The sequence below is a fragment of the Prionailurus viverrinus genome, chromosome X (genome assembly GCF_022837055.1).
Source record: "Prionailurus viverrinus isolate Anna chromosome X, UM_Priviv_1.0, whole genome shotgun sequence".
NCBI lineage: Eukaryota > Metazoa > Chordata > Mammalia > Carnivora > Felidae > Prionailurus > Prionailurus viverrinus.
This window is the reverse complement of record NC_062579.1, coordinates 39,722,580-40,010,937: the sequence shown is the minus strand read 5'-3', so window position 1 is coordinate 40,010,937 and position 288,358 is coordinate 39,722,580. Positions and strand designations below refer to the sequence as shown.

General features: G+C 41.3%; 2 protein-coding genes, 1 long non-coding RNA gene and 2 pseudogenes across 9 annotated transcripts; 1 reads left to right on the top strand and 4 right to left on the bottom strand.

The window, feature by feature from the left end:
- Positions 1-27,319: 27,319 nt before the first annotated feature.
- LOC125156959 (CDGSH iron-sulfur domain-containing protein 2-like) lies at positions 27,320-27,822 on the top strand (annotated as a pseudogene).
- A 6,605-nt stretch (positions 27,823-34,427) lies between these two features.
- On the bottom strand, positions 34,428-41,666 carry USP27X (ubiquitin specific peptidase 27 X-linked). Its single transcript, XM_047843250.1, has 5 exons — positions 41,564-41,666; positions 41,131-41,245; positions 38,453-40,902; positions 35,576-35,871; positions 34,428-34,894 (listed from the first exon to the last, which is right to left on the bottom strand). The coding sequence occupies exons 1-3, from the start codon at positions 41,664-41,666 to the stop codon at positions 38,553-38,555; spliced, it is 2,568 nt and encodes an 855-aa protein (XP_047699206.1). The 3' UTR covers positions 34,428-34,894; positions 35,576-35,871; positions 38,453-38,552.
- A 44,657-nt stretch (positions 41,667-86,323) lies between these two features.
- On the bottom strand, positions 86,324-258,543 carry LOC125157747 (uncharacterized). 7 transcript variants are annotated; one of them, XR_007149050.1, is made up of 6 exons: positions 258,362-258,543; positions 247,469-247,515; positions 90,249-90,334; positions 89,665-89,767; positions 88,049-88,175; positions 86,324-86,441 (listed from the first exon to the last, which is right to left on the bottom strand). It is a non-coding gene; the product is annotated as an uncharacterized LOC125157747 (long non-coding RNA). The 7 variants fall into 7 exon arrangements; XR_007149055.1 differs by lacking the exon at positions 258,362-258,543 and adding an exon at positions 258,015-258,051; XR_007149053.1 differs by lacking the exons at positions 247,469-247,515; positions 258,362-258,543 and adding exons at positions 213,403-213,454; positions 223,353-223,432.
- Positions 241,113-241,748, bottom strand: LOC125157746 (60S ribosomal protein L32-like; annotated as a pseudogene).
- Positions 258,544-275,184: 16,641 nt separating the features above from the next.
- On the bottom strand, positions 275,185-283,894 carry GAGE10 (G antigen 10). The gene is made up of 5 exons (XM_047844605.1): positions 283,833-283,894; positions 281,589-281,680; positions 280,812-280,911; positions 277,987-278,112; positions 275,185-275,232 (listed from the first exon to the last, which is right to left on the bottom strand). Exons 2-5 carry the CDS (start codon positions 281,670-281,672, stop codon positions 275,210-275,212), a joined length of 333 nt encoding a protein of 110 aa, XP_047700561.1. The 5' UTR covers positions 281,673-281,680; positions 283,833-283,894; the 3' UTR covers positions 275,185-275,209.
- Positions 283,895-288,358: the final 4,464 nt, after the last annotated feature.

The window sequence follows — 288,358 nt, the reverse complement described above, 5'->3', positions numbered from 1 at the left end:
TATGAAGGAAATTGAAGAAGATTTAAAGAAATGGAAAGACATTCCCTGCTCATGGATTGGAAAAATAAATATTGTCAAAATGTCAATACTACCCAAAGCTATCTACACATTCAATGCAATCCCAATCAAAATTGCACCAGCATTCTTCTGGAAACTAGAACAAGCAATCCTAAAATTCATATGGAACCACAAAAGGCCCCGAATAGCCAAAGGAATTTTGAAGAAGAAGACCAAAGCAGGAGGCATCACAATCCCAGACTTTAGCCTCTACTACAAAGCTGTCATCATCAAGACAGCATGGTATTGGCACCAAAACAGACACATAGACCAATGGAATAGAATAGAAACCCCAGAACTAGACCCACAAATGTATGGCCAACTCATCTTTGACAAAGCAGGAAAGAACATCCAATGGAAAAAAGACAGCCTCTTTAACAAATGGTGCTGGGAGAACTGGACAGCAACATGCAGAAGGTTGAAACTAGACCACTTTCTCACACCATTCACAAAAATAAACTCAAAATGGATAAAGGACCTAAATGTGAGACAGGAAACCATCAAAACCTTAGAGGAGAAAGCAGGAAAAGACCTCTCTGACCTCAGCCGTAGCAATCTCTTACTCGACACATCCCCAAAGGCAAGGGAATTAAAAGCAAAAGTGAATTACTGGGACCTTATGAAGATAAAAAGCTTCTGCACAGCAAAGGAAACAACCAACAAAACTAAAAGGCAACCAACGGAATGGGAAAAGATATTTGCAAATGACATATCGGACAAAGGGCTAGTATCCAAAATCTATAAAGAGCTCACCAAACTCCACACCCGAAAAACAAATAACCCAGTGAAGAAATGGGCAGAAAACATGAATAGACACTTCTCTAAAGAAGACATCCGGATGGCCAACAGACACATGAAAAGATGTTCAGCGTCGCTCCTTATCAGGGAAATACAAATCAAAACCACACTCAGGTATCACCTCACGCCAGTCAGAGTGGCCAAAATGAACAAATCAGGAGACTATAGATGCTGGAGAGGATGTGGAGAAACGGGAACCCTCTTGCACTGTTGGTGGGAATGCAAATTGGTGCAGCCGCTCTGGAAAGCAGTGTGGAGGTTCCTCAGAAAATTAAAAATAGACCTACCCTATGACCCAGCAATAGCACTGCTAGGAATTTATCCAAGGGATACAGGAGCACTGATGCATAGGGCCACGTGTACCCCAATGTTCATAGCAGCACTCTCAACAATAGCCAAATTATGGAAAGAGCCTAAATGTCCATCAACTGATGAATGGATAAAGAAATTGTGGTTTATATACACAATGGAATATTACATGGCAATGAGAAAAAATGAAATATGGCCTTTTGTAGCAACGTGGATGGAACTGGAGAGTGTGATGCTAAGTGAAATAAGCCATACAGAGAAAGACAGATACCATATGGTCTCACTCTTATGTGGATCCTGAGAAACTTAATAGGAACCCATGGGGGAGGGGAAGGAAAAAAAAAAAAAAGAGGTTAGAAAGGGAGAGAGCCAAAGCATAAGAGACTGTTAAAAACTGAGAACAAACTGAGGGTTGATGGGGGGTGGGAGGGAGGAGAGGGTGGGTGATGGGTATTGAGGAGGGCACCTTTTGGGATGAGCACTGGGTGTTGTATGGAAACCAATTTGTCAATAAATTTCAGAAAAAAAAAAAAAAAAAAAAAAAAAAAAAAAGAAACCTTTTGAAACATAAAAAAAAAAAAAAAAAAAAAAAATTATTTTGTTCAACATGAATGCTCTATAGGTAAACACCTCTTATCTTCGTATAATAAAATTATTATATAATCAATTATCTGTTATTGTACCTTGGATTATTATGTAAAATAACATATACATCTGTCCAAAAAGCATATAATGCCTTTCCTAAAATTGTCTAGCTAATATGTTCTCTTAATATTGACATTAAAGGCCAACCTATGTCCCACTTAACTATTTGAAATTTCTTAATTGGTTTTTGACATAAAATTCACACTTCACATGAAATTAACAGAATTAACAGTTTTTTTAATTTTTCTTAACATTTATTTATTTTTTTGTATAACTTTATTTTTTTTTCAATATATGAAGTTTATTGTCAAATTGGTTTCCATACAACACCCAGTGCTCATCCCAAAAGGTGCCCTCCTCAATACCCATCACCTACCCTCCCCTCCCTCCCACCCCCCCCATCAACCCTCAGTTTGTTCTCAGTTTTTAAGAGTTTCTTATGCTTTGGCTCTCTCCCACTCTAACCTCTTTTTTTTCCTTCCCCTCCCCCATGGGTTTCTGTTAAGTTTCTCAGGATCCACATAAGAGTGAAAACATATGGTATCTGTCTTTCTCTGTATGGCTTATTTCACTTAGCATCACACTCTCCAGTTCCATCCACGTGGCTACAAAGGGCCATATTTCATTCTTTCTCATTGCCACGTAGTACTCCATTGTGTATATAAACCACAATTTCTTTATCCATTCATCAGTTGATGGACATTTCCACAATTTGGCTCTTTCCACAATTTGGCTATTGTTGAGAGTGTTGCTATAAACATTGGGGTACAAGTGCCCCTATGCATCAGTACTCCTGTATCCCTTGGGTAAATTCCTAACAGTACTACTGCTGGGTCATAGGGTAGGTCTATTTTTAATTTTCTGAGGAACCTCCACACTGTTTTCCAGAGTGGCTGCACCAGTTTGCATTCCCACCAACAGTGCAAGAGGGTTCCTGTTTCTCCACATCCTTTCCAGCGTCTATAGTCTCCTGATTTGTTCATTTTGGCCACTCTGGCGTGAGGTGATATCTGAGTGTGTTTTTGATTTGTATTTCCCTAATGAGGAGCGACGTTGAGCATCTTTTCATGTGCCTGTTGGCCATCTGGATGTCTTCTTTAGAGAAGTGTCTATTCGTGTTTTCTGCCCATTTCTTCACTGGGTTATTTGTTTTTCGGGTGTGGAGTTTGGTGAGCTCTTTATAGATTTTGGATACTAGCCCTTTGTCTGATATGTCATTTGCAAATATCTTTTCCCATTCTGTTGGTTGCCTTTTAGTTTTGTTGATTGTTTCCTTTGCTATGAAGAAGCTAAAACTCACACTTTTAAAGTGTACAATTTGGTGGATTTTAGTATATTCACAGGATTATGCAATAATCACCATTTTCTAATTCCAGAACATTTTTATCAACCCAAAAGGAAACCCTGTCCCTTAGCAGTCACTGACATTCCCCCTTTCCCTCAGCCCCAAGTGACCACTAATCTAATTTCCGGCTCTATGGATTTGCCTATCATGAGCATCTCCTATATATGGAATCATACAATGCATGGTACTTTGTGTCTGGCTTCTTTCACTTCATTATGTTTTCAAGATTCACCTACGTTGTAGCACACGTGTTGTAGCACATACTTCATTCCTCTTGTAGCTGAATATTCCATTGTATAGATATGCCAGATTTTGTTTTCCATTCACCAGTTTAGGGTCATTTGGGTTCTTTCTGGATTTGGGCTATTATGAATAATTCTGCCATAAACGTATATCTATGAGTTTTTGTGTGTGCATGTTTTCATATTTCTTGGGTATATTCCTAGGAGTGGAATTTCTGGGTCATATGATAACTCTGTGTTCAACTTTTTGAGGAACTGCCAAACTGTTTTCCAAAGCAGCTGCATCATTTTATATTCCAACCAGTAATGTTCAAGAGTTCCAATTTCTCCATATCTTTGCTAACTCTTGATATTGTTTGTTTTTTATCAAATCTGTTGAAATTATCATGGAGTTTTTTCACTTCATTCTATCAATAGGGTGTATTACATTGATTGATTTTTTTTTAATTTTTAATGTTTATTCATTTTTTGAGAGGGAGAGACAGCAAGTGGGGAAGGGGCAGAGAGAGAGGGAGACACAGATCTGAGGCAGGCTCCAGGCTCTGAGCTGTCAGCATAGAGCCCAATGCGGGGCTCGAACTCACATACTCTGAGACCATGACGTGTGCCAAAGTTGGACACTTAACCGACTGAGCCACCCAGGTGCCTTCATTGTTTGATTTTCATACGTTGACTCAATCTTGCACCATGGGACGAATCCGACTTTGTCATGGTTTATAATCCTTTTAATATGCTGCTGTACTCAGTTTATTACCATTTCGTTGAGGAGTTTCACATCTATTTTCATAAAATATATTGGTCTAAATGGAATAGAATAGAAACCCCAGAACTAGACCCACAAACGTATGGCCAACTCATCTTTGACAAAGCAGGAAAGAACATCCAATGGAAAAAAGACAGTCTCTTTAACAAATGGTGCTGGGAGAACTGGACAGCAACATGCAGAAGGTTGAAACTAGACCACTTTCTCACACCATTCACAAAAATAAACTCAAAATGGATAAAGGACCTGAATGTGAGACAGGAAGCCATGAAAACCTTAGAGGAGAAAGCAGGAAAAGACCTCTCTGACCTCAGCCATAGCAATCTCTTACTCGACACATCCCCAAAGGCAAGGGAATTAAAAGCAAAAGTGAATTACTGGGACCTTATGAAGATAAAAAGCTTCTGCACAGCAAAGGAAACAACCAACAAAACTAAAAGGCAACCAACGGAATGAGAAAAGATATTCGCAAATGACATATCGGACAAAGGGCTAGTATCCAAAATCTATAAAGAGCTCACCAAACTCCACACCCAAAAAACAAATAACCCAGTGAAGAAATGGGCAGAAAACATGAATAGACACTTCTCTAAAGAAGACATCCGGATGGCCAACAGGCACATGAAAAGATGTTCAGCGTCGCTCCTTATCAGGGAAATACAAATCAAAACCACACTCAGGTATCACCTCACGCCAGTCAGAGTGGCCAAAATGAACAAATCAGGAGACTATAGATGCTGGGGAGGATGTGGAGAAATGGGAACCCTCTTGCACTGTTGGTGGGAATGCAAATTGGTGCAGCCGCTCTGGAAAGCAGTGTGGAGGTTCCTCAGAAAATTAAAAATAGACCTACCCTATGACCCAGCAATAGCACTGCTAGGAATTTATCCAAGGGATACAGGAGCACTGATGCATAGGGCCACGTGTACCCCAATGTTCATAGCAGCACTCTCAACAATAGCCAAATTATGGAAAGAGCCTAAATGTCCATCAACTGATGAATGGATAAAGAAATTGTGGTTTATATACACAATGGAATATTACATGGCAATGAGAAAAAATGAAATATGGCCTTTTGTAGCAACGTGGATGGAACTGGAGAGTGTGATGCTAAGTGAAATAAGCCATACAGAGAAAGACAGATACCATATGGTCTCACTCTTATGTGGATCCTGAGAAACTTAATAGGAACCCATGGGGGAGGGGAAGGAAAAAAAAAAAAAAGAGGTTAGAAAGGGAGAGAGCCAAAGCATAAGAGACTGTTAAAAACTGAGAACAAACTGAGGGTTGATGGGGGGTGGGAGGGAGGAGAGGGTGGGTGATGGGTATTGAGGAGGGCACCTTTTGGGATGAGCACTGGGTGTTGTATGGAAACCAATTTGTCAATAAATTTCAGAAAAAAAAAAAAAAAAAAAAAAAAAAAAGAAACCTTTTGAAACATAAAAAAAAAAAAAAAAAAAAAAAAAAAATTATTTTGTTCAACATGAATGCTCTATAGGTAAACACCTCTTATCTTCGTATAATAAAATTATTATATAATCAATTATCTGTTATTGTACCTTGGATTATTATGTAAAATAACATATACATCTGTCCAAAAAGCATATAATGCCTTTCCTAAAATTGTCTAGCTAATATGTTCTCTTAATATTGACATTAAAGGCCAACCTATGTCCCACTTAACTATTTGAAATTTCTTAATTGGTTTTTGACATAAAATTCACACTTCACATGAAATTAACAGAATTAACAGTTTTTTTAATTTTTCTTAACATTTATTTATTTTTTTGTATAACTTTATTTTTTTTTCAATATATGAAGTTTATTGTCAAATTGGTTTCCATACAACACCCAGTGCTCATCCCAAAAGGTGCCCTCCTCAATACCCATCACCTACCCTCCCCTCCCTCCCACCCCCCCCATCAACCCTCAGTTTGTTCTCAGTTTTTAAGAGTTTCTTATGCTTTGGCTCTCTCCCACTCTAACCTCTTTTTTTTCCTTCCCCTCCCCCATGGGTTTCTGTTAAGTTTCTCAGGATCCACATAAGAGTGAAAACATATGGTATCTGTCTTTCTCTGTATGGCTTATTTCACTTAGCATCACACTCTCCAGTTCCATCCACGTGGCTACAAAGGGCCATATTTCATTCTTTCTCATTGCCACGTAGTACTCCATTGTGTATATAAACCACAATTTCTTTATCCATTCATCAGTTGATGGACATTTCCACAATTTGGCTCTTTCCACAATTTGGCTATTGTTGAGAGTGTTGCTATAAACATTGGGGTACAAGTGCCCCTATGCATCAGTACTCCTGTATCCCTTGGGTAAATTCCTAACAGTACTACTGCTGGGTCATAGGGTAGGTCTATTTTTAATTTTCTGAGGAACCTCCACACTGTTTTCCAGAGTGGCTGCACCAGTTTGCATTCCCACCAACAGTGCAAGAGGGTTCCTGTTTCTCCACATCCTTTCCAGCGTCTATAGTCTCCTGATTTGTTCATTTTGGCCACTCTGGCGTGAGGTGATATCTGAGTGTGTTTTTGATTTGTATTTCCCTAATGAGGAGCGACGTTGAGCATCTTTTCATGTGCCTGTTGGCCATCTGGATGTCTTCTTTAGAGAAGTGTCTATTCGTGTTTTCTGCCCATTTCTTCACTGGGTTATTTGTTTTTCGGGTGTGGAGTTTGGTGAGCTCTTTATAGATTTTGGATACTAGCCCTTTGTCTGATATGTCATTTGCAAATATCTTTTCCCATTCTGTTGGTTGCCTTTTAGTTTTGTTGATTGTTTCCTTTGCTATGAAGAAGCTAAAACTCACACTTTTAAAGTGTACAATTTGGTGGATTTTAGTATATTCACAGGATTATGCAATAATCACCATTTTCTAATTCCAGAACATTTTTATCAACCCAAAAGGAAACCCTGTCCCTTAGCAGTCACTGACATTCCCCCTTTCCCTCAGCCCCAAGTGACCACTAATCTAATTTCCGGCTCTATGGATTTGCCTATCATGAGCATCTCCTATATATGGAATCATACAATGCATGGTACTTTGTGTCTGGCTTCTTTCACTTCATTATGTTTTCAAGATTCACCTACGTTGTAGCACACGTGTTGTAGCACATACTTCATTCCTCTTGTAGCTGAATATTCCATTGTATAGATATGCCAGATTTTGTTTTCCATTCACCAGTTTAGGGTCATTTGGGTTCTTTCTGGATTTGGGCTATTATGAATAATTCTGCCATAAACGTATATCTATGAGTTTTTGTGTGTGCATGTTTTCATATTTCTTGGGTATATTCCTAGGAGTGGAATTTCTGGGTCATATGATAACTCTGTGTTCAACTTTTTGAGGAACTGCCAAACTGTTTTCCAAAGCAGCTGCATCATTTTATATTCCAACCAGTAATGTTCAAGAGTTCCAATTTCTCCATATCTTTGCTAACTCTTGATATTGTTTGTTTTTTATCAAATCTGTTGAAATTATCATGGAGTTTTTTCACTTCATTCTATCAATAGGGTGTATTACATTGATTGATTTTTTTTTAATTTTTAATGTTTATTCATTTTTTGAGAGGGAGAGACAGCAAGTGGGGAAGGGGCAGAGAGAGAGGGAGACACAGATCTGAGGCAGGCTCCAGGCTCTGAGCTGTCAGCATAGAGCCCAATGCGGGGCTCGAACTCACATACTCTGAGACCATGACGTGTGCCAAAGTTGGACACTTAACCGACTGAGCCACCCAGGTGCCTTCATTGTTTGATTTTCATACGTTGACTCAATCTTGCACCATGGGACGAATCCGACTTTGTCATGGTTTATAATCCTTTTAATATGCTGCTGTACTCAGTTTATTACCATTTCGTTGAGGAGTTTCACATCTATTTTCATAAAATATATTGGTCTAAATGGAATAGAATAGAAACCCCAGAACTAGACCCACAAACGTATGGCCAACTCATCTTTGACAAAGCAGGAAAGAACATCCAATGGAAAAAAGACAGTCTCTTTAACAAATGGTGCTGGGAGAACTGGACAGCAACATGCAGAAGGTTGAAACTAGACCACTTTCTCACACCATTCACAAAAATAAACTCAAAATGGATAAAGGACCTGAATGTGAGACAGGAAGCCATGAAAACCTTAGAGGAGAAAGCAGGAAAAGACCTCTCTGACCTCAGCCATAGCAATCTCTTACTCGACACATCCCCAAAGGCAAGGGAATTAAAAGCAAAAGTGAATTACTGGGACCTTATGAAGATAAAAAGCTTCTGCACAGCAAAGGAAACAACCAACAAAACTAAAAGGCAACCAACGGAATGAGAAAAGATATTCGCAAATGACATATCGGACAAAGGGCTAGTATCCAAAATCTATAAAGAGCTCACCAAACTCCACACCCAAAAAACAAATAACCCAGTGAAGAAATGGGCAGAAAACATGAATAGACACTTCTCTAAAGAAGACATCCGGATGGCCAACAGGCACATGAAAAGATGTTCAGCGTCGCTCCTTATCAGGGAAATACAAATCAAAACCACACTCAGGTATCACCTCACGCCAGTCAGAGTGGCCAAAATGAACAAATCAGGAGACTATAGATGCTGGGGAGGATGTGGAGAAATGGGAACCCTCTTGCACTGTTGGTGGGAATGCAAATTGGTGCAGCCGCTCTGGAAAGCAGTGTGGAGGTTCCTCAGAAAATTAAAAATAGACCTACCCTATGACCCAGCAATAGCACTGCTAGGAATTTATCCAAGGGATACAGGAGCACTGATGCATAGGGCCACGTGTACCCCAATGTTCATAGCAGCACTCTCAACAATAGCCAAATTATGGAAAGAGCCTAAATGTCCATCAACTGATGAATGGATAAAGAAATTGTGGTTTATATACACAATGGAATATTACATGGCAATGAGAAAAAATGAAATATGGCCTTTTGTAGCAACGTGGATGGAACTGGAGAGTGTGATGCTAAGTGAAATAAGCCATACAGAGAAAGACAGATACCATATGGTCTCACTCTTATGTGGATCCTGAGAAACTTAATAGGAACCCATGGGGGAGGGGAAGGAAAAAAAAAAAAAAGAGGTTAGAAAGGGAGAGAGCCAAAGCATAAGAGACTGTTAAAAACTGAGAACAAACTGAGGGTTGATGGGGGGTGGGAGGGAGGAGAGGGTGGGTGATGGGTATTGAGGAGGGCACCTTTTGGGATGAGCACTGGGTGTTGTATGGAAACCAATTTGTCAATAAATTTCAGAAAAAAAAAAAAAAAAAAAAAAAAAAAAAGAAACCTTTTGAAACATAAAAAAAAAAAAAAAAAAAAAAAAAAAATTATTTTGTTCAACATGAATGCTCTATAGGTAAACACCTCTTATCTTCGTATAATAAAATTATTATATAATCAATTATCTGTTATTGTACCTTGGATTATTATGTAAAATAACATATACATCTGTCCAAAAAGCATATAATGCCTTTCCTAAAATTGTCTAGCTAATATGTTCTCTTAATATTGACATTAAAGGCCAACCTATGTCCCACTTAACTATTTGAAATTTCTTAATTGGTTTTTGACATAAAATTCACACTTCACATGAAATTAACAGAATTAACAGTTTTTTTAATTTTTCTTAACATTTATTTATTTTTTTGTATAACTTTATTTTTTTTTCAATATATGAAGTTTATTGTCAAATTGGTTTCCATACAACACCCAGTGCTCATCCCAAAAGGTGCCCTCCTCAATACCCATCACCTACCCTCCCCTCCCTCCCACCCCCCCCATCAACCCTCAGTTTGTTCTCAGTTTTTAAGAGTTTCTTATGCTTTGGCTCTCTCCCACTCTAACCTCTTTTTTTTCCTTCCCCTCCCCCATGGGTTTCTGTTAAGTTTCTCAGGATCCACATAAGAGTGAAAACATATGGTATCTGTCTTTCTCTGTATGGCTTATTTCACTTAGCATCACACTCTCCAGTTCCATCCACGTGGCTACAAAGGGCCATATTTCATTCTTTCTCATTGCCACGTAGTACTCCATTGTGTATATAAACCACAATTTCTTTATCCATTCATCAGTTGATGGACATTTCCACAATTTGGCTCTTTCCACAATTTGGCTATTGTTGAGAGTGTTGCTATAAACATTGGGGTACAAGTGCCCCTATGCATCAGTACTCCTGTATCCCTTGGGTAAATTCCTAACAGTACTACTGCTGGGTCATAGGGTAGGTCTATTTTTAATTTTCTGAGGAACCTCCACACTGTTTTCCAGAGTGGCTGCACCAGTTTGCATTCCCACCAACAGTGCAAGAGGGTTCCTGTTTCTCCACATCCTTTCCAGCGTCTATAGTCTCCTGATTTGTTCATTTTGGCCACTCTGGCGTGAGGTGATATCTGAGTGTGTTTTTGATTTGTATTTCCCTAATGAGGAGCGACGTTGAGCATCTTTTCATGTGCCTGTTGGCCATCTGGATGTCTTCTTTAGAGAAGTGTCTATTCGTGTTTTCTGCCCATTTCTTCACTGGGTTATTTGTTTTTCGGGTGTGGAGTTTGGTGAGCTCTTTATAGATTTTGGATACTAGCCCTTTGTCTGATATGTCATTTGCAAATATCTTTTCCCATTCTGTTGGTTGCCTTTTAGTTTTGTTGATTGTTTCCTTTGCTATGAAGAAGCTAAAACTCACACTTTTAAAGTGTACAATTTGGTGGATTTTAGTATATTCACAGGATTATGCAATAATCACCATTTTCTAATTCCAGAACATTTTTATCAACCCAAAAGGAAACCCTGTCCCTTAGCAGTCACTGACATTCCCCCTTTCCCTCAGCCCCAAGTGACCACTAATCTAATTTCCGGCTCTATGGATTTGCCTATCATGAGCATCTCCTATATATGGAATCATACAATGCATGGTACTTTGTGTCTGGCTTCTTTCACTTCATTATGTTTTCAAGATTCACCTACGTTGTAGCACACGTGTTGTAGCACATACTTCATTCCTCTTGTAGCTGAATATTCCATTGTATAGATATGCCAGATTTTGTTTTCCATTCACCAGTTTAGGGTCATTTGGGTTCTTTCTGGATTTGGGCTATTATGAATAATTCTGCCATAAACGTATATCTATGAGTTTTTGTGTGTGCATGTTTTCATATTTCTTGGGTATATTCCTAGGAGTGGAATTTCTGGGTCATATGATAACTCTGTGTTCAACTTTTTGAGGAACTGCCAAACTGTTTTCCAAAGCAGCTGCATCATTTTATATTCCAACCAGTAATGTTCAAGAGTTCCAATTTCTCCATATCTTTGCTAACTCTTGATATTGTTTGTTTTTTATCAAATCTGTTGAAATTATCATGGAGTTTTTTCACTTCATTCTATCAATAGGGTGTATTACATTGATTGATTTTTTTTTAATTTTTAATGTTTATTCATTTTTTGAGAGGGAGAGACAGCAAGTGGGGAAGGGGCAGAGAGAGAGGGAGACACAGATCTGAGGCAGGCTCCAGGCTCTGAGCTGTCAGCATAGAGCCCAATGCGGGGCTCGAACTCACATACTCTGAGACCATGACGTGTGCCAAAGTTGGACACTTAACCGACTGAGCCACCCAGGTGCCTTCATTGTTTGATTTTCATACGTTGACTCAATCTTGCACCATGGGACGAATCCGACTTTGTCATGGTTTATAATCCTTTTAATATGCTGCTGTACTCAGTTTATTACCATTTCGTTGAGGAGTTTCACATCTATTTTCATAAAATATATTGGTCTAAATGGAATAGAATAGAAACCCCAGAACTAGACCCACAAACGTATGGCCAACTCATCTTTGACAAAGCAGGAAAGAACATCCAATGGAAAAAAGACAGTCTCTTTAACAAATGGTGCTGGGAGAACTGGACAGCAACATGCAGAAGGTTGAAACTAGACCACTTTCTCACACCATTCACAAAAATAAACTCAAAATGGATAAAGGACCTGAATGTGAGACAGGAAGCCATGAAAACCTTAGAGGAGAAAGCAGGAAAAGACCTCTCTGACCTCAGCCATAGCAATCTCTTACTCGACACATCCCCAAAGGCAAGGGAATTAAAAGCAAAAGTGAATTACTGGGACCTTATGAAGATAAAAAGCTTCTGCACAGCAAAGGAAACAACCAACAAAACTAAAAGGCAACCAACGGAATGAGAAAAGATATTCGCAAATGACATATCGGACAAAGGGCTAGTATCCAAAATCTATAAAGAGCTCACCAAACTCCACACCCAAAAAACAAATAACCCAGTGAAGAAATGGGCAGAAAACATGAATAGACACTTCTCTAAAGAAGACATCCGGATGGCCAACAGGCACATGAAAAGATGTTCAGCGTCGCTCCTTATCAGGGAAATACAAATCAAAACCACACTCAGGTATCACCTCACGCCAGTCAGAGTGGCCAAAATGAACAAATCAGGAGACTATAGATGCTGGGGAGGATGTGGAGAAATGGGAACCCTCTTGCACTGTTGGTGGGAATGCAAATTGGTGCAGCCGCTCTGGAAAGCAGTGTGGAGGTTCCTCAGAAAATTAAAAATAGACCTACCCTATGACCCAGCAATAGCACTGCTAGGAATTTATCCAAGGGATACAGGAGCACTGATGCATAGGGCCACGTGTACCCCAATGTTCATAGCAGCACTCTCAACAATAGCCAAATTATGGAAAGAGCCTAAATGTCCATCAACTGATGAATGGATAAAGAAATTGTGGTTTATATACACAATGGAATATTACATGGCAATGAGAAAAAATGAAATATGGCCTTTTGTAGCAACGTGGATGGAACTGGAGAGTGTGATGCTAAGTGAAATAAGCCATACAGAGAAAGACAGATACCATATGGTCTCACTCTTATGTGGATCCTGAGAAACTTAATAGGAACCCATGGGGGAGGGGAAGGAAAAAAAAAAAAAAGAGGTTAGAAAGGGAGAGAGCCAAAGCATAAGAGACTGTTAAAAACTGAGAACAAACTGAGGGTTGATGGGGGGTGGGAGGGAGGAGAGGGTGGGTGATGGGTATTGAGGAGGGCACCTTTTGGGATGAGCACTGGGTGTTGTATGGAAACCAATTTGTCAATAAATTTCAGAAAAAAAAAAAAAAAAAAAAAAAAAAAGAAACCTTTTGAAACATAAAAAAAAAAAAAAAAAAAAAAAAAAAATTATTTTGTTCAACATGAATGCTCTATAGGTAAACACCTCTTATCTTCGTATAATAAAATTATTATATAATCAATTATCTGTTATTGTACCTTGGATTATTATGTAAAATAACATATACATCTGTCCAAAAAGCATATAATGCCTTTCCTAAAATTGTCTAGCTAATATGTTCTCTTAATATTGACATTAAAGGCCAACCTATGTCCCACTTAACTATTTGAAATTTCTTAATTGGTTTTTGACATAAAATTCACACTTCACATGAAATTAACAGAATTAACAGTTTTTTTAATTTTTCTTAACATTTATTTATTTTTTTGTATAACTTTATTTTTTTTTCAATATATGAAGTTTATTGTCAAATTGGTTTCCATACAACACCCAGTGCTCATCCCAAAAGGTGCCCTCCTCAATACCCATCACCTACCCTCCCCTCCCTCCCACCCCCCCCATCAACCCTCAGTTTGTTCTCAGTTTTTAAGAGTTTCTTATGCTTTGGCTCTCTCCCACTCTAACCTCTTTTTTTTCCTTCCCCTCCCCCATGGGTTTCTGTTAAGTTTCTCAGGATCCACATAAGAGTGAAAACATATGGTATCTGTCTTTCTCTGTATGGCTTATTTCACTTAGCATCACACTCTCCAGTTCCATCCACGTGGCTACAAAGGGCCATATTTCATTCTTTCTCATTGCCACGTAGTACTCCATTGTGTATATAAACCACAATTTCTTTATCCATTCATCAGTTGATGGACATTTCCACAATTTGGCTCTTTCCACAATTTGGCTATTGTTGAGAGTGTTGCTATAAACATTGGGGTACAAGTGCCCCTATGCATCAGTACTCCTGTATCCCTTGGGTAAATTCCTAACAGTACTACTGCTGGGTCATAGGGTAGGTCTATTTTTAATTTTCTGAGGAACCTCCACACTGTTTTCCAGAGTGGCTGCACCAGTTTGCATTCCCACCAACAGTGCAAGAGGGTTCCTGTTTCTCCACATCCTTTCCAGCGTCTATAGTCTCCTGATTTGTTCATTTTGGCCACTCTGGCGTGAGGTGATATCTGAGTGTGTTTTTGATTTGTATTTCCCTAATGAGGAGCGACGTTGAGCATCTTTTCATGTGCCTGTTGGCCATCTGGATGTCTTCTTTAGAGAAGTGTCTATTCGTGTTTTCTGCCCATTTCTTCACTGGGTTATTTGTTTTTCGGGTGTGGAGTTTGGTGAGCTCTTTATAGATTTTGGATACTAGCCCTTTGTCTGATATGTCATTTGCAAATATCTTTTCCCATTCTGTTGGTTGCCTTTTAGTTTTGTTGATTGTTTCCTTTGCTATGAAGAAGCTAAAACTCACACTTTTAAAGTGTACAATTTGGTGGATTTTAGTATATTCACAGGATTATGCAATAATCACCATTTTCTAATTCCAGAACATTTTTATCAACCCAAAAGGAAACCCTGTCCCTTAGCAGTCACTGACATTCCCCCTTTCCCTCAGCCCCAAGTGACCACTAATCTAATTTCCGGCTCTATGGATTTGCCTATCATGAGCATCTCCTATATATGGAATCATACAATGCATGGTACTTTGTGTCTGGCTTCTTTCACTTCATTATGTTTTCAAGATTCACCTACGTTGTAGCACACGTGTTGTAGCACATACTTCATTCCTCTTGTAGCTGAATATTCCATTGTATAGATATGCCAGATTTTGTTTTCCATTCACCAGTTTAGGGTCATTTGGGTTCTTTCTGGATTTGGGCTATTATGAATAATTCTGCCATAAACGTATATCTATGAGTTTTTGTGTGTGCATGTTTTCATATTTCTTGGGTATATTCCTAGGAGTGGAATTTCTGGGTCATATGATAACTCTGTGTTCAACTTTTTGAGGAACTGCCAAACTGTTTTCCAAAGCAGCTGCATCATTTTATATTCCAACCAGTAATGTTCAAGAGTTCCAATTTCTCCATATCTTTGCTAACTCTTGATATTGTTTGTTTTTTATCAAATCTGTTGAAATTATCATGGAGTTTTTTCACTTCATTCTATCAATAGGGTGTATTACATTGATTGATTTTTTTTTAATTTTTAATGTTTATTCATTTTTTGAGAGGGAGAGACAGCAAGTGGGGAAGGGGCAGAGAGAGAGGGAGACACAGATCTGAGGCAGGCTCCAGGCTCTGAGCTGTCAGCATAGAGCCCAATGCGGGGCTCGAACTCACATACTCTGAGACCATGACGTGTGCCAAAGTTGGACACTTAACCGACTGAGCCACCCAGGTGCCTTCATTGTTTGATTTTCATACGTTGACTCAATCTTGCACCATGGGACGAATCCGACTTTGTCATGGTTTATAATCCTTTTAATATGCTGCTGTACTCAGTTTATTACCATTTCGTTGAGGAGTTTCACATCTATTTTCATAAAATATATTGGTCTAAATGGAATAGAATAGAAACCCCAGAACTAGACCCACAAACGTATGGCCAACTCATCTTTGACAAAGCAGGAAAGAACATCCAATGGAAAAAAGACAGTCTCTTTAACAAATGGTGCTGGGAGAACTGGACAGCAACATGCAGAAGGTTGAAACTAGACCACTTTCTCACACCATTCACAAAAATAAACTCAAAATGGATAAAGGACCTGAATGTGAGACAGGAAGCCATGAAAACCTTAGAGGAGAAAGCAGGAAAAGACCTCTCTGACCTCAGCCATAGCAATCTCTTACTCGACACATCCCCAAAGGCAAGGGAATTAAAAGCAAAAGTGAATTACTGGGACCTTATGAAGATAAAAAGCTTCTGCACAGCAAAGGAAACAACCAACAAAACTAAAAGGCAACCAACGGAATGAGAAAAGATATTCGCAAATGACATATCGGACAAAGGGCTAGTATCCAAAATCTATAAAGAGCTCACCAAACTCCACACCCAAAAAACAAATAACCCAGTGAAGAAATGGGCAGAAAACATGAATAGACACTTCTCTAAAGAAGACATCCGGATGGCCAACAGGCACATGAAAAGATGTTCAGCGTCGCTCCTTATCAGGGAAATACAAATCAAAACCACACTCAGGTATCACCTCACGCCAGTCAGAGTGGCCAAAATGAACAAATCAGGAGACTATAGATGCTGGGGAGGATGTGGAGAAATGGGAACCCTCTTGCACTGTTGGTGGGAATGCAAATTGGTGCAGCCGCTCTGGAAAGCAGTGTGGAGGTTCCTCAGAAAATTAAAAATAGACCTACCCTATGACCCAGCAATAGCACTGCTAGGAATTTATCCAAGGGATACAGGAGCACTGATGCATAGGGCCACTTGTACCCCAATGTTCATAGCAGCACTCTCAACAATAGCCAAATTATGGAAAGAGCCTAAATGTCCATCAACTGATGAATGGATAAAGAAATTGTGGTTTATATACACAATGGAATATTACGTGGCAATGAGAAAAAATGAAATATGGCCTTTTGTAGCAACGTGGATGGAACTGGAGAGTGTGATGCGAAGTGAAATAAGCCATACAGAGAAAGACAGATACCATATGGTTTCACTCTTATGTGGATCCTGAGAAACTTAACAGGAACCCATGGGGGAGGGGAAGGAAAAAAAAAAAAGAGGTTAGAATGGGAGAGAGCCAAAGCATAAGAGACTGTTAAAAACTGAGAACAAACTGAGGGTTGACGGGGGGTGGGAGGGAGGAGAGGGTGGGTGATGGGTATTGAGGAGGGCACCTTTTGGGATGAGCACTGGGTGTTGTATGGAAACCAATTTGTCAATAAATTTCATAAAAAATATATATATATATATTGGTCTATAGTTTTCTTGTAATGTTTTTCTCTGGCATTGGTATGAAGGTAATATAAGCTTCATACAATCAGCTGGGAAGTGTTCGTCCTCTTGTACTTTGTGGGAGACTTGTAAAAGATTGTTCATAATTCTCTTTTGAAAATCTGGTAGAATTTGCCAGTGAAATCATTGGCTTCCCGGCTTTTCTTTGTGCACTAACTGCTTCTTAAATGATTTATTAACCAAGCCTCCTATTTTTAGTCTCACCATCACCCCTACCGTCAGAAGTTATTGATGCCATCAATTCCTAAAAGTTTTTGAGGATCTCATTGTGTAAAATGGGATTGCCTCTCTACTTGGTCCACTATCATTTTAGGATTCAGCTTTCTTGGGACTACTAAGTCAGTTATCTGCTTTCTCTGTATTCCTTTAAGATTTTCTCTGTCCTTAGTTTTCTGAAGTTAGGTGTGGGCTTTTTGTGTTTTATTTTGTTTTTGTTTGGTGTTTATCTTCCTTGCTGTTCTCTGAGCTTTCCAGATTTGTGGTTTTGTGTCAGTCATTAACTTGGGACCATTTTTGGCGATTACTGCTGCAAATAGCTTCAACTATTTCTTCTGTTTTTGTATGAGTAGGGTTATTCAAAGAATCAGGGTCAACAGGCTATCCCTCTCTCTATATGTAGACATAATGATAGATATATAGAGATATAATGATATATTCCCTGTGTGTGTGTGTGTGTGTGTGTGTGCACCAGCCCACAGTTTCCAGCAATATGTCCAAATTACTAGTCAAATACGTGGTCTTAACTCTATTGCTTATACTGGCTTCCATTCCAGATAAGCACAACTCAGGTACCGAATTTCTTTGTATCTGCCTGTGTCTCCAGATTTCAAGGTGGCACATTGCCCTGTGACTTCAGTTCTCCAATGGGTCTAAGAAAATCATCTATTTTCAGTTGGCCCAGCATTCTTATTGTAAGCATGGGAGCAATAACTTCTAAATTTTTTACATGTTGGAGTTGAAAACTGAGCTTTCTAGGTCCCCCAATTTTATTGCTCTTGCATACTCTCTCCTTGTCTTTGTGGATTTTTTGCTTTCTAAAATCCCTTTGCTATCCATTTAGTAATGTCTCAGGAGGGAGGAAAAACTAACGTGAGATTCAACCCTCCATCTTTGACCAGAAGTCTCAATCAATTTTCTAATATTAAGCCATACTTGCATTCTTGAGAAAAATAAAATTTGGTCATGATATATCTTTTTCATATGCATTGCTACTTTGGTTTGCTAGCATTTTAAGGATTTTTGTATCTAAGTTTGTATGTGAGATTGGTTATTCTCCATAAAGACTATATATCAATTGCATACAATGATATGGGAGTGTTTCCTCTTTTTACATTTCCTGAAACAGTTTGTATTAAGTACGTTTCTAAGTAGGTAGATCTTACCTTAGAAAACTTTTTTTAGGGGCGCCTGGGTGGCTCAGTCAGTTAAGCGACCAACTCTTTATTTCTGCTCAGGTCATGATCTCATGGGTTCATGAGATCGAGCCCCACATCAGGCTCTACACTGACAGCGCAGGAGCCTGCTTGGGATTCTCTCTCTCCTTCTCCCTCTGCCCCTCCCCTGCTTGTTCTCTCTCTCTCTCAAAATAAATAAACTTAAAAAAAAGAAAACTTTTCTTTAATATATGAAATTTATTGTCAAATTGGTTTCCATACAACACCCAGTGCTCATCCCAAAAGGTGCCCTCCTCAATACCCATCACCCACCCTGCCCTCCCTCCCACCCCCCATCAACCCTCAGTTTGTTCTCAGTTTTTAACAGTATCTTATGCTTTGGCTCTCTCCCACTCTAACCTCTTTTTTTCTTTCCTTCCCCTCCCCCATGGGTTTCTGTTAAGTTTCTCAGGATCCACATAAGAGTGAAAACATATGGTATCTGTCTTTCTCTGTATGGCTTATTTCACTTAGCATCACACTCTCCAGTTCCATCCACATTGCTACAAAAGGCCATATTTCGTTCTTTCTCATTGCCACGTAGTATTCCATTGTGTATATAAACCACAATTTCTTTATCCATCAGTTGATGGACATTTAGGCTCTTTCCATAATTTGGTTATTGTTGACAGTGCTGCTATGAACATTGGGGTACAAGTGGCCCTATGCATCAGTGCTCCTGTATCCCTTGGATAAATTCCTAGCAGTGCTATTGCTGGGTCATAGGGTAGGTCTATTTTTAATTTTCTGAGGAACCTCCACACTGCTTTCCAGAGCGGCTGCACCAGTTTGCATTCCCACCAACAGTGCAAGAGGGTTCCCGTTTCTCCACATCCTCCCCAGCATCTATAGACTTCCGATTTGTTCATTTTGGCCACTCTGACTGGTGTGAGGTGATATCTGAGTGTGGTTTTGATTTGTATTTCCCTGATAAGGAGCGACGCTGAACATCTTTTCATGTGCCTGTTGGCCATCTGGATGTCTTCTTTAGAGAAGTGTCTATTCATGTTTTCTGCCCATTTCTTCACTGGGTTATTTGTTTTTCGGGTGTGGAGTTTGGTGAGCTCTTTATAGATTTTGGATACTAGCCCTTTGTCCGATATGTCATTTGCAAATATCTTTTCCCACTCCGTTGGTTGCCTTTTAGTTTTGTTGGTTGTTTCCTTTGCTGTGCAGAAGCTTTTTATCTTCATAAGGTCCCAGTAATTCACTTTTGCTTTTAATTCCCTTGCCTTTGGGGATGTGTCGAGTAAGAGATTGCTATGGCTGAGGTCAGAGAGGTCTTTTCCTGCTTTCTCCTCTAAGGTTTTCATGGCTTCCTGTCTCACATTCAGGTCCTTTATCCATTTTGAGTTTATTTTTGTGAATGGTGTGAGAAAGTGGTCTAGTTTCAACCTTCTGCATGTTGCTGTCCAGTTCTCCCAGCACAATTTGTTAAAGAGACTGTCTTTTTTCCATTGGATGTTCTTTCCTGCTTTGTCAAAGATGAGTTGGCCATACGTTTGTGGGTCTAGTTCTGGGGTTTCTATTCTATTCCATTGGTCTATGTGTCTGTTTTTGTGCCAATACCATGCTGTCTTGATGATTACAGCTTTGTAGTGGAGGCTAAAGTCTGGGATTGTGATGCCTCCTGCTTTGGTCTTCTTCTTCAAAATTACTTTGGCTATTCAGGGCCTTTTGTCGTTCCATATGAATTTTAGGATTGCTTGTTCTAGTTTCGAGAAGAATGCTGGTGCAATTTTGATTGGGATTACATTGAATGTGTAGATAGCTTTGGGTAGTATTGACATTTTGACAATATTTATTCTTCCAATCCATGAGCAGGGAATGTCTTTCCATTTCTTTAAATCTTCAATTACCTTCATAAGTTTTCTATAGTTTTCAGCATACAGATCTTTTACATCTTTGGTTAGATTGATTCCTAGGTATTTTATGCTTCTTGGTGCAATTGTGAATGGGATCAGTTTCTTTATTTGTCTTTCTGTTGCTTCATTGTTAGTGTATAAGAATGCAACTGATTTCTGTACATTGATTTTGTATCCTGCAACTTTGCTGAATTCATGTATCAGTTCTAGCAGACTTTTGGTGGAGTCTATCGGATTTTCCATGTATAATATCATGTCATCTGCAAAAAGCGAAAGCTTGACTTCATCTTTGCCAATTTTGATGCCTTTGATTTCCTTTTGTTGTCTGATTGCTGATGCTAGAACTTCCAGCACTATATTAAACAGCAGCAGTGAGAGTGGGCATCCCTGTCGTGTTCCTGATCTCAGGGAAAAAGCTCTCAGTTTTTCCCCGTTGAGGATGATGTTAACTGTGGGCTTTTCATAAATGGCTTTTATGATCTTTAAGTATGTTCCTTCTATCCCGACTTTCTCAAGGGTTTTTATTAAGAAAGGGTGCTGGATTTTGTCAAAGGCCTTTTCTGCATCGATTGACAGGATCATATGGTTCTTCTCTTTTTTTTGTTAATGTGATGTATCACGTTGATTGATTTGCGAATGTTGAACCAGCCCTGCATCCCAGGAATGAATCCATTTGATCATGGTGAATAATTCTTTTTATATGCCGTTGAATTCGATTTGCTAGTATCTTATTGAGAATTTTTGCATCCATATTCATCAGGGATATTGGCCTGTAGTTCTCTTTTTTTACTGGGTCTCTGTCTGGTTTAGGAATCAAAGTAATACTGGCTTCACAGAATGAGTCTGGAAGTTTTCCTTCCCCTTCTATTTCTTGGAATAGCTTGAGAAGGATAGGTATCATCTCTGCTTTAAACGTCTGGTAGAACTCCCCTGGGAAGCCATCTGGTCCTGGACTCTTATTTGTTGGGAGATTTTTGATAACCGATTCAATTTCTTCGCTGGTTATGGGTCTGTTCAAGCTTTCTATTTCCTCCTGATTGAGTTTTGGAAGAGTGTGGGTGTTTAGGAATTTGTCCATTTCTTCCAGGTTGTCCAATTTGTTGGCATATAATTTTTCATAGTATTCCCTGATAATTGTTTGTATCTCTGAGGGATTGGTTGTAATAATTCCATTTTCATTCATGATTTTATCAATTTGGGTCATCTCCCTTTTCTTTTTGAGAAGCCTGGCTAAAGGTTTGTCAATTTTGTTTATTTTTTCAAAAAACCAACTCTTGGTTTCGTTGATCTGCTCTACAGTTTTTTTAGATTCTATATTGTTTATTTCTGCTCTGATCTTTATGATTTCTCTTCTTCTGCTGGGTTTAGGCTGCCTTTGCTGTTCTGCTTCTAGTTCCTTTAGGTGTGCTGTTAGATTTTGTATTTGGGATTTTTCTTGTTTGTTGAGATAGGCCTGGATTGCAATGTATTTTCCTCTCAGGACTGCCTTCGCTGCGTCCCAAAGCATTTGGATTGTTGTATTTTCATTTTCGTTTGTTTCCATATATTTTTTAATTTCTTCTCTAATTGCCTGGTTGACCCACTCATTCGTTAGTAGGGTGTTCTTTAACCTCCATGCTTTTGGAGGTTTTCCAGACTTTTTTCTGTGGTTGATTTCAAGCTTCATAGCATTGTGGTCTGAAAGTATGCATGGTATAATTTCAATTCTTGTAAACTTATGAAGGGCTGTTTTGTGACCCAGTATATGATCTATCTTGGAGAATGTTCCACGTGCATTCGAGAAGAAAGTATATTCTGTTGCTTTGGGATGCAGAGTTCTAAATATATCTGTCAAGTCCATCTGATGCAATGTGTCATTCAGGGCCCTTGTTTCTTTATTGACCGTGTGTCTAGATGATCTATCCATTTCTGTAAGTGGGGTGTTAAAGTCCCCTGCAATTACCACATTCTTATCAATAAGGTTGCTTATGTTTATGAGTAATTGTTTTATATATTTGGGGGCTCTGGTATTCGGCGCATAGACATTGATAATTGTTAGCTCTTCCTGATGGATAGACCCTGTAATTATTGTATAATGCCCTTCTTCATCTCTTGTTACAGCCTTTAATTTAAAGTCTAGAGTGTCTGATATAAGTATGGCTACTCCAGCTTTCTTTTGGCTTCCAGTCGCATGATAAATAGTTCTCCATCCCCTCACTCTCAATCTGAAGGTGTCCTCAGGTCTAAAATGAGTCTCTTGTAGACAGCAAATAGATGGGTCTTGTTTTTTTATCCATTATGATACCCTATGTCTTTTGGTTGGTGCATTTAATGCATTTACATTCAGTGTTATTATAGAAAGATACGGGTTTAGAGTCATTGTGATGTCTGTATGTTTTATGCTTGTAGTGATGTCTCCAGTACTTTGTCTCACAGGGTCCCCCTTAGGATCTCTTGTATGGCTGGTTTAGTGGTGACAAATTCCTTCAGTTTTTGTTTGTTTGGGAAGACCTTTATCTCTCCTTCTATTCTAAATGACAGACTTGCTGGATAAAGGATTCTCGCCTGCATATTTTTTCTGTTTAGCACACTGAAGATCTCGTGCCAATTCTTTCTGGCCTGCCAACTTTCAAAAGAGAGATCAGTCACGAGTCTTATAGGTCTCCCTTTATATGTGAGGGCACGTTTATCCCTTGCTGCTTTCAGAATTTTCTCTTTATCCTTGTATTTTGCCAGTTTCACTATGATATGTCGTGCAGAAGATCGATTCAAGTTACATCTGAAGGGAGTTCTCTGTGCCTCTTGGATTTCAATGCCTGTTTCCTTCCCCAGTTCAGGGAAGTTCTCAGCTATAATTTCTTCAAGTACCCCTTCAGCACCTTTCCCTCTCTCTTCCTCCTCTGGGATACCAATTATGCGTATATTATTTCTTTTTAGTGTATCACTTAGTTCTCTAATTTCCCCTCATACTCCTGGATTTTTTTATCTCTCTTTCTCTCAGCTTCCTCTTTTTCCATAACTTTATCTTCTAGTTCACCTATTCTCTCCTCTGCCTCTTCAAGCCGAGCTGTGGTGATTTCCATTTTGTTTTGCATTTCGTTTAAAGTGCTTTTCAGCTCCTCGTGACTGTTCCTTAGTCCCTTGATCTCTGTAGCAAGAGATTCTCTACTGTCTTCTATACTGTTTTCAAGCCCAGCGATTAATTTTATGACTATTATTCTAAATTCACTTTCTGTTATATTATTTAAATCCTTTTTGATCAGTTCATTAGCTGTTGTTATTTCCTGGAGATTCTTCTGAGGGGAATTCTTCCGTTTGGTCATTTTGGATAGTCCCTGGAGTGGTGAGGACCTGCAGGGCACTTCCCCTGTGCTGTGGTGTATAACTGGAGTTGGTGGGCGGGGCCGCAGTCAGACCTGATGTCTGCCCCCAGCCCACCGCTGGGGCCACAGTCAGACTGGTGTGTGCCTTCTCTTCCCCTCTCCTAGGGGCGGGATTCACTGTGGGGTGGCGTGGCCCATCTGGGCTACTTGCACACTGCCAGGCTTGTGATGCTGGGGATCTGGAGTATTAGCTGGGGTGGGTAGGCAAGGTGCACGGGGGCAGGAGGGGCAGGCTTAGCTCGCTTCTCCTTAGGTGATCCACTTCAGGAGGGGCCCTGTGGCAGCGGGAGGGAGTCAGGCCCACTGCTGGAGGGGTGGCTCCGCAGAAGCACAGCATTGGGTATTTGCGTGGAACAAGCAAGTTCCCTGGCAGGAACTGGTTCCCTTTGGGATTTTGGCTGGGGGATGGGCAAGGGAGATGGCACTGGCGAGCGCCTTTGTTCCCCCCCAAGCTGAGCTCTGTCGTCCGGGGGCTCAGCAACTCTCCCTCCCTTTGTCCTCCAGCCTTCCCGCTTTCTGAGCAGAGCTGTTAACTTATGACCTCCCAGACGCTAAGTCGCGCTTGCTGTCGGAACACAGTCCATCAGGCCCCTCCGCTTTTGCAAGCCAGACTCGGGGGCTCTGCTTGGCCGGCGAGCCGCCACTCCACCCCGGCTCCCTCCCGCCAGTCCGTGGAGCGCGCACCGCCTCGCCGCCCTTCCTACCCTCTTCCGTGGGCCTCTGGTCTGCGCTTGGCTCTGGAGACTCCGTTCTGCTAATCCTCTGGCGGTTTTCTGGGTTATTGAGGCAGGTGTAGGTGGAATCTAAGTGATCAGCAGGACGCGCGGTGAGCCCAGCGTCCTCCTACGCCGCCATCTTCCCTCTCTCCTCAAGAAAACTTTTTTGATTCAATTTTTTTAAATGTGTATATATTTTTAGGCTATTTCTTCTTAAATAAGTTTTGCAAAGTTATGTTTTTCTAGAAAATTGTTCATCTCATCCATACTATTATATGTATTTGGTAGAAAGTTGTTTATAGTATTTTAAAATTATTTAAAAATCTGTAGTATTTTAAAATTATTTAAAAATCTCTGTTTGGGCTGCCTGGGTGGCTCAGTCAGTTAGGTGTCTGACTCTTGATTTCAGATTGGGTCATGATCTCACATTCGTGATTTTAGCCCCACATCAGGCTCTGCACTGATAGTGCAGAGCCTGCTTGGGATTCTCTCTCTCTCCCTCTCTCTCTGCCCCTCCCCTGCTCGTGCATGCGTGTTCTCCCTCTCAAAAAAATAAACTTAACAAACAAACTTTAAAAACAAAATAGGAATGCCTGGGTGGCTTGGTCAGGTGGGCCTCCGACTTTGACTTGGGTTGTGATCTCATGGTTGGTGAGTTCAAGCTCCACATCAGGCTCTCTGCTGTCACTATGGAGCTGGCTTCAGATCCTCTGTCCCCTTCTCTCTGCACCTTCCCCACTTGCTCTCTCTCAAAAATAAAACATTTAAAATAAAAAATAAAATAAAATAAAAATAAAAATTTCTGTCAGGGAGCTCTTGGATGGTTCAGTAAGTTAAGTGTCTGACTCTTGATCTCAGCCCAAGTCTTGATCTCATGGTTTGTGAGTTCAAACCCTGCATTAGGCTGTGCATTAGGTGTGAAGCCTACTTAAAAATTAAATTAAATATAATTTAAAATTTTTTATTAGTTTATTATTTTTTGAGAGAGAGAGAGAGCGAGAGCAGGGGATGGGCAGAGAGATAGGGTGAGAGAGAATCCCAGGCAGACCCCAAACTGTCAGCACAGAGCCTGATATGGACTTGAACTCATGAACCATGAGATCATGACTTGATCCGAAATCAGGAGTCCAACTCTTAACTGACTGAGCCACCCAGGCACCCCTAAATTTAATTTAATTTAATTTAATTTTAAAAAATCTCTGTAGTGCCTGCAGTTTTGTCCCTCTATTCATTCCCAATATTATTCACTTATGCCTTGTCTTTTGTTTTCTTGTTCAATCTTGCCAGAAGTTTCTCTTTCCAAAGGACAAAGTTTTGATTTTATTGATCTTCTCCTTTGCATCCTTGTTTTCTATTTCATCACTTCATGGTCTTATTAGATTATGCTTTTTCTTTTGCTTTCATTAGGTTTAATTTGTTGCCACTTTTCTAACTTCTTGAATCAGAAGCTTAAATTTGTTACATTTTAGACTTGTGTTCTAATAAAAAGATTTCAAGGCTATACAGTTCCCTTTAAGTTCTGCTTCAACTATATCCCACAAGTTTTGATATCTATATGATCATTCAGTTCTAAATACTTTTTAATTCACATTATGATTTACCTTTAACCCAGGAGTTATATAAAAGTGTTTTTTAAACATTCCAAAAAAAACCTCTTTTAACATTTTTGTGGTTATTGTTTTTTATTTAGAACTTAATCATAATCAGGGAAGGTAGTCTGAATGAAACTAATGCTGTGGTATTTATTGAGACTTGTTTTATAGACTGTGGTCATTATTTCTAACTATGCTATAAAAAAAGTGTATTAATACTTAGGTGAAGGAAATATATATGTGTGTCTGTGTACAATACCATTGACTATATTCCCTATGCTGTACCTTTTATTCCATGAATTATTCATCCCACAACTGGGAGCCTGTATGTCCCTCTCCCTGTCACCCTTTTTGCCTATCCCCCACCCTCCTCTCCTCTGGCAAACATCAGTTTGTTCTCTGGGTTTATATGTCTGCTTCTGTTGTTTATTCATTTGTTGTGTTTTTTAGACTCCACATATAAGTGAAATCATATGGTATTTGTCTTTCTCTGATTTACTTCACTTGGCATAATACCCTCTAGGTCCATCCATGTTGTTGCAAATGGCAAGACCTCATCCTTTTTTATGGCTGTGTAATATTCCATCATATATGTACATACATATATACCACATCTTCTTTTTTCATTAATCTATCAATGGTCTTGGGCTGCTTCCATATCTTGGCTCTTATAAATAGCGCTGCAATGCATATAGTAAAAAGCTTCTGCACAGAGAAAGAAACTATCAACAAAACATAGAAGCAACCTACTGAATGGGAAAAGATGTTTGCAAATCATAGATCTGATAAGGGGTTAATACCTAAAATATATAAATAACTTATACAACTCAACACCAAAATAAACAAATAATCTGGGGTGGGGGTGCCTGGGTGGCTCAGTTGGTTAAGCGTCTGACTCTTGATTTCAACTCAGGTCATGATCTCACAATATGTGGAATCGAGGCCCGTGTGGGGCTCCACACTGAAAGCTTGGAGCCTGCTTGAGATTGTCTCTCTCTTCTCCCTCTCTCTGCCCCTCCTCCTGCCCTCTCTCTCTTTCTCAAAATAAATAAACATTAAAAAAACATATAATCTGATTTAAAAATGGGCAGAGGCCTGCCCAGTGGTGGGACCTAGGCTACAATGCATCCCGCCCACCACCTCTGCTCTTGGGCAGCAGGTGCAGCAACTCACCTGGGGTGGGGGGGGCGCCTCTGGAAGCAGTGGACGCTGCTGGCAAGGATAGCACTGGAGAGTGTGGCCCACATCAGGAAGGTGCAGCTCTCCATGTATCTAGAGCGGCCCTGTCCCCGAGAGCATTATTAGGTTCACTCAGCTCACAGTTTCAGAATGGCTTTGGTTATTGCCTTTCCTTGGTATACTTGTACTACTTGGCTACCTTGCAATTCGCCCATTTCTCCAGAAGGAAAAACAACAGGACAGCTTGATTAATCTTAAAATACAAAAGGAAAATCTCAAAGTGGTGAATGAAATAAAATTGAAGATTTGTGTCTCACTAAAGCAGCTTATTGTAGGTGTTCGCATTCTAAGACGTTACCTGCCTGTGATAGTTCACATAATAAACACAATGTATTGACAGGAGGTAATGTGGGTGTCCACTAATACTGAAGAAGAAAGAAGCATAATAGGAATGAATTAGGATTGAATTCAGTTGTGTGCTGTAAAATCTTATAACAATATTCCTTCATTCTTTGTGTATAGAAGATCTTTCAAATGGTGGTCTTAATTATTGCTACTGGCTGAGTAATTATTTCTGCCAATTTATTTTCTTGCTACACTACTGTTTATATTTGATACTTTGTATATTCAAACAATCGTTTATGTAGAAATTAAATTGTACAACCCTTTCATTCTTACTTCAAAGACTTAATGTATCTTCCTGTGGCTAAGTCCTTTGAGTGACTGACTTTGGCTCAGGTAGTGATCTTGCAATTCCTGCATCAGGTTCGCAGCCTGTCAGTGTGGAGACCCAGCCAATTAGATACTCTGTCTCCCTCTCTCTCTCTCTCTGCCCCTCCCCTGCTCACACTCTCTGTCTCTCTCAAAAATAAAAAAAATATTTTTAAAAAAGACAATGTATCTTCCTAAATAAAACCAACATGCTTGGTTTTAATTAACTGAAAAAAATCTAAGTGTTGGCAATGGGTCCAAAGCTTTTCCTTTGAATATCAATATTTTCAATAGAATCTATACCTAAAATTTTACTCCCTACATGATTAGGTATATTATTTTCAGTCCTCTTCTGTTTTGATCATTTGAAGCGATTTTTCCTCTTTGGCCTTCCACACTCCATTCTTTTTAGACCAATAAAAAAAAATGTTGCTCTCAAGAATTACTTGAGTTTGAAAAGTGATAAACACTTTGCTTTATAAAGATTGTGTCAAATAAGTGTGACTATCTCAGTTTCAGAAAAGACATGAACTACATGTAGAAAGTTCCAAACAGGAACAGTTATTTACATTATAAAAAATTTGTTTACTTTACAAAGGCTTGTGTCTGTTTACATGTGTGTTTTGTATATGTATCTTGAACTCTTTGACTAAGTGGGATGGGATGGCAAGAATACTTATACTTCACGGAAATCTACCCCTGAAACCAAGAGCACACTGTATACACTGTATGTTAGCTAACTTGACAATAAATTATCTTTAAAAATAATAAAAATAAAATTAAAATTAAAAAATAAAGAATAAAAAAATACAAAATAAAGAATACTTATACTAAACTCATGAGCTTCTGCAACTTGGAGGTCAATTAGAAATAAACATAAAGTATATCTGAATTCATATTAAAATGATAAGTAGTTCAGTGTTCAAAATTGTATACACTTTTCTCCTTATAACGTGTAAGCCAATAAAACATACAATACAAAATGTTTGCAAAATAAAATTACTGGAGAATCTTTTAAAAAAAATAAACATAAAAAATAAATTAAAAATTAAAAATGGGCAGAGGACGTGAATAAACCTTTTTCCAAAGAAGACATACAGATGGCCAACAGACACATGAAAAGATGCTCAACATCACTCATCATCAGGGAAATACAAATCAAAACCACAATGAGATACCACCTTACACCTGTCAGAATGGCTAACATTAACAACTCAGGCAACAATAGATGTTGGCAAGGCTATGGAGAAAGAGTATCTCTTTTGCATTGTTGGTGGGAATTCAAGCTGGCGCAGCCACTCTGGAAAACAGTATGGAGGTTCCTCAAGAAATTAAAAATAGAACTACCCCATGACCCAGCAATTGCACTACTAGGCATTTATCCAAGGGATACAGGTGTGCTGTTTCAAAGGGACACATGCACCCCAATGTTTATATCAGCACTATCAACAATAACCAAAGTATGGGAAGAGTCCAAATGTCCATTGATGGATGAATGGATAAATAAGATATGGTATATATATATACAATGGAGTATTACTCAGCAATCAAAAAGAATGAAATCTTGTCATTTACAACTACGTGGATGGAACAGAAAAGTATTATGCTAAGCAAAATTAGTCAGTTAGAGAAAGACAAATATCATATGACTTCACTCATATGAGGACTTTAAGACCCGGAACAGATGAACACAAAGGAAGGGAAGCAAAACTAATATAAAAACAGGGAGGGGGACAAAACATAAGAGACTCTTAAATATGGAGAACAAACAGAGGGTTACTGGAGGGGTTGTGGGAGGGGGGTGGGCTAAATGGGTAAGGGGCACTAAGGAATCTACTCTTGAAATCATTGTTATATGATATATGCTAATTTGGATGTAAATTTAAAAACTAAAATTTAAATAAATAAATAATTAAATTAAAAAGAAATAAACATAAAGTATATCTGAATTCATATTAAAATGATAAATAGTTCAGTGTTTAAAATTGCATACATTTTTCTCCTTATAACCATGTAAGCCAATGAAATATAAAATACAAAATGTTTGCAAAATAAACTTAATGGAGAATCTTTTTTAAAAAATAAACAAAAAACAAATTAAAAATTAAAAATGGGCAGAGGACATGAATAAGCCTTTCTCCAAAGAAGACATACAGATGGCCAACAGACACATGAAAAGATGCTCAACATCACTCATCATCAGGGAAATGCAAATCAAAACCATAAGATATTACCTCACACCTGCCAGAATGGCCAGACTCAAAAACACAAGAAACAACAGGTATTGGTGAGAATGTGGAGTAAAAGGAACCCTCATAGTGGGATGTAAACTGTAAATTGGTGGGATTGTAAATTGGTACAGCCACTGTGGAAAATAGTATGGAGGTGCCTCAAAAAATTAAAAATAAAGATACCATAGGATGCAGTAATTCCACTGCTGGGCATTTGCCCAAAGAAAACGAAAACACTAATTCAAAAAGGTATATGCACTCCCTCCTTTTGCCCCCCCCCTTTTATTTTAAGCAAAAGAGTTCTGCTTGGTGTCAAGGCAGCCGTTCAGTACAGTTCTCTGGGATTGCTGGGAATAGGCATGTTCATTCTGGTTGGCCCTTATGCAGCAGATGTAGCCCATTGGGGTCTCAGCTCAATGTGGAGAGGTTCTTTTATTAAACTCCTACCTCGGGCTGCCCCTAAGCCTTAACTTCTGTCTCTCTAGCCCTATGTGGCCATTGAATCAATACTCAGGTGGGCAATGTAGGCAAATATGCTCAGAGCAAATTGCTTTGGTGCACCAATATTCTGCTTACCTGTCTGGTTACAAGCTTTCATCCAAATTTGGCCTGGACATTTTCCTCTGTCCTCTTGGCTCTTCAGTCCTTTTAAAGTGGTTTTGAGGGACACCTGGGTGGCTCAGTCAGTTATGCGTCTGACTTTGGCTGAGGTCATGATCTCACAGTTCATGAGTTCGAGTCCCACATCCAGCTCTGGGCTGTCAGCCCAGAGCCTGCTTCGGATCTTTTGTCCCCTCTCTCTCTGCCCCTCCCCTACTTGTGTGTGTGCACATGTACTCTCTCTCTCTCTCTCTCTAGAAAATAAATAAACATTGAAAAAAATTATTTAAAAAAGTTTACAGGGCGCCTGGGTGGCTCAGTCAATTAAGCGTCTGACTCTTGATTTCAGCTCAGGTCATGATCTCAGGGTTGGTGAGATCGAGCCCCAAGAGTCAGGCTCTGTACTGTTAGTGGAGCTTGGGGCTCTCTCTGTCCCTCTCTCTCTCTGCCCCTTTTCCCCACTCATGTGCACTCTCTCTCTCAAAAGTAAATATTTTTTTTTAAAAAAGTGGTTTTGAAGGATTTTATCCAGCATACTTCATTACTTCAATAGAGAAGTTGAATCAAATAACCAAGCCTGCCATTGCCAGAAACTAGAAGCCCATATTCTTAAATGTTTAAACATTTATCTTGACTTAACAAGGTCCAAATATCCCTACCCTTCTTCCAAACAACACAAGAGCTTCAGAATGCTTTAAATATTAATAGTCTCCTACTGTCTTAGATGTTTTTGTGCTCCATTGTTTGGTGCCAGCTTGTTTTTATACCTCCATAGTATTCAATGTTATTGTTTTATATACTTAACACCTACTAAGATTTCCCCACATTTGTCAGTTTTTGTCCACTCTTCCTTGCCTCCTGTTCACCCCTTCTTCCTGATTTCAATTACCTTCTTCCTGAAGTATATCTTTCAATAGTTATTCTAGTGACAGTCTATTATTGCTACACTTTCTTAGGTTTGTTTTTTTCTGAAAATGTCCTTATTTCACTCTCAAGAAAATACTAGTAGTTCTCATCAGTATTTCTTGGGGATACTAATTCTATTCCTTGTGCCACCTGGTGACTCTCCTTCATGGTGTATCATTTCTTTTGCAAGTATATTTCTATTGTTCGTTTCTGAACCCATATTCAGCAGATATTGTCTTTTTCTGTGACGTTCCATGTGCCCTGGATTATAAAAATGTACATTTGCTCTCGCTGGGGTTCTAGAGATTTGAATGGTTCTGCTCCCATTTTCACTTTAATTTTTCCACATGTGGTTTCCATAGCACACAAGAGGGTAAATTTTGACCCCACCTCCATATATAACATAAGCCTGGGGTGTTCATTTCTTGGTAGCTCCAGAGAGAGCATAAGACTTTTCACTACTCACTTTCCAAACAAGTTTTAACAGACAGAGAAGCTACTAGAGGCTTTATCCAGAGGTTTCAGTCACAGCTTCTCTGCCTCTTGTGGACTTGAGGCTGTGTTGTGAGTTCCTGCATGGGCATGATATTACCAGGTCTAAGCCCCTAGCCACTAGTGTCTGATACCTGGGACCAGCACCATAATGGGCTATTACAGTGTCCGTTTACAATTACTCACCTGGCTTTAATTTTTCTGTTACTCTGGTGATTTTATATGTAAAAAAAAATTTTTTTTTATGTTTTAGTTACTTTTCAGAGAGAGACAGAGACAGAATGTGAGCAGGGGAGGGTCAGAGAGAAAGGGAGACACAGAATCCAAAGCAGGCTCCAGGCTCTAAGCTGTCTGCACAGAGCCCGACGCAGGGCTCAAACCCACGAACCGCGAGATCATGACCTGAGCCAAATCCAGACGCTTAACTGACTGAGCCACCCAGGCGCCCCTGATTTTATATTTTTTAAGGTCACCTATAAATTAAAATTTGTGTTATAGATTATCTAGTGTTAATATGTGTGTATAGTTGGGGAGTGCTATTCATGTCATCTTAGCATGCTATATTGCCAGAAAAAAAAAAACATACTTTATGTATATGCACCTTATTTATAATTAAGCATTTTCCCTTATCACTTTCATCCTCATAAATATGTACTTCTTTAAGTTCCAAGGAAATTAAGTTCCCTGCAGGACCATCTAGATTAAGGGCATATAGGAGGCCAGGTCTCTGTAGCATGTTGGATTATTTTCCAGATAGGCCACCCATGTAGTTCAAATACATCATTCCCCCAGGGGCTACAATTCCTTAGCACAGTGATTTCCAACTTTTAAAAATTTTAGTAGCAGAACTTTTGCTTCAAGTATTACTTGGAATTTAAAAAAATATTATTTGGAATTCCACAATATAAAATAAGTAAGAAGAGAGCTGCTCTGGTTAAAGTGAGATTAAGAGTTCTTCATATTTAGGATACCCAGGTGGCTCAGGCAGTTAAGCATCTGACTCTGGATTTCAGCTCAGGCCATGATCTCATGGTTCACGAGTTCAAGCCCTGCATCAGGCTGTGTGCTGACAGCACAGAGCCTGCTTGGGATTTTCTCTCTCATTCTCTCTCTCTCTCTCTCTCTCTCTGCTCCTCCCCCTGTCAAAATAAATAAACATTTAAAAAAAGAGTTCCTGATTTTCACCAGTTTAGCCACCCCTTGGGGTACCTGGGTGGCTCAGTCAAGTTATGCGTCCAACTTGGGCTCAGGTCATGAACTCGCAGTTCGTAATTTTGAGAGTTTGAGCCCCCCATCGGGCTCTGTGCTGACAGCTTGGAGCCTGGAGCCTGCTTCAGATTCTGTGTCTCCCTCTCTCTCTGCCCCTCCTCCACTCTCACTCTGTCTCTCTCTCAAAAATAAATAAACATTAAAAAAGGTAAGAAAAATTTACCCACCCCCTTGCTCCCCAAGATGCTCTCCAAGATGCTCCCTGGAGCACCTTCATAGCCTCCTTGGGCTCCGAGTACCACAGTGCGAAAACAAACTGAATAGAACACTGGTTCTCAAAGTGTGATCCCAGAACCTAAAGCGTCACTCAGGAATTTGTTAGAAATGCAAATTCTCAAGCCCCCATCCCAAATCTACCGAAATCAGAAATTCTAGGGGCAGGACCCAGGCATCTATGGATTAATAAGCCCTCAAGGTGACTCTGCTACACATTAAAGTTTGAGGATTTACTAGAAAAGAGTATCCCATTCAGGAGCTACTGGAACAGGGCTGGGGTCCAAGATTATTAGGACAGGACCCAAGATTAACATTTCTGGGGTACTTAAATATCCCAAGATTCTCTGGAAGGTTATTTTCCATCCACCATTTTCTTATAGCTGAGATTAGACACTCTCGAGGTCTAACTTTGCAATGGCCTATGTCCCTTTGAATTGACTCAATGTCAGAAATCACTAGAAAGAGTATGGATTCTTACTTTTGGTTCATTAGACAGAAATAATGACATTCCTCATAATTTTTTGTGACAAAAAGACTTCATAGCTGAAGCTCATAAATGTTGAGCCAAAGAAGCCAGACACAAAAGTAAACATACTGAACCATTCCTTTTATAGAAGGCATAAAAAAGGCAACACTGATCTACAGTGAAAGAAGTCAGGATAGGGTTTGCTTTTTGGGGTTATTGACTGGAAGGAAGCAGAAGTGGGGCCTGACTTATGGATAATGTTCTGTTTCTTGATCTGGATGTTGTTTGCAGGGCTCTGTTCATTTTCTAGAAATTCATCAAGTTGTACCCTTATGATATGTGCATTTTCCTATATATCTGACATACTTAGATACATGAGTTTAAAAAAAATGGTATTGGGTCAACTACAGGGAAAGGACAGTGTGTAATGACATACGCTGTGGGCGCTGAACTTCATACTCTCAGAGGACCTAGGCCTTCACTTCTGGGTGTGAGTGTACATTTGGTGCAAACACGGGTTCCTGGCATCAGGTCTACTGCATTATGACAACATGAGTTGTGTGGGGGCCATTCTGTTTCTTGATTGAAAAAGACCTCTTGGTTGATGGCATCCCTGATCAGGATTCCCTGTGGATGGGGAAGAAGTGAGGCAGTTAAGTATGTGAACTGTGGGCCAGAATAAGTTTCAGCATTCGGCTACTCCAGGAAATGGGAAGTAGTAGCCTTCTGAATTTTCAACCGGGTTAGGCCAAAAAAACCTACATACATATAAGGCATGTATGATGGGTGAAAGAGAGCTCAGAATGGTCCCTCATTCTGAGCTCTGTGGGTGGATAAGACCCCAGTTGTGAGCACTCATCTTTTGCCCATACCCTTCTGGGCCCCGATCATAAATGTACATGGGAACTGAGTTTTCCTGGCTGGCTGATGACAGCTTGTGGGAGTCTCAGTTAAAAATTAGCTTAAATTTCATCAGCTCTTGCCCACATCTGCTCACACGGGAATTCCAGGCATCATGTAAAATACCCCAGTTGTGTCTGAAAGTTCCCAGTAAGTCACAAACCACTGTTTTTGACATCTCCTGTGTTTTTCCTTATTCGGGGCCCCATCTTCACGTACTCTGCCCATGAAGCTGTTTAAGAAGTACTTAACCCCTTCCCTGCTCCCCTCCTTGTGCCCCCCATGCGAATGTTGATAAAGGTGCCAAGGACATTCTGTTCTGATCCCCCTAAAGGCCCCACCATGGAGGTGCCTGCCCAATGTGCCAGACATGCCTGAATCTCCATCTGGGCTCAAGGTAACACATACCTGCTGAATACATGATTCCCTGGGTCCCACGGTGGTGTGATCTGAAAGCAGGCCCTGGCTGCTGTTGTTACACTCCATGGCTCAATTTGGGGGTTGGTGACAGGTAGGGGCATTGGGCTGGGCTTGAATGGCTCCCCTGTTGCTGAGGGACAATGGTGTTTCCCAGAGGTGGTGCGTGCTTCAATCAGGAGGTGCCAGGCACAGCTGCTCCCTCTGGTGGTCTGTGCCTTCCACCAGCGGAGACAGGGAGGTCAGCTTCAGCAGTCTCGCGCCATTCATATCTCTTAGAACTATTCCTGAGTGCAGGGTATTTAAAAGACAGTTTCTGTATCAGACAAACCCAAAATGAGGAGCATTGTATTAAAAATGCTAATGCCATACAAGACAAAGTAAGTCTGTGGAAATGTTCCAGGTTAAACCTGACAACTAAAAGCAATACCTCACCCTAGACCAGATCCTATGATGGACAAGGAAATGCTGTAAAGGACATCATTGTGCCAGCAGATAAATTTGAAGTGCTAATGGTAGATTAGATACTAGTATTGCATCAATGTAGAGAACATGCCTATCTTTAGGCAATGCATGAAGTACATTAGTCATGAAGGGCTATGATGCATGTAATCTACCATCATATGGTCCAGACACACACACACACACACACACACACACACTTATGAGGGTGTGCATTCACGTAAACAATAAAGTAAATGGGGTAAAAACTGTTAGCAATAGGTGAATCTGGCATACAGATGTTCTTTATACTATTTTTATTTTTGCAACTTTCCTCTACGTTTAAAATATTTCCAAATAAAAAAGCTTAAAAATGTCAAAGATAGTTTCTGCAAGCAGTCAGAATCTGGTGGCACATGCCTTACTGAACGCTACCTATGGCAGAGAGGAGGAATGAGGACATGGCTGTCTTCCCAGGCAGCCCTACCAGACACATCCCAAAAAAATAATCAGATACCCTGCACTGATTTGCCAAGTGGCACCTGAGGCCACTCATCCCTGGATCTCCCCCTTCCTCCAAGATACCAAAGGTAACACTTTTATATATTTTGAGGATCTTGGGCCCCGGGTGGTGGCAAAATTTTGCTTATGAAAGGAAGGTGCATTGGTTCATTGATTCATCGGTACGTGTTTTGACTGTCTACTTACTATGCACCAGGAACTGTGCTAGGGGCTGCGTGTGCAGCCTAGGGTCCAAGAGGAGACACAACCCCTGTCCTAAACAATATCTATGAGCTAGCTGGGGATGCATCCCCAACCACATTCATAAACGTATATTTTCCAAATTAGTGGAACATGAAGTAGATTTGGGAAGCCCTGTAGGTGGGGGTGGGGGGAGCCAGCCTTTTACCAGAGCCAGTGGATCCAAGCCCCATGGGTCTGATAGTCTCCCCCCTCCCCACAAAGATTTTCTAGGTTATAGATACTTTTGTACCTGATGTCGGGGAGAAAAGAAGGAACCATCAATGCTTACCCCCTCCTGGGCACATCCCATCTGTTCTGGCTTAGCCCTCTGCAGGCTGTTCTGCCCTCTGGGAGAATCAGGGAAGAGGCCAATGTGCCACTCCATCGATCTCCTTGGGCTGGTGGACCAGTGAGCTTTGGAAAATAGTCTTTCAACTGATCCAGGCCTGCAGGTGAATGTGACAGCCCACACATGACTGTGGAAGGCAAAGACTAGCAAACACCCTCATTCAGAGGCCTGGCAGCCTACTGGTCCTGAGAGTCCCCTCATCAGGGTGCTTAGTCATGGAAACAACAGGATGGTCTTCCAAATGGACAGAAGGCCTTTGGGAGACAGTTGTAGTTCTCCCCCCACGCCCCGGTGTGGCACTGGTTGTGATGCCCTTACATAGGGACAAAGGTGGAATCCATTGCCTTGGGGCTCCAAGTAGACAGTGTTGGGGAGGGAGTCGTTAAGTGTGTGTGCATGTGTGTGTATGTGCGTGAGTGACTGCATGTGAAACGAGGTGTGTCCATTCTGTCCATGGGTCTCAGGTTGGACCAACCCTCACCTCTGATGCATTCTGGTCCTGGTCCGAAGAAGTTTCAGATCCAACAAACGTTTACTGAGCCCCTACAAAGTTCCAAGCCTTTTACTTGATACTTAGACACATTTTATATCATTTAATCTTTAACAATAACCCTTTAAGGTAGGAATTATCTGCATTGTACAGATGAGAAAACAATCGCAAAGAGGTTCATTGATTTGCTCAAGTATATCATACAGCTTTTTTTTAAACACTCACACACTATACTCTTAGCTGAGGCCTGTCTGTGTTGGTTGCTTATCTTACAGTATTTTTTTTTTTGTCTTCTCTACACTTGGAGCAATTGCTCCCCTTATACAAGCCCCCTTCCTTCTTCACCTTTCACTAGCCTCATGGGCTTTTCTTTTTTTTAATACTGCATTTAATAGCACAAAAAATCACGAATACAAAGAAACTGGCAAAGGTGTTTGTCAATGAGATATCCTTGCCTCCTCCACTTTTCTGCTTTCAGACCCATATAGGTAATGGGCTACATTTGTATAGACTTTTCTCCCCCTCTCCAAACATATAACTGTTATGTGATTGGTCAGTTGAAGCTGAAACACCCATGGAGAAAGATGTTTTACGGTTACAAGGGCACACACCCCCCCCCACACACCACCCCCCTCCCACCCCACACTTTCCCACACAATCTTTTGGAGGAATATAGGATATGTACCAGTGTCAGGATTTCCCTGCTCCTGCCTTCCCCACCTAGAGCATTCCTGCCATTGAATTCTCCTTTAAGTGACTGTTTAGACTAGAGCCTCTTCTCCCACCCCGTCTACTTCTCTTCCAACCAGGACCTTTTAGACACTGGGTACTGTTCAATTCTTACTCTGTCAGGCCCATGGGCCATGCAAGTAGGTCCTTTAAATCTCGAAGCCAGTTGTAGTATAGGTGTTGTCATCTTCCATTACAGGTAGGTCTGTGTCACTTCAGTAGGCTTGTGTATTCATTTCTTTCACTTTTTCTGACTCATGTTCCAGGACCTGTTTGTGATAGAACAGTAAATACCCTTCACTGTCCAGAACGTCCTTAATACTGGCCTTGGTGATGACGGCATCATCACACTTGAACCACTGGTCCTTGTGGTGCCGGATGAAGCTGGTGTAGTGGCCACTCTCCAAGGTTCCTTGGTGATTAACCACAGCAAACAAGGAATACTTATTCTCATCGTTTCCACTATTGGTTGGCAGCTGCAACTGTCCATTCATCCTGCTCTCTTTACTCGAGGCCATAAATGGTGTCATATCCAGCTCCAGAGGAAAGGATATGTATGTAGTGATCTTGCGCCTCTGTTTGGCCGAGTGTTCAAACCGTTTGAAATGAAAACAGGCAACAACAGGTAATTTATTCATCGTGAGCTGTTTGGTAGATTCCTGGTAGCTTTGGCAACTACCGCATTTGATTTTGGCACTGCTACCTAAGTGCTCTGGCCTTGTAAACCTTCGCAAGCAGTCCGTGAGGGTGGTGATTCCTGGTATGTGGCTTTCCCCATTCACACTGCTCTCCCTCCCTGGGCTCATGGGCCAGAAGGAGGTGCAAGAGCCAGGCAAGTCCAAACTGATGTCCCAGCATGGGTCTATGGTGGTGGAGACGCCATGGCAGGCTTGACAGGTGACATCAGACTGCAGGCCACCTGTGAAGATTTGGTCTATGATGCAGTTACAGTGGTTGGGATTGTTGGCAGCCTTCCCGGCATCATCACCTTTGCAGTGCCTGTGCAGGACATCTAACGCGGCAATGAGGAACTCGTGGGCATCCTGTTGCCTGTATCCTGCTAAGTGACGAGCGTGTATCCATACCAGGTGCAGTAATTTATAAGGAACGTGAGGAGATGGGTTTCCAGAATACAACTCCCGAAAAAGCGAAGACATCTCACAGACCAGACACAACTCAGGACTTGGCATTTCACATCTGTGCCTGTCGGACAGGAAGAAATCTCTCAGGATCGGAGTATGGGTAAGGGCCTGGACGATGCAGTTCATAAAGCACGTGTTGCCAAGATTGATTAGTCCTCTTAAACCGATGGTAAAGCTGGAGGTGATTCTTCTTCTCCTTGGGTTGTGTCCCAGCAGTTCTAACTCAGGTTTGGTTGTCTCCCAGGTTGGATATTTCTCACCGAGTCCTGGCATTGAACACTGCTGGTGAGAAACCTCGGTTGAGGTGGAGGCCTGTAATTTCAAAGCTTCTCCTTGCTCTTCTTTGGCAATTTGCTCAATGTCTCTGTCATATACATAATCCTTACACATAAAGCAGTATATACCTCCATAATAAAGGTCTACGGCTAAGTTGTGTTGTTTTGTCTCGGCGTGCTCATGAATGTGTTTCTCTGTGAAGCAGCCAAAGAAGACACAAGAAAGGCAAGAGTGAAGTCTGTTCAAATGGGTGCCACACACATGGCAGATGCACGACTTTGCCTTGCTTTTCCTGGTCTCTGGGGTTCCACACCACACGAAGCACTGGTAGATCACCCGCAGTTCCTGCCTCCAGTTCTCTCCCACCTTAAAGCTGTTCACGTGGGAACAGCCTGGTGGACCCACAGCGAAATCCACATCCAGGCATCCGCCCCCAGGGCCGCGCCGGGGCCGGGGCCGGGGCGGGGGCCGTGGCCTAGGCTGCGGCGGGGTACGGAGCCGGGTCTGTGGCCGCGGCCGGGGTCGGCGGCGGGGGGCACGACTGCGCCGCGGAGAGGGATCGGGGGGCCTCGGGGGTTCGGAGGGAAGGGTGGGGGGAGGAACCTCGTCGCTGCTGCCGCCACCGCCGCTCCGCGCTGGGTTCTCATCCTCCAGCTCCTGCTTCGGCTCCCCCTTCGGCTCCTGCTCCGCCTCCGGTACGGGCTCGGGTTCGGGCTCCAGCTTGAGCTCAGCCTGGCGGCCCAGACCCTCCGCTGTCTCCACGTTCCCGGCGGTGTCCACCTTCCCCGCCGCCTCCACCTTCCCCGCCGCCTCCACCTTCCCCTCCACCTTCGCCTCCGCCTCCACCTTCCTCTCCGCCTTCTCCGCCGTCTCCGCCGTCTCCGCCTCCTCTACCTCCTCCGCCTCCACTGGCGGCGGCTCCTCCCCCTGCTCGCAGGGCTCGGGCGGCCACTGGGCGTGGCGGCACGGGGGCCACGCAGACCTGGGGTGTCCCCCGCCCGGCCTGAGGGAGCGCGGTGGCTGTGACAGCTGGACCCAAAAGGGACTTTCACTGAAGGAGGCGGCGGCGGAAGCAGGCGACGCCCCCCGGGAATCCTCCCGCCGTAGCCCCCTAGCGGAGGCCGCTTCGGCAGCCAGGCCCCGTTTCCTTTAATTCAGTATTTCCCAAACTTGCTTGTTCACGAGAATCACGTGGGGAGCGTGTTAAAATTACAGATTCCTCGGCTCCACCCGCAGATGTACTGAATCAGAATCGCGAAGGGAGGTGCTCCGGAACCTGTATCTTTAACTAGGGCCCGGGAGGATTCTTATGATCAGGCAAGTTTGGGAAACACAGCTCTAATTCATTGAGGCTGGCGGGAAGGGGGGCGGGGACCGCGCAGTCTCTTTAAGGCGCTTCCAGTTCTCAGCTCCAATCGCAGCTCTGACCCCCTTCATCGTCTCCTCCCCTTTCCCCGTCCTTCCCTTCGTCCATGCAGCTTCCCCCAGCCCTGCGGGGCCGGGGACGGAGGAATAAAGTCCAGAAAGGTCTTTGGGGCTGTGAAATGTCCCCTCAGAGACCAGGTCCTCAGGAGCAGTCGGAAACCACGATAGGCCATCATCCCTACAGCTGAGCCTGCCCCCAGCCCTGTCCCAGGCTCCCTCCCACCCCAGGTCCTGTCCTCACAGATAAGGACCAGGTCCATTCTGGGGGCGGGCTTGGACCCCACATCCGGAGAGGCAGAGCTCCCAAGGTTGCTGGGCCCGGAGAGGCACATCCCTTTTGCCCATCTTATTGGTGCTCTGCAGAATCTATGCCTGCTCCTCACCTTCTCTGGCTCCAAAGGCCGCGGGTGGGATGAGGGTTTGGCAGTATGCCCTCTGCCCCAGCAGACGCTGAGCCGCCCGGGGGCACCAGAAGGGACAGGCCATGCCTACTGCTGGCACCTCCCCTACCGCTGAGAAAGGGGAAGACACCGCCCCAAGACCCCCAAGTCTGGCAGAGAGCCCCTGATAGGCAGCAGGTGGGAGTAGGGGGTGGGGAGCAGCTTCGGTAGTTGTAGCAGCCAGCAGGGGGAGGAGGCGGGCCTGGGTCTGAGAGCACTGAGCTGCTGGCAGTGGAAAGTGGCCACAGGTGCTGGTCCCAGGGAGTCAGGAGGGGGCTCAGAAGAGGTAGATAGCCAGTGTTCTAGGAAGAGTCAGTTCCCTGAGTCCCGTAATGGCTGGCCTTGACCCCGTATACACAATCTGGCTACGGGGCTGTGCTGCTTGAGTATACCCTAGCAGACTTCTCCTTGATTGGCACTGGACATCACCTCTCAGCCGGCCCCTTCCTGCTGGGAGGAGGTGGTGCCTAAGCCTCCTGGAGTTAGCAGCGAGAGTTGGTTGTCAAGAATTATGCACCCTTAAGGAGAATGAGATGCTTGGCTCCCATACAGCTAAGGTCCCCCAGAGCTGCAAAGGTGCCCTGCCTTTCAAAGTCAACTCTTGCTTCAATTCCTTGAAACACCCCAGCATCTTTCCAATAAATGCCTGCCCTTTGTGACCTGCAACCAGAGGAACTGCAACTAGCATACCCACTGAAGAAATCCTGCTCCTGCTCCTAATGCTGCTGCTAAAAATGCCTGAGGTCATGAACTGGAGGGAGGAGGGGGAGGTACTCCATCCCACCTCCCCAGAGTGACAGATATCAAAGAGACCTAAAGATCTCTATGTACCTAAGACTGTCTACCCCTGAAGACTAACCAAAGCAACCTGACTACTTTATTATCCAACCTCCAGCAGAAGCCCACGTGTCCAGGAGGTTCTGGAACGGGGTGGAGGGGGGGCTTTCCAATCATTCACTCAGCAAATGTGTTTTCAAAAGCTCCAACCCAGAGCCAGGTGTTGTACTAGGGGCTATGGGCAGCACTAAACCAAACAAACTTGCCCCAGGGCCACAATCAGGGCTGGGCTCCCCAATCAGGGCAGACTAAGGAAGTGTCTAGGTCACCAGCAGAGAATAGGCACCAAAAACAAAAGAATCAAGAAAAAAAATATCGGAAACAGTTTGACATTTGCTATTTTTTTAAGTAGCCCCCATGAGAAAAGTCAGAATTTTATTGTACTTCCTTACATTTCTTTCCTGATTGCATGTTGCTTTTGACGTGAATCACGTTCAGGGGTGGGGGTGGGGGTGACAGCCTAATCCTTTTCATGCTTCGCGCTTGCTTGCCTGTGTCTCAGTTCAGTCCTGTGCAAGTGTCACCGTGTCTATCTCACAGCGACCTGACTGAAGGCTAGCAGAAGGGACTGACAAGGTGAGACCCCTCCTCATGCAGCCGGGGCGCCTGGGGTTGAACACAGTTCTGACCACAAGGTGGCAAAAGAGTATATGACACTTCCTGGGATATTTATTTTGTATAAACATACATAAAACTATCGGTTTATATCAAAATACACTCAAATATTTTTTCATCTTTTTTTACTTGCAGTATAGCTGGCATACAATGTTATGTTAGTTTCAGGGGTACAGCATAATGATACAATTCTATGCATTACGTAGTGTTCTCAGTGATAAATACAGTTACCATCTGTCACCATACAAAGTTATTACAATGTTATTGACTACGTTCTCTATCGTGTACTTTTCATCCCCTGTGACTTACTTATTTTATAACTGGCGATTTGTGCCTCTTAATCCCCTTCACCTATTTCACCCATCCCCCCACCCCCCTCCTCTCTGGCAACCATCAGTTTGTTCTCTGTACTTATGAGTCTGTCTCTGGTTTTTCTGTTTGTTTGCTAAACCATATTGCTTTAGAATGCAGAAACAAATAGTCAAAATGTAAGGAAAAGCAGGGAAATGATTATGAGAAGAGTCAGGAGAGGGATTCTTTCTTGAGGACCGATGAGAACTATGATCAGAAGGGACACCTTGGGGCCTTCAAGTGTGGGGCTATGTCCTATTTTTTTCTTAAAAATATTTTTGGGGGTGCCTGGGTGGCTCAGTTGGTTAAGTGTCCAACTCTTGATTTCGGCTCAGATCATGATCTCAGGATTCGTGAGTTCTAGCCCCAAGGGTGGCTCAGTGCTGTCAGCACGGAATTCTTTCTCTTCCTCTCTCTCTGCTCCTCCCCCCTCTTCCCGCTTGTGCTCGCTTCCACTCTCTCTCTCAAAATAAATAATAAACATTTAAAAAATATTTTTTAACCTTTTGCTCCTTCACACATTTTTAAGTTGCCATCTAAAATTTTGCATCAAAAAATCAGCTGCAAATAATGTGATTTCTGACAAATGTTAACATTCACAAACAAAACTGTTATGTCACCATTTTACCTGAAACTAGTCAAACCCAAATACCTTAATGATTTGAGAGCCACCATCATCTGTTTTAAAAATTCATAAATGAGTTCTTGATGGTAGGAAGTTGTAAATTTTTCCTTTTCTCCCTAAGTTCTCGATTCCATTTTAGTCTTCTAACAGAATTTTACCCCAATAATACATTTTTTGCACTGGAAATTATTTTATTGACAATCCTATTATATTTCCCTGCAGGGAAAAATATTTTGCTATTTAATTTGTATGTATATATTTTGCTATTTAAACGCTTTTTAAATGTTCCTGTGAGCCTAAAGCTCTAAAGGTTGTTTAAAAATTTACTCCTGCTTGGGGCATCTGCCTGGCCTAGTCAGTGGAGCATGCGATTCTTCATCTCAGGATTGTGACTTTGAGCCCCATGTTGGGTGTAGAGATTACTAAAAAATAAAATCTTTTAAAAATTTTACTCCTGCTTGAATTAGGACAATTAATATTAGAATACGATAGATCAAAAATTATAAATATATTACAAATTTTGATAGGTAATTATTAAACATAAAAATTAAAATGTATTAGAGATAGAAAAGCCCTTTTTTGAAAAAAAGTTAGTGGGTGTCTCCATGGGTAAATATTGCTTATTGCTAGAATGAAACAGGATTCAGCATCAATTCTCTTTCTACTTTTTGTTTGGCTAAATGTTAGCACACAGAAACCTTGGTTATATAAGTAAGTAAATGGAAATGGACGTTTGTTTTAGCAATGTCACTCAAGTCTCTGAGTTCCTTTAGAGATCTATGGGGGAGGGGATTATACAATGATTTATCTTCAAAATTATTTTCCCTGATTTATCAGCTGACAGCTCCATTGGGTTTTCCTTCATTTCATTGGAAGCCATCTGAACTGCAAAAGGATTTGATCCCCATTCATTTGTTAGAGCAATTTTTTTTTTCTTCACCATTGACAACAATGTTTGGAAGTGTCTCTCTGGTGCCCTGAGGATTTTCTACTGTGGGGCAGTGCACCCAGGTAAGATTCTGGATGCATAAAAGGAATGCTTTGTTTTGTAAAGTGCACAAAGCACCATTTTGAAAGGGGAGATGGAAAGAATCAGCTTGATTCTGCCACCACATGTGTTCTCTGGCAGATCAATTTTAGGAAATATGAAATAGGAAATTTGAGGATAAAGAAGTTTATCCCCTTAAAACTAAGTGCTTATTTACCCCGGGGAAAGTCTACCTGTGTCCCCAGGTTAATGCACACTCTACTTTTAAGGTTCCTGGTTTCTATTTATTATTATAAAAGTAATGTGTACAATATCTGTGGTTTTTTAAAAAAAGGTTTACAAGAAGGCATAACATGAAAATTTAAAGTCCCTCTCTTCCCTGCCAATCACACCCAATCTAGTCCCCTGAAATGACCACCTGTTAACAGTTTCTCATTTCAGAAATTTTCTAGGGAAATACAAGCATGCTGTATACATTTATCCTTTTTATGAAATATAAATGGGACTGTAAATACATATTGATCTACAGATTAGCACTGTACATTGGGCATCAGACGGTTTTCTCCAAGTTGATCTACATATCCAAAGCAATGCCAATAAAAATTCCAATGAGTTTTTAGGGGAAGACTTTCACAAAATTAATATAGAAGAATAAAAGGCATTTCCCCCCTCCTAGTTTCCCCTTCTTCCTCCTGGAAATGAGGGTATAATGACTATAGCTGAGTAGCCATCTTGCAACCAAGAAAATGATTACCTCTGGACCTATTCTTACGTGAGAAAAAAAATGCCATTTTTTACCAACTCTAAGAGGTATATCTCTTCATTCATATTTCAACATCTCTGAAATCTTTGAGTGACAGTTTATGATTCTGCTTGGCAGCATTTTGTTTTCTTTCTCGATGGCACGTATAATAATGGCATGTCTTGGGGTGCCTGGGTGGCTCAGTCGGTTAAGTGTCCAACTTCGGTTCAGGTCATGATCTCACAACTCATGATTTCAAGCCCCATGTCAGGCTCTGTGCTGACAGCTCAGAGCCTGCAGCCTGCTTCAAATTCTGTGTCTCCCTCTCCCTCTGTCCCTCCCCTGCTCATGCTCTGTCTCTCTCTCTATCTCAAAAATAAATAAAGATTTAAAAAATTAAATTTAAAAGACAATGGCATGTCTTACAGTTGATTATGTTTTAGAATCAATATCACACTTGAAACATCATCCTATTTGAGCTTTTGTTATTTGGATCCCAGTCATGTACAGGTGATTACAATTCTAAATGATGGCAAGCTTTCTATTTTACTCCTAGTATGTCCCAAGTCCTTATCCTAGCCTTTAAAGCCCTAGAGAATCTAACCACAGTCTCTTAGACCTCACTTCCTATCAATTCAGCCTTGCCCCAAACAAACTGGATTTACTGCTGTTCCTTGAATAAGCTAAGCTGGCTCCTGCTTCTAAGCCTCTGCCTTTGTTGTTTCCTCTGCTTAGAAAGCTCTTCCCCTAGAAATCCTTATGGCTTTCTCGATTACTTAAGATTACTCCTTAAATGCCACCTTATCTCAGAGTCCTTCCTTGATCTCTATATAAAATAACACCTCATCTCTGCTTTGTCTTCAAAATACTATCACCACATGATATATTAAATATTACACACACATATAAAAATAACTATAATGTAAACTCCCTAAGAGAAAGATGTTCACTATTCCCAAAGAATCTTTGGCACTTGATAAATATTTAAATATTTGTGAAATAAACGAACGCATGCTTTTAGTTATGAGTGAAGTTGACCATATTTTCAAATATTTATTGGCCATTTTGTATCACTGTTCATGTGAGGTACATCCTTTGCTGGTATTTTTGGCTGCTTACTAGCAATAATAAATAACAGTTGTATGACACCTAAAGTATGCCAAGAGTTGCTTTCTTAAAGAGATTTAACCCTTACAACAATTTTAGGAAGTAGGTGTTATCATCACTGTTTTACAGGTGAGGAAATAGAGGCACAGAGAGATTGAGTGATTGATGCTCAACGTCACACAGATAGTAAATGATGGACCTGGGATTCAAACCCAGCAGTCGGAACCTAGAGTTTGGATTCTTAACCACTAAGCTATTAGCCCTTCATCTGTCATACTCTAGTATATTTTTCCCATTTACCATTTGACTGTTGTGTTTTATTTCATTTTTTAACCTTATGGTGCTTAAGATAATTATGTAGTTGGGATGCCTGGGTGGCTCAGTCGGTTGAGCATCCTACCCGACTTTGCCTCAGGGCAAGATCTTATGCTAGGTGAGTTCCAGCCCTGCATCAGGCTCTGTGCTGACAGCTCAGAGCCTGGAGCCGGCTTCAGATTCTGTGTCTCCCTCTCTCTCCGCCCCTCTCTCCCCCACAGTCTCTCTCTCTCTCTCTCTCTCTCAAAAATAAGTAAACATTTTAAAAATTAAAAAAAAAATGGGGCGCCTGGGTGGCACAGTCGGTTAAGCGTCCGACTTCCGCCAGGTCACCATCTCACGGTCTGGGAGTTCGAGCCCCGCGTCGGGCTCTGGGCTGATGGCTCAGAGCCTGGAGCCTGTTTCTGATTCTGTGTCTCCCTCTCTCTCTCTGCCCCTCCCCCGTTCATGCTCTGTCTCTCTCTGTCCCAAAAATAAATAAACGTTGAAAAAAAATTAAAATAAATAAATAAATAAATAAATAAATAATAAAAATTAAAAAAAAATTATTAGGTAGTTAAGATTCTCAGACTTTATGGATTCTTGATTTTAGTGTCTCTTTTTTTAAGTTTTTTTTTGTCCAGTTATAAATGTATAGAGCAAGTGCAAAGGTCCTGAGGGTAAAAAAAGCTTCATAATTTTAAGAAATGAAAATAAGGCCAGAATGGCTTGAGTTTGGTGATCAAGAAGGAGGAGAGTGATATAAGATGAGGAGAGAGGTGCAGGCAGGAATCAAATCACCTGAAGCCTTGCAGACCATTGTATGAAATCATTTGGGGTTGGGGGGCAGTTATCAAGGGAATGACATGATATGATTTATAATTTACACACAATTATAATGAAATAATTAACATTCATCAATGGTTTATTATATGCAGGCACTATTTTAGAAGTATTTTACCATTTTATGTAAACCTCATAGCGCCCTGATGAGGTCGGCACTAATATTATTCTCACCATACAAATGAGGAAACTGCAGCACAAAAACATTAAGGACGCTGAATTTCCTTATGCTTGCTCTCTGCTTCTATGCCTGTTCCCATTCAGAATATATCTACTATCAACGAGATGTCTGACATCTACTTTATCCAGGCCCTGACATCTCATTAGTGGTCTGCAAGTCTTCGCTGGGCTAAAGAAAGGGAAATTGGCAAGTCCACTCAGCAAAGATTGGCAAATCTTTGGCAATCCTGGCAAAGGATTGGCAAAGATCCACCAGGATCTTTGGGTCTAGAAGCTGGTCAGGTGGGCTCTTCCCATTCCATTTGGACCAAACCAAATTTCCCTAAGCTCAGCCATAGCCCTCCTGCCAGCCCATTCATGATGATCAAGGATCCAGCTCAGCAGCCCCTACCTGCCATTGCAGTAGGACAAGGCCTCACCCCCTGCACTCCCATAGCCATATCAACAACCAGGAGACTGAGGAATGGGCTCATTGGGATCCACCAATGGCTTCCAGGAGATGCCAGCCCTACAGAGGGAAGCAGCAGGCCTGGTGGTATGCAGCAGGCACAAAATGGAAGAGCTTAAGGCCTTCTTCAAGCACACATCTAGCCCCTGGTAGCCTGTACCTATGTGATTCCAGTGACTGGGGCCCTTCTCTGGCCAAAAGAAAGGCTCACAAAGAGAGCAAAGTCATGTTTGTGAGGGATGACAGCAAAGATGAGGTTACATTGCATCATATTCTAACCAGCCATTTCCCCGGTTTGCACCACATGCTGACTGAGGAATTCTGTGTCTCAGCTTCCCTCAATCTTTACCAACTCTGACTATGATCCTTCAGACTCCTGCCCTGTTTGACTCACACTTTTGATTCCTTACCTATCTGCCTCATCACGTGGTCTCTGAACATCCTCCTGCATTCTGACACAGCATCTGACCAACCATCTTACCCCTCTCTTTTAGGAAAACTCTGGAATCCCAAAATCTGTTCCAGTGCTGGAGGTCAGCTTTGTGGAATATAGCATGGCCCTGGGCCTGAGCTTAGACAGAGGCACAATAGAGAACACATTCTCCAATTTTACTCACTAAAGTGTGGAATCTGAATTCTTGTGCTTGTCCTAAATGTCTCTTAAAAGTTTGAAGAGTGGGAAGGGTACATCTTGTTATAGTATATCAAAGCTGGTAGCTAAAAATCCTAATCACACTTTTTATTCCTTTTTTAAAATTATTTTTTATGTTTTTATTTTATTTATGAGACAGAAAGACACAGTGAGAGCAGGGGAGGGGCAGAGAGAGATGGAAATAAAATCTGAAGCAGGCTCCAGGCTCTGAGCTGTCACTGCAGAGCCCGACGTGGGGCTCGAACTCACAGACTGCAAGATGGTGACCCGAGCCAAAGTCAGATGCCCAACCAACTGAGCTACCCAGGTGCCCCTCCTTTTTTTTTTGAAGTTTATTTATTTTTTAGAGAGAGAGAAAGAGAGTGAGAGCACTTGTGAACAGGGGAGGGGCAGAGACAAAGGGAGAGAGAGAATCCCAAGCAGGCTCCGTGCTGTCAGCACAGAGCCCAACGCAGGGCTTGATCCCACAAACTGTGAGATCACGACCTGAGCCGAGATCAAGAGCTGGCTGGATGCTCAACTGATGGAGCCACCTTGGTGTCCCTTTCTAACTCTTTTTCAAAACTTTATTCCTTTTAAAATATTTGTATTTATTTTGTTTATTTTTATTGAAATTTGATACATTTATATATTGCAATATGATTGTCATTGTAGTGATAGCACTTCTATCACATCATATAATTATAATTTCTTTTTTGTGGTTGGAATAATTAAGATTTAGTCTCTTAGCAAGTTTGAGGATTCTAATGCACTATTGTTTATATTCACTATACTGTGCATTAGCTCTCTAAGGCTTATTTACTACTAATTGCAAGTAAATTTCGTTCCTTTTAAAACCACTAAAAGTGGGGCACTTGAGTGGCTCATTTGGTTAAGCATCTGATGTTCAACTTCAGCTCAGGTCATGATCTCACAGTTCATGAGGTCGAGCCCCACATTGGGCTCTGTGCTGACAGCTAGGAGCCTGGAGCCTGCTTCGGATCTGTGTCTCCCTCTACCTCTGCTCCTCCCTTGCTCTCTCTCTCTCTCTCTCTCTCAAAAATAAATAAAAACTACAAAAAAAAATTTTAAATGTCTTCAGATGTTATCAAATGTCCCATGGAGGACAATTATCTCTGGTTGAAAATCACTAATCTAGGGCAATGATCATGAATGGATGAACAAGATTAGGCAAATGTTGATGGAGAATTTTATAATGGAGGGATCAGATTAATACCACCTGAACCCACTGGTCAAATTTAGCATCACTAAGAGTGGGATAGCTAGATATTATATACCTCCTGATGTAATGCAGTAGTAAGCATACAGCACCACCTATAATTTACTGATGTCAAAAATAAAAATTGAAACTAAATCTAATCAAGTGTCTAGCTCTAACTGCCAGTTTATGGTACATATAGGAGATAGAGGAACAAGTATAGCATCACCACTAAGAAACAATCAGGCAAATCCAGAACGTGGAATATTTTATAGGAAAAATGACCCGTTTTCTTCAATGATAAGTGGGATTTAAAATGGGATGAGAAAAAGAAAGATGAGAAATGTACAGATCCTTTTTTAGCTTTATTGAGGTATCACTGACAAATAAAAATCATATATTTAAGGTGTACAACATGATGTTTTGATATACATGCACACTGTGAAATAATTACCACAATCAAGTTAATTAACATATTCATCACCTCACATAGTTACCTTTTTAATGGTGAGAACAGTTAAGATCTACTTAGCAAATTTCAAGTGTACAGTACAGTATTATTAACTATAGTCACCACGCTGTACCTTAGATCCCCAGAACTTATTCATCCTGCATCCTGAAACTTTGTACTCTTTGACCAACATGTCCCCATTTCCCCCACCCTCCAGCCCCTGAAAAACACCATTCTACTCTCTGCATCTATGACTTGGACTTTTTTAGATTCCACACATAAGTGATGTCATGCAGTATTTGTTTTTCTGTGGCTGGCTTAGGAAATTTATAGATTTTTAAAAGAGACAAGAGAGATAACAACCAAATATAATGTTACATTTGGCTTGGATCCTATTTTGAGAAAACCAATTTTAAAAACACTTCTTGAACCGATCAGGGAAATTTGAATATGAATTAGTCTTTAATTACATTAAGGATTTATCGTGAAATAGTGAAATGTGATCATGTCATTGTGATTATGTTTTAAAAGGTATTTTTCTGTTAGGGATGCACACTCACACTGAGTGAGACAACACTATTTCTAGGACTTGAGTTAAAAGACTCCAACAAACCTCATGGTGGGGAGAATAAATGAGACAAGGTTGGCAAAATGTTGAAAATTGTTGAGGCTGAGTAAAGGAGATTCACTCGACTAATCTGTCTACTATTGTGTATGTTACCTTTTTCATAATAAAATGAAATTTAAAAACAAAGCAACTATGATGTCTGCTTCTGGAAAGATGTAGTTGGTATACTTCTTCCTATCCCTTCTGCTAAGTATAGTTAAAAGCCCTTAACATTGTCTATAAAACAAACATAAGATTCTGAGGGGCACCTGGGTGGCTCAGTCGGTTAAGCATCCGACTTTGGCTCAGGTCATGATCTCACAGTTCATGGGCTCGAGCCCCGCCCGTGTCAGGCTCTGTGCTGACAGCTCAGGGCCTGGAGCCTGCTTTGGATTCTGTGTCTCCCTCTCTCTTTGCCCCTCCCCCGCTCACGCATGTGCGTCCTCTCTCTCTCTTTCAAAAATAAACATTAAAAAATTATTAAAAAAAAAAAAAAGAAGACTCTGAAAAGTAGACAGAAGAAGGCAGACTGGCTATAGACCCCAGAATCCAAGGACTGACACAGCAGTGAACTCCCTGAGGCTTTGTTTTGTTTTTGTTTGTTTTGCCTCCTATATTCTAGACTGAGCTTCTGCAGAAGCTGAAAACCTGGAAATGTCAATGGGCATAGGTTTAAAAAAAAAGAAAAAAAAAAACTCCTGAAAAGCCTGCTGTCTCTAAGCAAAGGACCAAGAATAGGGCAACCTTGCAAGACAGAAAAATTTTAAATAATTTTTCTACTCTACTTCAACCAAACACCAAAGAAAAAAGTGCAGTCCCACCCATGCTAACAAAGGCCAAGTGGGGAAATTAGACTTCTATCCTTCCAGAGAAAGGCAAGATGGGAGCCAGAAATTCCATTCCTACCGGGTGGTAACAAGCCCTCTCTGACACAGTGTCACTGGATACTACATGCGAAGCCTGGATTTCATGCCCACCTGGCGATAACAAGGGGTCCCTCCTCTTTTCCCCACTGGGATGGTGTCAGAGAAGTCCCAGGGGAGAAGCAGTGTTTTCACCACCATCCAGCAGTCACAAGCATCCTTCCACAGAAGTGAAGTTATAAGAAGAACTCTAACAAGGCATCCCTGCTCCTTTCAGCCAGACTGGTATAAACAGAAGCATCACAGAGAGCCTGAACCCCCACCTTTCCAAGCAGTGAGAAGACCCTTCCCACAGGTGTCAGTGAAAGCTGACTGAGGAGTCTCAACTTTCATTCCACCTGGCAGCAATGAAATAGTATTCCCCTTCCCATACCAGAGCAGTGTTAGAAGGAGTATGATTAAAACAGAAGATTTAAACAAGATCCAGTGTCTCATAACATGATACCTAAAATGTCCAGGTTTAAATTTAAAAAATCACTCATTATATCAAAATCCAGGAAAACATCCACTTGAATGAGAAAAGACAACCAAAAGATACCAACAACAAGATGACATAGATATTCATAAGGATGCTTCCCCCCAAGCAATTACAAACAGAAACAAATAAAAGAAAATAGAAACTCATCAAAGAAATAGAAGACATAAAGAAACTAAATGAAATTTTTTAAACTAAAAAATATAATAACTGAAATTTAAAAATTTAATAGATGGGCTCAACAGCAGAATGGAAGAGACAAAGGAAAGAATCAGTGAACTTGAAAACAGAACAAAAGAAATTATCCAGTGTGATCAATAGAAAGAAAATAGACTGAGGGGGAAAAAATCAACAGATCTTAAGAAGCATGTGGAAGTATAACAAAAGATTGAACATCTGTGTCATTAAAGTTACGAAAGGACAGGAGAAAAAAGGTGGGGCTGAAAAAGTATTTTTTAAATATCTATTTATTTTTGAGAGAAAGAGAGAAAGAAAGAGCATGCGTGCACAGGGGAGGGGCAGAGAGAAAGAGAATCCCACGCAGGCTCTGCACTGTCAGCACAGAGCCCAATGTGGAGCTCGAACTCACAAACCACAAGATCATGACCTGAGCCGAAATCAAGAGTCAGACACTTAGCTGACTGAGCCACCTAGGCACCCCTGAAAAAGTATTTAAAGAAATAATGGCTTAAATTTTCCTCCAGTACATAAGCCTACAGATTCAAGAAGCTGAACAACCCCAAAACTGTATAAACATAAAGAAATCTGTACCAAGACCCATCATACTCAAACTTCTGAATACAAAGGACAAAATAAAAAGGTAGCAAGAAAGAAATGACACCTTGCCTATAGGGAAAAAGCAATTTGAATCAAAGAGGATTTCTCATCAGAAACCACAGATGCCAGAAAGAACTGGCACAACATTTTTCAAGTGCTGAAGAAAAGAACTGTTGATCCAGAATTCTATGTTCAGCAAAAATTTCCTTCAGGATGAAGGGGAAATTAAGTCATTCTCAGATAAAGGAAAACTAAGGGAATTTGCCACTAGCAAACCAACCCTGAAAGAATGGGGAAAAAAAAGTTCTCCAAACAGAAAAGAAATTCTAAAAGAAGGAATCTTGGGGGCACCTGGGTGGCGCAGTCGGTTAAGCATCCGACTTCAGCCAGGTCACGATCTCGCGGTCTGTGAGTTCGAGCCCCGCGTCGGGCTCTGGGCTGATGGCCCAGAGCCTGGAGCCTGTTTCCAATTCTGTGTCTCCCTCTCTCTCTGCCCCTCCCCTGTTCATGCTCTGTCTCTCTCTGTCCCAAAAATAAATAAACGTTGAAAAAAAAATTTTTTTTAATAAATAAATAAATAAATAAATAATAAAAAAAAAAGAAGGAATCTTGGAACATCAGGCAGGAGAAAAAGCATAACAGAAAGAGTAAAACTATGGGTAAATACAATAGATTTTCCTTGTACTCTTGAGTTTTCTAAATTATGTTTGATGGTTGAAGCAAAAACCTGTAACACTATGTGATGTAATTCTCAATGTATGCAGAGAACATATGTAAGACAATTATATTATAAATGGAGTAAAAGGAAGTAAGGTTTCTACATTTCACCCAAACTGGTAAAATGTTGACACCAGTAGACTGTGATAAGTATGTATGTGTAAACAATGTAATATCTAGAGAAAACATTGGCAGTTCTCTGTCTCTATGTGTGTGTGTCTCTCTCCATACACACACACATACACATACATATATAACATATATATAATAAAATACATATATACAAACAACAGAAGCAACATATATATAATGTCCTATGTACATATAATGTAACACAAACATTGAAAAAGTGATACAGGGACACCTGAGTGGCTCAGTCAGTTAAGCGTCCGACTTTGGCTCAGGTCATGATCTCACAGTTCGTAAGTTCGAGCCCCAAGTCGGATTCTGTGTGTGTGTGTCTCTCTCTGTCTCTCTGTCTCTCTCTGTCTCTCTCTTTCTCTATCTCTCTCTCAAAAATAAACATTAAAAATATTTTTAAATTAAAAAAATTAAAAGTGATACAAAGAGCAAAGATTTTAAAAAGCAACACAAAGGGATACACTTCAAAAACACTACAGGTAAATAAAAATTCACTTCTTTTTTTCTTAAAGTTTATTTATTTAATTTGAGAGAGAAAGAGTGAACGAGCATGGGAAGGGCAGAGAGAGAGGGAAAGAGAGGATCCCAAGATGTGGGGCTTGAATTCACGAACTGTGAGATCATGACCTGAGCTGAATCCAAGAGTTGGACGCTCAACCAACTGAGCCACCCAGGCGCCTGGAAAAATTCTATTCTTAAAAAAAGTTCAAGTAACCCACAGGAGGGAAGAAAAAAGAATACAAAACAAAAAAAAAAGAGATCAAACAAAACAAAAAATAAATTATATGTCAGGCGTAAGCCCTAACATCAATAATTATGTTAAAGTGTAATGCAATGATCAAAATGGTCAATATACCATTAATTGAAAGTAATACGGGATTAAAAAAATATGTCCCAACTGTATAGTGTCTGTAAGAAACTCACTTCAAATATACCAACACAGGAGTTTGAAAGTAAAAGGATTGTAAAAATATATTCAGATAAAGTACACTTTGGAGCAAAGAATATTACAAGAGACTAAATATCCATGAGGCCATACTGATATAAATAAATGTTTGAATAAATTAATAAATGGGGAAAAGAAATAAGAGTCCCTTGCAGAAGAATTCCAAATAATTTATGTAGATACTCTGCTCTCATGGAGTATAAACTCTCCCTCCTCAACTATGGGTTGCACATAGTAACTTCTTTCCAAAGGGTATAGTTTGGAAAGAGTAAACAAGTAAAGCAGTGGAGAAACCTGACCAACACTACTTTGGCCAGGTGATCAAAGTCCACATCACCTACATGGTTGTAATCTTGATATGATGTCATGAGAATGGCACTTTACCTCTGGGATCTTCCTTGCTAAAACCCATAATCTCAGATTAGTCATAAGAAAAACAGGCAAATTCCAATAGAGAAGTCCTCTACAATATACCTGACCTCCACAAAACTGTTACAAGGTCACCAAAAACAAGGAATGCCTGAGAAGCTGTCACAAAGGAGATTAAGGAGACACAATGACTAAATGTAATTGTTTTTCTGTAACTGACGCCGGGGCAGAAAAAGGACATTAGGTAAAAACTAAGGGAATCTGAATAAAGTATGGGCTTTAGATAATAGTAATGTATCAATATTGGTACATTGATTGTGACAAATGTACCATGTTAATAATAGGGAAAACTGTACAAGAGATATATGGGGACTCTGTACTATCTGATCAAATTTTTTGTCAATCTAAACTGTTCTAGAAAATTAAGTCGATTAATAAAAAAATTATCAGATATATTACATAATTATATAAAGGTTAATATACCAGGAAGACATAGCAATCATAAATGTATATAAACCAAACAGTAGCGCTGTAAAATTCATGAAGAGAAAACTAATAAAAAATAAATTCATAATGAAAGTTAAAGATTTTAACACATCGGGGCGCCTGGGTGGCTCAGTGGGTTAAGCATCCGACTTAGGCTCAGGTCATGATCTCGTGGTTCGTGAGTTTGAGCCCCACGTAGGGCTGTGTACTGAAAGCTCAGAGCCTGGAACCTGCTTTGGATTCTGTGTCTCCCTCTCTCTCTGTCCCACCCCTGCTTGAGCTCTTTCTCTGTCTCTCAAAACTGAATAAATGTTAAAAAAAAAAAAAAGATTTCAACACATTACTCTGAACAACTGATAGAAAAACTACACAGAAAATCATCAAGGATATAGGAAGAATTCAAAGGCATTATCAAACAACAGGATCCAACTGGCATTTATACAGTACTCCACCCAACAAAAGAATTCATATTCCTTGCAAGAATTCACAGAACAGTTACCATGATAGACCATATCCTGAACCATTAAAAAAAAAACTCAAAAATTTAAAAGAATTAATGTCATACAGACTGTGTTCTCTGATCACAATAAAATCAAACTAGAAATCAGTAATGGAAAGATGATAGGAAAATTTCCAAACACTTGGAAACTTAAGAACACATTTCTGAATAATTCATGGATCAAGGAAGAACAAAAAATTTTTGCAAATGCATAAAATGAAAGAAAATAAAAAGCACAACATATCAAAATTTGCAGGACACAGCTAAAGCAGTACTGAGAAAGGAATTTATATATTACTAAATGTTTACAGTAGAAAAGAGAAAAAGTCTCAAATCCATAACCTAAGCTCCTGCTTCAAAAAACCAAAGGCTATCTGCGGTGCCTTGGCTGGCTCAATCAGTTAAGCGTCCAAATCTGGCTTTCAGCTCAGGTCATGGTCTCATGGTTTGTGGGTTCAAGCCCTACATCAGGCTCCATGCACTGACAGTGCAGAGCCTGCTTGGGATTCTTTCTCTCCCTCTCTCTACCCATTCCCCGTTCACGCTGTCTCTGTCTCTCTCAAAATAAAAAAATAAACTTAAAAACAAAAACAAAAAGTATCAAGTGAAAGAAGGAAATACTAAAGAGCAGAAATCAATAAAATTGAAAATGGGGTAACAATAGAGAAAATTAATGAAACAAAAAGCTGATTGATTATTTGAAAAGATCAATAGAATTGACAAACCTCTGGGGCCTGGGTGGTTCAGTTGGTTAAGCATCCGACTTCAGCTCAGGTCATGATCTCACGGTTCATGGGTTTGAGCCCTGCGTTGGGCTCTGTGCTGACAGCTCAGAACCTGGAGCTTGCTTCAGATTCTGTGTCTCCCTCTCTCTCTCTGCCCCTCCCCTGCTGGCTTGCTCTCTCTCTCTCTCTCTCTCAAAAATAAATAAAAACATTTAAAAATTTTTATTTTTAAACCTCTAATAAGACTGACAAAGAAAAATAAGACACAAATTACCAGTATCAACAATGAAGCAAACAATATCAACTGTAGACCCTGAAGAAATTTTAAAAATAATAGTAACAAGGGAAAACTAACAACTCTATACATATAAATATGACAATTTAAATAAAATGAACCAATTCCTCAAGAAGTAAAAACTACTACAACTCGCCCAATATAAAATAGATAATTTGGACACAAGTATAACTATTAAGGAAACTGCATACGTAGCTATGAAAACTCCCCAATTAGAAATATCCAGGCCCAGATGGTTTCACTGAAGAATTCTACCAAGCATTTAAGGGAGAATTAACACCAACTTTATATAATCTCTTACAGAAAATAGAAGAGGAAGAATACTTTCCAAACCATTCTATGAAGCCACTGTTACATGATAATAAAATCAGCCACTGACAGCCCAAAAAGAAAATTACAGACCAATATCCCTCATGAATACAGACACAGAAATCCTTAAGAAAATATTAGCAAATGAAATTCAGCAATATATACAAAAATTATACACCATGACCAAGTAGGCTTTACTTCAGGAATGCAGGACTGCCTGAAAATTTGAAAATCAGTCAATGTAACCCACCATATCAACAGACTAAAGAAGAAAAATCATATGGTTATATCAACTGATTCAGAAAAGTATTTGACAAAATTCAACACCCATTCACAATAAAGATTCTTTAAAAATTTGGAATACAGAGGAACTTCCTAAATTTTGTAAAGGACACCTACAAAAAATCTACAGGTAACATATTTAATGACAGACGGAATGTTTTCCCCCTAAGGTTTGGTACAAGACAAGGATGTTCATTCTCACCACTGCTATTCAACATAGTACTGGAAGTTCTAACCAGTGCAGTAATGCAAGAAACAAAAATTAAAAGAAAAGAGATCAGAAAAAAATACATAAAACTGCCTCTATTTTCAGATGACATGATTATCTACGTAGAAAATCCCAAGGAATCTACAAAAACAAAAACTCCTACAAAGTATAAGTGAGCTCAGCAAGTTTGAAGGATACAAGATCAATGAAAAAATGTCAATCACATTTCTATATATTACCAAAAAATATGTGGAAATCAAAATTAAAAGCACAACAATATTTGCAATTGTTCCAAAAAGTGAAATCTCAAGTCATATATCTGACAAAACATACATAGGATGCATATGTTGAAAATTTCCAAGTTCTGACAAAAGAAAGCATAGAAGATCTAAATAAATAAACATACTGTGCTCATGTGTTGGAAGACTCACCATATAAAGATGCCCATTCTTCCCAAATCTATATACAGCTTTAAAGCAGTTCCTATAGGGACACCTGGGTGGTTCAGTCAGTTAAGTGTCTGACTTTGGCTCAGGTCATGATCTCACCAATTTGTGAGTTCAAGCCCCGCATCAGGCTCTGTGCAAACAGCTCAGAGCCTGGAGCCTGCTTTGGATTCTCTGTCTCCCTCTCTCTCTTCCCCTCCCCCACTCGTGCTTTGTCTCTGACTCAAAACTAAATAAGCATTAAAAAAATTTTTAAATAAAGAAGCTCCTATAAAAACTGCAGCAAGGTTTTTTTTTTTTTTTTGTACAGATGTAGGCAAGGTTATTCTAAAACATAAGGGTGCCTGGGTGGCTCAGTCGGTTAAGCATCTGACTTCATGATTTCACAGTTCATGGGTTTGAACCCCGCATCAGGCTCTATGCTGACAGCTTGGAGCCTGGAGCCTGCTTCAGATTCTGTGTCTCCCTCTCTCTCTTTCTCTTCCTCTTCCCTGCTTGCACTCTCTCTCTCTCAAAAATAAATAAATAAACTTTAAAAAAAAGTACATAAAAAGGCAAAAAAATAAAAATAAAAAACCTAGAATAGCTACAATATTGAAACAGAAGAATAATGTTTAAGGAATCACACTGCCTGATTTTAAGATTTCCTTTATACTGTAGTAATTAAGACTATGTGGTGTTTGTGGAGATATAGACATATTAATGGAAAAAAATAGAGATCAATGACAGAGAATTGTTCAATGATCAGTGATGAGCAGTGTGAAAGAATTGAGAACCTAGAAATAGACCCACTCACGTGTAGCCAACTGATCTTTGACGAAATGCAAGAGCAATTCTATGGAAGAAGGCTAGTCTTTTCAACAAATGGTGCTGGAGCAGTTGAAAATCCATAGGCAGAAAAAAATGAACCTCTACCTAGACCTCAAATTTTATACAAAAAGTAACTCAAAATGGATCACAAATTTAAATTGAAAATTATAAAACTCTTTGCGGCACCTGGGTGGCTCAGTTGATTGAACGACTGACTCTTGGTTTCAGCTCAGATCTTGACTTGACCTGAGCCGAAACCAACAGTCAGAAGCTCAACCAACTGAGTCACCCAGGCACCCCAGGGAGATGTAAATTTAGATCATTATGAGATACCACCACACACCTTTTAGGACAGCTAAAATAAAAAATACAACACCAGTGCTGGTACAGATACAGAGAAACTAGATCTGTCATACATTACTGGTAGCAATTTACAGTCACTCTGGAAAATAATCTAGTAGCTTCTTAAACAACTAAACTACCATATGACCCAGTAAATCTCACTCCTAGGCATTCATCCTGGAAACTTATCAAATGAAATGAAAGAAAGTGAAAACTATGTCCACACAAAAATGTGCACTTGAGGGGTATATAGGTGGCTCAATCAGTTAGGAAGCCGCCTCCTGATTTCAGCTCAGGTCAAGATTTCACAGTTCGTGGGATCGAGCCCCACGTCGGGCTCTACACTGACAACATGGATTCTCACTCTCCCTCTCTTTCTACCCCCCTACCCCTCCTCACACTCTCTCTCTCAGAATAAATAAATAAACAATTTTTAAAATATGCACTTGAATGTTCATAGCAGCTTTATTTGGAAGAGCTAAATTTGGGAACAACCAAAATGTCCTTTAATAGGTGAAATGTTTAAACAAACTTCGGTATATCTATATGGTGGAATACTATTTAACAGTTAAAAGAAAGACTGTACACACAATAATTTAGATGGATCTGAAGGTCATTATGCTGAGTGGGGAAAAAAAGCCAGTCTCAAAAGGTCACACACTGAATGATTCCACTTATATAACATTCTTTAAAAAAGTGTTTTTAATGGGGGCGCCTGGGTGCCTCAGTCAGTTAAGTGTCCGACTTTGGCTCAGGTCATGACCTTGCGGTTTGTGGGTTTGAGCCCCACGTCCGGCTCTGTGCTGACAGCTCGGAGTCTGCAGCCTGCTTCGGATTCTGTGTCTCCTTCTATCTTTGCCCCCCCCCCCACTTGTGCTCTGTCTCTCTCTATCAAACGTAAATAAATGTAAATGAAATTTTTTTTTAATTTTTTTTACTTTTTTTTTTTTTTTTGAGAAAGAGAGAGAGAGAGCCAGAGTGCCAGCAGGGGAAGGGCAGAGAGAGGGAGACACAGAATCTGAAGCAGGCTCCAGGCTCTTAGCTGTCAGCACAGCGCCCCACGTGGGGCTCCAACTCACTAACCATGAGATCATGACCTGAGCCGAAGTCGGACGCTTAACCGACTGAGCCACTCAGGCGCCCCTATAACATACTTGAAGTGACAAAATTAGGAAATAGTGAGCAGATAAGTGGTTGCCAGGGGTTAGGAATGGTGGGTAGGGAGGGAATAGGCATGACTTATAGGGGGTAGCAGGGAGATCTTCACGGAGATAGAACAGTCCTGTATCTTAATTGTGGCAGTGGTACACCAATCTACCTGTAATGAAATAATGTGGAGCTATGCACACACAGTGTTCCAATGCCAATTTTCTTTTACATAAAATATTAAGTACTGGGGGAAACTGGGTATAAAGCTACACAAAACCAAAACCAAACCAAACCAAAAAAAAAAAAAAGGTACACAAAACAATATAATCTCTTGAAAAAGAAATTTCAAATAAAAACAGGAGGAAACTGTATTGTCAGGACTAATTTTCTATTATATCATTTGCAACTAGAATATAAGGATTGTTCTTTTTTTCCCCTTATTGCAGAACTTCCCAAGTGTCTCCACAAAGTGGTAACCCAAATGCTAAAGATTTCACCAGCAGTGACCAGGAGGAATGTCTGTTGGAAGAGAATGCCCTTGCACGTACAATGATTCTGGCATTTGAAAGATAGGTCAGTGAAGTTGGCCAGTTATTACTAATTTGTATTGATGCCCTACAAAGGGATAATGGAATTGAGGGCTGTTGGCAAGCAATTAATGGTGAAGTATAAGAGCCGGAGGATCTCGTTGATAGCTTATAAAGATGCCCTTTTCTCCTTCACTAGAAGCACACATACATCAGAAGAGCAGACTCAAGCCTTGATAGTAAGAGCCTCAAGATGATTAAATGCTCATCCCAGGCAAATCAGTCATGCTAAAGTCAGAGCCCTAGCTGAAAAAAACCTGGGTCCTGAAAAATAGGTTGGAGACATCTGGATGGATACTCCTGAGATGTTGGCTCCGTAAATTTCCCTGAACTCTGAAATTCCCCAAAATTGGAGAGGTAGCCCACCCTTCCCTAGTAAGAGCCTGTACTTCTGTTATGCTGGAAGATGCCAAGGAGGCTTTGCCCCACAAAGAAAGTGGTTTCCCTTTCAGGAGCTGCCCCAATCTTTTCTCCTCACTGCCAGGCTAATAGTTTGGATTAAGTTCTGGTATAACCCAAGTGAAGACATGCTGGGCCTAATAAGGAAGGAAAGAGATTATGTACTGAAGCAACTGCAAGAATTAGCTAACATATAGTGGCAGGAGCCAGGTGAACAGCACTGGGATTGGATTTTTTGGGTACTTGACCAAGGCAGCTAGAGCATAACATTAAATAAGCAAGAATTTATCCATTTGAGGGTGCTTTCCCAAGAGGTGGATTTAACACCCTGGCAAGTACCCTAGCAGTGGGGCAAACTTACTGCTAGGGTGGCTCTTAGAAACCTGAGTAGGCAAAGGCCCATGCTGAGTGAAATGCAAATGCTTGAGTTGCCTGGAGGATGGTAGAAGGAATACAGAGGCTGGAGGAACCGGACATGTTGAAATGAATATATCACAGGTATAAATATCACCAGAAGATCATGTTCCATGGGGTGGGGCAGAAACTCACTATTCACCAAAGCCATCAGAAATGTACTAGTAAGATGGCACCAGCATCACTAAGAAGTTCAGCAATGGCTCTCACCTGCTGGCTAGGGCTGAGGGTAGGCAAGATGGCCCCAAGGTTGGGCTCATTGATGTCCATGGGAATCACGGAGATTTGAATGTAAGAGGTACCATTATTTTATGTAATGCTACAATAAAAAGTAAAAATTCTGCCAATTAAACCATACCATAATGTTTTCTTTGTGTGTGTGTGTGTGTGTATTACTTATTGAAATAATTATTTTAGGCTTATATAGACATAGTATCTTTTCATATGTCATTCTTATGATACATGAAAAACACAAGCAACATAAATTGCTTCAAGCTTTTCTAAAATTTCTTCACATCTATAACCTGACTATTCTGAATCACTTTTCTGCTCAGAGCTGAAAGCGTCCATGGTCTTCCACACAGTATTGCCCTCTGTGTCATCAAGATTGTCGATGACACAGAATTCCTTAAAAGAGTGACTGACTTACTGCCCAGGGGATTTTCTTCCAAATTGCTTCTGAGCAACAAGTTTTGACGTGGGTTTTCTTGCTTGGCTTGTGCAAATCAATCCTGTGGAACATATCACACTCACAAAACATAACAGAGTTTTAGCTGCTTGGATGTATCTCCCTTTCTTTGGACTCATAAAGTATAAGTGTGAGATTTTTAATTGGTTTTAGATCAAATGCTTCTAATCAATAATTAGGATCCTTCAGCAAATTTGAATGACTGTGGGCTTAGTTTCTAATGATCTTATGAGTCAAGTAGATTTGTTTTAGATTCTTGCTGACTTGTTTCCTTATGGCTCTTTTGATATTCTTGTCTATAGTCCAATTTCATTTTAAGGTAAGTAATTTTATTCTGTTTGGTTTTTAACATTTTCCTAAACCTTTTAAGTTTGCAAATTGGCTGAAAACGAGCATCTCCCCACAGCAGTTTATGCTTTTGTAACTACAGATTGTGTTCATTTTTCAACTATTTTATGTTACTGCTCTGGCATCAAAGCACTTTTTCGCTTTGTGAATTCTTAAAAATTAATTTAAAATATTTCAATAATTTTTGCATTGTGTATTTTTTTCATATTCAATAAATTTTCCATTTGCACAATTTTTATCAGTCTCTGATATTATTTTGCTACCATACGCTCTTCTATCAGAATTGAGGATGTGAATATTCCCAGGCTTTTCATTGGAACATTTAGTTTTTAAATCTGGTATGGCACTTTCTAAACTTTTTAAAAATTATATATTTGCATGTCTTTCTGAGTTTTGAGAGCTATTTATATTTCTTTTAATTTTGGTATTTAATTTTTATTTTATTTTTTATTGAGATATTACTGACATGTACGACTGGGTAAGTTTAAGGTGTACAACATCTTGATTTGATACATTTACATACTGCAATATGATTACCACCACAGCACATTAGCTAACACCTCTACTATGTCCCATAATTATCATTTCTTTTTCATGGTGGGAATACTTAAGATCTAGTCTCTTAGTAAGTTTGATAATTATAATACACTATTGTTTTCTATAATCACTATACTGTGCATTATAATTCCAAGACTGTTCATCTACTATTTGCTAGTTTATACCCTTAAACAACATCTCTCCTATTCCCCCACCCTCCACCCCCTGATAACCACCAGTCTACTCTGTTTTTACAAGGCTTTTTAAAATTCCACATATAAGTGAGATCATACAGTATTTATCTTTCTATGTCTGACTGACTTCACTTTAGCATAATGTCCTCATGGTCCATCCATGTTGTCACAAATGGCAGGATTTCCTTCTTTCTCATGGCTGAATAATATTCCATCACACACACACACACACACACACACACACGTGCGCACACACACCACATCTTCTTTATCCACTCTTCCCCTGATGAATACTTAAGTTATTTCCATCTCTTGGCTATTGTGAATAATGCTGCAATAAACACGGGACTGAAAATATCTCTTTGGTATCCTGTTTTTCATTTCCTCTGGATAAATACCCAGAAGTAGAATTGCTGGACTATATGGCAGCTCTGTTTTTAATTTTTCAGGAATCCCCATACCGTTTTCCATAGTAGCTACACCAATTTACATTCCCACCAACTGGGCTCAAGCGTTCCCTTTTCTCCACATCCTTGCCAACACTTCCTGTTTCTTGTGTTTTTGATACTAGCCATTGTCACTTGTGTGAAGTGATATGTCACTGTGGGTTTGGTTTGCATTTCCTTGGTGATTAGGTGTTAAGCATCTTTTCATGTACCCATTGGACATTTGGATATCTTTTTTGGAAAAATTCCTATTTAGTTCCTCTGCTCATTTTTTAATCGATTGCTTTTTCTCTTGTTATTGAACTTTCAGTTATCTTTACATATTTTGGATATTAACTCCTTATCTGATATATGGTTTACAAATATTTTCTCCCATTCTACATGTTGCATTTTTTATATTTTAAATCTAATTTATTAAATCAATTATTCCTGCTCTGTTTGGCAAAGATTTCAGCTGCAAATTCTTCTAAAATACATGCCTCCTGCCAGTAGTTAACATTTTTGGTAACTTTTATGTATCCTTTATCGATGTTACAAAGTCAAAAGTTGAACTATTCATACCTCACGGAATTTGGCACACTTTTATCATCAGTCAGTACAGGTTATTATTCTCTTTTTTAATTTTTTTTTTCTCCTTTACCTCAAATCCCTACTTTCATTCCCCTTTCTTCCCCACAGACTAGCACTCTAAGTGTATTTAAAATTTATCTTGACTAAACCTATTGTGGTGATTATTTCAAATTATGTATAGATCAAACCACCATGCTGTATACTTTAACGATATCCAGTGATGTATGTTAATTATTTCACAATAAAACTGGAGGAAAATAATCTTGGATACATTTGTATCTTTAAATATATATATATATTTATATATATTTATATATATATTTAAAGATACAAATGTATCAATATACAAATGGGTGTGTGTGTGTGTGTGCATATATATATATATATATATATATATATAGTGGTGTTTGATGTCACAGCTTTTTAATGCATTTCTTCTCAAAAATCATTTTTCAAGCTTTAGTTTCTTTTCCAGACAACAATATTCACTTCAGATATCTAGCTTTGTTATATTTTTGATTATCTATATCACTTACGTCAATGCAGGTCTCACTCAGCATAATGTTCCTCAGCCCAGTGACATTATATTGCTACTATTATCTTTGCTTTCAGAATTGATGCTTTTATCTAAATGGGCCTGTTTCATATCATGAAAGGCCCATCTCAGAGTGTCAGGGGCAGGGATGAGGGCTCTTTTTCTGGGCAGAGAATGACTAATGAACTCTGCAGACTGGCTTGCCAGATAGCTCTCCTGACCCCTCTCTAGTGTGCCTTCCTATTAATGACAGAGTCTGGAAAGCAAAAGCTCTATTTTCCTACTCCTTTGAAACAAGTAAATGAATGTAATTTAGGTTCTGTTAATCTGGTGTACTCAAATAAGAATTAACTTTGAAAATTTAGTCAAGTGGGGAGGAAGGTGGCCTGTCATATGGCCACCTCCGTTATGCTGCTCCGTTATGCTGCTATGAATCTGGAAAAACAGATATGATGGCAGCTTCCTAATCTCAGGAGCACAGCAAAGGTAGCAGAGCCACCAGCTGTGGTGGCGAATTCCTGATCCCAGGATTGTGGCTATGGTGGTGTGACCCTGAATCTAGCTTTTGGGAAAGAAACTTCCTGATTCTCCAAGCTCCTGACTGGGGTGGCAGTGATGCTGGTGGGACACTTCATTTTGTTCTAGTAGTCATTCCTGGCAGCTGAGCCTAGAGATTGCTCCTTCAACCCTTCTGAAGATTTTGTAGGCACATTACTCCCTGTGTTATCCATATCCTGTTAAAGGAACCAGAGTGATTTCTGCTATGCACAACCGAAACTTGACTAATACACACACTGATCAAAATAAAGTTCTTCCTATTAGAATGCTCTGTACTAGGGATATTAAGACTAGTGTCCCTTCAGACAATTACTTCCAACAACTTGTTCTTATTATAGGAGTCCTCATTAAGGCACATCAGGTACACAGCCTACCTCCTCACCCACAGATCATAGATTTGTGACCAGATGAAAGGCATCTAGCATGTGTTGGCAGAGGAGCTCATTTCTCTGAGTAATTAGAACCCCTTGTCCTCAATGGAATTTGCTTTTAGGTTCTACATGTTCCCTCTCAGAATAAATTGACTTAATAAGGAAATGTCTCACTCTTTTTTGCCCAGGCCTCTGACACCAGAGGCTTAGGTCCAAATGGGAAAAAGTGAAGGGAGAAGAGTAGGCTACAGAGTCATCTTTAGCAGGCCATCAAAATAAAAAAAATCAAGAATTATAAGCTTCAAAGGATTCCAGATGTGGGAAGCAGGCTCTGCCCATCTCACTGGGACCACCTGGAGCTGCACCACGCTCCAAAGAGTCAACCTGCTGAGTGCCTTTGGGATGACTGAGGCAGCCTTCTCACTAGCCCTGTGCCCTGTTTTCCTTACATCCCCAACTCCCTCAGAGTGTGTCCCATTAATCAGAGAATGAATAAGGCACACTCATATGTAGAATGCTTGTATATGCAATGTTTCCAGACACTATCTAAAGGCCCAGTGGATTGCTGGTGGGGTTGGGGTGCTTGGGCAGCCCAAGGGGAAATATACAGAAGGCGATAGGCCAGCAGACAACTACACAAATGGTAGTTCCACCAAACTAGCCCTTCCCCACCTCTGCATTCTTATCATTCCCAGCTGTTTTATTACTTATCATTCTTCTTTTGAAGGTTCACTTGTGTGGGCTGCTATCCCTGTTTAACCTACACTTTGAGTTTTCTACCTTTTGGCTGCATGTCCTAGGCTCTTATTAACCACCTTCCTGTTAGCATTGTCTTTTCCAACTGATAAATTCTTAAATACCCCCTTGGGGGCCCAGTCCTCAGTCCTTCTGCCTGCACTCTTTCTTGTAAGGCAACCCTGATAGGACATGACCCAGCTCAGACTGAGGGTTTACTAAAGAATACCGCTACCATCACCCCAGGCATTTTTTTGGTCTAGTTTTCTGAAATGTATTTCAAAGTTGGAGAGTTTGGAAAGGCAGTTAGTGTATTCCAAGGTCATGTTCCACAAGAATGATGACTAGAGAAGTCCCCGATACCTCTCTCTGTTGGCTAAAGTAATAATGCTCACTATTGTATGAGATAAACTCTGGCTTAACATAATAGAACTTTGTTGTTTTAGGTTTCTTTTTTTAATTTTAATATAGTTGACACACAATGCTACATTAGTTTCAGACATACAACATAGTGATTCAGCAACTCTATATGTGATGCTGTGCTCACCACAAGTGTAGCTACCATCTGTCACCATGCAACACAATTATAGTACCACTGACTATATTCCCTAGGCTGTGCCTTTTATTCCCATGGCTTATTCCTTTCATAACTGGAAGCCTGTATCTCCCACTCCCCTCACCTATCTTGCTCATACCTCCACCCCCTCCCCTCTGGCATCCATCAGTTTGCTCTCTGTATTTATAGCTCTGATTCTACTTTTTGTTTGTTTATTCATCTTGGTTTTTTTTTTTTTAGATTCCACATATAAGTTAAATCATATGGTGTTTGTCTTTTTCTGGTTTATTTCACTTATCATACACTCTTTAGGTCCATCCATGTTGTTCCAAATGAAAAGATCTCATCCTTTTTATGGCTGCATAATATTCCTATGTGTGTGTATGTGTGTGTGTGTGTGTGTGTGTGTGTGTACCACATCTTCTTTATCCATTCATCTAAATTAAGACAAGTTTAATTCTTGCTACATAAATTCCACAGTGATGATGTTGTTGCCTGGTGGTGACCTATCTTGTGACCTCACTCTTCTCTACGGCCCCAGTGTTCCTTTCCATTTAGCTGGAAAATGGGGAAAGAGGTCATGGAGAAGGCACAGCTCCTTATTTGACCATGTAGTAACCCTCATATTGCACTAGCAAGTACGAGTTACCTGGATGGAGTTGGGGGTGGGATGGGGGCGCTGAGAACTGTAATCCTCAACTGGCCATGATTCCATGGCATGGAAAGAGAATATGAATCTTAGATGGCCATCAAGCCGTCTTGGCCACAGCCTCTGTATTCCTGAGTTAGCTTCTAAATAAATCACATCTGGAGATAAAATCTTTAATTTTATAAAAAGGCAGTGAGGCAAACAAAATTTCCTGAAAATAAACGAGAACTAAACCTTAATATCTGAAAATTGGCCCAAAAAATATAAAAGTGGACTTGAAAAGTTTTAAGATTTTTTCATGGTGCATAAAAATAGCACCCTCACTGTTCACCAACATTTAAATAATTGGTCACAAAGGCTGAAGGGTAAAAATGATTAAAAGTCCCCCCCACCAAGTTCCTTTTTGGTATACAAATGTTTCAAATATTTTAAAACATTGGTATGAAGTAATTGTTGACTCTTTTTTTTTTCATGGAATTCATACTCATTCCTTCTGAGAAGCTGCTCTTCCAGATCTGGCAAGACTATCCCCAGCAGAGGTCTACCCCTCCTGGGCACCATCTCTGGAGAACATGAAGTCCAGCCCAGGTGGTCAGTTCCAAGAACAGTTCCAGAAGTTTGCAAGCTCACATTCAAGGGGACTCCATCCTGGTCCTCCCCATGTCACTCTAGCCTATGGTCTTCCAGCCAGGCACAGTAAATACCCTCCATCCCAACCCAACCAGTGAGTGGTAAAAACACTAGCTCTTTTCAAGCAACGATGTCCTTTCATTTACCAAGACTGTATATAAGCCCATGTGTGTTTCCCTGATCCATGGGCTCTGTTCTTTTCCATCTCTACATCTTGAAAACAGAGTTTGTTCATAGTCACCGTAGAGAATCTATTCCCATCGAACAGTGAGCATTGCACAATTAAATGAAGATTTCCTAGGGGAAGATGTGTTAGGAAGGTTGCCCCCACAGAATTTAACTTGAAAATCCCCATTAGACATTATTTCTTCTCCCAAATCTTTCTTTTCAGTCTCCAAGAATCAGACCCACCTCTTCCTGGTCACCTTGCACCATCTCCCAAACAGCTTGCCATTTTCCTTGGCTTCCTTCTCTCCCTCATGGATCTTGCCCAGGTCCTCTTGATCACTCCTCTTACTCTTTCAAGGAAGTTTAAGTCTATTCTAGCTTCTCCCTCCAAACTTGCACACTCTACCCCCTACTGAAAACTCCTTTTAGATTTGTGACAAGTCATTATATGGAGGTTAATGACTTTGTACCTAGGCACTCCCCCCCAAAAAATTCTTCTGTTAATGGGGCCTACACTCCTTAGAAAGTTGTGGGGTAGGATACTTTTCTCTGTTGCTATCTGTAAAACATAAACATACTGGTACTTTTCAGCTGATTTGTAGGGGAAACGCTATGTTTTGAGGCACTGTAACTGCAGAAACCATTCAACTGGACACTGTCAGGTATTGAGTAGGAAATACAAATTAAACACATGTAAAATGTAAAACACATACAACATACTTTTGCCAAAAGCTGGTCAATGTGTCTTACTCTTGTGAATGAAAATCATTGACTGACACTTGAAACCAATCAGTCCATAAGGGAATTCAAACCACTCCCCTCCCAGTTATTCATCTATTCCAGCTATCAGAATCAGACAACTACACTGAAGTTCTATTAGATGAAGAAGTTGTATAGTAGCACAAATTCATTTAAAAGTGGTTAATTTTAAAACTGGTTGGTAACTAACATAAAAAGACTACGGTCATGTACATTATAGAGCTAAGAATATGAGGGACTATGATGAAGGCAGCATGTTTGAGTTGGGCTGTGTAAAAAAAAAGATAAAAGAAAATAGCCTTGAAATAAGACACTGCCTCAAATAGCACTTCACCTAGGTGATTTCTAGCTCCTGAGTCTCCCCCGGATCCTGTAAAGTTCATGGAGTCCCAGACCTGTGACAGAAAGGACACAGAAACCAACCCTATAAACATGTGGGTTGGGACTGAACAACAGAGATTTCTGCAGTCATGTCCTTCCAGTCTAGGAAAACTGAAGGCCAGAAGAGCAGTCTTGAGAACTGACCTCCTTAAATTGTTCTAAAAACAGACAGGAGCTTGTTGGGAATGTCCTCCAATGAGAAAAAAAAAAAACAATAATAAAGTTGCCCCTGGGAAAGGAATTAGTTCTGTGCTAAAGCAGGCTCCTTTGGGCTCCTGAGAGCAGATTGTGGGCATCTGTTTCTAACTCCACATTCCTTTCAAAGACATCATGTTGGTAGCTTGAAATCAGCCATAGTAGGAGTATTTACACCATGGAAATAGCCAAATGCTACAAATCAGGGTTTTCCTCCCCTGAGAGCTTTTTTACCAGCACACCACCAGCCGTGGGTACATGTTTACGAAGGAGACAGGCATTCCCCCATGCAAGCCCCTTTGAATGCATAGCGCATACCCACCCACTTACCTGGAGTGGACATCTTATTTTGACATTTTCTATCTCCTCATCCCTACTTGTCTTCCCTTTGGTAATAACACCCCCTGTTCTTTCCCTTGGCCCTGATTATTTATAAATTCCTGTTTTGCTTCATGGATTTGCATTGGGCCCACTAAATCTATGTAAGAAGGAAAATGGGACATAACTGTACAAATTAAATCCAAACCGACTGCTACATCAGAGCATTTTACTGCAGAACAAGGAAAGTTATGGATTTTCTCCCACAATCCTTGCAGCTACTCTAGGAGCTGGCTATTATCATCCCCCCACTTTACACATGAAGACACTGAGACAGGCTTCCAAATAAATACCTAAAGGTCACATTGAGCCAGATCCCAAAGCAGAATTTGAATGAAGGTCCGTTTAACTCTAACTCCCATGTTCATAACCACTTCATTGCTCCATTCTTGACACATTTATCAGGCATCAGCACTGTGGGTGAAGATAGAAAGTGCTTGGGGACCTCCATCCTCCTTTGCCCAGCCTGTCTCATTATACTTCAGACAGCGTGTGGTGTGAGTGCGGAAGAAAAAGAGCCAACTGACGCGTGGGATTGCCAAGCAACAGCTTATGAAATGAACTCAAACCATGGCAACCAAACACTGCGGACCCAGCAATAGCCTCATTTCATTTACAAGAGTAAGAGGAGGGCTTTGTCAACAACGGATGAGATAAATGAGAAGGTACAGACTACACAAGTACAAGGAATTATCATTATCCCCATCATCATTATTTTCAAAGCACACAATACCACATAATCTATGAAAATGAGTCCTTGAAAAAAATAGAGTTAAATGCATCATTATGTCACATACAAACTATGTACATGTACATTTTTGTAAAATGTTTATCTCTGATATCCAAAATCTCAACCGATCACCCTTTATATACTAGAGTAATTCATTTCAGGGTGGTAAGGAGGACAAACACATAAATACCCCTCATTCAAAAATCAATTTATTTACAAAGCACCTCCTAGTTAATGCCTCACAATAACTGGGTTCTTGGTATTGTTTTTCCCACTCCACAGGCAGGGAAAAACATGACGTGGGGACTGCAAATGAGTGTTCATGGGGTGCACAGTTAATAAAGCACATATCCAGAACACCCTCCTGCAAAAATGTCATAAATCTTGGAACCCTCTGAGAATCTGATCACATCTGCAGCCCCTCCCCCTTGAAAAATGCACAAAAATCAACTTGTGCACAACAATTTGCCTGTAATTCAGTGGGACTCACGGTTCCTCCTGATGTACATCCATGGAGCCCAGCTGGAGGAACAATATTCATTTGTTTTTGACCATGACACACAGGGCTCTCAGGGCATCTCCTTTTTCTCCAGAGATTACATGAAGCTTCCCCAAAATACAGAGGGTTGTGAAGGTAGAAACAATGGAATGTTAGTAGTTGCAGGCAGAAGGAATTAGACATCACTGAGTGGTTAATAATTTCAATCCAAATTGTGGCACTCAAAATTCTACCTTGATATCATGCCTCACTCACCGCCTTGGTCAGGCACACATCCACCAGAAATGAGGAAAGTTGACATCTCTCAGTGAATGACTGATCCCAGAACAAGTGACTCTGTCTCTGTCTGGGTGTGTTTTGTTCACCTGTTGTGACATGGACATTGTCACCTTGCTGTCAAGAAACCTCATGGTTATTCTAGTAATGGAAGGAATGGAGTCTTCACTTGATGGTGACTACCAAGCCGGTAGGACAGTGTCTTTTTTTGTCAGAGAACCTAAAGTGGTTTGCTGAGGGCCCATACCAGGTAAACTCTAAGTCTTTCACAATATAGGCCTTTGTCTATACCCCTACCACCTAGTAGCTGGTGATGGACCTTTTGTAACACTACAGACTCATTTCCTCTCTCAATCCTAAGGCCCAGACTAAAAGCTAATCGAGTGACCCTCTGGTCCTCCAGGCCATACCACCGTGATGTTTGGAGATGAGAGAAAACCTAAATCCAGTGGGGAGAGAGGGAGAGAAACAGAAAGACAGAGGGAGGGAGGGAGAGAAAAGGAAGAGGAGGGAGGGGGGAGAAGGAAGAAGAGGAAGAAAGAGAGAGAGAGAGAGAGAAAGTGGAGTATTTTTCCTTAAGTCTTCAATGGAGTCTGAAATGGGGCTTGGAGTCCCCTGGGTCTTGAATGTCATCAGTATCTTTCTGCCTCCATCTAAACCCTCCCTTCAGTCTTTGGGATCTTTATCTAGTCTGGGATGGCTGGTAGTCCTTGGGACAGACTACATATTCTTCTATGCTTGTAGATAAGCCAGGTCCTTATCTCTTGGCATTCAAAAGACCTAAGATCCTACAACTCAAAAAGCCTTTCTTTCAGTCCTATTTTCTCTGTGTAAATTTCCTGAAGTCTCTTCTGAAACTCAAAAGCTGATCTTGGGCTCTTTGATTCTATTTGCATTTCTGCTAAAATAACTCTACCCTGGGGCAGAAGCCTTGGACCTGCTGTGAATGAGGCAGGGCCAGGAGTACAAGGGCAAGCTAGAGCTAGGGGTGAAAAACAAAGGTTAATCATTCACAGTGTCACACTTTCACAAGAAGAAAGAGAAATAAATTTGCTAATAAAGAGAGGTGTTCAAAACAAAGCTAAATCCTAAAAGTGAACCTCTGCCTCTTGATTTCTCCCCCAAGAAGAAGCTCTGTGTGGAAATAGGAGATTTCAATCTTGTTTTTGTTCCCACTGGACATTCCATCTCCTATACACTAGCCATTATGATCTGGGAGGTATTGTCTTACATGTGCGTCATGTGCATTCGCTCATTTAAATCTATTAGTGGTATTATACCTCTAAGCAGATGAGGAAATGAGAATCAGAAAGAATGAGTAACTTGCTCTTCACACATAGCTAAGAATTTAAACTAGAATTTGTTTTCTGCCAAGTTCCATGCTAGTAATCACCACAGCCTAACAGTTTCTTTGACCTTGGTTTCTAACAGGGTTGAAGGGTGGGAAAGTGACAGCCCTACACAGCTCCGAGGTTACAGTGTGTCTGGAGCACGCAGGCCTCTTTGTGAGCTGGGCCTGGTTCCACTTGTCTATGACGTCCAAAACATTACAAGAATGAGAGGGGCCACATACTATTAGAAGGTAGTATCAGCCATCACTAATGATGTCCCTTTGGATATGAACCGGGTATGCAGAAAGTAATTAATATAGCAGACTATATTAGCAGACTAAGACTATTGTCTTTAGAAAGCCTTGCTTTCAAGGCTGGCTCTTGGCTGGCATCTGAGAACTTGGCACTTAGAGACAGAATGCTGGCTGCCTAAAGATGTCCACATCCTAATCCCTGGGACCTATAAATATGTTACTTTATATGGCAAAAAGGATTTTGCAGATGTGATTAAGGTTAAGGGCTTTGAGATGGGGAGATGATCTTGGACTATCTAGGTGAGCTTAATCTAATCACACAAATCCTTAAAAGTGGAGAACTTTTCCCAGTTGTGGCCAGATGAGATGATAGAGGGGCCAGAAAGACGTGACTTGAGAAGAATTCTACTCACTGTTCTAGCTTTGAAGATGGAGACAGGGCTCACAAGACAAGGAATGTGGTGGCCTCTAGAGTTGGGAACGGCCTTCAGTTTATGGCCCACAACAAAACAGGAGCCTCTGAACTGAATTTTGCCAGCAACCTGAGTGAGCAGGAATCAGACCCTCCCCTGGAGCCTCCAGAAGGAATGCAGCCATGCCCACACCTGGGTTTCAGCCTGGTGAGGCTGTGCTGGATTTCTGACCTCCAGAGCTCCAAGATAATAGTTTATATAGTGTAAGCCTCTAATTTTGTGATGATTTGTCACAACAGCAATAGAAAATTAATACAGCACTTGACCTGTTCCCCAATTGATAAAGGTGGCGTGCTGTGCCTAACCTGTTGGTGTAAATGTCATATATGCTGAACACCTGCTTTCCTTCTGAGTTTCTTGAATTTTGGTACATGCCAGGCAGAGGGTGTCTAGTGACCATTCCCCCAGTTAAAAAAAAAAACTCGGGCACTGAGCGAGCTTCCTTGGACAAAAACATTCCCTACATGTCATGCACTTCCACTCCTGGGGGAAGTGTGCTTGGTATACCCCCTCACAGAAGGGAGAGAGCATAAGGAAGCTTGTGCATGGATTCCTTAAGATCACACCTGTGGCTTTTTTTCCCTTGTTGACCTTATTGTATATACTGTTGCTGTAATAAACCTTAGCTGTGAGTACAATCATACACTAAGTCCCTTGAGTCCTTCTACTGAATTCAGTGAATGTTTTGGGGCCCCTCGAAATGATAAGGGATGGCAGGCCACATTTTGAGTGGCCAGTGAGTTCCAAAGCGCTACAGTAGGTGTGATCTGAAGGCAGGCCTTTACATGCCATGTCTCACTTTGGGTTGGTGACTGGAGGCACCGCTGGCATCCCTGTTGCTGGGCAACAGTGTTTTCCAGAGCAGAGGAGCAGGATCCAGATAGGAGGTGCCATGATCCTCCACAGAAGAGGCACACCTGCTCCCTCTGGTGGTCTGTGCCTTTCAATAGCTGTATCCAGAGATGGGGACTTGCCATTCAGCGATGGGTAGAGCAGATTTCATCGGAAGCTGCTGGCTGAGCCTACTGCTAGATGTAAAAGTTCAATTCCAATGGGCCTTCAGACCCAGAAATGTGGAGCAATTTCACTGTCAGAATATTGCATACATTCCTCCTGGAAGTATGTCCTGAGTGCAGATTTTTTTTCAAGAAAGCGTTTAGCTGAACAGTAAAATCTGGTGGTTACCTGTTTGTCCGGTCCCTCTGAATAGAGACATGGGATGTGTCTATTCAGGCAGAATCCTCCTGGAGGGTAGTCAGAAACCGTACATGAAGCTGTAGTTTGGAATGAGGGAAGCTACCTCTCTTTTGATCTCTCTTAACAAGACAACCCCAAAACTGTACATCTTAGGCTTCTCCTGAGATTAGGAGCTCTAAGTATCAGTGAAAATTTACAGCTACCTAAGGAAAGCAGCCAGCTTAACTTGTCCCTTCATTCATATATTGAGGCACCAAGCTAGTGGCTGAAGCATACAGTGGTAGACCAGACAGACGTGGTCCCTGCCTGCCCCTAGGTAGTGTCCAGCCTAAAGGAATCCTCCCATCTGGTATTACTGGATAATAAATATGGAACTTAGAGTTAAACCTAGATTTCCAGTGGTGCCTGGACCATATCTACAACCTATTGCTAGACAGGAAGAGACATGGGGAAGCATACATGCTCACTATCCTCCCCCTAGGGACAGGGCATCACCCCACCCCCACCCCTGCCCTATTCAGCCTCTTCTGAGTAGCCTTTCTAAATTTCTGGAATCCCTGCATTAAAAGTCCTGCCTAAGGTGGAAAGCGGAACTCAGTCTAGGGGAGAGGTGTGAGTCCTAGGCTCCACCAAATGCTCCCCATCAAGACTTTGGTCAGAAGTGGGGCACCTGGGAGGCTCAATCGGTTAAGCGTCCGACTTCAGCTCAGGTCATGATCTCGTGGTCAGTTTGAGCTCCGTGTCAAGCTCTGTGCTGACAACTCAGAGCCTGGAGCCTGTTTAAAAGGATTCTGTGCCTCCCTCTCTCTCTCCCTTCCCCTCATCACACTCTGTCACTCTGTCTCTCAAAAATGAATAAACGTTAAAAAAAAAAGACTTTGGGTAAGAAGGGAGAAACAAGTGAGGAGCCAATTTTCCAGTGGAATCTATTCCTAGTGAAAATTGTACAGCATGGCTAGAGATATCGAGTCCTCACAAGCAGTTGAGGTAGATGTCCTAATGGCACAGTCATGAGGTTCACCTCAGCAGTTCTGTCCTTAGAGTAGGTAGAATGTCATCAAGTTCTGTCTTACCTGTTGGAGATTTCCTGAGCTCTACCTAGTAGCCATTAACAAAAATACCTTTGCTTAAAGAAGCTAGAATTGGTTCTGTTGCTTGTAACTAGGAAGTCTGATGGATAAAGGGAGGTCCAAAGACAAACAAGAGCCAATGTATTGTTTCTCTTTGACACTGTCAGGGCTGGGGGTCTGGATCTGAGAACAAAAATAAGTAAAGAGTAGAGGACTGTAAGTCTCATCTAGATACTTATAAAGTATCATCTGCCTATTTATAAAGTTTCTAATTTATTTAAATTATTTTTCTATTTTGAAAGTCATAGGTTCACCACCCCACTAAGGCCTGAAGTCATACACTCACCTACAAAGAGGGTACTGGCATTGACATTCCTTCATGGCATATACTGACCACAAGATGGCGAAAGAGATTATCACATCAAGCCAGCCCATCTTCCTTCACACCATTACACTAGAGATAACATTTACTGAGCACTTAATGTGTGTCAGGAACTGTTCCGAGGGCTCTAATGTGTTGTCACTTATAATCCTATGAAATAGTTGCCATTTCATATGTGAGGAAACTAAGGCACGGAGATATTGGTCTACCTGTCTCTAGCTCATATTTATGTATCATTTATCCATTATACCATCCAATATATCCATCCAATATACCATTTTCTATCATCTTTACCTATATACCAATTTATCATCTATATCTTTTTATTTAAAGTTTTCTTTATTATAAAAGTAACACATACTCATGGTAAAAATACTCAAATGGTAATGGTTGGTTTAAAAAAATATTTATTATTTATTTTTGAGAGAAAGAGAGAGAAAGAATTTGAGTGGGGAAGGGAAGACAGAGAGGGAGACACAGGATATGAAGCAGGCTCCAGGCTTTGAGCTGTTAGCACAGAGCCGGATGCGGCGCTCGAACTCAGGAGAAACATGAGATCATAACGTGAGCCAAAGTCAGATGCTTAACCGAGTTACCCAGGTGTCCCATTATTGGTAAAAGTTTTTAAAGTGCTCTCTTCTCCATGCCCACGATCCCAGTTCTACTGCCTAGTGATAACTACTGTTAGTTTCTTCTGTACCTGTCCATAAATGTTCATAAAGATGAAAATTGGCTACTCTTTGATATTCATAGAAAATGAATATGCAAGTGTATTTTATACATATATTCTACACACATATACACACAGGACCATATCCCACACACTTCTACAGCACACACCTCTGCTTGGCATTTCCTCTTGGCCATCAGATGCAGACTGGGATTACTCTTGCCTGAGGGCCTCATTTATGAGCCTTGGGTGTGACAGTGGCTGCACTCATATGTGCACTAGAGAGCAAGTCAGCTGTACTGGAGCCCCCTGTGACAGTAAGCATTGGACAAGAAGGCTATTGATAAACTTCAGGGAATGGGGAGATGTGACATGGTGCAAGGGAAGTTTTTGTGTGGTTCTCAGGTAGGGCTGGACCTCACCTCTGGTGTATTCTGCCCTCTAGCCCTGGTCCTAGAGAAAATTCAGATTTGCATACAACCAACATTCACAGTGTGCCTTTAAAACAGGCTTAGGTCTTTCCTTTACACACTGCATTTTTTTATCTTATTTAATCTGTGTGGAACCCCTTGTAAGGTAGGAATGATCTCCATTTTACAAGGAACAAGGCTGAAACTCAAGAAGGACCAACTACATGTTAAAGGTAGACACAGGACTTTTAAGGAGAACCAAGAGTCAAGTCAGTTCTTTTATTCTCTTCCAGAGCACTGTCCACTGCACTTCAGCAAAGGCTGCTGGGGAGAGAGTATCTTATACCCCATACAATATTCCTGGAGTACGGTCTTTGCATCCCCTTGTACAGCCCTGATCTTTCTCCCCTGTCCATCCCTTCATCCATGCAGCTTCCCCTAGTGCTGCAGGGCCAGGGATGGAGGAATAGTCAAGTCCAGAAAGGCTTCTGGGGCTGTGAAATTTCCCCTCAGAGGCCAGATCCTGAGGAGCAATCAGAAACCATGATAGGCCATCATCTCCACAGCTGAGTCTGCCCCCAGCCCGTCCCAGGCTCCCTCCCACCCCAGATCCTGCCCTCACAGATAAGGATGAAGCCCCAGGTCCATTCTGAGGGTGGGCCTGCACCCCACATCCGGAGAGGTAGAGCTCCCAAGGCTGCTGGGCCTGAAAAGACACATCTCTTTGGCTATCTTATTGGTGCTTTGCAGAATCTATGCCTGCTCCTCACCTCCTTCTCAGGCTCCCAAAGCTGTGGGTAAAATGAGGGTTTGGCAGCTGTCCTTCTGACCCAAAAGACACCAAGCCTGAGCCACCCGGGGGCAGCAGGCACAACAAGGCTAGGCCTACTGCTGGCACCTCCCCTACAGTTAAAGGGGCCTTAGCCCCTTGGCCTTACCCCAAGATCCTCAGGTCTGGCAGAGTCCCAGGTTGGCAGAGGTGGGAGTCGGGGGAGGGAAGCAGCTTCAGTAGGGGAGCTGCCAACAGATGAGGGGGTGGGGAGGGCTTGAGGGCCTCAGAGAGCTCCTGCACTGAGAGCTGCTGGCAGTGGAAAGTGGCCACAGGTGCTGGTCCCAGGGAGTCAGGAGGATGCTCAGAAGTAGATAGCCAGTGTTTGAAGATCAAGGGAGAGCATGTTCTAGGAAGAATACGTTTCCTGAGTCCCATGATGGCTGGCCTTGGCCCAGTATACACTGCCTGGCTATGGGGCTGTGCTGCCTGAATATATCCTAGCAGTGCTCGCCTTGGTTAGCACTGGACATCTCCCTTCAGCCCAGCCCCTTCCTTCCGGGAGGAGGTAGTGCCTAGGCCTCCTGGGGTTAGCAGCAGGAGTTGGTTAAGGAGTCTTTAAGAAGGACAGGATGCCTGGTTCCCATCAGGTTGCCTCTGTGCTGGCTCTCCCAGGGTACAGGGAGAGTTAACCCCCCTCATGTGAAGTAGACAGACAAGGGGGTGCCATATTGTCCATGCTCTGGGGTTTTTTCCACACACCAGACACGATGGCAAGAGGGGAAAAAACCACTACAGCTGAGGCCCTCAGAGCTGCTCTGGTGCCTAATCTTCCTAAGCCAACTCTTGCTTCAATTCCTTGAAGCACCCCAGCATCCTTCCAATAAATCCCTGCCCTTGTGTCCTGCAATGAAACACTCAAACTGTTTCCCTGCTGTCATGAGGTACTTAGTTTATGGGGCCCTTCCCATCCAGCTGGCACCTCTCTCCTGCCCCCAGATGACAGGCATGGAAACTGAATATAGTGTCCAAGTTGTACTAGATTTCCTCACATCTACCGCAATCCAGTACCAGGTGATGGACTGGGAGGGAAAAACACCTCAAGGAAGGACTGGAATCAGTACTAGGTTATCCTAAAGGCCAACTAAGCCAGTGCTTACTTAGGTCACCAGCAGGGAAGCCCCACCACCCCCACAATGAGAAAGAGATCATTAGAAACATTTTGATACTTGTATTTGATATTCAAATAAACATTGTATCATGGGAAAATATAAACATTTTACCATCAATTTTTATCACAAAATACATATGGCAAATGGGAAGGAGGACACTCCATAGTCTTTTCAGGGCTCAGACAGACCCTCTAAGGATCTTAATGTGGCCCTGGCAGAATGTCTCCATTATCTGTTCCTCAGGCCTAGTTGCACCTTGGCCAAGGAAGGGAAGCAAATAAGAGCTACTGTTTCTCCTACTAGGGGCTCCTACTGTGTGTACCCCTGAACACAAGATGGTTGCAAAGTAAGTAACCACAAGCTTCTCTTTAAAAATAGTTTTTCAGGGGTGCCTGGGTGGCTCAGTTGGTTAATCATCCAAGTCTTGATTTCCGTTCAGGTCATGATCTCAAGGGAGCCCCACGTGGGGCTCTGCACTGGGCATGGAGCCTGCTTCAGAGTCTCTCTCTCTCACTCTCCCTCTCCTCTGATCACATGTGCAAAATCTCTCTCTCTTTCAAATAAATAAATAAATAAATAAGCTTTTCCAATCTAGTAACAGATCTTTATCATTTTACAAAAAGATATAGTCGTGGTCAAAATTGAAAAATCATAGAAAGGTATAAAGGGAAAAGTAGAAATTCCCTCTCTGCTTTCTTTTTATCATTTTTTTTCAATATATGAAGTTTATTGTCAAACTGGTTTCCATACAACACCCAGTGCTCATCCCAAAAGGTGCCCTCCTCAATACCCATCACCCACCCTCCCCTCCCTCCCACCCCCCATCAACCCTCAGTTTGTTCTCAGTTTTTAACAGTCTCTTATGCTTTGGCTCTCTTCCACTCTAACCTCTTTTTTTTTTCCTTCCCCTCCCCCATGGGTTTCTGTTAAGTTTCTCAGGATCCACATAAGAGTGAAGACATAAGGTGTCTGTCTTTCTCTGTATGGCTTATTTCACTTAGCATCCCACTCTCCCGTTCCATCCACGTTGCTACAAAGGGCCATATTTCGTTCTTTCTCATTGCCACGTAGTACTCCATTGTGTATATAAACCACAATTTCTTTATCCATTCATCAGTTGATGGACATTTAGGCTCTTTCCATAATTTGGCTATTGTTGAGAGTGTTGCTATAAACATTGGGGTACAAATGCCCCTATGCATCAGTACTCCTGCATCCCTTGGGTAAATTCCTAGCAGTGCTATTGCTGGGTCATAGGGTAGGTCTATTTTTAATTTTTTGAGGAAACTCCACACTGTTTTCCAGAGTGGCTGCACCAGTTTGCATTCCCACCAACAGTGCAAGAGGGTTCCCCCTCTCTGCTTTCTAATCTTACCTCTTCTTCTACTCAGATAGAAATTTCTCCTTGAGCCCTCCAATATTAGCCTTTCCACGTTATTGTGGAAATGTCTCCCTGTTCATATCCAAAGCCAACCCCTCCATTTGTGTTCAGATCCCATCCCTATGGCCTTACTAAGGTGTTCCATCCTCTCCTATGCCATTCTCACCAGCACACAAACATGCTTTAATATCAATCAAAAAATAATCCCCCCTTCCTTGACCTCATGCCAGCCTCTTAGCTAAATTTCCATTTCCCTCTTTCATGCATTGAAACTTCTCAAAAAACATTTTCTTTTTTTTTTTTTAATTTTTTTTCAACGTTTATTTATTTTTGGGACAGAGAGAGACAGAGCATGAATGGGGGAGGGGCAGAGAGAGGGAGACACAGAATCAGAAACAGGCTCCAGGCTCTGAGCCATCAGCCCAGAGCCTAACACGGGGCTCGAACTCCCGGACCGCGAGATCGTGACCTGGCTGAAGTCGGACGCTTAACCGACTGCGCCACCCAGGCGCCCCGTCAAAAAACATTTTCTATAATCACCACCTCTACTTGCTCACCTCCCATTTCACCTTGATCCTCTTCAATTAGGCTTTTCTCCTCCTGAGCAAGTGGATCTTATCAAAGTCTCTGGTGACACATATCTTGCCAGATTAAGAATTTCTTATAGCCTCTTTGCATGACCCCTCACCATCATTTTAAATTGTTGACTGCTTATTATTTCTTTCAATACTTCATTTCTTTTACATGTTCTTGATACCACAACTCACCTAGTTTCTTCCTACTTCTCTGGTGGTCCTTTTTCTTCATCCTTTTATAGGCTCTTCCTTATGTGGAAAGCCCCAGGACTCTGCCTGTGGCCCTCTTCTCTGTATATAATCTCTCCCTAGATGAGTTCCTGTGAGCCCATGGCTTCAAATGCTATCTATATCCTTAATGAATTTCAAATTTATACCTCTCTCTTAAGTTCATTATATCCAAATGCCTACTGACAACAGGACAATAGGCAATAAGTTACCTCACATTTTAAAGAGATGAGAATAATGTATTTCCTCATTCTGCTAGTCTAAGCAGTCTACATAATGACAGGATTAGTAGAAGTTTGAAAGTCCCTTAAAGAGTCTATTGAAAATAAAATACCTAAGTTGCAAGATGTCAACCTACTGGGGGCTGGTATGAAATAAATCTTCCCTACTCTGAGTTGGAGGGGAGGTTATGTTACCCACCTCATTTAAAATCAAATGAATTGAGATTTAAGAGAACCATTAAAAGACATTTAGAATATGTTTAAGAAAGGAAGACTAGCATCTCACCAGCTGTATGCTCTGAGCTATAGGAAATCACACACCCATCCTAGTGCTGCAACCAGAATGGAGTCTGACGACCAAGTTTTAGAGCCTGAAGTATATCCCCTGGAGACTGATGCTTGGTTTTTGCCTGGAGAAATTTCAAAGAGAAAGTCTTGTAGAGCAGCCTAGGAGAGCTGGGAGAAAAGAAATCACAGCATAGGGACATGCTCTACTACCACTATATGGCATGGCAAGAATGAATATAGTTTCTTATACGCCATGTGGATGCTGAGGAAGGCAACAGAACTTGAGCCACTGCCCAAGGGTCCTTGCCTTGTCAGGACAAGGGGACCACAGCACTAAAATAAATGGAGGACAGGAACACAAAGTTAGGCAGTGCACATCACCTACATTCAGCAAGTGAATACACATTCTTTTCAAGCACATATGTAATTTTTACAAAAATTGACCATATTCTGGGCTGTAAAACATGACAAATTTCTAAGAATTTAAATATACAGTGTAAAGCCTCTGACTGAATAATTACACTGAAAAGAATATGTATTCCGTTGTTGAGTACAGAGTTCTATATATTTCCATTAGGTAAAATTTGTTAATCACGATGTGCAAATCTTTCATATCACTCCTTACTGATTTTTGTCTGTTTTCTCTTCTACTGATTTCTCCTTGGGGTTCTACCAATTTTTCCATTATGCTCTGAAGAGATGCTATTAGGTTCATATTTAAAATTGTTAAATATTCCTTAAAAAATTAAAAAAATTGTTAAATATTCCTGATGAATTGAATTTTTCTACATGAAATATCCCTTATTTTGTAGTAATGCTTATTTATCTGAAAGCTTATTTTAGCTATTTTGTGCAGAATATCTTTTGCCCATACTTTTACTTTCAAATTTTCTGAATTCTTATGTTTTAGCTGTGTCTCTTATAAATAGCTGTATCAGTTACTTGTGCTGCATAACAAAAAGAAAATGTTCAAATGTTTAAAGGTTAAGGAATACACTTAAAAGTAGTCCATAGTTCAAAGAAATCAGAATGAGAATAAGAAAATATGCTAAGTTGAATAACAAAAATACTATATATCAAAACTTGAGATGAAACAAAAGCCCTATTTAGAAAATGTTATCATTTAAAAGTGTATATTAAAAAGGCTAGGGGAGCCTGGGTGGCTCAGTTGGTTAAGTGTCCAACTTCAGCTCAGGTCATGATCTTGTGGTTCATGTGTTCAAGCCCTGCGTTGGGGCTGTGTTGACAGCTGGGAGCTTGGAGCCTGCTTCAGATTCTGTGTCTCCCTCCCCTGCTAGCACTCTGTCTCTCAACAACAAATAAACGTTTAAAAAAATGTTTTTAAAGGCTAAAAATTAGTGAGCTAAACATTTATTTTAAGGAGGTAGAAAAAGAAGAGCAAATTAAACAGAGAAAGAAGAAAAATAATAAAAGTGAGAGATAAAATTAACAAAATATAAAACAAAAATAGAATAGGATCAGCATAGTCAAAAGTTGGTTTATTTTTTAAAAACTAATAATGGTGGTAAACTTCCAGTGAGACTGGTTAATAATGCAAGAGGGAAGGCACAAATTATCAGTACTAAGAATTAAAATGTCAGTATCACAGATCCTGCAGACATTAAGAGAATAATGAGAGAATATTATGGACAACTCTGTAATGAAAATTTAGGTAACATGGCCAAAGCTCTATAAAAATAAAACTTACCCAAACTGACTAGAGAATAGAAAATATTAAATCATTAATTTTAAACTTTCCTAAAAAATGAACTCCAAGCCCAGATGGCTTCACTAACAAATTCTATCAAACATTTAAGAAATAATTCCAAAGTCAGATGAACTCTATCAGAAAACAGAAAAAGCGGATATATACCTCAACTCATTTTTGAAGCCAGAATAAGAAAATATCAAATCCCAAGATAGAGAGTACATAAAAAAACGTATGGGCCAATCTCACTTGTGAACAAAGATACAAACATCCTAAACAAAACATCAGAAAGAGGAATACAACAATACATAAAAAGGAGAATATATCATGACTCAAACTGTGTTTAGTCTAGGAATACCACATTAACAGATTAATGGAAAAACCTCATAAGATCACCTCAGTAGATGTAGAGTAAGTGTGTGATAATAACATTCAACAAACATTCATGGTAAGTACTCTTAGCAAACTAGGAATAAAAAGAAACTTCCTTAATCTAACAGAAGAGATCTAATTTTTAAAAATCAATAGTACTTTAAAAAAAATAGGGCACCTGGATGGTTCAGTCAGTTAAGTGTCCAACTCTTGATTTTGGCTCAGGTCACAATCTCAGTTTGTGAGATCTAGCCCCATGTTGGGCTCTGCACAGTTGTGCGGAGCCTGCTTGGGATTCTCTCTCTCCTTCTCTGCCCGTCTCCTGCTCATGCTCTGTCTCTCTCAAAATAAATAAATAAACTTTAAAAAAATAAAAAAATAAAAAATCTATAGCATACATCACAGTGAAATGTTGAAGAGATCAGGGATACACAAGGATGTCTATTATCATCACTTCTATCCAACTTAAAAGGATGTGGCTAATGTCATAAGGTAAGGACAAGAACTACAAGGTAGAAAGATTCAAAAAGAAACAATACCGTCATTATTTGCATGTGGTATGACTGTGTATGTAGAAAATCCAAAAGGATGTAGAGATACACTATTAGAATAAGTTTAGCAAAATTGCCAGACAAAATAATTATACAAGAATAAACAGCATTTCTATAGACCAGCTCTAAATAGAATAAAGAGTTTTTTTAAGATACCACTTATAATAGCGTCACATTCCTAGAAACAGATTTAACAAAAGATATGCATGACTTCTTCTGAGAAAATTTTATTAAGGCTTTATTGAGAGAACTTAAGCCAAATTATCAACATAACAAAGCATATGTATGGCTTCAGCTTGTCTTCTTTTGAACATATGACTGTTCATCACCTAAAACATAAACGTAAGAATTGGGTACATCACTTAGCAGAACTTTACTTAGACAAGAATAAAGGTACATAAAGGACACTACAGCTTTGGTTTTATAAGATGAAACTAAAACCAGAACCTTAATCACGGCACAGACCTCTACACTAATGTACATTTTCAGGCATATAAGCATCAACTTTTTAAATACATCACTCTTTTTGATGGTATGAAGAAACACAGATTTCTCAAACCCAGAACAGATCAAATCCCACTAGCTTACTTAAATATAATTTTAGGTAGTGAGAAAAAGCTGTCTGATTTCAATTAAAATAAAATCAACCAAGCAGAAACTCCAAGAAGCAAACAAGCAAGTAAACCCAGTATCACTGAAATTCATTCATTTGAAATAGTCTTCTAATTATCTGTATTAGCTAAAATAATAATGTCACTGGGACATGTGGGTGGCTCAGTGGGTTAAGCATCTACCTTCAGCTCAGGTCATGATCTCGTGGTTCATGAGTTCGAGCCCAGCATCGAGCTCTCTGCTGTCAGCATGCAGCCTGCTTTGGATCCTCTGTCCCCTTCTCTCTCTGCCCCTCCCCCCACTCAAAAAGAAATCAAAACCTTTAAAAATAATTAAAAATTAAAATAATGATGTCATGCTTGGAACCATTTTAACTAAAGAGAAGGCAAAAACATTATTCCATTTGGTTTGTCTCTTTTGTGCAAAAATATTTCATTGAGGGGCGCCTGGGTGGCGCAGTCGGTTAAGCGTCCGACTTCAGCCAGGTCACGATCTCGCGGTCCGGGAGTTCGAGCCCCGCGTCGGGCTCTGGGCTGATGGCTCAAAGCCTGGAGCCTGTTTCCGATTCTGTGTCTCCCTCTCTCTCTGCCCCTCCCCCGTTCATGCTCTGTCTCTCTCTGTCCCAAAAATAAATAAACGTTGAAAAAAAACATTTAAAAAAAAATATTTCATTGATTCAGTTCAACTTTTCTATGGTCTATTTATAGTAAAGTGACCATTTGTTTCATTGGCACCTATTGTCCTGGTGTAAGCAGTCAACAGCACGCCTTTAAACTCTCAAGAGTGTCCTGGTTTGGGTGATAAAAATTACACAGTCACACTAGTTATAAGCCACTACCATCATAGATGACATTACAAGATGCAGGCAAATATTACCATTTCTTAGCCTTGCTCACTATTTAAAAAACAAATAAGTCAACCTATAAAAGCCAAAACAAAGAGATCCATATCATTTTTTGGTGTCTAAAAGATACAGTGATTGTTGAGAAATAGTTCAGGCAAATTAAACGAAAATCAATACTACTGTGTTGTTTAGATATCCATTTGGTACTGGGGTATGTTAAATAATTTATGTAAGTATATGACCACTTGCATTAGGTTTCAAAGGACTTCTATTCCAAAGTAATAATACTTCCATGTTTTATAATTCAACAACATGCCTTTGAGTTAACTCATTTTTTCCTTCTGATACTGTCTCTGAATCAAGCATTTGGTGTCTAAGCTACTTTTCAAATAATCTTTGTGTTCGTGATTTGTTACAAAGGTATAATAATATTGTAGAAAAGAACAACCCCATGACTGGCATTGTTAATGGAGAACTTACATGCTTCTGGAATTTTAGCAGGTGCTGGATTAGGTGGAGTCTTCCTTTCTCACCTCAGGGCAATCTACATGCTCAGCTCCAGTCTTTTCCAGACCCATTCCCTGGGTTTCACTTTCCAGTTCAGGTTCTTATATAAATAAACAGAATTATTAATGTAAGCAGCAAACCATAAATTAATATTATTAAATAAAGCTCTGTAAGTCAGTAGTGTAAAAAGTATGATGTATAAGAATGCAGTAAGCATTAAAAAGTTTTTCTGCTAGAAAATGGGAGTTATGTTTCTTATATATTACCTCCTCTATGAAGTGTTTCTTTTTCCAAAACTGTTTAAGACAACTTAGTTATCACCTTTGTAACCTATATACACTTATATTATTGCACTTATTCCACTAGATCAGCCATTTGTTTACCTGAATTTCTGACAAGATTGTGAGTACAAGACAGAAATCATTCTCTCATTTATATTTTTATCTTCAGCATCGAGTACATGACCTGCCACCAAGCAGGCCCCAATAAATGAGTGAAAAAAAGTCATCACAAATAAAAAGATGAGAGAAACCCAACCTGAAGAACATTTTACAAAACAAATGGCCTGGACTCCAGAAATTGTCAATCAGGAAAGACAAAGAAAGACTGAAGTACCCTTCTAGGATAAAGGAGTAGAAAGAGAAGTGACAACTAAATACAATGGGTGGTTTTGGGTTGGATCCTGGATCAGGAAAAAATAATGGTATAAAGGATATTACTAAGCCAGCTGACAAAACTGGACATTACTAGGCAACAGACCACATATTAGATAATAATTTTTTCTTAACGTTAAAGTTCCTCAATCTGATCATTGTACTGGGGTTATGTAAAACAATATCCTTGTTTCAAGGAAACAGATACTGAATTACTCTGAGAGTACAGAGTTGAAATTTAATCTCAAGTGGTTTAACAATAATAATATGTGTATTATTATCTAAGGAAGGGTGATATGTGGCACAAGGTTAGCATAGCAATGCGTGGATCAAGGTGTCTGAGGCTCCTATCAAAAGTACACTGTACTTTTCTTGTAACTTTTCTGTAAGCTTTAAATCTTTTCTAAGTAAAAAAGTTTTTAAAAAAGGAATATATGACAACTAGATTATGGTTCAGGAAGACAAAAATATTGAAGACTTTAACAGCAACTAGGAAAGTCTTTCACATTTTTGTTTCTCTGTATTATGATTTTTAAAAATTACAATCTAAGAGTTAGCCAAAGTGTATCTAGGTCTGCTTAAACATTTGATGCTACGACTTAAGAATCCCAGAAAACAGCATTCAAAAAAGGCCAACTTTAACTAGTGACATAGTGTATAATTCTGTCTAAATTTAATGTTGTTTCCTTGCTTTGCTAATATAGAGCATTGGCAAGAATTGTACTTTCCAAGCATGCCAAATAATTTTAAATATGGGATGGTAAAATGCTGAAAGAAAGAAAACTTATCACAGAGAAGGACTGCAGTCAGCTGCAAACTATACCTTTCCCTTACCAAACAGGTTTCCAGCCAATTTTCAAGGAACCCTTTATCTATTCCTATTACTAATATAACATCATAAATGAAATACAACATGTTTCTTCATCCCCTCTTCACCTTGAGCCACAGGTGCTCCTTCTTTCATTTGCCCAGTCTCAATATCTGGATTCTCAGTTGGTAGTTCCTTTTGCTGTGATGTTTTTTCACCTGGTTGTTTAGCCTTAGGGGAGGATAGGTGCAAATAAAGAGTATTGATATTAATACTATAATGACAGAAGGCACAAATACACATACTACATGGAGGTAGTCAATCACAAATCTGAAGTTTTTCCTATACTCTTCTCTGAAAGTATTCAATAAAATTACTCTTTATATATAGAAAATACTCCAAGGAGTTATCTGCAAGGACTAATAATTCTGGAAACCTTTTTAATCTTTTCTGAGATGTGTGTTGTTTGTTTATTCATAAGCACAATAGGGAAGTCATAGAGAGGATTCCTGGGCTCCTATCAATTTACACATCCAGGCAACACCAGAATGTAAGTCTTTTTCCTCAATGTTTCTTTCCTGGATTCATTTTTCATCCATTTTAAGCAAGAAAGTCCTTTAAACAACATACTATACTGGTTCAACAACTTTTTTTGATAGTTTTTCCTAAAAAATTATTTCTGCCAATAGAAGTAAAACATGAAAGCACTCACAACCACAGGTTCTTCCTGCTTAGAAGACTTTTTTCCATCTCCCTTTCCTCTAGATCTTGATCTTACTCGTGCACTCATATTTCACACTGAAATTAGAAAATCGTTAAATATACACATCTTCTTTATCCATTCATCAGCTGATGCACATTTGGGCTCTTTCCATAATTTGGCTACTGTTGATAGCACTGCTATAAACATTGGGGTGCATGTATATACAATGGAATACTACTCAGCAATCAAAAAGAATGAAACTATTTTTTGCAATAACATGGATTGAACTAGAGTGTATTATGCTAAGCGAAAACAGTCAGTTCGAGAAAGACAAATGTCATAGGATTTCACTCATATGTGGAATTTAAGAAACAACAGATGAACACAGGGGAAGAGAAGAAAAAATAAGATAAAAACAGAGAGGGAGAGGGAAGCAAACCATAAGAGACTCTTAAATAGAGAACAAACTGAGGGGTGCTGGAGGGGAGGTGGGGAAGGATGGGTTAAATGGGTGAGGGGCATTAAGGAGGGTACTTTTAGGGATGAGCACTAGGTGTCATATGTAAGAGATGAGTCACTGGGTTCTACTCCTGAAACTAAGACTATACTGTATGCTAATGAACTTGAATTTAAATTAAAAAATAATAATAAATAAAAAAGAAAAAATCATTGAAGAATGTAATAAAGTAATAATTATACTGAAATATTTTTATGGCCAACTGCTAATTATAAATTCTTTTTTACATTTGTTGAGATTTCCAAAATAAATTTTGAACTCATAACAACTGCCTATTTTCCAATCACATCAAATGAGGCTATTTGCAAAACCTTTGTTTCACAGCAATTTGGCAGACAATGGACCTTCAAGTACTTGAAAAAACATACAACTTTCCTAAAAAGATTTCATTTCACAACTGGACTCTCCACTATGAAGAGATTTTGTAATATACAGTCTTGTCTAACTCTCCACGGACCATTCTCAATTCCATGCTCTGTCGGCAGTTTCAGGTGCCCCCAGGACTCATATGCCTCCAATAGCACCCCTTAGACAACTCCATTTTCATCTGGCACTCTCCCTTTCCCAGCCCCACCACCACGACATGGGCTATGGTGGGCCATACCTGTGAGGATGACGATGACTTCATGGACTTACTCACCGGAGGCCAGGAACCACACTGCCCTTACCCACCTAAAGGCAAATAGCAACCTCTTCACATTCACTCAAACTTAAATTCCTGGGCGGACTAATCTGCAGACCTACTGATTCTCAGCGAGAAAAAATCTACATGGTAAGCCTCGACATGCTCAGCTCAGCACCCAGAACACGCTGCACATGCTGTCACGCCAACCACCAAGGAGAAAGTTCTGGGCAGTGGGCATGTGCACTGCATCCTGCAAGCCACATGGGAAGGGCTTCCCTGCCCCTCACTGGGGCTTCACCAAAAATTCCCCAAATCTGCCCTCCGTCGGCAGTTCCTGGCGCCTCCAAGACCGATACCTCAAATAACATCATCAAGACTCGCCCCATCTTCATCTGACCCCCTTTCTCACCCGCCCATTGCCCTCCCTTGTCTCAGCCCCCCTCTAACAAAGACAAAAGCCACGGCAGCCACAACACCTGTAAAGAGAAAGGTGACCTTCCTCCTCAGCGACAAGAAACGGCCACCCTGACCTGCCTGAAGCCCGCTGGCTCTTTCCTCACTCACTCACATTTAAGCTCCTGGGAGAACGATCAAGTCTCACGAGAGAAAGACTCCAGGTGGTAGGACACGACCCCAACAGCTCAGCACTCAGAACACACTGCACACGTTCCATACCAATAACGGCTGGAAAGGTGCACAGCATTGGACATGCGCACTGCCTTCGCATGTACCACGTGGTTATGACTTCTGCACCCTTCATCACGCCCACACCGACAATTCCCAAATCCACCCTTTGTCAGTTCCTGGTGCCTCTAGGACCCAGATACCTCATAATTTGCCCCAAGCCCTGCCCCCTCTTCATGCGACCCCCTCCCCTCCACAGCCCACCGTCCTCACTTGTTCTGGCCCCGCCACTGTGACATGAGCTATGGCAGCCGCAATGTCTATGAGGGCAAAGACCTCAAGGACCTTCCTCCTCAGAGGCCAGGAACTACATGGCCCTGACCCACCGAAAGCCCACTGGCTCCCTCCTCACACTCACACTTAAACTTCTGGGCAGACTCATCTGCCTACCAATTGGTAAAAGACGTACCAAGTGAATCTTAGTGAGAAAGAATCCAGATGATAGGATGCGATCCGCACAGTGCTGCACACGGAACGCTTTGCACACAACCCAAGTCAGTGGCTGATGGGAAAATGCTGGGCACTGGGCATGCGCACTGCATCCAGCGCATGCTGTGTGGGCGGGGCTTTCTCATTCCTTCATCCTTGACCCCACTGAGGATTCCTGAATCTGCACTTTGTCAAAAGTACCTGGTGTCTCTGGCATCCAGATACTTCAAATAACATCCCCAAGACTCACCCCATTTTCATCTGAGCCCTTTGTAGTCCACCATCCTCCCTTGTCCTGCCCCCACCACAACAAGGGCTGTGGCAGCCACAAGTCCTGTGAGGAGAAAGATGTGATGGCCTTAAGGAACTTCCTCCCCAGAGGACACAGATCTCACCACCTAAACCCATCTGAGTCCTGCTGGCTCCCTCTCACATTCAAGTATTCACATCTATTCACACTTACAGTTGCTGAGAGACAGCAGGGAGCCTGCTGGAGAATCAGAAAGGGAATGAAAATGGTTAGATACCATCTTCTGTTGCCACCCAAACACAACCTCTGTGGGGTCAACTTCACCAGCCAATCCCAAGATTTGGACATATGTGTAGTAACACCTGTGTGTATGCACAGTGATGTATATATCGAATAGGCTGTAGATCCAGCCTTCCCCATCCAAGCAGAGATTCTGCCATGCCTGAAGCAGGAAATTGTTTCCTAGTCCTGGAAGACCTGTCCTTCCCTTATCCACCCCCAAAATCTTTCAGTCCTTCTGTCTAGGACTGTTCCCAGCCCTGCATTTCACCTGCCAGTTGGCCCTTCAAGTTTTCTTCTCAGTGCAGCTGCCCCAGTTGTCCTCAAGAGTCTTTAGTCTCCTTAGAGATGTGTGAGAGCTTTTAGGCTCTGAAAGTCTACAAAGCCATTTCAAGCATGAAAGGAATCCAGAAAAATATAAAGAAAAGGACTGATAAATTCAAATATATAAGCTTTAAAACTTGCATACATTCTGTAACCCAAAACTTCTACTTCTAAAACTTTATGTTAAGGAAACTGTCTTGGGGGAGCCTGTGTTAAACATCTGACTTCAGCTCAGGTCATGATCTCATGCTTTGTGAAATAGAGCCCCCCCATCGTGTGAGCTCAAGCCCTGCTCGAAGTGAGCCCCACTTCTCTCTCTCTCTCTCTCTCTCTCTCTCTCTCTCTCCCTGCCCCTTGCTCACTTCCCCCCCCCCTCAAAAAAAAGGGAAACTGTCTTGGATGTGAACAAAGATTTAGATACATGGGATTTCCAAAGCAGCTTAATTTATAAAAGAATGGTCACGGACTTACTATATAAGTAAACTGCAACACATTTGAAAATGAAATGTGGCCGCCCATCACAAACCAATGCTGAATAATGTTTGCTGTCATAGTTGTGCTGCTCACATTGAGTTATAAACTTGAAACAGCTGGTTATGTAGCACTGTGTATGTGCAGCATGATCCCAAAAGAAGAGGGAGACTTTAGAAAAGTTCACCTCTTCCTCCTGTCAGACAGTAAATATGCTTTGTTTCCCTGGAAAACAAGCCAGCACATTCCAGGACTACAAAGACACAGGGTTACTCCAAGCGTAACACAGCATATAAAATACAGTCCTCAGGGTTGTAGGTCTCCTGCATCTGGTGAGCCTCCAAAGGCTTCACCATCACCTAGGTGGACTGGTCCTCCACTGTCAGGGAAAGAGCGAGGGTAGGGGAGAGAAGGGGGTGGACAGCGGACTATTGCCCCTGATTTTAGCAAATAAAGGTAAGTACCTATAAGACAGAAAGGAATTTGACCTTGCCTTGCCCTACCTCCACCCCCAACCAGAAACCCTTGCTGTCTTGCATTCCCAGACCCTGCAGGTTACCTTTAGAGAAGCACAGGTTCTTTGAGAGTTAGAAAGATGCCCTGTGGCAGAAGTAGAATTACCACATCCCTCCCTCTCTTTTTCCCTCACTCCCTTTCTCTCACCCTCCCTGTCTCATACAAACAAGATATAGAGGCAATTTAGAGTCAAGTGTAAAGAACATGTAATTCTTCTTTGATCAGTAAGGGAATTAGGAATAACCACTTTTAATATCTAATCAGGAACTGTTCCTACAATTCAGATCTTTATGTGTATGAAATAAAGATTTATCGATAAGGACTGAGGTCTCATACTCTTCAATCAGCATAAACTGTGGGATCTGACCTCAGGCTCATGTTTCTCCTCAGGTGAGCTCTTTTATTGTCTCTTAGTCATTTCCTGTTATCTCTTGGACAGGTTATCTGCTGCCCAGCTGTCTCCGTGACCTTAGTGCTTTGTCTGTTGGCAGCAGCTGTGTTCTCTGGGTAGGATCAAGTTTCTTCAGGACACTGGGAAGATGGGGTCCTGTCCGTGTGAGAGGTTAGAGTCTAAACTGAAAAAAAATCCAATTTTCTCAGTGCCACAAGCCTTCTGGGTAACCTCATCCTCAGGCAGCATTAGCACAGAGCAACCACTATGACCACGGACAATTAGGTACTCCCAAACCTTTGTGTCATTGTGAAGACTGTAGATATCATTTCATTTTATTTGTTTTATAGCACAAGTAATATATGCTCCTTAAAAATAATTCAGCCACTAAGAATTGCTCAGTCCCACTGTCTTGTCATTATTATTTAAATCCCAGCATGAGGTCATCTTAATTCTGGGTAGAATTAACATCTGGAAGTAATAGCATTGTCACTAGGACCACTGAGAGGAACCACAAGGCATCCCTTTCTGCCCTTCCTGTCCCTCTCCTCCCTTCCCTCACCATAGCAGAGGGAAAAGAGACTTTTTGTCCACCCATTTACCATTGTTGGAGATGATAATCAAGAGTGGGGACTAGCAACTGTGCCCAGTCTGGAGTGGAGCAGGTGTCAAGGTCCAACCCCAGGCCAAGGCTGGGGGGGTGCATGGGCCAAATGTGAGCCCTGTTCAGAGAGTCCAGAAACCCAATAGGAGAAATGTGGTATATGCTACCTGGGTCAGCTGTGAGCAGGATGTACAGACACAAAGCCATGATGAAGCGGTGATGAGGTGCCACCTATGGTGGTACAGTGAGTGGGATGATGACCCAGCCTGTTTCCAATACCTGGAGGAAGGAAAGATTCAGGGTCACACACTGACCACAAGTGTGTACTTCAGAGGGAGATAATGGTGGTGGGGAGTGGTCTGTTCTTCCCTGTCTGGCCTTCTTCTGGCCTAGGGTACTGCCCCTGGTGGTCTGAATATGGGCCAGACCTGGGAGTTACTGCCCACAACCACCACCCTAATGTGCAGTTGGGAGAAACCCAAACAGCTAGCCTTGGAGAGAGAGAGAAAGAGAGCAATAGAAGGCGCAGCTAGGATGTATGAGGGGTGTTTGTGTTGATCCCCAACAGCTTATGTAACCCATCCCCACCTCCTTAGATGAGGGAAAGGAAGCAGGTTTAAAGATTCATGACAGGGGCGCCTGGGTGGCGCAGTCGGTTAAGCGTCCGACTTCAGCCAGGTCACGATCTCGCGGTCCGTGAGTTCGAGCCCCGCGTCGGGCTCTGGGCTGATGGCTCAGAGCCTGGAGCCTGTTTCCGATTCTATGTCTCCCTCTCTCTCTGCCCCTCCCCCATTCATGCTCTGTCTCTCTCTGTCCCAAAAATAAATAAACGTTGAAAAAAATTTTTTTTTAAAAATAAAGATTCATGAGAAACTCCTGATACTCTCAACATATTACAATTAGTAATACACTAAGCATTCTTTCCCAGAAATCTCCCTTCTGGAATTCATCCTAAAGGTATATTCATCCAAGTAGACTGCTGTATATACACAACAGTTGTAAGAATTCAAAAGTACTTATGTGTCCAGTAATGTACTTGCTCATGTGAACTGCAGTAAAACTAGACAATGGAAGTTTTGCAGTCATTGAAGAATTAGATAAATTAACATATATTGAGCTCTCCCCAGTATCTCACCGCTACATCAGTGCAGTTAGGCATCAGCAAATTAATTAGAGGAGAGAGGAGGCCCCTGCTCTTGGGCACCCGCAGGAACTTACTGCAGCTCCAGACACACCGTAAACACTTTCATCTAACGGAAGATAAGCTGTGAAACCGGATTTCTGAACCACAAGACAAGAAATCACAGAATTTTCCGGCTGAAAGGGAATAACGCATTTCTTAATTGAAGAGTGGTCAGGGAAGAAAGCACATGGAGAGCAGTGCCCTGTGGCAGCTTGTGTAAAAACTGCATTCCATGCCAGGCCTGAAATGTTCCAAAGCTCAGTTCGCTATCAGCATCCCAGGTGGTGTAATTAATAAAGAGCTAGCGTGGGCCCACTGGCACAAACAAGGCAGCTCCTTAGAACCTGAACTTCCTATTTGTTCCATTCCTTGGGTAGATAACGCCTGTTAATACTCTGGAGAAATTATTTTGGCGAGGAGAGAGGGAAGATGGCGGTGTAGGAGGACGCTGGGCTCACCGCGCGTCCTGCTGATCACTTAGATTCCACCTACACCTGCCTAAATAACCCAGAAAACCGCCAGAGGATTAGCAGAACAGAGTCGCCGGAGCCAAGCGCAGACGAGAGGCCCACGAAGAGGGTAGGAAGGGTGGCGAGGCGGTGCGCGCTCCACGGACTGGCGAGAGGGAGCCGGGGCAGAGGGGCGGCTCGCCGGCCAAGCAGAGCCCCCGAGTCTGGCTTGCAAAAGCGGAGGGGCCTGACGGACTGTGTTCTGACAGCAAGCACGACTTAGCGTCTGGGAGGTCATAAGTAAACAGCTCTGCTCAGAAAGCGGGAAGGCTGGAGGACAAAGGGAGGGAGAGCTGCTGAGCCCCCTGACGACAGAGCTCAGTTTGGTGGGGAACAAAGGCGCTCGCCAGCGCCATCTCCCCCGCCCATCCCCCAGCCAAAATCCCAAAGGGAACTACTTCCTGCCAGGGAACTTGCTGGCTCCGCGCAAACACCCAACTCTGCGCTTCTGCGGAGCCACCCCTCCAGCAGCGGATCTGACTCCCTCCCGCTGCCACAGGGCCCCTCCTGAAGTGGATCACATAAGGAGAAGCGAGCTAAGCCTGCCCCTCCTGCCCCAGTGCACCTTGCCTACCCACCCCAGCTAATACGCCAGATTCCCAGCATCACAAGCCTGGCAGTGTGCAAGTAGCCCAGATGGGCCACGCCACCCCACAGTGAATCCCGCCCCTAGGAGAGGGGAAGAGAAGGCACACACCAGTCTGACTGTGGCCCCAGCGGTGGGCTGGGGGCAGACATCAGGTCTGACTGCGGCCCCGCCCACCAACTCCAGTTATACACCACAGCACAGGGGAAGTGCCCTGCAGGTCCTCACCACGCCAGGGACTATCCAAAATGACCAAGCGGAAGAACTCCCCTCAGAAGAATCTCCAGGAAATAACAACAGCTAATGAGCTGATCAAAAAGGATTTAAATAATATAACAGAAAGTGAATTTAGAATAATAGTCATAAAATTAATCGCTGGGCTTGAAAACAGTATAGAGGACAGCAGAGAATCTCTTGCTACAGAGATCAAGGGACTAAGGAACAGTCACGAGGAGCTGAAAAACGCTTTAAACGAAATGCAAAACAAAATGGAAACCACCACAGCTCGGCTTGAAGAGGCAGAGGAGAGAATAGGTGAACTAGAAGAAAAAGTTATGGAAAAAGAGGAAGCTGAGAGAAAGAGAGATAAAAAAAAATCCAGGAGTATGAGGGGAAATTAGAGAACTAAGTGATACACTAAAAAGAAATAATATACGCATAATTGGTATCCCAGAGTAGGAAGAGAGAGGGAAAGGTGCTGAAGGGGTAACTGAAGAAATTATAGCTGAGAACTTCCCTGAACTGGGGAAGGAAAAAGGCATTGAAATCCAAGAGGCGCAGAGAACTCCCTTCAGACGTAATTTGAATCGATCTTCTGCACGACATATCATAGTGAAACTGGCAAAATACAAGGATAAAGAGAAAATTCTGAAAGCAGCAAGGGGTAAACGTGCCCTCACATATAAAGGGAGACCTATAAGACTCGTGACTGATCTCTCTTTTGAAACTTGGCAGGCCAGAAAGAATTGGCACGAGATCTTCAGTGTGCTAGACAGAAAAAATATGCAGCCGAGAATCCTTTATCCAGCAAGTCTGTCATTTAGAAAAGAAGTAGAGATAAAGGTCTTCCCAAACAAACAAAAACTGAAGGAATTTGTCACCACTAAACCAGACCTACAAGAGATCCTAAGGGGGATCCTGTGAGACAAAGTACCAGAGACATCACTACAAGCAGAAAACATACATCACAATGACTCTAAACCCATATCTTTCTATAAAAACACTGAATGTAAATGGATTAAATGAGCCAACCAAAAGACATAGGGTATCATAATGGATAAAAAAACCAAGACCCATCTATTTGCTGTCTACAAGAGACTCATTTTAGACCTGAGGACACCTTTAGATTGAGAGTGAGGGGATGGAGAACTATTTATCATGCGACTGGAAGCCAAAAGAAAGCTGGAGTAGCCATACTTATATCAGACAAACTAGACTTTAAATTAAAGGCTGTAACAACAGATGAAGAAGGACATTATATAATAATTACAGGGTCTATCCATCAGGAAGAGCTAACAATTATAAATGTCTATGCGCCGAATACCAGAGCCCCCAAATATATAAAACAATTACTCAAACATAAGCAACCTTATTGATAAGAATGTGGTAATTGCAGGGGACTTTAACACCCCACTTACAGAAATGGATAGATCATCTAGACACACGGTCAATAAAGAAACAAGGACCCTGAATGATATATTGGATCAGATGGACTTGACAGATATATTTAGAACTCTGCATCCCAAAGCAATAGAATATACTTTCTTCTCGAGTGCACGTGGAACATTCTCCAAGATAGATCATATACTGGGTCACAAAACAGCCCTTCATAAGTTTACAAGAATTGAAATTATACCATGCATACTTTCAGACCACAATGCTATGAAGCTTGAAATCAACCACAGGAAAAAGTCTGGAAAACCTCCAAAAGCATGGAGGTTAAAGAACACCCTACTAACGAATGAGTGGGTCAACGAGGCAATTAGAGAAGAAATTTAAAAATATATGGAAACAAACGAAAATGAAAATACAACAATCCAAACGCTTTGGGACGCAGCGAAGGCAGTCCTGAGAGGAAAATACATTGCAATCCAGGCCTATCTCAAGAAACAAGAAAAATCCCAAATACAAAATCTAACAGCACACCTAAAGGAACTAGAAGCAGAACAGCAAAGGCAGCCTAAACCCAGCAGAAGAAGAGAAATCATAAAGATCAGAGCAGAAATAAACAATATAGAATCTAAAAAAACTGTAGAGCAGATCAACGAAACCAAGAGTTGGTTTTTTGAAAAAATAAACAAAATTGACAAACCTCTAGCCAGGCTTCTCAAAAAGAAAAGGGAGATGACCCAAATAGATAAAATCATGAATGAAAATGGAATTATTACAACCAATCCCTCAGAGATACAAACAATTATCAGGGAATACTATGAAAAATTATATGCCAACAAATTGGACAACCTGGAAGAAATGGACAAATTCCTGAACACCCACACTCTTCCAAAACTCAATCAGGAGGAAATAGAAAGCTTGAACAGACCCATAACCAGCGAAGAAATTGAATCGGTTATCAAAAATCTCCCAACAAATAAGAGTCCAGGACCAGATGGCTTCCCAGGGGAGTTCTACCAGACGTTTAAAGCAGAGATGATACCTATCCTTCTCAAGCTATTCCAAGAAATAGAAGGGGAAGGAAAACTTCCAGACTCATTCTATGAAGCCAGTATTACTTTGATTCCTAAACCAGACAGAGACCCAGTAAAAAAAGAGAACGACAGGCCAATATCCCTGATGAATATGGATGCAAAAATTCTCAATAAGATACTAGCAAATCGAATTCAACGGCATATAAAAAGAATGATTCACCATGATCAAGTGGGATTCATTCCTGGGATGCAGGGCTGGTTCAACATTCGCAAATCAATCAACGTGATACATCACATTAACAAAAAAAAAGAGAAGAACCATATGATCCTGTCAATCGATGCAGAAAAGGCCTTTGACAAAATCCAGCACCCTTTCTTAATAAAAACCCTTGAGAAAGTCGGGATAGAAGGAACATACTTAAAGATCATAAAAGCCATTTATGAAAAGCCCACAGCTAACATCATCCTCAACGGGGAAAAACTGAGAGCTTTTTCCCTGAGATCAGGAACACGACAGGGATGCCCACTCTCACCGCTGCTGTTTAACATAGTGCTGGAAGTTCTAGCATCAGCAATCAGACAACAAAAGGAAATCAAAGGCATCAAAATTGGCAAAGATGAAGTCAAGCTTTCGCTTTTTGCAGATGACATGATATTATACATGGAAAATCCGATAGACTCCACCAAAAGTCTGCTAGAACTGATACATGAATTCAGCAAAGTTGCAGGATACAAAATCAATGTACAGAAATCAGTTGCATTCTTATACACTAACAATGAAGCAACAGAAAGACAAATAAAGAAACTGATCCCATTCACAATTGCACCAAGAAGCATAAAATACCTAGGAATAAATCTAACCAAAGATGTAAAGGATCTGTATGCTGAAAACTATAGAAAGCTTATGAAGGTAATTGAAGAAGATTTAAAGAAATGGAAAGACATTCCCTGCTCATGGATTGGAAGAATAAATATTGTCAAAATGTCAATACTACCCAAAGCTATCTACACATTCAATGCAATCCCAATCAAAATTGCACCAGCATTCTTCTCGAAACTAGAACAAGCAATCCTAAAATTCATATGGAACCACAAAAGGCCCCGAATAGCCAAAGGAATTTTGAAGAAGAAGACCAAAGCAGGAGGCATCACAATCCCAGACTTTAGCCTCTACTACAAAGCTGTCATCATCAAGACAGCATGGTATTGGCACAAAAACAGACACATAGACCAATGGAATAGAATAGAAACCCCAGAACTAGACCCACAAACGTATGGCCAACTCATCTTTGACAAAGCAGGAAAGAACATCCAATGGAAAAAAGACAGCCTCTTTAACAAATGGTGCTGGAAGAACTGGACAGCAACATGCAGAAGGTTGAAACTAGACCACTTTCTCACACCATTCACAAAAATAAACTCAAAATGGATAAAGGACCTAAATGTGAGACAGGAAACCATCAAAACCTTAGAGGAGAAAGCAGGAAAAGACCTCTCTGACCTCAGCCGTAGCAATCTCTTACTCGACACATCCCCAAAGGCAAGGGAATTAAAAGCAAAAGTGAATTACTGGGACCTTATGAAGATAAAAAGCTTCTGCACAGCAAAGGAAACAACCAACAAAACTAAAAGGCAACCAACGGAATGGGAAAAGATATTCGCAAATGACATATCGGACAAAGGGCTAGTATCCAAAATCTATAAAGAGCTCACCAAACTCCACACCCGAAAAACAAATAACCCAGTGAAGAAATGGGCAGAAAACATGAATAGACACTTCTCTAAAGAAGACATCCGGATGGCCAACAGGCACATGAAAAGATGTTCAGCGTCGCTCCTTATCAGGGAAATACAAATCAAAACCACACTCAGGTATCACCTCACGCCAGTCAGAGTGGCCAAAATGAACAAATCAGGAGACTATAGATGCTGGAGAGGATGTGGAGAAACGGGAACCCTCTTGCACTGTTGGTGGGAATGCAAATTGGTGCAGCCACTCTGGAAAGCAGTGTGGAGGTTCCTCAGAAAATTAAAAATAGACCTACCCTATGACCCAGCTATAGCACTGCTAGGAATTTATCCAAGGGATACAGGAGTACTGATGCATAGGGCCACTTGTACCCCAATGTTCATAGCAGCACTCTCAACAATAGCCAAATTATGGAAAGAGCCTAAATGTCCATCAACTGATGAATGGATAAGGAAATTGTGGTTTATATACACAATGGAATATTACGTGGCAATGAGAAAAAATGAAATATGGCCTTTTGTAGCAACGTGGATGGAACTGGAGAGTGTGATGCTAAGTGAAATAAGCCATACAGAGAAAGACAGATACCATATGGTTTCACTCTTATGTGGATCCTGAGAAACTTAAACAGGAACCCATGGCGGAGGGGAAGGAAAAAAAAAAAGAGGTTAGAATGGGAGAGAGCCAAAGCATAAGAGACTGTTGAAAACTGAGAACAAACTGAGGGTTGGTGGGGGGTGGGAGGGAGGAGAGGGTGGGTGATGGGTATTGAGGAGGGCACCTTTTGAGATGAGCACTGGGTGTTGTATGGAAACCAATTTGTCAATAAATTTCATATAAAAAAATTAATAAAATTGATAAACCTCTATCCAGCATTATCAAAAAGAAAAGAGAACGGACCCAAATAAATAAAATCACAAATGAGACAGGAGAAATAACAACCAACACCACAGAAATACAAATAATTACATGAGAATATTATGAAAAACTATATGTCAACAAATTGGGTAAAAGGGAAGATATGGATAAATTCTTAGAAACATATAAACTACCAAAACTGAAACAGGAAGAAAGAGAAAGCTTTAAAAGACCAATAACCAGCAAAGAAATTGAGTCAGAAATAAAAAATTCCTAACAAAAGTCCAGGGCCAGATGGCTTCACAGGTGAATTCTACCAAATATTTAAAGAGTTAATACCTATTCTTGGAGAGAAGTTAAGATGGAAGAACAACATGGAGACCATGAGCTTAACTTATCCCTGAAATGCAGCTAGATCAGCACCAAAACATTTTTTTAATATGAAATTTATTGTCAAATTGGTTTCCATACACACCCAGTGCTCATCCCAACAGGTGCCCTCCTCAATGCCCATCACCCACTTTCCCCTCCCTCCCACCCCCATCAACCCTCAGTTTATTCTCAGTTTTTAAGAGTCTCTTATGGTTTGGCTCCCTCCCTCTCTAACTTTTTTTCCCTTCCCTTCCCCCATGGTCTTCTGTTAATTTTTTCAGTATCTACATAAGAGTGAAAACATATGGTATCTGTCTTTCTCTGTATGACTTATTTCACTTAGCATAACACGCTCCAGTTCTATCCACATTGCTACAAAAGGCCATATTTCATTCTTTCTCATTGCCAAGTAGTATTCCATTGTGTATATAAACCACAGTTTCTTTATCCATTCATCAGTTGATGGACATATAGGCTCTTTCCATAATTTGGCTATTGTTGAAAGTGCTGCTATAAACATCGAGGTACAAGTGCCCTTAATGCATCAGCACCAAAACATTTTGAACACCCAGGAAATCGATCTGAGGATTAGCACAACAATCTGCATAACTTGAGCCACAGAACTTGGCACGTACATGGTGCAGAGAGGTGAACTGGGGGAGAGAAAAACCACGGAGGGTAGGGAGCTGTTTTTGTGGAGAGAGAATGGAGAAAGAGAAAGGGGGAGAGTGCAGCGCATCAGGATTGTGGAAGAAAAGCACTCCCCCTGAAAGCAGCTAGAGAGAAAGAGTGAAAACACTCGAAGGGAACTGATCAAGAAATATGTTCCCCAAAACCACTGACAGGAAGAAAGGAGAGGGTTTCAATAACACCAGGATTCTATAAACAGTGGAGTGCAGAGTCTGAAGTTTCAGAGCTCAGTGCCTGGCAGTGCTCTGGTGAGAAAGTAGGGCGAATCCCCAGGAGCAGGCAGTGGGGTCTGAGGGGTCCATGTGCTACATGGGGAAAAGCAGTTCCCCTGCTTGGAATGCACTTGGTAGAGGCCATATGGCCTCCCCACAGGCAAAGGTCCCAGAGGACCTCGGAGAGCAGCCACGTTTGCTGGTATTGAGACAAAGACACCAGAGTGTGGTGAAACCTGGCACCCACTGTGTGTTGTGATTTGCCATAATCTCTGAACCTCTGCCACTGCACGAGCTTGCACAAACGTCTTCTGCAGAAAGGCAGCACCCAGCAATTGCTCAGTGAGATCCTATCCAAGAGAGTCAGCACAGGTCCAAGTCACAGGGGTCTCTGAAGTGTGGGGTTTTGAAACACAACCCCATCTGAGATAAAACTCTGGAGGGAGGTGCTGCCTGGCAGGCCAACAGCTTGGACACAGACAGAGTAGAAGCAGGGAGTGAACAGAGGCCTGAGACAAAGGAGGGGTGCTTGATTGTAGGTCAGTGAGAGCGTGAAGTTCCTGTGCCAGAGACTAGGGAGCTGGAGCTCCCATGCATGCACATGCACATGCACAACACACTGATACACCTCAGTAAGCTAAGCAGCACCATGTAGTTACACCAAGCCCCGCCCAACTGCACCCTCCAAGCACATCGCCTAGAAGACCAGCACAAGTCACTCCACCTGCTTAGTGCACAGACTATAGAGGGCCTCATAGTTTCAGTTCTAGGGGAAAATGAATGTAGCTTCTTTCAGGTTTAAATATTTGCTGATTCATTTATTTATTCACTTTCTTTGTTCTATTTCTGCTTAAATTTTCTTTTTCTACCCTCTCTTAGATACAGAAAATTTTATTTTTTTTACTTTACTTTTTATTTTTTTATTCTACTTAATTTTCTTTTATTCTATTTTATTATATAATTTTTTTTAATTTTTAATTTTTTATTACTTTTTTCCCTTTTCTTTCTGTTATTTCTCTATTCTCTCAAGCTTCTCTCAACAAGCAGACCAAAACACACCTAGAATCTAGCTTCATTTATTGGATTTTTTGTTTTGTTTTAATTTTTTAATTTTTACTTTTTATTTTATTATTTCTTTCTTCCTCCAAAATGACAAAATGAAGGAATTCACCCCAAATAAAGAACAGGAAGAAATGACAGCCAGTGGCTTAATCAACACAGATATAAATAAGATGTATGAACTAGAATTTAGAATCATGATAATAAGAATACTATCTGGGGTTGAAAAAAGCATAGAACCCCTTTCTGAGGAGATGAAATAAATAAAATCTAGTCAGATGAAATTAAAAATGCTCTAACCGAGATGTAATCTTGAATAGATGCCATGATGGCAAGGATGGACAAAGCAGAGCAGTGAATTAGTGATATAGAAGATAAAATTATGGAGAATAATGAAGCAGAAAAAAAGGAGGGAAACAAAGGCAAAAGATCATGATACAAGACTTAGAAAACTTAGTGACTTATTAAAAAGGAATAACATCTGAATCATAGGAGTCCCAGAAGACGAAGAAAGAGAAAAAGGGACAGAGGTTTATGTGAGCAAATTATAGTGGAAAACTTCCCTAATCTTGGGAAAGACACAGACATCAAAATCCAAAAAGCAGAGAGAACTCCAATTAGATTCAACAAAAACTGACCATCATCAAGGCATACCATGGTCAAATTCACAAAATACACAGACAAGGAAAGAATTATGAAAGCAGAAAGGGAAAAAAAGTCCTTAACCTATAAGGGAAGACAGATCAGGTTCGCAGCAGACATACCCACAGAAACCTGGCAGGCTACAAAGGAATGGCAGGATGTATTCAACATTCTGAATCAGAAAAATATGCAGCCAAGAATTCCTTATCCAGAAAGGCTGTCATTCAAAATAGAAGGAGAGATAACGAGTTTCCCAGACAAACAAAAAGTAAAAGAGTTCATGACCACTAAACTAGCCTTGCAAGAAATCTTAAGGGAGACTCTTTGAGTGAAGAAAAGATGAAACAAAACAAAAAAGACCAAAAGGAACAAAGACCATAAAGGACCAGAGAATATCACCAGAAACTCCAACTCTACAGGCAACACAATGGCACTAAATTCATATCTTTTAGTACTCAGTCTAAATGTCAACTGACTAAATTCTCTAATCAAAAGACATAGGGTATAATAATAGATAAGAAAACAAGACCCATCTATATGCTGCTTATAAGAGACTCATTCTAGACCTAAAGACACCTGCAGATTGAAAGTAAGGGTATGGGGAACCATTTATCATGCTAATGGTCATCAAAAGAAAGCTGGAGTAGCCATAATTATATCAGGTAAACTAAATTTTAAAATCAAGGCTGTAACAATAGATGAAGAAGGGCATTGTAGCATAATTAAGGGGACTATCCATGAAGAAAAATCTAAAAATTATAAAGATTTATGCCCCCAATGTGGAACACCAAATACATAAATCAATTAATCACAAACATAAACTCATTGATAATAATACCATACTAGTAGGGGACTTCAACACCCCCACAACAATGGACAGATCATCTATGCAGAAAATCAACAAGGAAAAAATGCCTGTGTGTGACACACTGGACCAGATGGACTTAACATATATATTCAGAACATTTCATCCTAAAGCAGCAGAATATACATTCTTCTCAAGTGCACATGGAACATTCTCCAGAATAGATCACATACTGGGTCACAAATGAGCCCTCAACAGGTACAAAAATAGCAAGATCATACCTTGTATATTTTTCAGACCATAACACTATGAAACTCAGTATCAACCATAAGAAAAAATTTGGAAAGACAATGAATACTTGGAGATTAAAGAATATCCCACTAAAGAATGAATGGGCTAACCAAGAAATCAAAGAGGAAATTAAAACGTACATGGAAGCCAAGGAAAATGAAAACACGACAGCCAAAAACCTCTGGGATGCAGCAAAGGCAATCATAAGAGGGAAGTACATAGCTATCCAGACATTCCTAAATAAGGAAGAAAGGTCTCAAATACACAATGTAACCTAACACCTAAAAGAGCTGGAAAAAGAACAGCAAATAAAGCCCATTACCAGCAGAAGAAGGGAAATAATAAAGATTAGGGCAGAAATAAATGATATTGAAATTTAAAAAAACACAGTAGAACAGATCAATGAAACCAGGAGCTGGTTCCTTGAAGGAATTAACAAAATTGATAAACCTCTACCCATATTGATCAAAAAGAAAAAGGAAAGGACCCAAATTAATAATATAAAAAATGAAAGAGGAGAGATCACAACCAACACCACAGAAATACAAACAATAATAAGAGAATGTGATGAGCAATTATATGCCAAAATTAGGCAATCTGAAAGAAATGGACAAATTCATAGAAACATATAAACTACAAAAACTGAAACAGGAAAAAATAGAAAATTTGAACAGACCCATAACCAATAAATAAATTGAATCAGTAATCAAAAATCTCCCAAAACACAAGAGTCCAGGGTTGGATGGCTTTCAGGGGAATTCTACCAAATATTTCAAAAAGAGTTAACACCTATTCTTTTGAAGCTGTTCCAAAAAATAGAAATGGAAGGAAAACTTCCAAACTCATTATATGAGGCTAGCATTACCTTGATTCCAAAACCAAAGACCCCACTAAAAAGGAGACCTACAGACCAATTTCCCTGATGAACAAGGACGCAAAAATTCTCAAAAAGATACTTGCAAATTGGATCCAACAAATCATTAAAAGAATTAATCACCACAATTAAATGGGATTTATTCCTGGGATACAGGGCTGGTTCAATTTCCACAAATCAATCAATGTGTTACATCACATTAATAGAACAAAGGATAAGAACCACATGATCTTCTCAATAGACACAGAAAAAGCATTTGACAAAATACAGCATCCTTTCTTGACAAAACCCCTCAAGAAAGTTGGGATAGAAGGATCATACCTCAAGATCATGAAGGCCATATACGAAAGATGCACAGCTAATATCATCCTCAATGGGGAAAAACCGAGAATTTTTCTCCTAAGGTCAAGAACAAGACAGGGATGTCCACTCTCACCACTGTTATTCAACTTAGTGTTTGAAGTCCTAGCCTCAGCAATCAGAAAACACAAAGAAATAAAAGGCATCCAAATCAGCAGGGAGGGAATCAAACTTTCACTCTTTGCAGACGACATGATACTCTATGTGGAAAACCCAAAAGACTCCACCAAAAAACTGCTAGAACTGATACATGAATTCAGCAAGTTGCAGGATATAAAATCAATGCACAGAAATCAGTTGCATTTCTATACACCAAAAATGAAGCAGCAGAAAGAAAAATCAAGGAATCAATCCCATTTACAATTTGCACCAAAAACCGTAAAATACCTAGGAATAAACCAAACCAAAGAGGTAGAAAATCTGTATACTAAAAACTATAGAAAACTTATGAAAGAAATTGAAAAGGCACAAACAAATGGAAAATATTCCATGCTCATGTATTGGAATAACATATATTTTTAAATGTCGATACTACCCAAAGCGGTCTACGTATTCAATGCCATCCATATTAAATAACACCAGCATTCCTCACAGAACTAAAACAAACAATCCTAAAATTTGTATGGAACCAGAAAAGACCCCGAATAGCCAAAGCAATTCTGAAAAAGAAAACCAAAGCTTTCTCGACTTCAAGCAGTATCATAAAGCTGTTATCATCAAGACAGTATGGTACTAGCACAAAAACAGACACATAGATCAATGGAACAGAATTGAGAACCCAGAATTGGACTCAGAAATTTATGGCCAACTAATCTTTGACAAAGCAAGAAAAAACATCCAATGGAAAAAAGACAGTCTCTTTAGCAAATGGTGTTGGGAAAACTGGACAGTGACATGCAGAAGAATGAACCTGTACCACTTTCTTACACCATATAGAAAAATAAACTCAAAATGGATGAATGACCTAAATGTAAGAAAGGAAGCCGTCAAAATCCTAGAGGAGAAAATAGGCAACAACCTCTTTCACCACGGCAACAGCAACTTCATACTTGAGGTGTCTCCAGAGGCAGGGGAAACAAAAGCAAAAATGAACTATTGGGACCTCTTCAAGATAAAAAGCTTCTACACAGTGAAGGAAACAATCAGCAAAACTAAAAGGCAACTGAAAGAATGGGAGAAGATATTTGCAAATGACATATCAGATAAAGGGTTAGTATCCAAAATCTATAAAGAACTTACCAAACTCAACACTCAAAAAACAAATAATCCAGGGGCGCCTGGGTGGCGCAGTCGGTTAAGCGTCCGACTTCAGCCAGGTCACGATCTCGCGGTCCGTGAGTTCAAGCCCCGCATCAGGCTCTGGGCTGATGGCTCAGAGCCTGGAGCCTGTTTCCGATTCTGTGTCTCCCTCTCTCTCTGCCCCTCCCCTGTTCATGCTCTGTCTCTCTCTGTCCCAAAAATAAATTAAAAACGTCGAAAAAAAAAAAAAAAAAAAAAAAACAAATAATCCAGTGAAGAAATGGGCAAAAGACATGAATACACACTTCTCCAAAGAAGACATCCAGATGGTTAACAGACACATGAAAAAAATGCTCAACATCACTCATCATCAGGGAAATACAAATCAAAACCACAATGAGATACCACCTTACACCTGTCAGAATGGCTAAAATTAAAACTCAGGCAACAACACATGTAGGTGAGGATGTGGAGAAAGAGGAACCCTTTTGCACTCCTGGTGGGAATGCAAACTAGTTCAGTCACTCTGGAAAACAGTATAGAGGTTCCTCAAAAAATTAAAAATATAACTACCCTACGACCCAGCAATTGCACTACTAGGTATTTATCTGAGGGATACAGGTATGCTGTTTTGAAGGGGCACATGCACCCCAATGTTTATAGCAGCACTATCAACAATAGCCAAAGTATGGAAGGAGCCCAGAGGTCCATCGACGGATGAATGGATAAAGAAGATGTGGTGTGTATATATATATATATATATATATATATATATATATGTATATATATATGTATATATATACGATGCAGTATTACTTAGTGATCAAAAAGAATGAAATCTTGCCATTTGCAACAATGTGGATGGAACTAAAATGTATTATGCTAAGCAAAATCAGTCAGTCATAGAAAGACAAATAGCATATGATTTCATTCATATGTGGAATTTAAGAAATAAAACAGATGAACATAAGAGAAGGGAAGCAAAAATAATATAAAAACAGAGAGAGACAAACCACAAGAGACTCTTACATACAGAGAACAAACTGAGGGTTGCTTGTGGGGTGTTGGGTGGGGGGGGGGATGGGTTAAATGGGCAAGGGACATTAAGAATGACACTTGTGGTTCGATCTGAAGATGGCGGCTTAGGAGGACGCTGGGCTCACAGCACGTCCTGCTGATCACTTAGATTCCATCTACACCTGCCTAAATAACCCAGAAAACCGCCAGAGGATTAGCAGAATGGAGTCGCCGGAGCCAAACGCAGATGAGAGGCCCACGGAAGAGGGTAGGAAGGGCGGCGAGGCGGTGCGCGCTCCACGGACTGGCGAGAGGGAGCCGGGGCGGAGGGGCGGCTCGCCGGCCAAGCAGAGTCCCCGAGTCTGGCTTGCAAAAGCGGAGGGGCCTGACGGACTGTGTTCCCACAACAAGCGCGACTTAGCGTCTGGGAGGTCATAAGTTAACAGCTCTGCTCGGAAAGCGGGAAGGCTGGAGGACAAAGGGAGGGAGAGCTGCTGAGCCCCCTGACGACAGAGCTCAGTTTGGTGGGGAACAAAGGCGCTCGCCAGCGCCATCTCCCCCGCCCATCCTCTAGCCAAAATCCCAAAGAGAACCAGTTCCTGCCAGGGAACTTGCTCGCTCCGCGCAAACACCCAACTCTGCGCTTCTGCGGAGCCAAACCTCCGGCAGCGGATCTGACTCCCTCCCGCTGCCACAGGGCCCCTCCTGAAGTGGATCACCTAAGAAGAAGCGATCTAAGCCTGCCCCTCCTGCCCCAGTGCACCTTGCCTACCCACCCCAGCTAATACGCCAGATCCCCAGCATCCCAAGCCTGGCAGTGTGCAAGTAGCCCAGACGGGCCACGCCACCCCACAGTGAATCCCGCCCCTAGGAGAGGGGAAGAGAAGGCACACACCAGTCTGACTGTGGCCCCAGCGGTGGGCTGGGGGCAGACATCAGGTCTGACTGCGGCCCCGCCCACCAACTCCAGTTATACACCACAGCACAGGGGAAGTGCCCTGCAGGTCCTCACCACGCCAGGGACTATCCAAAATGACCAAGCGGAAGAACTCCCCTCAGAAGAATCTCCAGGAAATAACAACAGCTAATGAGCTGATCAAAAAGGATTTAAATAATATAACAGAAAGTGAATTTAGAATAATAGTCATAAAATTAATCGCTGGGCTTGAAAACAGTATAGAGGACAGCAGAGAATCTCTTGCTACAGAGATCAAGGGACTAAGGAACAGTCACGAGGAGCTGAAAAACGCTTTAAACGAAATGCAAAACAAAATGGAAACCACCACAGCTCGGCTTGAAGAGGCAGAGGAGAGAATAGGTGAACTAGAAGAAAAAGTTATGGAAAAAGAGGAAGCTGAGAGAAAGAGAGATAAAAAAAAATCCAGGAGTATGAGGGGAAATTAGAGAACTAAGTGATACACTAAAAAGAAATAATATACGCATAATTGGTATCCCAGAGTAGGAAGAGAGAGGGAAAGGTGCTGAAGGGGTACTTGAAGAAATTATAGCTGAGAACTTCCCTGAACTGGGGAAGGAAAAAGGCATTGAAATCCAAGAGGCGCAGAGAACTCCCTTCAGACGTAACTTGAATCGATCTTCTGCACGACATATCATAGTGAAACTGGCAAAATACAAGGATAAAGAGAAAATTCTGAAAGCAGCAAGGGGTAAACGTGCCCTCACATATAAAGGGAGACCTATAAGACTCGTGACTGATCTCTCTTTTGAAACTTGGCAGGCCAGAAAGAATTGGCACGAGATTTTCAGGGTGCTAGACAGAAAAAATATGCAGGCGAGAATCCTTTATCCAGCAAGTCTGTCATTTAGAATAGAAGGAGAGATAAAGGTCTTCCCAAACAAACAAAAACTGAAGGAATTTGTCACCACTAAACCAGCCCTACAAGAGATCCTAAGGGGGACCCTGTGAGACAAAGTCCCAGAGACATCACTACAGGCATAAAACATACAGACATCACAATGACTCTAAACCCGTATCTTTCTATAATAACACTGAAAGTAAATGGATTAAATGCACCAACCAAAAGACATAGGGTATCAGAATGGATAAAAAAACAAGACCCATCTATTTGCTGTCTACAAGAGACTCATTTTAGACCTGAGGACACCTTCAGATTGAGAGTGAGGGGATGGAGAACTATTTATCATGTGACTGGAAGCCAAAAGAAAGCTGGAGTAGCCATACTTATATCAGACACTCTAGACTTTAAATTAAAGGCTGTAACAACAGATGAAGAAGGACATTATACAATAATTACAGGGTCTATCCATCAGGAAGAGCTAACAATTATAAATGTCTATGCACCGAATACCAGAGCCCCCAAATATATAAAACAATTACTCAAACATAAGCAACCTTATTGATAAGAATGTGGTAATTGCAGGGGACTTTAACACCCCACTTACAGAAATGGATAGATCATCTAGACACACGGTCAATAAAGAAACAAGGACCCTGAATGATATATTGGATCAGATGGACTTGACAGATATATTTAGAACTCTGCATCCCAAAGCAATAGAATATACTTTCTTCTCGAGTGCACGTGGAACATTCTCCAAGATAGATCATATACTGGGTCACAAAACAGCCCTTCATAAGTTTACAAGAATTGAAATTATACCATGCATACTTTCAGACCACAATGCTATGAAGCTTGAAATCAACCACAGGAAAAAGTCTGGAAAACCTCCAAAAGCATGGAGGTTAAAGAACACCCTACTAACGAATGAGTGGGTCAACCAGGCAATTAGAGAAGAAATTAAAAAATATATGGAAACAAACGAAAATGAAAATACAACAATCCAAACGCTTTGGGACGCAGCGAAGGCAGTCCTGAGAGGAAAATACATTGCAATCCAGGCCTATCTCAAGAAACAAGAAAAATCCCAAATACAAAATCTAACAGCACACCTAAAGGAACTAGAAGCAGAACAGCAAAGGCAGCCTAAACCCAGCAGAAGAAGAGAAATCATAAAGATCAGAGCAGAAATAAACAATATAGAATCTAAAAAAACTGTAGAGCAGATCAACGAAACCAAGAGTTGGTTTTTTGAAAAAATAAACAAAATTGACAAACCTCTAGCCAGGCTTCTCAAAAAGAAAAGGGAGATGACCCAAATAGATAAAATCATGAATGAAAATGGAATTATTACAACCAATCCCTCAGAGATACAAACAATTATCAGGGAATACTATGAAAAATTATATGCCAACAAATTGGACAACCTGGAAGAAATGGACAAATTCCTGAACACCCACACTCTTCCAAAACTCAATCAGGAGGAAATAGAAAGCTTGAACAGACCCATAACCAGCGAAGAAATTGAATCGGTTATCAAAAATCTCCCAACAAATAAGAGTCCAGGACCAGATGGCTTCCCAGGGGAGTTCTACCAGACGTTTAAAGCAGAGATGATACCTATCCTTCTCAAGCTATTCCAAGAAATAGAAGGGGAAGGAAAACTTCCAGACTCATTCTATGAAGCCAGTATTACTTTGATTCCTAAACCAGACAGAGACCCAGTAAAAAAAGAGAACGACAGGCCAATATCCCTGATGAATATGGATGCAAAAATTCTCAATAAGATACTAGCAAATCGAATTCAACGGCATATAAAAAGAATGATTCACCATGATCAAGTGGGATTCATTCCTGGGATGCAGGGCTGGTTCAACATTCGCAAATCAATCAACGTGATACATCACATTAACAAAAAAAAAGAGAAGAACCATATGATCCTGTCAATCGATGCAGAAAAGGCCTTTGACAAAATCCAGCACCCTTTCTTAATAAAAACCCTTGAGAAAGTCGGGATAGAAGGAACATACTTAAAGATCATAAAAGCCATTTATGAAAAGCCCACAGCTAACATCATCCTCAACGGGGAAAAACTGAGAGCTTTTTCCCTGAGATCAGGAACACGACAGGGATGCCCACTCTCACCGCTGCTGTTTAACATAGTGCTGGAAGTTCTAGCATCAGCAATCAGACAACAAAAGGAAATCAAAGGCATCAAAATTGGCAAAGATGAAGTCAAGCTTTCGCTTTTTGCAGATGACATGATATTATACATGGAAAATCCGATAGACTCCACCAAAAGTCTGCTAGAACTGATACATGAATTCAGCAAAGTTGCAGGATACAAAATCAATGTACAGAAATCAGTTGCATTCTTATACACTAACAATGAAGCAACAGAAAGACAAATAAAGAAACTGATCCCATTCACAATTGCACCAAGAAGCATAAAATACCTAGGAATAAATCTAACCAAAGATGTAAAGGATCTGTATGCTGAAAACTATAGAAAGCTTATGAAGGTAATTGAAGAAGATTTAAAGAAATGGAAAGACATTCCCTGCTCATGGATTGGAAGAATAAATATTGTCAAAATGTCAATACTACCCAAAGCTATCTACACATTCAATGCAATCCCAATCAAAATTGCACCAGCATTCTTCTCGAAACTAGAACAAGCAATCCTAAAATTCATATGGAACCACAAAAGGCCCCGAATAGCCAAAGGAATTTTGAAGAAGAAGACCAAAGCAGGAGGCATCACAATCCCAGACTTTAGCCTCTACTACAAAGCTGTCATCATCAAGACAGCATGGTATTGGCACAAAAACAGACACATAGACCAATGGAATAGAATAGAAACCCCAGAACTAGACCCACAAACGTATGGCCAACTCATCTTTGACAAAGCAGGAAAGAACATCCAATGGAAAAAAGACAGCCTCTTTAACAAATGGTGCTGGAAGAACTGGACAGCAACATGCAGAAGGTTGAAACTAGACCACTTTCTCACACCATTCACAAAAATAAACTCAAAATGGATAAAGGACCTAAATGTGAGACAGGAAACCATCAAAACCTTAGAGGAGAAAGCAGGAAAAGACCTCTCTGACCTCAGCCGTAGCAATCTCTTACTCGACACATCCCCAAAGGCAAGGGAATTAAAAGCAAAAGTGAATTACTGGGACCTTATGAAGATAAAAAGCTTCTGCACAGCAAAGGAAACAACCAACAAAACTAAAAGGCAACCAACGGAATGGGAAAAGATATTCGCAAATGACATATCGGACAAAGGGCTAGTATCCAAAATCTATAAAGAGCTCACCAAACTCCACACCCGAAAAACAAATAACCCAGTGAAGAAATGGGCAGAAAACATGAATAGACACTTCTCTAAAGAAGACATCCGGATGGCCAACAGGCACATGAAAAGATGTTCAGCGTCGCTCCTTATCAGGGAAATACAAATCAAAACCACACTCAGGTATCACCTCACGCCAGTCAGAGTGGCCAAAATGAACAAATCAGGAGACTATAGATGCTGGAGAGGATGTGGAGAAACGGGAACCCTCTTGCACTGTTGGTGGGAATGCAAATTGGTGCAGCCACTCTGGAAAGCAGTGTGGAGGTTCCTCAGAAAATTAAAAATAGACCTACCCTATGACCCAGCTATAGCACTGCTAGGAATTTATCCAAGGGATACAGGAGTACTGATGCATAGGGCCACTTGTACCCCAATGTTCATAGCAGCACTCTCAACAATAGCCAAATTATGGAAAGAGCCTAAATGTCCATCAACTGATGAATGGATAAGGAAATTGTGGTTTATATACACAATGGAATATTACGTGGCAATGAGAAAAAATGAAATATGGCCTTTTGTAGCAACGTGGATGGAACTGGAGAGTGTGATGCTAAGTGAAATAAGCCATACAGAGAAAGACAGATACCATATGGTTTCACTCTTATGTGGATCCTGAGAAACTGAACAGGAACCCATGGGGGAGGGGAAGGAAAAAAAAAAAGAGGTTAGAATGGGAGAGAGCCAAAGCATAAGAGACTGTTAAAAACTGAGAACAAACTGAGGGTTGGTGGGGGGTGGGAGGGAGGAGAGGGTGGGTGATGGGTATTGAGGAGGGCACCTTTTGGGATGAGCACTGGGTGTTGTATGGAAACCAATTTGCCAATAAATTTCATAAAAAAAAATAAAAATAAAAAAATAAAAAATAAAAAAAATAAAATAGTTAAAAAAAAAAAGAATGACACTTGTTGGGATGGGCACTGGGTGTTACATGTAAGTGATGAATCACTAAATTCTATTCCCTAAATCATTATTACACTATATATTAACTAACTCTGATTTAAATTGAAGAAAACTGTTCTATTAAAAAATAATAATACAATAAATTTTAAGGCAAAATTATACCTATTCTTCTCAAACTATTCAAAAACACTGGAAAACCAAGGCCTGCCAAAACCTGGAGCAAGGGGAGTACCAGCAGGAACTGCAGGCTACGAAATACCAGGGCTCAGGCCCCTCATTCAGCACCTGCTCCCTGGCCCTGTGTCAGATCCAGCTCACCCCACTACTGAAGGACCTCAAAGTGCATATGGCACTCTGGAAAGCCCCACCTGGCAGGGAACTGGGTAGGGGATGGATGTGCTGCTGAGCTGCTGGCTGCCCTTGGTACCATGCCCAGCCTGATCCTGTTTGAATTCCAACCACCTGGGCCACGAAGGCCTATGCCAGCTTGTCGCAGGCCTCTTTGCACAGGCCACCTTGCAGAACTTGGAGGAGCTGGAATTAAGCATGAACCCCTTCAGCGATGGCTGTGGCCAGGCCCTGGCATTCCTCTTACAGGCCTGCCCCTCACTCAGTACTTTGCATCTCCAGGCCTGTAGCTTTGGCCCCAGTTTCTTTTTGAGCCACCAGGCAGCCCTAGGTAGTACCTTCCAAGATGCCAAGCACCTAAAGACACTGGCTCTATCCTACATCATCCTGGGCATCACTGCCGTGGCCCAGGCCCTACAGAGACTGCCTGCCTGTATACTCTGGTGCCTGAAGCTGAGCTCCATGGCAGCCAGCAGGAGTAAATCAGGACTTGTGCAGCCCTTGGTGAGATATCTGACCAAGGAAGACTGTGCTCTAGCTCCCTTGTCTGCAAACTGCCTGGGCGACAAGGTGGTTAGAGACCTAAACAGATGTCTTCTTCTTTGCTCCTCACTCATTTTGCTGGACCTGTCTGCCAAACCTGAGATTAGCTCTCCTGGCCTGGAAGAGCCCCTGTCTGCCCTCCAAGTGTGGCCCCAAGGCCTCAGCCTCTTCAGCCTGGTAAGTTGTGCTGTCCAAGGCCCCCCGGGGCCTTGGCCTCTGAGACATGATCACTTCACAGCTGTAGTAGCTACAGCAGCACACGTTTCTCCACCAAGGACAGTGATGCCCTTTACCAGCTGCTTCCCAGCCAGGCAGGTGTGGGTGTGTGCACACTGTACCAAGACCCCAATCTCTTCTTCATGTGTTAGATAATTTTGCCCAACTGTAGGCTAATGTAAGTGTTCTGAGCATGTTTAAGTAAGGCTAGGCTAAGCTATAATGTTTGGTAGGTTAGACTTATTAGATGCATTTTCAATTTACAGTATTTTCAACTTATGATAGAGTTTTGGGGACATAACCCCATTGTAAGTCAAGGAGGATCTGTATTTTTAATAAATGATATGGGGACGATTGGGCAGTAATATGCAACAAAAATGAACCTCTACTTAAACTTCACATCATACACAAAAATTAATGCCAAATGGATCATACATCTAGATATAAAATACAAAACTATAACACTTAAAAAACCTAGGAGAACTTGAGTTTGTCAATGAATTTTTAGACATGACACTTAAAGCACAATGCATACAAGAAAAAATTGATAAGTCAATCTTCATCAAAATTTGAAACTTTTGCTTTGTGAAAGACACTGTCAAAAGAATAAAAAGAAAATCTTCTCTAATGCAATATGGTTTCCTCAATTGGATTCTGGAACATTAAAAGAATATTAGTGGAGGAATTAGTGAAATCTAAATAAAGTCTGTAGTTTAGTTAGCAGTACTCCAAGCACAGTACCAATGTTAATTTTTTAGTTATTACAAAGTGTACCATGGTTATATTAGATGTTAACATTAAGTGAATCTGAGTGAAGAGTATTTGGGAACTCTATTATCTTTGCTACTGTTCTATAAAGCTAAAATCATTTCAAAATATAAATGTTTATTAAACAAAAAATATGACCAAACTTAATAATAAAAAAACAGCTGTTCCGCTTGAAGCCAGAGAGGAGAAACTCTCAGAGGCTCATCATCTCTGTCCCTGCACTGCTAATCTCTTGGATAGCCTCTGAGGGATCCTCTACAGAACTCCTGGATTCCTTGGAGTATGATTCCTAAACCATAGGGCTAATTGTTAATAAGATTAAAGGATAGAAATAGGAGCCTGTCTTAGGCCTGAATAATTGAAAATTTATCAGTTTATCTTTAAAGGCCTTTCTCTCTATCATAGAAGGTAATTATTTTGAACCCATATAATCTCTTTACAAGGTCAAACATATTGTTGCCTAATATTCTGACCTTATAACACCAAAGCACTTGAATCTCAGTTCAAGGTATCTTAAAAGTGTCCAAGATAAGGTGGCTGGTTTATGATTATATGAGAGTAGGGAGGATTAGGCTGTAATTTTGACAATGCATGTGTATATTATAAAATCCTACCTTGGGACACCTAGTGGGTCAGTCAATTAAGCATTCAACTCTTGATCTTGGCTCAGGCCTTGATCACATGGTTCATGGGATCAAGCCCCGCATCACGCTCTGCACTGACATCATGGAGCCTGCTTGGGATTCTCTCTCTCTTTCTCTCTCTCTCTCTCTGCCCTCCCTGCTCACATGCTCTCTCAAAATAAATAAATAAATAAATAACTTTTTAAAAATTAAAAAAAATCCTACCTTATGTTTGAATCTTCATGAGAGCTCGCCAATGTCTTTAAAATAATAAAATTCTAACTTAAAAAAAAGCTACAAACAAAATATTTTCACATCATATATCTGACAAAGAGCTTCTATCCAGAATATATAAAGAACTCTCTAAACTCAATAACAGGAAAAAACACACCCCCATTTATAAATTGGCCAAAAGTCATGATCACTAAACCAAAGAGGATATATAGATGGGAAATTAGCACATGAAAAGATGCACCACATTATTGGCCATTAGGGAGATGCAAATTACAACCACAAGAGATACCATTACACAGCTATTAAATGACAAAAAGAAAAAGTACTGACAATACCAAGTACTGGTGAGGATGTGGAACAACTGGATCTCTCATATGCTATTGACACAAATACAAAATTATACAGCCCCTCCAGAAAACGGTCTGGCAGGTTCCTGTGAAGTTAAATATACACACACCATATGACCTAGATGTTCAGTTCAGAGATGGAGAGCTGGAAATATGTTGCCTATCCCATCAAAGAAAAAACTGGGAAAATTACAAATTAATGAGTTTCCTCGGACTCATCAGAGAACTGAGGTCATAGAATAAATGTCTTTCCAAAATCTGGAGGGAGATAGGCACCTGCAGAGAGACACAGGACTGGAGCATTAGCCATTATGAATATTAAACAAAAAATTTTGATGAATTCCTGGAGACCTAGCATGAGAATGTGAAGTTCCGACGGGACTCAGCCATGTGGGATTCCCACGCTCTTGCAAGGCTTTTCCTCTAGGAGTACCACTAGGCTCACACAGACAATCCAGAAAGGTTTCCCCATGGTGCTAGCAAGGAGAAGAGAACAGCCACTGCCCAAATCCTCCCAGACCCATATCCCAGATCTCCCTTACAGAATGAAAAATCTTAATCTTCAGGCACTAGTAAAATTGTGCTGCAACTAAGGGAAGGCAATGGAGGTCATCAAGGAAACTTGGTCCAGACCTACTTTCCTATCTTCCCTAAGTAACTAAAGCTTCCATCTTCAGGAATGAGAGCATCAGAGCTGTAGCTGGGTATACTCATGCAGCTGGGAGTAGCAAACAGGGCAGACAAGCTCTACCCATAGAGGAAGGGACAGGAACATTGTGAAGGCCACTCCCCCAAGACACAAGCCCACAGTGCTTGCCTACAAATAAGGCTTAATTGAAACATCAGAGAAGACTTTCTCTCTCATTCCCATTTCCATTAGAAACATTAACATATTAACTGCAATTATTTTAAATTCTCTGTCTGATACTTTCATCATCTATGTTATATCCAAGTTTGGCTCTGATGATTGCTTTGTCTCCAGACTGTGTTTCTTGCCGTTTGTATGCAGAACAATTCTTTGTTGAAAGTTTAACATGTTGTATGGGACAGTTAGATACTGAAGTAAATATTTTGTATGTTCGGAGAAGAGCACACAGTTACTTTTCCTAGGATTTTAGCATGGGTATTTCTGCTAGGATTTAGTATTAATTTAGTAAGGAGTTGTACTAAGTTTATTGTTGCTGTGATTATTCTCAGTGAGCCAAGAGCCTTCAAGTCCTTCTACTGATGTCTTCTTTTGATCTCCCCATTTGGCTTTGGGTCTTTCCCTTGTGCTGTTCCCTGGAGAAAGTCTGTCTCTTACAGCTTTATGAGCTGTATTCCATGCTTATTTTTTATTTGAGGCTTGTTAGTGTGGTGGGTAGTGGGAGGGAATATGTTTCCTGATATTCTAATTAAATCTCAGTATTAGACAGACACCATGTACCTGGGTCTCAGGGTTATGTGGCCTTCACAAGTGTTTCTGCTGCCCTGCCAGATGGAATGCTGAGCCTAGCACTTACTCCAGAGACAGAGATTATTCCCCACTCACACCCCCACACCCAACCTTCCCTCCTTCCAGCTGCAGTAGGTTTCCACCTGTGCCCTTAGGCTACAGCTTTGATGTCCTTCCCCTGCAGATGAAGGCTTTTGCTAGTTAGGGGAGATAGGGAGGATGGGTAGGCAAGAGTTTCAATGGCAGTTTCCATTTTTTTCCTCCCAACTGCAATGGGTTTTTACCAGTGACCTTAGGCACAGGTTTTGATAATTTTCAGCATACAAATTAAGGCTTTTGTTTTGTATGGGAGATTGAGGAGATAGGTTTGTATAGTTTCAGCAGTGCCTGCAGCCCCATTTCCTCTGTCTTCTCAGGATTCTCCTCAACATACCTACTGGTGACTGGTGGAGTTCTAGAGGAAAAGAGTGCAAGCAGGTGTGAAACTCCCAGGTCTGCAGCCACTAGGACTTCACACTCTCACAGTAGTACACACTCAGCCTTTAGCCATTTGTTAAACATTTTTACCTGAACTTTCTTACTGGCTTATGTGACATTTGTAGGCATCTTTTCTAGATAATCAAATGCTCAGGTGTTTTGTCCTTCCTATCAGTGCCTGTCTCTTTAGATTTCAGGTTAATTGTTTTCCCAGAAAACTCATTTCATCAATGGTTTCAAGAAAAGTATTTAAGTCGCAGTTTGTCCAGCTTTTTTCTTCTAAGAATGGAAGTGATGCTCTGTCCAGCACTGTATATCTCTGCATGGAAACCAGTCATTGTTTTGTTGTTATCCTACCTATATCACTATATTTGCTAACAGCATATACTGAGGTCATGGTTTTTAATTTTGACAGTCTTTGTCCTTTAATTGATGTTTTAGGCTATTTAAATTCAATGTATTATTGATGTTTGGATTTAGAACTACCATTTTATTGTTTTCTGTTCTTTCCTCCTGTTTTTCATTCCTGTTTTACCTTTACTGCCTTGTTTGGGGTTAGTTAAAACTTCCAATATTCTGTTTCAATACATCTGATGTGATTTTTTTTATTTTTTTTAAATGTCAGCAACCAAACCAAGGTGGGTTTTTTTTACATTTTTTCATTTATTTCTGAGAGAGAGAGAGAGAGAGAGAGAGAGAGAAAGAAAGACAGAATGAGTAGGGGATGGACAGAGAGAAGAGGGAGACACAGAATCTGGAGTAGGCTCCAGGCTCTGAGCTGTCAGCACAGAGCCTAACGCAGAACTCAAACTTGTGAACCACAAGATCATGACCTGAGCCAAAGCTGGACAGTCAACCAACTGACCCACCCGGGCACCCCTGTTGTGATCGTCACTATATCTTTGTATGTTCCTCTAGGAATTACAAAGTACATACTTAACTTTTCATATTCAACTTAGAATCAATATTTTATCATTTCAGTTCAAATGTAGAAACCTTGCCACCTTATAGGCCTCTTTACCATCCGCTCTTTATCCTATAGTTGTCTGATTGGTTACATTTATACATGTTGAAACCTATATCAGACAATGTTATAAATTTTACTTTTAAATGTCAAACATACTTTAAAGAACTCAGGAGGGTAAGAATCATCTATTATTATATTTATCCAGATATTTACCATTTCTGGGTCCCTAGGTTTGAATCTGAGTTATGTGGCATCAGTGCTGAGAGTGTGAGGCCTCTGAACACTTTATCTGTGTAGGTTATGACATCTCTCAAATCATTGAGATCAGTTTTATAAGGTTTAATGAGGTATGAGGTTTAAAACTTACAAGGTTTGTGAGGTACATGGGGATTTGCATTCAAGGTTTGAGATCCCTAAAATTTTAAAGGGTCTGTGTTCCACATTTAGATTTGAGACATTTGAGGGGCACCTGGGTGGCTCAGATGGTTGAGCGTCTGACTGGCTCAGGTCATGATCTCATGGTTTGTGGGTTCAGGCCCCACGTTAGGCTTTGTGCTGACAGTGCAGAGCCTGCTTTGGATTCTCTGTCTCCCTCTCTCTGTGCCCTTCCCCTGCTTACTCTCACTCACTCTCTCTCAAAAATAAATAAATATTAAATATATGCTTTAGATTTGAGGCATTTGGGATCTATGCTCAAGGAGTATGGCCCTTGAACACTTTGAGTGTCTATGCTCCAAGATTTCTGTGTAAGGTATTTGGAGTTTATGTTCAGGATGTAAGATCTCTGAACTCTTTAAGGTCTGTATCCCAAGGTTTGAATCTGAATTATGTGCATCAGTGTTCAATGTGTGACGTCTCTAAAATTCTGAAGGTCTGTGTTGTAAGATCTGAATGTGGGATACTTGGGCTTTTTGATCGAGGTGTGAGTTCTCTGAACTTTTAGAGGATCTTTGTTCCAAATTTGGGTCTGAGGTAATTGAGTCTGGATTCAAGAAGTGAGGCCTTAATCGGGAAGAAATGGACAAAATCCTAGAAACACATACACTACCAAAACTGAAACAGGAAGAAATAGAAAATTTGAACAGACCCATAACCAGTAAAGAAATTGAATTAGTAATCAAAAATCTCTCAAAAAACACGAGTCCAGGGCCAGATGGCTTTCAGGGGAATTCTGCTAAACATTTAAGGAAGAGTTAACAACTGTTCTCTTGAAGGTGTTCCAAAAAATAGAAATGGAAGGAAAACTTCCAAACTCTTTCTATGAAGCCAGCATTACCTTGATTCCAAAATGGGGTCAAGACAAAGACCCCATTAAAAAGGAGAACTATAGACCAATTTCCCTGATGAACATGGATGCAAAAATCCTCAACAAGATATTAGCCAACCAGCTCTAACAATACATTAAAAAAATTATTCACCACGACCATGTGGGATCTATACCTGGGATGCAGGGCTGGTTCAATATCTGCAAAACAATCAATGTGATTCATCACATCAATAAAAGAAAGGACAAGAACCATATGATCCTCTCAATAGATGCAGAGAAAGCATTTGACAAAATACAGCATCCTTTCTTGATAAAAACCCTCAAGAAAGTAGGGAGAGAAGGATCATACCTCGAGATCATAAAAGACATATATGAAAGACCCAAAGCTAATATCATCCTCCATGGAGAAAAACTGAGAGTTTTCCCCCTAAGACAGGGAACAAGACAGGGAATTCACTCTCACAACTGTTACTTGACATAGTATTGGAAGTCCTAGCCTCAGCAATCAGACAACACAAAGAAATAAAAGGCATCCAAATTGGCCAGGAGGAGGTCAAACTTTAACTCTTCACAAATGACATGATACTCTATATGGAAAACCCAAAAGATTTCACCAAAAACCTGCTAGAACTGATTCATGGATTCAGCAAAGTTGCAGGATATAAAATCAATGCACAGAAATCGGTTGCATTCCTATACACCAACAATGAAGTGACAGAAAGAGAAATCAAGGAATCAATCCCATTTCCAGTTGCACCAAAAACCGTAAAATACCTAAGAATAAATCTAACCAAAGAGGTGAAAAATCTATACACTGAAAACTATAGAAAGCCTTATGAAAGAAATTGAAGAAGACACAACAAAATGGAAAAAGATTCCATGCTCCTGGATAGGAAGAACAAATATTGATAAAATGTCAATACTACCCATAGCAATCTACATATTCAATGCAATACCTATCAACACGAGCATTCTTCACAGAGCTAGAAAAAATAATCCTAAAATTTGTACAGAACTAGAAAAGACCACGAATAGCCAAAGCAATCTTGAAAAAGAAAACCAAAGCAGGAGGCATCACAATCCCAGACTTCAAGCTGAATTACCAAGCTGTAATCATCAAGACAGTATGGTACTGGCACAATAACAGGCACTCAGATCAATGGAACAGAATTGAGAACCCAGAAATGGACCCACAAACCTATGGCCAACTAATCTTTGACAAAGCAGAAAAGAATATTCAATGCAATAAAGACAATTTCTTCAGCAAGTGGTTCTGGGAAAACTAGACAGTGACATGCAGAAGAATGAACCTGTACCACTTTTTTACACCATATAGAAAAATAAACTCAAAATGGATGAATGACCTAAATGTAAGAAAGGAAGCCGTCAAAATCCTAGAGGAGAAAATAGGCAACAACCTCTTTCACCACGGCAACAGGAACTTCATACTTGAGATGTCTCCAGAGGCAGGGGAAACAAAAGCAAAAATGAACTATTGGGACCTCTTCAAGATAAAAAGCTTCTACACAGTGAAGGAAACAATCAGCAAAACTAAAAGGCAACTGAAAGAATGGGAGAAGATATTTGCAAATGACATATCAGATAAAGGGTTAGTATCCAAAATCTATAAAGAACTTACCAAACTCAACACCCAAAAAACAAATAATCCAGTGAAGAAATGGGCAAAAGACATGAATAGACACTTCTCCAAAGACATCCAGATGGCTAACAGACACATGAAAAAAAATGCTCAACATCACTCATCGTCAGGGAAATACAAATCAAAACCACAACGAGATACCACCTTACACCCATCAGAATGGCTAAAATTAAAACTCAGGCAACAACACATGTAGGTGAGGATTTGGAGAAAGAGGAATCTTTTTGCACTCCTGGTGGGAATGCAAACTAGTGCAGTCACTCTGGAAAACAGTATGGAGGTTCCTCAAAAAATTAAAAATATAACTACCCTACGACCCAGCAATTGCACTACTAGGTATTTATCTGAGGGATACAGGTATGCTGTTTTGAAGGGGCACATGCACCCCAATGTTTATAGCAGCACTATCAACAATAGCCAAAGTATGGAAGGAGCCCAGAGGTCCATCGACGGATGAATGGATAAAGAAGACGTGAGATATGTGTGTGTGTGTGTGTGTATGTGTGTATAAACACACACACACACACACAATGGAGTATTACTCGGCAATCAAACAGAATGAAACTTGCCATTTGCAACTACATGGATGGAACTAGAGGGTATTATGCTAAGCAAAATTAGTCCATCAGAAAAAGACTAATATGACTTCACTCATATGACGACTTTAAGACCCAGAACAGATGAACACAGGGAAGGGAAGCAAAACTAATATAAAAACAGGGAGAGGGACAAAACATAAGAGACTCTTAAATGTGGAGAACAGAGGGTTACTGGAGAGGTTGTGGGAAGGGGGATGGGCTAAATGGGTAAGGGGCATTAAGGAATCTACTCCTGAAATCATTGTTGCACTATATGCTAACTAACTTGTATGTAATTTTAAAAATAAATAAATAAAATTTTTAAAAAGAAGTGAGGCCTTGAAATTTTTGAGAGTCTGTTTCCCAGATTTTTACCTGAGGTGTTTGAAAGTCTATGGTCAAGAGTAATGTCTTTGAAATCTTTGAGGGGCTAGGTTCCACAATCTACATCTGAGACACTTAGGGAGTCTGTGCTCAGGGTTGAGTTCTCTGAATTCTTTGAAGATCTACCCCAAGGTTTCAGCCTGACATAATTGTGGGACTGCGATAAAGTCTCAGGTTTCTGAACTCTCTGAGAGTCTGTGGCTCAAGGTCTGAGTCAGAGAGATTTGGGTGTCTGTGTTCACAGTTTGAGATCTCTGAAGACTTTGAGATATGCCCCAAGTGTTTCTTTTTATGTTTTGTCTTATGGTGGGGGGGAGAACGAGTGGGGGAGGGACAGAGAGAGAGGAAGACAGAGGATCCAACGTGGGCTCTGAGCTGACAGCAGAGAGCCAGATGCAGGGCTTGAACCCACAAGCCATGAGATCATGAACTGAGCAGAAGTCAGGCACTTAACCGACTGAGCCACCCAGGTGCCCCAAGGTTTAATCTGATTAATGTAGAGTGAGTGTTCAGGGTTTAAGGTCTGTGAATAGTTTGAGGGTCTGTATTTCAAGGCATGAAGTCTCTGAAATTTTAGAAGGTCTGTGTCCCAAGTTTGGGTCTAAGGTATTCGAGGTCTTAGTTCAAGAAATAAAGTTTTTAAACTTTCTGAGGGTATGTATTCAAAATTTTTGTCTGAGTTGTTTAAACGTCCACATTTAGGTTATAAGGTATATGTTTGGAAGTTTGAACCTGAGGTGGGATTCTGTGCTCAAGTTTACTGAATTCCTTCAGGGTCTGCTCCAACATTAAAGTGTATGTATATATGTATGTATGTATGTATGTATTTGGAGAGAGGGAGGGAGGGGAAGAGAGAGAGATTGAATCCCAAGCAACAACACTGAGCCCGATGTGGGGCTCAAACTCATGAACCATGAGATCATGACCTGAGCCAAAACCAAGATCCAAATGCTTAACTGAGCCAGGCACCCCTGTTCCAACATTTAAATATGAGGTAACTAGGAATTTGTGTACTAGGTGTGAGGTCCCTCAACTGTTTTTAAGTCTGTGCCTCAAGGTTTAACTCTGAGGTTTTTGGAGGTCTCTGTCGGTGACAGATGTCTCTGAAAACAATAGAATTGTTTTCAATAGAATTCTGTTTCCAAAGATTTAAGTCTGCGGTGTTCAAGGGTCTGTGTTTGGCATGTGAAGTCTTTGAACTTTTAGAGGATCTGGATTCCAAGTTTTGAATATGAGGTATTTGGGGTCTGTTTTCAGAGTGTGAAGTCTGATATTTTAGAGGCTGTGTCCTAAGGACTTAGTTGGAGTTATTTGGGGGTCCGTAGCCAAGGTATGATGTCTCTGAAATTTTGAGAGTCTCTGTCCTAAGGATTGATTCTGAGGGGGTTGGAAGTCTGTTCTGGGTGTGACTTCTCCAAATGCTTTAAGGTCTGTGACTCCAGATTTTGACTCTAAAGTATTTGGTGCTCTGTGTTCACAGGGTGAGGTCTCTGAAGTCTTTAAAAATTTGTTGTAAGGTTTAAACCTAAAGTCACTGTGGATCTGTGTTCAGAGTGTGAGGCTTCTCATATCTTTTGGTGTCTTCATTTTAATGTTTGAGTCTGAGGTATTTGGGGGTCTCTGTTCAGAGTGAGAGGTCTCTAAAACCTATAGGGGTCTGTTTCCAAAGGCTTAAGTTTCATGTATTTGGAGGTCTGCATTCATGGCATGAGGTCTCTATACTTTCCAAGGATCTATGTCCCAAAGATTAAGCCTGAGTTATTTATAGGTCTGTATTCAGAGTTTGAAACCTCTGAGATTTTCAGCTTGTGTTCTGAGGGTTTAGTCTTAGCAATTAGGAGACTTGTTTTCAGGGTGTGTGATTGTTGAACTTTTAGAATGTCTGAGTCCCACATTTCTGTCTGAGGTATTAGGGGGTCTGTATTCAAGAAGTGAGGTCCATGAATTCTTTGCAAGTCTTTATTCCAAGTTTTTTGCCTGAGGTGTTTGTGAAGTCTGTGTTTAGGGTATGAGGTCTCTGATCTCTCTAAGAGCATATATTCCATGTTTTGAGTCAGGTATTTAGAGGTGTGTGCTCATGTTCTCTGAAAATTTTCAGGGTCAGTCCAAAGGTTTGAGTTTGAAGTAACTGCTGGTTTGTGTTCAGGGTATGAGGTCTCTGAAATTTTTCAGGGTCTACAGCATAAGGTTGGAATCTGAGGTAATTGAGGGTCTGTGATAAAGTTGTAAAGTCTTTTGAAATTTTAAGCTTGGATCCCAAGTTTCAGAGGTATTTTTGCTCTATGTTCAAAGAGTAAGGTCCTTGAAGTCTTTTAAGTTCTGAGTTCCAAGTTTTTTGTCTGAGTTGATTAGATGCCTCTGTTCAGGATGTGATGTCTCTGAACTCTGAGAATCTATGTTCAAAGGTTTAAACCTGGGGGCACCTGGGTGGTTCAGTTGGTTGGGTGTCTGACTCGGTTTTAGCTCAGGTCATGATCTCACAGTTTGTGAGTTCAAGCCCCACATCGTGCTCTGCACTGACGATGTAGAGCCTGCTTGGAATTCTCTATTCCTCTCTCTGCCCCTCCCCTGCTCACGTTCTTTCTCACAAAATAAATAAACTTTTAAAAAAGGGTTTAAATCTGAGGTATTTGGAGGTCTGTGTTCATGGGTGTGCCTGAAGTCTTTGAGGGTCTGTGTCAAGGTTTGAAACAGGGGTTCTGGGAGTCTGTGGCCAGGGAATAAGAGGTGTCTGTATTTATTAACTGTCTGTGCTCCAAGGTTTGATCTGAAGTATTTTGGGGTCTGTGATCTGGGTGTGTGGTCTCTCTGTGCTGTAAAGATGTTAGTGTGAAAGTCTGATTTTGTTCTATGCGGCTGTGAGTTCAGAGTTGAAGGTTGTGAACCATTTTGATGATCTGCGTTCATAGGTTTCAGTCTGATGTTACAGGGGATCTGGGTTTGTGCATTAGGGATTTGTGGTTGGAGTATGAGGACTCTGAAATTTCTGGGTGTATTTGATATGAATTTTGAATCTGAGCTTCTGGAGTCTATATTCAGGGTGTGAAAGTCCTGATCTGTGAAGGTCTACATTGCCAGGTCAGGGTCTTAAGTGTTTGGTGGTACATGTTCAGTGAGTGAGGTATCTGATTCTTTGAAGATCCTTTTTTTCATAGGATTGATTCTGAGGTATTCGTGCATCTATATTTTTTTTTATTTTTAAAAAAAATTTTTTTCAACGTTTATTTATTTTTGGGACAGAGAGAGACAGAGCATGAATGGGGGAGGGGCAGAGAGAGAGGGAGACACAGAATCGGAAACAGGCTCCAGGCTCCGAGCCATCAGCCCAGAGCCTGACGCGGGGCTTGAACTCGCAGACCGCGAGATCGTGACCTGGCTGAAGTCGGACGCTCAACCGACTGCGCCCCAGGCGCCCCATGCATCTATATTTTGAGAGTAAGAGTTTGAAGACTTTGAGGGTCTATGATAATGAAATTGATGTATTGGCATGTCTGTGTTTAGAGTTGTAGTTCTATGAAATCTTTAAGGGTGTATGTTCCAAGATCTGAGGTCTTTCTTGTCTGTTTTCTGGGTGTAATACTCATAAATCTTGTAGGGCCTGTATTCTAATGTTTATATGACATATATGTATTTTTTTTAAGGAGTAAGTTTTCTGAACTCGTTGAAGGTCTGTGACCCGAGGTTGGAGTCTCGGGTATTTGTAAGATTGTATGCCGGGTATAAGGGTCTATGCATTCATTGAGGGGCTAGGTTCCAAATATTCAGTCACCAGTATTCAGAGGTGTGTCCATGTTGTAATGACACAGAATACTCTCATAATATGCGTTCCAAGGTTGGAGTCTGAGGTATTCAGTGTCTCTTTTCAAGGTTGTAAGAGTCTGCCCTCTTTCAGGGTTTGTTTCCCAAGTTTGCTTACAATTTTTGTTTTCTGTTTTGTTTTTTTGGCATCTAAACTCAAGAATGTGAGGTCTCTCAACTTTAGAGGGTCAGAGCTCCGAGAGTTGTGTGTGTCATTTGTGGTTATTGCTGTTCAGTCTGTGAGGTTTTGGGAGTCTGTGTTCAGGGTATGAGGTCTCTGAATTCTTTGGAACCTGTATTCCAAGATTTGAATCTGAGGTAACTGAATGAAGTACTATTTCCTATTGAGAGAGCCTATATATACATAGCCAAAGGGTGGTGGAAACTTCTTTTTTTTAACATCATAAGCACATGTCCAAAATAGTGTCTGTAAACTAAAATGTCCTAAATAAGCCTTGCTCATAATAGATTTCCATTATATTTTCTGATGCGAAAAATATCCTGAAGATATTGTAATGGTTGTTTTTAAAATGCAGCACATAATTGGTAGGAACAGCGTTTCCAGGAAAAACATATTGTTTATAGTAACCCAGTCTTCCATTAGCAGTTGTTTCAGAAGAACTCTTTGTGTATATTATATTTTTCTAAACCAAACTGTACTCTAACTCTGCATTAAAATATCAGGACTATGTTTAGAGTACACCTCAAATACCACATCCTGTACAAAATTTTCTTGGTCTTATAGATGCTAAAATGTTACCTAAAACCTTTCTGGAAATCCAGCCCACTCACACACACACACCTCCCACCTGTAGCCAAAGGCAGAGTAAATTGTTCACCGTTCTTCACTCCTGTGGCATTATAATAATACATATTTCATGTGAGATTTCATTTCACCCTGTCTGCTGTGCCTCCTCCCACTGGGAGCAGAGCCAGGGACTATATCTTCTCTAAGTATTTTTGGTTCCTCCCACAGTGCCTGACCCACAGTGGGTGGTAGGTATTAATGCTGTTATTTATTCATCCATTACTCTAATAAGTCATCATACCTTTAATTCTCTTTACCTGAACCCATTCTGTCATGTTACTAATAGTGTTGATCTGATTTTGAAAAGAAGCATTTGTAAAGGGACCTGTGGTGGACACTGGGATGTACCACCCTTCTTCCCCTTCAATGACGGGCTTAGTCCTTCAGGTGCTGGGGGTTCTATTGTCAGACAGTTGTCAGCCCCTTATGGGATTGTCTCAACTGCAGAGAGCTGCCTCACTCAAGGTCACACTCCTTCCCTGGGTGGCCTATATTTAATGACTGATCAAAATGGGGATGTAAAGGCATATCATCGAGCCTTAACCTGATGGGCATTCAAAAGATTCCCAAGGAGTCAGCCATGGCAGTAATTAGGCTTGCATCACAGTTCAAATTCTCCCTCCATGCATCCTGGCTACATTGTCAAATTTGTTGCCTGGGAGTTATTTATTCTGTTTTCTTATTACCCTTTCAATATCTGTAGGGTCTCATTGATAACCTAATGTATGTTCCTGATATCAGTCATGTATTTCCTCTTCCTAGTCTTATTCAGTCTAGCTAGAGGTTTGTCAATTTTGTTGATCTTTTCCAAGACCTGACTTTTGGCTCTGTTAATTGTCTCTACTGTTTCCAATAAAGTTTATTTCTGCTCTTTATTATTTCCTTCCTTCTAGTTACCAGGGATTAACTTTGCTCTTCTTCTATCTTCTTAAGAAGAGACCTTAGGTCACTTTTTTTTTAAAGAGAGAGTGCAAGTTGGGGAGAGGGGCAGAGGAAGAGAGAGAATCTTAAGCAAGCTCCACACTCAGCACAGAGCCCGATGCGGGGCTTGATCCCATGACCCTGGGATCATGACCTGAGCTAAAATCAAGAATCAGACACTCAACTGACTGAGCCACCCAGGTACCCTTACATACTTCTTCTCTAATATTATCATTTAAACCTATAAATTTTCCTCTAAACATCCCTTTAGTTGAATCCCATGAATTTTGATCTGTTCTACTTTCACTGTTGTTCAGCTCAAAATATTTTCTAATTTCTCTCATGATTTCATCTTCGACCCATGAATCACTTTAAAGTATGTTGTTTAACTTCCAAATTTGGGGAGTTTCCAATATATCATATAATTGATTTGTAATCTAATTCAACTGTGATCATAGAATATGCTCTGTATAATCTTGGTCCTTTAAAATTTATCAAGATATGCTTTAAGGTCTAACCTATGATATCTTGTGGTGAAATGATGATATGCACTTGAAAAGACTGTATATTTTGCAATTGTTGAATGGAGCATTCTATAGATGGCAGTTAAGTCAGATGGTTGATAGCAGTGCTCAAACCATTTGTGTCTTTAGTGAATTTGTTTTTGGTCTAGTCATTCCAACTATAAAGAGAGTGTTCAAATTTCCTGCTGTGTTTCCATCAATTTCTGCTTCATGTATATTGAGGCTCTATTATTAGGTACATACATATATATAATTGTTATATCTTTCTAAGGAACTATCCCTTTATCATTATGACATTTTACTTTTATTGTCTTCAAATCTACTGTATCTGGTTTATAATATCCACTGCATCCTTATGTTTTTTTAAATATGAAATTTATTACCAAATTGGTTTCCATACAACACCCAGTGCTCATCCCAACAGGTGCCCTCTTCAATGCCCATCACCCACTTTCTCCTCCCTCCTACCCCCCATGAACCCTCAGTTTATTCTCAGTTTTTAAGAGTCTCTTATGGTTTGGCTCCCTGCCTCTCTAACTTTTTTTCCCTTCCCATCCCCCATGGACTTCTGTCAAGTTTCTCAGGATACACATAAGAGGGAAAACATATGGTATCTGTCTTTCTCTGCCTGACTTATTTCACTTAGCATAACACTCTCCAGTTCCATCCACGTTGCTACAAAGGGCCATATTTCATTCTTTCTCATTGCCACGTAGTATTCCATTGTGTATATAAACCACAATTTCTTTATCCATTAATCAGTTGATGGACATTTAGGCTCTTTACACAATTTGGCTATTGTTGAAAGTGCTTCTATAAACACTGGGGTACAAGTGCCCCTCTACATCAGCACTCCTGTATCCCTTGGGTAAATTCCTAGCAGTGCTATTCCTGGGTCATAAGGTAGCTCTCTTTTTAATTTCTTGAGGAACCTCCACACTGTTTTCCAGAGCGGCTGCACCAGTTTGCATTCCCACCAACAGTGCAAGAGGGTTCCCGTTTCTCCACATCCTCACCAGCATCTATAGTCTCCTGATTTATTCATTTTAGCCACTCTGACTGGCATGAGGCAGTATCTCAGTGTGGTTTTCATCTGTATTTCCCTAATGAGGGGTTACTTTGAGCATCTTTTCATGTGCCTGTTGGTCATCTGGATGTCTTCTCTAGAGAAGTGTCTATTCATGTCTTCTGCCCATTTCTTCACTGGATTATTTGGTTTTCCGGTGTGGAATTTGGTGAGTTCTTTATAGGTTTTGGATACTAGCCCTTTGTCTGATATGTCATTTGCAAATATCTTTTCCCATTCCGTTGGTTGCATTTTAGTTTTGTTGATTGTTTCCTTTGCATTGCAGAGCTTTTTATCTTGATGAGGTCCCAACAGTTCATTTTTGCTTTTAATTCCCTTGCCTTTGGAGATGTGTCAAGTAAAAAATTGCTGTCGCTGAGGTCAGAGAGGTTTTTTCCTGCTTTCTCCTCTAGGGTTTTGATGGTTTCCTGCCTCACATTCAGGTCCTTTATCCATTTTGAGTTTATTTTTGTGAATGGGGTAAGAAAGTGGTCTAGTTTCATTCTTCTGCATGTTGCTATCCAGTTCTCCCAGCACCATTTGTTAAAGAGACTGTCTTTCCTGCTTTGTCAAAGATTAGTTGCCCATACTTTTGTGGGTCCAATTCTGGAGTCTCTATTCTATTCTATTGGTCTATGTGTCTGTTTTGTGCCAATACCATGCTGTCTTGAGGATTACAGCTTTGTAGTAGAGGCTAAAGTCTGGGATTGTGATACCTCCAGCTTTGGTCTTCTTCTTCAACATTACTTTGGCTATTCAGGGTCTTTTGTGGTTCCATACAAATTTTAGGATTGCTTGTTCTAGCTTTGAAAAGAATGCTGGTGCAATTTCGATTGGGACTGCATTGAATGTGTAGATAGCTTTGGGTAGTATTGACATTTTAACAATATTTATTTTTCCCATCCATGACCATGGAATTTTTTTCCATTTCTTTGTACCTTCTTCAATTTCTTGCATAAGCTTTCTATAGTTTTTAGCATACAGATCTTTTACATCTTTGGTTAGGTTTATTCCTAGGTATTTTATGCTTCTTGGTGCAATTGTGAATGGGATCAGTTTCTTTATTTGTCTTTCTGTTGCTTATTAAGTACAAGAATGCAGCTGATTTCTGTACATTGATTTTGTATCCTGCAACTTTGCTGAATTCATGTATCAGTTCTAGCAGACTTTTGGTGGAGTCTATCAGGTTTTCCATGTATAGTATGTCATCTGCAAAGAGTGAAAGCTTGACTTCATCTTTGCCAATTTTGATGCCTTTGATTTCCTTTTGTTGTCTGATTGCTGATGTTAGAATTTCCAACACTATGATAAACAACAGCAGTGAGAGTGGACATCCCTGTCGTGTTCCTGATCTCAGGGAGAAAGCTCTCAGTTTTTCCCCATTGAGGATGATATTAGCTGTGGGCTTTTCATAAATGGCTTTTGTAATGTTTAAGTATGTTCCTTCTATCCCGACTTTCTCGAGGGCTTTTATTAAGGAACGATGCTTAATTCTGTCAAATGCTTTTTCTGCATTGATTGACAGGATCATATAGTTCTTATCGTTTCTTTTATTAATGTGATGTATCACATTGATTGATTTGTGAATGTTGAGCCAGCCCTGTAGCCCAAGAATGAATCCCACTTAATATGGTGAATAATTCTTTTTATATGCTGTTGAATTCGATTTGTTAGTATCTTGTTGAGAATTTTTGCACCCATGTTCATCAGGGATATTGGCCTATAGTTCTCTTTTTTTGCTGGGTCTCTGTCTGGTTTAGGAATCAAAGTAAAGTGAGTCTGGAAGTTTTCCTTCCCTTTCTATTTTTTGGAATAACTTGAGAAGGATAGGTATTATCTCTGCCTTAGATGTCTGGTAGAATTCCCCAGGGAAGCCATCTGGTCCTAGACTCTTATTTGTTGGGAGATTTTTGATAACTGATTCAATCTCTTCGCTGGTTATGGGTCTGTTCAAGTTTTCTATTTCTTCCTGTTTGAGTTTGGAAGTGTGTGGGTGCTTAGGAATTTGTCCACTTCTTCCAGGTTGTCCAGTTTGTTGGCATACACTTTTTCACAGTATTCCTGATGATTGCTTTGTATTTCTGAGGGATTGGTTGTAATAATTCCATTTTCATTCATGATTTTATCTATTTGGGTCATCTCCCTTTTCTTTTTGAGAAGCCTGGCCCGAGGTTTATCAATTTTCTTTATTTTTTTTAAAAAAAACAATTCTTGGTTTCATTGATCTGCTCTACAGTTTTTTTTAGATTCTGTATTGTTTATTTCTGCTCTGATTTTTATTATTTCTCTTCTTCTGCTGGGTTTAGGCTGCCTTTGCTGTTCTGCTTCTCTTTCCTTTAGGTGTGCTGTTAGATTTTGTATTTGGGATTTTTCTTGTTTCTTGAGACAGGCCTGGATTGCAATGTATTTTCCTCTCAGGACTGCCTTCGCTGCATCCCAAAGCATTTGGATTGTTGTATTTTCATTTTCATTTGTTTCCATATATTCTTTAATTTCTTCTCTAATTGCCTGGTTGACCCATTCATTCTTTAGTAGGGTGTTCTTTAACCTCCATGCTTTTGGAGGTTTTCTAGCCTTTTTCCTGTGGTTGATTTCAAGTTTCATAGCATTGTGGTCTGAAAGTGTGCATGGTATGATCTCAATTATTTTATACTTATCAAGGGCTCTTTTGTGACCCAGTATGTGATCTGTCTTAGAGAATGTTCCATGTGCACTCGAGAAGAAAGTATGTTCTGTCGCTTTGGGATGCAGAGTTCTAAACATATCTGTCAAGTCCATCTGATCTAATGTATCATTCAGGGCCCTTGTTTCTTTATTGACCGTGTGTCTAGATGATCTATCCATTTCTGTAAGTGGGGTGTTAAAGTCCCCTGCAATTACCACATTCTTAATATAAGGTTGCTGATGTTTGTGATTAATTTTTTTATATATTTGGGGGCTACTGTGTTCGGTGCATAGACATTTATAATTTTTAGCTCTTCCTGATGGATAGACCCTGTAATTATTATATAATGCCCTTCTTCATCTCTTGTTACAGCCTTTAATTTAAAGTCTAGTTTGTCTGATATAAATATGGCTACTCCAGCCTTCTTTTGACTTCCAGTAGCATGAAAGATAGTTCTCCATCCCCTCACTTTCAATCTGAAGGTGTCCTCAGGTCTAAAATGAGTCTCTTGTAGACAGCAAATAGATGGGTCTTGGTTTTTTTATCCATTCTGATACCCTATGTCTTTTGGTTGAAGCATTAAGTCCATTTACATTCAGTGTTATTAATGAGAGATATGGGTTTAGATTCATTGTGATGTCTGTAGGTTTCATGCTTGTAGTGATGTCTCTGGTACTTTGTGGTCCTTGCAACATTTCACTCACAGAGTCCCCCTTAGGATCTCTTGTAGGGCTGGTTTAGTGGTGATGAATTCCTTCAGTTTTTGTTTGGGAAAACCTTTATCTCTCCTTCTATTCTGAATGACAGACTTGCTGGATAAAGAATTCTCGGCTGCATATTTTTTTTCTGTTCATCACATTGAAGATTTCCTGCCACTCCTTTCTGGCCTGCCAAGTTTCAGTAGATAGGTCTGCTACTACCCTTTTGTGTCTACCTTTGTATATTAGGGCCTGTTTATCCCTAGCTACTTTCAAATTTTCTCTTTATCCTTGTATTTTGCCAGTTTCACTATGGTATGTCGTGCAGAAGACCGATTCAAGTTATGTCTGAAGGGAGTTCTCTGTGCCTCTTGGACTTCAATGCCTTTTTCCTTACCCAGATGAGGGAAGTTCTCAGCTATGATTTGTTCAAGTACACCTTCAGCCCCTGTCTCTCTCTTCTTCTTCTTCTGGAATTCCTACGATACGGATATTGTTCCATTTGATTGCATCACTTAGTTCTCTAGTTCTCCCCTCATACTCCTGGATTATTTTTATCTCTCTTTTTCTCAGCTTCCTCTTTTTCCATAATTATATCTTCTAATTCACGTATTGTCCCCTCTGCCTCTTCAATCCGTGCTATGGCCACCTCCATTTTATTTTGCACCTCATGTATAGCATTTTTAGCTCCTCATGACTATTTCTTAGTCCCTTGATCTCTGTAGCAATAGATTCTCTACTGTCCTCTATCCTTTTTTAAGCCCAGCGATTAATTTTATGACTATAATTCTAAATTCTTGTTCCATTATATTGCTTAAATCGTTGTTGATCAACTTGTTGGCTGTTGCTACTTCCTGCGGTTTCTTTTGAGGAGAATTCTTCCGTTTTGTCATTTTGGGTAGTCCCTGCAGTAGCTCCAAACTGTAGGGCACTTCCCCTGTGCTGTCCAGAGTAACTTGTGTTGGTGGGCGGGGCTGCAGTCAGCCCCCACCGCTGGGGCCACAGTCAGACTGGTGTGTACCTTATCTTCCCCTCTCCCAGGGGTAGGACTCACTGTAGAGTGTTGTGGCCCCTATCTGGGCTACTTGCACACTGCCAGGCTTGTGGTGCTGCTTCGATGGTATCTGGCCAAGGGTGTATTAGCCAGGGTGGATACTCAAGGTGCACAGGGGCGGAAGGGGCAGGCTTAGCTCGCTTTGCCATTGGTGGTCCCCTGCAGGAGGAGCCCTGAAACACTAGGAGGGAGGCAGTCCCATTGGAGGGATGGATCCACAGAAGCACAGCATTGGGCATTTGCCTCATCCTTATGTTTTTGTGTCTATAATATAAACTTTTCCATTTATTTACTTTCAAACTCTCTGTATCTTTATATTTAAAGTATGTTTCTTGTGTGTGGCATTTAGTATGGCGTTGCTTTTTGTCTACTCTATGCATCTCTATGTTTTTATTGAGTTGCTTATACCATTAACATTTAATGTAATAATTGACAAGATTGTGTTCAGGGCTATAAGGTTATTGGAAAGTGAAGTTGTTCTGTTTGCCCCTCTGGTTTTTGTTTTATTTTGGATTTTTTAATGCTTGTTTATCTATTTTATTCCCTCTTTCCTGACTTCTTTTGGATCATTTGAATACTTTTGGTCAGCTTCAAAACCCCAACCAGGAGTGGTATTTAGGATAGCAGTAAACAGGTATTAACTTCCCTACACCAGTGAGAGACAATAGTGTCTCAGCATTGTTCAAAAAAATGGTCACTCCATTATAGATATTGTCTGTTGTGTTCACTAATTTTCACTAACTCCTAGAATAAACCCTAGCCACATAGTAGCTGCTTAATAAGGGTTTGCTGAATGACTGAATTCTTTGACCAAACAATCCTACTTGTAAGAATGTGTAATAAACCCCCTCGCACACAGAGAGAGAGAGCTATGTGTACAAGAAAGGAGAAAACTGGTAAAAAACACACACACACACACACATTAAATGGCTATTAGTAGCCAACAGTGCACATGGGAAGGTAAAAGAATGATGTGCATTTATGTTATACCATGGAGCACAAGTGAGCTGAAAAACAGACCAATCTGTACTGGCCAGGATTTCTCTGTGGCATATCATTAACAGGGTACAAGTGGGTAATGCTCATAGTGGGACCTTCTTTGTGTGTTTGCATGCATGTGTGATGTGTGAGAGCAGAGAAAAATGTCTGGAATAAAACACCTTTAACTGCCCCCCCCCGTCACTTGTGAGGTGGGGAAGAATGGGGTAGGTGGTAATAGCCAAATGTAGTCCATACATTTAGATATCATTTGAAACTTCTGCATTAGGCTATATTCATGTATTTTCTATGTACGTATTTCTAAAGGAAAGGCATATACTGAAAACAATACTGGAACTATAGAGCCTGTGACATTGAGTATATGAGGAGTATAGAGGATTAGGGTCTCAAACTCATAGGGATATGTAACTATAGGTCATAAGAGAAATCCCTCATCCCAATTTCTTTTTTTTTTTTTTTATTTATTTTTATTTTTGGGACAGAGACAGAGCATGAACGGGGGAGGGGCAGAGAGAGAGGGAGACACAGAATCGGAAACAGGCTCCAGGCTCTGAGCCATCAGCCCAGACCCCGACGCGGGGCTCGAACTCACGGACCGCGAGATCGTGACCTGGTTGAAGTCGGACGCTTAACCGACTGCGCCACCCAGGCGCCCCCCTCATCCCAATTTCTATTTAGACCATGAGCCCTTTGAGAAAAACTTCTATCTTGTAATTCTTTACAAAATAGTCTTCTTCTAGTATTATTCATATCAATGAATGGCACCATCACCCCTCTTATTTCCCAGCACAGAAACCTGCTCTCAACATTTTACACCTACCTCTCCTTCACCCCAAGACCAAATCCTTGCTGACTTCAGTCCATTTTGCTTCCCAAATACCTGTATAATGTGCCCAATTCTTTCCATGTTCAATACATCCACTTAGTTCAAAGCATCTATCACTATCTCTCCCTTTGTCAAAATAGTCCAACAGTCTTCTCTCTCATAGTTTTTTTCCCCTAATAATTTTCATTCACTTCCATTTTTATTTTAGGAGTGATCAAATTGAATCCCATAATTCATAACTCAATGCTACAACTGGTATTGTTCACTTTCTACTTATGGCTTTACAGGTGTTGTTGGGGGAAAAGTTGGGTCTAACCATTTCACTATGTACTGATTTCCTATTTTTTCCTTTGTCAATCTATAGCCTTGCAGAAAGCAAGAAAACTGATCCAGGTGATCACATCCTCAGAAATGCTCAGAAAGTAAAAAGTGCTGTAGATGAGGCTTGAACCCATGATCTTGGCATTGGTCACAAATCATACTGCCTATGCATACTATGAACTAATCAAATGAACCACTAGAGCCAAAACTGGGGAAAAGTCTATGAAGCCTTAATAAAGTAACTTATGACAATGCACAATCTCTTCTTAGGGACCTGTGTTTTGTCTGTATTGCCTTGGTATTTTCCAGAACACTTGCAGAATTTTGCTGACCTTCTATCCCCTCTGTAATCCTTCCCCATACCAACAGTGAATACTGTATCTCAAATCTTCCTTTTGCTGTAAATACTGCCCCTGCTCACTCACTGATTTCTTTTTTTTTTCAATATATGAAATTTATTGTCAAATTGGTTTCCATACAACACCCAGTGCTCATCCCAAAAGGTGCCCTCCTCAATACCCATCACCCACCCTCCCCTCCCTCCCACCCCCCATCAACCCTCAGTTTGTTCTCAGTTTTTAACAGTCTCTTATGCTTTGGCTTTCTCCCACTCTTTTATTTTTTTTCCTTCCCCTCCCCCATGGGTTTCTGTTAAGTTTCTCAGGATCCACATAAGAGTGAACACATATGATATCTGTCTTTCTCTGTATGGCTTATTTCATTTAGCATCACACTCTCCAGTTCCATCCACGTTGCTACAAAGGGCCATATTTCATTCTTTCTCATTGCCACGTAGTACTCCATTGTGTATATAAACCACAATTTCTTTATCCATTCATCAGTTGCTGGACATTTAGGCTCTTTCCATAATTTGGCTATTGTTGAGAGTGCTGCTATAAACATTGGGGTACAAGTGCCCCTATGCATCAGTACTCCTGTATCCCTTGGGTAAATTCCTAGCAGTGCTATTGCTGGGTCATAGGGTAGGTCTATTTTTAATTTTTTGAGGAACCTCCACACTCACTCACTGATTTCTAACTTGACAAAGATATCAAAACACTACACTGAAATAGTTAGACTAGGAAAATGAGCCTTTAGAACAATATTTTTTTTCATTGTAAACAAAATGGTAGAAGCATATGGGATTAGCCATACGCTTAACTCATTGAAATTACACTGTGTATAAAAAGTCTTTCAAGTAACATCTTCCTTCTTTTAGATAAAAGTGTTCATAAACATTAGTGTGGAAGCATATGTGAATATCCTGTGTTGAAAGTCTTGACATTACCCTGTGTATAATGTGTCTTTCAAGTAACGTCTTCATTCAGATATATGTGTTTGTAAACTTTTGTGTAGAAGCCTGTGGATATAGACTTATGATAAACTTATTAAAACTATACTGTGTACAAAAAATCTAAAGAAATAAAAGTATAAACAGCATGAAGACTGATTAATGTAAACTAGGAAAATGCAAGTAAATAATAAAACAAAGAAAAATTATTTATTGGAAAATTACCCAGAGTTCCACACTCAAGAATACCATTTAATGTATGGTACAGTTTCTATAAGAGGAAGAAAAATTTTTTCTCTACCTCTTAGGTTCTTCACCTTGGTTCCTACAAAATAGACTCATAAAAGGCAGATTAACAAGAGAAAAACAGAAATTACTAACACATGGATCCTATATACTTGGGTGCTTTCAGTGGTGAGTAACTCAAAGGGGTGGCTCGAATTTGGAGTCTATATACTTAAGTTAGCAAGAGAAAGGAAGGAGGAGAAAGGGTACTTAGGGAAAAGCAAACGACTTTACATGGGCTCTTAGAATAGATGAGAGATTTAATTGTCAGCCTTAAAAATAAAATAGCCATCTATTTAACCAGCAAAAATTATTTTATTCAGGAATAGCAGAGAAATTGCAATTCAGGACATGCGCAGGTCCAGAAACAAAGGAGAGGGGCTTGCTTTTTTTTTTTATTTTTAAAGTTTATTTATTTTTGAGAGAGAGAAAGCACAAGCTGGGGAGGCACAGAGAGAGAGGGAGACACAGAATCCAAAGCAGGCTCCAGGGTCCAGGCTCTGAGCTGTAAGCACAGAGCCCATTGTAGGATTCTAACCCGCAAACTGCAAGATCATGACCTGAGCTGAAGTCAGATGGTTAACTGACTGAGTCACTGAAGCACCCCAGGGCTTGCTTTTTAAAGAATAAAGGAGGGAGTTGGGGAGGGTTGTTGTGAATGAAAGTTCATTGGAGAAGAGTGGGAGTTTGAGGTTGTGGCAGCCTCTCATTGGCTGAGCAGTGGTGGTTTCTCATTAGCTGGACTGTGGCTGAGCAAGGAGATAATCTTCCTTCTTCCTGCTGGGGTATGTAAAGTAAGCTGCAACAAGTGGTGCCTGAATGGGAACCCTCCCTTAATTGTTTCCAAACTCCATTTTGAGTTATGTTTCCTTCACTCATTTTCACATAATAGTCTTTTGACAATGTCTGTTTGGATGTAGTGCCAACTTATCTTCAGAAGAGAAGATAAGAGTTGCTCCAAGGGAGAGTATTTATGATAATTGAGTTCTTTTGAGTCCTTTAGAAAGGCTTTGCTTTTAAGCACATAAGAGATTGCAGGAACTCAAAGTCTGTCAGCTCAAAATAATTCTTTTTTTAAGAAATTTTATTTTATTTTTTATAAAGTTTATTTATTTATTTATTTATTTATTTATTTATTTATTTTGAGAGAGAGAGAGAGCATAGGCAGGGGAGGGGAAGAGGGAGGGAGAGAGAGAATCCCAAGAAGGCTTCATGCTGTCAGTGCAGAGCCCGACACAAGGCTCCATCTCACAAACCGTGAGATCATGACCTGAGCCGAGATCATGACCTGAGCCGAAATCAACAGTTGGACACTTAACTGACTGAGCCACCAAGACACCACAACAGCTCAAAATAATTCTTATGCCAAAGTAGGATATTTGGAGATGGCTTACCCTGATCCCCTTCATTTCCTTCTAGGCTTTTGCCATGCATTGCTAAAAACAATGTCTGGCCCATATTAAGCATCAGTAAGTGTGAACTTTTATTCTGATGTCTCTTGATTTCTCCTTTCTGCTTTTTAAAAGTTTTATTTATTTTGAAAGACAGAGAGAGCAGAGGAGGTGCAGAGAGAGAGGGAGAGAGAGAGAGAATCCCAAGCAGGCTTCAAATTGTCAGTGAGGAGCCCAACACAAGGGCTCAAACCCACGAGCCACAAGATCATGATCTGAGCTGAAATCAAGAGCAAGACACTTAACTGACTGAGCCACCCAGGCACCCCTTCTCCTTCCTGCTTTTATTATTTCTTCTTCCCTCTCTCTTCTGCCTCATCCTTCGTGCCCTCTCCCCCATATTCTTACATCCTCATTTACATCCCACCCAACTGTTGCAAACTGAGCCCTGTTGGCTCTGTGCCCTGAGATCAGGAATCCTGCACCACCTGCTGTGCTTCTCCCACTAGGGAAAAATTCCTCTTTAATGAAGTTACTTCTATGAAGTGCCCCTAAAATCCAAATCCAATTTTTTTTCGGGTAAAGAAGAGAATGGTTGAATGCATGAATGCACTTCAAGGATGACTGACTGGAGGAAGAAGTGCCTGCTGGGCTTGTTACTGAGTTTAGGGGTGAGCGGGGGAACATATGACTGCAGAACCTCACACAAGGTCAGCCCAAATCACCAGGGCATGTCTACAGTTGACTGAGTTGGCTGATGCCTCCAGGCGTAAGGGGGCAAGGAGAAGTCAGAGATAACTCCAAAATGTATTCACACTCCAGCACTAAAACCCTGCCTCCAAAGTCGTGAAGACCAGCCCAGCTACCAAAATGCCCATGCAGAACAGTAGCCAATGAGAGCACAGAATCTGAGGAAGGGAGTGAGACTTATGTGAACTTCCAGAAAGCTCTGTAACTGGGCAGAGCTGGGGCATGAAAGTTCTCTAGGACCACTCAGTGCTCAGGAACGTCCTTGATTTTTGTTTCCCTCATCACAGAGTCAGTGTCTTCCCTGGACACTCAGTCTTAAGGCCAATTCAAAGTGGACAAAAGGGTGAAGAGGGAGATAAGAACAATGATGGAGGCCACAGAACACGTCAATGTCAAAGCTGGAAAGTGGGTGTCTGCTTAGAGCCCAGGTAGAAGCCAGGAGGATGGAGTCAGATTCTTGCCTCCACCAGGATTGGTGTTGAGTCCCTCTCCATCCTAACTATAGTTTACAGGTCTAATACAGACCCTCCCCACAGCAGACCATTCCCTCCTTGTAACCCACTATATTATACTAGTGAAATGCTCCATCTGCAACTCCTTTCCCAATCACTCTAAGGAGTACTCTATCCACATAGACCTTTATGCACCCTAGACTGTTTCCCCATCCCAGCAACCAGAAATGGATTACCATAAACCCTGAATATTTTGTAGGAAACAAAGGCCAAGCTTCCAGCTGCTGGCTTCAGAACTTCATCCTGGCATGTGGTTCAGAGCCCCTTCCACGGGACTTAAGCCAGAAGTCCAAAAGAGGAACCTAGTGTTTCTGCCACAAGAGAAATCAAGCTTCAGAGGCTTTGCACTGGCTAGCCATGTCTAGTCCACCTTTTACACAACCCTGCACTTGGCGCATTTTTCAAGGCTCTGTTCAAACATCACTTCATTTGAAACTCTCTTCACTATCACCCCAAATAAAATGTACAATACCCCACATCATCCCTTGTCCCCTTAAGCATGTTTTGTTAACCTTTCTCCCTTCTACCCTCAGCCCTAGAGTAAGGAACAGGTGTTTTGGGGCTGGATGAGGAAGGTTGGATTCCTGCAGAATGGCCCAGTAAAAGAAGACTTGTGTGACCCTTTTACCAACAAGAACATGAATCATACTGGGGCACCTGGGTGGCTCAGTCAGTTAAATATCCGACTCTCAATTTCAGCTCAGGTCATGATCTTACAGTTCATGAGATCGAGCCCTGCATCAGGCTCTGCACTGACAGCATGGAGCCTACTTGGGATTCTCTCTCTCCCTCTCTCTCTCTGACCCTCCCCCTTACTCTCTCTCAAAATAAATAAATAAACTTTTTTTTTTAAAGAACATGAATCATATTGGAAATTACTTGGGTTTAGGGATTAACCCAGAAGTCCAGGGCCTAGGCTTGAATGGGGAAGGAAGGCAGACATGGGTGAGACACAGAAGTGGCCTGTGCCCATTAGAGATATGGGAGTAATGAGGCCCAGAGGACGTGGGCCCCAAGATCCATAAAAGGTTGTGGGTGGGGAATGAGACCTAATCCCAGCTCCATTCCCTATTTTGGGACTGTTGCAGAGTAGAGGGCACTATGAAGAGCTGAAGGGGGCCCATGGGGCACCTGTGGAGGACATTGTGGGCAAAGTCAGACCCTCCCAGGTGGAATATCAGAACCTGTAGCACTGTGGATACTCAGCTTTGTTATCAACATTGAGATCTGGGGCCCCTCTCCCTCCCTTAGCAGGCACACAGTCCAATAATCCAACAGCAGGGACTGGGTCTTTTCAAGCCTTTGGGGATGGGGACTGTGAGAAAAGCCTCAGAGTATTATCACTCTGGAACTTAAGACCCAGAGGTTGGTTCAAGCCATGGCAGACGGATAGGGAAGGAGACAGGCCCAGGGATGTGAACAGATGTGGACACCTACATAAACCCTCTCTGGCCAGCATGTTACCTGTGGCATAGCTTTCCTCACAGAGTTGACCCTCCCCACAGAGCCACCTCCTCGGGGCTGTGTAGCCAGGGCATCCCAGTTTACCTGAGTCCTCATCTGCTCCTCTGAAAATAATAATAACATCTTGTCAGTCAAGGTGAGACAGGTCCCAGGCCCAGGGTTCTCCACATCTGAAGGCCAGGAACAACATCTGCAAGAATGGGGGAGGTCTGGTTTACTAGGGTCTTCCCCCTTATCCCACCTTCTGAGGAATCCAACATGAGCCTCTTCACCCTCAGAGACCTCAGAAAGCTTTCTTTCCCTGCCCTGACCAGTCCGGTATTCAGCCAAGTACAGAGAGCCTCCCTCACCTTTCTGATGTGCTCCCATCATCTTGAGGTCCCCAGGCCCCAGAGTTGATTCAGACCCCCAAACAGTTTCTAGAACTCATACCTTGAGATAAAGACCCTGAAGCAGCTCAGAGATTTTATGCTATGGAAGGAGACCCCCAGAGATGTCATAATGTAGACACAGATCCACAGATAACACATAGACCACACATCTGGGACTGAACACAGGACCCTAAGCAGCTCACAGACTTCATACCCAGAACAGAAAGTCCCAAACAGTAAAGAGTCTTTACACCATGGCACAGACTCTCAAACAGCCAACTAATATCATGCTCTGGGTCACACATACTCAAACAGCTCAGAGACCTGACATCTGGGACAACATCCCCTTGGAGTTGAGCCATTTGACACTGAGGATATATAGACCCCTAAATATCCAGACCTTACAACCTAAAAAATAGATCCCCAAAGAGTTCAATATAAACATATGCTCCATGTACCTCTGAGACTATACAAAGACCTTTAAATAGGGGAGAGGCCTAAAATCCTGGGCACAGACCCCCAAAGACCTCAGAGAACTATCCAAGCACCAGTACCTCCAAGCAACTCCAAAAACTCACTCTGGACACAAACACATGAACAGCCCAGAGAGCTCATATCCTGGACACAGAACACCAAAGAACTCAGAGACCTCACACCCTTTAAATGGACCTCCAAAAATTATACAAACCTTATATATCATGACCTCTCATGCTATATAAAAATTCCCAGGCAGTCCAGAGATATCAAACCAGAGAGAGATCTCCACCCTGAACACAAAGCCCTAACTAGCTCATCATCCTTACACCATGGGACAATGACCCCCATTTAGATATCAGAGACATCACACCTTGCATACAGATTCCCAATATTCTGACTCAAATCTTAAGGCACTGACCTCAAAGAGTTCAGAGACTTCTAGTTTTGGAACACAAACCCTCAATGAGTTAAGAGACTCTACAACCTGAACACAGACTCTGAAAGGGTTCAGAGAACTCACACCCAGAATGCTGTCCCCAAACACATCAGACTCTGGAAACCACAACTCAGTAAGTTTAGAGAGCTTACACGCTGAATACAAGTCTCAAAATACCTAAAGTGCAAACCTTGGAACACACATACCAAAGTAATCAGAGACTTCACACACAGAAAACAGACTCTCAGGAAATTCATATTCAAAACTTGGAACACAGACCCCCAAACAACTCAGAGATTTCACACTTTGAATGTGAACAAGAAAATACTTCAAATTTAGACCTTGGAACACAGACCCTCAAATAGTACAGAGGGCCCACCCCATTAATACAGACACATAAGTACCTCAGATTCAAACCTTTTGACTCATACCTTCAAAGAGTACAGAGAACTACACCCTGAACATAGACCCACAAGTATCTCAACTCAGATACTGGGATACAGACCCTCTAAAATTTCACAGATCTGGAACTCTGACCACAGACTCCAAATACATCAAACTAATACCTTGGGATATATCCTCAAAGAATTCAGAACCTTCATCAGCTGAACACAGATCTCCAAATACTTCAGACTCAAACATTAAACAGAGATCCCCCAGAATTCAGAGACCTAACACTCTGAAAAAGACCTCCAAACACTATAGATGCATACCATGGGACAGAGAACCTCAAATAACTCAGCAACCTCATACCCTGAATAAAATTCCCAAATATATTGAACTCAAAAATTAAAATATAGACCCTCAAATATTTTAGGACTCTCATAAGCTGAGCATAGACCCCAAAATACCTCAGTTTCAAGCCTTGGGACATAGACCCTCAATGAGTGCAGAGACCTCATATCCTGAATATAAACCACAACTACTTCTGGCCAAAAATTGGAAAAGACCTTCTAAATATCATGGATTTTTACACCCTGAATTCAGACATCAAATAATTCATGCTAAAACAGGAACAAAGGTTTTATAATAAAACCTCAGAGACCTCACACCCTGAAACTGACCCCCCACATACCTGAGACTCAAACACTGGAACACAGACCTCAATGAATTCAAGCAAAACACATCCTGAATATGGAACCCCAAATATTTCAGACTCAAAAATTGAATAGAGCCCTCAGATACAAACTTTGGGACTCAGAACCTCAAATAGATCAGAGACCTCAAACCCTGAATACAAACCTCTAAAAACCTCAACTTATACCTTAGGGCACATACCGCCAATGAATCCAGAGACCTCTCACCCTGAATACAGACCCACATACTTCAGACTCAAATATTGAGATAAAGACCATCTAAAAGTTCAGGCACCTCAAACTCTAAACACAGATCGCCCAAATACCTCAGACTCAAACTTTGGTACATACCCTCAAAAAAGCTGAGAAACTTCACACCTTGAACACAAACCTAAAAATACCTCAAATTCAAACATTAAAATACAGACCACCCCCCAAAACCTGAGGGATCTCATACCCTGAGTATGACCCACAAGTACCTCAGATTCAAGCCTTACAAGGCAAACTTCACAGATTTCAGAGACCTCACACTGTGAACACAGATTCACTCAGACTCAAATTTTGGGACATGCTTAACAAGTTGAGAGATCTCAAGCTCTGGACACAGACCCTTAGTTACCTCACTCTCATACCTTGGAACACAGACACTCACAGATGCAGAAACATCAAACCCTGAAAATAGACCTCTAAATATCTTTAAATTTTTAAAAATTTTTAAGTTTATTTATTTATTTTGAGAGAGAGCATGTGCACATGAGTGGGAGAGGGGCAGTGAGAAGGAGAGACAGAATCCCAAGCAGGATCCACACCATCAGCACAGAGCCTGATGTGGGGCTCGAACCCACAAGCTGTGTGACATCATGACCTGAGCTGAGATCAAGAGTCAGAGGCTTAACTTACTGTACCACCCAGGTGCCCCTAAGTATCTCTAACTTAAACAGAGTTGTGACACAGACCTTAGTATTCAGAGGCATCACACCCGGAACATATACCACATAATACTTAAGGCTCAAAGATTCTCAGTGAGTTCAGCAACCTCACACCCTGTACACAGAACACAAGTACTTTAGACTTAAACTTTGGGACAGAAATCATCAAAGAGTTCAGAGGCCTCATACCTTGAAAACAAAACCCCAAATAACTCATATTCAAATCTTGGAACACAGAGCCACAAAGAGTATACAGAACTCACATCCTGAATTCAGACCCCAAATACTTCCAACTCAAACTTCTGACATAAACCCTAAAATATCAGTCATTACCCTTTGGAGACCCTAAAATACCTCAGATTCAAAACCTGGAAATAGTCTCAACAATTTCAGAGACCTCATACCCTGAATACTGGCCCCCAGATATTATAGACTTAAACTTTGAGCCACAGACCCTCTAAAAATTCAGAGATCACAAACCCTGAATACCAACCTCAAACATCTCACACTAAAACCTTGAGGAAAGGAAACTAAAAGTTCAGACATCTCACACATTTAACAGTGATCCCTAAATACCTGAGATTTAAAAAGTTTAGGACATAGATATTCAAAGAGTCCAAGGACCATAATGCCTTAACATAGATCCCCAAACCTCAGACTCAAGCATCAAAACCCAGATGCCTCAGAGTTCAGAGACCTAATAATATTTTGAAAAAAACTCCCAAACACTACAAACTCATCCTATGGGACATAGAACCTCAATAGTTCAGAGACCTTGTATCCTGAATACAGATATCCAAATACATGAGATTCAAACATTAAAATACAGACCCTCAAAGATTTGAAAAGCCAAACAACCTGAACACTGACTTTCCCCCAAATACCTCAGACTCAACCCTTGTAACTCATACTCTTAAAAATATCAGAGATCTTGTGCTCTGAATATGAACCCACAAATACCTCAGACTCAAACATTAGGACATAGACACAGTAAAAATCCAGAGAGGGGTGCCTGGGTGGCTCAATCAGTGGAGCATCTGACTCTTGACTTCAGCTCAGGTCATGACCTCATGGTTTGTGAGTTTGAGCCCCACATCGGGCTCTGAGCTGATGGTGTGGAGCCTGCTTAGGAGTCTCTGTCTCTCTCCCTCTCTCTTTCTCTGCCTCTCTCTCTCTCTCTCTCTCTCTCTCTCTCAAAATAAATACATAAACTTAAAAAAAAATCCAGAGACTGATACTCTGAATGCTGACTCCAATGCACCTTAGTTTCAAACCTTGGGGAACAGGCCTCAGTGAATACAGAGACCCCACACTCTGAACACAAATTCCTAAACACCTCAGATTCAAACATTAAACCCAAGAGTTCTGAGAACAAACACTCTAAACACAAGCCCCCAGATACTACAAATTCACCCTTTGAGACATGGACCCTCAATAGTTCAGAGGCTATACACCTTGAATACAGATCCTCAAATGCCTCAGACTCAAACATTAAAAGACAGACCCTCATAAATTTGAAAGGCCTCACAACCAGGAGGCAACTTCCTTATACTCAAATCTTGTAAAATAGATCCTCAGTGAATTCAGAGACAACCAACTTAGAGACCTCATACTCTGAGATGAGGACCTTCAAACTGCTGTGCTTGGACACAGACTCCCAAACTTCTCAGAGATCTATAACTCTAAACAAAGATGCTCACAAAGCTCATAAACAGAGACTTCCAAATGGCTCAGGGGATTCACTTCATCAAACACAGATACCCAAGTGTTCAGGAACTTCACACTCTGAATACAGACTCCTCAAATCCCCTGAGACCTCACAACCCAAAAATAGATACAGAAACATCTTAGAGACATATAGACAGATATATCTTTGACAGATACCCAAAATTATCTCACAGACCATACACCAAGAATACAATTTCCCAAACAGCCAGATATCTCACACCCTGGGAAAGAGCCAACCAGTTCAGCCCTCTCAAGAACAAAGATCCCAACCAGCCCATAGATCTCACATATTGACACAGAGAATTCACACTCTGAATTTGGAGACCACAAATCCTGAATCAAAAAACCCCAGAGTCCAGAGACCTCCAATCCTGCACACAGACCACACCAAATAGCTGGGACACCTCAAATCAGTGATACAGGCCCCCAAATAGCCAGATAACTCATAATGTGAATACAGACCTGACAACAGCCCAGACACACCATGATGCAGACTCCCCAGGAATGCAAAGATCTCACACCCTGGGATACAGCTCAGAAACATTAAATCCAGGGACACAGACACACTCAAGGAACTCAGAGACCTCACACACTGAGAAACAAAACCCCAAAACTGTCTATAAGCCTCATACACTGAGAAATTCAAATCAAAACTACAATGAGATATCATCTCACACCTCTTAGAATGACTATCATTAAAAAGACAAAAGACAAGTGTTGGTGAGATGTGGAGAAAAGGGAACTCTTGGGCCCTGCTAGTGAGCATGTAAATTGGTAGAGTCACCACCCCACTATAAGAAATAGTATGGAGTTTCCTCAAAAAAAAAAAAAATCAAAATAGAACTACCATATGATCCAGCAATCCCACTTCTGGGTATATATACAAAGGAAAAGAAAACTGGATCTTGGGGCGCCTGGGTGGCGCAGTCGGTTAAGCGTCCGACTTCAGCCAGGTCATGATCTCGCGGTCCGGGAGTTCGAGCCCCGCGTCGGGCTCTGGGCTGATGGCTCAGAGCCTGGAGCCTGTTTTCGATTCTGTGTCTCCCTCTCTCTCTGCCCCTCCCCCGTTCATGCTCTGTCTCTCTCTGTCCCAAAAATAAATAAACGTTGAAAAAAAATTAAAAAAAAAAGAAAACTGGATCTTGAAGAGACATGTGTACCCCCATGTTCAATGGCAGCATTATTAACAATAGTCAATATATAGAAACAATCTAAGTGTCTGTCAACAGATGAATGGATAAAGATGATGTGTTATATATATATAAAATACAGCCATGAGAAAGAAGGAAACCCTGCCATTTGCCAACAACCTGGATGGACCTTGAGGGCATTATGCTAAGTGAAATAAGTCAGACAGAAAAAGACAAATACTGCACAGTATCACTTATATGTGGAACCTAAAACTAAAAAAGCCAAACTCAGAGAAATAGAGTAGTAGTTACCAGGGACAGGGAGGTGAAAGAAATGGGGAGATATTGGTCAAAGGGTGCAAGCTTCCAGTTATAAGATGAATAAGTTCTGGAGATCTAATGTACACCATAGTGATTATAGCTAATAGTAAGGTATCATATACTTCAAAGTTGCTAAGAGAGTAGATCTTAAATGTTCTCATCACAAAAAAAAAGGATATGGCAACTACGTGACAGGATGAAGGTGTTAGCTAATGCTATGGTGGTAATCATTTTGAAATATATAAATGTGATCAAATTGATACATTGCACCCCTTAAACTTACACAATGTTATATGCAATTATATCTCAATAAAGTTGGGAGAAAAGAAAGAAACCTCACACCCTTCAAAAGATCCCCCCAACTCTCATAAACCTCATCTGCTGGAAAAAAGATCCCCCAAATAGCTCAGAGGCCTCACCCCTGGGACACAGACCCTCACAGCGTTCCAAGATGACATATCCAGGACACAGACCCCATAACAGCTTAGACACTGCAAACTCTGAAGAGAGACCCTCAAGAAGCCCAGGGTCCTTACTGCACTCTAGAGAAAAAAATGCAAAGAGATCAGGGACCTCACACCCAAGAGAACATTTGCCCACTGCCTAGAACCACACTCAGTACACAGTATGTGCTCATTAGATGTCTGTTGAATGAAATGACTCCTTTGATGTAGCAATTCCCCTTCTAATAATGTGTTCTAAAGAAACACTCATATACGTGCCCAGAGCTGTGTGCACAATGGGAAGGTCAAGCTTTTATTAATTTCTAATATTCTGAATATTGTCACTATTATGCATTAATACATTTTTCTCCCCCATAGGATAAGGACTTCACTCCTTGTCCACCTCTGTGGCCCCAGTATGAGGCCCCAGTATGAGAACAGGGGCATTCACCACAAAGGTCTAGAAAAGAAAGAAGGAAAACATGCACTCTCCTCCTTCCCAGAACCCCATTGCTATTAGAAAAACTCACTCCTGTGGCCCCTACAAAATGGTGCTCCTGGGGTAAGACAGTGGCCTTGTCCCCTCTGCCAACCTCAGAGACAGTGGAGAGGCTGAGGAGGGTGCAGGTCCCCTGGTGAAGATGTGTAAGGACCCAGCACCTCTCAAGGGGGCAGTCTGTGAAAAGGCCTGAGGCCCATGGAGGCCCCACCCTAAAAGATAGCCAACTGAAAAGTTAAAGGGAATGGTCCACATAAGACCACTATCACTACCAACAGCAACTGCAAGTTCAGGGGGTTCCCAAAACCACCCTCAGTTTCAATAATCTGCTGAAAGGATTCACAGGACTCACTGAAAGCTGTTATATTCATGGTTATAGTTTATTATAGAGATAGAATACAGATTAAAATTAAAATCAGCTATGGGAAGAGATGAACAGGACAGGGTCGGGAAGGATACCAAATGCAGAGCTTCCAGTTGTCCTCTCCCCATAGAGTCAGAAGAGTGTTAACTCTCCTGGTATTAATTTCTAACAAGAGCATAGTTACCAGGCATAGTTGCCTGACCACATGACTGGTCTCAGTATCTAGCCACCAAGAGGTCAAGATGCATGACCCAAAGCCCCTACCCTTCATCACGTTGTTGGTGTTGCTCTGTGTTCCCACTGAACATCACATAGCTACTATCAGGCTATACCAAGTCCCTCACACTAAATCATATTGTTGGTGTGGCTCAAAGCCCCCACTCTAAATCACAAGTTACTATCTGACTGAACTAAGACTCCCAAGCAAACAAAGACACTCCTACCAAGCATGACATTCCAAGGCCTAAAGCTTACCTTTCAGATGAGGACAAAGGCCAGATCTCTGAGTAAAGTTAAATTCTTTACTACACAACATTATACACTGTTATAATAATACACACATGGAGGGTCATCATGGAAAGTTGTCAATAATAATGGAGAGTCACTAGTATCAGCTAATATTCATTAAGAATTTCCTGAGTGACTGACATTAATCCAAACATTTTATGTAATTAACTCACTTAAATTTACAAACAAACCAATGATGGTGGGCCTGTTAATATTCCATTTTGAAGATGAGGAGCACTGAGGTATAGGGACATTTATTCAATTCTCTAGACTCCACAGCTAGTCTATGGGAGAAGCAGGGTTCACACCCTGCATTTTGTGACCTTACATGTCCTCCCTTAAACAACCTCTATTTTTCCTAGAGTAATATTACCAGATGTCCATGGTGCCTGCATGACCATACTTTACATAGGATGTCTCTAACATCACGTTGTTATGAATAATAGTGATCTTTATAGTACAAACTGCTGTTTAACCTCTTCACTGAGAGAACCTAGAGAGTTTCCCTCACTCTCTTCCTCATAGAACACCCTCACCATCATCAGAGAACAACAGCCAAACCCTTTAGCATAGCATTCAAGATCCAACTTGAGCCTGGACTACTTTTCTGGTTATTCCACTCACTCTTCTCCTACATTCACTCATTCATTCATTCATTCATTCAGTAAACTAATATTTCTTGAAGGCCTGCTATATGCCAAGCATAGCCAACACTGTTCTGGGACCTGGGAATACAGCTATAAACAAAACAAAGTTCCTGCCTCTACAGGGTTCATATGCTGGAACAAAGGTCAGCAAACTTTTTCCTGTAAAGGGCCAGATAGCAAATAGTTTAAGCTAAGAGCATCATATGGTCTCTTCCATAACTATTCCATTCTTCCGTTGTAGTACAAAAGCAGCCATAAACAATATGTAAAGGTATGGGTGTGGCTGCATTCTAAATTTTATCTTCAAAAACAGACAGTGGGTCAGTTTGGGCCCATGGGAAATAGTTTGCCAACCTCTCTTCTAGAGACAGGCATTAAGCCAATACATAATTGTTGCAGGCTATGAGTCTGGAGTTCTCTCTTGTCCAGCAAGAGAGCACACAAAGAATTGAATATAAGAGAGACTAATGTCTGGGAGGAGACAAGAGCCCCAAACAGGGGTTTCATCTCTGTATTTATTGAGCGCTCAAGATCTTACACACGTGGTGAACGTGAAGGAAACAAGATCTTATGCATGTGGTGAACATGAAGAAAATAATCAGATAGTAATCATTAACTTGTGTGTGTAAGAAGCAAAGGGTCTGGGGGGAGTTTGAAGTTGTGATCAAGGTATATTGGAGCCAGATGGAAAGTAGTTTCCTGCAGGTGATATAACCAGTTACTCGTGATTCCATTATAATATCCCGCTAACTAACCTTGGGCTCTTTCACCCTGTGGCGGCAGCTTTCTGCCCTAAGCTTTTTTAACCCATTTATGTAAGTGTAAAGAATTTTTGAACTTATTTCCCCACACATAATAAATATATGTCACGTAGTGATGAATGCTATGAAGAGAAATTAAATAGGGTAAGGAGGTAGAGACTGATGGTGTTGTACAGCTATTTTCCAAAGGAGGTGTCTGAAAAGACCTCACCAGAAAGGACATAAGAAGCAGAGAGACCTGACACATGTCAGAATGGCTAAAATTAACAGCACAGGAAACAACAGATGTTGCTGAGGATTCGGAGAAAGGCGAACCCTCTTACACTCTTGGTGGGAATGCAAATTGGTGCAGCCACTCTGGAGAACAGTATGGAGGTTCCTCAAAAAGTTAAAAATAAGGGCGCCTGGGTGCTCAGTCCGTTAAGCTCTGGACTCTTGATTTTGGCTCAGGTCATGATCTCACAGTTCGTGAGTTTGAGCTACGCTGACACAGCACAGAGCCTGCTTGGAATTTTCTCTCCCTCTTTTTCTGCCCCTATGCCACTCTCACACTTTCCTCTCTCTCAAAATATATGAGTTTAAAAAGTTTTTAAGTTAAAAATAGAACTACCCTACAACCCAGAAATTGGGCTACTAGGTATTTACCCAAAGAATACAAAAATACAGATTCAAAAGGGTATATGCCCCCAATATTTATAGCAGCATTACCAACAATAGCCAAACTATGGAAAGAGCCAAAATGTCCATCGACTGTTGAATGGATAAAGATATGGTATACATACAATGGAATATTACTCAGCTATCAAAAATAATGAAATCTTGCTATTTGCAACAACATGGATGGAGCTAGAGTGTATTATGCTAAGCAAAATAAGTCAGAGAAAGATAAATACCATATGGTTTCACTCATATGTGGAATTTAAGGAACAAAACAGATGAACATAGGGGAAGGGAAGGAAAAATAAGATAAAAACAGAGAGGGAAGCAAACCATAAGAAACTCTTAAACAGAACAAACTGAGAGTTACTAGAGGGGATGTGGGTGGGAGAATGGGCTAAATGGGTGATGGGTATTAAGGAGGGCATTTGTTGGAATGAGCACTTGGTGTTATATGTGAATGATGAATCACTGGGTTCTGCTCCTGAAACCAATATTACACTGTATGTTAACTAACTTGAATTTAAATTAAAAAATTTAGGGGCACCTGGGTAGCTCAGTCAGTTGAGCATCCGACTCAATTTTGGCTCAGGTCTTGGTCCCAGGGTTTTGAGATCAAGCCCCACATCAGGCTCGGTGCTGAGTGTGGAGCCTGCTTGACATTCTCTCTCTCTCTCTCTCTCTCTCTCTCTCTATATATATATATATATATATATATATATGTGTGTGTGTGTGTGTGTGTGTGTGTGTGTGTATGTATATACATACATATATGTATGTATATACATATATTTAATTTTATCTTATTTACGTTCTTGTTTTAATTCCAGTTAGTTAACATAAAATTTGAGAAACAGCAAATGAGCAAAGGGAAAAAGAGAGAGAGAGAGAGAGAGAGAGAGAGAAACAAAGAAACAGAATTATAGAGAACAAACAGATGGTTACCAGAGGGGAGGCCAGTGGGGAATAAGTTAAACAGGTGGTGGGGATTAAGGAGTGCACTTACCGTGGTGAGCAATGGGTGTTGTATGGAAGTGTTGAATCATTATATTGTACACTAGTAGCTGATATTACTGAGCATTTCTCTATGTCATATCTTGTTTAAGAGTGTTATACTTTCCACATAGTAGTAATTCACCCAGTCTTTTCCTAAGGACCCTTACTTACATCTTTCAAGGCTACATTTAAAAAGCACCTTCTTGGGGCATCTGGGTGGCTCAGTCAGCTAATCATCTGACTTTGGCTCTGGTCATGACCTCGCGGTCCATGGGTTCAAGCCCCATGTCAGGTTCTGCTCACAGCTCAGAGCCTGGAGCCTGCTTCAGATTCTATGTCTCCCTGTCTCTCTCCCCGTCCCCCGCTCACACTCTGTCTCTCTCTCAAAAATAAATAAACATTAAAATTTTTTTTTAAAAGCACCTTCCTCAGAGCCTGGAGCCTGCCTCAGATTCTGTGTCTCCCTCTCTGCCTGACCCTCTCCTGCTTGTACTCTGTCTCTCTCTGTCTCTGAAAAATAAATAAATGCTGAAAAAAAAAGCACCTTCTTCATGAAATCTGCTCTGATGATTGAACTTGAAGGTGACCTCTTCCTTCAAAAGTTTATGACATTCTCTTGTACCCCTTGGAAGTTCTAGATACTTCTTCATTTTAGTTATTTGTGGGCATGCTTAAAGATTATAAAAAGTTTTATTCCAAGACCTTGTCTCATACATCATTTTCCTTCACCAAGTTCACATAGTGCCTGGAATATTTGAGTCTAGGCTTAGCAACTTTCAGAACATTTGGCCCCTGCCTATGTCTTGGCTTTATCTGTCAAATGAACAGAACAATGGAATCACCCTGGTAGGTTGTTTTGAAGAATAAGATAATGTATATAAAATGCTTTTCTAAAATATCCTAGGTGACTTCAAACCATGCTCAATGAAATGGGATGATTGGGTTATATTTAGGTAATTTTCTGGCACAGCTGTATACTCTACAAGAATTCCTGAAAATGAGTCCCAGATTCTGATTCAGTACATTTGGAATGGGGCCTGAATATTTGCATCTTTAATAAATTCCTGGGTGATGCTAAGACAATACTTTGAGGATCTAGGATAAAGCACTATGCTCAGGAATACTGGGTCATGATTCTGAGGCTGTGCCAGGGGTCAGCTGGAAAGACTGCCATAATAGACTCATCATGTCCTCCAAGGGAACAGACAGGGAGGCTGCTGGCAAGAATGCCAAGGACTTCCCATTTTGCATCCCTCTGGAAGCATGCCATTTTACTCAGGACATGGGAATCACTTAATCATAATGCACAGTGACAACTTTCCCATGCAAAGATGAAAAACTGATTCCCTTTCCCTAATCAGCAGAAACTGTGTTCTAACGTATATGTAGACTGATGGATATTACTGTGTATAACTACATCCACTCCTCTAAGCCAACAGCAAGGAGTAGTGGGAGCAGTTGGTAAAGGTCAGAAGCACCACAGTGGCTGAGAGATAGTGAAACTGTGTGTGACTTGGGCTAGGAATCAGGTGTGCCTAAGAGTTAAGACTGAATCTTTGAAACCATGTGGGGAATTGGACTGGAAGGACGGAAGGGATGCTGTAGAAAAGGAAATGGGGGGCCCCTGGGTGGCTCAGTCGGTTAAGCGTCCGACTTCAGCCAGGTCACGATCTCGCGGTCCGTGAGTTCGAGCCCCGCGTCGGGCTCTGGGCTGATGGCTCAGAGCCTGGAGCCTGTTTCCGATTCTGTGTCTCCCTCTCTCTCTCCCCCTCCCCCGTTCATGCTCTGTCTCTCTCTGTCCCAAAAATAAATAAACGTTGAAAAAAAAAATTAAAAAAAAAAAAAAGAAAAGGAAATGGATTTCAAAAAGTGAAGCAAAACCTTTAATTTTCACCATTTTGTCTGGGACCACTTTTCTTTAAAAACATTATACAAGTAATACATATTTATAGTTTAAAAAAGATACATATCAATAAACAAACTCATGCATAATTCCACAATATATACTGTTATTACTTTAGGATGAAATTCTATGGGTACATCCTCATGCATCTCCATTTCCTTAGAAATGACACTTCCAAGTTAGAGTGCTATGTATTTCAAATAACTGTACCTGGTGAACTGAGTCCTTAGCCCATTTTCCTATTCTTTTTCTTCTCTATTGGTGAAGATGCTTTATATATGTTATATAAAGTATATGGGGCACCTTGGTGGCTCAGTTGGTTAAGTGTCCGACTTGGCTCAGGTCATGATCTCACAGTTCATGAGCTCAAGCCCCATGTCGGGCTCTGTGCTGACAGCTCAGAGCCTGGAGCCTGCTTCAGATTCTGTGTCTCCCTCTCTCTCTGCCCCTCCCCTGCTCACACACACGCACACACACACTCTCTCTCTCTCTCTCTCTCTCTCTCTCTCTCTCTCAAAACTAAACATTTTTTAAAAAGAAAATTTTCTATTAGTATATGTGTCATAATTTAAATGGTTATCAGACTCTAGAGTCCCTACTCCTTGGGGACAGTAATGCTGACATTTTTTAAAAGTTTTTATTTCTTTATTTTGAGAGAGCGAGAGAGAGAGAGAGAGAGAGAGAGAGAGAGCAAGCGCATGTGCACACATGCGAGAGTGAGGGAGGGGCAGAGACAGACAGAGAGAGAGAGAATCCCAAGCAGGCTCTGCACTGATAGTGTGGGGCTGGAATTCACGAACCATGAGATCATGACCTGAGCTGAAATCAAGAGTCGGACACTTAACCGACTGAGCCATGCAGGCACCCCGATGCTGACATGTTATACTGAATGGCTCCTCTTCTCTAACAAGACATTTAAAATGCATCATTTATACCAAAAATGTGTAATAAGGAGGAACAGAATTCTTCATCCTGACCAGTACTTTTTTCCAACTAAAAACTTATAAATCATGATATTCAATGCTACAATATTTAAAAAAAAAAAAAAAAAAACAGGGGCGCCTGGTTGGCTCAGTCAGTTAAGCATCCCACTTTGGCTCAGGTCATAATCACAGTTTGTGAGTTCGAGCCCCACGTCGGGCTCTGCACTGACAGCCTGGAGCCTGCTTTGGATTCTATCTCCCTCCCTCTCTCTGCCCCTCCCCTGCTTATGTTCTCACACACACACACTCTCTCTCTCTCTCTCAAAAATAATAAATAAATATTAAAAAATTTTAAAACAAAACAAATGCATCTGTTAAAATAGAAGAGGTACAGTTCAAATCTTTTAGAGTCTGCCAAGAATAACTTCCTGATTCATTCCATACTTTCCTTATCCTATTACTCTTTCTTCCTGGGGATTTATTTTTATATTATCTAAAACTTTCCTCCACCCTACTGCCCAGGTATAAACCTTCAGTAATTCCCCATGGCAGTAAGATAATGTCCAAACATCCTCAGGTGTCCCTTGAGGCCATTCACAGTGTAGCCACAACCTGCCTTTCAACCAATTCTCCACCCTCTCCAGGAACAGGGCTATGCGTGTAGCCTTTACTAAGACACATCTTTGTATATACTTCTGTGTTTAATGCAGTAGAGAGATCAACGGAATTTTAGAGCCAGGGCTTTAAGGCTCATCTAACTTGGACATTTTAAAGAAGAATTTGGACACTTTAGTTTAATGTTTATTTATTTTTGGAAGAGAGAGAGAGAGAGAGAGAGCGCACAAGCAGGGCAGGGGCAGAGAGAGAGGGACACACTGAATCCGAAGCAGGCTCCAGCCTCTGAGTGGTCAGCACAGAGCCTGATGCAGGGCTTGAACCCATGAACCATGAGATCATGACCTGAGCCTAAGTCGGACACTTAACTGACTGAGCCACCCAGGTGCCCCTGGACACTTTAAAGAATAAACAGGTGCCAGACAGTGTAACATGCTCCAGATCAAACAGCACAGTAGAGGTCATCATGTTATCAAATCAGGATATCAACCTTGGGCTCACTAAGTAATAGAAATGGACAAAAGGCCAAACAGGAGTTTCAGGCAAGGCTTTACTGGGGCTTATGCTTGAGCACAAGGGAAACAGCCCAAAGGAAACAATCCTCAGGATGACTCCCCAGGAAGAGGTCAGGGAGAATTTTTTAAAGAAACATAGGTAGGAAAAGGGTACTCTGAGCACGTAGAAGCACTTATTTATTAGCACCTGTGTACTTAAAGGTCATGTTTCTTCAGGCATCACATGTCTAATTAACATGTTAAATGTCTACTCCTTGGCATGATTTTTAGTGTTATAATGGGGGGCAAAGTTGGTGAAAGTTCAGTACTTGGGTCCATCTTGGTGCAAACTGGTTTGGTCCTGTCTTCACCAGTCTTTGGAGTCAAGTCCCTCTTTTCAGTACACATCCTGTCTCTGCATTCCTGTAAGATATACCACTCAAGGACATAGAGTTTTAGCTATCCTGGAGTGCTTGATTTGGTGGTTAGGGCTGAGGGGACCAGAGTCCAGTCCCTGCTCTGTCTCAGTGGTTCAGGCAGCACTTTGTTTTTTCAACTCCTTTTGCAGCCACTGCCTTCTGAATATGTAATATGTGGCAGGCAAACACTTGTTGAATGTGTTACATAATTTGCAATGTATTTAACTGTGTTCTGTTGACCTGGCAGGATTGCCATCTTTGTTGTGAATAAGTGAAATGAGCCAAGGCAAGAAGCACATGCACATCAGTTGAGCAATTCCAAAGCAATAAAACATGATAGAAGATTTGCTGAAGAAAACTGGGCACAGTGGCATCAGCTGTTCATTACCATATGAAGCAGCAGGGAGGGAGGGAGCCAGAAGGAGAGTTGGTGCAGGCCAATTCCACAGATCATGTCCCCTCAGCCCTCACCAGGAATGAATGAGTTGAAGCCCTAGATGGGAGGGTCAGTCAGCAATGGTTTCTCACCCTCACTGTCTGGTCCTGGTCATCAGAGGACACTAGAAATACAAATGATTAGAATTCAAAGGGACCTTAGAAATTCTTCACTTTTAGGTGAGGATACTGAAAGCCCGACAGGGTAGGAACTGGTATATAAGGAATCCTTCACACACACACACACACACACACACACACAAAAAACCCGCTAAGAAACCTGATAAATTATCTCAGCAGTAGTTTACTGTTTTTAGTTTATTTATTTATTTTTGAGACAGAGAGAGAGAATGAGAGCAAGAGTGTGCAGGGGAGGGGCAGAGAGAAAAGTAGAGAGAGAATCCCAAGCTGACAGCATGGAGCCCAACCTCCCAAACCATATCAAGACCTGAGTCAAAATCAAGAGCCGGTTGGGGCGCCTGGGTGGCGCAGTCGGTTAAGCATCCGACTTCAGCCAGGTCACGATCTCGCGGTCCGTGAGTTCGAGCCCCGCGTCAGGCTCTGGGCTGACGGCTCAGAGCCTGGAGCCTGTTTCCGATTCTGTGTCTCCCTCTCTCTCTGCCCCTCCCCCGTTCATGCTCTGTCTCTCTCTGTCCCAAAAAATAAATAAACGTTGAAAAAAAAAATTTAAAAAAAAAAAATCAAGAGCCGGTTGCTTAACCGACTGAGCCACCCAGGTACCCCATTGTAGGACACAGTTAAAAACTACTGCTGAGGGGCACCTGGGTGGTTCAGTTGGTTGGGGCACCTGGGTGACTCAGTCGGTTAAGCAACTGGCTCTTGATTTCACCTCAGGTCATGATCTTATGGTTCAAAAGTTTGAGCCCCACATCGGACTTTGCACTGTCAGTGAGGAACCTGCTTTGGATTCTTTCTCTCTGCCCCTCCCCTGCATATGCTTTCTCTCTCACAAAAATAAATAAACATAATAAATAAAGTAAATAAACTGTGTCTTACAAGAGGCTTCTGGGGCCCCTTCAGGTGCCCCTGAACCAATTGCCCACAGCTAAAGCCAGTGTGAGTGGCTCCCACTTCCTCCCACTTCCTCCCACTTCCATTTCCACATCAACCACAGTAGCAGCTGATAATTATTGGATTTCATTGAACCAAAAGTAAAGGTTAAAAACCTTTGATCTAGGGGGCGCCTGGGTGGCGCAGTCGGTTAAGCGTCCGACTTCAGCCAGGTCACGATCTCGTGGTCCGGGAGTTTGAGCCCCGCGTCGGGCTCTGGGCTGACGGCTCAGAGCCTGGAGCCTGTTTCCGATTCTGTGTCTCCCTCTCTCTCTGCCCCTCCCCCGTTCATGCTCTGTCTCTCTCTGTCCCAAAAATAAATAAACGTTGAAAAAAAAAAATTTTTAAAAAAAAACCTTTGATCTAGGTTCAGGGAAAGGAACTTGAGGAGTAGATGATGGTGAGGGGGGGAAACTCCACATTTCTCTCCCAGTATCCTGTTGTCCATTACATTGAAGGACCCCCCCCCAAAACACACACACCAATTTACACCCCATTCATTTTACAGATATAGAATACCTTGGTTGGGGTAGGAGATGGGGAAGGATTATATCTTATTGTTTTTAGTCACTTCAGCACTTCAATTTTCAGATGGGTTTGCTCAATTGTAAAGTAGTCATCTTAGGATCTCACTAGTGTTCCAGTACTAAAGCCATTTCTGGAACACCTCTTTTTGAAACCACCTTCAAATCCCAAAGCATAAGTATTCTGAGTGTGTACAACATGATGGGAAGATGTATCGTTTGAGTATGAACTTTCATCTGGGGAGCTATTCAGATAATGTTTAGGATCACCTCTGGTCAACAAGATAGGGAATCCAAAGGTGGAATACCACTGGACTCTAAACAGGCTGTGGCTGAAAAGGAGCAGGGCTGATTTCTTGGTGTATTTCTGAAAATCAGCTCTAAAAAAGGAATACTAGGAATACTTTATGGTCTGGCTACAGCTTCTGAAAATAAATGTAGCCTGTTAATTAGGCCAACTTGAAAGGCCAGCACATAGCGAAAATGAGAAATAATCTAGGCATAGAGAAAAGAGCAAGCCATTTGAAGCCCAAGAAACCCTAGTTAGAATCCCATCCTCACTGCTACCTGTCTGCAGAACCTGGAATATTAGCTCAATATATCATAAACTCAGTTTCCTCACCTGGAAACTGTGTTCAGTAATTCTTATCTTGCAGGATTTTTATAGAAAATTAACATACTCTGTGTAAACCATCCAGCTCACTTCTTGGTCATAGCATCATTCAACATATATGGTGCATATTATCATTACTATTATGGTTAAGTTTCTCTAAAACCACCTGTAGTTTACAGTTATATTTTTATTGGGCTTGTGTTCTCCATGGAAAAAAAGGTTTTGGGACAACATTTGAGATGCAAAAAAGTAAAGCAGATTTCTGGACAGTTCCCTTCTCCCATCCCTTTTTTATCTGCTTCTACTTCCCCACCGCTTTGCATCCCACATACCTTCTTAGTGATTACCACTTACAATGAACTCCTCCATTTTCAGGTGAGAGGCTATAGCCAGAGCCTCCCTTCTTCACTCAAGACCACACCCAAGCTAGATCCTAAATGCATCATCAGTGTTGTCTGACTCCAGATTAAGTGATTTTGCCACTCTACCACCTGCTGCTTATCCCACCAAGGTATTTCAGGAAGTTAGCATTCATTGAGGGCCTCCCTACATATTTTATTCTCACACCCATAACCCTAAAAAGTCAAGAATGTTGACTATATTCACTTTACAAATGAAAATGCTGATGTTCAAAAAGGGTAAGGATTTTGCCCAAGGACACACAGTGGCCACTGTCTAAATAGAAAAGCCTTCAGAGTCATGGGAATCAAAATACAGAGGTGTGATGACATTTATGTCCACCATCCCTACCACTGACTTCCCAGCCCTGGGTACAGCTCTGGCCAGCAAAGCCCTCCTTTTAGCCTCTTCCTTTAGTCACAACTGAAGGGGGAGGAGTCACTGAAGGACATACGGACCCTGATTTTAATCAGCAAAATCTAAAGCCTGAGTTCTGTTAGAGAAGGTTTGTTCCCCCAAGTCACAGAGAAATCAGGATCAGACACCCCATCCCCAGCACCAGGGCACCTGGTATCAGAGGCACCAAGATTTTGCAGAATTGCTAATTTATCAGGGATTAGGTACACCACTCTCCCTCTTTAGGGCTTTGGCCAGGTCTTCATTAAGACCAGAGGCTGGACTAGAATTCAAAGGTTCCTCCAGCCCTAACAGAAGAAATACTGCAGCCACGTATTGGGCATCAGGACAGACAGGGACTCTGAAACCAGGCCTATTTGGGAAAGTTTACTTTGCTATTTTCTGACCCTGTGATTTTGAAGAAGTTACTTACTTTCCAAGCCTCAGTTTTCTCCTCTGTAGAAAAGAGATTACATGACTAATGCACATAAAGCAATGGTTAGCACATAACAAGCACTTTTAAAATGGTAACCAATATACTTTTTAAATTAATTGAAGAAACATTCAGGGATACATTTACTCCAGAAAGTCTCTCCCACTTGATCCATATAAGAATTTCCCTTTCCTACCTGATTCCTAGTATCACCAATGAACCACATTGCTTTGGTGCTGCCTCCGGGAGCCCAGAATAAATATTCTTGCCTGGCGATGAATGACTCTCCAGTCTGTAACAATTCATCCCACTGCACAGCTCAGGCAGATTAAACCTCTGTAAACACTACTTTCCTCCTGTCACTCATGTGCTCCCAATCCTCCAAACTTTTCTGTGGGGTTTCTGGGGTCTTCTAGGATCTGGCTTTTTCTCTTTCCACATTCTATGAATTGTTAAAGATTCAGTTCAGTTTTTACTTACTCTTTAAAGCTTTATTGAGCTTTTATTGGACTTGTCTATGAATTCTCATGACACTCGAAGTCAACACCATAACATAGTGCCTTGTCATTGTCACTTTAAATGCAGTAGTAATCACTCCCATTCTAGATTTTTAAGCTTTTTAAGGATAGGGACCGTGTCCTACAAATCTATATGCCCTTATTCTAACCAGTAAAGAACTGAGCACCTAGAAAATGGGTAATTGTGCTTTCATTTGTTGAGTAATTGGTTGTTTTTCCCTCTCTTGCCTCAATGATATAATCTGTAAAATACCAGTAATGTGAAAAATTCTTCTTCTAACTTTGTGTTCAATAACAGCATTTTTTAAAAAGCCCTAAACTTTTACCTGAATGTGAGACCTGAAATCATAAAACTCCTAGAAGTAATCTCTTTGACATCAGCTATAGAAACATTTTTCTAGATGTGTCTCTTTTGGCAAGGGAAACAAAAGCAAAATTAAACTACTAGGATTACACCAAAATAAAAAGGTTTTGCACAGTGAAAGAGACCATCAACAGAACAAAAAGACAACCCACTGAACGGGAGAAGATATTTGCAAATGACGTATCTGAGAAGGGGTTAATGTCCAAAATAAAGAACTTATACAACTCAACACCCAAAAAACAAATAATCCAATTTAAAAATGGGCAGAGGAAATGAACATTTCCCCAAAGATATACAGATGGCCAACATCACTAATCATAAGGGAAATGCAAATAAATCAAAACTATAATGAGATATCACCTCACACCTGTCAGAATGGCTAAAATCAAAAATACAAGACGGGGCGCCTGGGTAGCTCAGTCGGTTAAGCGTCTGACTTCAGCTCACTCAGGTCATGATCTCGCAGTTCGTGAGTTCGAGCCCCACGTTGGGCTCTGTGCTGACAGCTCAGAGCCTGGAGCCTGCTTCAGATTCTGTGTCTCCCTCTCTCTCTGCCCCTCCCCTGCTTATGGTCTGTCTCTCTCTGTCTCTCACTAATAAATAAATGTTAAAAAAAATTAAAAATACAAGAAATAAGTGTTGGGGAGGATGTGGAGAAAAAGGAACCCTGTGCACTGTTGCTATTGGCGGAAATGCAAACTGGTGCAGCCACCATGGAAAACAGTATGGAGGTTCCTCAAAAACTTAAAAATAGAATTACCATATGATCCAGTAATTCCACTATTGGCTATTTACCCAAAGAAAATGAAAATACCAATTCAAAAAGATATATGCACCCTTATGTTTACTGCAGCATTATTTACCATAGCCAAGATACAGAAGCAACCCATTTGTCCATCAATTGATGAATGAATGGATAAAGAGGACATATCTCTCATATATATATATATATATATATATATATATATATGTGTGTGTGTGTGTGTGTGTGAGAGAGAGAGAGAGAGAGAGAGACAGAGAGAGAGGAATATTACTGACTCATTAAAAAAATGAACTATTGCCATTTGCAATAACATAGATGGATCTAGAGGGTATAATACTAAGTGAAATAACTCAGAGAAAGACACATACCATATGATTTCATCATATGTGGAATTTAAGAAACAAAACAAACAAAGAAAAAAACAGACAAACAAAAAACAGACTCTTAACTATAGAGAACAAACTGGTGGTTGACAGGGGAAGGGGGATTGGTGAAAGAGGTAAAGGAGATTGAGACTACACTTACCATAATGAGCACTGAATAATGTATAAAATTATTGAATCACTATATTGTACACCTGAAACTAATATAACACTATATGTTAATTATACTTGAATAAAAAAATAAAAATTAAAAAATGTTTAAGAGCCCTAAGCTTTTATCAGAAAAAGGTAATCTTAGCCATTGGCATAAATTGGAAGATCATGTTCTGAGCTACAATGTTGATGATTTCATAATACTTCTTATCTTTTTAGAAACTCCAGAAAACTAAGACTTAGTGTTTCTCTCTCCACCAAAACTAAGAAATATCATAACCTCTGAGATGAGACATCACATCACCCAGGTGGGGAGGCAACCTCAGGAAGCTCCACAAGAATTCAGTACAAAAAATTTCAGGTTTAATATTTTGCTAATGGGACATCATTGTTTTTCACACAATAAGCAATGTAATGATGAATTCCATCTGCAGGAGGGACTGCCCCTCTTCTCAAACCATTTTTTTAAATATAATTTATTGTCAAGTTAGTTAACATACAGTGTATACTGTGTGCTCTTGATTTGGGGGGTAGATTCCCGTGATTCATCATTTACATACAACACCCAGTGCTCATCCCAACAAGTGCCCTCCTCAATGCCCATCACCCATTTTCCCCTCTCCCTTGGACCCCATCAACCCTTAGTTTGTTCTCTGTATTTAATAATTTCTTATGGGTTTGCCTCCCTTTCTGTTTGAAACTATTTTTTCCCCTTCCCTTCCCTCATGGTCTTCTGCTAAGTTTCTCAAGTCCCACATATGAGTGAAGACATATGATATCTGTCTTTCTCTGACTGACTTATTTCACTTAGCATAATACCCTCCAGTTCCATCCACATTGTTACAAATGGCAGGATTTCATTCTTTCTCATTGCCAAGTAGTATTCCGTTGTATACATAAACCACATCTTCTTTACCATTCATCAGTTGATGGACATTTGGGCTCTTTTCATGATTTGGTTATTGTTGAAAGCACGGCTACAAACATTGGGGTACATGTGCCCCCTATGAATCAGCACTTCTGTATCCTTTGGGTAAATTCCTAGTAGTGCTATTGCTGGGTGGTAGGGTAATTCTATTTTTAATTTTTTGAGGAACCTCCACACTGTTTTCCAAAGTGGCTGCACCAGTTTGCATTCCCACCAACAGTGTAAGAGGGCTCCTGTTTCTCCACATCCTCACCAACATCCGTTGTTTCCTGAGTTGTTAATTTTAGCCACTCTGACTGGTATGAGATGGCATCTCAATGTGGTTTTGATTTGTATTTCCCTGATAATGAGTGATATTGAGCATCTTTTCATGTGTCTGTTGGCCATCTGGATGTCTTCTTTGAAAAAGTGTCTATTCATGTATTCTACCCATTTCTTCATTGGATTATTTGTTTTTTGGGTGTTGAGTTTGGTAAGTTCTTTATAGATTTTGGATACTAACCCTTTATCCGATATTCATCTGTAAATATCTTCTCCCATTCTGTCTCAAACTATTTCAAATGGAGCACTATGCTGCCTCCTTGTAGTCTTGATGTAAGAGATTGGAATTCCTTCCTGGAGTTTGAGGAAACTTGTTTAAAAAAGGAAAGAGAGGGGCGCCTGGGTGGCGCAGTCGGTTAAGCGTCCGACTTCAGCCAGGTCACGATCTCACGGTCCGTGAGTTCGAGCCCCGTGTCAGGCTCTGGGCTGATGGCTCGGAGCCTGGAGCCTGTTTCCGATTCTGTGTCTCCCTCTCTCTCTGCCCCTCCCCCGTTCATGCTCTGTCTCTCTCTGTCCCAGAAAAAAAAAGTTGAAAAAAAAAAAAGGAAAGAGAGAAAAGAATAAAAAGCACCTTTCTTCCTCAGTGGCCCATGCCTCTATCATTGGGTTGGACACAGAGCAAGTACTTTCAAAGTCTTCACTACTGAGGGTTGAGAGAGGAGGACTGGAGATGGAGACAGAAGACATTGAGGGAAGATGAAGGAAGCCAGAAGAACATAATTCTCTTCGTTAAATTTAACCCAAAAAGGCCCCACAACCTCAGTCTATTTCTATCTAATCATGAGAAATTTCTATGCTAATCACAAGAAAAACATCAAACAAACCAAAATTGAGGGATGTTCTACAAAATACCTGACCACTAATGTTCAAAATTGTCAAGGTCACGAATGACAAGGAAAGACTGCCACAGACTAGGAGGAAACTGAAGACACATGACATGACTAAGGCAACAAATGCAGTGTGGAATCCTGGAATAGAAAAAGTACTTCAGTGGAAATACTGATGAAATATGAATAAATTTTGTAGTTTAGTTAATAGTATTGTATCAAAGTTAATGCCTTTTGATAAATATCCTATGGTTATATAAGATGTTACCATAAGGGGAAGCTGGGTGAAGGGCATATGAGAACTACTGTGCCATTTTCAAAATCCCTTTGTAAGTCTAAAATAATCTCAAGATAAAAAGTTAAAAAGGGGAGCCTGAGACACACTGTCTCCAGTGTCAAAAAGACAAAGACTTCCCTCCAGACACCCTCCTTCCTGCCAGCTTCTCACTTCATCTGAGAACTCATCAGTGACTCTTAAACGCCTCTAGTTTCAGTAACGGCAAACCGGTTTGGCAATCTGAAGAAATGAGCTGTTTAGACCTGCATTTTCCAAATTATTGAAACAAACTCCTTTGGAAGGCAATATTTCTAGAACAGTAGCATCCATATCTGTGCCTTGTTATACAGAGAGCATGGAAAACACCACTTAATTCTTAATTGTCCATAAATATAAATATAAACATCTGCTTGTGTGCAGTATATACATAAAAGAGCTCTTGGGGCTGGTACATGGGCTTGTGTGCAGTATGTAAATAAAAGAACTCTTGGGGCTAGTACATGGGGAGAGCTAATTGTAGTGTTGGGTATTTTGGTTCTGCTTGGCTGACCTGAGCTGTCTCCTCATCCCTGTCAGGCTGCCCCAGTGGTCTTTCATAGGGAGAAATGGTCACATCAGATGAGTGACTTTGAGGAGAGGTGGCAGCTTGTGGGGGGGGTGTCTTGTACCCCAAGACATCCTTGCAAACCACTAGAACACAAGTTGCTTCCACCACTCTCTGGGTTTTCTGAGTTGATGTTTTCATTGTCATCATCATGATCATCATAATCAGTGGTCTGGGTAGTGACCAGGGCCCACCCTACGGAGGGCATGTTTTCACAAAAGAGAGACAGTGATACGGCAGCACTGAGAGCCAGAAGAGTCTATGATACAAGTACCACCTGATATGTTTGTGCGTCACTGAAATTCGGGGATCACTGGGGCCAAGTCCTCACTGGGTAAAGGAACCAGAACACCATTCCCTGTAGGCTGTCACATTGGCACCCACATATACCACCCACAATCAGGCCCTGTGCCACATTTCTTTCTGGGACTTCGTAGATTTATTTGTCTCTAAAAAGAAGGGCTGAATACTCAGTCTTGAGGGCCACTTCCACCTCTAACATCCTAGGAGTCAGCTCTTTGAGATATGATTTTTAATTTTATGTGAAATCCTCCAAAGCCAACAAAGAATAATTTATCACCACCGCATGGAGCAAATCTTAGCTTTATCAACCAGACGTGATCCTTTCTATTCGAAGTGCATTACCCCAGATTGCAAGAGGGCACAGCTTGAAGAATTTTACATTGGGAGAAAACTGTCAGTGTAGATCAACAATATGAATGGCTCTCTGTGCACCAAACCAATGGGCAACTCCAAGACCTCTTCCTGAGGAAGCATATATAAGCTGTCAGCCTTGGGTCCCCATCCAGGGAAGGGTAGTTGGTGTCCATTCAGTGAGCCCCAGAAAGAAATGTACCTGAGCTGGAGACTTTGAGGAATGCTTGAAGGAATTCCATTGATTCTTTTTCTCCCCTCCATAGGAGTTTTGACTTGCTTCATCATGATTCCATGTGTAGCCCAAAGCCAGATAAAGAAATACAGAAATTCTACCATAAAAGCTCTTCAACCTACATATCCAAACTGAGTAAAACCAAAGAGTGTCCCTGGGGCCTCAAGGGAGCTCCAGAGAGAAGAGGTCAAGCAGGACCTCAGCAGACAAATTCACTGAGGTCTACAGCACAGGCACGGGAGGGGGTGCCCCCTGCCCCCACCCCACTGACAGGCACCAGACCAGGAGAGCTTGGGGCTATACTTCTCACAACCATCAGGCTAAATGACACCTTTGCCTGGCTTCAAGACCACCATATTACTACCCCACATCTTCATGTGACCTTGAGGCGAGGGATGGAGTGCAAAGGGTGTGGGATTTGGATACAGAGAGACCTAGAATTGCATTTTAACTCTGTCATTTATGAGCTGTTGCACTCTGCAGGTTAGTGAACAGCACTGTGACTCAGTCTCCTCATTAAAATGAAGATAATAGTTTCACTCTGCCACAAGGTTATTGGGAGGATTAGAGATAATGTGCAGAAAGATCCCGATAACGGTGCTTAGGACACGGTAGTCATGGCAACCAATCAATGCTAGCTGTTTTTCTCTATTCCAAATGAAAGAAGCCAGACACAAAAGGCCACATATTCCATTTATATGAAATGTCCGGAATGGGCAAATCCATAGAGACAGAAAGTAGATTAGTGGTTGCCAGGAGCTGGGGGGTGGGGAGGGGGGCATAGAGAGTGACTGCTAATCCATATAGGCTTTCTTTGGGGGGTAATAAAAATGTTCTAGAATTATATAGTGGTGATGGTTGTGCAACATAATGAGTATAATAAAAATCACTAAGTTTTAAACATTTAAAAGGGTAAATTTTATGGTATGTGAATTATATCTTAAGAATTTTTAGAAATAAATTTTCTGTTCCTCAGTTTATGAATATAAATAGAAATGAGTGTTTCTAAAATGGGGATAATACTAGTACCTACCTCACAGGGGTTTTGTGAAGATTAAATGAGTTAATTTATTTATAATATTTAGATTAATGCTGACACACTATAAAAGCTCAATAAACGTCAGCTACAATAATCATTACTGTTATTGTCATTGCCATGCTCATCATCATTTTTATCACAGGTAGCAGAGTCTGGGAGTCAAAATCAGTGGGGTTTGAGTCAAATAGACCCAGTTTAAAGTCTGACTTCACACTTATGAACATATAAATTAAAGGTTAGTGGTGTAGCCATACAGACTTTCTTGATTAAAATCCCAGCTCCAGGGGCACCTGAGTGGCTCAGTCAGTTAAGCGTCCAACCTCAGCTCAGGTCATGATCTCACAGTTCATGGGTTTGAGCCCTGCATTGGGTTCTGTGCTGACAGCTCAGAGCCTGGAGGCTGCTTCTGATTCTGTGTCTCCCTCTCTCTTTCCCCCTCCCCCACTTGTACTCTGTCTCTCTCTCTCTCTCTCTCTCTTTCTCTCTCAAAAATAAATAAACATTAAAAAATTTTAATAAAAAAATAAAAATAAATAATAAAATCCCAGCTCCACACATTTATCAGTTGTGTGATTTTAAGCAATTTTTAACCCTTCTGTGCCCAACTTTCTTCATCTATAAAATAGGGGTAATAGTAGTTCATACCTAATAAGCTTAAGTGATGTGTCCACTAGGATGCTTTTGGCTTTAAGTCTCAGAAACCTGACTCAATTTACCTTAAACCAGGTAGATGGGAAAGAAAAAAATGACATAAAGGAGAAAATAATGATGGAGAAAACAATACAAATCAAGAGGGGAAGGAAAAGGAAAAAGAAAGGAGACAGAAAAAAAAAGAGAGGGAGACATTTATTCTCCCTAGCCATTAGTTTGGGGATATTTCTCAGAGACTTCTCTGCCCAAATTTTCCTCCTGGGTTTCTAAGATTGTTATTCCAATTTTTTTTAGTGTAAACTGCTTCAAACATTTTTGGTAGTAGGCAGGAACTAAAAATAATACTACATGCCCTTTATATGTTTGCTATGATGTCTGCTTTCTAGGGGTATAAATCTCATTGAGAATATTCTGAAAAATATTTTAATAATGTAACATTTGCACCCAGTCAGTGGTGTCATTCAGAATGGCATTTTGAATAGACCAATATGATGTCAATATACACCTAAAAGGCAGTCAATACAGCAGAGAACCAGGAGCCAAAGCCTTGAATTGGAGATGAGTTTCCATCACCAACTGCTCTGGGCCTCTCATAACCTTGTCTAGATTGAAATTCCCCATCACCAAAATGAAAAATAAAAGCAGAGTGCACTCTCTGGGTGGTAGCCTAAGAAGGGAAGAGCATCTGACCACCACACTTATGATTATAGAATCAAAGGATTCTTTAGTAGAATCAAAGGAGTCTTTAGTAAAGATGAATTAATTTTCTGGATTTGCAGATGGAGGCCCTGAGACTCAAGGAGAGGAAGCCCTTTCAAGGTCAGACCAGCTGGGCTTCAGTAGGGTTGAACCTATGTTCCAACCTTATATTCTACCATATGACATAGACTGATAAGTTTGTCTCTCTTTCCCTCCTTCTGTCTGTTACAGCAACTGATCAATATAGATAGATACCTTTATAAATAATTAAATCTTTATATATAAATACATAAATACACATGTTGAGAGAAGACAATCACCTGGAGATAATATACCAATTCTGTGTCCCAGTGATAAATTCACAAATATTTGTATAGCCTTTATTTTTTTAAGTTTATTATTTTATTTTTGAGAGAAAGAGCATGAAAACAGGGGAGGGGCAGAGAGAGAAAGAGAGAGAGAATCCCAAGCACACTTTCAGTATGGAGCCCAATGTGGGGCTTGATCTCACGACTGTGAGATCATGACCTGAGCCAAAACCAAGAGTCCAATGCCTAACCGACTGAGCCACCCAGGTGCCCCTCCCTGTATGACCTTTAATGTAGAGATTGGTACTTATCTAAAATTGGAAGTTCAAGGTTCTAACTGCTTTCTTTTTGGCCTGATTTGGCAAGGATCAGGTTAGAAAATCAGAGTGAAAGTGAGGTGGGAATGTGAGTATTCATTGACCTATGACTTTTCGAAGCAAGATCAAGGGCTTCTATCAAGCCTAGAAATTATTTCTTTTAAAATGCCAGAAGGAAGGTGTGCTAGTCCAGGCTCCAGTAAACACCGACACACATACCATTTTGAAGAGCCCATGAAACCTACACAATTATAGTAAGAGAGAAGCATTTCTTTGCATTCCCTTTGGCCACTGCGTGATTCCCATTCAGCCACCAGGGAGATGAAAATCAGTGGCTATGAGCTCACAACATTGGGTGTGGTGGCTTCCACAGAAGTCTTTGCTACTATAATTTTTATATCTCATTTTACCTCATGAAGACTGGTATGGTAGGGATTTAAATTAGTCTAGCTTTCCTATCTATCACACATTCAAAACTTTGATAAATATTTAATAAAACTTTTATAATTCTCAGTGACATGGTTAATAGCCTTTGGCCTTTAAATCAAATGGCAGAAAAAATTTCTTCTGGCAGAAAAAATAACAATTCCATTTCTATTCCTAGATTGCTTATTATACAGTCACCTGGAGTCATGATATCAGATGTTCTGCTGGCCAGAACAAATTGCCAGTAACTGCTTGAATGATCAAGAGAAAGCACTGCCTCTTATTCCCCATTTTCCCCGCAGTGAATAATAGTTGTAACCCCACAGTTCTACTGGCTCTAATTTCTTCCTTCCTTCCTTCCTTGCTTCCTTCCTTCCTTCCTCCCTTCCTTCCTTAGTACTATCTGTTCAGTAAGAATATACATGAAAAAAAGAATATACATGCATTTCATTATGAGGGAGAGAGAGCTTACCAAATTAAAACATTTATCAAATCATGTTTCCCAAGCAACCTGAGCTTTTAGTCTGCCCTTCCCCTTTCTCATGTCTTGAAATGGCCAGAAATTGGTTCTCCCTACAGCATGCTGTGCAAATGGACCAGCCCAATGAGCTTTTATTTCCCTTGGGAATGGAGTCACCATACCCACAGTTTCTCTGGGAAGTTGTTCCACTGCCTATAGTTTCTCTTCTGCTATGGACTGAATTCTGTCCCCACCCCCAACCAAAACACACATTGAAGCCCTAACCCCCAGTGTGACTATATTTGGAGATATGGCCTTCAAGGAGGTAATTAAGGTTAAATAAAGTCCAATATATCAGCACCCTTCAAAGAAGTGACACCAAAACACAAGAGGGGTGCCTGGGTAGCTCAGTAGGTTGAGCATCCAACTCTTCATTTCAGCTCAGGTCATGATCTCACAGTTTGTGGGATCAAGTCCCACATTAGGCTCTGTGCTGACTGTGTGGTGCCTGCTTGGGACTCTCTCTCCCTCTCTCTCTGCCTCTCTCTCTCTCTTTCTCTCTCTGTCAATATAAATAAACTTTAGAAAAAAAACACAAGAAACAAGTGTTGGCAAGGATGTGGAGGAAAAAGATCCCTCATGCACTGTTGGTGGGAATGCAAACTGGTGCAGCCACTGTGGAAAAAAGTATGGAGGCTCATCAAAAAATTAAAAATAGAACCACCATATGATCCAGTAATTTCACTACTGGGTATTTACCCAAAGAATATTAAAACACTAATTCAAAAAGATATACGCACCCCTATGTTTACTGAAGCATTTTTTACAATAGCCACATTATTGAGGCAGCCCCAGTGTCCGTCAATAGATGAATGGACAAATGAATAAAGAAGATGTTATATATACATATATATAATATTTCTCAGCCATAAAAAAGAATGAAATCTTGCCATTTGGAACGACGTGGATGGATCTAGAGAGTATAACACTAAGCGAAGTAAGTCAGAGAAAGACAAATATATGATTTCACATACATGTGGAATCTAACAAACAATACAAACAGGCAAAGGGAAAAAAGACACAAACCAAAAAACAAACTCTGAGAACAAACTGAGGCTTACCAGAAGGGTGGTAGGTGGGGAATGGATGAAATAGGTGATGGGGATTAAGGAGTGCACTTATAGTGATGAGCACTGAGTAAAGTATGGAATTGTTGAATCACTATATTGTACATCTGAAACTAATATAACACTGTATGTTAACTATACTGGAATGAAAATTTTAAAAACTAAAATTAGAAACAAAAAAACAAAGAGGGGCGCCTGGGTGGCTCAGTGGATTAAGCGGCTGACTTCGGCTCAGGTCATGATCTTGTGGTCCATGGGTTTGAGCCCTGGGTTGGGCTCTGTGCTGACAGCTCGGAGCCTGGAGCCTGTTTCAGATTCTGTGTCTCCCTCTCTCTCTGCACTTTCCCCACTCGCTCTCTCTCTCTCTCTCTCTCTCTCTCAAAAATAAACATTAAAGTAAAATAAATAAATAATAAAAATAGACAATAAATAAATAAATATTTAAAAAAACAAAGAAGAGACACAAGAGATCACACTGTCCCTCTCTTTCTACCCATCCCCCCACCCACATCCACTCCAGCAACCCTCAGTTTGTTCTCTATAGTTCAGAGTATCTTATGGTTTGCCTGTCCCTCTGCTTTTATCTTATTTTTTATCTTATTTTTTCCTTCCCTTCCCCTATGTTCACCTGTTTTGTATTTCTCAAATCCCACATATGAGTAAAATCATATCACATTTGTCTATGACTGACTTATTTCACTTAGCATAATACACTATAGTTCCATCCACACTGTTGCAAATGGCAATATTTCATTCATTTTGATTGCCGAGTAATATTCTATTGTGTATGTATGTATGTATGTGTTGTGTGTGTGTGTGTGTGTGTGTGTGTGTGTGTGTAGACACACACACACACACATCTTTTTTTTATTGTTTTAATGTTTATTTATTTTTGAGAGGAAAAACACACAGCATGAGCAAGGGAGGGGCAGAGAGACAGGGAGACACAGAATCCCAAACAGGCTCCAGCCTCTGAGCTGTCAGCACAGAGCCCAACATGGGGCTTAAACTCATGAACCGCAAGATCATGACCTAAGCCAAAGTGGGTCGCTCAACCGACTGAGCCACCCAGGCGCCCTTCACATGTTCTTTTTCTTTTTTTTATTAAAAAAAATTTTTTTAATGTTTATTTATTTTTGAGACAATGTGAGAGACAGAGTGCAAGCAGCGGAGGGGCAGACAGAGGGAGACACAGAATCTGAAACAGCCTCCAGGCTCTGAGCTGTCAGCCCAGAGCCAGACACGGCGCTTGAACTCACGAACCGTGAGATCATGACCTGAGCCGAAGTCAGATGCTTAACCAACTGAGCCACTCAGGCGCCCCCACATGTTCTTTTTCTAAGTTTATTTATTTACTTTGAGAGAGAGGGGGAGGGAGGGAGATATAGTCCCAAGCAAACTCTGCGCTGTCAGCTAGGAGCCTGATGTGGGGCTTCAACTCATGAACCATGAGATCGTGACCTGAGCCAAAACCAAGAGTCAAACAATCAACCAACTGAGCCACCCAGGTGGCCCCACATCTTCTTTATCCATTCATCAGTCTATGAACATTTGGGCTCTAATTTGGCTATTGTTGCTAGCGCTGCTATAAACATTGGGGTGCATGTGCCCCTTCGAATCAGCATTTTTTGTATCCTTTGGATAAATACCTACTAATGCAATTGCTGGGTCATATGGTAGTTTTATTTTTAATTTTTTGAAGAACTGCCATACTCTTCTCCAGAGTGGCTGCACCAGTTGCGTTCCCACCAATAGTACCAAAGGATTTCCCTTTCTCCACATCCACGGCAACATCTGTTGTTTCCTGAGTCGTTAATTTTAGCCATTCTGACACGTGTGAGGTGGTATCTCACCGTGGTTTGGACTTGTATTTCCCTAATGATGAGTTTATCCAAACATCTTAATTATATTTTGGAAACTCATCCAGGGATTAAAGATGGCAAAGTGGATAATAGCTGTATTTACTGCTTATTACGAAGCATAAATTTGCTCCATTAAAAGGTACTGAATGGGAGCATGTCCAGGCTGAGTAGTGCTCAGAGTCCTGTGTGAGAAAACAAGCTAGGCATTCTGTTGACCTCTCTTGGACAGAGGCCTGACTGGTAAGTTCCTCTGAGATGGATGGACTGAATCCAGTATTATCCAAATGTCAGATGGGATCATTCTGGGAAGTAGGCCCTTTAGCTCTGCGAGGGAGAAGAGGTTGAACTCACTGTCAAAACTTGCAGACATTCCACTCCCTCTTCCTTCAAAGGAAACTTCAGAGGTGAGATAGGAGGTACCAAAATGGCTTCCAGCAAAAGGGAGGGCACAAATATCCCCAGCATTTGTGGCATTGACAATGAGCCTCTGTGACACTGACAGCAGCCCAGCTCTTTTTTTCTTGGTTTTGGCTGTGAGTCCTCATAGGCATAAATCACTGCTACTTGGGTCCACTGTGCATTTTAGCACTTTCAGATGCTATGTATTTCAAATGATTTTCTTCCAGTGATGAGGGGTAGGGTAAGTGACTGTTTATAGGACAGAATCTGCGAAGAGGTTCTCTCTGGCGTGCACACACACACACACACACACACACACACAGCCCTGCAGGCAAAGATACAAAGCTGCCATGTGAGCCAGCAGGGCTTTGTTCTTATTTGTCCCTTTAAAGTATATGCACTTAGTATTACAACTTTTCCTTTCCATTTGCTTCTAAGTCCTAGGATGGGGAGAGAATCATAAATACATCTATCTTTCTTTCTATCTATCTACCTATCTATCTATATATCTATGAAAGCTGGTAATAGATTTTTTTCCTCCATTTCAATTGATAGATACAATGCATAGAAAGTAAAATAATATTAATTCTATTTCATCAAAAGAAATATAAGACACTTTTGGTCAAAGAAGAAAATTAGGGGCACCTGGGTGGCTCAGTTGGTTAAGCATCTGACTTCAGCTCAGGTCATGATTTCATGTTTCGTGGGTTTGAGCCCCACATCAGACTCTGTGCTGACAGCTCAGAGCCTGGAATCTGCTTCAGATTCTCTGCCTCTCTCCCTCTGTCTCTATGTCTGTCTGTCTGTCTGTCTCTCTCTCTCTCTCTCTCAAAAATGAATAAACTTTATTAATTTAAAAAAAAAAAAGAAGAAAATTATCAGCTACTGCTTAGCACTGTGTGGTAACTGGAAATTTGTGTTCCTGGGGAGATATAATTACCACTACTGCTATTGTGCTTCAGGCCAGACCCTTCCAAGAGAACATTTAAAGATCTATGTGTTTATTCTGCTCCCACATGAAGAGGTCTACAGATGCCTCCCATGTAATGCATTACAGTTGGCAACTCCATCATGTGCAATCTGGGCATGGGGTGGGACCATCCATGTGCAGGTGCCCGCTCAGCCCAGAGCTGGAGAGACCAGATGGCTACTGAGAGGCTTCCTGCCTCTCCTGATGCTCTAAATACACCCAGATGGAAATGCACTAGCAAATATGCATGCTAGTTTCTCTGGAAATATCCATTAATGAATAATTGTCCTTCCTTCAGACAGTGTATTTGTTTCCTGTGGCTGCTGTAACAAATGAACAAATTGTTGTTTGGTGTCGTAAAAGAACAGAAATGTATTCTCTCACAGTCCTGGAGGTCAGAGGTCTGAAATCAAAGTGTCAACAGGGTCATGCTCCCTCTGAAGACTGTAGGGGAGAATCCTTCCTTGCCTCTTCCAGTTTCAAGTGGTCCAAGACATTCCTTGGCTTGTAGCAACATAACTCCAATCTCTACCTCCATGTTCATGAGGCTTTCTCCTCTGTGTCTCTGTGTCTCAAACCCCCTTCTCCTTTATCTCATAAGGGACATCAATCATTGGGTTTAGGGCCCACCCTAAGTGCAAGATGATCTCAACTTAATAACCTCCACAAAGTCCCTGTTAACCTTAAAAATAAAACCACCAGGGGCGCCTGGGTGGTGCAGTCGGTTAAGCGTCCGACTTCAGCCAGGTCACGATCTCGTGGTCTGTGAGTTCGAGCCCCGCGTCGGGCTCTGGGCTGATGGCTCGGAGCCTGGAGCCTGTTTCTGATTCTGTGTCTCCCTCTCTCTCTGCCCCTCCCCCGTTCATGCTCTGTTTCTCTCTGTCCCAAAAATAAATAAAAAACGTTGAAAAAATAAATAAAACCACCAGCTGTCTTACCAGCAAAAATGGGTTTATTCAGGAATAGCAGAGAATTACAATCTGCCTCAAGCAAGCAACAGCAGAACCATAGGCAAGTCTGAAGAACAAAGTAGAGGAACAATTTTTTTAATGTTTATTTATTTTTGAGAGAGAAAGAGAGAGAGCACGAGCAGGCCAAGGGCAGGGAGAGATGGAGACACAGAATCTGAAACAGGCTCCAGGCTCTGAGCTGTCAGCACAGAACCCAATGCAGGGCTCGAACTCACAAACTGTGAGATTGTGACCTGAGCTGAAGTTGGATGCCCAACTGACTGAGCCACCCTGGCGCCCAGAGGAACACTTTTTTATATAGACAATGGGGGAGTTGGAAAGGCTGTTATTACCAAAAAGGCCATTGTAACAAACTGGGAGTTCAAAATGCAGTGGCCTTTCATTGGTGAGTTGTGGCAGTTTCTCATTGGATGGACTGTTGCTAAGGGAGGAGGAAAGCCTTTCTTCTTCCTGCTGCAGTGGTAAAGTAATATCCACATGCAAGCTTCACCTCTTCCTGTTGGGTCTGCAGTTGACAAACGGTAGGGCACGAGAATTCCCTTTGCTGGCCTCCCAGACTCCATTCTAAACAAGATTTCTTTTTATTAATTTTCACAACCCTATGTCCACGTAAGTTCACCTGTACAGAAATGGGGGGTTGGAACTTGGACATATCTTTTGCAGGTACACAATTCAACCCACTACAGGCAGCACATACAAGATTTCTTGTGGCACGTTGACTCATTACAAATTGCAGCCATCCCATGGGGGCACCTGGGTGGCTCAGTTGGTTAAGTGTCCAACTTTGGCTCAGGTCACGATCTCACAGCTTGTGAGTTGAACCCCACGTTGGGCTCTGTGCTGACACCTCAGAGCCTAGAGCCTGCTTCGGATTCTGGGTCTCCCTCTCTTCCTGCCCTTCCCCTGATCATGCTCTGTCTGTCTCTCTCTCTCTCAAGAATAAACATTTAAAAAAAGTTTTTTAAGAACAACACATTGCAGCCATCCCAAGGGCACTTTTTTTATTTTTTTAATTTTTTTTGTGCCTCAGGGACTAGGACCGAAGACAGGAACTGCAATGAAAACATGGGCCATGCTCAGGGGTTTTGACTTAGAAGCAGGTCAAAAAAGAGAATTTACAAGACTCAGCTATCTGAGCACTACGCTGGACTGGAAACTCTACATTTGCTTCCATTCAATCCTATAAAATAGGGATTGCTGGGGCGTGTGGGTGGCTCAGTCAGTTAAGTGCCTGACTTTGGCTCCGGTCATGATCTTGCAGTTTGTGGGTTCCAGTCCCAGATCGGGCTCTCCACTGACAGCTCAGAGCGTGGAGCCTGCTTCAGATTCTGTCTCCCTCTCTCTCTGCCCTTCCCCCCACTTGCTTGCTCGCTCACTCTCTATCTCTCCCCCCCCCTCTAAAAAATAAACATTTAAAGAATCTTTTTTGAAATAAAAACAATAGGGATTGCTGTGGCCAGACTGTAGACAAGGATACTAAGGCTCAAAATAGCCCACCCAAGGTCTGCCAGCAATCTGTGGACAGGCTCAGGTCAGAGACTGGGTCTGTCTGCCCCATACAGCCTCATGTACAGTGCAGTCTCAGAGTCAACACATTGAGAGCTGGCAAGAAGAACAGCGTCATTACTCAGATATACAGTTGGCTTTAGGTAGATACAGAATAGATGGAGCCATATGGCAACACTGGAAGAACTCTGGGTAAGACCCAGAACATTTCCTCCCTGAGCTGCCCTACCAATTTGTCAGTGCCTGCTTTTCGCTATAGGGAACAATGCCTTCTGATTACTAAATACAGATTAGGATTTAAAGGAAAATCTCCTAGGGAATGGTAGCACCTGCTTTGAAATACACTGAAAGTAGACTAGATCCTTTCCAGAAGCAAATTTGATCAGAAGAAGGAAAAATAGAAGAGAGCGAGGGCTGGCTGTGGGAACCCCTGAAGAAGGAGGTCAGGGAAAACTTGAAAATCAGAAATTGCCAAGTTCAGTTTGCCTAAAGCCACCAGATTGTGCTGTCTGATGAATTAGGGGCAGGCATCTGGCAGCTGGGTGACTCTGGGTCAATCGGGTCCTCTCTTTGCTTCAGGTTCCTCTCTATAAAGTGGTGCTGAACATTTCTGCGTATCAGGGATCTAAAATGGCTTCCCTAAAACTGTTTGATGCTGGCTTCGGAAATGTTTTGGTTTTCTTTGTTTTGTTTTGTTTTTTTAATTTTTTTTTAATGTTTATTTATTTTTGAGGAGGGGAGGGGCAAAGAGAGAGGGAGACATAGAATCCGAACCAGGCTCTAAGCTGTCAGCACAGAGCCCAATGCGGGGCTTGAACTCACAAACCGCGAGATCATGACCTGAACTGAAGTCAGAGGGTTAACCAACTGAGCCACCCAGGCGCCCCTGGGTTGGGCAATGTTTTACATGCAAATACAAGCCATTCAAGTTAAGCCACCAAAAAGATAGAAGAGGAGAACATTTTTTTTTTTTTACAACAAACCATTTTCTTTTTTATTTTCCTTTACTGAGATATAAGTCACATAAAATCTGCTATTTTAAAGTGCACGATTCAGGGGCTCCTGGGTGGCTCAGTTGGTTAAGCGTCCAACTTCGGCTCAGGTCATGATCTTACTGCTCGTGGGCTCGAGCCCTGAGTCTGGCTCTGTGCTGACAGCTGGAAGCCTGGAGCCTGCTTCTCAGATTCTGTGTCTCCCTCTCTCTCTGCCCCTCCCCTGCTCATGCTCTGTCTCTCTCTCTCAAAAATAAATAAAGATTAAGAAAAATAAATAAAGTGCATGATTCAGTGGGTTTTAGTATATGTATTATGTTGTGCAACCATTGATACTATATAATTCCAAAACATTTCCGTCAGAGAAGGGAACATTTTTGAAAAAAGAATTTGTAAGCACTGATGCATAGGGCCACTTGTACCCCAATGTTCATAGCAGCACTCTCAACAATAGCCAAATTATGGAAAGAGCCTAAATGTCCATCAACTGATGAATGGATAAAGAAATTGTGGTTTATATACACAATGGAATATTACATGGCAATGAGAAAAAATGAAATATGGCCTTTTGTAGCAACGTGGATGGAACTGGAGAGTGTGATGCTAAGTGAAATAAGCCATACAGAGAAAGACAGATACCATATGGTCTCACTCTTATGTGGATCCTGAGAAACTTAACAGGAACCCATGGGGGAGGGGAAGGAAAAAAAAAAAAAAAGAGGTTAGAAAGGGAGAGAGCCAAAGCATAAGAGACTGTTAAAAACTGAGAACAAACTGAGGGTTGATGGGGGGTGGGAGGGAGGAGAGGGTGGGTGATGGGTATTGAGGAGGGCACCTTTTGGGATGAGCACTGGGTGTTGTATGGAAACCAATTTGTCAATAAATTTCACAAAAAAAAAAAAAAAAAAAAAAAAAAAAGAAAGAAAAAAAAACTAAAAAAAAAAAAAAAAAAAAAAGAAAAAAGAATTTGTAAATATCTTGTCTACATAGAAAAGTGATGCAATGAGGAGGGCACTTGTTGGGATGAGCACTGGGTTTGTATGTAAGTGATGACTCACAGGAATGTACCCCCAAAACCAAGAGCACACTGTATACACTGTATTTTAGCCAACTTGAAAGTAAATTTAAAAAATTAAAAATTTTTAAATTTTAAAAAAGAAAGAAAAGTGATGAGCAATGTGTATAGAAGAGAAGACAACATCAATTCCAAGAAATAAATCAACATATTCTTAAGACAGAGTGAAAAAATCAGAGCAATACAGTTAAAGCCCCAGCACAAAAACATGTGAGACAATATTGATAAACCACTCCCTGACAAGACAATAACTACACTTAGAAGAACAGGAAGAAACCTAACAGAACCAGGCAAAAGCAGACAGGCTAAGATAAAGCAAGAGGGATTGCAGTTGGATATGTGGAAGAACTTCCTGACCATCATAGGGATAAAATGTTGCTCCAGGGAGGCATGGAACGCATTGCCCTGAGATATTCAGAAACATGATACATATTTCTACTTGTTTGCCTAATTGCATATTAGAACGGGTTGTCTCTTCCTCAGAATCTTTTAAGAGCAGAAATATCCTTTAATATATATTTGAGCCCCCCAAAATGTCTCTTTTAACCCATATTTGTTTTTAACTGTTTTACACAATAACTGGTATTATCTTTCCAGTGTTAGAGGAATAATTATAATTATTATTCTATGGCACAAAAACAGACACATAGACCAATGGAATAGAATAGAAACCCCAGAACTAGACCCACAAACGTATGGCCAACTCATCTTTGACAAAGCAGGAAAGAACATCCAATGGAAAAAAGACAGCCTCTTTAACAAATGGTGCCGGAAGAACTGGACAGCAACATGCAGAAGGTTGAAACTAGACCACTTTCTCACACCACTCACAAAAATAAACTCAAAATGGATAAAGGACCTAAATGTGAGACAGGAAACCATCAAAACCTTAGAGGAGAAAGCAGGAAAAGACCTCTCTGACCTCAGCCGTAGCAATCTCTTACTCGACACATCCCCAAAGGCAAGGGAATTAAAAGCAAAAGTGAATTACTGGGACCTTATGAAGATAAAAAGCTTCTGCACAGCAAAGGAAACAACCAACAAAACTAAAAGGCAACCAACAGAATGGGAAAAGATATTCGCAAATGACATATCGGACAAAGGGCTAGTATCCAAAATCTATAAAGAGCTCACCAAACTCCACACCCGAAAAACAAATAACCCAGTGAAGAAATGGGCAGAAAACATGAATAGACACTTCTCTAAAGAAGACATCCGGATGGCCAACAGGCACATGAAAAGATGTTCAGCGTCGCTCCTTATCAGGGAAATACAAATCAAAACCACACTCAGGTATCACCTCACGCCAGTCAGAGTGGCCAAAATGAACAAATCAGGAGACTATAGATGCTGGAGAGGATGTGGAGAAACGGGAACCCTCTTGCACTGTTGGTGGGAATGCAAATTGGTGCAGCCGCTCTGGAAAGCAGTGTGGAGGTTCCTCAGAAAATTAAAAGTAGACCTACCCTATGACCCAGCAATAGCACTGCTAGGAATTTATCCAAGGGATACAGGAGTACTGATGCATAGGGCCACTTGTACCCCAATGTTCATAGCAGCACTCTCGACAATAGCCAAATTATGGAAAGAGCCTAAATGTCCATCAACTGATGAATGGATAAAGAAATTGTGGTTTATATACACAATGGAATATTACGTGGCAATGAGAAAAAATGAAATATGGCCTTTTGTAGCAACGTGGATGGAACTGGAGAGTGTGATGCTAAGTGAAATAAGCCATACAGAGAAAGACAGATACCATATGGTTTCACTCTTATGTGGATCCTGAGAAACTGAACAGGAACCCATGGGGGAGGGGAAGGAAAAAAAAAAAGAGGTTAGAATGGGAGAGAGCCAAAGCATAAGAGACTGTTAAAAACTGAGAACAAACTGAGGGTTGGTGGGGGGTGGGAGGGAGGAGAGGGTGGGTGATGGGTATTGAGGAGGGCACCTTTTGGGATGAGCACTGGGTGTTGTATGGAAACCAATTTGTCAATAAATTTCATTAAAAAAAATTATTATTCTATAGAAATGTTCACTAATATTTATAGCCCATTTCTTAGGTACCACATGCTTTCCACATATGAAAGTTCATAACCACCTGTAAGGTCATGAGACTGAGATGCAGTGTGTTCAAGCTGTCTATCTCTGTCATGTGGCTAATCAATGGTATGACAGGGGCTCCAGGAAAGTTTAGCTGATTTCAAGACCAGGCTCCTTCGACTACACTAAACTGCCTGACATGTCAAGGTTTACATTTACAGGTTATGTCCCTCAAGCATTCTGGAAGCTCCTGGAGGGCAGAAGCTCTGCATGTGACTTCTGTCTTTCCAGCCTCTGCCCCTCCTTCACATCTAACCATCCAGCCAATCTGGTTGACTCTTCTGCCTCCTAAATACAGCTGAGCCTCGAACAACATGGGTTTGAGCTGCACACGTCCACTTATACGTGGACTTTTTAAAATAAATACAGCACTATAAATGTATTTTCTCCTCTTTATGAGTTTCTTAACATCTGCTTTTCTGTAGCTTCCTTCATTATATGAATGTGGTATATAATATATATAACATACAAAATATGTGTTTATGTTGTTAATAAGGCTTCCAGTCAACAGTAGGCTATTAGTAGTTAAGTTTGGGGGGAGTCAAAAGTTATAAGTAAATTTTCAACTGCATGGGGGGGGGGGGGGCTGGCACCCCTAACCCCTATGTTGTTTAAGGGTCAACTGTATATATATTTTTTAAGATTATTTATTTAATTTGAAAGAGAGAGAACAAGCAGTGGAGGGGCAGAGAGAGGGAGAGAGAGAATCCCAAGCAGGATCTGCACTGTCAGCATGGAGCCCGATGCAGGGCTTGAACCCACAAACCATGAGATCATGACCTGAGCTGAAATCAAGAGTTGGATGCTTAACCGACTGAGCCATCAAGGTACCCTGGGTTAATTGTATATATTGAAGATGCTAATTTCTCTCCATCCTTGATTTCACTACCTTCTAGCCAGCCACCACCATCTTTCACAGGGGAAATAAAGACCACTAACTTCATTTCTCTGCCTCTTAGGCTTGCCTTTCCACAGTCATCTTTCCACATTGCAGCTAGAGACCGCTTTCTAAAAGGCAAATCTCATCAGATTCACTCTTTCCTATAACTCTTCAATGGCTTTGCATTGCCTCTATACTCATAATGCAGTTCCAGGCCTGTGCACTGCTGTTACCTCCACCTGGAATGGCATTGCCCACCTTCTTCACCAGGCTCACCCCTACCTCTTGTGTCCAGTCCTCCTGAGTCCATCTTAGATGCCACCTTCTCACCCTCCTTGATTGCCCAAGGCTACATTTGGGATTCCTTCTCTATACTCTAATAGTACCCTGTGTGGTCAGACTGTGTCACACACATGACTGTTGATTTGTTTTCTCTGTGACATGACTAAAAGCTGTTCAAAGGCAATGACCACAAAATTTTCATAAATGACTCCTCAGCAGATACTCACAAGTCATATGTTCCCAATAACTCTATGAATAGAAAAATGTATGGTAAGGGCCTGGACTCAAAATCAGTGCTTAATAAATGCTCATTACCTAAATTAATACATTGGTGAGACTGTGTAGGATATGCTCCGTATTAATCGAGGATTTTATTCTCTCTAGGCATTTAAACCTCACTTCAGACAGAACAGAAGTTCTCAGAAATAGAGGACGGGGAATGTTACTCCTTTACATGCAGGAGAAGAATGTCCCATGGTCACTAGATAATTCTTGTTGTTTGTGTCCAAAGCTGCTTTCCTTGAACAATTCAGGCTTTTGGTTAGTTGCCATTAACAAGCATGCTAACCCCATGTGACAATAGATTAATTTGGGTTTAAGGTTATGAATACAAAGCAAGGGGTTTCAGGATACAACATGCCCTTTAATGATGTCACAGCACAAAGATGAGGATGATCACTTAATTTGGTTTCTCTGGTCAGTTCTCACAAAGGAAAAAAAAATTCTCCCTTAGGACGTCAATGCCTTTCCAGGCATCTTCCCCTTCTGTTTCGCTTTTCTCTGGCCCCTCTTGATCCATGGGGAGGTGAACATTTATATGTAAAGACACATAGTTGACATTGTTGGCAATGGTGGAGCTAGTCAGAGGACAAGCAGTGCTTTTATATTTTCTTTTCTTCTTTTAGCTTTATTGCATGTTGTAAGGGAAAAAGGTTTACTAAGGGTTTACATTCTACTTCTTTTTTCTACACAAGAATAAATCTTTGAAGGCTACATGAATAACAGTTTTAGGAACTTCATGCATATTTTAGAGATTATAGTAAGATGTTGAAGTAGTGCTTTCAAAGGGAAATACAAAACCAGAAGATGACCAAGAATCCAGCATAGCTGTCCAAATGCCCCCTCTAAGGGACATGCTAATTGGTAGACTAACTTGTCTGACAGACTGCTAATTTGGTATGCTAATTGGTCTTACCCTCAGTGTTCTCCTATGCCCTCCCTGGTCCTGCATTGAAAACTCTGGGCTCTTAGAAATTAGCAAGGTCAGGGGCTCCTGGGTGGCTTAGTTAGTGGAGCATCCAGCTCTTGATTTCAGCTCAGGTCATGATCTCACAGTTTTGTGAGTTCAAGCCCCGCATCAGGCTCTGTGCTGACATCGCAGATCCTGCTTGGGTTTCTCCTTCTGTCTCTGCCCTTCCCCTGCTCAAACTCTCTCTGCCTCTCTCAAAATAAATAAATAAACTTTAAAAAAAGAATTAGTGAAGTCATTAGAATGGAAAGAAGAGATCCAATAATAGGGAAAGGGGTGACTTCAAATATAGCAGCAAAAGCATGAGGAAAAGATAGTATTTGTAGGAATCAGTAATGACAAAAAGTTGTTGAAATACACAAACAAAATGCTAGGGGACCAAACTTCTTTACATTCTGAAAGTCTTATTAGTTCTCCAAGCAAAAGAAATCAAGCCAGTTGCCTTTTTTTTTTCTTTTTACAAATTATGTGAGGGGCACCTGGGTGGTTCAGTTGGTTAAGCATCCAACTCTTGATTTCGGCTCAGGTCATGATCTCACAGTTCACGGGTATGAGCCTTGAGTCAGGCTCTGTGCTGTCAGCATGGAGCTTGCTTGGGATTCTCTCTCCCTCTCTCTCTCTGCCCCTCCCCTGTTCTCTCTCTCTCTCTCTCTCTCTCTCTCTCTCTCTCTCTCTTTCTCTGTGTCTCAAAATAAATTTAAAAACTTTAAAAAAACAAACTATTTGAGAAACTGATATTCTTTTATGATGCTTTCTTGAGGGAGAAAAATAAAAGCCACCACTTTCGTTGGTTTCTGTAGCCCTAATCCAGCTAGAGGAACAATATGGCAAAGCTATGTAGAGAGCACAGAAAACACAATGGTGATGATCTAAGAAATGGAGATTGTGTAGGCAAGACAAGACTGAAATGATCCGTGAGCAGCTATCTTTCCTCAACTTTTTAGTGTGAAGGACATTTAACATAGTGAGTATTCAAGATGAAGGAGAAGCCGAGCTTATGGAATACTTTCCACTGAAGGCTTAATTAAGGATCTCTACTGGTAGGTATAAATAAGAAGGAAAAAAATATTGAAAAGCATTTTTCTACATCTGCACTCTGTCTAATCATATACATTAGTGCAATTTAATTAATGACACAATGAGTGTCACTGGCCTCCAAATTTGGTAGCATAATACATTCAGCATCATCAACTCTCAGCCACTGTTGGCAATGGGATACAAGAATCATGAAAATGAAACATTCCCATACACCCTAAGTCATATTCATAACTGAAACTTGAAAGACTTGTCCTTTTTACCCTAAGCCAACTCTGTGACTAGAGAATCCTGGAAGGAGGAATGGGCAGCCACTCATAACAATGATTTGGGCCCAACAGTCTCCCACGCAAGCTCATCTCTCACCTGGCTGGAGCCACAGTGTTTGTGTTTCTAAACATCAGGAGTCAGAGTCTTTCCATCCCTTTGTGTCAAAAAGACCACTGATAAAGCAGTTCCACAGGAAAATGATCAGTAACTCCTATCTAAAGCAAATAATTTGTAGCAAACTGCATTTCACACTCTTCAGACACAGGGGAATCTAAAAATGACCTAATGACAAGAATCAGATTTTAGCACAGCCTGGTTAAACATAGGTCTAAAAACTTCTGAATAGACTCTTTTAGATCCTTCTCAGGATCAGGGTTTCCACACTGCACAACTCCAAGGAGTATGATTATGCTGCAGTCCATGTGAATAGCGCCCCCTAGGGTTGTACAGTTCACAACCTGTAAGGGCCACATCTGACAGCCCCTTCCAGACCTCTCTGGTGAAAGAATGATGCTGACCAACCTGCTATGGTGATTTCAAAAGAGAACAATTTGAACCAGAGTAGATGCCTTCTAGATAAGAGGGCTTGTCAGATAGCCAATGAAGATGATGGGCACCATTTATAAGCCCTCTGCAACCTTTAGGAATTTTTAACAGCATTTTTCATCATCTTTGAGGTTTTCAAATAAATCTTTCAGAAATGGACCTACACTGCACCTAAGAAGACAAGTTAAAATTTACCACTGCCAAAACTACCCATGATGGTACTATCATGCACATCATTACATTTGTCCAAACCCATAGGATGTTCAACACCAACAGTGAACCTTAATGTGAACAATGGACTTCAGGTGATAATGTGTTAATATAGGTTTCTCAATGCAACAAATGCAGGTTTCTCAATAGAACAAACTCTAGTGGTGGATTTTGATAGTGCAAGGAGAGGCTGTGCATGTGTAGGATCAGGGGGTATATGGGGAACTCTCTGCGCTAGTCTAGAAAATAAGGTCTAAGGGCTCCTGGCTGGCTCAGTCAGAAGAGCACATGACTAACAGTCTTGGGGTTGTGAGTTTAAGTCCCACGTGGGGTGTAGAGATTACTTAAATAAATAAAACTTTTAAAAAATAAGGTCTAAAATGTTTTTTTTTTAATTTAAATTACCACTGGCCTCAACCAATGTTCTGGATCAGGCACTGTGTGGTGTTTTTCCCCTTCAAAACTTATTGAATGGCAAACCACTTTTTTTAAATTTAAAAAAATTTTTTTAATTTATTTTTGAGAAAAAGAGAAAGAGAGAGAGAGAGAATGCAAGCAGGAGAGGGGCAGAAAGAGGGGGAGACACAGAATCTGAAGCAGGCTCCAGGTTCCGAGCTGTCAGCACAGAGCCCTACGCGGGGCTTGAACCTACAAACCCCGTGAGATCATGACCTGAGCTGAAGTCAGAAGCTCAACCGACTGAGCCACCCAGGCACCCCAAACAACAAACCACTTTTAATCACAGATATCTCATTTGTGCATTGTGTTAAATTTTCAAGTTGATTTTGCATTTACTGTGTAATTTGATCTTCCCAGCAAGGGTTAGTGTTGCTCACAGGAGGTAGCTTAAGCATTACTAGTCCTGAATGACAGGGGATGATGCTAGAACCAAGCAGGTGAGGGACTTCTCTGTGGCTTCAAAGTCAGTTGGCACAGAGCTCCCATGCTGACCCACATTTCCTCCTGCTGATCTAGTGCATTTCCCTCTTCATAATACTACCACCAAACCCAGCCAAACACAGCATCCAAATAAGATTTTAGCTGGGCAGAAAAGAGGCATACACATGTTTTAGAATATCAAGCCACATGCCAAACCAATGCTATTCTCCTGGAAAGAAAAGAACTAACACTCCTATATTTCTGCCATTGTACAGTAAAGGATAACTCAGCAGGTCTGAGTTGTGCACCCCCTGAAAACCCCAAGGAAATGTTTGACCCTTGTTCAGCTCCTTGGAGAGAACCTCTAAGCCTTTGGAATATCCTGCTTGTTAAGAGTATCTTTGATCTGAGGCCTTGGCCACACCAAATAGTTTACAACAACAGTGTGGTTTATGGTGGAGGCCTTGGGCCATATGGTATCAGTTTGACCTCTGGGGTGGGGGGGTTGCTGGGGACTGAGCAGCTAAGGTCAATCACATGGGCATCCCATGACTACATGACTGGCCCACACCAAGGCTCCGGTGAGCTTTCCTAGTTGACAATACTAATACTCCACGCATGTTGTCACATGTCATTGCTAAGAGAACTAATCACTGTTCATATGACTCCACTGGGAGAAAAAAACTAGAAGCTCACACCTGATCTTTTCTGAAGTCTGTCCTATTGTTGTAGACTCTAAGTCTAAAGTTCTCTCTTGGGCAGCAAGAGAGCAGGACACAGGATGAAAAGCGAGAGATGGCTAATTTCCAGGAAAAGACAAGACCCCCGAATAAGGGTCCTTGCCCTGTATTTATTAAGATCAGAAGGCTTACAAACAGGATAGGCATGCACAAAGAGACAATGAATCGGTGAATATTAATTCACGGGCATGAGAGAAAAGGGGGATTTGAAGATACACGGTGTTTGGGGTTTGGGTCAATATAAAACAAAATCCTTGTGCCAGGCAGATGAGCAGATGGTTGTTAATAGCAGACAGGAGGCGCCGTGTCTGTTTATCTTAGCTAGCCTAGGGGATAAGGCAGATAGGGAGAATAACCTCAGGGTTAACAAGGCACCTTTTCTTTTGCTAATCAGCTCCACTCTGGGCAGCATCACCCCCAGTGCAGCATAGCAGTCTACAGCCCTATTTACCTGCTTACCTAATTTGGTCCTTCCTTCCTGTGAAAGCAGCTTTCTGCTATAGTACTAAATTGGGGGGGTGTTTTCACCCTGAATGCATAGTCTTGCTTACCTCATATAACTTTATATTGTGGGCCTTTGCCCCCCCCCCCCGTATTTTGGGTGCCTTTGCACCTCCTGCTCTATCGTGGGGTCCTAATCTTGTTTACCCAAACTTGGGTGTGAGCATTCTATGGCTTTGTACTTCTTTATGCCTTGTTAATCCATTAGTGTAAGCCCAGGGAATTTCTAAGCTTATTCCCCACATCCTATGAGTCTTTTTCCATTGCTGATTTTAATCTGTATCTTCTCACTATAATAATCCACAACCATGCGTATAATAGCTTTGCTGAGTTCTGTGATTCCTTCTAATGAATCACTGAACCTAAGAGCGGTCTTATTGATTCCCAAATACAACTGTGATTATGACCAAGGCTACTTATAAATCCAGACTGTCATTTGCTTGTCAAAACTTCAGATATTCACTCACTCCTGCCCCCACCATCTATACAAATCCAGTAATCTAGGACATACCCTTTATCCAGCGTTCACACTGCAGAGCTCAGAGTATCTGTCTTCTCACTGTGCCCCATGTGCCCATGTCTCCCTTTCCCTTCCACAACCCCCCTGCGGCCTTCCCAAGAGGCATCTCTGTCTCGCCAGTTAATCATGGACCTGTTTCCTGTGGCAGCCTGGCCAAGACGAGGAGACAATATCACTATTAAGAAGCTAACAAGCAAACACCCCTTCACACCTACAATTTCAGAAGAATGGTTCTAAGAGGGACACTGGCCTCCTTGGCTACTGATGACCTGTGGACAGCTGCAGTCTCATCAGCCCCCTTCCCAGCTACAGTACATTCTGGTGACCATCTGTTTCATTAACTCCTAGAGCGTAGTCTGGGACCTTTAGGGAGCATGCCACATTCCAGAGCTGGCCTTCTTCCTCACTAGATTGGCTATTAAACCTTTTCTGTCTCTCTTCCCAGCACTGGCTTCTTAATATTTATGGTCTTCCCCTCTTCATAAGCACCCAAATATTATCACTGGTAAATGTTAATTCTGATGTGTTTTGTTTACCAACAGGTCATTGAGATGTTACACCTGAGTGTCCTGGCCAGACCCTGGGGATGATCTTCTTCTGGTTTATTTCATGGTGCTGACACGCCTCCTGAGTTTGGTCTCCTTTCACCTGAGATTGCAAAGCATATTGGCCTGGTTTCCCACTGCTTGTGTCCTCAAAGAGCCCTCAGTCTGGAGGACCTAAGATGGGAATTGGCATATGTTTACACACTTGTGAAGAGAGAAAAGAACCAAAATGTAAAGGATCTTGAGATTCTGCTTCACAACCATCCCATGAGGCTGGCATGTTTAGCTTAATATTTTTAATTTTTTTAATGTTTTTATTTATTTTTGAGACAGAGAGAGACAGAGCATGAGCAGGGGAGGGGCAGAGAGAGAAGGAGACACAGAATCTGAAACAGGCTCCAGGCTCTGAGCTGTCAGCACAGAGCCCAACGCGGGGCTCGAACTCAAAGACTATGAAAACATTACCTGAGCTGAAGTCAGATGCTTAACTGACTGAGCCACCAAGGTGCCCCTATCCTAATATTTTTAGAAGGGCAAGCCCCAAGACTCAGGTTAAATAACTTGCACCACGTGACACATATTGTAAATGACAGAGCTGGGATTCAAACCCAGATTCCATGTGCTCAAATGCCAGACTATTTCTGATCTGCACTATTGCCTCTCACTGTGAACTAACTTACATGGGATTCTCCTTCTAACCATATGGCCTAGTGAAGGAGGAAAATAGATTCTGGGTCCAGGTGACCCTAGGGTTTTAGACCTCTCCCTCATACGGTGGCCCTTAAGGACTTTCCTAGGAAACAGCCAATCAGCATCTCCTTTGCAGCCCCACAGCAATTTGCTCACATTGTACTACTGTCACAAAGATGTATATCAGGATCACCTGTTATCAGATTTCTCGACAGGTTGGGCCTTGATTTATTCATTTTAGTGTCTTCAGCTCCTGGCATTATACCCACACACTGTAGACGCTCAAATAATGAATCTAACTAACAATGAACTAACTTGAATTACCCCTAGAATGCTCCAGAAGCAGGTGTAACTGTGATAGATGATTCAAGAATTTTGGGAACTAGTAGAGTTTTAGAGGTTCTCATCCAAGGTTAGCCAGCTGTTTGGGGCACTTTAATTTCTTTGAGCCTTGGTTTTCTCATCTATAAATTCTCATCTCAGAGTGTTGTCATGAGAATTAAAGGAAGAAGCTATATAAGTCACCCAGTGCAATGTCCAGCACACATTGGGTACTCAATCAAGTGAGTACTCCTTTTCTCCCACCTTCACTCTGAATGCTCAGTTGGGGGGTGCCCTTGGAGGGTAGAAGTCCTTTAGAATCCCAGTAATTCCAGGTATTTAGAGGTTCCTTGGGTCTCTGTTATCCTTTGGCTGTAAGGTCAGTAGCCTGAAGCCATTAATGATTCACTTTTCAGTCTTAATAAACTAATAGGTCCCCCCACCACTCAAATTCTCTAGTAACACAAACAAAGGAACAATTTCTTCCATGGATTTGAGAGATGCCAACATGCAAACTGGATAGCTCAGGTCCAACTGCACACTTTGTTTTCCTCCTTCATGGCAGGATGGATTTTGGCCTGAATCATCTGAATAACTGCCTTTGTCTCCAAGTTGAAGTTGCCTAAAACACATCTTTCATTTTGCGTATATAGACAGTACACAAAAAGACATTATTTTAACCTCCTGGCGGGGGGGGGGGGGGGGATAAAAAACAGAGAATCTAAGACAATATCACACAGTTCCTCCAGAGTAAATCTGAAAGATGGTCTCCAGGTCTCCAATCTTTCCATCCTCTCAGCACATAATGGAAGTAGTGAGTGCTGCTAAAAGTATCTAGGTTTTAAATAGAAATAAGGTTTGCAGTTGTGCATTTCTTCCCTTTTGCATAAAAAAACAATGGTGCTGATGTAATAAGTTAATCACATGGTAAGAATTTTTATGGTGCCCATTCCCCAAATGTCAGATATGCTCATGTTTTAAAACCTTAGCATTTTGTACTTAGATAAAACAGAAAAACAAAACAGTCAGAACCTCTGTTTTTCTTTGCCAAGTGAGAGTGATGTGACTGAGAAGTCATAAGTTCATTCATTCATTCATTCATTCATTCAAGTTTCTCAGACTCCTCCTCTCCACAGGGTGCTATGCTCTCCCAGGCTCCAATCAGACAAGCTTCCTGGAGGAGGTAATGCAGTGAGGCTCCCTGAGGGGACTAGCACTGATGGGGTAAAGAAGCTGAGGGGAAAGAAATGGAAATGACAATATCTGCCTAAGTCACAAGAATTATTTTAAGAATTATGTGAGATAACGTAGAAGGCACTACTTTAAAAACAGTGGACTAGGGGCGCCTGGGTGGCTCAGTCGGTTAAGCGTCCAACTCTTGATTTCAGCTCAGGCCATGATCTCACAGTTCGTGAGTTCAAGCCCCATATCGGGCTTTGTGCTTGCAGTGTGGAGCCTGCTTGGGATTCATTCTCTCTCTCTCTCTCTCTCTCTCTCTCTCTCTCTCTCTCTCTCTCTCCTCTCTCTCTCTCTCTCTCCCTCCCCCCTCATAAATGAATGAATGAATGAATAAATAAATAAATAAATAAATAAATAAATAAATAAATAAAATAGTGGACTATACAAACATATTAACACAATCCAATAAGGAAGGAGAAACAAGATTGAGATCAGCATAAAGCTGTAAATACTATGCACCAAATTCACAGATGAGACACAGGTCTTCATGAGGCTGCAGAGCAAAAAGTCACTCCATGCCTTTGTAGCTGGAAAATAACTCTTGTCAGAGCTGGGGCTACAGTGAACACTTCCATTTGTCCTCATCTTTTACCCTTTGGGTCAAATGGCTAGAGAATCCCTATTTGTGCATGTTAGCTACTAATTTTGTATAGGAGGCTACAGGAAGGAAATGGAAGTCTGCAAGTTATCTGCAGAGTTCAGTCGACAGCTGAATGTCTCTCACCCCATCCTGAGTAACTGGAAGAATTCTCAGCACACCAAATTCTGTTCTAACCTAAGTACTGACTGCTCTTGATGGGAGGGTATTTCCTAATTCTGAAGTCCTGTGGAAAGAACTAGACACCAAGCTAGGAGGTAGACCTCAGATCCATTCTTACTCTGGGACTCTAAATAAGTCCCTAAAATTACCTCTGGTGGGATCAACCCTCCAGTACGTAAAATGGGGGGAAAATACCCATACCTACTTGCCTCAGCAAATCATAGAGTTATAGTGAAAACGTCAGGATAACACATGTTAACACAAATGACTAAAGTGCTATACAAATGCAAAGTATTTTCTTAAGGCCCTATAGTAGCTGTTTTAGGGCAGAATAACACATGTAATTATCAGTCAAACAAAATTCCAAAACAAAAATCTAACAGGTGCTCTAGAGATGGTAAAGAACCAGGACAGGATCCCTTCACTGCAGGACAGGCATCAAGTTGCAGAGAACAATGAGCAAGCCCAAACAAGCTCACACACAACAGGAGCATCCAGTGATGAAGGCTGAATGCTCAGTCCCCAACTTAGGAAATGCAGAATTTCAGAGGAAAGGGAAATGGTCAGTCAGGTCAGGGGTAAATGGCAAGGCAAGAAGTAGAGAAAAAAGCCACTCCCAGTAAGAGACAGCATGTCAGCCCACAATAGGAGAACTAAAGTTCTCCAAGGCCACATTTCATGGATGTACCACAGATGTTTGCTGGGTGACTAAGCAGATAAAAGTGTGGCATGAGCAAGGGGAAGGGGTGAAACAGCATACTGGGTGGTCTTTCTGGCAGGTGCCAGGAGTGTTTAGTCCTTGATAAGTTACTACAGCTTATGATGGCTTTATCTTTAGGCAAGTGAGTGGCTATTGCTATAGAGGCAGGAATGCACTCATGGACAGTGGCAGGACAACTATTCTTAGGCTGTTCGTGCCTTAAACAAAGGCTTGTGGAACTGGCTGGCTCAGTCAGAAGAACATATGACTCTTGATCTCAGGGTCGTGAGTTCAAGCCCCACAATGGGTGTAGAGATTACTAAAAAAAAAATAATAATAATAAAGTAAATTTTTTTAAAAAGGCTTTCTAGGTGCCTGGTGGCTCAATCAGTTAAGCGTCCAAGTTTGGCTCAGGTCATGATTTCACAGCTCATGAGTTCGAGCCCCACGTCGGAGCCTGGAGCCTGCTTCGGATTCTGTGTCTCCCTCTCTCTCTGCCCCTCCCCCACTCATGCTCTGTCTCTCTCAGTCTCTCAAAAATAAATTAACGTTTTTTTAAAAAAAGGCTCTCAAGCCTCCAAGGACGAAAGAGATCTTAGTCACCAGTGGGACAGAGATCTGCATCAGCAGGTACAGCTGAGGCATGGACACAACTATAGGAAAAAGTCTTTCTGAATGCAAGTCTTTGTTATACTTGCTGTGTTTTGTCTATTAATTTACCTGGATTATAGTAGGTTCAACAAGAGTAGTAAGATAGGTGGGACTTCAGGACAGTGTGAAGAGCTCAGTGGACTCACACCCCAGTTACAAAGAAAATCGATAAAAATATAAAACACAACCATTTACATTTCTGGAAAGCAGGGTGCCTGGGTGGCTCAGTCAGTTAAGCACATGACTCTTGATTTTGGCTCAGGTCATGATCTCACATTTCATGAGTTTGAGCCCCATGTTGGGCTCTGCACTGGCAGCTTGGAACCTGGCTGGGATTCTCTCTCTCCCTCTCTCTCTTCCCCTCCCCTGCTCACACTTTTTTTCCTCTCCCTCTCTCTCTCTCTCAAAATAAGTAAACATTAAAAAAAATATTTTAAAGTTCTAGAAAGCAAATGATCTAAGATAACACAGCAAATTGAGAAGCATTTATTCAAGAAAAATCTAATAAATAAAATCTAATAAATTTAGAACATCAGGAGTCTGTGGCATTTGCACTAGAACCCACTTTCCTACCTCCCCTTTAAACTCTCCCTGCCATTGGAGCGCCTGGGTGGCTCAGTCGGTTAAGCATCCGACTTCGGCTTAGGTCATGATCTCACAGTTCGTGGGTTCGAGCCCCACATTGGGCTCTGTGCTGATGGCTCAGAGCCTGAAGCCTGCTTCAGATTCTGTCTCCCTTTCTCTCTGCTCCTCCCCTGCTCATGCTCTCTCTCAAAAAATAAAATAAACGTTAAAAAAATTTAAACTCTCCCTGCCAGCTCCATGTTATAGAAGCTCTAACTCCTAGAAAGTGCATCCAAGAAGATGGGGGCTCCCTTTACCCACCACTCTCAGTTTTAGGGCTATAGTTTCACCCCAAGAAGGGTGGGTCACAGGCATCTCTCATCTGCCTCCACCATCCACCCACCAGCTCCGTATTATAGAAGCTCTATTTCATGGCAGAGATCAGGGCTTCCTTCCCCCTCCCACCTCCACTCAGTGATGAGAAATGAGAAGGCAAACTGACACTCCCCAAACCCCCTAACCACCCTAGGCAGGATATATATGACACTCCTCAGGCATTCCCAGCTGCCCAAGAACAAAGGAAAGGGAAAAACCAATGGTTAACTGATAGCGATCACAGTCATACAGGACATGAGTCTCCATCAGTTTACAAATGTCTTCGTAAATTACAAGAAAACAGAAATCTTATCAATAGCCTAATCTCTAAAAACCTATAGACTCAGTTTTCTGGAGCCCCAACATCACCCTCCCCTCCATAGTGATGTAGAGGACAAAGGTGAGAAGGAAATGGTAGGTAAAATTAAATTTCTTTGGAGCTCCTGGGTGGCTCAGTCTGTTGGGTGACCAACTCTTGATCTCGGTTCAGGTCATGATCCCACGGGTTTGTGGGATTGAGCCCCGCAGTGGGCTCTGTGCTGACAGGGAGGAACCTGCTTGGTATTCTGTCTCTCCCTCTCTGCCCCTCCCCCACTCATGCTCATTCTCATGCTCATGCTCTCCCTCTCTCTCAAAATAAATAAATAAACTTAAAAAAATAAATTTCTGGGGCACTTAGAAGGCTCAGTTAAGCATCCGACTTTGGCTCAGGTCATGATCTTGTGGTTCGTGAGTTCAAGCCCCGTGTCAGTCTCTGTGCTGACAGCTCAGAGCCTAGAGCCTGCTTCAGATTCTGTGCCTCCCTCTCTCTTTTTGCCGCTGCCCTGCTCTTGCTCTTTCTCTTTCTCACTCTCTCTCAAAAATAAATAAACATTAGGGGCGCCTGGGTGGCTTAGTCAGTTGGGCCTCCCACTTCAGCTCAGGTCATGAATTCACAGTTCGTGGGTTTGAGCCCCACGTCAGGCTCTGTGCTGACAGTTCAGAGCCTGGAGCCTGCTTTGGAGTCCGTGTCTCCCTCTCTCTCTGTTCCTCCCCCACTCGCTCAGTCTCTCTCTCTCTCTGTCTCTCTCTCTCTCTCTCTAATAAATAAAGATTTTAAAAACTAAAAATAAATAAACATTAAAAAATAATTAAAAAATTAAATTTCCTTATAACCTGCAGCCCATTGACAAATACCTGAGGCAAATACAGTGTATAACATTTCTCCAGGAACACCCTACTGTCTTTTTTTTTTTAATGTTTATTTATATTTGAGAAAGAACCAGCAGGGAAGGGGCAGAGAGAGAGAAGGAGACAGAATCTGAAGCAGGCTCCAGGCTCTGAGCTGTCAGCACAGAGCCCAGTGCAGGGCCCAGTGCATGGCTAGAGCTCACAAACCTTGAGATCATGACCTGAGCTGAAGTCGGATGCTTAACCCACTGAGCCACCCAGGCACTCCACCCCCTACTGTCTTACTGTAAATGCCTTACTAGAGGGAAAACAACCTTAGCTTGACAATAGCAAGGACTCCAGTATGTTATGAGTCCTCCTTAGCATATGAAAGTCCTTCTGGAGGCCTCCTTTTTGCCTTTACCTCACCCAACTCCATAGAATATAACCAGTCACTCTTCCTAACTCCAGTGCAGCTCTTTCTGCCCATGGGTCCTGCCCCCGTGCTTTAATAAAATCACCTTTTTGCACTTGAAGACATCTTCAAGAATTCTTTCTTGGCCATCAGCTACAGCCCCCCCCCCAACACTCCCAAACCCCACCAATGGTGTGGAGGAGGCTGTACCCCAAATGAGGCAATACTGGAGATCCAATAGCAACCCCCACCCTCAGATCCTACTCATAGTGATGGGGTTTTGGGGTGATGGTGGGGCTCAAGGAGTTCAGAGCTGACGGCCAAGAAAGCATTCTTGAAGATGTCTTTGGTGCAAAAAGGTAATTTTATCAAAGCACAGGGACAGGACCCATGGGCAGAAAAGACCTGCACTAGGTTGTGAGGAGTGGCTAGTTATATATCCTCAGGTTGGAAGGGGTTTAGGGATAGATTAAGTCTCTAAGGAATCTTGGAAGCCAGATTTCCAGGACCTTGAGGGGCTAGCTGTTGTTAGGAAAACAAGTCATTTATTACCATTTAGTAAAACCTCAGTCATGAGACCCTTCAGATATATATCAGGGGGCCATAAGCTTGGAGTATGATTGCTAGCATATATTTTGGGGGAGTTGAGATAAAGGAAATTTCCAAAGGAATTTTTATATGTTACAGTAGACTTACAGGACCCTGGGAGGTCGGGATAATGTTAAGCCAAGATTCCCTTTTGCCCCTAGAAAAGTGTCATCATCAAGGCAGCCAAGCTCCTAGAGGGAGGTCACTTTGCCAGTTTCAAGGACTTGTTAATGGGCTGTAAGCAGTAAGGGAATTTAATTTTTTTATTTGCCTTAGTTGCCCACATCACCATGGCAAGCACTTAAACCCCTTTCCTTTGTTCTTGGGTAGCCAGGAGTGTGCGAGGAATACCACATATTCCAGGAGGTGCCCTTAGCCTGTACTTTGCCCTCAGCTTGCTTGTGCTCCCTCATCAATACGGTGGTGGTTCTATGTGGGGAGAGGCAAGCAGAAAAGTTAGGAGCTACAGTCCCATTCAGCTTCTACTTTCAGGACACAGGTGTCACTCCAGGAGAAACAGGCCACCATCCCTGTCCCCAGCCCTATCTTCAATGTAAGAGCACAGAATTTCTACCCATGGGGAGAGGCAAGTCTAGAGGACTGATACCTCCATAGCCCTGCTGAGGGGCTGATTTTAATTAGAACAGAATGTGGTGTATAGGAAGCTAGAAAATCTACCCTAAAATATGCCTTTTAGTATATTAGGTTTGTATATTTTGAGCTGCCTATTTTGAGAAACAGCAGACACATGGAAGGTCTGGAAACAGTAGAAGTTACCCTTTGGTGAGGGACATTTACATTTATAAAGAAAATCTCTATTTGTAAGGGTGTCTCTCTGTATTAGGAAGAGAAGGATGACTCTAAATCACAAGAGACTCATCAGTGGAGAAGGCACTGACTTAAATCTGCATAACAAACCATATCCTTGTTTACCATGATTTTCCTGGCCTCCCTACACCTTTCTTTCATCTTTAATTGACGATGGTATTTAGGCCTAAATTCTAAGCCATCTCTGGGAGTTACTCAATTTTCCCTGGGTATCTCCCAGGTATACCTGAGGTATACATGTTAATAAACTTCTGTTTGTTTTTCTCTTGTTTATCTGTCTCTTTCTTAATGTTCATTTATTTTTTTTTAATTTTTTTAATGTTTATTTATTATTGACAGAGAGAGAGCATGAGCAGGGGAGGGGCCGAGAGACGGGGAGACACACAATGTGAAGCAGGCTCCAGGCTCCGAACTGTCAGCACAGAGCCTGATGTGGGGTTCAAACTCACGGACTGTGAGATCATGACCTGAGCCGAAGTCGGATGCTCAACCGACTGAGTCACCCAGGTACCCCAATGTTCATTTATTTTTGAGAGAGACACACACAGTGCGAGTGGGGGAGAAACAGAGAGAGAAGGAGACACAAAATACAAAGCAAGAACTCCAGGCTCTGAGCTGTCAGCACAGAGCCCAACACGGGGCTCAAATTCACAAACCGTGAGATCATGACCTGAGCCGAAGTTGGACACTCAACAGACTGAGCCACCCAGGCGCCCCTAAATGTATTTTATGATGGGGGACTTAACGAAGATTTTAAAGGGTGTAATGAAAATATTTTCCTCCCCAATAGGAGTAACTCCTGTCTTCAGGTGTAGTCAAAAACAGTAACAATCTTACTGTCAGACAATTAAGAGAAGGCTAATAGTTTCATGAAACCAGTACCAAAAGACAAAACATCAAATCACCCAGAAGTTTAACAGTAAGAACCAGGGAAATGGACAGCTCAAAAGTACCCTGTTAAGACCATACTTCTCCCTGGATGTCAGGAGGCTGTGTACATTTGGCAGACTGCACCCACTAAAAAGCAACTGCAGCATGCACTTGAGAACTACTAGTCTCTACTAGAACACATGGCAAAAAGCAATCCCCACATCACTCACAGATCCATCAGCAAAGAGGAGGAAAAAGTTTTCCTCAATCTTCTTAGAGTCCCTGGTGGGATCTGAAAATTAGACTGACAAAGACAAATTAACAGAAGAAACACAAATGTATTTAATATAAGTTTTACATGACACAGGGCCTTCATAAGGAAATGAAAATCCAAAGAAATTATTAAACCTGAGTACTTTTATGCACAGTACTTGATGAAAAGAGATGAAAAGGGAACAGCCATGGAAGAACATGGTAGGTCAAGGAGTATGGGGTAAGTAAACTGGGGGAAAATTAGTGCTGCAGGACTTTTTATCTTCATACCTTGGATTCCTTGTCTCAACGCTTCGAAGAATGAAGAGGTGGACACAGAATGAACAGCAGGCAAAGTTTATTAGAGCATAAGATTAGAAAGGAAGAATAGTAGGAAAGCTCTCTTTACAGAGAGGGGGCATTTGAAAGTGAATGCCCTTGGCTATAGGTAAGGGTCCTTGTTTTATAAGGTTCTGGTCAGCCCTCCCCCTACCCTTCCCCCTTGTTCCTTCTCAGGTCCCATCCCTATTGGCTTCATAGCTCTAGGTGCTGGGTTGTCCATTCCTGATTGGCTCCTTTCCATTGTATGAGGGGTGGTCTATGGTCATACTATTCCTTGCAGAGCATATGTTTGATGGTCTACTTATTTCTAGTCAGGTCTTTTGTTCCTGAAGAGAACCTGAGGTGGAGTAGGTGGTGTCTGTGACATTCTTAAGAGGAACCTTACACTTGAGGGGGTTTGCTGTGGTCAGAGGCTCCCAGCGTTGTTCCAAAATATGTGTTTTTCCCCACCCAGTTACCTCTGGTCCTAACCTTTCCCTCTCTGCCTATTTTATGCTATCTTTTCCCTATCATATTAGCAAGGCTTGTTCAGATTCTTCTCAACATCCCTTTGTCTTCAGAGATAAGGATGATACTTTCCTCTGAGTATAGGGCAGGCACCTCTCACATGAGAGTCTTATGACCTGCTTCAGGGGAAAAATATACGGGGAAGGTCAGAGTGACCTTTCTGCTTCTGCCATTTTCTCAAATTCCTTCAATTTCAAATATTCTGTTGGGAAAATAAATAAAGTTTTACACCATAAGATGGCCGATGGCACTAAAACAAGCTCTGGTCTCTAGCTTAGAGACCCCTCTTCGGGTTCTTCTTGCCCTGTTTGCCAAGTGTGCGAAAACCCGCCACAGATATGGAAGCTGACAACTATAAAATACCCTTCCCCCCTTCATTCGGAGCTCAGATCTTTGGAGAAACGGTCTCCTCTGAGCCCACCAGTGTTAAATACATCTCCGATCCACCAAGATCTCCGAGTTCCACTTGGTTTTTCCACCAGCATTCCAGCCTGGTTCCATAACAATTCAACATGCTAAGGTACCACTTTGGAGTAGCATGTCCTGATCCCCATCACTGGTTCAAGGAACATAAGCACAACCTCTAAATAATTATTGATTGAATATTAAGCTACATTGACCTGGGGTAACTTCTAGGAAGCTAGGCTTAAAAATAAAAACAAGGGGAAAAAAACTGAGCATTGACATGAGAGACTGCACACTGTAAGGAAAATCTACTTTATAGAATTAGTCCAGGCAAGACATTAAACAAATAAGCTAAAAGAAAACAACACCACGAAAAAGCCTCAGAGGGAATGTGAAGCTCATTAGAATCCATAGTTGTTATGATATGTTATCTGAAATGCCTACTGCTCAACAGAAAGTTATGAGACATGCAAAGAAACAGGAGAGTGTGATTCTTGTACAGTTTTTTTTTTAAACAGGCAGCAGAAACCAACTTAAGGGGACCCAGATGTGGGAGTCAGCAGACAAAGACTGCAAAGTAGCTATTATAAATATGTTCACAGGGGCACCTAGGTGGCTCAGTTGGTTGAGCGTCTGATTTCAGCTCAGGTCATGATCTCATGATCCATGAGTTCGAGCCCTGAGTCTTCATCAAATAAAGAACATCAATTAAGAGAGAAATTACTTTTAAAAATTGAAATTCTGGAGTTGAAAAGTAAAAAACTGAAATTTTAAAAAATCACCAGAGGGGCTCAAAGTAGATTTGAGCAGGCAGAAAAAAAAAGAATTAGTGAACTTGAGGATAGATCATTTTAGATTATTCAATGTGAAGAACAGGGATGATAAAAAGATGAGGAAAAATGCGCATAGCTCACAGACCTATGGGATACAATGAAGTACACCAATATATATATAATGGAGGTATCAGAAGGAGAGGAAAGGGAGAAATGAACAGAAAAATTATTTGGAGAAATAACCACTGGGGGCACCCGGGTGGCTCAGTAAGTCGAATATCTGACTCTTGGTTTCAGCTAGGGTCATGGTCCCTGGGTGACGGGATCGAGCCTTGCATCAGGCTCCATGCTCAGCATGGAGCCTGCTTGAGGTTCTCTCTTTCTTTCTCTCCCTCTGCCCCTCTTCCCAGCTTGTGCACTCTCTCCCTCTCTCTAAAATTAAAAAAATATTAAAGAAAAAAGAAATAACCACTGAAAATTTCCTAAATAGGTAACAAACCATTAATCTACAAATCCAAAAACCTCAACAGACTACATGTAAAAAATGCAAAGAAATCCCTACCTAGACATAGCATAATAAAAATGTTGACAGCCAAAGACAAAGAGAAAATCTTGAAATCAGCAAAAGAAAAATAAATGCACTCCATTCTCTTGAAACTGCATTATTTCTCACTGATCTCAATTCATCCAATTTTGGGTAGCTCTGAAGCTGGGGCTCCACACTAGCTGAAATATATGAATTTACTCCTGGATTGTGTTTTGTAGTTCCTTCTGAGATAGCATCTGCTATGGACATGCTAGAGTTTTGCTGCAGCCCTTCCACCAATTGCTGCCGCCCTTCCACCAATTGCTGCCCTTTATGGTAACTTGACCCTTTATGTAACTTGGAGCAAGTTACTTATTAGCCTCTCTGAGCTCACTTTCCAAATCTCTAAATGGACTTCACATCCCCACTTTATTATTATTGTAAGAATTAGAAACAATATATGTGCTGTGTCCTGACTATGAGAGTTACTGCAGAAATGATGCTAGATGATCTTGGAAAAGAGTGGTTAATATGTGGTCAAGTTTTGTGTGATGATCCAGGAGATGAATGCCAACAGAGAAAATGCCAACCTTAGGAAGTGCAGGAGCACAGGAGTACAAACCACTGACTAAGTGAGCACCACACACTCATGGCCTCCAAAGGCATAGCAGCACCTAGAGGCATGGGTTGTGATAATTTATTCATAACAATGGCTTTTGGCACTGCTTTGCTCTGGCCCAGGCACTATACTTAGGTCCTCCATTGGTGTAAGTAAGCCATCTCCATACCTTCCCAATAAACCTAGTTGATAGGTATAATGATGTTTTACAAGTAAAAATGACACTGAAGTTCAGAAGCATGAATTAACCTACATAAAGTCACATAAGACATAATAGGCAAAGCTAGACTGTAAGTTCAGAGCACTTTACTGGCAAAAAAGAGCTCTTTCCCCATACCCTGCTGCCACTTGGATTCATTCATTTATCCTGTATATATTGAATACCTCCTGGATGCCAAACATTTGGGCTATCAGGACTAGACTTTGCATTCATTTGGACATTTTCATGTAAAATTAGGCTTTGGCTTTAGCTAGGTATTATGTGTGTTGATTTTTCTCTTGGTTCAGTTTGGGTTATACCCCTAGGAATCATTAGCACACAATCTTCCAAGGAGCAGAACTCAGATTGCTTCTTGGTTGTCTGGGACCCACTCTTGAGTTAACCTCCTAAGATGCCAGAGCTTCCAGTATTAAGTGGTAGTTGAAGTTCTCAGAGCAGCCTTTCACATGGATTGAACCCAAAGACTATACCGTGGGGTGGCATTCAGGGCCTCAGAGGGGTTCTGTGCCCCTCCAAAGGGTGAATTCTCCCATTTTGGGTTGGTGTTTTTCATAATTCAGCAAAGAAAAATATGTGAGACACATAGAAAAGCCCTTAGGTAAATACTGGGTCCTATCTAGATTCATTCTTACTTTACTAGATGTAGGCCCTCAAAGAGTTCAGAGACTTCACACACTTATCAAAGACACCCAAATCCCTCAACTTAAACACTAGGACATACCTTAAGAGTTCAGAGACATCACACCTTGAAAACATAACTCCAAACATATCAGATTCAAACCTTGGGATAGACACTTAAAGAATTCAAAGACCTCATGCCAACAAGACAGACCCCCAACTACCTAAGACTCAAACCTGAGGACATAAACCCTCAATGAATTCACAGACCTCATACCCTGAACACAAGCACCTACATATCTCAGAGTAAAATATTGAGAAACAGAACACTACAGAGGGCAGAGATATCATACCTTGAAAACTGACCCCAAAATAACTCAGACTCAAACCTTGGAACAGGCTATCAAAAGATTTAGAAATCCCATACCTTGAACAAGACCCCAAATATCTCAGACTCAAAGTTTAGGATACACACTCTCAAGGAGTTCAAAGACCTCAGACCTTGAAGACGATCCCAAAAATCTCAGATTAATATTGAAAACAAAAAGGCGGGGCGCCTGGGTGGCTCAGTCGGTTAAGTGTCCGACTTCGGCTCAGGTCATGATCTTGCAGTTCGTGAGTTCAGGCCCCGCATCGGGCTCTGTGCTGACAGCTCAGAGCCTGGAGCCTGTTTCAGATTCTGTGTCTCCCTCTCTCTCTGGCCCTTCCCCTCTCGAGCTCTGTCTCTCTCACTCTCTCTCTCTCAAAAATAAATAAACATTTTTTTAAAAATTAAAAAAAAATAAAAATTTTAAAAATTTAAAAAAAAGAAAGAAAACAAAAAGGCAATGAAAGGGTTCAAAGACCACACATTCTGAACTCAGGCCCCAAATAGTTCAAACCCAACTTGAGACACAGAACCTCTAGAAGTTCAGAGGTCTCACACCTAATACTCAAACACTGAAAAAAAGATCACCAAGGCATTTAGGGAACACAAACCCTGAACTCAGAATTCCAAATATATCACACTCAATCTTGAGGACAAACATGCTCAGAGTTCAGAGATTTTACATACTAAATGAAGAACCTGAAATATTTCAGACTCAAAACAACAGAACGTTTTAGACCTCACGCCAAGAACATGAACTTCCAAACACCTCAGACTCAATATTTGAGACACGGACCCTAAAAGACTTCAGAGACCTTACATCCTCAACAACAAAAAAAATACCCAAACACCCTACATCGAAACTTTGTCACAGATCCTCAAGATCGGATATCTCAAACCCTGAACATAGACTGCAAACACCTCAGACTAAAACCATAGGACACAGACCAACAATGCATTCAGAGACCTTACACCAGTAACAAATAGGACTCCAAATACTTCAGACTCAAACACTGAGAAACACACTTACTGATTTCAGAGATCCTACATTAACCCACGTCTTTTGTTTTCTGTATTCTTATGATTTGACATCTGTATTCTTATGATTTGCTGACCCTGGAGGGACTGCCTCTCCCAAGGTTAGTCAAGTCCTAGAAACAATAAACAAGTTGCCTGAGAGAGCACTTTTCAAATATAAACGAACCAATCCACAGCCCATACCCCAGGCTCTCACACTGCAGACCACTATTCCTCTGCCCTAATCACCCAGGGCCAGGTACCAGACAACCAGAGACAGCCCCTATAAACAGAGTCCACTAAAACTATTCAAATTAGCCAAATCCAAAACTAATTACCCTGCCTAGCCTACTCCTTTCAGTGAAAACCACAATAGAAATTCTTGTTCACAATTTCCTCATCTCTGCCTCCTGACTAACCCTGGTGCTTCCCCATGTGGCACTGAATAGTTCAGCATTCCATCTTCTCTTGGGATATGTAAGTATAAAAAAATTATCTTCTCAATAACAGTCATTTCCTGATTTGTTGGCCTTACCATACCTGAATAATAACAAAACATGTATTAAAACAGAACTCATACCGTGACCAGATTTCACCAAATACATAAACCTCAAAACCTGATACACAGACCTCCAAAGAGTTCAGAGAGTTATAACTCTAAATATTGAACCTGAAATATCCCTGAATCAAACCATAGGGTGGACCCTGGAAGGCCTCACATTTGAACACAGTTCCCAAATATCTCTGAATGAATTCATGCAACACAGACCCTAGAAGAGTTCAGAAAATCCCAACCCTGGATGCAGACTCAGAATACCTCAGATTCAAAACTTAGAAAACAGACTCTTAAAAGACTCTTAAATACAGAGAACAAACTGAGGGTTGATGGGGGGAGGTGGGGAGAGGGTAAAATGGGTGATGGGCATTGAGGAGGGCACTCTTTAAGATGAGCACTGGGTGTTGTATATAAGCAATGAATCATAGGAATCTACCCCTGAAACCAAGAGCACACTGTATACACTGTATGTTAGCCAATTTGACAATAAATTATACCTAAAAAAAAAAAAAGAAAATAGACTCAAATACTTTAGATAACCCACATCCTCAACCTGGATCGCCAAATACCTCAGATGCAAACCTTGGAACAGATCCTTAAGGAGTTTATTTATCATGTACCATGAATTAAGATCCTCCTGTTAATTATGTTTCAAGCCTTGGGACACACATCCTCAAAGAATTTAGGGAAGTCAAACCCTGAACATAGACATCTAAATACCTTATAGTTAAACCTTGGAACACAGACCATCAAAGCATTTAGAAACCTTGCAACCTGAAAAAAATAAATAAATACCTCAGATTCAAACCTTGGGAGAAAGCCTCAAAGAGTTCAGAGACTTCTTCAACCCTGAACAAAGACCCCCAGATGCCTCAGACTCAAACCTTGGAACACAGAACCTTGTGCAGCTCAGGGACTTCACATCTAGAACAGAAACCTCAAATATATCAGACTCAAACCTTGGAAGAGAGCCTCCAAGTGTTTAGAGACCTCACTCCCTGAAAGCAGACCCCAAATACCTCAAACTCACACTTGGAACACAGACCTCAAGGCACCTGAGTGGCTCAGTTGGTTGAGCCTCCGACTTTGGCTCAGATCATGATCTCATGGTTCATGAGTTCGAGCCCCAAGTCGGGTTCTGTGCTGACAGCTCAGAGCCTGAAGCCTGCTTTGGATTCTGTGCCTCCCCCCACCTCTCTCTCTCTCTGCCCCTCCCCTGTTTGTAGTCTCTCTCTCAAAAAAATAAAAAAATAACATAACATAACATAACATAACATAACATAACATAAAATTTCAGAGACCTTACACCTTGAACACAGACCCACAGATACCTCAGACCCAAACCTTGTGACACAAACCCTCAAATATTCAAAGATTTCACACAATGAACACAAATGCTCAAGTACCTGAACTCCCACAATGGAACAGAGCCTCAAGAATTTGGAGACAGGAGGCTCTGAACACAGATTCTCAATTGCCTCAGACTCATATCTTGAAACACAGACCTTCAAAGATTTCAGACAGCACACAACCTGAACACAAACCCCACATACCTCAGATTCAAACTTTGGAGCACAGATACTGGGTGAGTTCAAGGACCTCACACTCTGACTTCAGACACCAAATACCTCACAACCAAATTTGGACAGACTCTCTAAAAGTTCTAAGACTTCAAGGGTGCTTAGGTGGCTCAGTCAGTTAAGCGTCTGACTTTGGCTCAGGTCATGATCTCATGGTTTTGGGTTCAAGCTCAGCATTGGGCTCTGTGCTGAAAAAAATTTTAATAAAAAATAAAAGTTCTAAGACTTCAGACCCTGAACCTAGACCTCCCAAATAAATCAGCCATAAATCATGGAACACTGACTAAAGAATTTCAGTGACCACATACACTGAATCCAAGCCTAATTATCTCAGATTCAAATCTTGGAACACAGACAATGAAAGCACTTTAAAATCTCACATCCTGGGGTGCCTGGGTGGCTCAGTCGGTTAAGCGTCCAACTTCAGCTCAGGTCATGATCTCGCGGTCCGGGAGTTCAAGCCCCACGTCAGGCTCTGGGCTGATGGCTCGGGGCCTGGAGCCTGCTTCCTATTCTGTGTCTCCCTCTCTCTCTGCCCCTCCCCCATTCATGCTCTGTCATGCTCTGTCTCTGTCTCAAAAATAAATAAAACGTTAAAAAAATTTTTTAAGGGCGCCTGGGTGGCGCAGTCGGTTAAGCGTCCGACTTCAGCCAGGTCACGATCTCGCGGTCCGTGAGTTCGAGCCCCGCGTCGGGCTCTGGGCTGATGGCTCAGAGCCTGGAGCCTGTTTCCGATTCTGTGTCTCCCTCTCTCTCTGCCCCTCCCCCGTTCATGCTCTGTCTCTCTCTGTCCCAAAAATAAATAAACGTTGAAAAAAAAAATTTAAAAAAAAATATTAAAAAAAAAATTTTTTTAATAAATAAAAGTCTTTAAAAAAAATCTCACATCCTAAAAAAATAAATAAAATAAAATAAAATCTCACATCCTGAAAAAGATTCTCTGAATACCTCAGAGTTATACCTTGGGACACAAACCCTCAAAGATTTCAGAGACTCCACACCTGAATACAGACCAAAAATACATAATACACAAACCTTGCAATATAGACCCTATGAAAGTGCTGACTAGCAGCATTACTCACAAGAACCAAAAACCAGCGGCTGGGGAAGGGGTAAATCGGGAATTAGTGTTCAATGGGTATAAAGTTTCAGTTTGGGAAGATGGAAAAGTTCTGGAGACCTGTTGCTCAACAGTGTGAATATCCTTAGTGAACTGTACACTTAAAAACGGTTGAGGGGCACCTGGGTGGCTCAGTCAGTTAAACATCCGACTTCAGCTCAGGTCATGATCTCATGGCTCATGAGTTCAAGCTGATAGCTCAGAGCCTGGAGCCTTCTTCAGATTCTGTGTCTCCCTCTATCTCTGCCTCTCCCCTGCTCACGCTCTGTCTCTCACTCTTTCAAAAATAAATAAACATTATTTTTTTTCAAATAGTTAAGATGATACATCCTATGTTATGTGTATTTTACCACAATTTAAAATATAGGGAGTGGGGATATTAACTGGATTATCTATCTGCATAGTATCTGCTCAATTGTTTATATTGGACCAACCTATAGCTTCTGAGTACACCTGTCAAATTGCTTAGCTACCTTTGTTCTCATTGCCCATGGAATGAGAGTTAGAAATTGCAAGGACACTAATGCGATTGTGGAAGATCATCTGTGTTACTGTCCCCTTCCTTAAAGGTAAAGAACAGTAAGTAGTGACAATGAGTAGACACAGACACAAGGATAAGCATTTGTGGAAAAGAGAGGATCTTCAATGATAGAATCTCTCCAGTTTAACAAAAAGAACCACGGGGAAATATCATTTCTATCATTTCTTCAATTGAACTCAAATTCCCTTCTGTATATGATCAAAATATATTACGTTACATATATAAATACCCAGAAATAATTACAATAATTGTTGTAATTATAATATTAATTACCATTGGAATTCACACATATATAGCACTTTACAATATTCAAAGCATTTTTGTGTGACTTTAGTTCATTTAATTCTTGCAACTCTAACAAGAAGAAAAGACTGAGCCAAACAACTTCTGGCTTAGGATCAGTGCTCATGTGGACATATCTGGCTCCTGGGGTCATCAGCTCTGCCTTGTGACCTCCAAAACATTGACCTCTGGTAACTGCCTGATTTGTCCTAATCTTCCATCTGCTCTTCTTGACACAGACGCCTTACACATTTGATTTACAGTCATGAGTCCTATAATCTATGATCTGTCACAAGGTTTTGCAAAATTTACTTAATAATCCATCTGGAGTCCATCTACTACCCTCAGGCCTTTATCATCTTTCATTGTACCACTATAACATCCCCCCAATAGTCTTTTTATCTCCATTTTAGTCCCTTGAATTAGTCAGCTTAATGGTGATAAAAAAGATGGTTCAAAGTGTTTAAATTGAAAGACTTGAATTAATGGACCATGCAAACCTTTAAACTTTAAACCCTTAAACTTGGTTGAAGGTTTTAACGGAGTTAAAGGAAGTTAAGGGTGCTGAGACACCTGGGGAGTAGCAACAGGGAGAAGCCATTACCATCCCTTGAGGTGAAGGGGCATGGGGAAGAAGAAGTCTTACTGGAATCCGTGAGAATTCAAGCAGAAGAGGTGCCAGTGGACAGGAGCTATGGCTGCAGGTAGAAAACCAGAGTCATTGACAGATGCACAGCCAGGGAGGGAGAGAGTTAGGGGGGCAGAATGGACAGATAAATACCTACAAACTCTCTCTCTAACCACACTCTGATCTGCTGGTGCCCACTTCTTCCCACCCATACCTACACACATGCATTGTCCAAAATCAAGCAGAAGTTAGAGGATATGGTGCTTGTAAAACATCTTCAAATTCATTTACAATCCCCTCATCAAGGGGTGGAGTCTAATTCTCCTCCACTTAAATATTTTTTGTTTATTTTAATCTATTTCTTTATTAGCTTTGCAATTAACAAAGGAAAAAAGGGTAATGACATAAAGAGCAATAAAAAATCTGTGACCTGTTGGTTTGGGATATGTACTTTAAGACTAGAATTGTTTTTACTCTTCATATAAAATGGTGAATATTATAAAACTGTAGAAATCAAACACAAGCTGTTTTTCTTTCATTAAAGATTGGGTCTTTTCTCCTGAAAACATGTAGGTCCCAAAGATACTGATATCAAGTTTACAAAATATCATACATTGATTCTGTTACCCCATTTATACAAAATTGCAAACAACTCTGTCTACATATATGTAGACTCAGAGTCACATATCTGGGATTGTATTCAGCAAAGTATAAAACAATGGTTTTCTTGGGAATGCAAGCTGGTGCAGCCACTCTGGAAAACAGTATGGAGGGTCCTCAAAAAACTAAAAATAGAACTACCCTACAACCCAGCAATTGCACTACTAGGCATTTATCCAAGGGATACAGGTGTGCTGTTTTGAAGGGACACATGCACCCCGATGTTTATAGCAGCACTATCAACAATAGCCAAAGTATGGAAAGAGCCCAAATGTCCATCAATGGATGAATGGATAAAGAAGATGTGGTATATATATACAATGGAGTATTACTCAGCAATCAAAAAGAATGAAATCTTGCCATTTGCAACTATGTGGATGGAACTGGAGGGTATAATGCTAAGTGAAATTAGTCAGAGAAAGACAAAAATCATATGACTTCACTCATATGAGGACTTTAAGAGACAAAACAGATGAACATAAGGGAAGGGAAACAAAAATAATATAAAAACAGGGATGGGGACAAAACAGAAGAGACTCATAAATATGGAAAACAAACTGAGGGTTACTGGAGGGGTTGTGGGAGGGGGTATGGGCTAAATGGGTAAGGGGCACTAAGGAATCTATTCCTGAAATCACTGTTGTACTATATGCTAACTAATTTGGATGTAAATTTTAAAAAATAATAAATAAATAAATAAATAAATAAATAAATAAATAAATAAATAAATAATTTTAAAAATGGAATCTCCCAAAAAGCCAGCATGGAAATAACCATGCACTTAATTTCTCAATAAATACTACTTGTCTGAAACTTGAAATGTGTCCTGAACCATTGTTGTTAACTCAAAAGAGCAAGGAAAATGGGTGAAAAGTGTTCTTTTTCACTTTAGTATCTCCAGTTTGGGAATGGTTGGTAAGAAAAAGGCATCAAAAATGACAGCTTTAAAAATACCAAAATTTAATTCAATAAAATGAACTTGCCAATGTAGCTGACCTAATACCCTAGGTAGCATAATGCCAGAGAGATGACAATAAGCTTTTATAACATAAGGATGTGTTTAAGGAAAAGGAAGAACCTCAGGCAGGAAGTAACTTATAGACTCTTAAAATCCCATCTGTTAAAAAGATTTTGACACTTGTTAACATGCTACAGAAGACTTTAGTCAGAACTATTGCAATAGGTATATCAATCAGGGAGGAAAAACTTTCCCTCTACTCTCTTAGCTTCAGTGTTTGGGAGACTGCAAATTAAACTGACAGTGAACAGTAGCAGAATATGCCATCCCAAAATATGCTATGTTGGCATAAGAATTCTTTTAAACTGAAGACATGTGAGAAGAAGCAGATACAAAAAAAGCTCTCTGCCCTCCCTCTGTCTACAAGTAGAACATAAATTTGTAAAGATGTTCCCCCTCTCCTCTCTATGAGGAAGGACAGAAGTTAATCACCAGAGACAACTCTCGACTTAACAGCCCAGAGAGAGCACCAGAAAAATCAACGCAAACATTTCTAACTAGCCCTTATCTTCCATTAGTTCTTCCATATATTTACCTTCTCATAATTTGCCACCCTTACAGACTCAAAGTCCTTTTCCTTTATCTTATCACGCCTCTAAAAAAATGTGTTGTTCTCTTGTCAAGATGCCATATAAGCCCAAGTTCAAACCACCCCTTTGAGTTAATCATCAATGAGTATTCTCCCATGTGTATTTCAAATGTACACATTAATAAACTTCTATTTGTTTTTCTCTTGTTAGTATGTCTTTTGTCAGTCAAATTTGCAGAGCCCCAGCCAATGAAACCAGGATGAGTAGAAGAAACAGATTTTGTTTTCCTCTCCTACAACAGATTATCAAGAGTAAAACAGATTTTTATTCTTGTGTGTACATCACAGAAAAATATAACTTAAGGAGGCATTTAAAATTTGGGGCTTATACACCATCTTGATAGGGGAAGGGTGCAGGATAAGGGTACTTACAGAAAAACAAGTGACTTTTTGGAAAGATAATAGGCCCTTAGGAGAACAGATAGGAGATACGGTAGTTTTATGACATCTGTTCAGGCATCCTGTGGAGACTTCTCATCTCCATTGATAAGAGCCAATCATCCCTGGTTGCTCCCAAGAAGGGGATTTATGACAGTTTAGTTCTTTTGGGAGGCTCTGCTTTTAGGCAGATAAGATATTTCAGGAACTCAGATGCCTTCCTCTCAAAACAATTTTTATGCCACAGTAGCTTATTCTGGACCCCTTCAAGTGTGTCGAGACTATCACCATAGAGGAGAAATATTGGGCTCAACTCCAAATATAACAAGGACAAGTGAAGATTTATAACCAGTGAGCCAAATGAGGGGTCAGTAGATGGAAAATTACTCAAAGGAAACATCATGGGTAGGGGGATTCTTGCTAAACTAACTCAACAGGATTCTTACTGAAAGAAAGCCAGAATGATCAGATATCAAGAGTGGGGATTCTCAGGGCACTCAGCTGACTCAATTGGTAGAGCATGCAACTCTTGATCTCAGGGTTGTAAGTTCGAACCCCATGATGGGTATAGAGATTACTTAAAAATAAAATCTTAAAAAAAAGAGGATTCTCTCTAAACTAACTTAGCAGGATTCTTGTTGCAACTGGACTAAGCAAACTGAAGACAGGGTCCAAAGAAAAGGCCTAATTGAAAAGAGGTCTCAGAGGAGCCTGACTAAAGTTTGGTCAAGGACAGAGTCTTTGTCACTTGTGAGCTCGAACTGAAGCTGACCATAGTATTTATTGGGTGTCATCTGAACACCAACGGTACTCTGTGACCATTGCCTAAATAGAGCCAAAGACACAAATGTGGCTTTTGAGCCTTCTGGCTTTATATTTGAGTTTCATGTTGCTTTTCCTGCTCTACTCACAAAAAAAGAAAGGAGAAATGTCATCTAACCAAAAATGACCCAGGTAACCTAAGATATGGGAGAAAATATTTACAAGTCCTATATCTGATAAGAGGTTAATATCCAAAATATATAAAGAACTCCTACAGCTTAATAACAAAAACCAAACAACCCAATGTAAAAATGGGCAGAAGAACAGATGTTTTTTTCAAGGAAGATATCCAAACAGCCAAGAGGTACATGCAAAGATGCTCAATATGAGTCATCAGGGAAATGCAAATCAAAACTAATGACCTATCACTTCACACCTGTTAGAATGGCTATCATCAAGATGAGATAACAAGTGTTTGCAAGGATGTGGCAAAAAGGGAACCCTCATGCACTGTTAGTGGGAATGTAAACTGGTACAGCCACTGTGAAAAATAGAATGGAGGTTCCTCAGAAAATTAAAAATAGAACTACTGTGGGGTGCCTGGGTGGCTCAGTTGGTTAAGTGTCCAACTTTGGCTCTGCACTGGGCTCTGTGCTGACAGCTCAGAGCCTGGAGCCTGCTTCAGATTCTGTGTCTCACTCTCTCTCTGCCCCTCCCCCACTCACACCCTGTCTCTCTCTCTTTCTCAAAAATGAATAAACATTAAAAAAAAAAAAAGAACAACTATATGATCCAGCAATCCCACTCCTAGGTGTATATCTGAAGGAAATGAAAACAGGACGTTGAAAAGATATCTGCACCTCCATGTTCATTGCAACATTATTCATAATAACCAATATATGGAAACAACCCAAGTGGCCATCAACAGATGAATGGATAAAAAAGATATGTTATATATATATATACAATGGAATATCATTCAGCCATGAGAAAGAAGAAAATCCTGCCATTTGCAACAACATGGATGGACCTTGAGGACATTATGCTAAGTGAGGTAAGTCAAAGAAAAGACAAGTACTCTATGATCTCAGTTATACGTGGAATCTAAAAAAGCCAAACTCATAGGAACAGAGAGTAGAATGGTGGTTACCAGGGCTGGGGTTGGGGGGAAGTGGGGAGAAATTGGTCAAAGGGTACAAAGCTGCAATTATGTAGGATAAATAAGTTCTGGAGATCTAATGCACTGCATAGTGATTATAGTCAACAATATTGCATTATATACTTCAAATTACCAAGAGACTGGATCTTAAATGTTGCCACCACAAAAAAAATGATAATTATGTGACATCATAGAGGCATTAGCTAATGCTACAGTAGTAATCACATTGCAATATATAAATGTACCAAATCAACACATTGCACATTTTAAACATATAATTATATGTCAATTATATCTCATTTAAAAAATGACTCAATGAGTATACATAAATATTCCTTCAAATCCCATAAATCATAATATTTCTGTGGGAATTCTATTATAGAAGGAAATATAAAGATCATTTTATAATAAAAAATTTTTTCATAAAAAAAGAGAATAAAGATTCTTGGCTATGATAGGGATCAGGACACAATACCCCAAAATATGGTACCTTGGCATATTGAATATTTCAAGCTGAAGGAGTTTGAAAAAAAAGCAGCAAAAGCACCTTCCCTCATCCTTCTCTCCTAAAGCAGGTCATAAGACTCTCATGTGAGAGGTGCCCTCCTGTACCCAGAGGAAAAGAGCATCCTTATATCTAAAGACAAAGGATGCTGAGAAGAATCTGAAAGAACAGGCCTTGTTAAGTTTCCCTCAGTTTACTACACTTAACTTTATACTTCTTGCCTATCATATTCCTCTACAACAGTCTACTTCTTATCAAACTTAGCATAAAAATACTCAAGTATGTTAGGTCAGGCCTCATTAAGGCTCCCATGCCACATAAAACATACATCAAACAGATGTGTATGCTTTTCTCCTGTTAATCTGTCTTTGTCCATTTAATTTTCAGACCTAGCTAGGGACCCTAAGAGGGTCAAGGAAAACTTTTTTGTCCCTTATAGCTCCATCCAAAAACTTTTTGAGCAAAATGTTCTAGCAGGAATGGAATTTTGGCTCCCATTTCCTGACTAAACCATTTGTCATGATAAGCCATTCCTAGCTCTCTTGTCTTTTATGTTTCTCCCACATTCCCTGCCCCCTCACCATGCTTACTCATATTCCCATTCCTCCTCTCACCTTACTATCCCCTCTAGGGGCCCCGCCTACATAATTTGGTCCCTCTATTCTGGCAGGTGGTTCATGAAGTTCTGACCATTCCTTTCGACTCACCAGACAAAACTGCAGACATTAAAATGATGAGGAAAAAGGTGTGCAGAGGAAAAACTGTTCTGAGGGAAAACTTTACAAGGAGTACAGAGTTATTTTAAAAATAAAAGCAGGGGCACCTGGGTGGCTCAGTTGGTTAAGCATCTGACTTCGGCTCAGGTCATGATCTCATGGTTCGTGGGTTTGAGCCCCGCATCAGGCTCTGTGCTGACAGCTCAGAGCCTGGAGCCTGCTTCAGATTCTGTGTCTCCTTCTCTCTCTGCTCCTCCCCCACTTGTGCTCTGTCTCTCTGTATCAAAAATAAATAAATCTATTTTTTTTAAAAAAAAAAGAGGCAAGACATTAGTCACAGAATCTGAAAAAAAGCAAATTTTAAATCCCCCTCCAAAATTATAAAATGATAAACAAAGGCACCGGATAATGATTTCTGGAGCCTGCTTCAGATTCTGTGCTTCCCTCACTCTCTACCCCTCCCCCACTCACACTCTCCCTCCCTCTTTCTCAAAAAATAAACATTAAAAATAAAAGCCAACATAGAAATAAACCAAATCTCTCATCATCTTTCTCTCCCCACCCCACCCATACAGCTCAAAGCTGTCCAAAGGTTTTCAAAACCCTCATAAAGAACAACTTCAGAGAAGACATGGTTCAGTGAAAAGGTCTGTAACCACAGGAACTGGAAGTAGCTAGAATCAGCTGATAGGAATCCTAAAGCCATTAGGATCAAATATGCAGACACGGGATCTTCACACATTAAAGATTTAGAGAATCTGAAATGAAACTTTTTTCACTATGAAAAAAAACCACTGCATCTCCTACTGATCATATTGCAAGTCCAACCAAATAGATTAACCTTTAATGGCTTTCGTACTCTTCCTAAATTCCTCCTCTTTTAATTTCTCTGCTCTTAACCCCTCCATTCACCTTGCCGAAGCTCCTTATAGAGAAATATTTGTGTTTCAATGGAAAACTCTGTATCAGGGTTATCAGATTCTAGCCCTAGTCATTGTCTTTGAGCTATTTTGCAATTCTTTGTAAGCTGTAGGTAACTGATATATATGGAAATTCTGTCCTGTTTGGCAGTAATTGAAATTAGCTTCATCCCCTCTGTGGCAAAATGATTTTTGTGGACCTTTGCAACTTGTCTCAATGTTGCTTTACTTCATATAAATCTGTGCAGTTTTGACCTTTCCTTTGAACCAATTATAAAATCTGCCTGGTTCTCTCATATCACAGAAGTGACAAAGACTCTCCTTGACCAAACTTGGTCAAGCTTCCCTGAGCCCTCTTCTCAGCTAGGCCTTGACATCCTTGGGGGACCTGCATAGCCCAGTTGTAGCAAAAATTCTAAATCATTTTAGCGAGAATCTCCCCAGCCTTGATATCCCATCCTCCTGGCCTTCTTTCAGTAAGAATCCTATTAGCTCAATTTAGTAAGATCTCCCTACCTTTGATGTCTCCTCTCAGTAATTCTCCATCCACTGATCCCCTCATTCTGCTCCTAGGATATAAATCCCCAGCTTCCTTTGTTGTATTTAGAATTGAGCTCACTTCTACATTGAGGTCTCTTTTTCCCTAATATAATAGTTCCTGAATAAAGTCTGTTTTTACTGCTTTAACTACTGTAAGGTTCTGGTTCTCTTTAATAGGAATTAAATTATTTCCTTAACATGTGTTGACTTTTATATCTGTATGAGAGTAATGATTTTACCTTTCTCTGAAAATTATATTTCAACAGTCTTCTGCTCTCACCAAAGCATATGAAAGAGAGATTTTGCCACCCCAAAATATGCCTCCCTGGAATAAGGATTATTTTAACTTAAAGGCAATCAAAACCCAGCAGATTCAGGAAAAGCTCTTTACCTCTTCTTCAACTGCCTAAATTTACATTGGATAGTGGGCCTGTACTAGGAAGAGAGCTATTACCAGAGATTCCTTTGAAACTTATCTACATAACAAGACAACCTTTGTTCTCCAACAATCTTCTCTCACCTTCCTGTGAATGGCCTTTTTCTCCTTTGCATCCCCAGACATCTACTTCTTTCCTTAACTCAAAATGTTACATAAGCCTAATGACCTGGCTGCCCTTTGGGTCTCATATTTTTACGGGGTTCCTATACTTACGAAATCTGGTTTTTTTTCCTGTTAATCTGTCTTATGTCAACTTAATTATTAGTCAGGAAAGAAACCTAGAAAGGAATAAGGAGAAATTTTTCCTCCCCTACACTTATCTGTCACTCTTTCAAAAGAAAATTGATTGCACCTATATCTCTTCCAGAAAATCTTTATAATGTGTTCTTTCAGTGTCAAACCACTTCATATATGATGAATGTGTGATGTGTTGCCTTGTTCTTAGGAGGATTCACTATCCCAAATTAGACTGAGTTCCCAAGAATTCAGAGTCATGTGTTCCTTTGAAATTCCCAAAGACCTTGCACAAGACTAGTGGACGTAAGGTTTGCAGTGATGTCCTCCTGAGGTGTCAGTCTGACAGCCACCTCGACCAAAGTGGAAGGCAAGAATCATGCAAGCAAAACAATGGATCTCAGAAATATCCATTAACACAGCCCATCCTCCAAAGCTGAACAATTTCATTGCCCTGGGCCTTCATTCAGATTTGGAGTTCCTCCCCCCACACACCACCTTCTAACAAGCTTGTATGTCTAGTTCCTTCCTATAGCACATTTGAAGCAATGACCTGCAAATGGGATGTTAGAAACAGGCATGATGACAGAAGGGTCAGGAACAGCTGCAGTGTCACTGAGGGAAGAGATTTGAAAAGGGGTGAATCAAATCAAATGAACCACGATATTGCTGGCCAGTTTTTTTTTTTAAAGAGAGATGTCTACAGAAAAAAGTTTGGAACTGTGTATAACATTCTCTGCTAAATGTAGGGCAAGGTATAATATATTGTTGGTACATGTAGTTTACATATGTGAAGTATTGTATATATTGCCTCTCCTCCATTTTTAAGGATGCTAGATAGATTTGGTATTACTGAAAAACAAAGAATACAACCAAATTATTGTTTGGTTAATATTTTCATATCAGGGCACTTGGGTGGCTCAGTTGGTTAAGTGTCCGACTTTGGCTCAGGTCATGATCTCGCAGTTCGTGGGTTCAGGCCCCACATTGGGCTCCATGCTGACAGCTTGGAACCTGGAACCTGCTTTGGATTCTGTGTCTCCCTCTCTTTCTGCCCCTCCCCTGCTTGTGCTCTGTCCCTCTCTCACACTCTCAAAAATAAACATTAAAATAATTAAATATTATCATGATATCAGTATCTGCCAATTTACCTGCATTCCATTCTAATGATGGAAGAAACACTGGTCTTCAGAAAAAAAACAGGTGCTGAAGACCTATCTTGCATGCAGGCCCTATTGCTAGACTTCAACCACTTGTGATTTGTCTAACCCCAATATGAATATGGGGTTCAAATTGTGGTAGAGCCCCTCCCTAAGGAATGTGGTGAAGGCCTTTCCATAACAAAGGAAGGCAACGTTCAACGTGGCCCAATCAACTCCCATACATATATGCATAGCTCTGACTTGACTCTAACTTTGACTGTGTCCAATCAGACTATATGTGTCACCATATATAGGAGACAAAGAAGTAGAAATTGCATAAAAGGCTATACCTTGCTGCACTCAGGGCTTAGCCTTTTTGGGCTAAGCCTTAACCCACTGAGCCCATGCCAGCACAAATGAAGACGCTTCCTGGACAAAGAAAGCCTGGATGTCCCATCTCTCTGTGTGAGAATCCTCCTATAATATGACAGTAGACCTTTTCTTCCTCTGAGCAGGCCTTGTAGCAAGCTCAACTTTGGACATCCGTAACTGGTCTAAGCTCCTCCCATAAAAGCAAACTTGCTCAAAAATCAGGGGTTTATCATAAGCCTGTTGTAAGCAGAAGGAGTTAGAGGTTTCCAGAAAAAGATAATATACAGCTTTTGTGACGCAAGAGAAGTCATTTTGCATGATCTATACCCTACTTGTCCAAGTACACTTCTTGCAGAACTTCCTAGGAAGTATCAGAATTACAAAGAAATGCAAAACCTCAGTAGTTAAGAATTTTAAGGGAACAAAGAGAATGTAAAAACTTACAAGTCTCTAGCCTAACCATATCAGAAACTAAATCAGTGATAAAAACTCCTAGTGCTGTTTCAAAAGTAAGCAAGACCCTGTATTCCTTACCTGAAATAAGGAGCCCAAGACACCATCCAGTTTATACTGGCTCTCGGAGCATGTAAATGTGGGCATAAAGTTGCACAGGCATAAGTAGAAAACATGCCTACACCTGCATCCTATGTTATGTTAATGAGGCTTATGCTACTCCTAGGGCAAAGACTTTAAATATTATAATGAAGCAAAGGTAACTGTTCAACAGGGGTAAAGGGCTTGCTCATTGTGATTTCATGAATCCTGAAAGTCTCATTCAAATATGATAATCTTCCTCCTCAGAAGAAAAGAAATAGTGGCTATCTCAAAACTATCATGTGTACAATTGTTGCAGGATAGTTGAGCATAATGGTTAAGAAAGAATTCTTGAGATGTTTTGACATGCAACTTAGTAAGTTTATTTAAGTAGGATGGGAACAGAACCAATACGCAGAAAGAGCTACACTTTTGTTGTATGAAGCTTGTGGTTATATGCTTCATGCTCAAGGGGGAGAGAACATGCAGGGAGTATTAGATCATAAAGGTTTTCTTCGAACTTCTACTCATAAAACTACTTTCACAAGATTTCTCTGGTGCTTATCATTCAGTTTGATGTTAACTATTGGTGAGATTTACAGGCAGTCATGAGATCCTTTAGGAATGCAGCAACCAGCATGTATTTGATCCTTATCGGAACTATGCAGACTATAGGTCAGCCTTCCAGGCTAAAAGTGAACATTTTTCTGCTTCTATCCCTCATCACAATGATAGGCATTGATGTTGCCAAGATGGCTGGTTAATGTTTCCAGAGACCATCTCCAGACATTTTTTGTTTTCTCTGTGAAATTATTCACAATAGTAACGATACAGTGGTTCAAATTTTACAAAAATATTGGTAAGGAAATTTCACTCCAGAAAGATGGCCAAATCGGGTGCCTGGGTGGCTCAGTCGGTTAAGCCTCTGACTTCGGCTCAGGTCATGATCTCACAGTTGGTGGGTTCGAGCCCTGTGTCAGGCTCTATGCTGAGAGCTCAGAGCCTGGAGCCTGTCTTTGGATTCTGTGTCTCCCTCTTTCTCCCTCCCCTGCTCATGCTCTCTCTCTTTCTTTCAAAAATAAATAAAACATTAAAAAATTTAAATAAAAGAAAGATGGCCAAATCTTGCCCTGTCATTATCATAACCAAGGAAAACCTATGAAGAAAAGCAAAACTCAGAACACTTGCCTCAAAAACCATTTGAACATTTGCAAATGGGTTTTACTCAATTGTTCTGTAGGGGAGGAAAAATAATTTTCCCTCTGCTCTTCTAGATTCTTGACTGAGACCTCCCTGTAATAAAAGAAAGACTAATAAGAGAAAAACAAACAGAAGTTTAATAATATGTATGCCTCACATATACATGGGAGATACGCAGAAAAACAGTAAAATTTCCCAAAATGGTCCAACCCACCAGCTTAAATTCCATCTTCAGCTAATGACAAAAGAAAGGTGTTGGGAGGTAGCCGTTATGGAAGGTTACCAGGAAAAATACAGTAAGGATGTTATGCAGATTTAAGTCAGGCATAGTCTCTAATGATGAGTTTCTTAAATTGTAGTCATCATTTTCTTCCTGGTACAAAGAGGGAGACACCCTTACAAATGGAGATTTCCTTTACAAATCTAAATTTCCCTTACAAAAAAGTAACTTCAACTCTGTTTTCAGAGATTCCTCTGTGTCTTCTTTTTATTAAAAAAATCAACTCAAAATAATCTTCATGCCAAAGAGGCATATTTTAGGGTGGCATATTCTGCTACCCTTCAGCCCAAAAACAAAATTTTGAAAAACACTGAAGGGGATTAGAATATGCCACCCCAAAATCTGCCACTTTGGCATAAAAATTATTTTGAGCTGAAGGCAACTGAGAATTAACAGATGTAGAAAGAATTTCTCACAGAGCTTCCATTATCTGACTCAAAGCAGCAACTTCTGGGAAATGAAGCTGCCATAAATTCCCTCTTCAGATTTCCTCCCAGGAGAGAAACCAAAAATAAACCTAGCATAAATTCCCTTTCCTAAGAAGTTTCATGGCCATGAAGAAGAGGGAAAGACCACTTGCATCTGCATAAACAAACATCACAAACTTTCTTATATCCCATTTATTCTCCTAACACCCATTTGTCATTCCTAAAGAAACCTATTTGTTCTTCTTATAAGAGCCTTTTTCCCTCTCCCTTTCCCTACTAAGTTAGGTATGTAAGCCTCCCAATTCTAACCACCCTTCTGAGTTACTTATCACTAAGCACTTCTGCATGTATATACACTGCACATGTAAAAAAAAAAAAAAAACCACTGGTTCTTCTCTTGCTAATCTGTCTTTTGTTAGCTTAATTCACAAGCCCCATTCAATGAATATATAAGGGTAGAGGAAAAGTTTTCCATCCTACAACACTTTAGTAATGGTTTGTTAGTTTTATGCTTGGATGGAAGTCTTCCCCTGATAAAAAGCTAATACTATGTTGCCAAAACAAACAAACAGACAAATACTAATAATAGATAGATTTTGGTTTTCCCGCCTGGATAATATATTCATTACTCGCCAGTGCTAAAGAATCTCACCTTAGGGGCACCTGGGTAGCTCAGTCGGTTGAGCAGCTGACTTCGGCTCAGGTCATGATCTCGCCGCTTGTGAGTTCAAGCCCCGTGTCGGGCTCTGTGCTGACAGCTTGGAGCCTGGAGCCTGTTCCAGATTCTGTGTCTCCCTCTCTCTGCTCCTAACCCACTTGCATTCTGTCTCTGTCTCTCTCAAAAATAAATAAACATTAAAAAATTTAAAAAAAAAGAATCTCACTTTATAGGTGAAATACTTAAGAAACTGTGTAAGGTACTTCATTAAAGTAAAAACTTCCTTGTCCATACTGACCTGTAAAACTATGTCAGAATTGAATGAAGGAATGATCTTTTAAAAATCAAAATCATCAAAATTTCTACAAAAGATTAATGTGCCCTGACTTGAAATCTAACCATTAGCTGTAATGATAATGCAATCTTCATCTCAAAATCCTCAGAGGTCCTCATATGAAATGATTCCAGGAGGACCCATAAGCTTATCAAATATTGTCAAAAATGACATCATATGCTCACCAGGTGCAAAGAGAATACCCCAGATACACCTTTACATGATTTGTTTTGGGGAGACTGGGGTTACTGAGACAGACACCAGTGAAACTCCGCCTTAGAACTACATTGGAAAGGACCCTTTCAGGTCCTTTGAACTGTAAGTACTGCATTTAAACTCCCGGGTATGCACTCATAAGTACATGAAAGGCAGTATCAGCAATACCATAAACAATACATTTGTGCCTCTTCAGTGTGCAGCCCTGAGATGTTCTTGGTATAATCAGATGGATTTCCTATGTTTGCCACATTAAAATATGCCCCACACTTTGGGTATAGTCATTCAGTCTTTCCAAGCATTCAAAACTGAACTTCCCTGTGCTCTCATTTTATTAATATTTTGATATATTCCCTTACCAGGAAGTATCCAAGACACTTTCACTGATTGGTGCAAGGATTTATACTCTGGCTAGGAGTTCCTGAACTAGATCATGTTATCCATAATTTATACCAGACTCTGGCTCAAACAGCAAAAGAAATAGCTCAAGCATTAGAAGTATAATAGATGAGTATAAATTTACCAGACAGAAGTTTTATTTGCTCGCCAGCCTAAGTGGAGTCTGGGCAATAGGTAACACATCTTATTGTACCAAATAAATACCTTAGGAGAAGCGGAACAATCAGTTAACTAAAAACCCACTTGTGTAGCTAATATTGACCTAATTAATCCTTGTAATTGCTCTCCTGGTTGGGTTTAGGCAAACTAAGAAATTGGACATGCAGTGGATCCCAACTTTACTTACTATTGTCCTTAGGCTTTTTGCTCTCCTTCACCATCTAACAGCCAGGTTCTTAAATGCTGCTGCATAGTCATGATCCCAAAGCAATGGTTAACTCATAATCAGCATCAGAAGGAACCTGGCTGGGTGCTGAGTGACTGAGAGGGGTAGTTGAAGAAGACAGTGACAGATATAGCACAAACACAGCCTATCACACATTGCCCAGAGTTAAATTCCCAAGGTCATCTGGGAATCCATAAACATCTAAACTCATTTTCCTTAAGGAGCCAGGCTGCTGCCCAAGGGCCAATTGACCATTTGCTGGTTGCCAGCTCACCCAACAAAAGGAAAGCAATGTTCACCATTTCCAAATATGGCTGTGGTTTTCCTTCTTTCCTCTCTCATCTTTCTTGTAGATAAACCCAAAGTTAGATAAAATCAATCTATTATTAGTGTTTTGCATCCAAGCAAATCAGTGTGATAATGATTAACAATATGTCTCTGGGTTATTATTTTGTTGCCAGATGGATGGGGGAGATCCCTGGGCCCTGAGGCCTTCATCCAGCTCATCCCTGGGATATCATCAAAGGCTCTTGGTCTTGTAAGAAAGAATGCAAGGAAAGACCAGACACAATGGTTGAGTGGTGCAAGTGGGAAAGTCTATTAAAATGAATTAAGGAAAGAGGAGCTAAGATGGCAGAGCAGTAGGGGGACTTCCTATGCTTGTCCCTCATCCCTTGAACACAGATAAATATCAAATCATTATGAACACCCAAGAAATCAATAGGAATGCTGAGAGAACAAACTGCAAAACTAGAGGGAGAAAATAAGCCACATTGTGGAAGGTAAGAGGTGCTGAGGCATGCTCCGGGGAGAAAAGAACTGTGGGTGCTGCAGAGGGAAGGGAGCTTTGATCTCAGTGAAAGGAGAGAGAGAGAGAGAAACAGAGAGAAAACAGTGCACAGGGGATTGCACAAGAGAACATTTCCCCAAACCACTGACTGGGAAAACTAAAGAGGCTGATTATCATTTTTATAAGCAACAGAGCTCAAAGTGTGAAGATTTAGAAGTCTGCACCACTGCTGGGTGGAGCCTGGGGGGCACAGTGGTGCTCCGGTAGGAAAGGAGGATGGAGTCCCAGGAGCAGAAAGCATGATTTGAGGATCCCCTGGGTCACACTGGGAGAGACAGTTCTCCTTCTTGGAGTGCATTTGGGAAAGGTGACAAAGCCTCTTGGTGTGGGGGTGTAGCAGGGAAGAGCAGGTAGGCACCAATGTGATGCCTCATTCGTTAGCATAGGAACAGAGACACCCACTGAGAGCAGCAAACCTTGGTGCCAGCTTTTCGATGGTCCTTACCATAAACTCAAGGACCCTGCACAATCGTGCAACTGCTTTTCTGGGGCAAACCAGCAGCATGATGAGACCCTCACCCAGAGGACCAGCATGGGTCTGTGCTGCACCAGGTCCCTAAAATTTGTAGTTTTGAAACCCAACCATGAACCTGAGATAACACACAGGAGTACTGTGCCACCTGGCAGGCACCAGACACAGAAAGGATGAAGGCAGGGATCTGATGGAAGCTGTAGACACAACAGGGGAGATTGTTTGCTCTGCTCTGAGGGCTTCCTGAATAGCAGCAGGCACGAACTCCACACTCTGGGGACAAGAGAGTGCGGTGAGGCCATTCCCATGCCTGCCCCCTCTGCCTCCCCCATCAGCACTGACAGACATCAGTGAGCAACACATCACCCCCAGTGGAGGCTGGAGCCACTTACACCAAGTTCCAACCCCCTGTGCCTTTCATGTGCATCTTTACTAGGGCAAGTCCACATGAGAAGCAGTGCAGCAGGATCCTTGCCCACAAGACCAGCACCAAACCCGTACATGCACCAAGTCCGCTGACCATAGAGCGCTGCAGAGCTTCAGCTCTAGTGGAAATAAGATCAGGCTTCGTTTAACAAGCAGACCAAAGCACACCTAGTTAAAATACCACACACAGGACAAGGTCCAAACACTTCCCACTGCAGGCAAGGAGAAACTCTGCAGAGCACTGACCAACCAAAACAAAAGTGCACACTCTGAAGCACTTCCTGAAGCAACAGGCCCTGGACAGTGTAGGAACTCTTCTTACTCTCAGGAGCAGCCATTACTCTCAGGAGCAGGAAATGGAACAGGCTTTCCTAACGCACACAAGCACGCGCGCGCACACACACACACACACAGACATACATACACACAAAACAGTGACCTAGACAAAATGACAAGATGGAAGAATTCAACCCAGTAGAACAAGACCTCAGAGCCAGAGATCTAATCAAAACAGATATAAGTGATGTGCCTGAACCACGATTTCAATTTTTTTAATGTTTTTATTTATATTTGAGAGAGAGAGAGGGAGACACAGAATCTGAAGCAGGCTCCAGGCTCTGAGATGTCAGCACAGAGCCGGACGAGGGGCTGGATCCCATGAACCATCAGATCATGGCCTGAGCCAACGTCAGATGATTAACCAACTGAGCCACCCAGGCGCCCCGTCTGAACTACAATTTAAAACAACAATCATTTGGGGCACCTGGGTGATTCAGTTGGTTAACCATCTGACTTCGGCTCAGGTCATGATCTCACTCTTCATGGGTTCGGGGTCCCCATCGAACTCTGTTCTGACAGCTCAGAGCCTGGAGCCTGTTTCAGATTCTGTGTCTCCCTCCCCATCCCTGGTTCTCACTGTCTCTCTCTCTCAAAAATAAATAAACATTTAAAAAATTTAAATAAAAAAATAAAACAATAATCATAAGGATACGAGCTGGGCTTAAAGGCATAGAGAATCCCTTTCTGCAGCGATAAAAGAGTATTTATTACTTGGTGATGGGATATCTTAGGCACACGGTTTCATGCCTCTTCTCCAATATTTGGTCAAGATCTCTGGCTTTCTGTGTGTTGGGCCTGTGTGGTTTGATCCAGTTTGTTGTAGCTTTGTTTTTGCAGCTGCCAGGACAGGCCTCTAACTTTCCCTACAGCTTACCATGACTCTCCCTTTGTCAGCCTCCAAGCATCCTGTTAAAACCTAACCAACTGCTTACTCGAGCACTTGGACACATTACCTAACCTCTATCAGCCTCAGTTTCCTTATCTTGAAAAATGGGAACATACAACACACACCTAGAGAAAACTGAGTGAGATCACCAAAGTTCCAGTGCCCAGCACTGCATCCTGCACAGGTGCAGAAAAGCTGCCTTCCCAGGTGAAGTTGATGATGAAGGTGTTCAATCAGGCACTCAAGAAGTGTTACAAGTAGAAAGGAACTTACGTGAAATGCTTAGTGGAATCCTAATCAATCAATTAACCATTGTGTGTGTTAAGCTCCTGTGCTGGGGAAGATACGAAAGGACAGACAAGATCCCTTCCTTTAAAGAAACAATATGAGTTGTGGAGATATAATACACATGAAACAATACTTCAAGAATATGGCCATGGTGGAACTTAACAATATGAATAAACTGCGGAAGGGCAAAGGAGGGTGACAATACTTAATGCAAGAAGGCATGAAGGTGGGGAAGAGCAGAGTCAGACTGACCAGATAATCCTTCTGGTGCCCAACAGAGTTACTCAAGATGATGTGTTACAGGTCAGTACCCTAGGTTGAAACGTTGAGTGACATAAGCACTTTGTGCCTCAGTTTCCTCACCTATAAAATAAGAATTACAGTACCCACTTCAGAAAGTTATGTACTTTATATGTGGTCATTGGTGAGAAGCACTTCACAAATCCAAAGCAGGAAATTTATTTATAGTAGTTGTTATTGTGATTTTTGTTCACTGTAGTTGACATTGCCTTTCTATTCTTCATTCTCTCATATCCCCTCTTACAACCATGCTGGAAAACACCCACTTTACTCCCAATTTCATAAACATTTCTTGCTCTTTCTGGCTTATACTTTTATTTACTCTGAATGTACCCTATCTCCCTCCCCACCCCCACCCCCAAACACACGCAGAACTCATCTGCCACTGCCTTTCTCAGTTTCAAAGTCTAGATTAAATTAGGAAAGTATTTCCAGAGTCATTCAATGCACATGTTTTTGCCTTTATACAGCACTCTTCACAGACAGCAGTGTGTCATAATTGCTTTTGTAGGCAAAAGTCTCTAATTGGCTTATGAGGCAAGCACACTATTAGCCTTTGAGTTTCCTAAGGCCAGCCAAAACAAGGCACAGAGTAGTCTAGCTAGACCCCCAAAATCAGGAATTCTTGATTCGGTTTCTCCAGGATAAAGGCCAAGTAGCTCCCCCTGCTGTTCCAGAGTCCACTCGGCTTCTGCACTGCGGGTAGGCCATAAGAGGAACCCATCTAGGAATGAGAACCAGTCATCTGACAATCTGTATTGTGAGTCCTTCAGCATTTTGAACAGTAAACATTTTTGGTTACTGAAACCCCTGACAATAGTAATTCATAATTCCTGGATTATATGTGTTCTGGTGTGCACGTGCACACATGCATGTGTGTAAGTTTAAATGCCACAAATCTGGGGCACCTGGGTGACTCAGTTGTTAAGCATCTGACTTCAGCTCAGGTCATGGTGTCACAGTTGGTGAGTTCAAGTCCTGCATCGGGTGAGCACGAGCCCGCTTCTGGTGAGCTCCAGCCCAGCTTCGGGCAAAAAAACACAAGCCCCAGGTGAGCCAGCTTCCCTCCCTCCCTCTCTTTTTTTCTCCCTTCCTCTCTCTCTCTCAAAATAAAATAAAATAATAAAATAAAATAATAAAAGCCACAAATCTTATATTGGGTGGCTTCCTGCATGTTTTTCAAGTTTTCAAAACCTGAACTAACCAGAGCATATTCAGCTCGATCCTGGGCTGATGTAAGAGAGCTTTCATTGTGTGGGAATGTATGGAGATTATTTTTTAATAAAAGCCTAGTGTTCCCCTTGGATGAATTCCTTAATCTCACAGTGAAATATTGCATGTGTCACTTTTGATTTATTGTCTCTTTAAACTTTGTGCATGTATTAGTTTCATTAAAGATAGTCTGCTTATCTTTTTCATGTCCACCTCCTTAAAGGTGAAGAAGGGCTCAGTCGAGCCTCTGGTGCCGCCTATAGAGTCCCCTTCCTCTCTGCCGAGCCATGTCAGCTGCTGCCCTTCCACTTTTTCTATGGAGTTTATGAAAACATATTAAATCTAATAACTTTGGTTACAGTGTCCGGGCAGCAGCTATGGTGAATAACTTATCTTACTGACAAATGAGCTTCTTGAAGATCGACCCTTACCTTGGGCACTGGGAAAGAAAAACAGGATAATCCAAAAGACTCCTGTACGTGCAGTCACAGGAACCTAGAGCCATCTGGTTGGGACAAAAATAAATCAGCGATGAAGGCTGCATGAACCTCCAGGGACTTGGGCAACCGACTCGACATTACTCGCACTGAAGAGCAGAGGAGACTGGCAGCAGAGACCGTGGAAACAACTCTAATTAACACACATGGAGCAAAGGACTTTTAGAAGAAAATGCCTTGTATTGCCTGAGGCTGAAAACCAGACAGTAACTTGAAAGTCTCCCAGCTTGATAAAGGCAAATCAAAGCATGTACTGATTAGAGGATAAGCTCTTTTCTGGTATGGAAACACAACAAAACAGAAAATAGAAATGTCATTTAATTGGCATTTAACAAACCAGAGGGCTCCGCTGAGCAAAAATTATTCAGCTGCCTTGTGTTAAGATGCTCCTCTCTGAGAATTCTGTGTGGAGTTACGTTTTTACATATGCTTAGGGTTCTAGATTTAGCAAATCACAGTTATGCAATATTTGGGACACAGTTATGCTAAAAATTGTTTGTTTATCTGAAATTCAAATTTCACAGGGTATCCTATATTTTATCTGGCAACCCTACTGTGAAAATAAACGAAAACCACCCAAATGAGAACAAAAACAGGCGATTTATTCAGAGCTTGCTGTAGCAAGAGAGTCAGCTGTCATCAGTTATGTTTGGTAGAGATTCAAAGGCAGGCAGGGGAATGGGAAAGTTTTATAGTTAAAAAAAAAAAAGGAAAGACTTTAGGTATGCCCTGTGGAAATAAATGAAGACAGACCAAATGAGAAAAGCAAAGGCTATTCATTCCGAGCTTGTGCTGGCAAAGGTGTCAGACACTGTCACTTGCTTTTTGGCAGAGACTCAAAGGCAGACAGGGAAAGCTTTATAGTAAAGAAAGGAAAGGCTTCAGGTGTGCCCTGATTGGAGGCCACTGGCATGGGGAGGCAGGCTAACTAGAAGCGGGGCATCCTGGGTGATTGGTTAGGGGAGCATATTTAGCCTTCTCCCATTGGTGCTAATTTGGAAGCAGGGACAAAAATGAAGGTGGCTTGGGGTGCCTGGGTGGCTCAGTCGGTTAAGTATCTGACTTCAGCTCAGGTCATAATCTCATGGTTCATGGGTTCAAGCCCCACGTTGGGCTCTGTGCTGACAGCTCAGAGCCTGGAGCCTGTTTCAGATTCTGTGTCTCCCTCTCTCTCTTTCCCTGCCCCCCCCCCCCCCCCCCCGCTCATGCTCTGTCTCTCTCTCAAAAATAAATAAATATTTTAAAAAATGAAGGAGGCTTGCCAGTTATTAATCAAGTCCTGGCCATTTGGGGCTGGTTGTTACAGAAGTTATTGTTTAGTTTCCTGGATTGTCACTAGAGATACCAACCTGACTTCTTGCAAATCTGATTTATAGCAGACTGGCTTCCTGGGTTATTTATTGTTGATAAGGGGCTGGTTTCCTTCGCAGGTTGCTACAGATTGTGGGGCAAAGTTCTATTTGTATATGTGTCTGGTCATTGTCCATTTGCATATTAAGTCTCTCAGGTCTGATTGGAGGCTGTTGGCAGGAAAAGCTGGAGGTGGGCTAATAAGAAGCAGGGTATCTTGTTAAAGTTTATTTATTTGTTTATTTTGAGAGAGAGAGAGTGCATGAGCAAGGAAGAGCAGAGAGAGAAAGAGAGAGAGAATCCCAAGCAGGCTCTGCACTGTCGGCATGGAGCCAGACACGGGGCTCGAACTCACAAACCATCAGATCACGACCTGAGCTGAAATCAAGAGTCAGACACTCAACCTACTGAGCCACCCAGGCACCCCAAGAAGCAGGTCATCTTATGTGATTGGCTTGTGAAGCAGATTGGGCTTTCTCTGGTGAGTGCTGACTTGAAAGCTGGAGTCAAAAACAGGGAAGCTGGCAGTCGTTGATGAAATCCTGATGGTTTGGGACCAATTGCAGCAGAGGTTGTAGTTTGACCTGCCTAACAGGTTGCAACAGAGATGGTCATTTGGCAAAGGACCTGCATAGACATTTCTCTAAAGAAGATACACAAATGACCAATAAGCACATGAAGAGGTGCCCAACATCCTTAGTAATCAGGGGAAATGCAAATAAAAACCACAACGAGATACCACTTCATATCCACTAGGATGGCAGTAATTTAAAACACAGATAATAACAAGTGTCAACAAAAGAGGTAGAGAAATGGGAACCCTCATAAATTGCTGGTGGGAATGTAAAATGGTGCAGCTGCAGTAGAAAACAGTTTAGCAGAGCAGTTCCTCAAAAATTTGAACACAGAACTGCCATTTGACCCAGCATCCCACTCTCTGGTATATACCCAAGACAAATGAAAACATATGTCTGCATAAAAGACTTGTACATGAATGTTCACAGCAGCATTATTCACAGTCACCAAAAATGGAAATAGACTAAACGTCCATCAGCCAACGAATGGATAAACAACATGTGGTATATCAATGCAATGAAATATTATTCAGCCATAATGAAGTACTAATATATGGTACAACATGGTTGAACCTTGAAAACGTTATGCAAAGTGAAGGAAGCCAGACACAAAAGGCTACATAGTGTACAATCCTGTTTATATGAAATGGTCAAAAGAAGCAAATCCATAGAGACAGAAAATATGTTAGTGGTTACCAGGGCCTGGGAGGAGGTGGGAATAGGGAATGACTGCTAATGGGTACACAGTTTCTTTGGGAAATGATGAAAATGTTCTAGAATCAGTTAGTAGTGATGGTTGTACAACTCTGTGAATATACTAAAAAACACTGAATTGTACAGTTTTTAAAATGCTATGATTCTAAATTTAGGAGTTATGTTTTCTTCTTTCCCTTCTACTTTTATTCTCTCTATGCACTCAGAAAATATAAATTGTCATAGCCTCTTGTTAGTTTTAATCACATGAGGTAGACCTAGAAGTTCCTAAACTCTCTTCCTTTAGTTCTCTCTGTTTCACCATCTATAAATATTTAGCCTGTGTTTGATTTCTCTCAAGCAGAGCCTTCCAAAAGTGTCTGGTCCACCGATCTCCAATTAGCTGGTTGACTTTAAGATGGTAAGAGCTTCATGTTTTACCTTTCTCACTGCCGCAAAAGTCTACTGATAATATATGTTCTAACCAGCCATCCCCAACCCCAGAAACACATTCAAATAACCTGTGAAATATGTTTTGAATGTTGATGCCTGAAGCCCAGACCCAGCTGGATTGGTATAAGGTGGGCTTGAAAATTGATATTTTAAAAAGTTCTCTAGAAAATTCCAGTGGTCAGAGTTGATGAAAACTGAAATAAAAAATAATTATTTGTAAATTTTAGATTTACTAATTATATTTCTATCAAGCAATATAGTTATAAAGTTCTAAAAGTCTGGTGATACTTTCTAAGACTTTTAAAAACACAGTTTTTTGTTCTGCCCTTATCCATCCTTCATTCTCATTCCCCAGAGGCAACCACATTCAACCCTTTTAACTATTTCCTTAAATTATTTACCTCTATTTATCGGTGGTGTTATTATACTGATATTTCTTATTTTATTATTTTTTAATTTTTTAAATGTTTATTTATTTTTGACAGACAGACAGAGCATGAGTGGGGGAGGGGCAGACAGAGATAGAGACAGAATCTGAAGCAGGCTCCAGGGTCTGAGCGGTCAGCACAGAGCCCAACGTGGGACTTGAACTCATGAGCCGTGACATCATGACCTGAGCTGATGTCAGATGCTCAACTGACTGAGCCACCCAGGCATCCCCAACTGTTGTTTTTAGTGGTTATTTATTTTTGAGAGAGATAGTACAAGCAGGGGAGGGGTAGAGAGAGAGGGAGACAGAGGATCCAAAGCAGGCTCCATGCCGACAGCAGTGAGCCCCACATGGAGCTCGAACCCACAAACCGGGAGATCATGACCTGGGCTGAAGTCGGACGCTCAACCAACTGAGCCACCCAGGTGCTCCCACACCCAACTGGTTTTTCACAAAGATGTGAAAAGAATCGAATGGATCCAATGGAGGAAGGATAGCCTTTTCAACAAATGGTGCTGGAGCAGTTGGATAGCCATAAGCAAAAAAAAAAAAAAAAAAAAGAACCTTGACCTAAACCTCAAACTTTGTACAATTAACTGAAAATGGGTCATGGAGTTAATGTAAAATGTGAAACTGGCTTTAGAAACAAAACATAGGGAAAAAAATCTTTAGGATCTAGGACTCAGTAAAGAGTTCTTAGGCTTGACACCAAGAGCACAATCCTTAAAAGGAAAAGTGGATGAACTGGACTTTATCAAAATTAAAGACATTTGTTCCATTGACCCTGTCAAAAAGATGCAAAGACAAGTTACAAACTGGGGGAAAATATTTGCCAGCCCCGTATCTGACAAAGGCCTTATATCTAGGATATACAAAAAAACTCTAAGAGCACAACAATAAAAAAGCAAATAATCCAACTAGAGACTGGGCAAAAGACAGGAACATACATTTCACCAAGAAGGAGACATGGATGGCAAATAAGTATCTGAAAAGATGGTCAACATGACTGGCCATTACAGAAATGTAAATTAAGACCACGATGTGATATCACTAAGCACCTATTAGTTGAAATAAATAAATAGTGATAAATACCAAATACTGGTGAGGACACAGAGAAGTGGAATCTCCATACATTGCTGGTGTGAATGTAGGATGGTTTAGCCAGTCTGAAGAAGGGTTCATGGTAAAGTGAATACAAAGATGTAACATGAGGATGTTCTTCGGTGGTAATGGACCAGTTCTGGAGCTTGATTGTGGCAGTGGCATAAAACTACACACACACACACACACACACACACACACACACACACAAATGCAGTTTTTTTAATGGTAAACACTGAATGAGGTATATAGTCTAATTAACAGTAATGCATCAGTGTCAGTTTCCTAGTGTTGATATTATACTACAGCTATGTAAGATGTCACCACTGGGAGAAGATGGGTGAGGATGAAATTGTACTATTTTTGCAATATCCTGCAAGTCTATAATTATTTCAAAACAAAAAAAATTAAGAAATATATCCCCCAAAAGAAGTCTGTCCCTTCTGACCATTAGGCTGGGCCTCCTGTGACCTAAGCTGGCCAATCCACATCAACCTCCCTCTTAGGCATAGTATTTGGATAAAAAGAAGTCACGTTACACAAATCAGCCAACCAGAGTCCTCTTGGAGAACTTTTTTTGTCTACCAAGGAAGATAACATGGGGGAACCCTGATAATGTTATTTGAATCCCTAGATCCAGCTGTGCCTCAAAGCATAGAACCTGCATTTCCCAATTGTGCAAGCCAATAATTCCTCTAAAAACATTGATGTATGATAGGGAGAATCCAAAAGGACAGTAGTCATAATAATTACTAACTATAGTTTTTACCTTGTTTCTATTTCCTTCTATATAAGTCACTCTGAGTCTTTGAAAACATAGGATAAAAACTGAGCTACATCCATTGAAGGGCTTAGATGGAAATAATAATGGTGCAGTTAACATCAATGTAATGTTTGGGTATACAAATTTTCTGTGAATGCCTGAAATTATACCATAAAATAATCTACCTTCTTTGTGCAGATAAATGGTCCCTTTGCCAATCAAATTCATTTCTGTTTAAGCTGAATGCAATAAGCATATAACATGAGGAGGCAGATATGGAAGATCATAGTCAGAAGTTAAGTCTACTTTCCTATGTGTCAAGGAAGAGAATTTTAGAGAAATATAAACCAGATCTGAATAAAGTAAAAAGTGTCCAACTAGAGAAAAGTATCCATATGGAAAACTGTTATCTCGTGGCAACAAGGCAGCCTCAGTTGCCTAGGTGACTCCCACAGGAAGATGTTAGCCATGTGGCTTTCTTTATAACCTGGCAGGATAGGCTATTATCTCCAGGGTCTGGCATCAGGAGCTCCAGATAAATGGGCCCTTGTTTGCCATCTTCCAGGACATGGCAACATAAGTTCAATTGAGACAAGCCATAACCTAGAAGTACACTCACTAAACCCTTCTCATAAGGGAGCTGGCTCATCTTCAGATGTGCATACAGGATGGATGTAACACCCAGGAGCTATGGGAACAAATGACAGAGGGCAGTCCAGGTCAGTAGTTAGGTGAGTTGAGTGAGGTGGCAGAGGAAGATCCAGTTTAAGTGCCAAAAATTCTGGCTAGCTCTCAGCATATGGTGGCAGAGTATCAAAGAGCAGGCTACATATAAATGGTGATTCTTGGAAGCCTAAGCAAGTTGTCAGTCAGCCTCAGGTGCATCTTACAACAGGGGGCAAAACTGTAGGCACTGGACTGGCTATGGAAGCCAAAACTTGATTCCATGGGTAGTCAGTGGGGAAAGGTATTAGGACATACAGGAAAGAGATAAGCACAGAGCTCTAATCCGGGATCATCCAGGGTAGGGTATACATCATTGTGGCAAATACCCAAGCTGAAGAAATAAGACAAAAGCCCAGTTCTGTGAAATGGGCTATAAAGACCAAGAAATCAATTTAGAAGTAAGCAGAGCCCAATGTTGAGCTCCCAGAATGTTAAAACAGAGCTCCTGAAATTTTCACTGAGAACAGACATCATTTGTAGAGAATAAGGCAAGATTTAGCCTCTAGGTGGAAATTGAGGGGCCCGTTTAGGAAAAAAAAAAGGGATAATAGTGACTGGGAACCCAGCTGGAAATGTCACTGCTACCATTGTGAAACTTCCCTCAGTTCTATGTATGCCACTATTAGAGCTGGATTTTGTTTTTAGCAAAGGGTTATCCCATTCCTTATAAGAAAATTTTCTAGGGGCGCCTGGGTGGCTCAGTCGGTTGAGCATCCAACTTCAGCTCAGGTCATGATCTCACAGTTCATGGGTTCGAGGCCCACGTTGGGCTCTGTGCTGACAGCTTGGAGCCTGGAGCCTGCTTTGGATTGTGTGTTTCCCTCTGTCTCTGCCCTTCTCCTGCTCATTCTCTCTCTCTCTCCCTCTCTCTCTCTCTCTTTCAAAAATAAACATTTAAAAAAAGAAATTTTTCCATTAGTATATATGTCATAATTTAAATATTTATCAGCCATTTATACCTTAGTATGAATTTGCTTACATTTTTCCTTCTGGAGAGCAGGTTTTGATAAAAACTGGAAGAAATTATAGCAGTCTTACTGAGAGGCTAAGAGCCAGCCACTGTGCTATGCACTAGGGATATAAAGATGAGGCAAAGCACATGTGCTTCATCTCTGAATAATTTTATAATCTTCTATACTAAATGTGAGAAGGAAGCCACTAAAGGGAAAAATAGGTGCAAGAGGAAAGTTGGGTTGATTATAAACAAATATTTTCTTATTTTCCAGTGTTTCCAAATAGGACTCATTTTTCCATGGAAATCCCACAAGTGATCCTTGCCATCTTTCCACAGCCCTTAGCCCAACATCCTAATTCTTCAAATAGCATCAGGGCTTCTTGGTCCCTGCTTAAAATCAGGAGGAGAGATGCTGGAAGATCATTTTGTTCCATACACCTTGATTCATTGACAAGGAAATCCCAGCCCAAAGAGATAAAGCAACTGGAAGAAATCATAAAGAGTTCAAGACAGAAGTTCATGGATTCCCCAAAGCCTTGCATCAAAACCCTTTCAACTGCATCATAGCATCTCTTAACAATAGGTCAGGAAAACTACAAATAGCAGAGAAACCCCACATCACTTGTTTTACAATGTCCACTACATAAACTTCAAACCCCTGGGCCTGGCTTTCAAAGCCTTCCACTCTCTTTGGTCTACATAACTGCGCTACTTGATCTTCCATGACTCATCTACTTCAATTATTTGACTCTTATATCACCTGTGCTTTCCTATTTCCATCCCCTCGTTCATGCCATCCTCTCCACCAGATGCCCTACTACTGACATCTCCATATAAAGAATTCCTACCAGTTCTTCAGTGCTGTCCCATTCGCAAAGTCATCTACAATCTCACCCACCAGAAAAGATCACTAACTATTTTTGTGTTTGTGCCATTCCAATGGCTCTTACCACATACTACTGTAACTGCCTTATCTGTCCGAATGAAAGACAGGGACTCTGATGTATATCTGGAACCCTTCCAGAATTCCCAGCACAGTAAATTCTGGGCATGATAAATAAACAAATAAATGAATAGAATAGAATAGAATAGAATAGAATAGAATAGAATAGAATAGAATAGAATAGAATAGAACAGAACTAACTTGAATTCATGTCGTTGACCAAAAGGTGGAGACCAAATCACAGCAATGCTGTTCCAAAGCCTCGCCTTGCTGGGGCAGACTAGATAGGCCAGAGAAGGAAAAACTAGAAGGAGACTGCCGAGGGACCAATTAAGGACCTGTGATTATTATGGAGTGAGGAAATAAAAGTAGAGATCCAGATGGTAGAACTGGACCTGGGCAGGAAACAGCAAACTGGAAACACATTGCAAGCCAAGACATGGGGCCTGGAGGAGATGAAGAATAAAGCTTTAATATGGGAGACTAAACATGGAGGTATCCTAGACACAAACAAGCACACAGTGATTGCCAAACTGTTTTCTCCTTCTTTTTTTCAGTTTTATGGTTTTATTAACACAAATAGAATATGCACATAAGCTGTCTATTCATTTTCTTTGCTGTACAGCCTAGCATTGGGCTCGGTGACTCTGATGGCCAACTGGGCTGCTCTTTCCACAATGGCTTTGCCTCTTCTTGAAGGAGACATTGTGAGCAGTCTCAGCACAGTAAGATTTGTTGCGTATCAGCAGCACTTCAAGCTCCTTGACATTGTGGACTAGAAACTTCCAGAAGCCACTGGACAACATAGTCTTTGTTTTCTTGTTGGTCCCATAACCAATATTGGGCATCAAGATCTGGCCCTTGAATCTTCTGTGCACCCTATTGTCAATGCCTCTGGTTTCTGCCAGTTGCACATAATTTTCACATATTGGTCTGACTGGTGCTGAATGAAATTCTTGGTCCTCTTTTTTTTTTTTTAAACGTTTATTTATTTTTGAGACAGAGAGAGACAGAGCATGAACAGGCGAGGGGCAGAGAGAGAGGAAGACACAGAATCCGAAACAGGCTCCAGGCTCTGAGCTGTCAGCACAGAGCCTGATGCGGGGCTCGAACTCAGGAACCATGAGATCATGACCTGAGCCGAAGTCGGACGCTTAACTGACCAAGCCACCCAGGCGCCCCTCTTGGTCCTCTTTTTAATGCTCTTGGGCTTCACAAGGGTTCTAAGGGTGGCCATGATGCTGAGTAGGAGATAGCTGCCACCTCCACAGGCAGCATGGAGGAAGAGACTAATTTTCTCTTTTTTTTAAATGCATTTATTTATTTTGAGAGGGGTGGTAGGAGCAGAGAGAGAGGGAGAGAGATAATCCCAAGCAGGCTCCACACTGCCAGCACAGAGCCCAACTCAGGGCTTGAACTCACGAACTGTGAGATCATAACCTGAGCCGAAACCAAGAGTCAGACGTTTAACCAACTGAGCCAACTAGGCACCCCTGCTTTTCTCCTTCTTGATGAAAGTTGTGAGCTTAGTTACTAATCATTCTTTTTTTTTTTTAATTTGTTGGAAGGTTCTGTAAGTCTCTGAAGCACAGAAATGCAGGCTGTGTCCCCGGGAACCCTGCCCTGTACCTCCTCTCTGCCCCACCCATGCTCTGTGGAGACATCTCAGGGCCACCAGGGTTGTCAAGGGGCATCCTGGGCAGGGTTCTGGAGCTCCAGCTAACCTCCCTTCAAACACTGAATTTCAATTTATCTTGTATTTTGGGTTTGCCTTAAGATATATCTTGAAAAAAAGAATTTACTGTTTTAAAGGTGTTTTATATGACCCAGTAATTCCATCCCTTTCATTCAAGAGAAATGAAAATAGATGTCCACACAAAAGTCCATGCACAAATGTGCATAGCAGCCTATTAATAATAGCCAAAAGGTAGACGTAAGCCAAATGTCCATCAACTGATGAATGAATGGATAAACAAAATGTGGTTTACCAGTGAAATGGAATATTATTCATCCTTAAAAAGGAATGAAGTCCTGATACATGCTAAAAAGCCGGTGAATCTTGAAAGCATTATGCTACATGAGAGAAACCAGTCACAAAAATCACATATTGTATGATTTCACTTAAATGAAATGTCCAGAATAGGCAAATCCATAGAAACAGAAAATAGATTAGTGGCTGCCTGGGGTGGTGAGGAATAAGGGCTGACTTTTAATGGGCATGAGGTTTCTTTTAGGGGGGTCAAAACTGTTCTAACATTAGACTGTGGTAGCGGCTGCTTGACCTTGTAAAGACATTTAAAAACCACTTTTACATTTTTTTAATGTTTTATTTATTTTTGAGGGAGAGAGAGCATGAGCAGGGGAGGGGCAGAGAGAGAGAGGGAGACACAGAATCTGAAGCAGGTTCCAGGCTCTGAATTGTCAGCACAGAGCCTGACATGGGGCTCAAACTAATGGATCATGAGATCATGACCTGAGCCGAAGTCAAACACTTAACCAACTGAGCCACCCAGGCACCCCTAAAAACCACTTTTAAAAGGCTAACTGTGTGGTCTATGCATTACATCTCAATAAAGCTCTTTTTTATTTTCAAATTTAAAATTTTAGAATCTTTCACTATAAGGCAATGGTTCTCAACAGACAGCAATATCCTGTCCCCCGGGGGATATTCAATATCTAGAGACATTTTTGACTGTCACAACGAGGGAGGTGTTACTGGCATCTAGTGGGTAGAGGTCGGGGAAGCTACTAAACACCCTACAAGGCACAGTACAGGCCCCACAACAAAGAAAAATCTTGCCCAAGATGTCAACAGAGCCTTGGCTGAGACACCCTGATCAAGGGTAAGTGCTTTATTTTTTTTTCAACGTTTATTTATTTTTGGGACAGAGAGAGACAGAGCATGAACGGGGGAGGGGCAGAGAGAGAGGGAGACACAGAATCGGAAACAGGCTCCAGGCTCTGAGCCATCAGCCCAGAGCCTGACGCGGGGCTCGAACTCACAGACCGCGAGATCGTGACCTGGCTGAAGTCGGACACTTAACCAACTGCGCCACCCAGGCGCCCCAAGGGTAAGTGCTTTAAAATAGAAATGAGGGGCACCTGGGTGGCTCAGTTGGTTGAGCGTCTGACTCTTGATTTTGGCTCAGGTCATGATCCCAGGGTCATGAGATTGAACCCTGTGTTGGGCTCTGTGCTAAGCATGGAGTCTGCCTGGGACTCACTCTCTCTCTCTCTCTCTCTCTCCCCCCCCCCTCTTTCTCTCTCTCAATAAATAAATGAAATGAAATGAAATGAAATAAAAATGACTGTTCTTGAAAAAAAAAAGACTGTTCTAATACTTTCATCGAGGTTTGTTGTTGTTTTTTTATGGTATTTGCTACCCACCCTCACCCCCATATACCCATGGGACTCAGGAGTTGCTTCACATCTTTTGGAACTGGTCTCTCAGGGCTAAAGTGGCCGCTAGGATGCATGAATTCGTGTTTATAGCAGTGATCAGCTCCTCCCTCTCACAATGGTTAGAAACCACTTCAGGATTATAGTCAGAGCTCTTGAAAATATTTATGCAGCAATTTTTAATGATAGTTATGGTTCTACAAAATGGACAGGGGCTATCTTAACATTGTAAATAAAGTACCTAATTTAGAAGGTGAAGAAACATCCATATTTTATAGTCTAGAAAATTTAAATCCATGCTTTAAAAAGAGACCTTACATGAAATGCATACACGACCCAGCAAGTTTATTTATCAAAATATATTTATACAAAAGATGCATTATAAAGTTAGGGGATCTGGTGAGGCTAGGCAAGTATTCACAGTAACTACATGAGGGCAAGTGCCTATGGAAAAATTTTGTGACAGGCAAGCTAAAGTTAACTGAGTAAAGCCCTGTATGGAGCCAGCTCTCTCTATGGGCGTACCTTGTTTTATTGTTCTTCCTTTTATTGTGCTTCGCAGACACATACAACTTTGCGGGGCTGGAAACACTTGTTTTCAGGAGTCAGAGCCTCCCTTGCCTGCTTTGTTGGTTTCCCTCAGGGACATGTCTCTTTTGCTAGGAGACTTATTCTTTTCACCTTACCTCTATCACACCTCTAACAAAACCAATTCTCTGAAAAAGGTTCTGACAAGATCTTCACCTGGATGGTTGATAATGCCTAAATTTTACTTTTCCCAAGGGTGTGTGTATTGTAAAAGTTGTCAGAGCCTTCAGCGGAAGGAAGGAATGAAAGTGTAAAATTGGAAACTTAAGACTTGCTAGATGGGGCTATGCAATTAACACATCAAAGCAACAACATGGATAAATCTAAAAGTAATTATGCTGAGTGAGTGAAGCCAGATGAGAAAAAATATATACAGTATGATTCCATTTATATAAAATTCTAGGAAATACACACAGAAAGCAGACAGTGGTTGCCTAGAAATGGGATGGTTGGTGGAAAGGGTGGGTGGGAGGCAGGGATTCCCAAGGGGCAGCAGAAAACTGTTGGGGGTGATGCATATGTTCACTGTCTGGATCATGGGGATGGTTTTGCAGGTGTATGCATATGCCAAAACTCATAAAATCACCTAGACTTTAAATATGTGCAATTTATTGAATGTCAATTATAACACAGGTGGTTACAAAATTTAAGATTACAATATATTTTTTAAGAGCACTGTGCAATTTCCAAAGGGAAGTCAAACTTGCAACTTACAGGAATGGTAAAGCAAGATTATGTCCTAAAAATACATTGTTCTAAACTTTTACATAACTGAAAAAACAACATTTAATCTGTATTTACATAGCAAGAGTGAACTCTAGTAGACATTGCTGTGGCTTAATAAAACTGAAGTAAACCTTGAGTTGAGGCTTGGGATAATTTCCCCTTTTGCTGGTTCAGTGGGTTCACATTACTCTCTTCTGAACCCCAAATCTGTTCCCAAGCTCCTGCACCTCCAGTCTACTCAGTACCGTGCCCCCAGATCCCCAGTAATCAAGGCATTACAAGAGGCTCATGAAGAGCTGAAGTGGGTAACTGAACAGTAACCACAGTATCCAAGGCATACCTAGAAGGCCATCTCTCACTTGCATCACCTGGATAACAGCCCAGGTGTCTTACTTAAAACTGAGCTTCAGAGGTGCCTGGGTGGCTCAGTCGGTTGAGCATCCAACTTCGGCTCAGGTCATGATCTTGCAATCGTGGTGGTTCCAGCCCCTCATCAGGGTCTGTGCTGACAGCTCAAAGCCTGGAGCCTGCTTCGGATTCTGTGTTTCCCTCTCTCTCTGTCTCTCTCTGCCCCTCCCCTGCTCAGGCTCTGTCTCTCTCTCTCTCTCTCTCTCTCTCTCTCAAGAAATAAACATTTTGAATAAATAGATAAACAAATAAATAAATAAATAAATAAATAAATAAATAAAATTGACCTTCAGATATATTCCATAAATTTTATCCAGGAGGTTGAGAAATAGCAGAAAAACGAACAGTGGTCTCAGATGGTGACACTACTGAAGCCACTGAGGATCTGGCAAATATATAGTTCTCAACTCTGCTTCAAAGAGTTCCATGGGAAGATGGAGAATTTGAGGGGCCCCACTCCCAGCTTGGGTCTGTATATTTGCATGGGGCTCAGCCAGACATCAGAGTTGGAGCACTGGGGCCCAGGCACAGGGTCTCAAGGGCAGCTCCACCGAGATGAGGTCAGGTGGGATGGTGCCTTTCCCTCTGCATCTGGACATGAATATCTATAAATGGCATGTTGGTCTGGGGTCCCTCCGTCTAAAGACAGAAACCCTCATCCCCAAGCAACTCATGAAGTGGAACAAGACCTATAACACTGCAAAGGCTGATGTCCTAGTGCCGCTGTTGCTAACAAATGCCACTGAAACGCACATCACCTGATCCATATTCACAACAGTATGGGATGTGGGTATGGGCTGCAAACAGCAGCAACTAAAGTCAGAAATCCATTCCGTTTTGTTGCCACTTCTGGTGTTGAGAAAAGCGAGACTTCTGGGCATCCAGCAGAGTGAGCTTTTTGCCTGCAGAGTTTGTGAGACCTCCAGAAGCCAGCGCCAAATTGCCGCTCCCCTTGCAAAAACCCCAAGCTCAATGAAACCAGAAGCTGGTTCATTGAAAGAATTAACAAAATTGATAAACCACTAGCCACTTTGATCAAAAAGAAACAGGAAGGGGCGCCTGGGTGGTGCAGTCGGTTAAGCATCCGACTTCAGCCAGGTCACGATCTCGCGGTCTGTGAGTTCGAGCCCCGCGTCGGGCTCTGGGCTGATGGCTCAGAGCCTGGAGCCTGTTTCCGATTCTGTGTCTCCCTCTCTCTCTGCCCCTCCCCCGTTCATGCTCTGTCTCTCTCTGTCCCAAAAATAAATAAACGTTGAAAAAATAAAATAAAATAAAATAAAATAAAATAAAATAAAATAAAATAAAATAAAAAGAAACAGGAAAGGACCCAAATAAGCAAAATCAAGAATGAAAGAGGACAGATCACAACCAACACAGCAGAAATAAAAACAATAATAATATTACAAGCAATTATATGCCAATAAAATGGGCAATCTGGAAGAAATGGACAAATTCCTACAAACATATCCACTACCAAAACTGAAACAGGAAGAAATAGAAAAATGAACAGACCCATAACCAGTAAGGAAATCAAACTAGTAATCAAAAATCTGCCAAAAAACAAGAGTCCAGGGCCAGATGGCTTTCCAAAGGAATTCTACCAAACATTTAAGGAAGAGTTAACACCTATTCTCTTGAAGCTGTTCCAAAAAACAGAAACAGAAGGAAAATTCCAAACTCTTTCTATGAGGCCAGCATTACCTTGATTCCAAAACCAGACAGAGACACCACTAAAAAGGAGAACTATAGACAATTTTCCTGATGAACATGGATGCAAAAATCCTCAACAAGATATTAGCCAACCGGCTCCAACAATACATTAAAAAAATTACTCACCACGACCAAGTGGGATTTACACCTGGGATGCAGGGCTGGTTCAATATCTGCAAAACAATTAATGTGATTCATCACATCAGTAAAAGAAAGGACAAGAACCATATGATCCTCTCAATAGATGCAGAGAAAGCATTTGACAAAATACAGCATCCTTTCTTGATAAAAACCCTCAAGAAAGTAGGGAGAGAAGGAGCATACCTCGAGATCATAAAAGCCATATATGAACGACCCAATGCTAACATCATCCTCAATGGGGAAAAACTGAGAGCTTTCCCCCTAAGGTCAGGAACAAGACAGGGATGTCCACTCTTGCCACTGTTATTCAACATAGTATTAGAAGTCTTAGCCTCTGCAATCAGACAACACAAAGAAATAAAAGGCATCCAAATCAGCCAGGAGGAGGTCAAACTTTCACTCTTTGCAGATGACATGATACTCTATATGGAAAACCCAAAAGATTTCACCAAAAACCTGCTAGAACTGATTCATGAATTCAGCAAAGTTGCAGGATATAAAATCAATGCACAGAAATCGGTTGCATTCCTATACACCAACAATGAAGCGACAGAAAGAGAAATCAAGGAATCGATCCCATTTCCAGTTGCACACAAAAAAAAAATAAATAAAATAAAATACCTAGGAATAAATCTAACCAGGGGCGCCTGGGTGGCTCAGTTGGCTGGGCAACCGACTTCAGCTCAGGTCATGTTCTCACAGTTCATGAGTTCGAGCCCTGCGTCAGGCTGTGTGCTGACAGCTCAGATCCTGGAGCCTACTTCAGATTCTGTGTCTCCCCTCTCTCTACCCCTCCCCTGTTCATGCTCTGTGTCTCTCTGTCTCTCAGTAATAAATAAACGTTAAAATTTTTTTTTAAATCTAACCAAAGAGGTGAAAAATCTATATACTGAAAACTATAGAATGCTTATGAAAGAAATTGAAGAAGACACACAAAAAAATGGAAAAAAGATTCCATGCTCCTGGATAGGAAGAACAAATATTATTAAAATGTCGATACTACCCAAAGCAATCTACATATTCAATGCAATCCCTATGAAAATAACACCGGCATTTTTCACAGAGCTAGAACAAATAATCCTAAAATTTGTATGGAACCCCGAATAGCCAAAGTGATCTTGAAAAAGAAAACCAAAGCAGGAGGCATCACAATCCCACACTTTAAGCTATACTACAAAGCTGTAATAATCAAGACAGTATGGTACTGGCACAAGAACAGACACTCAGATCAATGGAACAGAATAGAGAACCCAGAAATGGACCCACACACGTATAGCCAACTAATCTTTGACAAAGCAGGACAGAATATCCAATGGAATAAAGACAGTCTCTTCAACAAGTGGTTCTGAGAAAACTGGACAGCGACATGCAGAAGAATGAACTTGGACCACTTTCTTACACCATACACAAAAATAAACTCAAAATGGATGAAAGACCTCAATGTAAGACAGGAAGCCATCAAAATCCTCGAGGAGAAAACAGAAAAAAAACCTCTTTGATCTTGCCCACAGCAACTTCTTACTCAACTCGTCTCTGGAGGCAAGGGAAACAAAAGCAAAAATGAACTATTGGGACCTCATCAAAATAAAAAGCTTCTGCACAGCAAAGGAAACAATCAGCAAAACTAAAAGGCAACCAACAGAATGTGAGAAGATATTTGCAAATGACATATCAGATAAAGGGTTAGTATCCAAAATCTACAAAGAACTTATCAACCTCAACACCCAAAAAACAAAGAATCCAGGGAAGAAATGGGCAAAAGACATGAATAGACACTTCTCCAAAGAAGACGTCCAGAAGGCCAACCGACACATGAAAAAAGGCTCAACATCACTTATCATCAGGGAAATACAAATCAAAACCACAATGAGATACCACCTTACACCTGTCAGAATGGCTAACATTAACAACTCAGGCAACAACAGATGTTGGCAAGGATGCGGAGAAAGAGGATCTCTTTTGCATTGTTGATGGCAATGCAAGCTGGCGCAGCTACTCTGGAAAACAATATGGAGGTTCCTCAAAAAACTAAAAATAGAAATACCCTACGACCCAGCAATGGCACTACTAGGCATTTATCCAAGGGATACAGGTATGCTGTTTCGAAGGGACACATGCACCCCAATGTTTATAGCAGCACTATCAACAATAGCCAAAGTATGGAAAGAGCCCAAATGTCCATCGATGGATGAATGGATAAAGAAGATGTGGTATATATATATATACAACAGAGTATTACTCGGCAATCAAAAAGAATGAAATCTTGCCATTTGCAACTACGTGGATGGCACTGGAGGGTAACATGCTAACTGAAATTAGTCAGAGAAAGACAAAAAAAATCATTTGACTTCACTCATATGAGGACTTTAAGAGACAAAACAGATGAACATAAGGGAAGGGAAACAAAAATAATATGAAAACAGGGAGGGGGGCAAAACAGAAGAGACTCATAAATATGGAGAACAAACTGAGGGTTACTGGAGGGGTTGTGGGAGGGGGTATGGGATAAATGGGTAAGGGGCACTAAGGAATCTATTCCTGAAATCATTGCTGCACTATATGCTAATTTGGATGTAAATTTTTAAAAATAAAAAATTAAATTTAAAAAAAAACAAGCCACCAGCTGATGATGCCTGAAATTCCTTCACAAAGGAAGAAGGTGGTTTTATGGTTTCATTCCACAACCGGCTCTTGATGCCATGTGGCACTGATGTTTCTCCACTCCCCAGCTGTTTAGCTGAATCCTGGGCATGAGGGCTTCCTAAGATCAGGGTCAGGCCATGGGGAGATGATGGAGGAAACAATGAGTATTTGGAGGCCTCTTATCTGTCCTCCTTTGGGGACCATCTTTCCTCTCTTATCAGATTTCCTCTCCCTTTTCACTATTCCTGCTCAGTTTCCAGTGCCCTACTCACTCCCTCTTGTCTTTCCTTCTAGAACCTCCCCATTACCCTCGTCCCATCCAGAATGCCCTGTTCTGTGTCCCATACCCTCAGGGCCAATTCAGCAAGCTGACCACAGTCAACTAGAGAATAAATATGGCACCATATTTCTTCTTCAGTTATGATCTTTAGGGAGACAGGTTTTAATCCAAAGAGTAATCTTTGAGTAATCCAAGAGTATCATTGGAGATAGAAGAGAGAGAGGTTTTTGAACAGCTGGGGCCTTTTTAGGGCCTTTTTAGGGCCTTTGTGTTATTCTCTACATGCTATCCCCACCCTACCCCATCAGAAAGGCAAGGTTCTAGACCTGTCTCTGCAAATGAACCAGTAATGTGATTTGCAGCAGAACTCATCAGAGTTGGAATCCCATGGTCACTTCGGTAAAGGCATATTTTAACACTCAGGTTATGCTGCAGAGCAGGCAGTTGATGCTGGGCAAACATTTCATGTAATGTGACCCTTGAGAGGCATTACATGAATGGGGCTTAGAACTTGGACTCCATCACTAGACTGCCAAGATTCCAATCCATTTATTAGCTGTGAAACTTTGAGCAAGTTACCTCACCTTTCTTGCCTCAGTTTTTCTTTCTGTAAAATGAGAAAATAATGACACATGCCTGATAGTGTTGCGGTGATGATAAAATGAATTAGGTAATGTAATGGAGCCCAGGTGCTTATTAAGAGCTGATCCTTACTATTAAGGAAGGACAGTTGCTTCAGGACATGGAGAAGTTTGAGCCTTGGCCCCATCATCTGCTAGCAGTGTGACCTGGAAGCAAGTCACATGTCCTCTGTGTGCCTCAGGTCCCTAATGTGTAAAACAGAGGTAATAATGTCCCCTACCTCTTCAAAGGATGTTGTGAGGATTAAGAGCATTCCTGAGAAGCAGTTAGCACAATCCTGCACTGAATACCTGAATAACAGGGAAATTGTTAATGGTGAATTAGCTAGGCTCATGTTATCTGGTACACCCAATATCTCTCCTTGGGGAAGTTACTACGGTCCCACTTGACTGGTTATTTATTTTGAGATGTTGCATGGGAACTCATTTCAGGGACTGGCTCAAAAGCACCAACCAGTTCTGTCCTCCCAAAGCCCTGGTTGTGGAAATGATCAAATGGTGACTTACAGAATGCTTGCCTGGGATGGTTTATCCCTCCTGGAGGGACTAAAACATGACAGATATATCTTTTCCTCCCCACCACTGTACTGTACCAAGTAGGTGTCTGGCATGTTGCAGGTGGATCTAGCCTTTCAGGATGTCGCCGAGAGACCAGCAATGCCTTCCTCTGTGGCGGCCTATTCTGCTATTTGTCCTGTCCCATGCTCTAACCTGCACAAATGCTCTTTTCTTCTGGGTGCTAGCACCTCACCTCCTTTAAATGTTTTGAGGCTTTGGTAAGAAGCAATTGGAACCAGAAGTTCCTGTTTTACTGCAGGCTCCATAACAGCAGCCCAGCCCCAGCCTGAGGATTCAACAGAGTCCCTGAATGCATCCAGGAACAGATTTCACGCAGGTGTCTTCTCATTGCCTTAAAAAGACTCGTTTTCTCAGAAACTGGATATCTATGAAGGTTAGGACACAATCTAATGCCCAGTTCAAATATTCAGGAGTAAGGCTGAATTTTTAACTTCCTCAACTGAACTTAACATAAAGCTGCAAAGTCTGGTTCCCTGTGCTGTCCCATGCATCCTCCTTCAAAGTGAAATATGTCATCTCTGAAACTCCCTTTAACTTTATGACTGTCATTCAGCAACCATGATGTCTTAAGTTAAATCAACTCACACTTCATAATATTCTTCATGAATCCCATTGCAACTGCTGTGAAACAGAACGCTTTATATTGAAGGAGAAAGCTTCAACTTGGACATTAACGGGGTCATATAAAAAAAAAAAAACCAGGGGTGCCTGGGTGGCTCAGTCGGTTGAGTGTCCAACTTCAGCTCAGGTCATGATCTCACAGTTCATGGGTTTGAGCCGTATATCATTGGGCTCTGTGCTGACAGCTCAGAGCCTGGAGCCTGCTTTGGATTCTGTGTCTCCCTCTCTCTCTGCCCCTCCCCTGCTCGTACTGTCTCTGTCTCTCAAAAAAATGCATAAATGTTAAAAAGAAACCAAATGTTTATTATAGGACGAAGCGATCAATCCTCACTTATGCATTGTGTACTTATTGTGTACCCAGGTCAGCATTACACTGCACCAAGAGAGATGTAACAAAAAAGGGGGATGTCAACCCTTCTTCCTGCTTTAAGAGAGCCCATACTCTAGCTGGGATGAAAATATGAAGGAGTTTAATTTTAGGAAGCATAAGAAGAGCAGGTTGTTCCATTCACACTCCCAAGTGCCAAGATGCTCAGAGCGAGACAGAGGACTAGAGGGAGATAATCCACAGTCCAGTTTACAGGGCTGGCTGCGAGCCCCTCGTTTGGGGTGAGTCAGGCATGAGGCAAGAGTCAGCAATGAATTACCGGAGAGAGAAGCACAAATGACCAATATTGGGAATGGAGGTGATGTCACCACTGATTTGACACATATTAGGAGGATAATTAAGGAAACATTGTTAACAACTTTACACCAATAAATCTGACAACTGACATGAAATGGACAAATTCATCAAAAGAAAAATTACCCAAGCTTAGTCAAGAAGAAATAGATAATTAGATGGCCTCACTGGTGAATTCTACCAAATACTTAAGGGGAAAATACCAATTCTACACAAATTCCTCCATAACACTAAAAAGGAAAAAATCCTTCCCAACTCATTCTATGAGGCCAGCTTTATACCCTGATACAAAAATCTGACAAAGTATGCTAACTTAATTTTAAATAAATAAATTTTTTTTAAATCAGACAAATACATTCAAAAAGAGTGGGCACCTGGGCAGTTCAGTCAGTTAAGCATCCAACTCTTGATTTCAGCTCAGGCCATGATCTCACGGTTTCTGAGTTTGAGCCCCACATCACGCTCTGGGTTGACAGTGCAGAGCCTGCTTGGGATTCTCTCTCTCTCTCTCTCTCTCTCTCTCTCTCTCTCTCTCTCTCTGCCCTTGCTCCCCCCCACTTCAAAATAAATAAATAAACTTTTTTTAAAAAAGACATTTGAAAAGAAAATTACAGACCAATGTTTTGTAATCATAGACACAAAATTTTAAACAAAATTTTAGCACACCAAATAAAACAATATATTGGGGTGCCTGGGTGGATCAGTTAAGCATCTGACTTCAGCTCAGGTCATGATCTCAAGTCCCACATGGTGTGGAACCTGCTTGGAATTCTCTCTCTCTCTCTCTCTCTCTCTCTCTCTGCCCCTTCATGTACTCACTCTTTCTCCCAAAATAAACTTTAAAATAATACAATATCTTAAAAGGATAATACATCATGAGAGCTAGGGTCTATTCCAGGAATGTAGGGCTGGTTTAACATTTGAAAACCAATGTTATTTCACCATGTTAACAAATGAAAAGGAAAAAAATGATATGATCATTTCAATAGAGTCAGAAAAAAGCATTTTAAAAACGTCAACACTGATTTCTAACAAAAACTCTCAGCAAACAAGGAACAGAATAAAAATTCCTCAACCTGATAATAGACATCTATGGAAAATCACAGCTAACACCATACTTAATGGTGAAAGACTGAATGCTTTCTCCATGACATCAGAAACAAGACAGGGATTTCTACTCTTACCACTTCTATTAAATACTGCACTGGAGAGGCTCCTGCGTGGCTCAGTCAGTTAAGCATCCAACTTCGGCTCAGGCCATGATCTCAGTTTGTGAGTGCAAGCCCTGCATCTGGTTCTGTGTTGACAGCTCAGAGCCTGGAGCCTGCTTCGGATTCTGTGTCTCCCTCTCTCTCTCTGCCGCTCCCCCGTGCACACTCTGTCTGTCTCTCTGTCTCTCCGAAACAAAATAAGTATTAAAAAAATACAGCACTGGAGGTTCTAGCCTGCAAATCTGAAAATGAAATTAAGAAAACAATTCCACTTACAATAGCATCAAAAATATGAAATATTGACATACTGACATACTGACAAAAGGTATGTAACACTTGCACACAGAAAACTACAAAACACTGCTGAGAAAAATTAAAGACATAAATAAACAGACATGTATACTTTGTTTATAGATCAGAAGACTCAATATTGATAAGATATCAATTCTACCCAGAATGGTCTATACATTCAACACAATCCAGTCAAAATCCCAGCAGGATGTGTTAACTTTTGGCTTTTGGGTTTGCTGGTTTTGTCTCATCTTGTTTTTTTATAGAAACTGACAAGCAAAATCTAAAATTCATCTGGAAGTGCTAAGGACTGAAAATAGCCAAAAGAGCTTTGAAAAAGAACTAAGTTGTAGGGCTAACACCACCTGATTTTTTTTAAGTTTATTTATTTATTTTGAGAGAGAGAGAGAGAGAGAGAGAGAGAGAGAGAGAGAGAGAGAGGTGGGGGGCAGAAACAGAGGGAGAGAGAGAATCCCAAGCAGGCTCCTGAATGTCAGTGCAGAGCCCCATGCAGGGCTTGATCTTATGACCATGAGATCATGGCATGAATCAAAATAAAGAGTTGGATGCTTTAGGGACACCTGGATGGCTCAGTCAGTTGAGCATCCAACTTTGGCTCAAGTCATCTTGTGGTTCATGAGTTTGAGCCCTACATCGGGCCCGCTGCAGTCAGCCTGTCAGCACAGAACCCACTTCCAATCCTCTGTCTCCCTCTCCCTGCCACTCCTCCACTTGTGCTCTCCCAAAAATAAATAAATATAAGAAGTAGCGGGTGCCTGGGTGGCTCAGTCGGTTGGGCATCCAACTTCGGCTCAGGTCATGATCTCAAGGCTCGTAAGTTGGAGCCCCACATGGCTCTGTGCTGACAGCTCAGAGCCTGGAGCCTGCTTCAGATTCTATATCTCCCTCTCTCTCTGCCCCATCTCTGCTCGTGCGTGCTCTCTCTCTCTCTCTCTCTTAAAAATAAACACTAAAAAAATTTTTAAGAGTTGGATGCTTTAACCGACGGAGCCAACCACACCCCCATCACCCGATTTTTTAATTGAAGTATAGGTGACATACAATGTTATATTAGTTTCAGGTGTACCACATAGTGAATCAATAATTCTATACATTACACAAGGCTCACCATGATAAGTGTATCTACCATGTGTCACCACGCAAAGTTATTACAATATTGTTGACTACATTCCCTATGCTGTACTTTTTATCCCCTGGCTTATTCATTTTATAACTGGAAGTATGTACCTCTTAGTCCCTCAGAATTCATATATTGAAACCCTAATCCCAATGTGATGGTATTTGGAGGTAGTAGGCCTGTGGGAGGTAAACAGATAACGAGGGTGGAGCCCTCATGAGTGGGATCAGTGCTCTTATAAAAGAGGCCAAACACCTAGCTCACACTCTTTCTGCCATGTGAGGGTACAAGGAGAAGTCGGCAGTCTACGACCCAGAAGACAGTTCTCACAAGAATCTGACCATGCTGGCACTCTACTCTGGGACTTCCAGCTTCTGGAACTCTGAGAAATATTGTTGCTTAAGCTACCCAGTCTATGATCACTTGTTATAGCAGCCGGAGGTGACCAAGACACTTACTCCAAAGTTTCCACCTGGCCTGGCGGGCCAAGACTTCGTTGGGCTCTCCATTGTGGTTCTACCTCTGCCTCTGCCCAGCTCCATTTCTGTCCCCTTCCTTTCACAGGTGTTGGTCCTTAATAAATATCTTACCACCAACTGTCTCCAGAGAATGCACCATGGGACACCTGCCTTCATTCTATACTTTTTGAAAACTACTTTAACAGAGATTTCACAGGCAGTATAGGAACGTTACAAGCAAGAGCCCCTGGATAGGACAAATAATCAGCTCTGTAATAAGAGCTGTGTGAGGTCAATTGATATCTTTACTGTTATCTCAAGCAAAACTTATTTTCTTGGTTCCTTTCCTTGGGAACATGGGGAGGCATGTGTAGAGGGAAAACTACTCGGAAGAATGTAAAGGAAAGAGAACACCTCAGTAACATTGTAAAATACCTTGTGCTCCTTCTGGGTCTTCCCTTCTCCCTTTTGGCACCCACCCCCGTGCACCCTCCACCTCCTCCTCCATTAACCATGTGACCTTTCACTGTGACCTGGGCCCCCAGCAAACCTCCAGGATCTTGTCCCCCATAAAACTCCCCTGCCTACCAAAAGTGACCCACTCTTCATTACCCGTGGGTCACGTCCCATTAGACACGTGCAAAGTAAGTGACTCATTAATCCAATAAACCAGGCTATTAAAAGCTGCTCATAGCAATATAAACAGTCCCATTCTTATGCATTCTCCAGAAGAATATAATGTGGGGACTCTAGAGCCAGTAGGGCAGACAGTCATAAATAAAGGCAATTACACAAATAATGGCTTTTCAGCAGTCACTTTGATACAGAGAAATCAGAGTGGGATTCTAAGAAACAGCAAACATGTATATTCACAATGGTTCATGACAAGCACCACACTGAGGTTATGGCCCTCAGCGGCTAGAGTGACCTGGGCTACTCCAGGGGCTGGAATGGTGAGGGAACCTGAGTGGAGAGTAAGTCTGCTCCAGCCCCCTTCTTACCAAGTTCTTCGAGTTCTGACTCTTGAATCCCAAGGCACTTTCTGATAAGTAACTGACTTAAATAGACTGTATTTCCAGTCTGCCCTTGTCCTAGAAAAACCGGCTTCAGGTAAACGACAGGATCCTGATTAAAACAAATAGGAAGCATTCAGAAATCTTGACAGAAAGGAAAGTTGAATATTGAACCCTGGGCAGATGGAGCCCTTCCTCTGTGTCATGACCCATATTAACACAGCCAGAGAAAGTTATCAGGAAGAATACTTTCTCCATGGGTTATCAGTTTGATCAAGAGTTAGGTTCATTTGTGTGTGCTTGCGCTCAGTTTTAGGGTTTGCTTTTTCCTCCCATACTTTCACGTTTACTTTTAGTTTTTGACTACGTAGCTTCCCCCATTTTACTATGCATCACAAGAGGAAATGTTGGAAATATAATGTTGTGAGCACAAGTGTTTCCTGATGCATTTAGATGAAGATTTATGCTGCATTTTAAAATTAGATTGCAGTACGGTTTCCACATAATCCTGGCTCTGGGTCCTTAACGTATTTCTGGAATTAACAGCCAGAAGAAAACGCACATGGGAAAATATTTGATCGCAAAAGCACCACCTGCTGGGAGACTGGGCTTGTAAGGAGCCCTGTTCTGTGGTCCTGGGGTCAGGGGCCATTCACCATGCAGGATTTCTGCTTAATAAAGTGACTTCTGTGAAATGTCCCTAAATCCCAAACCCGAAGATTCAAATTTTAGCAATGGAGAGAATGAATGAATGGTTGCACTGCAAGAATAAAGGCGAGGAGACAGGGGCATCTGCTGGGCTTGCGACTTGAGTTTAGGATGAAAGGGGCACACACGAGGTGTCAGCCCCCAACGCCGGTGCACTAAAAAGGCAGAACATGCCTACGAGCAGCGATCTGTGAATTTTACTACAGGAGTACCATCTTCAACCCCTCTGACAAGTTAACACTGAGGCACGGAGACCGAATCCAAACCTGTTCACATCACGAAAGCCTCACCGCCACATCCCGGAACTCTAGCCAAGCAACCACTGCGCCTGCGCCAAACCAGCGGCCAATAGGAGCTCGGCGCGCGATCGGGGACAGGGCTCACGCCCCTTCTGCGCACAGGAAAAGCCTGAGATTGGTGAGAGCTTGCGTTTACCAATCAGATCCCAAAACAAGCCTTGAGGCCCACTCCCTTCTCCCCGATCCAATCGCTTGGCCCTGCCCCCGCAAGCCACTGATTTAAAGTCAAAGAACCAAAATGGGTGGAGCTGAAGAAGAAGCTGTGACTGAAACCCGGGAAAGGTGGAGTTCTCAGTCCTATAGCGGGTGCTTACCTGGGACTTGGATGGGAACCGGAAGGATGGGCAGGGGCTGCGGACGGTGAAGGTAGTGCCACTCCTGCCTCCATCGGGGGCTTGGGCAGAAACCCCTTGCACGGGGGTGGTAGCAGCCCTTATGGCCTCCGCAGCCCACACAATGGTTTGTTCCAAAATAGACGCCCCCTACCCAGTGGTACCTCCCAGAGCCGACTGTTCCATCTCTACCTCCTGATAAGGGTATATCTTGCTTGGGAGGACGGTCCCATTTTGTATTATTTATCCTTATTTCCTGTAAGCCCCCTAGTGGCATGACCAAGGAGGTATCTATGGAAATACCCTGTAAACCATTTCTCTTCCTCTTCCCACTCCCCAGTGGACCCTTCCATCCCCCGTCTCCTCCACCTTCAACACATACTCCACCCGGACGTCCCCCAAATGGACCGTCCCAGGCCCTAAACCGGAAGATTTTGCGGAGAGCAAAGGCCTGGGACCCATCTCCTTGCCTCAAAGTTCCCAATCCAGGAGAGGGCAGAAGATGTCGGTAATTGGACAGCATTGAGGCAACGTCTGTGAAGATACAAACTGGAAACCTCCTCCACTGCAATGTCAGTTCCACCAAAGCAGGAACATGGGACTTTTAGTTCCTTGATGTCTCCCCAGTGCCTACAGCAGGGTCCATCATTTATTAGCCACTCTTTAGGTGTTTGTTCAGTGAGTGACTCCTTTGACTCAGCAATTCCACTTGTAAGATTATGTGCCAAAGAAACACACGTGTGCACAAGGATGGTACGAACAAACTGGGCGGGGGGGGGGGGGATACTCTAAATGACCGCTTATAGCCAATGATTTGCAGAGTAACATTAATGACTGGGGTTCATGTTATATCACAGATCTGGACATGATACAGAATGTATGTACCTGCAAGGGCGAGTGGGAGCGCCTTCTACAGGGAAAAACAGGTAGAATGTGCACTTGGGCCGAAAAAGGACGCAACTCCAAGAGGCCTGATCCCTGTTGAAGGAATGGGGGCTGGGCTTTGCTTACCTCAGTTCTGACTCCATATCACTCTCAGGGCTGTCCCAGATGAGTGGCCTTAGGAAGGACTGGCTCTGGCCTGGGAGAGAATGAGCCATCACTTTTAGCTTTAGTCATTCATTCACATATGCAATGGGCTGACATTTACTTTTATTATTTGAATGAAGATACAGTAATAGGCTCATCCAGAATGACGTTGAGAAGGTAAGAATCCCCAGATCCTAATAGTCTGTGGGGAGTCAGGGCTCATGGGTCCACCTTCATGGGGCCCAGAGTGAGGCCCTGACATTCAGCTGGCCTTTGCATGGCAGGGAAAGGGGGTTCCATGATCGTTTGGGAAGAGCCCCTTGGGAGCCACAAGGAAATCTTGGAGCCTGGGGCCATATTAACAGGAGTGCCATCCAGAACAGAGGAGGGGAAAGGTTTCCTGCGAAAGGATGGGGTCTTAACCCTAGGACCACACTTTAAGAAAGATGAAAGGAGGGGCTCCTGTGTGGCTCAGTCGGTTGAGCGTCCGACTTCGGCTCAGGTCACAATCTCGCAGTTGGTGAGTTCGAGCTCCGCGTCGGGCTCTGTGCTGACAGCTCGGAGCCTAGAGCCTGCTTTGGAGTCTGTGTCTCCCTCTCTCTGCCCCTTTCCCGCTCATGCTCTGTCTCTGTCTCTCAAAAAATGAATAAACGTTAAAAAATTATAAAAAAAAGAAAGATGAAAGGAAATATATACAATAAACTTTGGAGGGTAGTGCTATTACCATCTTTGCTTTACCATTATGTCTTCTTCCCCTGCGTCCCTTGAACTTCCATGGGCTGTAATTGTAATTCAATGCTTAAGATATTAAGCATTTATTGAACATTTATTATATGTCAGAACCTGTTCTATATTCTTTACAAATAAAGAGGCGCTTGGGTGGCTCAGTCGGTTAAGCATCCGACTTCAGCTCAGTTCATGATCTCACGGCTTGTGGGTTTGAGCCCCACATTGGGCTCTGTGCTGACAGCCTGGAGCCTCCTTCCGATTCTGTGCCTCCATCTCTGCCCCTCCCCAGTTTATGCTCTGCTTCTCTCTCTCTCTCTCTCTCTCTCTCTCTCTCTCTCTCTCTCTCTGTCTCAAAAATAAACATTAAAAAATTTTAATAAATTCTTTACAAATATTAACTCATGTAATACGCCTTACAACAATCTAATGAGATAGATAAGGTTGTTTTCTCCATTTTACAAATGAGGCACCTGAGAAACAGGTTTAGTAACCTGCCAGTGGTAACACAGCTGGGAAATCATGAAGCCAGGATTCAAATGAAAGCCATCTGGATCCAGAGTTCCATTCTCATAGCCACATACTGCAGCGCCTTTCCATTTCTTTTTGTTATGCTTGTATGTATGTGTCAGCCTCCTGTACCAGACTGTGTGACACCTGAAGGTTTGTATGATGCCTGTGGGACTGCCAGGTTCCCAGCAATCAGGATGTACCTGACGTGTGGGCATCCTTGAGCAGATGTTCAGTTGGTGGCTAACCCCTCCCCCTTCCATCTTGAAGCAAGAATCCAGAGTACCTTCAGTGTGGGCACCAATGGGGAGTGAGCCTCTGTGCACCTGACCCCAGAAAGATCCTTCTGGGCAACTGAGAGAGGCTGAAGGGCCAGGACCCCATTCAGACTAATACAGTCATCTCAAATAAGTTCAAATCACTTTTGTTCTTCAATGAAATATCTTGAAAAGATTCTATCACTACGCAACATTAAAAACAATATATTTCCACAAAGATAACTATAAAAATAAACCATGGAAAATCCCATATTTTATCAAATCTAAAATGCCCTCTTTTCACATATCAACATACCAAAAATCAGGACTTCATCTTACAGTCACTGAGATAAGAAGGCATTGGGTCATAGTTAATTAGCAGCATTCTTTCTTTCTTCAGTATTAGCTAAAATGGAAGTGTGAGACACAATCTATAGTATCTGAGATTCGATGAGATACGGTAAAAAAATCATGAAAATTTTAAATTTTAAATTAAAGTAACTTTCTTTTAGATAATCATAGATCTATTTGATTTGCAGGGTCCTAAGCACTTCTTTTTTTCCCAGCTTTAATGAGATACAGTTAGAATGTAACATCATATAAGTTTAAGGTGTACAACATAAAGATTTGATATATGTATATATTGCTAAATGATCACCACAGTAAGTTTTCTTAACATACATCACCTCACACAGTTACAATTTTTTTTTTGTCATGAGAATTTTTAAGATCTAATCTCTTTTTATTTTTTAATGTTTATTTTTGAGAGAGAGAGAGAGAGCATGAGCAGGGGAAGAGCAGAGAGAGAGGAAGACACAGAATCTGAAGCAGGCTCCAGGCTTCAAGCTGTCAGCACAGAGCCTGATGCAGGGCTGGAACTCACCAACCAGGAGATCATGACCTGAGCCAATGTCAGATGCCTAACTGAGCCACCCAGGTGCCCCTAAGATCTAATCTCTTAACAACTTTCTTTTTTTAATGTTTATTTATTTGAGAAAGAGAGAGAGAGGGAGAGAGAGAGAGACAGTATGCAACCTGGGAGGGGCAGAGAGAGACAGAGACAGAGAATCTGTGAAGCAGGACAGAGGATCCGAAGCAGGCTCTGTGCTGACCGCAGAAAACTGTGAGATCATGACCTGGGCTGAAGTTAGACCCTTTACTGACTGAAACACCCAGGTGCTCCTCTTAACAACTTTCAAATACACAATACAGTAGTGTTAACTATAGTCACTATGCTATACAGTAGACCTCCAGAACTTACGTATCTTATAACTGGACGTTTGTACTTTTAACCCCCTTCACCCATTCTCCAGCCCCCAATTCCCCACCACTGGTAACCACCAATTTGTTCTCTGGGAGTTTGCTTTTTTTAGATTCCACATAGAAGTGAGATCATACAGTATGGGTCTTCCTCTGTCTGACTTATTTCACTTAACATAATGTCCTCTGGAGGCATCCATGTTATTACAAATGGCAAGACTTCCCTCTTTTTTATGGCTGATCCCAAGCACTTCTTAGGCGCCATCTCACTTAATCCTCACTAGGCCCCCTTAGAAGAAAACCCTGTCACGGATGAGGATACTCGGGTCCAGACAAGACAGATGACAGACTCAAGTTGCCCAGATGCCTTGGGGCACAGCCGGCCAGAGGCCAAAGCCCATGGGGACAGCCACTGGAGCACTCCTGCGATCATGCTCCCTCAGTACCCCCCAGGGTACCTTCTCCTTGTTTACAGACTCAACCTTGCACAGCATCATCCCACCTCCTGATGGGACAATAATCCCAGCTCATCGTCTCAGAAAACCTTCCCTTTACCCCAGCCCTGGGGAATTACCCTGGACCCCCCAGTCCAGGGCTGGAGTTACACTTGGATCCTGGAGGATTTTTGGTTCCTCCCTAACAAGGACTTTATGACAGACCCCTGCATGGTGGCAGGAAGATCTTTGTCCTACACAATGTTGTACACTTGCAGGAAGCGGAAAGTCCCTGTGTGGGTCCTCTGAGGTAGAGCTGGTGTGCTGGTTGACAGGACAAAAATGGGATATAACTAAGGCCCTGTGACTAGGGCTGAGGGAGGGGGCTAAAGAGGCTCCTGGGAAGGGCTCCTGGGTGGCTCAGTCAGTTAAGTGTATGACTTCGGCTCAGATCATGATCCCACATTTCGTGAGTTCAAGCCCTGCGTTGGACTCTGTGCTGATAGCCCGGAGCCTGGAGCCTGTTTTGGATTCTGTGTCAGTGTCTCCCTCCTTCTCTGCCCCTCCCTCACTTGCATTCTCTCTCTTTCTTTCAAATAAACATGAATTTTTTTTAACGTTTATTTATTTTTGAGACAGAGAGAGGCAGAGCATGAACGGGGGAGGGTCAGAGAGAGAGGGAGACACAGAATCGGAAGCAGGCTCCAGGCTCCGAGCTGTCAGCACAGGGCCCGACGAGATCGTGACCTGAGCTGAAGTCGGACACTTAACCGACTGAGCCACCCAGGCGCCCCAATAATTTTTTTTTTTTAAATGGCTCCTGTGTAGCAGGATTCTCGCACAGAGGGACGCGACATCCAATTTCTTCTTTCCAGGAAGCATCTTTATTCGTGCCAGCCCAGGATCAGTGTACTAAGATCCCAAAAAGGCTGAGCCCCGAACACAGTGGGGTATAGCCTTTTATGCAATTTATACTTTTTGGTCTCCCATATATGGTGACACATATAATCTGATTGGACACAGTGCAAATTATAGAGTCGTGTCAGGGAGTTGATTGGGCCATGCTGTATGTCATCTTCCTTTGTTTTGAGAAGACTTCCACCACATTCCTTAGGGAGGGGTTCTACCACACCTGGGAGGGGAAGGGGACACCTGGTGGCTGGCAAGTATTGATTAAGGAACAGATATGTTGAGGGATCCAGAAGTCCTGGTCTAGACACCTACACCATTCACACTCTGCTGCTCACCCCCCACCCCAGATGCCCACAGAAGACTGTCACTCTCCCTGGCTGCCTCCTGCTCACCCTCAAAAACTGAAGCTACTTTAATAGGGGAACAGAGCTATAGGCGTTTCTACACTAGCTGTGGAGCTCTGTGTAAGGCATCCCCCATGTGTGTTGAGGGTCATAATCTCCTGAATTATGTAGATACATAGGTCCTTAGTTGTGTAGGTTAAGCCACAAATATAAGACACTATGGTCTGTGTGTGCACCCACATGTATGGGAGGGAGAGGAAGAGGGAGGAGAGAAAGAGAGAAAGAGAGTCTGAGACACACAGAGAAAGGTGGAAGGCAAATACCCTCTTTGTAGGTCCAGTAATGATAGTGATTTGGCCACTAGCAGACCCTAAAATCCATCCTACAGTTCTAGATTCATAAAGGATCCACTTTAAGGGGGCCTCCCCTGACCCTTCTAAGGATCACAGTCGTAACTTGAGGCAGTCGCTAAAGGCACAGACTATAGAGAAAGCCTGTCTTCTAACCCTGGCTCCTCCACTACTTCCCGTCTGCATGACATTGGGCAAATCATACGACCTTGCTGGGCCTCAGACTCTCACTTGGAAAATGGGGGTGGTGACACCTATAATCCATGCAAAGTACGGGCACATGGAAAGCCTACAGTAAATGGTAACTGTTATGATCAGCACAGTCATTATTATTATTCCCAGTGGCCATTGACTACTGCTGTACTTTTTCCTTTGTCAGATGGAGACTTTGCTGCTCAGAGAGGTAAGCCAAATCTGCTTACCTCTGTGGACCAATGTGGGGACAGTAACAGTCATCCCAAGGGCTTAGGAGAGGGGAAAGGAGGTGTGGTACACAGAATAATGACCCCACCCCACCCCCACGCAAAGATGCTCTCATCCTAATCCCCAGAACCTGTGAAGACATCACCTTACATGACAAAAGGAATTCTGCAAGTGTGATTAAATTAAGGATCAAAATAGTGAGATGAGCCTGGATTACTCAGGTATCTCCTGTGTAATCATGAGAATCTTTATAATTGAAAGAAAAAGACAAGAGTCAGTGTTAATATGACCATGTTCTGGGTCATAACAAAATTTTAACAAACTTAAAAGAACTGAAATAATGCACAGTATATTCTCTGGCTCTAATGGAGCTAAACTAGAAATCAATGACAGAAAAATACATGGAATATTCCCCAGATGTTTGAAAACTAAAGACACAGGGGCGCCTGGGTGGCTCAGTCAGTTAAGCATCCGACTTCGGCTCAGGTCATGATCTTGCGGTCCGTGAGTTCAAGCCCCGCGTCGGGCTCTGTGCTGACAGCTCAGAGCCTGGAGCTTGCTTCGGATTCTGTGTCTCCCTCTCTCTCTGACCTTCCCACGTTCATGCTCTGTCTCTCCCTGCCTCAAAAATAAATAAACGTTAAAAAAAATTTAAAAAAAAAAAGAAAAAGAAAACTAAAAACACATATACATAACCTATGAGCACATCAAAGAGTAAGTCACCAAGCAAATTAGAAATTATTTTTCAGGGGCACCTGGGTGGCTCAATCAGTTAAGCGTCTGACCCGCTCACGTCATGATCTCGAAGTTCATGAGTTCAAGCCCCGTGTCGAGCCTTGTGCTGTCATAACAGCTCAGAACCTGGAGCTTCCAATTTTGTGTCTCCCTCTCTTTCTGCCCTTCCCCCACTCGCACTGTCTCTCTGTCTTTCAAAAAATAAACATTTGGGACGCCTGGGTGGCTCAGTCGGTTAAGCATCTGACTTCAGCTCAGATCATGATCTCATGGTTCGTGGGTTTGAGCCCCAAGTTGAACTCTGTGCTGACAGCTCAGAGCCTTGAGCTTGCTTCGGATTCTGTCTTCCTCTCTCTCTGCCCCTCCCTCCCTCATGCTCGGGGTCTCTCTCTCTCTCAAAAATAAATAATAAACATTAAAAAAATTAAAAAATAAATAAACATTTAAAAAATTTTTGAAAACAAGAAAATATTTATCAGGGGTGCCTGGTGACTCAGTCAGTTGGGCATCTGACTCTTGATCTCAGCTCAGGTCTTGATCTCAGGGTCGTGGGTTCAAACCCAGCGTTGGGATCCACACTGAATGTGAAGCCTACTTAAAAAAAATTTTTTTTCAATAAATTAAACTGATAACAAAATCTGTGGTATGCAGATAAAGCAGTGCATAGAGGAAAACTTATGATATTAAATGCTTATGTTCAAAAAGAAAATTGTAATAGAGGGAAAAGTTTTCTTTGACCCTCTTAGAGACCCTAACTGGGTCTGAAAATTAAACTGAGAAAAAGCAGATGAACAGGAAAAAAAGCATACAAATCTATTTAATATAAGTTTTACATGACATCGAAGCTTTCATAAGGAAATGAAAAGCCAAAGAAACAGTTGGACCTGAGTACTTTTATCCTAGGTTTGATGAAGAGTGGACAGCCATGGAGGAATATGGTAGTTCAAGGAGTACCAGGTTAAGTATAGTAAACTGGGGGAAACAGCACAGCCTGATTCTTCTCAAGATCCCTTTGTCTTCAGAGATAAGGATTCTCCTATCCTCTGGGTATAGGGAGGGCACCTCTCACATGACAGTCTTATGACCTGCTTCAAGGGAAAAGGGCAGGGGGAAGGTCAGAGTGAACTTTATGCTTCTGCTGTTTTCTCAAACTCTTTCCACTTAAAATATTCAGTATGCCAGGTGCCACATTTTGGAGTAGCATATCCTGATCCCCATCAAGGCTTCTTATCAATGATCTAAGCTTCTACATTATGAAATCAGAGAAAGACAAACCTAAAGCAAGCTGAAGGAAGAAAATAATAAAGATAAGAAAATAAATCAAGACAAATTGAAAACAGAATAACAATAGAAAAAAAATCAATGAAACCAAAAGCTAGTTCCTTGGAAAGATAAATAAAATTGACAAAACTAGCCAGACTGGCCAAAAACACAAACAAGCAAAAGACAAAGAGAAGACAAAACTACCAGTATCACAAATGAAAGAGAGACAGAGGGAGAAATAGGGTGTTAGTGTTTACTGGGTACAGTGTTTCAGCTTTGCAAAGTAAAAAGAGTTCTGGAGATGGTGATGATGGTTCACAACAATGTAAATGGACTTAATGCCACAGAACTGTACACCTAAACATTGTGAAAATGGTAAACTTTATGCTATGTATATTTCACCACAATTTTAAAATAAAGAAATAATTTTAATAACTACACAGTGTCCAAAGAAGACAATTTCAGTGAAGGAGGAGGCCCTTTACCCACAACTACTGTGAATATTCATCCTGCCAGTCCTGAGCCGGACAACCTGGAGGAGCTGGTGCCTCTTTTTGGAATTTATCATGGGATTCTCAGACTCTTGATGCACAGCAGACACATCTAGCAGTCTCTGGTCCTCCTGAGGTCTTTGTCCCTGTGACACAGAGCAATTTGTGCAATTATTTACCTTGCCTGGGACAATGATCCCAGCAGCCTAGAAAAGTATCTCTTCTCCAGGGTGCCCAGGCTTAGGGGGCTGACCAATCTTCAGTATAACTTCTGACCCAGGCACACAGCTCCTGACAAAGTTCTGTGATCCAAAGCCTGAGCAATAAAAAGAGATTTCCCAACACTTTTAAAGGATAGACTGGTGTCTAAACAGACCAGATATCAGGGATTTATCTTTTTCTGTAAGAAAAAAAAATCTCCCCACCTTTTCTCATTGCCTGCACTTTCTGTTTTCCCTTTAAGTGCCTTGTCACATAAATTTCTGAAAGACTGTCAGGTGACGTGGGAAACAGCAGACATAAGACAGGTTTTCCTAGCTTTCAGCTTAGGTCAAAGAAAACACTCCAACTGAAGTCAATACAATCTAGGGGTGCCTGGGTGGCTCAGTCAGTTAAGCATCCGAGTTCCGCTCAGGTCATGATCTCACAGTTCATGGGTTCGAGCCCTACATCGTTGGGCTCTGTGCTGACAGCTTGAAGCCTACTTCGGATTCTGTGTCTCCCTCTCTCTCTGCCCCACCCCCACTTGTGCTCTATCTCTCTCTGTCTCTCAAAAGTAAATAAATGTTTTTTAAAAATAAAAAATAAAAGTCAATACAACCTAAGAATTCCTGCTCCCAGCCATCTTTTGTCTTTTCAATAACATTTAGGTTATTATCAAAGCTTAGGAATGCCAAGGCAATATACAACTCCAGTGCTCTGTAAACCCTTCCACTGAGAAGAGAAAGATAAGTTTCCAATATTTTGTAGGAAGTTCCCATAATATTGGCATCAGAACCCAACAGGGAGAGCTGAATCAGGTAAGCTGTATGTTTATATTTTAAGCATTCATTAATTGAGAAAAAGTAGATTCTTTTTTCTTTTTATTTTTATAAAATTGTTATCCAAGTGAAGAAAAGTAGACTTTTTTAGAGAGAGAGTACAAGTCGGGAAGGGGCAGAGGAAGAGAGAGAGAGACAGACAGACAGACAGACAGAGAGAGAGACTCTCAAGCAGGCTCCATGTCCAGTGTGGGGAGCCTGAGGCCAGGCTCAATCCCACAACAGTGAGATCATGACCTGAGCTGAAATCAGTAGTTGGACGTTTAACTGACTGAGCCACGCAGAAGCCCCAGAAAAGTAGATTTTTAACTATCTCTTGGAAATCCATAGCTCATAAAAAGCATTCAATGGAAGACCAAAAAAAAAAAAACATTAGCGAATCTTCCATAAAGTTGAATAAACAGACAAAAGGAGTGGAACAATAAAAAATAAAGTCTTAGGGGCACCTGGCTGGCTCACTTGGTACAGTGTACAACTCCTGATTTCAGAGTTGTAAATTCAAGCCCCACGTTGGGAGATCACTTTAAAAAAATAAATAAAATCTTCAGAAATGAATAAAGTCTTAGTAAAGGTAATCTATGATTGGATTAAGAAAATTTGGTTAAGCATCCAACTCTATTTCAGCTCAGGTCATGATCTCACGGTTTGTGAGATCAAGCCCTGCATCAGGCTCTGTGTTGACAGTGCAGAGCCTGCTTGGGATTCTCTGTCTCTGTCTCTCTCTCTCTCTGCCCTTCCCTCACTTTCTCTCTCTCAAAAATAAATAAACAAACATTAAAAAAAGAAAATTTCCAGATACTGAGAACATAGGAAAGGGCAGAGAAAATTATCCAAAAAAAAATGCAAGAATGCTCCTTAAAAAATGAAAGGCATGAGTATCTAACACAAATGAATAAAGACATAGACTTTAGGCATATCACTATAGGTATATCACTGTAAAATGTCAGAATAAAAATAAATAAATAAATAAATAAATTCCTTTAAAAAAAAGGTCACAAACCACTCAATAAAACGAGTACAGGAATTTTGAACAGACAAGAATATGCATGGATGAAAATTAACACATGAAAATATGCTCGACATGTTGAAACTCCAAGGAAATACCACTACCTTCCTTTTTAAAAGGCAAATTAAAACTCCAAGGTGATACTACTACATGCCTTTTAGAATGGCTACAATTAAAAAGACTGACCACCCCAAGTGTTCATAAGGATGTGGAGCAACTGGAACCTTCACACACTGCTGGTGGGAATGCAATATTGTACAGTCACTTTGAAAAATATTTTGGCAGTTCGCACTAATGCTGTAAAAAAAATCTAAATAAACAAACTACAGATGAATTAAAGAAAAAGAACTTATGGGACAGGAAGAGCAAAGAGGGGCGCCTGGGTGGCTCAGTAGGTTAATCGTCTGACACCAGCTCAGGTCATGATCTTGGGGTTCGTGGGTTCGAGCCCTACATCCAGCTACTCACTGACAGCACAGAGCCTGCCTGGGACTCTCTCTCTCATACTGTCTCTCTGCCCCTCCCTCGCTGATGCTCTCAAAATAAACTTTAAAAAAAACAAGAAGAGCGAGGAAAAGTATTTATGGTGAATATAAATTAAGACAGAAGACAATATTAAAAGCAAAGAAATGATTATAATGAGAAGTACACAGGGGTTCAAAGAGTCCAGGGCTGAAAACTGGCCGCACCAGAAACTAGTGATTTGACCTTGAATAAGATACTTAGCTTCTCTTATCCTCAATTACCTCATCTATGACGACAATTGAGCAGTGAGGTTTTTTATGTTTATTTATCTTTGAGAGAGAGAGAGAGAGAGGGAGATACAGAGTGCAAGTGGGGGAGGGGCAGAGAGAGAAAGAGGGATACACAGAATCCAAAGCAGGTTCCAGGCTGCAAGCTGTCAGCAAAGCCCGATTCAGGGCTCGAACTCACAAACCACGAGATCATGACCTGAGCTGAAGTCAGACAACCAACTGAGCCACCCAGGCGCCCCTAAGTTGTTTTTTTTTTAATGAAAGAAGGATGATAACAGAGATAGAAATATATCTATAGTGAAGTGGCACCTAGGGCACACACATCATCCCCTTGGAGAAGCCATTCCTGACTGTATGAATTACAGGGCTCTCTCCTCTGTGTTCTGAGCCCCCTCTGGCTCTCCCCTGCTATGGCTGTCCTCAAATTTGTTCTGTCATCTTCTGGATGGTTCTCTAGTCATTAACTATGAGCTGTTTGAGAACTCATCCTATATGAATCATTCCTATGTCCTCAGAGCCTGCCTAGCCCAGAGCAGGAGCCTGGTTCCCAGCAAGTGCTCAAAGATTTGTTTGGTTTTGGTTTGAGTGATGATGACACATGCTACACTCTTTTTAAAAAAAATCTTTTTAATGTTTATTCATTTTTGATAGAATGTGAGTGGGGGAAGGGGCAGAGAGAGAGGGAGACACAGAATCCAAAGCAGGCTCCAGGCTCCAAGCTGTCAGCACAGAGCCCAATGCGGGGCTCGAACTCTCAAACCTCGAGATCATGACCTGAGCCAAAGTTGGACGCTTAACCAACTGAGCCATCCAGGCGCCCTAATACATGCTACTCTGTTAATCGAGTATACCAATGATGGCGTCAGGGCCTACTACCCAAAATATTGCACCTTGGCCTATTGAATATTTTAGCTGTAGGAATTTGAGAAACTGAAGGTACAGGCAAGATTTTCGGACCTTTCCCTGAAACAGGTCATAAGCGCCTCATGTGAAAGATGGCCTCTCTAAACCCAGAGGAAAGGAGCATCCTTCTCTTCAGAGACACAAAAACACCGAGAAGAATCTGAATGAACAGGCCTTGCTGTTTCCCCTAGTTTACTACACTTGGTTCATGACCTTTTCTTTTCTTGTCCTTTTACCTTTTTTTTCCATGACTTTGCACTCTTCATCAAATATAGCATAAAAATGCTCAGGTTTAACCATCGCTTTGGGTCACATAGAACTTATTATAATAAGTCAATCTGTATGTTTTTTTCTTGTCAGTCTGTCTTTTGTCACTGCTATTTTATCAGATCAGCCCACATTTAGGAGCTGTATCAGCTAATTCTCTGAAGTCTTCCCATATACAAAACAGTTGGTGAATAGACCAGGCTCTCAGTAACTAATTTTTGGATACACACAACCAGTGCCGATCTGATTATCTTAGTCTTTTTTTTAATGTTTATTTTTGAGAGAGACAGACAGAACGTGAGCAAGGGAGAGGGGCAGAGAGAGGAGACACAGAATCCGAAGCAGGCTCCAGGCTCCAAGCTGTCACCACAAAGCCCAATGCAGGGCTCAAACTCAAGAGCTGTGAGGTCATGCTGACTTCACCTTCAGCTCATGACTTCACCTGAGCTGAAGTCGGATGCTCAACCGACTGAGCCACCCAGGCACCCCAGATTATCTTAGTTTTTAAGTGTGAGATCACTCTGCTTATTTTAGTTTTAAGTGTTGAGGTAGATGGCACCCAGACTCCTATCAGCAGGGTCACATATGCAAACCCAGTGAGCAGCAGATGTGGGAATCCAGGCCTCTTTCACTTGGACAATGAGTCCCCTCTCCTGGTTTTCCTCCTGGTCGCCCCACTGGTTTTTTTCCTGGGTCCCTTCCCGGTGTTTCTCCTTTCCACTTCAACTGCTATTCTGTTTATGTATCTGTCTGTCCCACCAGTGTGATGGCCTCCAAAACAACCACCGTATGGATCTGTAGGTTACCTCTTATTCATCACAGCCATCATTGTAACTCCTACTGTAGAAATGAGGAAGCAGACCTAAAAGGATGTCCAGAGGATATAAATGCCTTTTGCACCATCACACAGTGTGTCAGAGCCAGGACTGAAACCCATAGCTATTTCATGGCTCAGTCTATAAGGAGACACAGTCGGTAGGATCCAAGTCATTTTGCCTCAGCTAGTCCCCCTGGTTCCTTTTCCTTTTCTTCCACTGAGGCCCTAATTTTTTCAGCCAGCTTCACAAACTGGTGACCTCTCACATATTCTGTGGCAAATTGGGATACTCTACATTTAGAGTATCTTTTTTTATTCGAATCTTGAATTTTCAGTCCTTTTGGGCCAGGAAACATTTTTAAGTTTTTTTTAATGTTTTATTTATTTTTGAGAGAGCACAAGGGGGGGAGGGGCAGAGAGAGGGAGACAGAGGATCTGCACTGATAGCAGTGAGCCTGATGTGGGTCTTGAACTACAAGGTCATGACCTCAGCCAAAGTCAGATGCTCTACCGACTGAGATACCCAAGTGCCTCTGGGCCAGGAAACATTTTTAAACCTCTGCGAGAGGGAGTAATAATTACTTTCTGGAATACCCCGCCATTCCTGAATCAGGGTGGATTCTAAGTAGAGTTATTCTTGGTTTTCAAAACTGTTTTAGGTTTCTTTCCAGGAACTGTTTTATGGGGTATGAAGATATAAGTGGAGTCTCAGAGATGTAACTTGCTGTCATTGTGTATAGGAATAGGAATATAAGGTTTAAATCTGGCAGTTAACGAGGATTCTGAGATGTCAGGCAAATGGAAGACTTTGTTGAAAAAAGAGATTTGTGGCTACTCCCTCCCATCTCTGAATAACTTTGCAGGAGATGTAGCATTTTACCATCATGAGGCTTGTGGCAAAGTTGTTTTCTCGGTCTCCCCACAAACAACTGTTCCAAGTGGCTTTAGTATTCTGGTTATATTTTTCTGTAGCACAAGATAATCATATTATTAAGTGTTTTTTTAAACAATGATTTCATCTTGGACACCATGTGAGGTCTGTTTGGCACATAATAGGAAACCCTTCAAGATAAGAACAAAGCCTTTTAAGTCAAATTATATGTATGTATATATTATATAGATATTGTATATGTATATGATATATATCTAAATTTATATATATCACATAAACATCAGATTACAACTAAAGTCATCACATAGGCCATCAGTTCTTCCTTATTCACTTTCAGAAGCTTTTACTCTGATAAAAGATCAAGGGTTTTGAACTTAAAACTTCAATCCCCAAATCTGCTTCTTACTGAGGTCAGAGATGGTCAGTTTTGTGACAACACTGACTTACCTTCTTTGTAAGGATTTGATGACGTCTTAAATGTACAGAAAATCTAGTACATAGAAGTGGCTAACAGATAATATGCACCCTATAAATGTGAGATAGTATTCCTGTTATTACCAAAGAATTTAATTAAATGGAGCTGTTGTAGCTTGACACAGCTCTGGGTTGGTCATCCATTCACGACCAGACAGCACAGACCAAAATTATCTAGACAAGAGCCAAGAATATTAACTTTCTGGATATAGAAGATTAGTGTCAGCATAGAAACAGGAGCAGAGTGATGGCATCATTACAGGTGATCCTGCAGGGAAGCTGAGCACCTCACAAAGTATGAAGGGATGGGAACCTAGAGCTGCCCCTTCAGTCATTGCCCTTTATGTAGGGTCTGACCTTAAAATGGAGAAGCAATCCAGAACCAGCTGGATAGGAAAGACTAGCCCTACGTTACCCACAACACTGAAGTTTCATAAACAGAAAAATACATTTATATCCCGATTCATTTTATGAAGCTAGCATAACCTTGATACCAAAGTCCAACAAAAAGTTTAAAAAAAAAGGCTAGTGTCACTCATGAGGACATACATAAAAATCCTAAACAAATCATTAGGACGTAGATTACGCATGATCAAGTTGTTTACCCTAGGAATACAAAGTTGGCTTAAACATAGAAACTTGAGAATGCAATTCACCATATTAACAGATTTAATAGAGGGAAAAAATCTTACCATCATGTCAATAAATGCCCTGTGTTTGCTGACATTCAACATATTTAAGATGAATACTATCAGCAAATTCAGAATAGAACAGAATGACTTTACCCTGATAAAATGTATATACAAAAAATGTACAGTAAACATTATGGGAAAATGTTGAAAATTTTCTATTTCTAATCATGAAAAAGACAAGAATGTCCCACTCACCAGTCCTATTTCACATTGTACTATTTGGGTCTGCCCAACGCCATAAAATGAGAAAAGGAAATAGAAAATGCAATCTTTAAAATGGCAGAACAAAAAAAATAATAAAATAATAAAATAAAATGTCAGGGACAAAATTATTATTCAAAGATGGTATGATTATGCATTTTGAAAACTGAAAAGGCTCTAAAGATAAACTTTTGGTATTAATAAACATATATAGCAAGGTTGCTGGATATAAAAGGCAATCTACAAGGGGCGCCTGGGTGGCTCAGTCGGCTGAGCGTTTGACTCTTGATTTCGGCTCAGGTCATGATCCCAGGGTGCTGGGATCTAGCCTCATGTCAGACTCCACACTGAGCATGTAGCCTGCTTGAAATTCTCTCTCTCTCTCTGACCCTTCTCCTTTCCCCCACTCGCACTCTCTCCCCTCTCTCTCTAAAATAAAAAAGAAAAGAAAAAGCGATATACAAAAATTAATGTCTCATTTTCTTTGGGCAAATACCCAGTAGAATTCACTGGATCTTAAGGTAATTCTATTTTTTTTTAATTTTTTAACGTTTATTTATTTTTGAGACAGAGAGAGACAGAGCATGAACAGGGGAGGGGCAGAGAGAGAGGGAGACACAGAATGTGAAACAGGCTCCAGGCTCTGAGCTGTCAGGCCAGAGTCCGACGCGGGGCTCGAACTCACGGACCATGAGATCATGACCTGAGCCGACGTCGGACGCCCAACCGACCAAGCCACCCAGGCGCCCCTATTTTTTATTTTTTGAGGAACCTCCATACTGTTCTCCACAGTGTTGAATTACTATATCATTCACCTGAAACTAATATAATGCCATATGTTAATTATGCTGAAATTTAAGAAATAAATTTTTAAAATATAAAATTTCCAAAAAAAAGTGCAATTTTCAATAGCATCACATTCCTAGGAATAAATTTAACAATAGATGTGCAAAACTTCTTTGGACAAGATGGCAAAACTTTATTGAGAGAAGTTTAACAGGCAAACTTCCAACACAAAAGCAGTCTGCATGGTTTCAACTTGTCTTCGTTTAAACCTGTGATTGCCCTTCACCTTTAAGAGAAACAAAACAGTTGAGAACATTACTTAGCAGAACTTTATTTAGACAACACTAAAGGCATGCAAATGACACTTTCTAGTGGTACAAATAAACAAAGCGACAGTTCAAGTTCAGAATGGATTAAACCCAATGCATTTACTCAGAGGTAGTTTTAAATAGCAAACAAAAATATCTTATACTGTTAGTAAGAATCCAACCAATCAATGAAAAACCTAAGAAACAAAAGACACTTTTAAAAAGGTATCATTTAAATGTTTTGACTTGAGAAAATACTCAGAATATAGGATATCTGAAACAGTAATGTCACGCTTGGAATTGCATAAGTGAAATACATAGAAAGGCTAGGATTGTATTTGTTTTGACTCTTTAGTGGAAAAGTGCAAAACTGTACTTTAACCTAGTTTAGCCCGTATGTGGTTGTTTTAAGTAGGGTGACCATCTGTCCCTGTTTTCACCTATGCTCCTGCGGTAATTACGAATAGTGCCTCTTTAGATGCTTAAAAGTGTGCCAGTTTGAGCAATAAATTATATGCTCACACCAGTTTTAAGTCATTACCATCAAAGGTAACATCAAATTGTGAAGGAGAAACAGTACCATTTCTCAGTTTGGCCAAAAAGGGAGGGGAAAGGAGAAGGGTGGCGAAGAAAAAGAAACTCAGAAAGCCAAATATGCATTATACATACATACAATATGTATGTACATACATATACATTATACATATATATACATACAAATATACATATACATTATATAATTATAGAATACATTCAGTATCTGTTAGTGTCTTGTTCATATTCTTTATACTTGCCTTTTGTCTATTTTCTTCAAAATTATATAAACTAGTGGATCTTCTATTCGTAAGTATTTGTTTTTAAAAATGTTTAATGTTTACTTTTGAGAGAGAGAGAGAGAGAGAGCCGGGGAGGAGCAGAGAAAGAGAAGGAGACACAGAATCTGAAGCAGGCTCCAGGCACTGAGCTGTCAGCACAGAGCCCGACACGGGGCTGGAACCCACAAACTGTGAGATCATGACCTGAACTGAAGTCAGACGCTCAACCAACAGAGCCACCCAGGTGTCCCTATTCATAAGTATTTTCTAAAAGAGCAATTTATCTGTTAGTTGGATTATTTTTCTTTTGCCTGATGATTCATACTGGCCTTTTATTAAGAATCTCTCCTTTACCCTTAGCTTTATTTTGTTGTCTTTTTAATTATTTTGTTTTATATTACATGCTCATATTATTATCTTTACCCTTTTTAATAACATGTATTTAGAGCTATTGTACTTCCCACAGGTACACTTTAGCCATGTTCAGTAAGCTCCCAAAAGCAGTCAAAACCTTGTTTAGTGTACGTCATCTAGTGGAATGGACCAGGAATGTACAGTGAAAATATTTAGAAGACTAATGCAAGTTCATTTCTTCCCTAAATATCAAGCTTTAAATTCAGAAGTTCCTATAATTAAAGGTGCCTAGTTGGCTCAGTTGGTTGAGCGTCCAATGTCGGCTCAGGTCAACATTTTGAAGTTATGACTCAGGAAGGACTTCAGTTACAGTCTTTGAACTTCAAATCTTACCAACTGATATCTCAGGGGGGGAATTTTTCATGCCACATTCCACATGGTTAGAGGTGATTATATCACGGTGTCCACATTTTAGTGGAAACAGTAGTTCATGAAGACTGACAGTGAGGATGAGGATTGTGCTAGGCACAGGTATCTTACATGTGCCTTGGGCATCACTGACTACATACATTCTCTCTACCTGATCAGCCACAGAAACTAGAAACTATATGGTCTCTTGACATTTTATTCAGCCATTTGAGGCTTCATCTGGGGGAAGATTTAAAATACAATTGTCCTTTAAGAGCCAGAGAATTGCAAATTTGACAGAATCTGAGGATAGGCATTCAGGACTCTGTACAAAAACAAACATCAAACAGTGTTTGTTCATTTCCTTAGTAGCGTTGAATCCTCAGTTCAGATATTGTAATCTGACTCAGGTCAGGGTTTGGTGATTTATGATAAATCACACAAAACAAATTATCTTTGTATTCTAACCTACAAAACCAGGGCACACAAAATCAGAACCAAAAATGATTTTTACATATCTGATTTGAATCCACTATTTTCCTAAGAGCAAAGATGGGGTCAGAGGTTAAGGGATTTATCCAGAGTCACACAAATTATGTTAGAGCTGGTATTAGAACCTATTTCAGGGCCTCAGCATATTTCATACAAACTGATGTGTGTTACAAATGTGTTACATATCTGTTAAAAGTGGATATCTCTAAAAGTATTTGAAAATCATTAGTTGTTTGCTAAAGGACTTAAACTCAAAAGTAAGAAACTTTTTCTTTTTTTTATTTGAGAGAGAGAGAGAGAGGGAGTGGGGTAGAGGGGGAGAGGGGAAGAGAGAATCTCAAGCAGGCTCCATGCTCAGCACAGAGCCCGACGTGGTGCTGGGATCACGACCTGAACCAAAATCAAGAATTGGACACCCAACCGACTAAGCCACCCAAGCACCCCTGTTTTCCTGTCTTGTAATTTAATATGGCTTTGACCCAATTTGTTTCTATGCCTGATAGTCTGTAAGTCTGCCATTCAAGGTTTGAACTACATTTCAAATCATTTTTGTATGTGAACTCTGTTACTGGAAGTAGCAATAATGTTACCTCTGTGTTATTAAAAATATAACATTGCAGAAAACAGACACCCTATAATTTGCATGCTTAATGTATCACATACCTGCTTCCGGCATTTTAAGGGACTCTAGATTTGCAAGTCTCTTCCCTCTGACATCAGGGCCGTCTCCATGCTCACGACCAGTCTTTGGAAGAACCAGTTCCTGTTGATCAGGTTCCAGGGAAGGCCCTTGAAAATAAAAGGTGTAAGATTTATACAATCTAAAGAGTATGGGGCCTCTGAAAATAAAAAGGTAATCAATTTAAGAAGTAAAACATGTGGGGGCACCTGGGTGGCGCAGTCGGTTAAGCGTCCGACTTCAGCCAGGTCACGATCTCGCGGTCCGTGAGTTCGAGCCCCGCGTCGGGCTCTGGGCTGATGGCTCAGAGCCCGGAGCCTGTTTCCGATTCTGTGTCTCCCTCTCTCTCTGCCCCTCCCCCGTTCATGCTCTGTCTCTCTCTGTCCCAAAAATAAATAAAGGTTGAAAAAAAATTTAAAAAAAAAAGAAGTAAAACATGAGATATGAATAAGGAAATAATATTCATTCCCTCAGTGTTATGAAATAAAAGCCTTAGGCTAGTGTGGTAACAAATGTTGTTAAGAATTAGAGCAGGGTGCCTGGGTGGCTCAGTTGGTTAAGCATCTGACTTCAGCTCAGGTCATGATCTCATGGCTTGTGGGTTCAAGCCCTGCGTCATGCCCTGTGCTGACAGTTCAGAGCCTGGAGCCTGCTTCAGATTCTATGTCTCCCTCTCTCTCTGCCCCTCCCCTGCTCGTGCCTGTGTGTCTCTCTCTCTCAAAAAAAATAAACATAACTTTTTTTAATAAAAATAAAATTAAAATTAAAAAAAGAATTACAAGAGCATTATTTCAGGTGTGTATTACCAGAAACTAGGAAAGCAGGGTTTTATTACCCTCTTCCTTTTTCAAGAGTGCCCTGAGACTACTCAGGTGTCCCCTTTGTACTGATCTGTACTGCACTTGTGATTGTACTTGCCAGTGACTTGAGTCTCTATGACTAGAGTGTGAGTTCAAGGCTGAAATAATGCCTCTCAATACTCAGCATGTTACATGGCACAAGTTGAGTGAAAAAAAAGTCTTAAAACAAAGCCCAAAACTGATAAACATTCTGCAAACCAACTGGTCTGTCCTTTTCAAAAATGTGTGGAACTATTCCAGATTAAAAGAAACTAAATGTAAATGCATGATCCTGGACTGGACTCTGGATAAAAAAATTATATAAAAGAGATTATCAGGACAACTGGGGAAATTGTGTGTGTGTGTGTGTGTGTGTGTGTGTGTGTGTGTAATTGTACTGTTCTTGTAACTTTTCTGTAAATTTTGTGGTTTGGAACTATAAAGAATAAAAAGAATATATGACATCGTCCTATTGTACTCCAGGAAGACAGTGTTTTGTTTTTTTTTTTAAGTAGACTTCAGTCCTAGCACAGAGCCCGATGTGGGGCTTCAACACACACAACCCTGAGATCAAGACCTAGCTGAGATCAAGAGTCGGATGCTTAACTAACTCAGCCACCCTGGCACCCCACTAGCTACTTTATTTTTAATTCTGGCTTTAAAATGCATAACATAAAATACCCTGTCTTACAGCTCTATGAAGTCTCAAGTTTACATCATGGATAGAATTTAAATTACAATTAAAATGTAACTTTCTCAAGAATTATCTGAGTGTATTTGCAGACCTATGACAAATTTTTTAGAAGTGACACCCATCCTCTCTTGGGGTAACCAAACACTTACTTGGTTAAAATAAACAAGTTATATTTAGGTCCAAAGGCCCTATGTATAATGTTCCATAAATTAATCCCATGCACAACAAAGGACAAAAAATAAGAGCAAAATTATCTGTGAATGACAATAAGTATACTGTCTTACAGTAAGAATAAAGGAAGTAGGGTGGAAAGAAATGAATGGACGTTGTTATCAGTCATGTTCTAGAACCCTTAACAACGGCCTGAATTATATAAATGCTTTACTTCAAAATACTATATACTAAGAATACTATATATCTGGGAGCAATCCGTATGTCTCATGTTAATCTCAGGATAATTAATCTCTTGGTTTTTCTAACCACAGAAGGATTAAAAACCTCCTTTTAAAAGCCACTTTAAAAAATACAAATTTCCTGGGGCGCCTGGGTGGCTCAGTCGGTTGAGCGTCCGACTTCGGCTCAGGTCATGATCTTGGGGCCTGTGAGTTCAAGCCCCGCATCAGGCTCTGTGCTGACAGCTCAGAGCCTCGAACCTGCTTCGGATTCTGTGTCTCCCTCTCTCTCTGCCCCTCCCCCACTCATGCTTGAGCGCTCTCTCTCTCTCTCTCTCTCTGTCAAAAATAAACATTAGGGGCGCCTGGGTGGCGCAGTCAGTTAAGCGTCCGACTTCAGCCAGGTCACGATCTCACGGTCCGTGAGTTCGAGCCCCGCGTCGGGCTCTGGGCTGATGGCTCAGAGCCTGGAGCCTGTTTCCAATTCTGTGTCTCCCTCTCTCTCTGCCCCTCCCCCGTTCATGCTCTGTCTCTCTCTGTCCCAAAAATAAACGTTGAAAAAAAAATTTTTTAATAAATAAATAAATAAATAAACATTAAAAAATTTTTAAATACAAATTTTGTTTTCAATAGCCAAATGCTCTTTGATAAACACAACCCTTGAGCTTCAATTTTCTCATTTATAAAATAGGGGAAATTTACTATAGTAAGGAATTGCCCTAGGCTGCAAAGTATATACTCTCTTCACTTTTCCAGCTAATTTCCAAGCAATGTTTGAGATTCCTTTCTATTTTGGTGCTCCCTCCTGTTACAAGTATATCAAGCTACATGAAGCACATCACACACACACATACACGAGGTATTTTTCTTCCCTTTGCCTTCACCTTGAACCACAGGTGCTACTTTATCTTTTTTCTCTTGATCAGGCATACTATCCTGAAGGTCAGTTGGTGGCTCTTCTTGCTGATGTTGTTCAATACTGGGCTGCTGGGCCGAGGGGTGTGTGTATGGATGCACACAAATAAAAAGTTGTGTTATTAATACATGTCAATAATATAAATATACAGAATACATAGATATATTTGATCATAAGTAAATCTAAAAACATTTCACTTCCAGGGAAGATGGCGAGTAGGAAGATTCTAAGCTCACTTTGTCCCACACAGACACCTAGGTAACACCCAATAAGTATAAATAACCCAGAAAAAGATCCACCAAAGACTGGCAGAACAGACTGTCCACAGCTAAATGTAGAGAGGAGGCCACATTAAAAAGGAATTTATAAAATGGTTCAATGACAACAACAACAAAAATCTAAAGACATTTCTCCGATACTATTCAGTATACTTATTCTTAATAAAATTACTCTTCCCACAGAGAGGCTACTCCAAGAAAAGAGTTACCCATAAGGGCTTTGGAAGCTATTTTAATCTATGTTGGGATGGATGTGTGCAATCTGTTGTTAAAATGTGTAAGAAAGTCATTAGATATATTTCCTGGGAACATAACAGCATTCATCCAAGAAATACCAGAATGTGATGCTCCTGGATAAATGCTCCTTATCAGCATGAAAAACCCTTATCAGTGTATCTATATTAGTTCAACACTTTCACAAAAATAAATTTGTACTAATAAAAAACATCAAATGTTCAAGTACTTACAACCACAGGCCCAACTAGCTGGAAAGAGTTTTGATCATTTTGTCTTGCTCTAGGCTTGAATGTTGACCTTATTTGCCAACTCATATTTCACACTGAAAACAGAATACTGGGATTTAGAAAATGCACTTGAGAGGATAGTTATATTTGACCACTTCTGTGGCCAAATGGTGACATGTGCTTTTTTTTCAAGATTGAAAATATGTTCAAAGTAAGTCGAAAGGTAATTTAATTGTGCATACTTTTCAATCACACCAAATCTGGCAGCTTGCAAAGGCAATTGTTTATGTCATGGCCAAGCAGACACAGAAATTAAATAAGGCATGTGTTAAAGACAAGAACATATTTCTGAAGGGATATGGTTTTACAACTTGTTTCACCATCTTGGAGATATTTAAGAAAATACCACTGAAGGGGAACCTGGGCGGCTCAATCGGTCAAGGCTCTGACTCTTGATTTTGCTCAAGCTCAAGTCATGATCTCAAAGTTTATGGGTTTGAGCCCCACGTTGGATGGAGCCTGCTTGAGATCCTTTCTCTACCTCTCTCTCTGCCCCTCCCATTTGTGCTCGCTCTTTCTTCCAAAATAAATAAACTTAAAAAAGAAAAAAAAGAAAGAAACTACCACAGGAGAATTAAGACTTTGAGTAACTACTACTGCTGGCACACTCTGATTTACTAAGCCCTTTCTTTCCATGCCTCCAATAAAGTTTTATTGCAGCACCTAACTACATTCACTGCTAATATATCGCCTACAGCTAGTTTTGCACTAGAATTGCAGGGTTGAGTGCCTGCAATAAAGACTACATGTGGCACTCTCGTCTCCTGGTACTCCGCCTGGCACACTACAAATCTCAGGGATGCAGTTACAACTCCACAACATTCCCCATTTCTAGGGCCTTTCTTTACTACCAGACTTGCCCCTTATCCAGGACCCCACTGAGGACTCCATTGTGTGGGCCCTATTGGCAGTTCCTTGTGCCTCCAAGACTCCAATATCTCAAAAAATGCCCCCAAGACTCATGCCATCTTCATTTGACCCCCATCTCTCCCTAGCTTACCCTCCTCCCCTGTCCTGCCACCACATCAAGGGCCATTGATGGGGCCCTTCACAGGGTGGCTGTGAAGCCTGTGAGAAGAAAGATGACTTTCCTCCTCAGGGGCCAGAAACCACACTGCCCTGACCCCTGCCTCAAAACTACTGGCTCCCTCTTCACACTCACTCACACTTAAACTGCTGGAAAAACTTATCTGCAGACCTACCAGTTGAGTCTCAGACAGCAAAAAAAAAGAATACAGATTGTAAGACAAGACCCACACTGCTCAGCACTCAGAATTCATTGCACATACCCCACACCTGTGGGTGAAGGTGCAGCAGTCCTGGGAATGAATACTGTGTCCCACATGTGCAGCACAGGTAAGGGCTTCCCCACCCCCTTGCCTGGGACCCACTTAAGATTCCCAAATTTTCCCTCTGTTGACAGTTCCTGGTGCCTCCGGGACCCAAATACCTCAAATCATGCCCCCAGGACTAGCCCATCTTAATCTGAACCCCTCCACTCTGCAGCCCACCATTATTCCCTGTACACATCCCACTATATATCAAGGGCCATGACAGCCCCAATACTTGTGAAGAGGAAGAGGGTAATCGCTCAAGGACCTTCTTCCTCACAGGCCAGGAACGGTGTCATCCTTACTTGCCCAAAGCCTGCTGCATCCCTCCTCACACTCACTTGATTTCCTGGGAAGACTAATCTGAAAACCTAGCAATTGAGTCTCAGCAAGAAAGAATGCAGATAGCAGGATGCAACCCACACAGCTCCATACCTGGAACACATTGCACATGCTCCATGCAAATGGCCAGTGGGAAAGAGCATGGCAGTGGGCATGTGCATGGAGTCCTACTGTGCCATGTGGGCGGGGCTTTCCAGAAGCCCCACCCAGGATTTCCAAATCTGCCCTCTGTCAGCAGTTCCTGGGGCCTCCAGAGCCCACATACCTCAAATAATACGCCCAAGATTCACACCATCTTCATCTGAACCCCTCCCCCCCAGCCCATCACCCTCCCCTATCCGGGTTACACCTCAGTAACAAGGGCCATGAAGCAAGAACACCTGTGAGGAGAAAGATGGTGACCTCAAGGCCCTTCCTCTTCTGAGGCCAGGAACCACACCACCCCTACCCACCCAAAGCCTGCTGGCTTCCTCTTCACGCTCAAATTCCCGGGAGGACTGATCTGGGAGCATACCAATTGAGTCCCAGACAGCGAGAAAGAATCCAGACCATTAGACGCAAACTACGCTGCTCCGCACCCAGAACATGTGGCACACGCCCCACGCCAATGGCCAATGAGAAAGCCCATGACGCTGGGCAGGCGCACTACATCCCACGAGCGCCGGGTGGGCGGGGACTTACTCCGCTCCTTCATCTGGGCCCCACTAAAGATTCCTCAATCTGCCCCCCTCTGCCAGTAATTCTTGGTGCCTCCAGGACCCGGAAACCTCAAAACGTGCCCCCCAAACACCCCATCTTCATCTCACCCTCCTTCCCCACTGTCCTCTCTTGTTCCACACTCACCAAGACAGACAATGGCCATGGCTGAAACACCCTAAGGTAAAGGAAGACCTTGAGGACCTTCTTCCTTGGAGGCCAGAAACCGCACCACCCTTACCCACCCACAGCCTGCTGGCTTCCTCTTCAAGCTCAAATTCCTGGGAGGACTGATCCGGGGACCTACCAATTAAGTTACAGACAGCAAGAAAGAATCCAGACCTTAAAACGTGAACTGCACTGCTCTGCACCCTGAACGTGTTGCACACACCCGGCGCCAGTGGCTGATGGAAAATTGTGTGGTGCTGGGCAGGCGTACTGCATCCTGCATGTGCCAGTTGGGTGGGGGCTTCCCATCCCCTCACCTGACTGAGGATTCTTGAATCTGCCCTCTGTCAGCAGTTCCTGGGCCCTCCAGAACCCAGATATCTCAACTCATGCACCAGGACTCACCCCAGCTTCATCTTAACCCCCCCTCCCCCATCTGTAAACCATCACCCTCACTTTTCCTAGTCCCAGCATGACGTCAAGGGCCATGGCGGCCACCACATCTGTGAAGTGAAGGACAATGACCTCAAGACCCTTCTTATTTGGAAGCCAGGAACCACAGCACTCTTACTCACCCAAAGCCTGCTGGCTCCCTCTTCACACTTAAATTCCTGAGAGGACTGATCCAGCGACCAACCAATTGAGTCTCAAACAGCAAGAAAAAATCCAGACGGTAAAATGCGGCCTGCGTTGCACACACCCCAGGCCAGTGGCTGATGGGAAAGCACATGGTGCTGGGCAGGTGCACTGAGTCCTGTGCCTGCCATGTATGCAAGGGCTTCCCATTCCCTCACCCCACTGTAGATTCTTGAATCAGCCCTCTATCCGCAGTTCTTGCGCCCTCTAGGACCAAGATACCTCAAATCATGACCCCAAGATTTTTCCCGTCTTTCTCTGACGCCCTCCCATCTGAAGACTGCTGTTCTCCCTTGTCCTGGCCTGAAATGGTATCAAAGGCAATGGCAGCTGCTGCACCTGTGAAGAGGTTGATGACCTTGAGGACATTTCTTCTAATAATCCAGAAACTACACAGACTCTAGTGTCTGAAGCTCACTGGCTCCCTCCTCACACCCACTCACATTTAAACTCCTGGGAGAACTTATCTGGGGACCTACAGATTGAGTCTCAGGCAGAGAGAAAGAAATCACAAGGTAAAGTGCCACCAGCATAAATCAGCATGAGGTATCCAATACACACGCCCCACACTAATGGCCAATTGGAAGGCATGCAGCACTGGGCATGTGCACTGGTCCACATGTGCAGGGAGGGTGGGTGCTTCCCACCCATTTATCTGGAGCCTACTTAGGATTCCCAAAGCTGCCCTTTGCTGGCATTTTCTGGTGCCTCCAGGATCCAGATACCTAAAATCATGCCCCCTAGACTCACCCCATTTTCATCTAATCCCTTCCCCTGCGAGGCCCACCTTCTTCCCTTATCCTGACCTCAGCCACAAGGACAAGGGCTACTGTGCTTGCCTCTGAAGAGAGAGAGAAGGCCTGCTGACATAGAAGTGGAAACATATTCCATAGGATTTACACAAGACCACTAGTCTCATAATCTAATATTCAAAATGTCCAGAATATAATTCAAATTACTCAGAATGTGAAGAACCAAGAAAAATTCTCAACTTGCATGCGAAAGGCAATCAATGGACACCAATGCAGAAAAGACTGTGTGAACATTAAGAATGGGAAACCTCACTAAAACGGAGGCAAGAAGCCAGAAGGGGGAGATCTTACCCTATCACATCTCCTTAATTCTAGACCCCAACATGAAGGTACCCCCAACATGAAGGAAGGTACTTTGTAAATCCATACTGTTTTACTACCCCAGTAAAGAAACGTTTTCTCCTCTCAGCAACAGCCCAGCCAATGAAAGACTGTCACAACTCAGCCAATGAAAAACCACTACACTTGGAAATCCTACTTTATTTCGGTGGACTTTTTGTCTCCCAACTCCCCATTTTCCTCTATAAAAGAGCATTCTTCTCCTTTGTTCTCCCAACTTGCCTATGGTTTTGCCATAGCTTGCGTGCCCCAAGTTTCATTTCTGTTCTTTCTGAATAAATCCATCTTTTGCTGATAAAATAACTGACAGTTTTATTTTTAACGTTAACACTATTTGGTGATCAGAAGTGAGATCCAGAGAAGACTCCCAACAACTTCAAGACTGGTAAGCAATACATGTGCTGGTATCCACAAAGCCAATTGAGCTCCCTGCTTTCTTGCCAACCCTAGAGCTTAAGGGTAAGTTTTCTCCTGGATTCAAGTTCTGCTTGGTTTGTGTTTTGAGCTCTCCAGGCTTTATTTGGGATCATTTTAAAGATTTGTCCTTTCTGGGATGCCTGGGTGGCTCCGTCAGTTTAGCATCCAACTTTGGCTCAGGTCATGATCTCATGGTTCATGAGCTCGAGCCCCACATCAGGCTTGCTGTTGTCAGTGCAGAGCCTGCTTCGGACTCTTTGTCCCTCTCTCTCTCTCTCTCTGCCTGTCCCCTGTTTGCACTCTTTCTCTCTCTCAAAAATAAATAAACATTAAAAAAATAAAAATAAAGATTTGTCCTTTCTGAGAATATTCTTTGGCCTTTGATCAAACTCCTTTTCAGAACCAGACTTGTTCCTATTGGAATTGTGCCTGTTGGAACTATGTTAGCCTTTGGTCATATCCTTTTGGGGACTGGACTGTTCCTGTTGGAATTGTGCTGGCCTTTGGTCTGATTCCTTCTGGAACAAAGCTGTTCCTGAAAAACCTCTAAGAAATGGGAGGTGCTCCCCTCTTTCTGGTACCCTGGTTGGTTTCATGTTTAAAAACTGCAGTTCCCTCCTCATGTGCATTTCTAACTAAATGGACCAACTTAGCCAAAAGTAATCTAGAACACCAGTGGCCATTATGGAGACTTTTGATCTCCCAAAACTTTTTTTCCTCAAAAGTAAATTAGAAAGCCATTGGGGTGCCTGGGTGACTCAGTCAGTTAAGCATCCTACTCTTGATTTTGGCTTAGGTCATGATCTCGTGGTTCGTGGGTTTGAACCCTGTATTGGGCTTGGCACTGACATTGTGGAACCTGCTTGGGATTCTCACTATCTCCTTCTGCCTCTCGGTCCCTCCTTGCCGCAAAATAAATAAATATTTTTTTTAAATAAATAAATAAATAAATAAAACCACAGTTCAAAAAAACTAAACTGAAACAAACCAAAAACTGAATGGGATGCCTATTTTAATTGGTACCTTGAGGTTTCAAAACATTCTCAGGTTTCTAAATTTATCTCATTGCAAAATATTATTTCTAAATTAACTGAAGCAAATAAACAATTGAAGGAAGTAACTGAAGGGCTTCTAAGACCTTTTTCCGTCCTCTGTTTTCTTTGTCCCTTGACATGTAGCAGACACTGACACAGGGCTCAATTCCAGGACACTGGGATCATGACCTGAGTCAAAATCAAGAGTTGGACACTCAACCAACTGAGCCACCCAGGTGCCCCCAAACATGCCTCCCTTAAAATTAAATTTTGTTGGAGTGCCTAGGTGGCTCAACTGATTGAGCATATGATTCTTGATTTCGGCGCAGGTCATGATCTGATGGTCGTGAGATCGAGCACTGAGCATGGAGCCTGCTTAAGATTCTCTCACCCCCGCTGCCCCTCTCCCCTGCTTGCATTCTCTCTCTCAAAATAAAATAAAATAAAATAAAATAAAATGTTTTAAAATTAAACATTTTGGGGATCCAAATTAAACCTTAAATTTCTTATGTTCCCTGGACTAAGGCCAAGTTGGGGGCTATAGTTAAAGAGTTTCTTAAAGTGACTGAGGACCCCCATAAGTTTGTTGAAGAATGTAACATAGTCATCAAACTTTTACCAACCTTAGTTTCTCAGATTTATATCAATTAGTCCACATGTTTGTTGGTGAAGACCAGGCCAAACATTGGATGAAGCTAGCCTGATGGAAACATCTGGAAAGGTATTTAGAGGACTAAACCCCTAACTTTTGGCAAGATCCTAGAACACTCACCAAAAATCTCCACTAATCAATTACAGTAGCTTTTCCTAAGACCGTTGATTGGAACAAAATTCAGGCTTGCACACAAAAGCCTGATGAACCTATTCATGACTATTAAAATCGACTTCAGATTGCTTTCAAAGAAAACCCTGTTTTTCTGCTAGATGTTGAATCCACT

What these genes read in the sequence shown, in the direction of transcription:
- USP27X (XM_047843250.1), bottom strand. Translation starts at nt 41,666, where the DNA reads ATGGCCTGTCCCTTCTGGTGCCCCCGGGCGGCTCAGCGTCTGCTGGGG. An exon ending in GGCCTTTGGAGCCAGAGAAG is followed by an intron (nt 41,246 to 41,563) that starts GTGAGGAGCAGG and finishes CCGGCCCCGCAG; the next exon opens with GGCTGGGGGAAGCTGCATGG. An exon ending in CGCCTTAAAGAGACTGCGCG is followed by an intron (nt 40,903 to 41,130) that starts GTCCCCGCCCCC and finishes ACTGAATTAAAG; the next exon opens with GAAACGGGGCCTGGCTGCCG.
- GAGE10 (XM_047844605.1), bottom strand. Translation starts at nt 281,672, where the DNA reads ATGAGTTGGCAAATAAGGTCAACATTCAAGCCTAGAGCAAGACAAAAT. An exon ending in AGTAGCACCTGTGGTTCAAG is followed by an intron (nt 278,113 to 280,811) that starts GTGAAGGCAAAG and finishes TTTATTTTCAAG; the next exon opens with GGCCTTCCCTGGAACCTGAT. An exon ending in CCTTAAAATGCCGGAAGCAG is followed by an intron (nt 275,233 to 277,986) that starts GTATGTGATACA and finishes TTTCTCTTAAAG; the next exon opens with GTGAAGGGCAATCACAGGTT.